The sequence below is a fragment of the Pinus tabuliformis genome, chromosome 2_1 (genome assembly GCF_031772625.1).
Source record: "Pinus tabuliformis cultivar Carrire ecotype Pingquan chromosome 2_1, CPIR1, whole genome shotgun sequence".
Classification (NCBI taxonomy): Eukaryota; Viridiplantae; Streptophyta; class Pinopsida; order Pinales; family Pinaceae; genus Pinus; species Pinus tabuliformis.
Genome location: NC_142299.1, coordinates 696,647,217 through 696,935,574, shown reverse-complemented (window position 1 = coordinate 696,935,574; position 288,358 = coordinate 696,647,217). Strand labels below are relative to the sequence as shown.

General features: G+C 38.7%; 1 protein-coding gene across 1 annotated transcript; it reads right to left on the bottom strand.

The window, feature by feature from the left end:
• Positions 1-50,652: 50,652 nt before the first annotated feature.
• Positions 50,653-259,306, bottom strand: LOC149202504 (uncharacterized). The gene is made up of 28 exons (XM_089403179.1): positions 258,556-259,306; positions 256,866-256,937; positions 256,215-256,395; positions 255,847-256,002; positions 208,074-208,224; positions 207,819-207,890; positions 207,598-207,669; positions 103,069-103,140; positions 102,813-102,884; positions 102,568-102,639; positions 102,365-102,433; positions 102,040-102,111; positions 101,713-101,784; positions 101,506-101,577; positions 101,337-101,408; positions 101,113-101,184; positions 100,943-101,014; positions 100,766-100,834; positions 100,571-100,642; positions 100,392-100,463; positions 100,193-100,264; positions 52,843-52,914; positions 52,649-52,720; positions 52,472-52,545; positions 52,192-52,365; positions 51,744-52,082; positions 51,232-51,596; positions 50,653-51,096 (listed from the first exon to the last, which is right to left on the bottom strand). Exons 3-28 carry the CDS (start codon positions 256,288-256,290, stop codon positions 50,911-50,913), a joined length of 2,811 nt encoding a protein of 936 aa, XP_089259305.1. The 5' UTR covers positions 256,291-256,395; positions 256,866-256,937; positions 258,556-259,306; the 3' UTR covers positions 50,653-50,910.
• Positions 259,307-288,358: the final 29,052 nt, after the last annotated feature.

The following is a 288,358-nucleotide window of genomic DNA, read 5'->3' as shown; positions in this document are numbered from 1 at the left end:
GTCGCGCCACGACGATCCTTGAGAGAATTCACACAGACGTGTGTGGACCTTTCTCAGTTGCTTCGACAGCAAAACACAGGTATTATGTGATTTTTGTTGATGATTTCTCTCGTAAGTGCTGGATCTTCTTCATGCAGAAGAAGAGCGAGACATATTCAAAGTTCTGTGAATTCAAAGCACTGGTCGAGAAGGAGTCGGGGAAGAAGGTGAAGGCTCTTAGGAGCGATAATGGTGGTGAATACATCTCGGACGAGTTCAAGGATTTCTGCAAGGCAGAAGGGATTCGTAGAGAGCTCATAGCTCCCCATAACCCACAGCAGAACGGGGTAGCTGAGTGGAAGAACAGAACGATTGTGGGTGCTGCACGGGCAATGTTGCATGATCAGGGCCTACCCCTTCACTTGTGGGCGGAAGCATGCAATACAGCAGTTTATGTGCAGAACCGTTGTCCTCATAGGATACTTGGCATGAGTACACCCGAGGAGGCTTATTCTGGTAAGAAGCCTGATCTTTCTCATTTGAGGATTTTGGTGCTAACGTTTACATGCATGTGACGAAGGATGCCAGAAAGAAGTTGGAACCGACTGCAGAGGTTGGGATATTTGTGGGGTACACTGATACGCCCCACAACTATCGTGTGTATTTTCCAGATAGTGGTAAAACTGTTGTGCGACGGGATATAAAATTTCAGGAGGAGAAAGCCATGAAGTGTTCGCTTGAGAGGGAGCTACACTTGCATGCAGATGAGGAGCTATTAGTTCCTAAGGATGAGCTTCAGGATGTGGATCAGCCACAGGACGAGGTTCATGGAGTGGAAGAGACCACTCATGCAGCGCCAACCATCAGAGGGCGAAAGCGCTTAACAGAAGCTGAGCGACTGGCTCAAGATGCAGAGAAAGTTGTAGGACCACCTACAGCCCAACGCAGGTAGAGACAGTCACCTGATCGGTACACTGGATACATGGCTCTTATGAGCAAGTGTGTTGTGACTGAGCCATCCTCTTTCGAGGAAGCTGTGGAGGATCCCGCATGGGTAGACGCCATGGTGGAAGAGTATGATTCTATTGTCAGAAACAGTGCATGGGAGATTGTTCCTAGACCGGAAGGGAAATCAGTGGTAGGTTCGAGATGGATCTACAAAGTTAAGCAGGCAGCTGACGGGAGTGTGGAGAAGTACAAGGCAAGATTTGTTGCCCGAGGCTTTTCACAGATTGAGGGGATCGATTATGAGGAGACCTTTGCACCTGTCGCAAGGTATTCTTCCATACGGACGATTCTTGCTCTCTCAGCGCAGATGGGATGGCACATTCATCAGATGGATGTGAAGACTGCGTTCCTCAACGGAGTCATTGAGGAGGAGGTGTACATTGAGCAACCCGAAGGCTTTGAAGTCTTCAGCAGCGAGTCACATGTGTGCAGGCTCAAGAGAGCGTTGTATGGGTTGAAGCAAGCACCACGTGCTTGGTACACACGGATAGACAGCTATTTCACAGGACTTGGATTCTCCAAGAGCGAGGCGGATCCGAACCTATACCAGATTGTGGTGGAGGGTAAGTTGCTTATCATTGTACTTTATGTTGATGATTTGATTCTAACGGGTGATGAGCTGTTGATACTGTCATGCAAGAAGGATCTTGCTACAGAGTTTGAGATGAAGGACTTGGGCCTCCTTCACTATTTCCTAGGATTGGAAATATGGCAGCGCAGTGGTGGACTGTTTGTTTCTCAGGGCAAGTATGCTCGGGAGATACTGGAGAAGTTCAACATGCATGGCTGCAAGCCTGTTGATACTCCTCTTCCTGGAGGTTGGAGGAAGGAAGATGCCACTTCGGGAGAAGAAGTGGATGCCATTGTTTATCGACAGTTGGTGGGGTCGCTGATGTATTTGGTCAATACACGACCTGATATATGCTATGCAGTTAACCAGCTTTCACAAGCTATGGTTAAGCCTACCAAGCTCTTCTGGAAGGCGGGCAAGCATTTATTGAGCCACTTGAGAGGCACATCGGGATATGGATCTTGGTACAGGCAGGAGGATGCAGAGTGGGTAGGGAGCCCAACGGACAGAAAGAGCACATCAGGAGGGGTCTTCAGTATCGAATCGACAGTAGTTTCTTGGTACAGCAGGAAGCAGAGATTTGTGTGGATGAGGATGATCTTGGTCGGGTTTTTCAGGTCCAAGCACATCAGGTACCATCATATCAGAGATTGTGTGCAGCGGAGGATCATGTTACTTTCGTACATTCCAACGGAGGATCAGGATGCTGATATTCTGACGAAGGCTCTCACCAGGAGCAAATTCGAGTACCACCGAGGCAGGATAGGGGTTGCTGATAATCCATATCTTGTCGAGAGGGAGTGTTGAGATTGCAACAAGATGATGGAGCTTAGTGAAAAGAGTCGCCTTCACTAAGTGGGCCCGCAGGCTATTTTTGGCGCAAGTCTATTTTTAGACTATGTCTATTTTTAGACATATGGATCATGTCTATGTTTATGGATGATTGATCAAGTTGGGAAAAAATAGATGGACTTCTATTTTTGATGAAAGTGTGAGTGATCAAGTCTATTTTTAGACTGGCTGTCAAAAATAGAAAAGTCAAATATTATTATCTCACAATAATATTTGGACTATAAACTTAATCTTATTCTCTTGGAGCACTTCAGTTTGAGCTACGGAAGTGGCACATGCAGCTGTCAGAAGGAAATTCGTTTTTCTTATGAGTCAGTTGAGTTGTTGCATGCATGACTTCAGTTAGAACTCAAGTGAGTTGAGTTTAGTGGACTGAAGGTACAGTTGATGGAGTTGTGTTCAGTTTAACTTAGTTAAACTGGTTGTAGTTAGTCTAACTGCAGATAGACTAATGATGAGTTGTTAAACTAATTATTAACTCATAATACAACTAAAGAATACATCAGTTAACTCAGTTGCATGTCAGTGCATGTTCAGTTTAACAGGGACAGGTGGTAGAGAATCAGATTGCTATCAGTTGTGACTATAGTTGTGCACCAGATCTTGCACAATCAAAGGATTGAGTATGCCAATGAGTTTGCTCACGTATTTGGCCCGCATTTTAGCCTTTGCTCATGTCCAACAAAGAGTGAGTGACTTTTTTGCAGGTGAAAAACGAGTTTGGGAAGCCATTCTCATTAGTTCTTGAGAAGGTATTGAGCAGTGGAGGCAGGCAAGCAGTGGAAGAGATTTGGAGATCAGATCTGAGCTGTATTGTGTGTAACAGAGGTGGAGATACTTGTGAGAAGTATTATGCTGTGTAATGTTACATGACTCAATCATTAATATACAGATAGTGTGGGGTTTTTAGCGAGATGCTTTCCCTGTGATACATACTGTGTTAATGTGTGAATGCTCTTGATGTTTTATTGTTATTGATGCTGCTATATTCTTGATCAACGTAGAGGAGCTTATGTATTGTGTATGTTTTCTGCATTAGTACATGATCAGGATAATCTCCATTGAATATGTGTTAAATTATTCAAAATTTCTACAAGCACCATCAGTATCTCCAAGAATCTTGTGATGCATTCCAAAATGAAGCACATTCCAATTAAATATCATTTCGTTAGAGAGCAGGTCGCCAAAAAAAATATCAAGCTTGAATATGTTGGCACAAAGGAACAAATTGTTGACATCTTTACCAAACCATTACCTCATGAAGCATTTGAGTATCTTCACCAAAAGCTTTGGATTCTCCCAAGTTTTCAGTAGAACCATTCTCTTATCTGCTCGAGTAGAAAGGGGGAGTGGAAGTGTGTACAGGTGCGCAAGATGGTTGTTTGTCAGGGGCAGTTACCCTTTTCCATTGATGATAAAGGGGGAGAGAAGGCAGTAGGAAGAAGTGTCATGATCATAGGGGGAGTACTTGTGTTTCCATCAATGCCAAAGGGGGAGATTTTTTATCACTGGTTGTCATTGATGTCAACCCAAGTAGCACCAGGGGCAACCCAATCTTGCATGGGAATTTTCACCTGACAACTTACTCTATTATTAGTCAAGGATATTCTATATGGATTCTACTCATCGAGATGTTTCCGCTGATATATGGCACGCCATGTAATTCTTCATGGTTTGAGAGATATTCGTGTTTGAAGTCAGTAACCCCAGTTAGTGGGTTAAAACCCTGTGGGGTTGTGGGATGGCACTCATAATTGCTTGTGGTCATTGAATAGTAAATAATTAATAATTTTTTTATTTTTTTTCCTAAAATCCTTCCAACGTTCACTTGTTGAGGACCCTCTCAACTCAAGACTTTCATATAAATAGTGACCCTCATATCCTCCTCTAGTAGGGATTTTGTGGCTTCAAACAGGTCATTGTGGAATTTTCACCATAATTGTTTTTCTGTGAAGATTCAGAAGCTGAAATTAAAAACCGTTTGAACCGAAATCTTTATGAACCTCGTGACTAAATTTCAGATCTTGGTTCGCTATATTTTCTGATATATTATCTGAGGATGTTAGGGATTTTTAAGGCTCCCGAATTCCATGTCAAACAGGTGACATTGGGAAAATCATCATAACTTTCTCTTTGAGCATTAGATTCATATTTCATGAATAGTGGCAGAAAAAATATGGACTTTAGTTTGTTGGGTATGATTTTCAGTGCTGAAGGTCACAACATTGACACGTGGCACTTCGTACAAGTTCGTTCTACCGAACTAGTCTATAATCACATCATCATGGGATATTGGCCATAACTCTTTCTTGAAGAATCCAATCTTGATTAGACCTATGGGGTTGGAAAGAGAACTCAAAGGGCTACCACAACACGAAATTTCAGACCCTAGAGATCCAAAATTACATAGATACAATAGATTCAATATCGAGCTCCTAGAAGGAAAGAAAAATCATGCATTAAAGGATCACTACAGTAAGGACCACACACCAATAGTCAAGGGTAAGTCTCCTATAGCAAGGTATGTATGAATAGTGTTTACATTTTAATTTTGAGTATCATCTATGACATATGTTTTTTCAGGACAACATTAGTATATACAGTGTCTCGGTTATATCTCTATGTCTATATATGTCACAATTAGTTTTTCGGATGTCCTATTCTTGATACTACACATTTTATGCTACATATTCTTGTTGCTACACCAAGTTTGCTAAATCTATATGATGTTGTAAGTTCATGTTACTTGTCTTGTCATAGTTGATAGAATCTTATCTCTTGTTGTACTTAGAACTTGGTCCATCACAAGTCTAGGGTTTGCCATCAGTTCTTATTGTATATATTTTTAGGTCAATTTTGGATATAGTCTTGCATAGAGTCCAGGCCTATATCAAGAGTGGGAGTCTTTGTCTACTACTGCAACAAGTCAACAACAAAAGTGACAAGCACACTTCAGGTATGCATTGTAATTTTAATTTGTATTTATTCATTATTATGCACTTACATGTGTTTTGTCAGCAGAGGTAAGTTAAAGGGCATTTTGTTTTGTTTTGGGATTGGTTTCACCGGGAAAATTTTGCATGCAGGTAGTAGAAGATTCAAGTGCAATTTTCAAGCAATAATTCAAGAGTAGAAGTATCAAATCAAAGGAAGCATTGCAGCAGGACATCCTCTGAATACATGATAGCCATCTATATATTGTGAAGAAGCGCCAACAACAAGATTCATCTTTGTAAAGTTGTAAAAGAGACATTTGTAAAAGTGTCATCATTGGAAAGGTCATTATTGTAAAAGAGTCAATCTGCCTAGAGTTGAAAAGGCATTATTGGGAGGTACAAGAGTCTACGTTAGGATGATGTCATGGTTGGGTTGCAAGTCATAGTGTGATTGGGTGTTCGATTAAAATCATTGTAAATCATATTCGATCATGGATCGTTGTCCTTGGTACAGGAATCCACACTCTTGTCTAATTTCAGTCATTATAGGGTGGCAGGGAGGTGCTAGGAAGGTGCATGAAGTCGCCTACAGGTTGGATCTTGTGAACACTTCAGGGTGGTAGGTTGGTCTAGGATGTTGAGGCATCCATTCAATTGATTACTGAAGAAACCAGGGCGTTGGGGCGTCCTTCCGGTGGAGATGGAGAAGAATGTTTTTTCTAGAATTCTAGGAAGTTGTTGCTTTCATTTTAGTTGGGGCTGAAGATTAAAGAATTTATTAGAAAAACGTTCATTGGTTTTTGACTAGGAGGGGGTTTTCCACCTAAAATTATTGTGCCTACTACATTCTTTTATTTATTTTTATTACTACATAAACATTAATACTAATTGAAGATTAACTAAATTTCTCTTAAAAGATTTAAAAGTGCCAATTTCTAGGGAATACAGATTCACTGCCCCTCTCAATATATCCAACAATTCTCTAATATGATGCATCCTATATTATTTAAAAAGATACCTACCTATACTTTACACAATAGAAGAATATTTGAAGGAGATCATCTTAGTCATAGTAGAGATCTCTCACTTCCTCCTTAGGCTTCTTTGTTTCAGGTTATTCCACTTCTTCGGTAATATGAGCTTCTTCCTTGTTTCTCTTGTTATTGTCCCTTTTAATTTTAGGACAATTTCTTCTATAGTGCCCATATTCCTAATAGCCAAAGCATTGCACCTTACCCATGTTCTTCCTCTTCTTTTTAGGACCAAGTTTTCCAAATTTCCCTTTCCTTTTTGTCATAACAGCATATGCTTGATTCTACTCATTCGATCCCACATCAGTTTTTCCCTTCAGTCTGGTTTCTTCAATTTTTCATAATGACCACAAATCTTGGAAAGGGGTGTCTTATTTCTTCCCATAAATACTTGAAGTGAAGTTGTCCCATTCCTCTGGTAGTTCATTTAATACTACAATGGTCATTTCTTTGTAAGACATTATTTTACCCAATTCCTGAAGTTGATCTCTTATTTCTAAAATGCTCACAAAATATGAGGCTATTCCTTCTTCTCTTGAGATCTTCAATTTGTAGAGTTCTTACCTTAGAGAGATAACTTCTCATGTAGTAATTATGGAAAACAACTCTACCAAATTGTCATATATTTTTTTTAATGTGTCTAATTTTGATACATATGGGATGAGAGAGTCTTTCAGGGAATCTATGAGAATCCTTTGGGCCCTAACTTCCCCATTCATGTATTTAGCAAGTGCTTGAGTATCTTCTTTGGGAGGTTGGGTTATTAATCCCTTGATGTGATCCATGACTTTATTCTCAATGAGATTTAGGTTTGTTCTTTTCTTCCATGCAAGTAAATTTGAAGACCCAACTATTTTGTTTTTCTCCTTGCAAAAATACATTTTGGTAGTTTCAAATGAGGTCATGTACTTACTTGAGTGAATGTTGCTTCTTCCGCTTGCTTCCTCCTTAATCTTGATGTTGATGTAGATAGTAGAAGATTATTCCTTGAAAGAATGATGAGATAAATCTTGTTTTATGAACCTTGAAGATGATGACAATGTTCGTGTGACCTAGCCTTCCTTAGTCTTTTGAAGAGCTTCCACTTCTTTGGTGATGGATGAATGATGAACTCGGAAATGCTTCAAGGGTTTTGATCCTTTCTTTATTCTTCCTCCTTGATGATTATTCCTTAGATCTAGGGTTTTGGTATGATGAATATCTTGATCTCTTGCTTGATATCTTTTGTCTCTCTTTGATCCTTCCTTGAAACTCAATCTTTGTGTGCCTTCTTGATTAGATGTCCTTTCTTGACTTTAATACCTTAGATCTGATACCATGCTAAGAAATATAGGGCATCAATAGTTAGGTGATTTCTCTACTTATGATATTTTCTTGTGAAATACTTTTGCTTCTTGATTAGATCTTCTCTTTCTTCTAATTATTATAGTGTTTTTTTCATCAATACAATTACCATATCATGAACAAATAGAGAGACATGAGGCACAGTAATAGGCTTGTCAGCAAGGCCAAAACCTCTCACTCTTTGAGAGGAAAACCCAAACATAATTCTTCTTATAGATATTCAATTGACGAACACCAAGACCATGACAATGACCCTTGACACTAGAGTCCTCCCAAGACCAAGTCACTAGCCTCCTTTACCAACACTGCTCTTCTTCTTCCTCTTCTCGGCTTCCTTTAGAATCTTGGTCTTCTTCTTCTCAACTTCCTTGAGAATCTCGGTCTCCTTGAGGTCTCAAGAGAGATACCTAATGAACTTCTACTTGGCCCCTTCTAGTGAGGTCTTCTTCACAAATAATATCACTTTGATGTAGCTACAAGACTTCTACCTTCTTCTGGCACCTTCATATCTTTTGCCTTTGCACGTACGAGGATATATTAACCAAAATAGTCTACAAACTAACTTTTCTCTTCTTCCCTCTTGCTTCGCTGAGATAATGGATTTCTCTAGTATGATTATCGCACTTCTTTGTAGACTTTCTTGATCGAATTGTTGTCTTTGAAGTGAGTTCGAGCACTTGTATATATACATGTTTTATCGTGTCTATTAGGCTAACATGATCACTTGAAGGAGGGTCGACATCATCTTCTGGATTTCTCCCTTCGTTTTAGGCCGACTTGAAGAGGGCTAGTGATAAGGACTTGGAGGATGACTTCACATAGACAAGTGTGACTCTTTACAATGTATAGCATGTCTTCATTACATGACAATGACTCTTTATACTTTTATGACTATATGACACAATTCCTATGGGCTCTCAATGAGAGCCTGTACTAAAATAAAATCTCTTGTTCATGAAACCCATGATACAAGCATTACAATAATTTTATTTTTATTCTTTACATCTCTTACATAAAATCACAATTACATTTCATTATGAATACCGAACCTAGTTACACTTTAAAACACTCTTTTTGTTGTATCCCCTGACTAATCCATGCCCAAAAGTGTACATGATAAGTAAACAAAAGTACCCAATTTCATAATGAACTGGCATACCTTCACGGATGGAAGTCCCACCTTCAAACATACAATCATAACAAATGGACGAGGGGCTAAATGGATGGCTCAGGTGGTGGAGATGGTGGCACATTTACCTATATGGTGGTTGCAAGGGGTTGTTGGTTGTTGGTTGAGGACCATCTAGGAAAACAAATGTCTTATGGATATCACCCACAAGTGGTGGGTAACAGGATCCATTTGTTGCTTCTTTGATCTGCCATGTTGAATCTTGATCCTCTTAGGATGATGAATTATTCCAACGTTGTATTGTATAGGTCTATCAAATCAATTTCACTTTCCTCTATTATTCATGATTGATGATATGGAATCTTGGGCTCATTTCATCACAAGCTCAAAAAAAATTGCAATAGTTTGTTGTAGTCTTCGAGTGATCCACCAACATTTGCATTGTTGGGCTCCCTTATATTCTCAACATGATACCTCCTTTCAATTTTTCTGTAGAGACTGACCATACCACTATCAGTTGAATGGATGGTATCATAAGATAAGTCCAACTGAATGCATCCACCAAGATCAACTACAAACTTTCGAGATAAGAGTGTTCCCCATACATCAAGTACATCTATAATAGAAATATCCATAATAATAATCTTGTATGGATATGTTTCTAAGCATCTTTGGTCATTCCAAGAAATTCAATATTCTTCAATTTCATGGAGCATATATTGTGGTAATGCCTTGATATCCTTAAATTCAACTATTCCATGACTTTCTTAGCCATAACATTAGTCGAAGCCCTTGAGTAGAACATACAATTATGAAACAGGCGATCATTCATCATCAAGGTCATGAAGAAAGAATGATGGTCTTCATTTGTCATGTAATGGTTTAGCTCCTTTAAATTAATTTATTCATCTTTGGAGTGTGCATCAACCCTTTCCTATTGACTAACCCCAATTGATTTCAAGAAGTCTACTCTTTGAGATAAAATCTTCAAAATTTCAAGGATAGGAACAAAAAAATTTGCATTACTGATCCATGTGACCCAATCAATTTTCAAACCAGAATGATAAGTCTTAGAAGCAGTTTGTTACTTGTTTTGATCTTTATTTCTTCTTTGATAATTGTACCCCCACTTTTTGCAATCTCCAAGATTTGTTCTTGAGATGGAATTTCTCCATATAAATTTGTATGTGGTGGTTGCAAGGGGTTGTTGGTTTCTGGTTTAGGACCTTCTAGGAAAAAAATGCCTTATGGATATCACCCACAGGTGGTGCGTAACAGGATCCATTGGTTGCTTCCTTGATGTGCCATGTTGAATCTTGATCCTCTTAGGATGATGAAGTATTCCAACATTGTATTGTATAGGTCTATCAAATCTATTTCTCTTTCCTCTATTATTCATGATCGATGATGTGGAATCTTGGGCTCGTTTCATCACAAGCTCAAAAAAAATTGCAATAGTGTGTTATAGTCTTCGAGTGATCCACCAACATTTGCATTGTTGGGCTCCCCTAGATTCTCAACATAATACCTCCTTTCAATTTTTCTGTAGAGACTGACCATACCACTATCAATTGAAGGGATGGTAGCATAATATAAGTCCAATTGAATGCACCCACCAAGATCAACTGCAAACTTTCAAGATAAGAGCATTTCCCATACATCAAGTGCATCTATAATAGAAATATCCATAGTAATAATCGTGTATGGTTATGTTTCTAAGCATCTTTGGTCATTCCAAGAAATTCAATATTCTTCGAATTCATGGAGCATATATTGTGGTAATGCCTTGATATCCTTAAATTCAACTATTCCATGACTTTCTTAGCCATAACATTAGTTGAAGCCCCCAAGTACAGCATACAATTATGCAACAGACGAGCATTCATCATCAAGGTCATGAAGAAAGGATGATGGTCTTCATTTTTCATGTAACGGTTTAGCTCCTTTAAATTAATTTATTCATCTTTGGAGTGTGCATCAACCCTTTCCTATTGACTAACCCCAATGGATTTCAAGAATTTTGCTCTTTGATATAAAATCTTCAAAATTTCAAGGATAGGAACAAAAAATATTGCATTATTGATCCATGTGACCCAATCAATTTTCAAACCAGAATGATAAGTCTTAGAAGCAGTTTATTCCTTGTTTTGATCTTTATTTCTTCTTTGATAATTGTACCCCTACTTTTTGCAATCTCCAAGATTTGTTCTTGAGATGGAATTTCTCCATATAAATCTGTAATAGGCTCCTTTTCATTTATGAAATTATTAATCGAAAGGATGAAGGGAGCATCTCCACATCATGATCTACATCTTCCATAGGCAAGTGAGGATCCTGATTGATTACATTAACTTGTTAACATTTGTTCACCATCCAATATTCCCCTTGCAATAACACATGAGACCTCATCATGTAAGATTTCACAAGGTCTACAATATGACAAAGGTTGATAAATAACATTTGTAGTTTCAAGCAGATTTGGCAGTCTCTATTCATTTGGAGAGGTCTTTTTTCTCCATGCATTATTATTATTCCTTTTATTATTCCTAGGTTGAAAATTTTGTGCTTGTGATCTTTTCATTTGGATCAACCTAGCTTGCATAGAATCCATTTCTCTTGAATTTTCAATCTTCATATCCTTAATCAATTGCGCCAATTATTTAATAGGATTATGGTCATCTTGCTAAGCTTATTTTCTTGTAGGCTCACGAGACTCGCTTGGACATCTATCAAGGCTTGGAGTCTCAGACTTCCCAGATGCCTTTCTACATTGTTCCAATTTTTCAGCTAAAGTCTAGGTAGTTTTATAATCAATCAGCTTAGCACATCTTAACTCATAATAAGTATCAACATTAAATGCATTGAGATAATATTACAACGGAGACTTATCGGTAGGTTTATAATATTGATGTAATTCTTTAACAATACCATTAATCCTTTTATTTAATTTTGTCGTAGTCTCATTTTATTTCTTCTTTATATCATTAATGGCATTGAGAAAATACCTTCCTTCTCTCTTATCACCATATTTATCCAACCAACATTTGTAATGAATTAAATGGTTATCTGGATTTTCCATAAACCAATATAATGCATCTTCTTCTAGGGAGAGAATAAAGAGCTTCATCTTTACATCTTCATGATTATAATTAGCTTTGCTAGTATATCTACCCAAGAAAGTTGTAAGATCTTTGAGATGATCACTAGCACTAATCGCATTATTGTCTTGGAAGGAGGGAAACTTGTCAATGCCATGCTCTGGAAGATCATGAGGATAACATTGAACATTATCAAAGTCATAAGGAGAGAAAAAGTCCATGATGTCTTCCTCGGGCAGGCCAAGAAAAAGAAAATGGATATCATGGAGGGATTCTTGTCCAAGAAAAACAAGATGTTTACAAGAATTAAACTTGTTTAATCAAACTCTAAGGGCCTTTTTAGGATCCAGAGTGGGATTAACCAAGCTACTTGGATTCATTCTAGTATATGCTCTTGTGGATGGAGGAATAAGTGGAGTCACCTCTCAAATAGAAAACTAACTCTGGACACCCAGGTGCTAGTTAGTAAAGGGAAACCAAGAACAAGAATCGTGTCCTGGTGAGAGATGTTAAACCAGGAACAGAAAAATTCTATCCCCAATAACGGTGCCAGAAAACGTTGTCATTTGATGTGTACACCAAAGGCTCAATGCTCAGAGTAGGGGTCATCGCTTTGATCCCTAGTCACCCCGTTTAAGTTGTCTCCTAAAGCAGGATAAAAGGGGTAGTCCCTAAAGGTGAATGGATGAGGAACTCGTTGAGAATCAACAAGTTTAGGAGATACAAATGAATATCCTAGTAACTTGATTTAAAATTATGTGGCAAGTAAAATTATTAAGGACAACCAGTTCAATTGTTATGATATATTCGTGATATACCAGTGCCTTGAGATTAATAAATACTTGTACAACAACGATTAATATGTCAAGTTATTAGATAAGAAACCGCTACCAAAATGAGATGTGAGACCTATCCTAGAAGAAATGCAAGATCTAATTTAAATTTGGAATGCAAGATCTTGGTTATTTTTAGTTATATGCCTAGTCTAGGTTAGAACCTTCTCCTCACTTGTTTTGAAGCAAGTCTCGCACAGGGTTGTAGAAAAAACTCCAAGGTAAGGAGACTAAGGCCTCATTAATGACACCTACACTAGAGTTATAACAACCTAGATGTCTCCGTTCCTACAAGGGATTGTCCACAAGAGAAATGCAAGGTTATCTATTTTAACCACAATGAAAGGGTCAACCATCGCAAATTGGGAGAGAAGGTGGCATTAAATATCTATCAACCAAGCTTATGATTGGAGGTAAATTCTAATTATGCAATTATAATCTAGGATGATAGTGCAAGATGACAAAATTAGGAATGCTTCAACAAAGATGAAATTACTTCAATAAGATTAATCACTTTTAACCAATACATCACAATTATCGCTTGTTAACATAGATTACAAGAAACAAAAAAATGATAGCAATGCCTCCTTATTACTTATATGTGCTTATTATAATTTCTCTTTCATTTATTAGATTAGCCAGTTAGAACATGAGAAGTATTTAAGAGTGCAATAGCACAACTATAAGCAATTTAGATGAGATTGCTAACAGTGAGCTTAGCTAATGAAATGCAACAAAAATATTAAACTAGGCAATGCAATTTGCAAAAGAGGAATGCTTATGCAAATGAGATGCAACTAGAGTTTAACCATGCAAAATGAGTTGCAAAGATTGAATGCAATTAGAGAGGAGAAACCAAGAGATAGTTAGTAAACAAACAATGATATCCTTGACAAGACAAGAGAGAAACCAATAACAATGTCAATTTCCTTTTAGTTTCCTAATTCCAATAGTAACCACTTCAAGAAGTGCACCAAACTTTAAAATAAACCACTGCCAACAAAAATGAGCTCACTGTAGTATATATTAGTCCACTTAATGATGAGATTAGTCCACAAAATCATTCACAATTAATCACCACATACAAGGAACACTATCAAATGCTCAAAATACTAAAAAGATGCCACTGAGAGATTAGATCAGTAACTCTCTAATCAGATCATACTTCCAATGACCAATATTTGTCACCCAAATAGCAAGAAATGAGAACCAAACACTTATGATTATTCTTCTAATTATTATGTGTTATTTTCTTAGCGTTTTTAAGGCTTATTATTAGGTTTCAATCTTATGGTTAGGGTCTACAACCAATGTTATGAAAATCGTGATTGGGATAAAATCGACAAGGGTTCAAAAAAGGAAAAAATCATAAAAATCGAGAAAAAATGGTAAAAATCAGCAAAACATCGGCAACATTAAAAAATACAAAAAAAAAAAAAAAAAAAAAAAAAACATTTTTTTAAATTTTTTTTAGTATCTAAAACATCCACGATTTTTTGACAATTTTTGGGTGATTTCTACGATTTTATTGTGATTTTTCCACTTTGGAAAAATTATTGGAATTTTTCACAATTTTTTGGTGATTTTTACGATTTTATCATGATTTTTTTCATTTTGGAAAAAATCACCAATTAAATTGGCCAATTAAATCACCATACGGAAAAATCATTATTTTTGCAACACTTTGTGCAACAAAGCTCACTTCAGATATAATTGTAGACAGTCAATGAATGGGCCAAGGATGAGAGCAACAATGCCTTGGAGACCTGCGACCTAGCCTCAAAGGCTAGTATGCTAGGATGAAGCCTCAAATTTGCAATGTTTGTACCTCAAACAAGTTTCCAAACCTCTTGAAATCCTCCACACTCTACCTGAAATCACGAATGGGTTAGCCTTAGGCTACAAACAAAGCAATCGGACCTTGAAAATGGATGCGACCAAGGGAAATCAAGGCCTCTAGGCCTGTGAAGTTGGGCATTTTGCAGCCAAATGTCCTCACAAAAAAGAGGTTGTTATGAAAGGAAAGAAAATTCCTAGGAAGTTCAACAATCAAAGAAAGAAGAAATGGTTTAAGAAAAGTTTCTTCTCCAATGAAGATAGCTCCTTATCCAAAGAAGACAATGATAATGAAGAAGAATTCAACGAAAGAGTATTGTTTATAGCCAAGCACAATATGCAAGAGGCACTTGACGTAGAAGAAGCATGTCAACACTCTTGAAGATGAATAAAGACAGAAAGGGAACAAGTCCTAAATCTTAAAATCGAGGTTGAAGAATACAAACTAATTGAAGAACAACTCAGCAAAGAATTAAACGAAAGCAACAAGAAAAGAGAAGCATTGAAAGTTGAAATTGTTTCTTTATGAAAGGAAGTAAAAAATGGAAAAACTCTTCGAAACTATGCCAATGGCTCAAAGACTTTGGATGAACTCATTAGCAACCAGCGATCATGCAACGATGTTATTCTACTCGAGAAATGTGAAATCAAGAAAGGCAAGTTGGTAAAATTGTGGCTATAGCAAGCGAGCTCCAAATGAAATATATATTTTGGATGAGACACCTAAAAGGTGTTTCTTTGCAAAAGAAGATAAGAGTTGGTTATGGCACAAATGAATGGGACATATAAATTTCAACAATTTGGTCAAGATCTAAAAAAAAGGAAGCAGTTAGAGAAATGCCAAAAATCTCAAAACCTACCATTACGATATGTGAATCTTGTCGACAAGGAAAATAGACAAAAGTTGAGTTCAAGACAAAGGAACACTTTGCGTCACGTCCATTGGAATTAATACATACTGATTTATGTGGTCCTATGAGAAAAAAAGGTTTAGACGAGGAATTATACTTTATGTTAATGATAGATGATTACACTAGAATGACAGCCGTCAGTTTCCTGAAGAAAAAGTATGAGGCATTCGAATGATTCAAAATCTACAAGGAATTGGTCGAAATGAAAGCAATTTGAAGATAAAATTTCTAAGATCAGATAATGGCATAGAATTCGTGTCCAAAGCATTTCAGCAATACTGTGACAAACATGGAATAAAAAGGCAATTATCAACAGCCAGAACACAACAGCAGAATGGAGTAGCTGAAAGAAAAAACAGAACCGTACAAGAAATGGATAGGACCATGTTAAAAGACTCAAACTTAGATGATAAATTTTGGGTTCAACCAATTGATACTTCCGTATTCATTATAAACAAATGCTAGATCACGAATAATTGTAACATGACTCCGTATGAACTTTAGAAAGGAAGACCATCTAACGTCAAATACTTCAAAATATTTGGAAGTAAATGCCACATCAAAAGAGAAGACCAAAAATTGGGCAAGTTCGATTCGCATGTTGACGAAGTTATTTTTGTTGGTTATTCACGCAAAAGAAAGGCTTATAGATGCTACAATCTGAGGCAAAAACAAAAAGTTGAAATTATAAATGTTACTTTTGACGAAGATGGTGAGATCGTCTCTTCAAGAAAATCTGAGGGCCTTGAGGTAGAATCTGTGAAGGATGAAGAAGAAGCTCCATAACAAGACCAATCAAATAACGAAACACCAGTCAACCAAGAAGAAATAAGAAATGATCAACAGGATGTACAATAAGTTTCTCCAAAAGTTTCAAAAGAATGGTATCAAAAGAATCATCCGTCAAATCAGATCATTGGCAACATAAATGAAGGAATTGGAACAAGAAGAAGTCGACGACTTTGTTCATCACAGCAAGCCCATCTTTTCCCTTTTAGCGACTTTTGAGCCTATCAATTTTGAGGAAGCTAGTCAAAATGAACACTCAGTAGCAGCTATGAATGAAGAACTAGATCAAATTGAGAAGAAAAACACTTGGGAATTGGTTCCACGACCAAAGGATAAAAATTTTATTGGAACTAAATGGGTCTTCAGAAACAAATTGAATGAGGATGGAAAGGTTACCCGGAATAAAGCAAGATTAGTCTGCAAAGGATATGCACAAGCTGAAGGAATTGATTTTGAAGAAACATTTTCTCATGCTTCCAGAATGGAAGCTATCAGGATGTTTCTCACATATGCATGCTCGAGAAAAAACAAGGTCTACCAAATGGATGTTAAGTCAACCTTTATAAATGGTGAACTAGAAGAATAAGTTTGTTGGAAATAACACTGAGAGGGGGGGTGAATCAGTATTATCAAGTCAATTATTTCCTTTTTCAAACCCATATCATATACGCTACTTCAGTTAGTGAAAGCAGCGTATATACGTAACTACGTATAAGGAAACCCGCGTATACCATGCAAACTTATAATTTAATTTATCTTACAGATGTTGATCAATAATCTTTGTATCATAATCAAATAAACAGTAACCAAAAATAGTGAAACAGAGTAGAAGACAATCACACAGAAGAACACAAGATATAAGGTGGAAATCCAATGTGGGTGAAAACCACCTGCTGCAATTCGTCTCTATCTTCTTTTAATTAGAAACTTCTTTTTACAATGTTTCTGTACTGGTGCAGTCTTTTGCCAGTATGCAGGCTGCTACTTGCAGAGAGCTACAACCCTCTCTCATTCTCCAGCTTATCCTGGAAGGGAGCTACAACCCTCTTTGCTCTTGCACTAGCCAAGATACTAGTACGTAGGTGCTGGCCTACAGAATGCTACAACCTTCTCTTTCTTCCAGGGACCACGTTTCATAAATTTTCAGACTGGATCCATGAACATCAATCAATCATCAAGAATTTTCTGCATCAAACAATCTCCTTTTCACCAATTAGAACTAAATCAAGTAGACACTTCTCTGACAGCTGTACCCAGAACACAGTAACAGTAACCACACACCAAATTCTGAACCCAGAACACTGCAACAATAAACAGAAGCATCTAGAACACAACTCAAGAGATGCATGCTACTTCAATAACCCGAAACCTGCGTGCATACGCTTCTGTGTTTGGACCAACCTGCGTATACGTTGTTTTTACTCACAGAACCAGCGTGTATACACGCCTTCACTTCACTAAACCTGTGTACAGATCTATAAAGGATAATTCACTCTTTCAAATATTCAGACATTAATTAACCCAGATTACCAGATTTATAGATCAAGCATGCGCCACATATAACGGATCAAAATCATACAAAGATATTATTAATCAAGCCTTAAGATTATGACCCATCAATAGAACTTATCCTTCTCTTTGCGCTTAGGTTCCTCCTTCATTCAGATCCAGATCTGCACCATAACCCAGTCACTGATATTCCAGATCTAACACTTTATCAGATATTCAATAATTCCGATGAACTATTGCCAAATGATCTCCTTCTTCTTTTATAGTCTTAGGCCTTTCACAATACCACAGTCCAAAACCATAACAAAACAATACCATGGACCCAATACTTGGGATCAACACTTCTGACGAGATATCATGGCCCAAAACCATAGGTTCAAATACCAAGGACTGAATACCACGTACCAAAAATAAGTTCTCCCACATGTACGCGATTTTCCTTGCGAGAAAGTGCGTGTATACGCATACGCGACTTCGGAACGTCTAACCCGCGTGTATACGCGGCTTCGTCAAAGTTAACCTGCGTATATATCTTTTTCTTCTTCCTGAGTGCCTAAACTATGACCTGTCACTAGAGTGAGTTCCCATCAAGGACAACACCTATCCCATAGCTCCAAACCTGTGCCATAATGCCAACAATCTCCCCCTTTCGACTTGATGGCAACCCCAAGATCCTCAAAGTCATTCTCCCCCTTTGTCATCAAGGGCAAAGGGTTGTGCTCCCCCTGAGTACATGCCGAAATCTCTGCTCTGCTGTGCTGACCATGTGTTGAGTCTTGAAAATGTCATTCATTTCCATTACACTTTCACTATTATGTCCATTATATCACCTCCAATTCACCTCCATTTCACTACTATGTCACCACATTCATCCCACTTTCATTATCATTGGGGCACCTTTATGTTTTCCCAGTCTTTATTATTTCTAAGCCTTTTAAGTGAATTTGTGGTTAAAAATTAGAAAATAATGTGCACATGCTTATACCTAACAAATGGGTTGAGATTGTTGACATGTGTAGGTTGAAAGGAGGCTTCTAGAAGACCCTTATGTGGCACTCTAAGGCCAAATTCGAATTTGAGTGGAAAGAATCATGGGATCATGAGGATATGTGTCACATCTCCTAATTGTATTGTAACTCTAAGAAGACATGTGTCTTATCAGTTCCTATTTTGATTAGGACTCTAGAGGTAGAGGGAGAGATTCATGGACTCTCATTAATGAGATGGCTTCTCATATTTTTGTATAAATAGGAGATCTCTCTCCTTCATTTGTGAGCTTAGAGTTTGGAGTTCTTAAGTCTTTTTAGCTTGTGAGTTTGTAGTTCTTCCTTGATGGCTTTTGAAAGCTTTGGAGAGCTTTGTTGTACTTTGTAATTTTGAAGAATTTGAATAAAGCTTTGATGTTCTCAACATGGAAGGAGATGTGAAGTAGATGTCATGGAGCACATTAGAATGTAAGGTAGAGTAGATTTCATTTTGTAATTTTTCTTTGATTTAATTATGTCATTTGATTGCTTTCAAGTTGGTAGATTAGATTTTTCATTCATGCAATTTTAATTCATGCAAGTGTGTTCAACCATTTGATTGTAGGTTAGTAATGCACATAGCTTTTTAATGACTAATGACATGACGGAATCATCTTGTCCTTCTGCTGATTTATTTTTTTTGAGTTCTAATTCCAGCATTGTTATTTCAATCAGTTTTGTTTTTCTCATTTACTTTCCTGCAATTTAGATATCATATTGCTTAACTTGTTCATGATTGCTTCCCATAAGGTAGATTGAGCTGAAGGGTAAAGGATCAGAAGAGTTGAAGTAGTGTGATTAGTTTCCTTTATGCAATTTAATTTCTTGCAATTTAGATATCATATTGCTTAACTTGTTCATGATTGCTTCCCATAAGGTAGATTGAGCTGAAGGGTAAAGGATCAGAAGAGTTGAAGTAGTGTGATTAGTTTCCTTTATGCAATTTAATTTCTTGCAATTTAGATATCATATTGCTTAACTTGTTCATGATTGCTTCCCATAAGGTAGATTGAGCTGAAGGGTAAAGGATCAGAAGAGTTGAAGTAGTGTGATTAGTTTCCTTTGTGCAATTTAATTTCTTGCAATTTAGATATCATATTGCTTAACTTGTTCATGATTGCTTCCCATAAGGTAGATTGAGCTCAAGGGTAAAGGATCAGAAGAGTTGAAGTAGTGTGATTAGTTTCCTTTATGCAATTTAATTTCTTGCAATTTAGATATCATATTGCTTAACTTGTTCATGATTGCTTCCCATAAGGTAGATTGAGTTGAAGGGTAAAGGATCAGAAGAGTTGAAGTAGTGTGATGAATTAGTTGCTTTGCTTGCAGTCTTTGAGTTGCTTTAAGTTCAGTTTTTACTTTCTTTTTCATACAACAGCAAGGATACTGGGTTTCATAGTCACTAGCTCATTGATTGGTTGTTGCATTCCATTTTGATTGAAGTAGCTGCATATTTACACTTTTGTTCAAGTACTAATTCCATCAATAACATGTTTTAAGATCTTTTAAAGTGTTAAGTTTTGGAAGTCACCATTAGGGACATAGGCCTTGTCTTGAAATCTCTATCCATACTTGTCCTTTAAAAGTATTCTTAAGACCTTAGAACAGGATTTCCATTTGCATTAGACACTTTAGGAAACCAACAAAAACAAAACCCCAAAACAAAATAAAATCTATAAAACAACGAAGTAAGAAAAAGGTTAACTAAGCACATATGGTGCACCACACTTCATCAGTTTACGATACCCGGATTGATAATTTATGTAGAGCAATTTAAGACGTTAAATTGACTAGACACCATGCTCCCCCTCACTGTAGGCAAGATCTGCAAAAAGATGTTCTTCAAGAAGAATCATGACTTATACATCATAAAAGACCTTCCTATCACCAAAAGACTCTATACGTACATCCATCACCCAACCAAGTGGGGATCATCCACCCAACCAAGTGGGGATACATCAGAAATTTACATATGACAACCAAGTACATTACATCATTCATCCCAGGAATAGTGGGGAAACCAAAATAGGCTATCACATGACCTTGACACCATAAAAGAGATACATGACATAGAGACGAAATATCTAGAACAAGACTTATGAAAGTCACCAATAACTGATATCAGCAGCATCTGTCAATCACTATTCAGATCAGCAACCATGTTTTCTTTCTGTTCTCCCTCTACATTTGTTCCACCTGAAACCAACAACAACTGTGTACTAGAACCAAAAACTTCTAAGATAATGCCAACAATGCATTATTAGAAGATTATCTGCTCCCCCTGAACCTGTGCCAGATGGTCTCTGTCAGACCCATATCAGACTCTCTTCAATTAGAGTTTGTCCCTACTAATTTCTTTCAAACTACCATATACGCGTCTGTCTCTGTATAAACCAGCGTATGTACACAGATCCTCCTCAGGCAACTCGCGTACACCCACTTTTCTCTGAAACAAACAAGTTTCAACAGCAAGATGATGCATCAACTACTCCCAGCTTCTGCCTAAGGTATTCAAAAGTTTCTCTGGGCAATGGTTTGGTGAGAATATCAGCAACTTGTTCCTTAGAGGGAACATACTCCAATTTGACCTTTTGTTCCAACACTTGTTCCCGGAGAAAGTGATACTTGATCGGTATGTGTTTAGTCTTTGAGTGCATGACAAGATTCTTTGAGATACTGATAGCACTTGTATTATCACAAAAGATGGAGATAGGTGGAGTACAAGTGATTTGAAAATCCTGCAAAGTTTGCATCATCCAAAGGAGTTGTGTGCAACAAGATGCAGCAACCACATACTCTGCTTCAGCTGTAGATAAAGCAATCGAACTCTGTTTCTTGCTGAACCAAGATACTAATCTGGAACCCATAAAGAATGCACCACCACTAGTGCTTTTCCTGTCATCCACGCTTCCAGCCCAATCTGCATCTGTATAAGCATGAAGAGTGAGATTTGTATCTCTAGGATACCATAGGCCATAGTTTTGAGTTCCTTGAAGATACTTGAAAATTCTCTTTACTGCCTGAAGATGAGTTTCCTTAGGATTTTCCTGAAATATTCCAACCATTCCCACTGCATGCATGATGTCTGGTCGGGTACCTGTTAAATAGAGCAGACTTCCAATCATGGATCTATAAGTTGGTTGAGGCACTGTTGTTGATTCATCATTTGCACTGAGGCTGCATCCAGTAACCATAGGGGTACATACTGGTTTCGAATCTTCCATGCCATACTTCTTCAAAATCTGCTTGAGGTACTTGGTTTGAGATAAAAAGATACCGCCTTCATTTTGTTGGATTTGTAATCCAAGAAAATATGTCAGTTCTCCAAGCAAGGACATTTCGAATTCTTTTTGCATCACCAAGGCAAAGTTTTGACTCATAGCTTCTTCATTGCTGCCAAAGATGATATCGTCAACATACACAACAAGTATTAGCAATTTTTTATTTTCAATTTTTATATAAAGATTGCTATCTGTTGATCCTTTTGAGAAACCTTGTTGATGAAGATATTTGTCCAGATGATAGTACCAAGCCCTTGGAGCTTGTTTAAGACCATAGAGAGCCTTCTTAAGTCTGCATACAAGTTTTGGATCATTTCCAAGGATGAATCCATATGGTTGTTCAATATACACTTCTTCTTCTAAGTCTCCATTCAAAAAAGCTAATTTCACGTCCATTTGAAATACTTTGAACTTCTGAAAGCTTGAGAGAGCAAGGAACATTCGGATGGCCTCAAGTCTAGCAACGGGAGAAAAATATTCTTCAAAGTCTATTCCTTCTTGTTGAGCATACCCTTTATAAACAAGTCTGGCCTTGTTTCTAATAACTTCCCCATTTTCATTCAACTTGTTTTTGAATATCCATTTTGTCCCTATGACATTCTTATATTTTGGTCTAGAAACCAACTCCCAAGTGTTATTATTTTCAATCTACTCAAGTTCTTCATCCATTGCCTTGACCCAGCATTCATCTTTGCATGCCTCTTTTACATTTTGTGGTTCAGTGGAGGAGAGCAATGCCAAATAGCTTCAGGCTTCTGCAATTGTTCTTCTTGTTTGTATACCTGCCTCTTTCTGCCCCATAATTTGAGTTTCTGGATGATTCTTTTGAACGTATTTGGATGGAGTCTTCTCTTCTATCCTTATCTATTCCTCTGATGCTTCTTGAGCTTCTTCTCCATCATAAGTCTGATTTGATGTTGAAGGATAGTCCTCATCATCTTCAAAATCTTCAGAATTCACTTGCCTAGGAATGTTTCCTTCTTCATCAACTACTACATCAATGTTGTCAACAATTCTTCCAAGTCTTTTGTTGTAACACTTATATGCTTTGCTGTGGGGAGAATAACCAAGGAGAATGTCTTCATCTACTCTAGGTTCAAACTTGCCAAGATTTTCATCATTATTTTTAATATAGCATTTGCTTCTAAAAATTTTGAAATGTTTTACTATAGAAGTCTCACTATACTAGAGCTCATGAGGAGTTTGAGTGCTGTTCACCCGGACATTTGTCTTGTTGAGAATAACAACTACAGCAAATGCGGATTCACCCCAGAAGGTTGCGGGAGTTCCAGACTCATCAAGCATAGCACGAGCCATTTGTTGAACCGTTCTATTCATCCTTTCCACTACTCCATTTTGCTGAGGAGTCCTAGCTATAGAGAATTCCCTTCTTATTCCATGTTCTTCACAAAAATCGAAAAATTCATTCGAGGTAAATTTTCCTCCTCGATCAAACCTGAGGCATTTGATTCTGTGATCTGATTCGTTCTCCACCAAGGCTTTGAATGATTAGAATTTTTCAAAGGCTTCGTCTTTGTGCTTCATAAGTCCTATCCAACACATTCTGGAAAAATCATCAATGAATAATATAAAGTATTCTTCTCCTCGGGGTGACCTTTTCCTAGATGGACCACATACATCAGTATGGACAAGTTCAAGTGGCCTGCTAGCTGATCCTTCCTTCTCAGGGAAGTTAGTTCTGGTTTGCTTACCAAATTGACACGATTTGCATATTGTATTGTCTGGAAGACCACGAACTGCCTGGTATTTGCATGTTTTCCTTATTTGTGAGAAGCTAAGATGCCCCAATCTTCTATGCCATAGCCAGTTTTCATCATTCTTGCTTAGATAGCATTGACGTTGTCCTTCTTTGAATATGTATAAATTCTTTGGAGTTCTTACGCCTTTGATCACTGTTTTTCCTATATCAAGATCATGAACACTACATCCATTTGATCGAAATATTACCTCAGTTCCTTGATCGCACATCTGACTGACACTCAATAGATTATGCTTTAAGCCATCAACATACATGACATTCCAGTTTTGACCCTTTCTTTCAACTAACAGAACCTTTACCTTTTATGAGAGCAGGGGCGTCATTTCCAAAAGAGACCTTCTTCTCCTTTTCTAAGGCACTATATGGCTGAAGTTTTTCTTTATCACCTGTCATATGTTTCGAACATCCACTGTCGATGTACCATTGATTTTCCTGCCCTTCCGCATATAAGGCTATACCACATCTTTCTGGTTGCGTTTCTTTCATTCTCCATGTTTTGGCACTTGAGGCTTGCTCCTTCTGAGTTGTCTGTCGAAACCTGCTCCTGTATTCAGAATCTTCATGACCGAAATTGTTACAAATAGAACATTCTATTTCATTTTCAAGAGCAGAAAAGTTATTGTAGGTCCTTTTCATGATCCCAGTCATACTCCTCTGTGTTTGAGCTTCTCTAGTCATGATAGTTTTGTAGGCAACACACTGAGCTACTTTGTGTCCAAAGTTATGACAAGAGAAACATTGGCCATTGAAGAAATTCCTGCGATTATCAAATCTATCAGCCAAATGATTGTAGTTTCTATTGATGTCCATTCTTGATGCAAATTGAGAAGGTTTTACCTGTGGCTGGTTGTAACTTCTGCTCATCCTTAAAGTAGATTGCCCCTAATTTACCTGGTAGTCTTTGTTCATTCTTGAGGTAAATTGTCCCTGATTTACCTGGTGAGTTGCATTGTGCCTTTACTGTTGATTGTCAACCTTTTCACTTCTCCTTGCTGCATCAAGATAACTTTTGGAGGTGGATGGCTTCTGCGCTTGAGATGTTTCTTCATTATATCCCAGACCTGTCTTGATTAGTGGAGAATGTTGCACTTTGATAATCTCATCTAAAGTGTCAGATCCTTTAACAAATCTAAGATTAAGAGCTTTTGTTTTCTCAATCTCTTTTCTAAGTCCCACAATTTCACATTCTAACTTTTCATGATGTTTTTCCTTTTCAGCAAGTTGGAATTGTAGAGTATCTATGATCACATTCTTCTCTTCTAAAAATTTTTTGAGTCTAGAAATCTCTTCATAAAGACCTTCTTAATCTATAGCATCCACAAAATCATCATCTTAAAAAGCCATTAAAAGTTTATAATTATAACCTTGTTCATCTTCATCACTATTTGAAAGTCCATCACTATCTTCATGAGTGTAATAGCTTTTCTTATTTACATTTTGTTTTTTGTTCCATCTAACATGTTCCTTACCCTTGTCAAGCTTATCTTTATGAGGACATTTGGCAACATAGTGACCGACTCTTCCACAAGCAAAGCATTTGAAAGGTAACTTACCTCTGAATCTTCCAGCACCCCGTTGAAGGTTCTTGACAAAATTTGATTCTTCTTCTTCCTCTGACATATGTCCTGACTCATAGTAATCTCCTTTTCCTGAAGCCTTGAATGCAGCTTCTCTCCTGTCTGATGGTCCTCCTTTCCTCATTTCGTAAGCAGTTAGAATTTCGTGCAACTGTGACATGGTAAGGTTCTGTAGATTTTCTTTTTCTTCTATTGCAGAAACTTTAGATTCAAACTTAGAGGACAAAGATCTTAGAACCTTTTCAACCACAACAGCCTCTTTTATTTCTTCACCCAAGTTTTTCATACAATTAACAATCTCATCTATATGAAGGAAATAGTTAGCCACACTTTCATCATTGTGCATTCTGAGATTTTCATACTGAATTCTGAGGGTTTGAAGTTTTGCTCATTTTACCTATTCATCTCCTTCATAGCTCAGAACAATCTTGTCCCATATTTCTTTTGCAGATTTATATTGCATAACCTTGACGAATTCTGATTGAGATAGACATCCTAATAGAGTATTGACAGCCTTTGCATTTGTTTCATATTGCTTCTTACCAGCCGGATCTGTAGGAGTTGCTGATGGAAAAGTGTACCCTGTATCTATGATATCCCAGACTTCTGTACCAAGAGATTGAAGATAGGCTGTGACTCTTACCTTCCAATAGACGAAGTTGGTCCCATCAAAAATTGGTGGCCTGATCGATGCTTCTCTCTCATAGTTGCTCATGATGATAGATCCTCCTTCAAGTGATCAAGCTTCTTCAGAAGGACCTGCTCTGATACTAATTGTTGGAAATAATACTGAGAGGGGGGGTGAATCAGTGTTATCAAGTCAATTATTTCATTTTTCAAACCCAGATCATATACGCTACTTCAGTTAGTGAAAGCCGCGTATATACGCAACTACATATAAGGAAACCTGTGTATACCATGTAAACTTATAATTTAATTTATCTTACAGATGTTGATCAATAATCTGTGTATCAGAATCAAATAAACAGTAACCAGAAACAGTGAAATAGAGCAGAAGACAATCACACACAAGAACACAAGATATAAGGTGGAAACCCAATGTGGGTGAAAACCACCTGCTACAATTCATCTCTATCTTCTTTTAATTAGAAACTTCTTTTTACAATGTTTCTGTACTGGTGCAGTCTTTTACCAGTATGCAGGCTGCTACCTGCAGAGAGCTACAACCCTCTCTCATTCTCCAGCTTATCCTGGAAGGGAGCTACAACCCCCTTTGCTCTTGCACTAGCCAAGATACTAGTACGTAGGTGCTGGCCTATAGAAGGCTACAACCTTCTCTTTCTTCCAGGGACCACGTTTCATAAATTTTCAGACTGGATCCATGAACATCAATCAATCATCAAGAATTTTCTGCATCAAACAATCTCCTTTTCACCAATTAGAACTGAATCAAGTAGACACTTCTCTGACAGTTGTACCCAGAACACAGTAACAGTAACCACACACCAAATTCTGAACCTAGAACACTGCAGCAATAAACAGAAGCAGCTAGAACACAACTCAAGAGATGTACGCTACTTCAATAACCCGAAACCTGCGTGCATACACTTCTGTGTTTGGACCAACCTGCGTATATGTTGTTTTTACTCACAGAACCAGCGTGTATATGTGCCTTCGCTTCACTAAACCTGCATACAGATCTATAAAGGATAATTCACTCTTCCAAATATTCAAACATTATTTAACCCAGATTACTAGATTTATAGATCAAGCATGCGCTACATATAAAAGATCAAAATCATACAAAGATACTATTATTCAAGCCTTAAGATTATGACCCATCAATAGAACTTATCCTTCTCTTTGCGCTCAGGTTCCTCCTTCATTCAAATCCAAATCTGCACCATAACCCAATTACCAATATTCCAGATCTAGCACTTTATCAGATATTCAATAATTCTGACGAACTATTGCCAAATGATCTCCTTCCTCTTTTATAGTCTTAGGCCTTTCACAATACCACAGTCCAAAACCATAACAAAACAATACCATGGACCCAATACTTGGGATCAACACTTCTGACGAGATACCATGGCCCAAAACCATAGGTTCAAATACCAAGGACTGAATACCACGTACCAAAAATAAGTTCTCCCACATGTACGTGCTTTTCCTTGCGAGAAAGTGCATGTATATGCATACGCGACTTCGGAACGTCTAACCCACGTGTATACGCGGCTTCGTCAAAGTTAACCTGCATATATATATTTTTCTTCTTCCTGAGTGCCTAAACTATGATTTGTCACCAGGGTGAGTTGCCATCAAGGAAAACACCTGTGCCATAATGCCAACAAAGTTTACATTGAACAACCTGAAGGTTTTCTGCTCACTAACAAAGAAACCTATGTTTGCAGATTAAAGAAGGCATTATATGGTCTCAAGCAAGCTCCTAGCACTTGGTATCATCATCTTGATATGTATCTACGTCAACAAGGATTCAAGAAAGGAAGCACTGAAAGAAATCTCTATGTGAAAGTGGATCAATATAACCTAACGATTATCGAGGTATATGTGGATGATATAATCTTTGGAAGAAATGATGACAGATTAAGTAAAGAATTTTCCACAACAATGCAAAGTGAGTTTGAAATGTATATGCTTGGTGAGCTGACATACTTTTTGGGGCTTCAGATTTCTCAACAAGATAAAGGAATATTCCTATATCAAACCAAGTACATCAAGGAAATGCTCAAAATAATCCAGATGGAAGATTGCAAGCCAGTCCTTACCCCCATGATAACAGGTTGCAAATTAAGCTTAGAAGATTCGTCAAATGGTGTGGACCAAAGGTTGTATAGATCCATGATTGGTAGTCTCCTATATGTGACAGCCTCCCAGCCTGATGTGATGTAGGCAGTTGGACAAGTAGTAAGATTCCAAGAAGCACCAAAATAATATCATATTATTGTCGTCAAAATAATTCTTCGATATATTAAGGGCACAATGGAATATGGTCTATGGTATCCCAAAGAAAATGATCTGGTTATCCAAGCTTATACAGATGCAGATTGGGCAGGAAGTGTTGATGATCGTAAGAGTACCAGTGGAGTAGCATTCTATCTAGGTGGTTGTCAAATCTGTTTTTGTATGATTAGTTTTGTTGTGCTAATAACAACTACAGATTTATAAACATGTTCTTGCTTCTTGCTTTTTGTGTTGAGATTTCCTTAGTTGTTGGTGCTTACAAACAGGTAAATTTCCTTAAGTTTAGCAAGACATTCAAGAGAAAAATAGCTTCAAAAATGAATAATGAACAACAAACATCTACAGTACAACAAACCATCAAAGAAACACATTAACACAGTGTTTTGATGAATGAGTTCACCCCTCCTAGGCTACATCTCCTTGGTCCAACTTCCATGGCTTGGGCCTCTATATTAGCTCAATGTCGCAAAAATGTTGTTTACAAAGCTCTATGGCTCCTGATACCTGCACCAATGTGTTTAGAAGGTTCAAATTATCCAAGAACTCTTTTTTCTCATCTCAATTTGGTTGAAAATTCAGCAAGTTATGCTTTATTCGATTTTTCCTAGGAAACCTCTGCTAAATCTATAAACACTCCAATTAAGTCCGCCAAATTTGGAATTTTCCGCCTAATTTAGCACGCCGCCAAATCCGCCACCAACTTAATCTGAATTTTAATCATGCTTAATTAATGTTTTCAACGGATTTAGTTTAACTAAAACGAGATTAGTGCTAAGTGCTTTCGCTGGCTAGCCCTTGGACGTGTGGTTGAGGTCGCATGGGCTGGACGCTGGCCCGCAGGGCTGGGTCCCACCACCCCGCCATCGGCATCAAACTACAGCATAAAGGACTGTGTGGCAGCCTCCTTTCAAGCATGCCCTCCGTGGTCTATTGGCAATGCACTCGAATTAGGAGTAGGAGGTCATGGGTTCAAACCGGTCCTCCCCCCATCACATTATTTTGCCATATTAATATATATGCAATCCCATAGTTTGAAGCTTTGGTTTAATGCACCATTTAAAGTTTAATATATTAATATATATGTAATGCCATAGTTTGAAACTTTGGTTTAATGCATCATTTAATGTTTAATATGCCATTTCAAATATATAACATATATGCCATGTGGACTTTGGTTTAATTTGAATGTGGATTTAATAATTGATATATATATATATATATATATATATATATATATATATATATATATATATATATATATAGTTAAAAAAACTATATAATATAAATAATAACTATATATATAATATATAATAATATTTAAATAAAAATAAATTTGAATTCCACCTTGGAGCCAACTAGGCAATTTCCATTTCATACAACCACACTAGAGAATCCAGAGGTGACACTTGTCAATACCCCATTGGGCGAAAACTGAAGAAGATTCCCCTTGCTGATTGGACTGCCATGTCATCATTCTATCCCATTCTGTAATTTTTTTAGTTTTTAGGAAAATGAATAGTAGGCCTTTTCTCTTTCATCCAAACTTCGTTTTCGGTGAAACGAATTGTGTTTTGATTGTCTTGACGAGACAAATGCAGTCATACTATTTTCGAGCCAATCTAAGAACTTTGATTTTTGAGCTAAACACTAAGCACCTGATCATTTTGTTGTTTCTGGTTAAGTAAAAAGCAGTCTTCAATCTGGTTATCCACAACATAAACAGAATATATCGCAGCAGCAGCTTGTTGTACACAATTTCTTTGGATGAAGCAAACTTTGCAAGATCTTCAAGTCAAGTTTGATGATCATATTCCCATCTTTTGTGATAACACCAGCACCATCAGTATCTCCAACAATCCTATGATGCATTCCAAAACAAAGCACATTCTGATTAAATATCATTTCATTAGAGAGTAGGTTCCCGAAAAAAATATCAAGTTTGAATATGTTGGCACAAAGGAGAAAATTGATGACATCTTTACCAAACCATTACCTTGTGAAGCATTTGAGTATCTTCGCCAAAATCTTGGGATTCTCCCAAGTTTTCATTAGACTCGTTCTCTTATCTGCTCGAGTAGAAAGGGGGAGTGGAGGTGTGTACAGGTCTGCAAGATGGTTGTTTATCAAGGGGAGTTACCCTTTGCCATTGATGATAGAGGGGGAGAGAAGGCAGTAGGAAGAAGTGTCATGATCATAGGGGGAGTACTTATGTTTCCATCAATGCCAAAGGGGAGGATTTTTTATCAGTGGTTGTCATTGATGTCAACCCAAGTAGCACCAGGGGCTACCCTAATCTTGTATGGGCATTTTGACTTGACAAATTACTCTATTATGAGTTAAGGATCTTCAATTTGGATTCTACTCATCGAGATGTTTCCACTGATATATGGCAAGCCATGTAATTCTTCACGGTTTGAGAGATATTCGTGTTTGAAGTTAGTAACCCCAGTTAGTAGGCTAAAACCCTATGGGGTTGTGGGATGGCACTCATAATTGGTTGTGGTCATTGAATAGTAAATAATTAATAATTTTTTTTATTTCTTTTTTCCTAAAATCCTTCCAACGTTCACTTGTTGAGGACCCTCTCAACTCAAATTCATATAAATAGTGACCCTCATATCCTCCTCTAGGAGGGATTTTGTGGCTTCAAACAGGTCATTGTCGAATTTTCACTATAAATTTTTTTCTACGAAGATTCAAAAGCTAAAATTAAAACCCATTTGAACCAAAATTCTTATGAACCTCGTGACCGAATTTCAAATCTTGGTTCGCTATATTTACTTATATATGATCTGAGTATGTTAGGGTTTTTACAGGCTCCCGAATTCCATGTCAAACAGGTGACGTTGGGAAAATCGTCATAACTTTCTCTCTGAGCATTGGATTCATATTTCATAAATAGTGACAGAAATAGGACGGACTTTAGTTTGATGGGTATCATTTTCAAGGCCGATGGCCACAACAGTGACATGTGGCACTTCATACAAGTTTGCTCTACTGAACCAGTCTATAATCAGGTCATCATGGGATATTGGGCATAACTCTTTCTTGAAGAATCCAATCTTGATCAGGCCTATGGGGTTGGAAAGAGGATTCAGAGAGCTACCACAGGACGAAATTTCAGACCCTGGAGATCCAAAATTACATTGATACAACAGATTCAATATCGAGCTCCTAGAAAGAAAGAAAAAGCATGCATTAAAGGATCACTCCAGTAAGGACCACACATCAACAGTCAAGGGTAAGTCTCCTACAGCAAGGTATGTATGATTAGTGTTTACATTTGAATTTTGAGTATCATCTTTGACATATGTTTTTTCAAGACAACATTAGTATATACAGTTTCTCGATTATATCTCTATGTCTCTATATGTCACAATTAGTTTTTCGGATGTCCTATTCTTAATGCTACACATTTTATGCTACATATTCTTGATGCTACACCAAGTTTGTTAAATATATATGATGTTGTAAGTTCATGTTACTTGTCTTTTCATAGTTGATAGAATGGTCTCTCTTGTTTTACTTAGAACTTGGTCCATCACATGTCTAGGGTTTGTCATCAGTTTTTATTGTATATATTTTTAGGTCAGTTTTGGATATAGTCTTGCATAGAGTCCGGGCCTATATCAAGAGTGGGAGTCTTTTTCTACTACTGCAACAAGTCAACAACAAAAGTGACAATCACACTTCAAGTATGCATTGTAATTTTAATTTGTATTTGTTCATTATTATGCACTTACATGTGTTTTTACGGTAGAGGTAAGTTGAAGGGTATTTTGTTTTTTTTTGGGATTGGTTTCGCTGGGAAAATTTTTCATGTAGGTAGAAGAAGATTCAAGTACAACTTCAAGCAAGAATTCAAGAGAAGAAGTATCAAATCAAAGGATGCAAGGGAGACATCCTCTGAAGACATGACAGTCATCTGTATATTGTGAAGAAGTGTCAAGAACAAGAGTCATCACTGTAAAGTTGTAAAAGAGTCATTTGTAGAAGTGTCATCATTGGAAGAGTCATTATTGTAAAAGAGTCAATCTGCCTAGAGTTGAAAAGGAATTATTGGGAGGTATAGGAGTCTCTGTTGGGATGATGTCATGGTTGAGTTGTAGGTCATAGTGTGATTGGGTGTTTAGTCAGAAGCATTGTAAATCATATTGGATCATGGATCGTTGTCCCTGGTACATGAATACACACTCTTGTCTCATTTCAGTCATTATAGGGTGGCAGGGAGGTGCTAGGCAGGTGCATGAAGTCGCCTACAGGTTGGATCTTGTGAACACTTCAGAGTGGTAGGTTGGTCTAGGACGTTGGGGCATTCATTCAGTTGATTATTGAAGAAACCAGGGCGTTGGGGCATCCTTCCAGTTAGAGATGGAGAATAATGTTTTTTCTAGAATTCTAGAAGGTTGTTTCTTTCATTTCAGTTGGGGTTGAAGATTAAAGAATTTATTAGAAAAACGTTCAGTGGTTTTTGACCTAGAGGGGGTTTTCCACCTAAAATTATTGTGCCTACTGCATTCTTTTATTTACTATTATTATTGCATAAACATTAATAATAATTGAAGATTAACTAAATTTCTCTTAAAAGATTTAAAAGTGCTAATTTCTAATGAATATGGATTCATCACCCCTCTCAGTGTTTCCAACAATTCTCTAATATGATGCATCCTATATTATTTAAAAGGATACCTACCTATACTTTACACAATAGAAGAATATTTGAAGGAGATCATCTTAGTCATAGTAGAGATCTCTCACTTCCTCCTTAGGCTTCTTTGTTTCAGGTTATTCCACTTCTTCGGTAATATGAGCTTCTTCCTTATTTCTCTTGTTATTGTCCCTTTTAATTTTAGAACAATTTCTTCTATAGTGCCCATATTCTTAACAAACAAAGCATTGCACCTTAACCATGTTCTTCCTTTTCTTTTGAGGACCAAGTTTTCCAAATTTACCTTTCCTTTTTGTCATAAAAACATATGCTTGATTCTGCTCATTCGATCCCACATCGGTGTTTGCCTTCAGTCTAGTTTCTTCAATTTTTCATAATGACCACAGATATTGGAAAGGGGTGGATTATTTCTTCCCATAAATACTTGAAGTGAAGTTGCCCCATTCCTCTGGTAGTGCATTTAATACTACAGTGATCATTTCTTTGTTAGACATTATTGCACCCAATTCCTGAAGTTGATCTCTTATTTCTGAAATGCTCACAAAAGATGAGGCTATTCCTTCTTCTCTTGAGATCTTCAATTTGTAGAGTTCTTACCTTAGAGAGATAACTTCTCCTACAGTACTTATGGAAAATAACTTTACCAAATTGTCATATTTTTTTTTATGTGTCTAATTTTGATACATATGGGATGTGAGAGTCTTTGATGGATTCTATGAGAATCCTTTGGGCATTCACTTCCCCCTTCATGTATTTAGCAAGTGCTTGAGTATCATCTTTGGGAGGTTGGGTTATTAATCCCTTGATGTGATCCATGACTTCATTCTCAATGAGATTTAGGTTTGTTCTTTTCTTCCATGCAAGGATATTTGAAGCCCCAACTAGTTTGTTTCTTTCCTTGCAAAAAGACATTTTGGTAGTTTCAAATGAATTCATATACTTACTTGAGTGAATGTTGCTTCTTCCGCTTGCTTCCTCCTTAATCTTGATGTTGATGTAGATAGTAGAAGACTGTTCCTTGAAAGAATGATGAGATAAAGCTTGTTTTATGAACCTTGAAGATGATGACAATGTTCATGCGACCTAGCCTTCCTTACTCTTTTGAAGAGCTTCCACTTCTTTGGTGATGGATGAATGATGAACTCGGAAATGCTTCTAGGGTTTTGATCCTTTCTTTCTTCTTCCTCCTTGATGATGATTCCTTTGATCTAGGGTTTTGGTATGATGAATATCTAGGTCTTGATACCTTTTGTCTCGCTTTGATCCTTCCTTGAAACTTGATCTTTGTGTGCCTTCTCGATTAGATGCCCCTTCTTGACTTTAACACCTTAGCTCTAATACCATATTGAGAAATCTATGGCATCAATAGTTAGGTGATTTCTCTACTTATGATAATTTCTTGTGATAGAATTTTGCTTCTTGATTAGATCTTCTCTTTCTTCTAATTATTATAGTGTTCTTTTCATCATAAATATTACCATATCATGAAAAAATAGAGAGACACGAGGCATAGTAATAGGCTTGTCAACCAAGGCCAAAACCTCTCAATCTTTGAGAGGAAAACCCAAACGAAATTCTTCTTATAGATATTCAATTGACGAACACCAAGACCATGACAATGACCCTTGACACTAGAGTCCTCCAAGACCAAGTCACTAGCCTCCTTTACCAACACTGCTCTTCTTCTTCCTCTTCTCGACTTCCTTTAGAATCTTGGTCTTCTTCTTCTCAACTTCCTTGAGAATCTCAGTCTCCTTGAGGTCTCAAGAGAGATACCTAATGCACTTATACTTGGGCCCTTCTAGTGAGGTCTTCTTCCCAAATAATATCACTTTGATGTAGCTGCAAGACTTCAACCTTCTTCTGGAACCTTCGTATCTTCTGCCTTTGCACGTGGGAGGATATATTACCCAAAACAGTCTGCAAACTAGCTTTTCTCTTCTTCCCTCTTGCTTCGCTAAGATAATGGATCTAGTATGATTCTCGCACTTCTTTGTAGACTTTCTTGATCGAATTGATTTATTTGAAGTGAGTTCGAGTACTTGTATATATACATGTTTGATCATGTCCATTAGGCTGACATGATCACTTGAAGGAGGGTCAACATCATCTTCTGGATTTCTCCCTTTGTTGTAGGCCGACTTGAAGAGGGATAGCGACAAGGACTTGGAGGATGACTTTACATAGACAAGTGTGACTCTTTACAATGTATAACATGTCTTCATTACATGACAATGACTCTTTATACTTTTATGACTATATGACACAATTCCTAAGGGCTCTCAATGAGAGCCTATACTAAAATAAAATCTCTTGCTCATGAAACCCATGATACAAGCATTACAATAATTTTATTTTTATTCTTTACATCTCTTACATAAAATCACAATTACATGTCATTATGAATAACGAACCTAGTTACACTTTAAAACACTCTTTTTGTTGTATCCCCTAACTAATCCATGCCCAAAAGTGTACATGATAAGTAAACAAAAATACCCAACTTCATAATGAAATGGCATACCTTCAGGGTTGGAAATCCTACCTTCAAACATATGATCATAACAGATGGACGAGAGGCAAAATGGATGGCTCGGGTGGTGGAGATGGTGGCACATTTAACTATATGGTGGCTGCAAGGGGTTGTTGGTTGCTAGTTGAGGACCATCTAGGAAGAAAAAATGTCTTATGGATATCACCCATAGGTGGTGGGTAACAGGATCCATTGGTTGCTTCTTTGATGTGCCATGTTGAATCTTGATCCTCTTAGGATGATGAAGTATTCCAATGTTGTATTGTATAGGTCTATCAAATCTCTTTCACTTTCCTCTATTATTCATGATCGATGATGTGGAATCTTGGGCTCGTTTCATCACAGGCTTAGAAAAAATTGCAATAGTGTGTTATAGTCTTCGAGTGATCCACCAACATTTGCATTGTTGGGCTCCCTTAGATTCTCAACATGATACCTCCTTTCAATTTTTTTGTAGAGACTGACCATACCACCATCAGTTGAAGGGGTGGTAGCATAAGATAAGTCCAACTGAATGCACCCACCAAGATCAACTACAAACTTTCAAGATAAGTGCATTCCCCATACATCAAGTACATCTATAATAGAAATATCCATAGTAATAATCATGTATGGGTATGTTTCTAAGCATCTTTGGTCATGCCAAGAAATTCAATATTCTTCAAATTCATGGAGCATATATTTTGGTAAGGCCTTGATATCCTTAAATTCAACTATTCCATGACTTTCTTAGCCATAACATTAGTTGAAGCCCCTAGGTACAACATGCAATTATGTAATAGACGATCATTGATCATCAACGTCGTGAAGAAAGGATGATGGTCTCCATTTGTCATGTAACGGTTTAGCTCCTTTAAATTAATTTATTCATCTTTGGAGTGTGCATCAACCCTTTCGTATTGACTAACCCCAATGGATTTCAAGAATTCTGCTCTTTGAGATAAAATCTTCAAAAGCTCAAGGATAGGAACAAAAAAATTTGCATTATTGATCCATGTGACCCAATCAATTTTCAAACCAGAATGATAACTCTTAGAAGAAGTTTGTTCCTTGTTTTGATATTTATTTCTTCTTTGATAATTGTACCCCTACTTTTTGCAATCTCCAAGATTTGTTCTTGAGATGGATTTTCTCCATATAAATATGTAATAGGTTCCTTTTCATTTATGAAATTATTAGTGGAAAGGATGAAGGGAGCATCTCCATATCATGATCTACATCTACCATAGGCAAGTGAGGATCGTGATTGATTCCATTAACTTGTTCCCATTTGTCCACCATCCAATATTACCCTCGCAATAACACATGAGACCTCATCGTGTAAGCTTTCACAAGGTCTACAATATGGCAAAGGTTGATAAACAACATTTGTAGTTTCAAGCAGATTTGGCAGTCTCTATTCATTTGGAGAGGTCCTTTTTCTCCATGCATTATTATTATTCCTTTTATTATTCCTAGGTTGAAAATTTTGCTCTTGTGATCTTTCCATTTGGATCAACCTAGCTTGCATAGAATTCATTTCTCTTGCATTTTCAATCTTCATATCCTTAATCAATTGTGCCAATTCTTTAATAGGATCATGGTAAAATTCCTAAACTTATTTTCTTGTAGGCTACGAGACTTGTTTGGACCTCTATCAAAGCTTGGATTCTCAGACTTCCCAGATGCCTTTCTACATTGTTCGAATTTTTCAGCTAAAGTCTAGGCAGTTTTATAATCAGTCGGCTTAGCACATCTTAACTCATAATAAGTATCAACATTAAATGCATTGAGATAATATTACAATAGAGACTTATCGGTAGGCTTATAATCTTGATGTAATTCTTTAACAATACCATTAAACCTTTTATTGAATTTTGTCGTAGTCTCGTTTTATTTCTTCTTTATATCGCTAATGGCTCTGAGCAAATACCTTCCTTCTCTCTTATTGCCATATTTATGTTGAAAATGGCAACAAGAAATGCTAAAAATAGAAATTCTAAAAATAGCGTTGCTATAAATAGCAGTTCGGGTACCAGTGTTGGACATAGCAACAAGGAATGGAAAATGGAAGTGCTAAAAATAGCATTGCTATAAATAGTATTTCGGGATGGATTCCAATTTTAGTTAGTCCCTGAAGTAAAATTCGAATTTGATCTTAGCAGTTGTTTGTAAAATAATTAATTAATTCATCTTGAGTTAATTAGTTGTAGAAAATCAAACATGAAGTCTATGTGGGGACATGCAACAGTTTCTCCATTGATTGAAGAATTTATCCATCAATTAAAGAGATAAGGATGAGTTGTAATTAGTTGGCTCAGTTAACTAAGTTAAGTCCAATTAGATTAATTCAAATAGTTTGTTGAATTAATTGTGAGTTCAGTTAGTTAATGAATGCATGCATGTAACTGCTACACTTCAGATAACTAAATATTCTCTCATAAATAACTCATGCATGTAACTGCTACACTTCAGATAACTAAATATTCTCTCATAAATAACTCATGCATGTCAGTTCAGACAGACAGCCAGTTGAGATCAAATGGAGGGGTAGTGTACTATCAGTTGGAGGAATTTTCCTATATAGGAAACTCATCCATGCAAAAGGAATTATCTCTTTCAAGTTTGTGTAGTTATTTCAGAGGTCAAAGGAGTGTGTGAGGGATTATTACACACAGGTGGCAGCTTGAGGACCGAGGAGAAACTGCGCAAGGAAATAGGAGGCTTGGAGGGCAGAGGAGAAGGTTTGTGAGAAGCCTTTGACTATCTATGAGCAACAAAGGGATTGTACTAAGCGTTGGATAGCTTGTGAGCTAAAGCATTGAGTAATACAGACATATTTCCATTTGTATGATAATACAGAGATCGAGGTTTTTCGCTGAGGCTTTCCCCAAACTATTTCTTTTGTGTTTCATGTGTATAATTCTCATTCTCATTTATATGTGTTCTATTTGATCTTGCTCATATTCGATTAAGCTTCCGCAAAGTTTGTTATAGAAGTAGATCTTGTATTTTGCTTTAGTATATTGCATAATCTGTTGATCTACAGTGGAAATTTCTACATGGTATCGAAGCAAAGGTGATCAAAGTGAAAAACAATATACAAGAAGGGAGAAGTTCGAAGTTTTAATTTTCTGAATATAGAAATCGAGTTCTTATCACATCTCAATTTCACCAATGGCATTCAACGGTTTAAGACTTGAGTATGCCCTTGATGGCAACTCAAATTATATAGCCTGGAAGGATCACATGGAAGAAGTATTAGAGGATAATGGTCTAAAGGACTTCATTGATCAAGAAGTCCCCAAACCGATAGATGCTACAGAATTGGCGGAATGGAAGAAATGTGTGGCTAGAGCAAGGAGAATCCTTCTAGAGGGAGTTCGAGACCACATAGTCTTGAGTCTCCATGGGAATGAGACACTGTTTTCGAAGTGTAAAACATTGAAAGATCTATATCAGAACAACAGCGATTAGAGGAAGCTGATGCTAAAAGACAAGCTTCGGAATATCAAGTGTGAAAAGGGTGACACGATCTCTACATATCTGAACAAGCTCACCACCTACAGGGATGAGCTTGGAAGTGTAGGGATCACGACCGCTAATGATGACATGGTGACTCTTGCACTCCTCGGTCTTCCTAAGAGTTGGCATAGCTACCAAGACTCGGTAAATGGAAGAGAGAAACTGCCAAATTGGGAACGACTTTGGTCGGATCTGATGCAAGAGGAGATACAGAGAAGCACCAGAGATGGATTGCCTTGGCGAGTAAGGCAAAGAAAGGGAAGGAGAAGGTTTCTCATCCCAAATCGAGTTCTTCCCATGGTGGGAAGAAGTTTAACAAATCGAAAGTGTGATGCTTTCATTGTCATGAGGTGGGTCGTTTTGCTACAAATTGTCCACTGAAGAAATCCAAGAAGGGATCCTTGGAAGGATCAGAAGGTGAGGCACTGGCCTGACAGTTCGATTTGGATTTCACACTCTTCGCATGCATGGTTTCATCCATGGTGGGATGTGGTGTGTTTCTTGACAGTGGAGCTTCATTCCACCTAACCGATGATAAGATTTTGTTTAGTACCTTGGAGGAGAAAGATCTCCAGATACTCATAGTGATGGGTAATGATGAAAAGTATAGTGTCTCAGGTGTAGGCACAGTTGTTTTTCAGAGGGAGCATGGAGCTCACATTACCTTGATTGATGCCAAATATGTACCAGGACTGAGGAAAAATTTGGTGTCGATCGCAATGCTGGAAGACAAAGGCTATGATGTAGTCTTCAGTAAGGGAAAGGTTTTCCTTTGACACATCACCACTAGACAGGTGAAGCAGATTGGTTCACGAGTCAAGAACCTGTATGCTCTTGAGGTTCAAGATGCATGCAAAGCCTTGAGGAGCAAGGCAACTGTTGGAAACTTGGTGGTTGAGAGGGAGAGTACATTACCCCTCAACATGCAGCTCCAGAAGAAGTCTCAGACAATTGTGGAAGAGCCACAATTGGTGAAGCAGCTTCAGGAGGTTGTGGAGCAGCCACAACTAGAGAAGCCGAGAGGAGCACATGCATCCATACCTCCAGGTAGGAGGTGGGGCGATGTGAAGTGACATTCCCAAGAAGGCTGGAATAGGGGCAGGATCATTGAGGTACCCAACCTCTTTGATTAGACCTTGCTACGGGAGCCCCGACGAGGAGTAGTAGGACTAGCTGAGTGGGTAGAGACAGATGTGGATGGAGCGGCAGAGAGAGCTACAGTGCATGAATCCCAAGACAGTGTAGAGCTAGCAAGTTGCAACAATGCGAGAGGCACAGGAGTATTGCACCAGTGCAGGATGGCATAGAGAGGTGTGCAACGATGCGAGATGCATGGAGCACTTGTCAGTGGCAGAAGAAGCTTCAACATCAGAGGATGCTTCTAGCCCAACAGGGAGGTCAATTGGGAGATTTTTTGTTACTAGAGTTGCTGGAGCAATAACACTTGGGAGAAGTGTTGCATGTAGAACATTCCAAAGGTTCAAGATCGAGTTCGAGTTGAATGCCTTTCTTGTTGAGAGGGAGTGTTGAAAATGGCAACAAGAAATGCTAAAAATTAGCATTGTTATAAATAGAAATTCGGGTACTAGTGTTGGACATAGCAACAAGGAATGAAATATGGAAGTGCTAAAAATAGCATTACTATAAATAGTATTTCGGGATGGATTCCAATTTTAGTTAGTCCCTGAACTAAAATTGAGAAGTAAAATTCGAATTTGATCTTAGCAGTTGTTTGTAAAATAATTAATTAATTCATCTTGAGTCAATTAGTTGTAGAAAATCAAACATGAAGTCTATGTGGGGACATGCAACAGTTTCTCCATTGATTGAGGAATTTATCCATCAGTTAAAGAGATAAGGATGAGTTGTAATATTGAGTTGTAATTAGTTGGCTCAGTTAATTGAGTTAAGTCCAGTTAGATTAGTTCAAATAGTTTGTTGAATTAATTGTGAGTTCAGTTAGTTAATGCATGCATACATGTAACTACTACACTTCAGATAACTGAATATTCTCTCATAAATCACTCATGCATGTCAATTCAGATAGAGACCCAATTGAGATCAGATGGAGGGACAATGTACTATCAGTTGGAGGAGTTTTCCTATATAGGAAACTCATCCATGCAGAAGGAATTATCTCCTTCAGGTTTGTGCAGTTATTTCAGAGTTCAGAGGAGTGTGTGAGGGATTATTACACACAGGTGGCAGCTTGAGGACTGAGGAGAAACTGCACAAGGAAATAAGAGCCTTGGAGGGAAGAGGAGAAGGTTTGTGAGAAGCCTTTGACTGTCTATGAGTAGCAAAGGGATTGTACTGAGAGCTGGATAGCTTGTGAGCTAAAGCTTTGTGTAATCCAGACATATTTCCACTTGTATGATAATACAGAGATCAGGGTTTTTAGCTGAGGCTTTCCCTAGACTATTTCTTCTGTGTTTCATGTGTATGATTCTCATTCTCATTTATATGTATTCTAATTGATCTTGCTCATATTCAATTAAGCTTCCAAAAAGTTTGTTGTAGAAGTAGATCTCATATTTTGCTTTAGTATATTGCATAATTTGTTGATCTACAGTGGGAATTTCTACAATTTATCCTTAAAAGCATCAACCAGTGTTTGTAATGAATTAAATGGTTATCTGGATTTTCCATAAACCAATATAATGCATCTTCTTCTAGGGAGAGAATAAAGAGCTTCATCTTTACATCTTCATGAATATAATTAGCTTTGCTAGTATATTTACCCAAGCAATTTGTAAAATCTTTGAGATGATCACTAGCACTAATCGCATTATTGTCTTGGAAGGAGGGAGACTTGTCAATGCCATGCTCTAGAAGATCATGAGGATAACCTTGAACATTAGCAAAGTCACAAGGAGAGGACAAGTCCATGATGTCTTCCTCAGGCGGGTCAAGAAAAAGAAAATGGATATCATGGAGGGCTTCTTGTCCGAGAAAAACAAGATGCTTACTAGAATTAAGCTTGTTTAATCGAACTCTAAGGGCATTTTTAGGATCCAGAGTGGGATTAACCAAGTTACATGGATTCCTTCTAGTATATGCTCTTGTGAAAGGAGGAATAAGTGGAGTAGCCTCTCAAATAGAAAACTAACCCTGGACATCCAGGTGCTAGTTAGTAAAGGGAAACCGAGAACAAGAAACTTGTTCTGGTGAGAGATGTCAAACCAGGAACATAAAAATTATATCCCTGGCAAAGACGCCAGAAAATGTTGTCGTTTGATGTGTACACCAAAGGCTCAAAACTCAGAGTAGGGGTCGTCGCTTTGATCCCTACTCACCCCGTTAAAGTTGTCTCCTGAAGCAGGATAAAGGGGGTAGTCCCTGAAGGTGAAATGAATGAGGAACTCTTTGAGAATCAACAAGTTTAGGAGATACAAATGAATGTCCTAGTAACTTGATTTAAAATTATGTGGCAAGTAAAATTATTAAGCACAACCAGTTAAATTATTACGATATATTCGTGATATACCAGTGCCTTGAGATTAATAAATACTTGTACAACAACGATTAATATGTCAAGTTATTAGATAAGCAATTGCTACCAAAATGAGATGTGAGACCTATCCTAGAAGAAATGCAAGATCTAATTTAAATTTGGAATGCAAGATCTTAGTTATTTTTAGTTATATGCCTAGTCTAGGTTAGAACCTTCTCCTCACTTGTTTTGAAGCAAGTCTCGCACAGGGTTGTAGAAAAAACTCTAAGGGAAGGAGACTAAGGCCTCATTAATGACACCTACACTAGAGTTCTAACAACCTAGATGTCTCCGTTCCTACAAGGGATTGTCCACAAGAGAAATGCAAGGCTATCTATTTTAACCACAATGAAAGGGTCAAGCATCGCAAATTGGGAGAGAAGGTGGCATTAAGTCTCTATCAACCAAGCTTATGCTTGGAGGTAAATTTTAATTATGCAATTATAATCTAGGATGATAGTGCAAGATGTCCAAATTAGGAATGCTTTAACAAAGATGAAAGTACTTAAATAAGATTAATCACTTGTAAGCAATATATCACAATTATCGCTTGTTAACCAAGATTACAATAAACAAAAAACGATAGTAATGCCTCCTTATTACTTATATGTGGTTATTAGAATTTCTCTTTCATTTATTATATTAGCCAATTAGAACAAGAGAGGTATTTAAGAGTGCAAGGACACAACTATAAGCAATTTAGATGAGATTGCTAACAATGAGCTGAGCTAATGAAATGCAACAAAAATATTAAACTAGGCAATGCAATTTGCAAAAGAGCAATGTTTATGCAAATGAGATGCAACTAGAGTTTAACCATGCAAAATGAGTTGCAAAGATTGAATGCAATTAGAGAGGAGAAACTAAAAGACAGTTAGTAAACAAACAACGATATCCTTGACAAGACAAGAGAGAAACCAATAGCAATGTCAATGTCCTTTTAGTTACCTAATTCCAATAGTAACCACTTCAAGAAGTGCACCAAACTTCAAAATAAACCACTATCAACAAAAATGAGCTCACTGTAGTATATATCAGTCCACCTAATGATGAGATTAATCCACAAAATCATTCATAATTAATCACCACATACAAGGAACACTATCAAATGCTCAAAATACTAAAAGGATGCCACTGAGATATTAGATCAGTAACTGTATAATCAGATCATACTTCCAATGACCAAGATTTGTCACCCAAATAGCAAGAAATGAGAATCAAACACTTATGATTATTCTTGTAATTATTGTGTTATTTTCTTAGTGTTTTTAAAGCTTATTATTAGGTGTCAATCTTATGGTTAGGGTCTACAATCAATGTTACGAAAATCATGATTGGGATAAAATCGACAAGGGTTCAAAAAAGGGAAAAATGGCAAAAATCAGCAAAACATTGACAACATTAACAAAAAAAAAAATCAAAATTTTCAATTTTTTTAGTATCTAAAAATCCACGATATTTTGACAATTTTTTGGCGATTTTTACGATTTTATCACAATTTTTACAATTTTATTGTGATTTTTCCACTTTGGAAAAATTATTGAAAATTTTCACAATTTTTTGGTGATTTTTATGATTTTATCACGATTTTTTTATTTTGGAAAAAATCGCCGATTAAATCGCCATGCAAAAAATTCACTATTTTCGCAACACTTTATGCAACAAAGTTCACTTCAGATCTAATTGTAGATAGACAATGAATGGGCCAAGGATGAGAGCAACAATGCCTTGGAGACCTACAGCCTAGCCTCAAAGGCTAGTATGCTAGGATGAAGCCTCAAATTTGCAATGTTTGTACCTCAAACAAGTGCCCAAACCTCTTGAAATCCTCCACGCTCTACCTGCAATCACCAATGGGTTAGCCTTAGGCTACAAACAAAGCGATCAAACCTTGAGAAAAAGAGGCCTCTAGGCCTGTGGGTAGGCCTAGAGGGTTAGTTGATGAGAGAGATGAGATCCCCAAGCCAAACAAAAATATAAAAGCCCTCCCACAAGTCTACAACAAAAGGTTAGTCAACAAATTGCAATGGATCAAACTTGTATTCGCTAATTTCTTAATGAAAACTACAACCAAACATTGACAAAGTTCCAATTAGGCCTGCAACACAAAAGAATTAGTCCCAAAACCAATTGCAATGAAATTTTGTAAGTCTCTAATGTTTGCGTTAGGGTTTTAGGGACCCAAAAGGGGTTGTGGCTAGGTCTCTAAGGGCCTTTTATGCCTGCAGCTAGTGATACAATCCCTCAAAACCCTTTGTGACTAGCTTGTAAAGGCTTGTAATAGGACATTTTTGGCCTCCAAGTGACTTATGGTGGATTTGCACTAGAAACAAGTTAGATTATGCCATAAATATGCTTTATAGCCCAAGAGAATTTGCCGATAAATTTTGAAAAATACCAAACCCGTATGAAAAACCCTTGATGCAATGGGAATAGCCCTAAAAGTGCTAGCACCCTCTAGATTTGCTTGAGCGTTGATGGAGGGAGGGGCTAGAATGACATATCTAGGCCTCCTAGTTTAGATCAAGCCTTGAATTCCACTCATCCTTCTCCCCTTAGTTGGACGACTTCCTCCAAGGATGATTCACTGCCCAAACCCTAGTCATTAGGCTAGGTGAGGGATTAAGCCTTCGACGAAAATGAAATTAGCCCTTGGTCTTGTGATGTAGCACCTGCAAAGTGACAAAAAGCTGAGAAAATTCAAATTTGAATAATAAACCCCACAAACTATTTACACTAGAAAAATAAAATACAAGGGTTAGTAAAATTATTTACAATATTCACAATAAAATTTTCAAGCTCTAATAAGTAGATCTATCTTTATTTGTACTATTAAATTTGAAATAATTGAGTAAAGAGATTTTTAATTTAGAGTCATGGCTAAGTCACTGCATACAAATCATTAAATAAACCTTGGAGAATTTAACACAATGGGATTTTAAACCTCTTGTCTTGGGAGTTGGTTGGTCAAACCTAAGACTTCCCCTCATGCCCAAGATCTGAATATCTATTGATCTCTACACACTTGAAATAAAGTTATTAGATCATAAGGGGCTAAATATACATTAAAACCCTCAAGATCTAGAAATAAATGCCTCCTAGATCGAGCGAGCTAGAACGCTTTTCTAAACCCAATACTTACATGTGCGAATAGATAATCCAATTGTTGGCTAATGAAATAATAACTTGGCGATTATATTCAGTAGATCATTAAGAACACAATTCAGGATAACATTACCACAAGAAGCAAAAAATGAACACCATGACGAGATGAACCCCCAAAGACTTTGATATTATTATTGCAAAATAAAAATTACATCGAGCAACATGACTCACAACTTGCTTAAGATTTTCTGATCAGTACATGATTGTTCAATGAGGAGCTCAATGGCTTCCTTATAGAGAAAAATGAGAATGTGAGAACCCTCCAAGTGGAAAAACGACTAGTTTGACTTGATCCAAGGCTTGATCCTTATCAAATTATTTTTAGCTATTGATAACTGCTACATAAATCCCCAAAGAAATTAGATCCCTTTGAAACTTGAGTTGGATGGGCCAAAATCGAACTTTTGGGTGTTTTCAATCCCTTGGAGAACCTTCAAAAAATAGAATCATCGTAACTTGAACATCAAATCAACCCCCTGGTCCAAGAAATATGATTTTGCTTGAAAAATAGTGCTTCTGGTGCAACGAATTTTTGAACTAGGACATTCTACCTTGGAAATGAGGCCTTTTAACTTTCACTTGATATTCCCTTTTTGAAAAAGATCCTCAATTATTTTTTGATATTTTGTTCAACTTGGAGAGATTATTTTTCTCATTTTATTTTTTGATAATTTATGGCTAACTTTATTTTTATTTTTGCGAGAAAGTAAATAAAAAGACTTGAGAGGGTATTAAGTGAGTCTAAACAACATTTGGCAATGGTGTCTAATTATGAGTGACCATTCACCAAAAAAATATTCCCAATCGACACTTTTACATCAATATTTTACATAGACAACCCTTTAAAAAGGGAATTTTAAAATAAGCATATGATCCTTTAGACTCAATCAAATTATGTGACACAAGACACATGGTCTAATATGATAAACATAGATAGACTCATTAACACTAGAACTCACCTAAGACCTTCCCAAAAATTCCACTCTAACTTTGAGGAGAATGCTCGGGAGAAAAACCATGCTAATTAAAATTCCACTCTAACTTTGGGGAGAATGCTTAATTAGTGTGGTTTAAAAAGTCCAGAGAGTGAAACAAAAACTAGTTAAAAAATTCCATAAAGTGAAACTTTTTGTTAAGAATCAAAGGCTTTCCTTGGCTTCATAGTAATCATTTTTATGATAAAATTCTTGGAATTGATGACATATTCATGGTCAACAAATGGCTTACCAGAGCTATTGCAACGGAGGAATATTGGTTTCAAAAGATGCAAGTTAGTGAAGGTGGCAGTGTTCTGCGGTCAACAGTACTTGCAAGCTTAAAAAGTCTCAGTGCATCCATACCAATTTTGGAAGCGCAGACATGAAGTCCCTCACCATCTCCCCCACCAAGAGCTTGTGTCTATACTTGCAGGTTTACTTTAGAAGATTCCGCGTTGAAGAGGATATTGCAGCAGATTTAATAGTTTATTGACACAGATATTGCATCGAATTTAGTAGCTTCTTGACAAGGATATTGCAGCAGATTTAATAGTTTCTTGACGAGGGCACAGAACCTGAATTTAATAGTTTCTTGACGAGGGCACATAACCTGAATTTATGTCCCCCTCTGCAACCCTTGTAGGTATGCATTCACTCAAAAATCCCTTGTAGGTATGCATTCACTCTTTTTAATGAGGGCACAGAACCTGAATTTATGTCCCCCTATGCAGCCCTTGTAGGTATGCATGCATTCACTCTTTTTGAATGCCATATTCAGATTAGAGCAAGTGGTCATTTTCCCATCACTCCTTAGCACCATGCATGAGGAGCCGAAAAAGTGGTCATTTTCCCTACCACCATGTTTGGCTAGTGACCATGGAAATATCATGAATTTCGTGGTGAGCCATTAGAAACATCGTCGTGAATATAGCACTGGAAACTTTTCTAAGAAACACGACAACGGTTGTGAATACAGAACTGAAAATCCATGGGGGACGAAGAATATCAAACTAAATAAATAGACAACCAAGACAAGGGGAAGGAGAAGATGTCAGCGCACTTGGTGAACATGCATGGTATACGTTATGACGGTATAGACAAATGGTCAATAGAAGGGCCCAGGCAGTGTTGTGCTTTTCCACGTGAGTGAGGATGATTAAGGTGTCGTGTCACCTAATTTTTCAAAGTGATCACTAAGGTGTCGTGTCACCTAGTGTAGTGAAGGAAACATGTATTGTAGTAGTTGAAAGGCTGGGCAGCCTACCGAAGTTCACAAACCCTCTCCTGTAATTAGTCAAGCTACGTCGACAGCCAGCCTACCACAACATAAAGGCACTGTAGGGGAAAGCGGAGATAGAAATCTAACTAAAATTGTAAAGGCGTTGTAAGTCTTTAATGTTAATACATTAGAAAGCCCTAAAACATTTCCATGGTATCACAATAAATACATTTTGAAACTGTTACTGCTACGGTAAAAACAGTGTTTGGATCACATGCTACGGGCAAAACAGGTTTTAGACACACGCATTGCATGGAATGTTCCAAACATGAATGAAAAAAGAAAATAATACATGCAGTATTGGTTATTATTATGCCACATTTATACACTTATCATGCTTTACATTTTAACTATGTGCAAGGATGAATAGGTAAACAAGTTAACAACGTACTGTTAACCATTTCTGGGTTTTTACAGAATGAAGTTATAATTGTTTAGTTAACGTAATTTTCCATTTTTTCCCTCCATATAAACAGCCCTTGGCATTTTTTCTTTTCTAAATGTGTTTGTGTGCACAAAATCGTGAAAATCTATCCCTTCTAATACATATATTGTGCTCCCACGTTTTTGTCCAGACCACAGGAAAATACCGAGCTATTAAACCATTATAAGTCTACATCAAGTCAAGCATGGAACATCATCGGCATACAGAACTTTTCTGAGTGCCATGTATCGATTTGAAGATAACTCCTTGTTTTATTAATGTTACACATATTTAGGTGAAGATGGATCCAAGTGATGTGAACTTGAGTATTTAAACTGACACCGTAAGTCCCTGGTTCTCTGTCACTTAACTGATTATTTAAGTTCACATTTCTTTAGTTGAATTTTGGTGGAATTTTGAAGCAAAGATTTAAGTTGGCTTTGTACAGATGTTCGGGACAATGGTACTGTCAAAGTCACGTAATTAAAAACTGGTACTAACATTGAAAATGGCAGCAGAGACAACATGATGAAGACTATAAATTTCGAATCTCATTGAGAGTATGTCAATCATTGTCCACAAATCCCCAAAATATCTTATTTCAACTGGATTTTCACTTAACTAAAGGTGTTGTGTTTCTCATTTAATGTCTTCCTCAAATCATTGTAAATGCAGGTATTGGGATCTCAACTGGAGCAAACCAGGAGGTCCACTACTATCTGATTCATAAGTTTACAGTATTGAACCAAAATTGTGGTTGAATGGACTCCCTGATCATGGAAATGGCAACTGAACTTCAAAAATATGTGATTGCAGGATTGAAGGTTGAGAATTTAGTGTGGTCGTGAAAACAGAGAACCAAGTTGAAGTATCATTCTTTCGAAACTGGGACAGAATTCCAAGGCACCACACAAATTCCCTTGAATATAGACATAAGGTAAGTAAAATTATGTAACATTTAGCCTGGTGAGTTAGCTTTAATATAGACATAAGGTAAGTAAAATTATCTAACATTTCGCCCGGTGAGTTAGCTTTATTTTGGGGGTTGATTTTTTGAATTTACTGTCCTTGGTGGGTTAGGTCTATTTGGGGATTAAATTTTTGAATTGATTGCCTCAAGTGTCTAAAAATATATCTACAGAACATTCGTTTGAATTTTATTTTTTTTAAAACCCTTAGTGGTCTGAATAAGGTTGGTAAAGGAAATGAACAGGCACATTGGAAATGGTAATTAAAGCCCCAAAAGCCCCAACTGTTGATAAACAGTATCTGGGGGCCTAACTTAGGCACATTCCAGTCACTCTGCTTCATGATAGAGTGTCAAAACTCCCTGCTATGACTCAGTTTGAGGTTGTAACTATCAATTCAATCAAGGCAGTATGTGTTACAACTGCTGCCAAGTCCAACTTGACCCTAGAAATGCATACTACGGCTGTTATCATGCTTAAGTCAGCTTGGATATGCTTACTAAAACAGCTGTGATGCACCAATAGGCACCAATCAGCATTATACATGCATGCCGAAATAAAAGCCTCTACTTCTCTTGCCATTTTATAAGCTCAAGGTTGGAAAGAAATATCCCGCCATCTTGTTTTCATGAGAAGTCTCGACGATATACATACCTCTCAACACCTTGCAAAATTTGCTCCATTGTTGAGGTGATATCTAACTGTGCTCAGTCTTCATTGATTGATTAAGAGTACTTTGGTTTGGCTTATGTATGTTTGTACTTTTCTTTAGAGGACTTCAACTCACCATTGACTTTACATCCAGGAGAATGGAACCTATGATTTCCCTTGCTACAGTTCAAGTTAATATTGCATCTTTTTAAGTTGTAGTGGTACTTCTTAAAGAGCAAGCTCCTAAAGTTGAGAAGCTGAAACCATATTTGGAAACAAACAAAAGTTAGAACAAAAATTATTCAATCCTTAACACCAAAACCTTGAAACGTTAACAGAACAACTTTTATCACAGTTACTATTATCATCAAGCACTGCCTAGATTAGAGCATTGACCATTTAGTAACAAAACCAAATACCATCGATCATCTAGTAGGTACAATAGAAAACCATGAAGTAGAATGAAATGGATCAGATAACAACAACAATCTAGTAGTTGCTAGGTTATAAACTAAATAGCAGGGAGTAGAATATGAAATGAAATAGGCCATTGTGACTCAAAAAGTTACAACATGCAAAGAATAATATTCACAAAATAGGGTATGTCAAAAAGTTACAACATGCAAAGAATAATATTCACCAAATAGGGTATGTTAATATTCACAAAATAGGGTATGTGTCTAATTTACAAAATAGGAACTGAAACACTGTAGTGAACTTAAGTCTATTCAGATGTTGAACCACTATGGCAGTTACTTTTGGCACATCCCAACAATCTCCACCTTGACAACAATTTTCCCAACTACGATATCTCATGTAGTTATTAGTGACTGCAAGAATTTTGAAACTTCATTCATGGTCGGACGGTTAGAAGGCTGCCCCCTTGAGCAAAATAATGCAAGCTCCAGGACCTTTCTGACCACCGCAATATCTGTGCAAGTTTCTATTATTTCTGAGTCCACAATGTCCATGACCCTATCATCTACTTCAGATTGTATCTGCATTCAAATGCCCATGTCAGTTAAACATACATTAGTTTTTCCTTTTCTTGCTCCATGCAATACCGCTAGACAAACAAACTCTACAATTCACAATTAAAGCAGATCCATATAATAGAAATCGTATTTTCTTACCAATTGAAGCAAATTAGAGTCATTATCCACAGCTTTCCTCCGTGTTATGAGCTCCAAAAGAACAATGCCATAACTGTACACATCAGATTTCTCAGTAAGCTTCAATGTCCTTGCATATTCCGGGTCAATGTAACCAATGGTACCCATTACATCGGTAGAGGTGTGGGTTTCAACAGAGGAGATACACTTGGAAATGCCAAAATCTGCCACATGTGCTTCAAAATTCTCATCTAAGAGGATGTTGGAAGTCTTTACATCTCTATGAATAATACGTGGGTTACAATCATGATGCAGATATGCTAGACCTTGTGCAGCTCCAAGAGCAATCCTTAAACGAGTATTCCAATCTATCCTATTTGAAGATCCTACATAGAAAAAGCATTGTTTAGATTCTCCAATTAGACCATTCCAAACCTTAACTATATATGAAAGGCTGGTTAGAATCTCTTGCTATCTTACATAACCTTTTACATATAAATTTCTCGACAAATTTTTCCATACAGTTTACTTACCATGTAAGATGTCCTTCAAACTTCCATTAGCCATGTAGTCATAGAACAACAAGTTTCCATGTGGAGAAAGAGAGTATCCCAGCAAACGAACAAGATTCCTATGTTTGATGCTTCCAGCAGTATTTAACTCAGCTTCAAATGCATGCAAGTTTTCTGGATACCGTGTATGCATTCTCTTAATGGCAATTGCCTCATGGTTCCTCAAAACACACTTATAAACTAGGCTTGTAGCACCAGATCCAATTATATATCTCTCATTCCAATTTTCCGTGGTTCTCATGATGTCTTCATATGTGTATCCTGTCAAGTCCTTTTGGAATATTATTAACCTTGGAAAATCTGCATAAGAGAAAAAAAAAATCATTAGTCAGAAACGTAGATATTGATGTTGAAAGAACACTTTTATTCTCTGATATTATTTAAAGAAATAGGAAATGAAGCACAATACCTTCCATTTTTCCTTTTGATACTTTACTAAATGGCTTACACTGATTTGCACAATCGAGTGCAATCATGATCACAGAAAATAGTCGATTTGCATAGCAGAAGACTATCATGATGGCACAAAATACTATCACTGACCCCAGTGAGATGCAAACAATCACTGGTGTTGAGAGAGAAGTTGTCAATTTACACAATCAAAACATTACAATTATAAATAAAGATAACTTGAAAGGATTGTCTCAAAATGAAACATTGTAAAATTTAATTCTCTTTTCAGTTTTCACCTTTTGATTGTTGGGAGTATATCCGACAATGTGATCCAGTCCAATTGCCACAGAGATCTGGATTTCCTAAAAAGCTGAGGGAATAATCATTCTAATTAGACAAATGAAAAATACCACTAATATTAGGAAATAATGATGAATTTTATTTAGAAAGAAATGGTTCCATTATATCTACACCTTGCTGAGGTAAACCTTGTAAAGTTATTTATTGTAGGAATATCTCCAGACAAATGATTATTGGAGAGATTTCTGTAAAACAAATGGGCCATCTTTAGTTCAAATTAGTACAAGCAAATATATGAAAACTATTTAAATAAAAATTTCATAATGAAATAAACTATAAATAGGGGTTGAATGAGAAGATTTCTTACAGTGTGGTAAGGCTGATGCAATTGGTCAATTGTGATGGCACCTCTCCTGATAAATTGTTGTTATTCAATATCCTGTAAATGACCCATGTTTAGAGTTATTGTCAAATTACTTTTGTATTAAAATTATAGTGAGGACAGGTACTTCTATGTTGGTTAAGTGTCATAGCACATAGAAGTCCTCCTATTTAATTAATCAGCCCAAACTTTATTATTTTAATAAAGTGGCTCTCATTAAAAAGTATATCAGTTAATTATTAATGCTGACATGAGAGAATAATTATTTTTAAGAATTATGTAATGAGAGAAAAAGAGTTTGGAGTTGAGTAACACATCATAGAGTGCTTAGTTCAATTAAGAGAGAGAAAAAAGGAGTTAAGTGACACATCATAGTGTTTAGTTCAGTTAAGAGAGAGACAGGAGTTAACTCCAAGATAAAAATAGCTAGAGTTATCTCCAAGAAAATCAGTCAACTGGAAGCAAGCAAGAGTTCACTTATGTGGACTGAACTCATGCATGGTGAGAATCCCAAGGAGGGTGCACTTCACTAAGAGACATGCATGGTGCTAATTCCAAGGGAAGTTAACTAAAGAGGTGGTGACTTTTGGCATGGATTTAAAAAGAGAGGAGAGGAGAGCTGGTGGTACAGGTTCCATGGAAAAAATGCAGAGAAAATACAACACAGAATTCAAGGCAGCTTGGCACACTAGGTACTGTTTTGGTACTATTTCTTAGACATTTTTAGCGAAGTTTTGGCATAGACTTCGAGGGCAGATTGCTGTTATTAACAGAAGAATTTTGTAGGAGATTTGAGGTGTTTTCTAGGGTTTTTATACACAGAAATCAAGGCTGATATGCTAGGTCGTCTATTCATGGAAATTGAGGCAAAAGTTTTATGTCTTCTTGTCATTTTCGGACAGAACAAATTCAAGTCCTATTATTCTGTAACTTCATTTTCAGATTTCTATCTCTCTGACTGAATAAAAAAACACTCTTGCTGGTTTTTCCCTTCAGGGTTTCTAGAATACATATTGTGTCATTTTTGTGTGTGTGGTTCTGTTAAATTTTCCACTGCAAATATGGTTAAGAGTTGTGTGTATTTAATTTTCAAGTACATGCATGTGTGAATTCTTAATGAAAATTAAATCAGCTGCAGAACCTTCAAGAAATTAACATGGTATTAGAGCATTAAAACTCTGAGAAAGAAATCAACACTTGACACAAGTATTCAGATCAGTGTTGCAGGAAACATCCCCCCCCCCCCCCGGATCAAAAGCCCGATCCGCGATCCGTACGGATCCTTGGGTGATCTGCCCTCCAAAACGCGTTTCGGAAAAACCGAAACGTGGATCGAGCTGAAAAATACGGTTCCTGCCATTTCAGAACCTTACAGTCCGATCCGCGTTTCGGTTTTCCAGATCCGTGTTTCGGTTTTTCCGAAACGCATTTTGTATAGAGATAATTGAGCAACTATATGCTTAGCACTGGTCCATTTGGGAGCATGCATGCAATTAGCGATTTCAGGATGATGATGATCGAGTTGAGATGCCATCCCCATCTGGTCCCTTGGTTCCTAGGTTCCATGGTTCAACACCAACAGCAGGGGGTTCATCTTCATCAGTTTCAGTGCCACAACTGCCACAGGCACCATCTTCTTCATTGCCACCACATGGAGGCCCACCACCATTTTCTTTTCATGGTGGAAGGAGGAGAGATTAGTAGATATATTCACAATTTACTACTTTTGTCATAGATTAATCATTAGACTTATAGGCTTGTGAATTTGAACCTTTTTGTCTTGGCGGTGACCAAGTGACCTATTTTGTAAACATGATTATTTGAATTTTGGACATGACAAATGTTGACAGTTGCTCACTTGCTAGATAAATCATAATATGCTCTATGTTTTATGTTTTATAATATATGCTTAAATGTTTTATGTTTTATAATATGCTTAAAAATTTGATGTATGTTTGTAATTGTTAGAATATAGATGGTTGATGCTCGAATAATTAATCATTGATGTACACACTAGTAACTACAATGGAATCATGGATGCCATATCTATATTGATTTATGCAAAAATATGCATGTTTTCATGTCTTCTACAACTAATTTGGTATTTGGGATGTTTGTTTTGAATATAAATGCAAATATATATATATATATATATATATATATATATAGCAGACTCTTCGCTTCTTAGATTTTTGGAAAATGACGCTTCCACGTCCCCGCTTCCAAAAAACGTCCCTGTTTCATCCCCACTTCGTGCAACATTGATTCAGATTAGTAGGGTTATTGTTTGGTAGAGCAAATAGGGTTACAATGGCAACCAGTGTCAGATATGAGGATAAATTGGAGGAAACCTCAAAGTTTGTTCAACGGAAAGTTTGGATCACAATTGTTCTCAAGGAGAACAAGTTATCGAGTTATGTCAGTACAGAGGTGATTCTGCGTAAATCAGATCCAATAGCTTTGGACCTTCATGAGGTGAAAGAAGGCAAAACCCAGAGAATTCTTTTAGATGGTGTGAAAGATCATCTAATCCCACACTTGGCTAAAAAGAAAACAACTAAAGACAAGTGGAACACTGACCAAACTTTATCAGAGTAATAACTAGAACAGGAAGATAGCATTGAGAGACAATCTCCATAGTATCAAGATGTCCAATGGAGAGAACATGACTTCTTACCTCACAAGGGTCACACAGGTTAGAGACGAGCTTGTAGCTGTAGGGGATACAGTTCTCGATGAAGAATTGGTACATATAGCCTTGAATGAATTTACCAAACAATGGAATGTATTTGTCCAATGCATGGTGGGACGAGAGAAGCTTCCAACATGAAAGGCTATGGGACGACTTCACCCAAGAGGAAACATGAGAAGGATCTTAAAATAAGGACCATAAGAAGTAGAGTGAGGGAGAAGAGAACCTTGCACTTGCAAGAAAAGGGAGGGAAAAACTAAGAAAGGCTCCAGTAGTGCCGCAGTTCTGAAAGGGGAAAAGAAGAAGGACATGAGCAAGATAAATTGTTTTGCACGTCGAAAACCGAGATATTACGCAAGCCAATGTCCAAACAAGAAGCAGAAGGAAAAGGAGAATTCTTGCATGGCAACTTCAGTAGGGATTCAAAGCTTCCTAGAGAGCCTTGAAAAGGAGTTTTCATTGTACACTTGTCTTTTTAGTCCAGTGACCAGAAGAGTGTGGTACATCAATAGTGGATTCGCATGTCATATGACTAGGGTTAAAGAATTCTTCTCAAACTTAACCCATAAAGACATAGACCTTGAGATAGAGCTTGGTGATGATGCCAGGTAAAATGTTATTGACATTGGCGCAATGGCATTTGAGAGGGAGTCTAGAAAGAAGATGTATGTGAAGAATGTCTTGCATGCTATCGACTTGACAAACTACTTGATTTCAGTCCCAGTGTTGGAAGGGAATGGTTATGAGGTAACTTTTATGGATGGGAAAGTAGTTATCCATCCTAAAGGTTCCAACATCAATTCAACAAGGGTGATTGGGATTAGAAAAGGAAAGCTTTACAAGCTTCAGATCGATTCAACTCAGGCACTGATTCATACTAGTATATAGATCTGTGTGAGCTATGGCACAGACAGATGGCACATTTGCACCACGGTGCACTTAAGGTACTACATGAGATTGTTACTGGACTTCTAGAATTCGCTAGAGAGCATCATAGAGTGTGATAGGTATGGAGGATACTATGAAAACATTGAGGGAGAGCAAAACTACAGAGGAATTCTAGTTACTTGGCACTTGGTTATGATCTCATAGGTTCTAACCCTTCTAGCTATTAGGAGGCTACAAACCAGTAGTGGAACGGACAAAGTTTGTTCTTCACGTTAAATACTCCAGAAGACTTGGAAAATGTAGATCTCCATTGAAATACAAGAATATGTATTAAATGTATGAATATGAATGATGATACAAATGAGAGTAAGGGGCCAGCTTATATACTAGGCAATGCCTCTTCATGGAAGGTCATGTCCCATTTAGACATGCCTCTTCAATATTACTTACTAATTAACTAATTGTTATTACAATTATCCTCATTATTTATATTTATATTATTTATATATATTTATTTGCAACATTGTCTTCCTCCTCAAAAAAGCTTTGTCCTCAAAGCTTGTTGATGCAAAAGGCTTGATCTCTTTTTTTGTTTCGAATATATTCTCATCTCGGCACTATCATCTTCGTTGATAGAAGTTGATATGATCTTCTAAGTGACAAACAAAACTGTCGTACTAAGAAGCGATCGGACCATCCTAAATTAGTCTTCTGTGAGACTTGGCAATTACTTGATAACTGAGATAACTTGTTATTGTCAGCCAGATTGTGTTGACATCATTTTCCTTCGAAACATAATTTTTTTGTTTATGTTCTATGTGATACGAATTCGTAAATTGATTGAGATGTTTGTTCTTGTGATTTGGATGTAGATAAGGAGTTATGTTGGTTTGCCTTGTTGAAGAATCTAGGGCGTGGAGTTAATGAGATTCTTCTTAACATGATAACTATTTGTGAGGAATTTAACATTTAGCTTATTAGCATTTTTCTCAACATTAGCGTGTCTTCTTTTTTTCATCAAATAGCTATCATAACAAAGAGACAAGGACACAAAATTTTGGCTTTCTGTCAAGGCTAAAACCTCTCCCTCTTGGAGAGGAAAACCTGCACAAAATTCTTCTTATAGAGATTCCAATTAACAAACACCAAGACCATGACCCTTCACTGATTGAGCCTACTCCAAGACCAAGGCACCAATCCTCTTCTTTGTATTGTTGAGTTCATCATCATCACTGCATCATGAAGACATTCATTAATGTTGCAACATCATTGTGCTTCCACTGAGAGACTCGTCATAACTATGAGCTTCATTGCTACTTCATCACACAGAGATCACAAACATCCTCTTTACCATGTATATTCTGAGACAGTGAGACAGTGATCATCAAAATTGTGACTGTGTTTATGTTAGATGAAGGCCAAGACAGTGAGATAGTGATCATCAAAATTGTGACTGTGTTTATGTTAGATGAAGGCCGAGACAGAGTTTCATAGAGATCCTTCTTGTCGAGGGTGTACACTTGTGATTGCACTTATCATAACACCAAACTTCTTATCATCTCTTTTCCACTGAGCAGTATACTACATCAGCAATGCACCAAGGCCTATAACAAGGAGGAGACTCAGAATTCTTTGTGAGATTTCAAGTGAGTCTGAGATGGTATCTATATTGTACTTATCCGAGAAAGTGCTCCTTCAAAATATGCGAAGTCACAGACCTGTACCCATCTGAGTTTCTTCAAAGAGATGTGAGATGCTTTTATGTTCTTTTGCGATGACCCCAGTTGCCTATTTATAGGTGTATGTTCATGCATTCAAGCCGACATGAATTAATGAGCTGTTGAGTCACTTCATTTGAGCCGACGTGTCTATTCTTTATATCAATTTTATTGGCCAACTTGACTATTCTCTTTAGCGTTTTGCTTGCTTGTCTTCAAGAGGATTGTGTTGGTCTTGGAGGGTTATTCTTGACTCTAGGTTGACTCATACACATTTCATAAATGACCAAGAAGAGCTCTTTGACTCTTTGACTTTCCTAGACCTATGGAATGAGCAAGAAACTCGTTCCTATAATCCACAAAATAAATTTTCTTTACAATTACAAAGATCAAAATTACATGTATAAATAATGAACCTAGTTACATTTTTTTCAACACTCCCTCTTAACTATGTTGAAATTTGCTACCAGAGGACAGGTGGTTCCCTCAGGCTTTGATCTTTGGCCTAGGGAAAAGTGTCCAAAATAATTTAATTTTCCTCCTAAAGTGACTTTATAATTTTTATAAAGTCAAATCTAATTTAAAAGTGACTTTAAGTGATAAAGTTACTAAAGTCTAATTTTAAAGTGACTTTAATAAAGTCAATGTAAAATTAGAAGGGAAAAGTGACTTTGGAAATAAATGACTAAGTGGGTCTTTATTAAAGTGGGGTGAATTAAAAAATAAAAAGTGAGATTTAAATGAGTATTTAATCTCAGCCCTAGATCTCAATTTATTTTAGCCATTGGATTTAAGGATCACCCAAAAGTCACTTAGGTTAGATTAAAGGAGGAAAAGGTCATTCATTCTTTCATGAGCAGATTGGAAGAAGGAGAGCAAGAGAGCAAGGGAGATTTTTGGACAGGGAGGAGAAAGAGGCAGCAACTTGGCACACATTCCAAGGCAGCATTTCAGCAAGTCCATACAACTGAGTTAGCATACAGTGAAAGGCAGATTTTTGGGCACGATTTTCAAGGAGGCCGTATAGCAGTTTGCACAGAAATCGAGGAGCATAAAACTGAGTTTGCTAGCACGATTTTCAAGGAGGCCGTATAGTAGTTTTCGGCACAGAAATCGAGGAAATCGTACAGCATAATTTCTGGAACTTGCACAATTTTCTAGGCAGGTTGTACAGCAGAATTTAAGGCTGAAAAATGGCACAGAAATCGAGGAGGACGTACAACATTTATTGTTGTTCAGATTTTGCTATTTGCAAGTTTTTCCAGTTGGCTGTGAGGCACGGAAAACGAGATAAGTTGTAAAAGTTTACTTGCTGATTTTTGCTGAATATTTCTCACTGTAAAAAGTATTTTCCAGAAATAAAAAAGAGCTCTCGAACTGGTTTTCCCCAAGAGTTGTAGGTGGTTTTTCCAGGGTCATCTTGACCAAAAATCACTGTGTTTAAATGTGTTGAATGGCTGTTTATATGTGCTGATTTTTATATTTCTGCGTTTTCCAGCATTCTGTAAAATTTCCAGAATTTGTGTTTTCAGCTAAAATTTATTTTCCAGTGTTGAATGTATGGATATGGGAATGGACATTTAACTATTTTGGAGAAATAAGGTGAAACTGAAAACCGGGGTGGGAAATGAGAAATTTTTACAAACTAGGGAGGTATTTACAATGGTACTTGGACATTCTCAATTTGAAGAATTTCTAAGAAGAATCGGATTGGTAACCCATCTAAATAACATCATATCAACCAACATTGTCACAGTTCAAGGACTTGACTAACAGCTCCATCTCTCCATGAGGCCATGAGCTACAATGTTGGCTAGACCAATGACTATAGACACCTTCATCATTGTCCCTCAAGGTATATACCCACCCGGGTGTTCACTGAGTATGACCTTCTAGGACTATTCTTATCTTGGGTTCCCAACCCTCAAAGAATATCGGTCCTCTTGTCTACTCTTATCTTGGATGCCCTACACATCCTCAAAGAGCATCAAATGCCAAATGATTATCCAATCCTCCATTCTTTCTTCCCAGGTGAAGACAAGAATTTTGTGTCTATCATGTGTCTACATTTCCATTCATGGCCTTCACCTAGACTTACGGTTGTTATTCCCAGTCTAGTGCGTAACACATGAAATAGAAAAACACAACTGTCACTCCTTTGTAATCAGGGGTGATCTAATCCAAGCTCCCTCTTGATCAAGGACCAGTAAGAGCTCCCTTTTAGCTAGGGACTCTTCCATACATCAACAACTTCTTCTTCGTGGGTCCTTCAGCGGCTTGATCAACTTTTCTCCTTAATGTTATGAAAGTTAGTTGAGCTTCTTCATTGTAGGGCAAAAACCATCGATCGATCACTTTCCTCCTTAGTTCATCATGTCATTCCTTTCTTCATGGAAAGTGGCCTTCTTCATATCTAGAACCTTCGTTATAGGACTACTTCTTTCTCATCGTGCTTCTTCCATCCATCATATGAATGCTAGCTGTACTTGTATTTACAACTCTTGTTCAAGTAGCCCTGCATTATCGAGATATTATTCAAGAATCAAAACATCATATTACATCAAATCATACCTTACAAGATGGCTCTTCATCATGACATCTTTCTGTAGGTGTCAACATCCTTCATACATGTTGACACATCTTCCAAAGATATCCATTGTCAAGGGTCTTCATCTTTTCCATCAGAGTCTTCATATCTTTCCGGGAGATTTTCTAGTCAAGTCTTCTTAATCTTTTGGATGTCGATCTCCTACACTAGGGTTGCATATCTCACGATCTCTTCCTTCCTCACACATTCCATTCTCAGTAGCTTTTAATCAGAGTTTCTTCATTGTAGTCAACCACCTCATACTTCATATGAGAACATATTATGTTGATTTCATCTAGTGCGACTTATGCCTTCCTGCATCCTTTCAAAGGAGGAGATCCTCTTTCTCTTGATCATGCTTCTTAAGATAGAAGAAATGATCAATGTTACCTACAACTGTGAAATTCTATCACTGCAACAGCTGATTTATTTTTCCTACTTATTCCACAATAAGTTATTTATGACATTATTTCAATAAACATTAAAATAAATACTACTGCAGATATCACACAGTAATACAAAAACAAACATATGCACAAGCTTTGACACAGATATTTTGGACAACAGTCCCCGGAAAAACCCAATGTGGGAAAACCGGTGCAGCAAGGGAGAATTTTATTATTCAGCAATTCTTCAGTACAACAGGGTGCCAAACTGGCTTACCCACAGAGAGAAATAATTCTCCAACACTTCTCCCAATCCCAGCGTCAGCCCGACTGACCTTTGCGTGGCTCTCAAACCCTCTGCGTCAGCCCCTGCTTGATTGCGTCAGCCCTGGGCCTCTCTGCGTCACCCACGCAGGCCCAGCTAGTGACTATGCAGTCCTCTGTTGCCTTTGTGTCTGCCTCTCCTGCCTCAGCGCTGATGTCCAGTGGCTGATCTCACCTTTCTGCTACGTACTCGCTGCCTCCTCACTGCTCACCAGACCACTGGTTCAATTTCTCAACTAACTTCGCTCCAGAAATTGAATTAGTTGGTCTCCTTTAGTGTGTTCTCCAAGTGACCCTCAAGCCTCCTCTTATACTTTTCTCGTTGACAAATCAACGGTCAAGATTAAGTCCCTAATCAACGACTAAGATAAGAGTTGGCTTGATCCATGACTTTTGGACCATTCTAACACAGTTTTATATTAATTCACATTAATATTTTCTTTTCCCTAAGTTTAGACTTAGGGACTTCATTAAAAATATTAATTATTTTAATATCTTCCAAACTGTTTAGAATCTGCCCAAACCCTTTCTGGGTATTGGAGATCACATGTGCCTTAGCCTCTCCACCAATTTTCGTGGCTAAAGCACATCCGATGCTACCCCAAATCAACACTCCCCCTTAGCGAGGATTGTGCTCTAGTAATACTCCTCACTGAATATCACCCTGATCATCCGGCATCGGTCCCTGTGCTGATGCTAAGCCTCCCTGCCCAACATCCTCTGCACTGCTGCATTCTGTACTGTTGCCCATGGCTCTGCTACTGCCACTGCTGCATCGGTACAACAACTCCCTCTGCATCTGTGTTGTTGCTGGTCCTTTCTCTCAACACTGCAACTCCCTCTGCATCCTTGCTGTTATCACTCCCATTTCTGCTACTGAAACGGGTTCTTTACCATCCCCATCTTTTCCCTGAAGTAGTCAAACTTTGTCTTAGCGGCTCTCTCTACAACCAGATAGTAAAGATTCGGATCCGCGTCACTATTGACAAACCCCACCTTCTGCAAGTAGCCATCTATTCGACCATACCATGCTCTTGGTGTCTGTTTCAGCCCATACAAGGCTTTCTTCAATCTCCATACATGAGACTTCTTCTCATGAGTTTCAAAGCCCTCTGGTTGTTCAATGTATACCTCCTCTTCTATTACCCCGTTCAGAAATGTTGTTTTGACATCCATCTGATGGATCTCCCATCCCATCTACGCTGCAAGAGATATCACAGTCCTAATAGATGTATACTTGGCTACCGGGGTGAAGGTCTCCTCATAGTCAATCCCTTCCTTTTGAACATACCCCTTAGCCACAAACCTGGCTTTGTATTTCTCAACACTGTCATCTGCAGTGTATTTGATTTTGTGGATCCATCTTGATCCTACCACTGATCTGTCTTGAGGCCTTGGCACCACCTCCCAGACATCGTTTACCATAATGGAGTTGTATTCCTCTACCATCGCATCTAGCCAAAACTGATGTTGAGCTGCCTCTGTTATGAATATAATTCATAAAAAAAAAAATAATATATATATAATATAAATACTAAGTAATCAAGTAGTGATTATGTTAAGAAGTCATTAGTTAAGTGAAAAGGCATGTCTAAAAGACATGCCCGGTCACAAGAGGACACCTGCTTAGGTATATATATGCCGGTCTTCATTGTAAGATTCATCACTTATACATTTTATATATATAATAAATTATTATTTCAAATACCTCTTGTATATTTTTACATTCAAGTCTACAAGCTATCGGTTTTTATGTTTCAGTGGTATCAGAGCCATGGCACACAATATAATCATGCGGGTCTTTGAATGTTGTTCGCCGCACAATGTGCCATTACGTTCACGTCCTGAATATGTTGAGCATTTTAGTAAAATTCAAGAAACATTTCAGCGTTTAGAAAAATCATTTGCAGATGTTAAAAAATGTTGAAAGGAAATTGCTAATAAGGAAAATGATCTAGATAATGATTCTGATGAAGCTGATAAAGATCAAGAAGACTATAATGCTGAAAATCCAGATAAAGTTGATCTTGATGTGGATGAGAATGATATAAATCGGGATGTAAAACAGTATACAATGCAAGAACAAAATGAGACTCCAGAGACTAATCAAACAAACAACAACCTAACAATTTATAGATAATGCAAGGAAGGATTTAATGATGATGAAACGCCTACGAACAGATATTTTGAAATCAACCATTTCCCTCAGGTGCCTTTGCAACATCACACTAATGAATTCTTTAGAAGCCCACCTGAACCAAATCGCTGGAATAATTGGAGCATATTGAGTTTTGGTGTTGAGCCTCAGCTAGTCATAAGAAGATCAGAACTAAGCCTAGAAGCAATCACAAAGAATGAAATATATGGCCGTGACACACAATATAATCATGCGAGTCTTTGAATGTTGTTCACCGCACAATGTGCCATTACGTTCACGTCCTTAATATGTTGAGCATTTTAGTAAAATTCAAGAAACATTTCAGCGTTTAGAAAAATCATTTGCAGAAGTTAAAAAATGTCAAAAGGAAGTCGATAATAAGGAAAATGATCTAGATAATGATTCTGATGAAACTGATAAAAATCAAGAAGATTATAATGTTGAAAATCCAGATAAATTTGATATTGATGTGGATGAGAATGATATAAATCGGGATGTAAAACAATATACAATGCAAGAACAAAATGAGACTCCAGAGACTAATCAAACGAACAACAACCTCACAATTTATAGAGAATGCAAGGAAGGATTTAATGATGATGAAACACCTACGAACAGATATTTTGAAATCAACCATTTCCCTCAGGGGCCTTTCCAACATCACACTAATGAATTCTTTAGAAGCCCACCTGAACCAAATGGTTGGAATAATTGGAGCATATTGAGTTTTGGTGTTGAGCCTCAGCTAGTCATAAGAAGATCGGAACTAAGCCTAGTAGCAATCACAAAGAATGAAATATATGGCCATGTAGCATCAGTTGAGGAGTAAACAACAGTGCTACACATTTTATTCAAGTTTCTTTGTCATTTGCCACCACATAAAGCCCTCCATGTTCAAATGTCAACTGTCTTGCAAACTGTTAATAAACTTCGATTTTAATGTACATCAAATATTTCCAACAGGGCAAGGATTGTTTTAGCAACATGGAGCAGGCTATTTGGGAGAAGTCAGAGTGGAAGGAAAGTTGTCTCCTCAAGCAGTGAAGTCCATGCAAAGAAAGATGATTACAACAAAGCCAGTCCACCAGAATCAAGTATTTTAGAAGTCACTTCACATAGGTCCCAACATGCTACAGAAGCTGCCAGTGACAGCTTTACCATAAATGGGGATTTTGTAGAGGAGATGGGAAAACACATTATTACAGAAAATTCATCGTTCACTGAGAGTATAGATATTGAAGAGGTTCAAATTCTTTGGATAACACCTCCAGAGATGATAACTGATCATGTTTGGAGGTTTGCTAGCAAGGAAGAAAGCAAGGAGGTGGAATTTCAGTGTGAACGTGTTAAGCAGGAAAAGGAAGCAGTTTACTTAAATGAAGAGTCTATTCCATCTGATCCTAAGGAGCCCTGGGACATTGAATTAGATTATGATGATAGTTTGACTCCAGAGATTCCAATAGAACCTATTGTAACTGATGATAGCACAAAACTAGTATCTCTTGGAAATTATGAGAAGCAGCAACTTACAGAAATTGTGAATGAGGTAAAAAGTGAAGAATCTGACTTATTCCACAAAGAAGTTTTTAGAACAATACGCGCACTCGCCTTGACTACACATCCACTACACGATCATTTAATGCTTCAAAATGCGTCGGAGTGTGATCGGTTTAGAGGATTTTTACTTCGAAATCTCCTATTGAACGATGAAGGTTTACTCCCCATAATCCTAGACCTTCTCGCGCTCGCAGCATACACTATTGTTGACGACGAGGTTTACCGTATTTTGGCTTACATTTTCAAGAAACATCCCACGCCCCTTTCTTCAACAGATCTCAGAAATTTAGCCCGCATTTTGAATGGCTTCTGTCATTTTTCGCATATTTTAATTAACACTAGCGCAGGTGTTATCGGAATCCGGAAGAAAATACTGCGAGCGTTTCTTCAAATTCTGATATATACAATGGGCAATTTCAAGAACGAGGATGATCGCATAGGAATTGTGGAGGACGCCTTTGAAGCTATCGAACTGTCCCTTTTCTGGCTCCGTGAAATGCTCCAGTTCGCCCAAGAGTCTCAAGAAGTGTTGCTCGCTTATGTCATTGAAATTAATCTATTGATGCACATCCACGAAATGATCACACTGACAATTGAGCGGCAGAGTGTGCACTGGAATAATCTCCCTGCCAAGCACTGGCTTACAGCACTAGAAATCGCAAAAATATTCTTCGAAAATGTGGGTAGCGCCAATTTACTTGGATTCTGGAACGCAAAAACACAGAGTTTACCAAATGCGCTACCGAATCTAGACATTTTTATGCGGGCTGCAACTGTAGACTTTTTGAGATCCCAAATTCAAGAATTAGCTCCTTCAGAAGCAAAACATAAATGATGATCTGCTGCGACTTTCATTTAATATCCGGCAAACAGGGTCAATATTCGATAGTCTGACTCCTCTGTCCCGTTCAATTGTTGTGACACAGCACAACATTTTCGTTGACATTTTTCTCCTGTAAATTCTCTACTGGCTGGGGGGGTGTGTCGTTTTGGTCTGCAGATGTGTTTTTTAGTTACTCATACAACATTAATACACTAATACAAACAAATTAAATTAATTAAATTAAATATATACATATATATCATTATTAAAAAAAACCATGATTAAAAAAATGAAAAAAAACAACATTATTATTAAAAAAAAAATGTTATTATTTAAAAAAAACTATTATTATTTAAAAAAAAAAAATTATTATTACAAAAAAAAAAAAAAAATTAGAGTTTTAAAAAATAAAAATAAAAGTCGATAACCATGGACTCAAATCAGAGTTACTAGCGAATCATAGAAGATGAGCTACCAATGACACAGTCAAATGAAGAAAGTATTAGCAGTCAATTGAAAAGAAGACACTCGTGGCAGATAAGAGATCAAGTCCTTTCATCAATAAGCTTTGAGGACAAAGCTTCTGAAGGAAGGAGCTATGTTATGAATATAATTCATAACAAAATAAAATAAATATAAATACTAAGTAATCAAGTAGTGATTATGTTAAGAAGTCATTAGTTAAGTGAAAAGGCATGTCTAAAAGAAATGCCTGGTCACGAAAGGACACCTGCTTGGGTATATATATGCGGGTCCTCATTGTAACATTTATCACTTATACATTTTATAAGTATAATAAATTATTATTTCAAATACCTCTTGTGTATTTTTACATTCAAGTCTACAAGCTATCGGTTTTCATGTTTCAGCATCTTTGAAACTGGTAGGCTCTCCATCTTGAGCTACTAATGCTTGATATCTATTTGGTTGTTTTCGCTCCCTCTTATTGTTTCTTGGTGCACCGATGAAGTCCTCCGCATCTCGCAGAATCTGACGAAGTTTCCTGCTAGTTATTCTTCTGCCAGCAGGTGCTTCTGTTCGCTCCTCCTCCTTATCCTGAGAATCTTCTTATCTTGAGGAAGAATTCTTTACTTTTGTTGGTTGAAGAGGCTTAACCAATGACTCCTCTTTCGACTGCTCCTCGGAAGGCATCTCGTGAGATCTTCTGAAAGCCTTGTCCTCCATGAACTTTACATCCCGTCGTACTACGACCTTCCTACTCCCTGGAAGATAGATTCTGTATGCCTTAGCATTCTCGCTATATCCTACCAAATATCCCTTTTCCGCAGTCTAATCCATCTTCTTCCTCTTTTCTTTGGGTATGCGGCAATATGCTAAACTCCCAAATATCCTGAAATGACTGACTTCAGGTGTCTTCCCTGTGAAGACTTTCTCTGGAGTAATCTTGCCCACTGCCCGATGAGGAGTCTTGTTCTAAACATAGACTATTGTGTTGCATGCTTCTGCCCACAGAAATTTTGGAATATACTAATCATACATCATGGCCCTAGTTGCTTCTACAATAGTCTTGTTCTTTCTTTTTGCTACTCCATTTTGCTCTGGATTATATGGAGTTGTCCACTCTCTTTTGATGCCCTCCTTAGAGCAAAAATTAGTGAAGTCCTTATCGACATATTCTGCACCATTATCTGAGCGCAAAACTTTTATTTTCTTCCCAGTCAGATTCTCCACCAAAGCCTTGAACTCCTTGAATCGACAGAAAACCTCATCCTTAGTTTTCAGAAAATAAATCCAAGTTTTCCTTGAGTGGTCATCAATGAAAGTAAGGAAATACTCGGCACCACTGAGAGCTTTGACGGACATAGGTCCGTAGATATCAGAGTGCATCAATCCTAGTACACTCTTGGCCCTGTGTTTGCTCCTAGGAAATGTTGTCTTGGCATACTTTCCTAGAGAAAATCCCCTGCATACATCATCTCGTTCCGTACTCAGATCCGAAACTCCTATTACAGTGCTCCTGAGAATTCTCAGAGCTCCATGGTGCAAGTGACCCATTATTCTGTGCCATAGTTCGTTCAAGTCCTTGTCTCCATGACTGCCTATTAGTGTCATTGGTGATTCTAGTTGCAATCTATACAACCGATTACTTTTGATCCCGATCTGTACTTTCTTTTTCCAGCTCGGGTGTTTGACATATACCTTTTCCTTGATGAAGTAGACGTCGTAGCCCTTGCCTTGTAGTTGCGACACAGAAAGTAAGTTCATCCCCAATCTTGATACATGCAACACATTCGAGTGTATCAATACTAGTACACTCTTGGCCCTGTGTTTGCTCCTAGGAAATGTTTTCTTGGCATACTTTCCTAGAGCACATCCCTTACATACATCATCTCGTTCCGTACTCAGATCTGGAACTCCTGTTACAGTGCTCCTTAGAATTCTCAGAGCTCCATGGTGCAAGTGAACCATTCTTCTGTGCCATAGTTTGTTCAAGTCCTTGTCTCCATGACTGCATATTAGTGCCATTGGTGATTATAGTTGCAATCTATACAACCGATTACTTTTGATCCCGATCTGTACTTTCTTTTTCCAACTCGGGTGTTTGACGTATACCTTCTCCTTGATGAAGTAGACGTCGTAGCCCTTGCCTTGTAGTTGCAACATGGAAAGTAAGTTCATCCCCAATCCTGGTACATGCAGCACATTCGTAGCACGGAATCGTTCTCCCGATTCTATTTGAAAAACTATGGTACCCTTCCCTACTAGAGTACACTTTGCCTTGTTCCACATGGTGATCTAAAAGTTCATCTTCTCTTCTCGATATTTTGAGAAACATTCCCTGATTCCCGTCATATTCCATGAAGCTCCATTGTCTATATACCATACTTCTGATGATGCAGCACTAGTCATACACGCCACTTCTTCTTCCAGCCTGGAAGCCAACATAGAGAAATCGAAGTCTCTTTCTCTTGTGCAATCTTTTGAAAATCTGTGTGAGTCCCCTAACGTGGATGCCTCTGCAACGTGGTCTCAACCCATAACTGATTTTCCCTTTCTGTCTCTGATTACTCACTCTGGTACCATGTGAAAATTCTATCATTGCAGCAACTAATTTATTTTTCCTACTTATTCCACAATAAGTTATTTATGAAATTACTTCAATAAACATTAAAATAAATATTGTTGCAAATATCACACCGTAATACAGAAACAAACATATGCACAAGCTTTGACACAAATATTTTGGACAACAGTCCCCGGAAAAACCCAATGTGGGAAAACCGGTGCAACAAGGGAGAATTTTGTTATTCAACAATTCTTCAGTACAACAAGGTACCAAGTTGGCTTACCCACACAGAGAAATAATTCTCCAACACTTCTCCCAATCCTAGCGTCAGCCCGGCTGACCTCTGCGTGGCTCTCAAACCCTCTGCATCAACCCCTGCTTGACTGCATCAGTCCCAGGCCTCTCTGCGTCACCCACGCAATCCCAGCTAGTGACTACGCAGTCCTCTGTTGCCTCTGCGTCTGCCTGAAAAGCCCTGCGTCTGCCTCTCCTGCCTCAATGCTAATCTCCAGTGGTTGATCACGCCTCTCTGCTCCATACTTGCTGCCTCCTGACTGCTCACCAGACCACTGGTTCAATTTCTCAACTAACCCCTCTCCAGAAATTGAACCCTCAGTGTGTTCTCCAATTGACCCTCAAGTCTCCTCTTATACTTTTCTCGTTGACAGATCAACGACCGAAATTAAGTCCCTAATCAACGGCTAAGATAAGATTTGACTTAATCCATGACTTTTGGACCATTCTAACACAATTTTATATTAATTCACATTAATATTTTATTCTCCCTAAGTTTAGACTTAGGGACTTCATTAAAGATATTAATTATTTTAATATTTCCCAAACTATTTAAAGTCTTCCCAAACCCTTTCTGGGTATTGGAGATCTCATGTGCCTTAGCCTCTCCACCAATTTTCGTGGCTAGAGCACATCTGATGCTACCCAAAATCAACAGCAACCATATGACATGACATTATAATATTAAACACAAGCATACATACCTTATTTTACCTTCAAGTCATTGAGGCTTCTTCCAGCAACTTCCTTGATTGAAAATATCTTCAATCCCTTGATCAGATTTATGTCATCACATCATCATATCATGGATTCCATAAGTTGGACTTCCTATTGAAACACTTGCTTCCTCTCTAGATTAGTGAACTCTACGATGAGGATTCCATCAAAAAACTTTGAGGATCTTATATATCCCCAACTGGCAGATGTTTCCTTTTTGACTTGATGTATGATGAGCCTTGCCTTAAATGATTTTTTCCTTTCCTTCAATGTCCCCAGAGGTTCTCAAGAGCTCTATCCTACATGTTTGTCTACCATGGATTTTGTCTTTCATGATTCCTATAGTTATGTCATGAGTTCTTGTTTCTAATGCTTCCATGATGCCATGATGCATCTTATTATCATTGTCATATCTTATAGCACAAGATTTAGGAGCTTATGATAGGACCTTTATTGTGAGGGATACTATCTTCCTCATCGGAGAGATTTGTTACACCCTCTTTCCTTCGCCCCTTTCTTCAGCTTCGTCCATCTTTCAGCGACATGAGCTTCCAAAATCTTTCTATAGCATTGAATCTTAGCTATACTTATTCTATCTTGCTTTGCTTGAGGACCAAGCTTTTGTGTGGGTCTAAGTGATGTGACCTTCTTTACTATAATTTCAGATTTCATATATCTCTCTTTATGTCTCCTCTTTTAGCATGTGAGGACCTTTGAGTGATTTCATATGATTCCTATGAGTCTCTTGATACATTCAAGCACTGTTTGACCTTCAAAGACCTTTCCATAGACATCAATGATTTCTCTTTTCTATGAGGATTATGACAATCCTCCTTATTTTATGCAAGGACCTTTTTCATGAGGACTATGACTATCCTTCAATATTTCTATTTCCTTGCAAAACAAAGTTATTAAACCAAAAACATGAAAGATACTTACTTGGCATGTGAAGAGGAGATCTTCACCTTGATGCTTCTTTTGCTTGAGCTTCCCATCATGAACCACTAGTATCCTTTTACCAAAACTTCTTTGGAGACCTTCTGGCATCATGACTTGTCATCACCAAAACTGCTTTATGATCTTGAGATCATCTTGATTCCTAATTCATCTTTTTGGTTCTTTCGACTCCTTCTATACTAAACACATTGTTGACATGCTCGTGATACTGCCATCCCACAAGTGGACCTTATTATACTTCAGCATCAACAAATTCATGCTCTGATCCGAGCATCATGCTATTGAGATCATGTTTATAGACAAGATCCAAAACTGTGACAAGTATATCGTTGTAACACTGTACAAAGATAGTGATGTCTCTAAGTGTTGTTCATTCGAATTGTGCACTGTGTTGTGAGCCCCAACTTGTCACCGAATTCATCACTGTGTCTTTATTGAGATGTGTATTGGAGATCTGGGTTTTGCATAAACCGAGCAATAAGGCCAACAGCAAAGGAAAGGTCAGGACGAGTATGGGTCAGATACAAAATTTTTCCTACAAGTTGACGGTACAAGGTAACATCAACTTCAGGGGAAGTAAAAGTGACTGAAAGTTTGGCTCCAGACTGAAAGGGAGAAGGGGTTGTCTTATATTCTTCCATGTGAAAGTGGCGTAAAAGATCACAAGCATTCTTGGACTGGTTAAGGGAAATACCTTCCTTGGATTGCAAGACTTGAAGACCAAGAAAATAATGCAAGTGTCTTAAGTCTATCATTTCAAACTGATTTTTAAGGCTAGACTTCACATGGTTCGTAAGGTTGGGATCACTACCAGTAAGGATAAGATCGTCAACATAAAGAACAAGAATGATAAGAGACTTACCCACTTTCTTGGTGTAGGCAGTATTGTTAGAATGATACCTAGAAAAGCCAGTATCTAAAAGAAAGCTATCCATTTTGGCATACCAAGCCCGAGGGGCTTGCTTGAGACCATAAAGGGATTTCTTAAGCCGACATACAAGGCTAGAGTCTGTTTGTATAAAGCCAGGAGGTTGTTCCATATAGATTTCTTCATGCAAGTCCCCATGCAAGAAGGCAAATTTAACATCCATCTGATGGACTTCCCATTTGAAAGAGGCAGCGAGGGAAAGAACAAGGTGGATAGAGTTCATTTTGGCAATAGAGGAGAAGGTTTCAGTATAGTCAATGCCTTCAACTTGTGAAAAACCCTTTGCAACAAGACCAACTTTATGTTTATCAACTTTTCCATCTGGTCCATACTTGGTTTTGTAAACCCATTTGCATGTATGGCCTGAAGCTTCTGCAAAGGTGTCAGGAGCATAATTCGTTGAAGCTTGAGCCAGTAAAGAAGAGGCTCTATCGAACTGAGAACGTGTATGTCGTTGATCTGTAGGATCACCTGCAAGAGCATCGGTTGCATCCCGAGTATCACGAACCCATTTCGGAAGCTGAGGAGCTGAAGGAGGATCTTGAGAAGGTGGGGGGGGATTGTCATCCTCGCTGTCATCATCTGAAGAAGAAATATTTTCAGAAGTAGAAGGGATAGAGAGAGGTGGCACATCCGCCGAACTAGGCTTGTAGGCCGATATATTTTAAGCAAACTTTACATCTCTTCTAATGATAACATTTTTGAACTTAAGTGGAATAAGTCGACATCTTCAGAATATCCAACAAAAATACATTTTTCACTCTTAGGTTCTAAGGCTTTATGTTTCTCATCGGGAATATGGGCCCATGCTTCACATCCAAAAACACGAAAGTGACTTACATATGGTTTAATTGAGCTCCATGCTTCTTTAAAACCTTAGTAGGAGTGCGATTTACTATGTAATTTGCACAGTTAATTACTTCTGCCCAAAAATTAAGACTAAGTCCTTTCTATTGAAGCATATAATTAGCCATTTCCTTTAAGGTGCGATTCTTCCTTTCAGCTACACCATTTTGTTGTGGAGTATATGGAACAATATGTTGCATTTGAATTCCATACTCAATGCAAAAGTTGATGAATTTGTTGTTAACATATTCTCTGCCATTATCAGATCTTAGCTTAAGAATTTGATGTCCAGATTGTTTCTCAACAAAGGCCTTAAAGGCCAAGAACATGTTAAATACTTCACTCGAGTTTTGAGAAGTATAACCAAGTGCGTCTGGAGAAATCATCAATGAAAGTTAAGAAATACTTGTAGCCAAAAAATGAAACAATTGGAAGTGGACCACATAAATCACTATGCACAAGCTGTAAAGGGGTTGAAGCGTGCCAAGAGGCAAGTTTTTCAAAGCCATCATGATGATGTTTTCCGAGTACACATCCGGAACAAACACCATCTCTGCAAGATACCATAGGAAGACCTGTCACCATATTTTATTTACATAGATTTTGAAGGGAGCGATAGTTTAAGTGACCAAATCGCTCATGCCAAATCTTGCTCACTTCATCATTATGAGCAACAAATACCGAGCGAAGAGTTGATGACCCAAAGTTGTTAAACTTATACAACTTTGTAAATCATCAACAATGCTAGTAGCGAAAACCTATCTAGGATCTCTTAAGTCCTTAATTACAACATCGTGAGGTGAAAATTCAACGGTTTTACCTTCACCTGAATGAGTTATCTGATATACAGATAGAAGGTTGCAGGATAAGGTTGGAACACCTAATACATCATTAAATTGACCATTTTCTAGATGAACAGTTCCAATCCCTACAACACTAAGAGATCTATCATCACCAACATATATATTTTTGGTGTCACAATCATTTAAAGAAGAAAACATGGCTTTGTTTTTCGCCATGTGATAAGAAGCTCCAAAATCAATGAGCCACTCATGAGAATGAGAAGAAGAAGATACATTTAGTGCATAACCAGACCGAGATGCTTGACAACCACATGCAGAAAGTGTTATTCCTGAAGATGAAGTTGAAGTTGAAGAGTGCTCCAAATGGATGTTATGCTTCTTCATTGCTGCTTCCAAGGCTTCCATCTTCTTAAAGCATTTAGATTCTAAGTGGCCATCTCAATTACAAAAGTTGCAATGTCTATCAGTCTTCTTCCCTTTTTTTTTATTTGCCTTATCATTTTGTTGAATTGATTTTTCATTTTGAGACTGAAATTGCTTAGGACCCTTGTTTGGTTTAGGACCATTTTTTTTAGGATACTGCTTCTTAGGATTCTTTGAATATGGTTGTTGATGGGTAGCTAAGGCTTTCTTAGAACAGTTTCCAAGATTAAGAAGACCAAGATGTAAGAGTTTTTCTTGTTCTCTTATTAAAGAATAGCAAAAGGCATCAAAAGAGGACGACTTGTAGTCTTGTCCTTGAAAAATAAAGGCTTCTCTACTAGAATGGAAGGTGGAAACAAACACAGGGTAGGCTGGTCCCAACTTAGTAAGAATGGAATAGATAAGGCTACCATCTTCTTTCTTAACTTTAACACCTTCCAAGAGAAGTCTAAGGGTCTTGAACTTGGACAAAAAATCTTCAATGGAAGAAAAATTATTGGGGTCCAACATAAGCAACTCATGTTCGAGTTGATGGACTCTAATTTCATTTTTAATTCCAAAAACTTTAGTGAGTTGTTTCATTGCTTCATTATGGGTATCAAGTTCTGCGATATGGAATCTAAGGTCTGGAGAAATAGACATCCCTATCAACCCACGTGCTTGATCTTGCCTATTTTCCCATTTGGCTACCTTATCTTCATCTTTAGGTTTAGTTTCTTGGCCTGAGGCTATTCTGTAAAGACCTTTACTTCTAAGTAAATCTACAATATAGAACCACCATTGGAAGTAGTTGGTGTTGTCAAGAATAACTTGGCATGGACTTTCCATTTTAACAAAAATTGAAGCTGTAGATGTTGAAACTAAGTGTTCCAATGGAAAGATTTCGAAAAATTAGGCCGATTAAAAAAAAAACGGCTTCCAGGTGAAGAAGTTATGGCTTTTTGAAGAAAAGTTGTTGAAGATGTCAACAAAGTGCATGAATGTCCAGAAGTGAATGATAATGTTATATTTTAAAAAAAATCCCCCCCCCCTTTCCAAACTTAATCTAATTAGCTCATTTTAAAAAAGATTTTATGTGACCCACTTTTATAAATAAGTGAAAGTCATTTTTACAATGGTACTTTATGAGCTACTCACTAAATTGTAACTTAATAAAAGATAAAGAGACTTTAGAATTATAAGTGACTCACTTTTTATAATGTGTGAGAACACTTTTACATAAAGTAACTTTAAAACATAAGTTACATGCGCTTTTTGAAAAATTAACTCAACAAAAGGAAAGACTTGGACCCAAGACCTCTATTCTCATAAAGTAACTTTAGACCAAGTGAGCTAGTTTAAAAGGTTAGTAATTTTTGGAAAAGAGGAAGGGGTTTTTTTTTTAGTCACTGAAGCTTTGGGGTGCGTGGTTACTTGAAAAAACTATTTTTGCCTACAAAACAAAAAACCACACAACCCAACACGGACATGCAAAAAAAAACCAATCCTTATGTATGGCTTGAAATTAACTTTCGCAAGAAACTTAATATTTTCCTCAATGTTCTTGATTTTCCGAGATCTCACTAAGGCGTGGCGGAAAAGAGAATACGCATGAGAAAAATCATTCCTTCCTGTTTCCGATTTGCCTAGAGCACATAGAGTCGCAAAGCAAAGAGCATATGCAGAAATGAAAGGTATAGATCTGGTAATAAAAAACAGAGAGCTAAATAAACCGAAATAAACGGAGAGATATATAACTAAAACTGCAAATAAAGACTGTATACCTCCGGATCTTAAAAATGTCATGCTTAGGGCTACCAGAAACCTTTTCGCGTGAAACGAAAGGGGTTCCTCACTATAACAGATGCTCCTAACACAATAGAGCAATCCTCTCGACCCGAAAGCAATCAGAAACAGCAGATCTAAGAAACGACAGTCAGATGCAGTTGTACCATCTTCGGATTTGGATCACCAACGGATGCGACCCTCAAATAGCTTTGATACCATGTAGGAATTTACAAGGTAAGCTCCTCAAATAGAACACCAAAGGACACCGCCCACAAACAGATCACAGATCAATACACCAGTATTCGTGACATGGTTAAAACCCTCAAAGAGGGAAACAGTGCACGGCCTGAGCCAACACGGCCACTTCAGGGAATTTATTAATAAAAGAAAGAAAATTTACATAAGCTTCTCTCATGAATGGTCACCCTACAAATGACCTTCCATGCACTTTAAATAGAGATCATGGACCAATCGAGTGTTAAGCCACGGATCAAGTGTCCGTAATACCGAGGAGAGAATGAATCGTCAGATCACTCCATGTCTAGAACATATCGTGACCATCGGATTGTATGTTACAAAAGTAGATATTAAAGAAACACACTTTACCTAACTCTACACTAGACCAAGTTATACTTAACCATTTCCTATGTGTCAGAATATCCTAACAAGGATCTCACCAGTCTTGAAACGTGCACAGCGTTGGAGGAGTTGTCTGTCGGTAGATGTAGTAAACTCAAGACGATACAAGCGTTGGGACACCTCCCAAAGCTTAGAGGACTTGATGTTCGTAATTGTGATGAGGTAGAAGAGTTACTAGTTTTGAAAAAATTGGGGTGCCTACAGGTTACTACATGTCCCCAGTTCAAGCGCATACAAAGATTGGAGCAACCCATAGAGCTTCGATATTTAGAAGTTATAAGATGCGCTGGGATAGAAGAGCTGTGAGGTGTGAAACATTTAATGTCCTTGCGAACACTTTCTGTAAGTTCATATCCCAAACTGCAATGGTGCGAGAGAGTACTAGAAACATCGTTGAAGCACCTATGGTTAATTTTAGGATTAAAGATTGTGTTGGCAACGTTCTTATGATGGGAATAAAACAAATGATTCCTCAGCATTTTGAATAAGCCGTAGCAGAACGTTGGATGTTTTTGTGGTGATCGCGTGTAGCGTCCTGGAGGGTGTGTAGACCTATCTCGATCACATTCTTCATGTCACGGTGCAGAGGATTTTGACTTCCGACCTGGATTTTGGCTTCTAGATAGAGTAAGACTCCGGATTGGCTACTAATCGTGAGTTGTTGCAAAATACGCTGAGTTGATTCTTACTGTAGTTAAATAAGCATCACTTTGAACATATACCTTTTGCAAAAGATTTATGTCCGCTGGACTTTCTTACTCATTGGCTGGTTTGGTATATTAAGTTGAAATGGAAGCAGAAGGTAAATTATGACGAGATTAATGTTTGGTTGCTTTCACGTGTTTCCTTCCACTTTACCAAGCAGAAGAATTTGGAAATATGTCAAGGCAAAGAGTGACATTGAATCCTCAGTCCGTGCTTACCGCTCTGGCCGCCAAGAAAGACTTGTTGAAAAACAGGTTTATGATTTAGAGACTGTTACTTGCATCATTCAAATTCAAATGTTTTTTTTTTAAATAAATTGGCCAAATAAATTATCAAGTCAAGCATAGATAGAAATTGAAGTCAAAGACCAAATTATTGGTTGTAAAGTCCTTGCACAAATTGAGCGCCTCTCAATTGTAAAATTCAAGTCAAAGAGTCAATGATTGAGTCGAGAGACATGTTTGAGTCACAATGTTGAGTTCAAATAAGATTGGATGTCAAAATTGTAATCAAAAGGTCAATGTCTAAGTTATAGAGCTTGAGTCAAGAGTCAAACCACACCAAGGTCCATTAAAAGTTGACATCAAAATAAAGTCGAGTCAAAAAGAAATTTAGAGTCAAGTCAAAAGTGTCATTGATTGTAATGGGTGCATGATCGGCGGAGCCCGACACCCAAAAAGTCTCATCAAGGTGTTGTAAGGACAATTTGAAGAGTTACTGCAGTTGTTGTTTGCAGCAAAAAGAAGCAAAGGAGTGCTCAAAAAGAAGGTTCAAGTGAAAGGAACCATTGGCCAAGTTCATAAGAGATAACTTGGTAAAGTGATTCAGTGACAGGTTACAGTGAACAAGGTGAAGTTCACAACAGAAAATGCAGATTCTAGAGAAAAGACATGATGATGCCATAGCAATTGGCATTGGTGACGACAAGAAAGAGATTGTTGAATTAAAGGTACGACTTGACGTGTTGCTAAAGCTATTAGAAAGACAGAGACACAGATGGGTAATAAAACGAATAGTTAAATGGGCAATTGAACAATTGATGGAAAGAAAACTGAAGCGTAAACTGAAAATTTTGGAAACAGAGAAACTCCAGACAAATGAATATATTTGTGAACCAGAGCAAGGATCATTGCTTGGTGACGATGATGATGAATGTATGGATATGGACACCAATAAGCAGATTGAAGAAGATGAGGAAGAGTCAGTGGGCAGCTTGAAGGATTGTATGCTACATAAGGAAGGGATGCAAGAAGTCATAAGAGAGACCTCCGGGTCTCATGATTTTGAAACAAATACTTACTCTGTGTTTACAGGTAGTGGAGAATCGCAAGAAACTGAGAGTAAGTTGGAAATTAAGAAAGCTCGGGAACCATTGGACGAACCTATGCAAGTCTACAAAAGCATGGATATGGAGGATGTTGCTACAGAAATGAATTTTTTAGAGGATTGGTTGAACAATCCAAAGAATAGTTGTGAAGCAAATGAAATGATGATGGACTGCAACAATTTCATAGAGGACGAGGACGAGGTTTCAATGAAGAAAATGCAACAACAAAGTGACAGCAATAAGGATGACTTCCTGGAGAAGAAGTAGAGAATGATAGAAGATGAGTGGTATCCTAGTGAATTCATGGAGGACAACAGTCATTTTCAACAAAGAATGGGTGATTTTTACCAGCAAGAAGACAAGTTGGACATGACAATTGAAGAGATTAGAAGATTGACGTTGAAAGTGTCACAAAAGAGACATACTGCACGAAGGAAAAAAGATAGAAAAATCTTGTTGATGACAACAAAACAAGCATCCATCAACAAGGAGAAGGGAGAATTGCAACATAAAGTTTGGAATCTTAGAAGACAAGAAAGGACAACCACAAAACATCAACAACATAACAGAGTACATGATCAACGAAAAACTAAAGTTTGGGATCCAGGAGGATTTTTATCATCTTATGAAGATTGATGGTCGGGAGACCATGATTTTCTTTTACCTGGGGAGTCTGATGTAGGTGCATCTAACCTAGGTCAATTGTTTATTAGAGGAGTTAGTTTGTAAAGTTAGGATTTAATTAATTAATGTATTTTTCCTATAGTTTTTAGGAGAGAATGATAATTCTTGTAAATATGAGAAGATTCAAGAGTATTGTGGAAAGTTGAGAAGATTATGGATTAGTTAGCTCTTATCTAGGGATAAGGGATTGGATGAGAGATTTTAGGGATCAAAAGAGATATTTTGGGAGTTAGTTTAGGGATCTAGAACCTACCTTGGGTTCTAATCCATTTGTATAAATTGAGGTGAGCCTATGAGGCATGTATGATGTATTGTGTGAGTGAGTGTGAGGAATTGAGAAATCCTTCTGTAATTATTTTATTGATTAAATAATCATTTGTTTAAGAGTTTATATACATTCTTATAGTTTGGCTTTCAGTATTGTTGTGCGTGTGTTTACGGTTAGTGGTTATTTGTACCTGCGTCAAATCCTCTTCTTTGTATTGTTGAGTTCACCATCATCATTGCATCATGAAGACATTCATTAATGTTGCGACATCATTGTGCTTCCACTAAGAGACTTGTCATAACTATGAGCTTCATTGCTGCTTCATCACACAAAGATCACAGAGATCCTCTTTACATGTATATTCTAAGACTGTGAGACAGTGATCATCAAAATCGTGACTGTGTTTATGTTAGATGAAGATCGAGACAAAGTTTGATAGAGATCCTTCTTGTCGAGCGTGTGTATACTTGTGACCTAAGTCACCGCGTTCGTGTTCGTGTTCGAGTTCAGCAACCTTGAAATTCGAATAAAGTTTGGCACCTAAAATTTTGCTGATAAAATTCGGCATAAAAGTTGACATATAAAATTTAAGTTTAAGCAGGCTGAAAAACACATTTAGCCACAATTCTTCACAAATAAATCATGTAGATTACCCCATAAAATGCAAAAGATCACCATTAACTTTCACTAAATCCATACAAACAATTACAAATTATTTCACGGACAATACATCACAATGGAATTATATGCTGATTAACAAAACCATAAATTGGCAAAAATACAATTGTTGTTTTAGTTAGTGAATTCTATTAACTGAACTAGACAAAAATTCATTATTCATCCCGATGATTCAACCCTCTCAATGGGTTGGTTGACAGAAACCAATGTTGCACGAAGCAGGGACAAAGCGGGGACGTTTTTTGGAAGCGGGATGCGGAAGCGTCATTTTCCAAAAATCTAGGAAGCGAAGCATATATTATTTTTTCGCATTTATATATATATATATATATATATATATATATATATATATATATATATATATATATATATATATATATATATATATATTTTTTCGTTTTATATATATATATATATATATATATATATATATATATATATATATATATATATTATTTTTTCGCATTTATACTCAAAATAAACATCCCAAACAGGCGGAAGCGTCCAGGAAGCATCCAAAACAGGCAGAAGCGTGCTTCCGAATTTTGGAAGTGCACTTCCGGGGACGCTCCCTGTACGAATCTGCACGAGACGCGCTTCCGGCCTTAGAACCCGAGGGGACGCTTCCTGCAACATTGACAGAAACATTACTTGAAGAAGATTTATTATTGTTCCCATTAGAAAAGTCTATCAATCGGATCAAAAACCTTTCTCGTTTTTCAATGATTCCAAATGCCCTAATGGCCCAGTGGCCTAGTTATCCAACTTCTTAGTGGCTAGTTATCCAACTCCCAAAGGCCCGATTATCTCACCAGTGGGTGGTGGAGTGAGCGAGTGTGACTGTGAGTGAGGTAGATTTTCGCGTGTCGCCAAGTTTTAGCCTCAAGTTCATTAGGGTTACCAAACATGCCATTTAAAAAAAATTATAAATGATGGAAAAATGTCGAACCACAAAACCCTGAAATGAACTTCAACGAATTTTTGGCAAATTTCATCGAATTTGTTTGTGTTCGTGTTTGGCATAAATTTCAGCGAACATAAACGAATTTGTTCGAATTGTTTTGAGGTTCGGCGAATTTCGAATTCAAAGGATTAAATTCACCAAACCCGGTGACTTAGCTTGTGACTGCACTTATCATGACACCGAACTTCTTACCATTTCTTTTCCATTGAGGAGTAGACTACATCAGCAATGCACTGAGCCCTATAACAAGGAGGAGACAAACTTCTTTGTGAGATTTCAGGTGAGTCCGAGATGGTATCTATATTGTACTTATCCGAGAGAGTGCTCGTTCAAAATATGCGAAGTCACAGACCTGTACCCATCCGAGTTTCTTCAGAGAGATGCGAGATGCTTCTATGTTCTTTTGCGATGACCCCCGCTGTCTATTTATAGGTGTATGTCCATGCATTCAAGCCGACATGAATTAATGAACTGTTGAGTCACTTCATTTGAGCCGACGCATCTATTCTTTATATCAATTTCACTGACCGACTTGATTGTTCTCTTCATCGTTTTGCTTGCTTGTCTTCAGGAGGATTGTGATGTTCTTGACTCTAGGTTGACACATATACATTTCATAAATGCCCAAGAAGAGATCTTTGACTCTTTAACTTTCCTAGACCTGTGGAATGAGAAAGAAACTCATTCTTACAATTCACAAAAAAAAAAAAAAAAAAAAAAAAAATCTTTACAAGTACAAAGATCAAAATTACATGTATAAATACTGAACCTAGTTACATTTTCTTCAACATGTCTTTCCCTTATCATATGGGAGGTAAGATTTTGATTGACTTCAGGTTCTGATGTTGTCGAGTTAGATACAGAATCTTCACTTGGGTTTTTCCTCATCTGAGCTGCAACATTTGAATATGTTTTCCCTTCAACAGGGTTGACATTTTCTTGAGTTCTGATATTCACTATATCAGTATTCATTCCTCTTTCTTCAACTTGGTCAGCTAAGTTTGATATGTTTTCTGTGTTGAGTTCTTCTAGTTTGCTTTTCAATATTTTCTTGTCATTTTTATGTTTCTTAATTTGCGTCAATAATTTCTCGTTGTGGTCTTTGAGGCAATTAACTTCTTCATTTTTGTCAGTGGTGATTTTGTCAATTTCCCTTTGCATATTTTGTATTACTTTTTTACCTTCTTGAGAAATTATTTTTGCGATATGTTGCATATCTTCTGGTGTTACAGACTCTGGCTTCACTATAACATCTTGTAATGTTATTTTTTTCTTTTTGTATGAAAATTGTCAAAATATTCCTTTTCATATTTAGCTAAAAGATCCTAGTGATTCGATCCAGGGCGAACCCAGAACTATATCACTATTGTCACAAAATAAGGTTTTAATGGTGAATTGCGAGACAAAAGTATAGTCTCCAATACTTAGTTGTAGATTGCTTATGTCGTATTGCTTGTCACGTGTGTCAACAAAATTCGTTTCAACTATATTTGATTCAGGGATCACTAATTGGTTCGCATATTTATTATTAACATAGTTATTATTTTGAGTAGAATCAATAGAGATGATAACATCATTTCCCGCAAGTGATCCTTTGATTTTAAATTGCGCACTGATGCATATACTAAAAGTTTTAGGAAATCTTCCCTCTTTCATTTCTGACTTTGATTCAATTTCTTTCTCGTTTCTTCCTTCCTTTCTTTCCAATCTAGACTCCATTTGGGTTTATCGAGGTGAACTTAGGGTTTTAAAAAATAACCCCTTTAATCCTTCAAAACTTCTGAATTGAGCTTTAGGGATTAATTATTCCTTGTGTACTTCTTAAGTACTTTATTTTCAAAAAAGAACTTCAAATAAGAAAAAGTACTTTTCTACAAAATATATAAAGATATAATTATTTTTTCTTTTATACTTCAAAACTTCTAATGTCTAGAACACCGTTTAATGAAAATCTTAAATGACTTTTATAATTACTTCAATAATCATTTCACCTCAATAAGTCTACTTTTTCATCAATTTCTAAAGCGCTTTATTTATATATTAAATATAAAATAAGGTAGTTGGTTCCCTTCACTTAATATATTAACGTGGAATACTTCATATGGTTACGAATGTTCTTCTAACAAAAATACATTGGCAAATTAAAAAAACCCGTAATAATCAATCGTCATGACTTCAATCGAGGAGAGGTGATGCTTGTAATTTTTTCCAGGTTTCGTTCAATCTAATTGTACAGCAAGGTCGACAACATAAGGTGATTGTCGATGGAAAAATGGGGCAGCAAGTAGGCGATTAGAACAGCAGTGATTGAATGACAAGGTAACAGCGGTTGAACAAGGTTGATAGAGGTAGTGGGTGGTATGGTGGTAGCTAGGGAATTGATAGCAATTGATCGACTGCCAAGGCACTAGGAACGACGGGACTGTAGCCACAAGGGACCGCAGAAGGGAGTCGTGGGCACTGTTGAAGGAACGCGACAACTGTCGATGGCAAAAGTGTATGGTGTGCGTTCAAGGCTGGCTCCAGTGGCGGCACCGTAGACGGGCAAAGGATAATGACGGTCTAGGGCAGGCTCCGACAGTAGTAATGTGGACAGGTTGTGGTGGCGATCAAGCTACGGTGAGCAACTGTGACTCGGCGTTCATGGTGAGTGATGGTAAGCGGGAGTGGAAGTAGACTATCGTGGCCGTGGCTATAGTTCGTTCATATGATGATGTGTACCCCTCGCTGTAGTGGAAGATAACTATATAGTGGCGGTGTTTCAGTCGAGGAACAAAGTGTGGAGACAACGCAACAGTTAATAGTGAGACGACGTATTCAAGTACCGCCAGTGGTGGCGGTTGGGACCTAAATAATCTAAATGCAGCGCTATGGTCTACAAGGAGCGATTGTTGTGTGCAGGCCAACCAGGTACATTGGTATTTTTTTCTATATGAACTATATACGTTTCTTTTATATATATATATATATATATATTATTTTTTTTTTTTAATATAATTTTTTTCATATATATGCTCTATTTTTTATCATTTTTAATACTATATTCTTTCCCTATTTTTTTTTACCTTTCTTTATCTTTCTTTCTTTTCTTTTTTTTTTAATTGTTATATTTTTTTTTTATATTTTTTTTAATTAGATTTCTTTTTTATATGATTTTTTTCCTTTCCTTTTTTAAAAGTCTTCTAATGGCCAAAGGTTTGTCAGCGGTATGGAGAATCTCCGAAAACTGGTAGCGAAACGCTTTAACGACAACGATGTTGACGAATTTGACTATCAAGGACCTTGATCGGAGAAGGTGGCTCTGTGCAGCGGTTAAGCAACTTAGAGGACCGAACTGCTCTGATACCAAATGGAAAGGACAAAATTCATTCTTCACGTTAAATACTCCAAAAGACTTGGAATATATAGATCTCCATTGAGATACAAGAATATGTATTAAATGAATGAATATGAATGATGATACAAATGAGAGTAAGGGGCCTGCTTATATACTAGGCAGTGCCTCTTCATGGAAGGTCATGTCCCATTTAGACATGCCTCTTCGGTATTAATTACTAATTAACTAATCATTATTACGATTATCCTCATTATTTATATTTATATCATTGATATATATTTATTCATAACAAGTAGCTATGGTGAGATGCCATGGTGGAAGAGTATTCTTCCATCATGAAGAATGAAGTGTAGGATGTGGTGCCTCATCCAGAAGGTAAATCAATGGTGAGCTCCAAGTGGATTTACAAGATAAAGCATGTTCTAGATGGAAACATTAAAAGATACAAGATAAGATTTGTAGCAAGGGGTTTCTCTTAAAAAGAGGGAGTATATTGTGAGGAGAATTTTGCTCTTGTTGCTCGGTACACTTCTATTTGCGCTGTTATTTCACTCGCATCTGAGATTTGGTTGGAAGATCCAACAAATGGATGTGAAAACAACATTCCTTAATGGAGAGATTAAGGAGGAGGTTTACATTGAGCAGCCGGAGGGGTTTGAGGAGTATGATAGGCAGGCATATGTATGTAGGTTGAAGAAGGCCTTGTATGGCCTTAATAGGCTCTTTCTACATGGTACTCCAAGATTGATGGGTACCTCCTTGGTTTGGGCTTCACCAAGAGTGATGCTTACTCTAACTTGTACTACATGCTTGTAGAGGGTGAGCCAATCATCATTGTTCTATATGTAGATAATTTGTTCTTGACAGGATCATAGTGGCTCATTGGCATGTGTAAGGAGAATCTTGCCAAAGTTTGAGATGAAGGATATTGAACTTGTTACCCACCAAAAGTGGGTACCCATAGGAGAAATTTTCTCCTAATCATCTTCTTGCAGCAGACTGCCAGTAGCACCTAACAACCACCTTGTAGCCATTGTGATGTGCCATTTTATCTCTACCACATGCATCAGTCATATGTTTGCTTTCCCATTAGTCAAGAGCACATGTTAGAAGGTGGGCAATCCAATCCAAAAGGTATGTTATTCATTGTGCAATTGGGTGCTTATGCTTGTTTTTTCATTTGAGCATTTTGGGCATGGATTATTGGGTGACTTGGAAAAAGGAAGGCCTTTGATCGTGGTTTTGTTCCCTCACCTTAAATGGGGGGTTAATCTTCAATCCTAGTCCTGTGGGATCTCCTCTATTGGCCTATGGCTTTAGGAAGGGCACTATTTGGGAAACCTTCATTTTGGTAGCATGGTCCCATTTTCCCATTCAATATTTATCACTTCCCTCCACACATTATGAGCCCTATTCACTATTTCCCTTCTCCAAGTCCACATGACCATTGGGTCCACAAGGCAATGGCACACCCTCTCCCCTTGTCCATGTTGGAAAAATAGAGTATGGCAGCGATTAATTCCAATTTTCCTTATCCTTAATAATTGTTTGTGAACTATATTTTTCTTCTTATTTCTTATTTATTAGTTCTTCAAAAAATTATCATGAGAAAAACAGTAAAGACAGAGGACACAAAAATTAGGCTCCAAACCAGGGCAAAACCCCTCCAAGGGGAAAACCTGGAAAATCTCTTCTCTTCTTATAGAATCTGCTTCAAATGAGAGAATCAAACCCTAGACCAAGTCCTCCTCCAAGTACCAAGCCAGTCCTTCCAATAGGATCATATCAACAAGGCTCAAACTGGCATCAACTAGCTTTTAGCTTCGACTTTGACCCCAGCTTTGACCCTGCAACTTCAACCCTATAGATGCTGCAAAATCCCTAATTCAAGCACAAGAAAGTTCTTCGAGGGATCCTCCTTTAAGCAATTCAAATCTTCCCAAAGTCAACGAGGTCAAAACAGAGTATTCACTCTTCCATCTCCTCAATACTGCAACTTGATCTCCTGCAATTCGAACCTACAATTTCGGCCTTCATGGAAGCTGCAAAAACCCTAGATTTTATACGTGTGAGAGAGATAGAGCCCCAAAATAGACCACCTTCCTTCTTGGATTCTCCTTTCCTTCTAGATCTTCGCTCTCCCTTTCTTGCCTCTCCCAGCTTTAGATCAAACTTCTTGATAGATCACACTTGTGTGTGAGTGTATTAAATGAGGTCGAATATGCTTCTATTTATAGCCTTTCCAAAGGGTCGAATTCCCTCCTTTAGGCCAACTTGAAGTTGTTAGGTCCGACTTGTACTTTGGAGGTTTCCAGGACCTTCTAGACTCAAAATAAATTCTTTTTCAAGTTACATCTTGCCTAGAAGGGTCTTATAAACATGATGTTGACTTTCCTGACTCGTGACAATAAATCTTATGACCTAACAAACCCTAGAAGCATGAAGAACATGTTTTTACCTTGAAGACCATCAATAAGAAGCATGAAACCCATGCTTCAAAATAATAACTTTTCTTTCTTCTTTTGTTTGTTACATAAGATATACATATTGAAATGAGTACAACAACAATTATGAAGACCAAAACTAGTTATATTTCCAACAGTCCACATATGTGGGTCGGGCCTGGAAACATTGCCCCAAAGGTTGATGCAGCTAAAAGAAAGTTAAAAGCATATCATGGCCACAAGCAAGAAACAAAAGAAAATGAAAATCATAAAATGAAAAATATGGCCAAGACATTTAATAATAACACATGGGAAAAATCCAAGTATGAGCTCTACCCCTTATCATTATGGCCATCACTCTGGCTCCTAAGGCCACTGATTGCCCCATCACACCATAAAAGAAATCTATGCACTTCCCAACCCCTGGTGGGCGACGAATTGCCCCACCTTTAAGGGGCTAAATAATTGTTATACATAATTCACAACATGCTCTTTTGTCCTAGAGCTCTGAGCAGTAATACAAAGAAAAAATCAAGAAAACGCAAAAGAAAAATAAAGAGGGGTGGAAAAACAAAGATTGGGGTAACTCATGCAACCACAATTTCTCCCTTCTCACATTTGTACACCCAATATGTGGACTTCCTCAATATGGTCATCCTTGTACCCATGGCATTTGGCCCTGAGACCCTTTCATCCTCATTTGTTTCATCACTACTCGCATGCCACCTATTGATTGAAGGATGTACCAGAGACATGTCTTTCCCCTTAGGGGTTGGGAACACCTAATAGGATCATTTATTAGCTACTCCTACCTAGGGAGGTAACACTATTACGTTATCAAAGCCCCAAATTTGGAACAGGAGACCCATATGAAGTCTCAATTTTCCCTTGATTAACAAGCTTGGTTCACTTAGATGGACTAATGATTAACTGTACCTAATAATGAAGATGCGGCACTGGACATTATGTATAATTGGCTGGTGGTTTTCATCATGGGCTAGGCAACTTAACTAGGGCCTAAGTCCACTAGAGGACCATATGACACCCTAAAGGTGAAGCGTTTAGAGCCATGGGACTCCTACCTCTTGCAAAGCATCATTCCATTCCATGGGCACCTACAACACCCCAACAGTCTGTGCTTTTCCCCACACTATTCGTCAGATGATTCACTTGGACCAGCATACCTCTAGCCAACTTAGCAGTACATACAAGTTGTGATAGCTGATTTGAGGCCCATATGAGGTTTGTATCACTCCTTGAGACATGGGAGAGCTAGCACCATCCTCTGAGCCCTCAACCTTGGGGAAGAACCAACATATTCTATTGCCAGGATACCCATGACACCCACTTTATGCCCCAAACACAAAACTAGGGTCCACACCATGATTTGCATGGAGATTTAGGGGCCAACCCTTAGATCCGGATTTTTGGAGCCCTCTACACTTGATTTGGCACTGGAGGAGCCCAACACTTGCCCTAAAAGGGCCTTCACAGGCATGACATTAGCATTTCATCCTCTTTTGTGGGCTGATTTTTATCTTTTGTATTGGCTATGAGGTTGGCTTGTAACCTCACTTAGTATTTAAGGGGCTCTTAGGCTAAAATTAGAGATCATTAGACATGTATAAATAAGAGATAGGTCATTTCACTCTCTCATGATCATCACTTGGACAATTTAGACCTCATAAGAGAATTTACAATTGTTCCTTCATGGCTATTGGAGACTCTTGGAATGCATTTTGATGTTTGGAAGCTATTTTGTATTGTCTTTGGAGCTATTTCTTTGATGAATCAATGGATATACTACATGTTGTTAGTTTTTGTAGCATTGGATGTGTTCTAGCCTTGAAATTTTGTGGAGAGCCTAGAATACAAGAGATCTTCAAAACTCAGAAATCGTTTCAAGAAATTCTACCTAGAAATGACTTAATTAGATTATTAGCCAGTTTTTAAATATCTCATAAGTCTAAACATAGAGAATATGGTTAATTAATCAGAATTAATTAAATCAAGGTGTGAATAATCTAGAAGCTCACACAAATCAACTTCAAGTTAATCCTAGCCATCGATTAAGATTCAATCTTGGTCATTGGAGTCCCAATAGAGAATTATAAGAAGAAGTCGATGGGCACTTGGAGAAGACATTTGAGCAGTTCGATTTCATGAGCAGATCAATTTCCTAAGTAGTAACAGTCAGTTGCTAGAGAGAGAGCTAGTGAGATCGAAGCAATGAGAGAGGGGAAGAGACAATGAAGCTGAAGGAAGGTTTCCAGATCTGGTGAGTGCATTTGTAGAGAGGCAAAAAGAGCCACAGAGAGGCTGACGCTGGGGCAGCATAGTAGCCTCTAGAGGCAATTTCGATTCTGCTAGGGAAAAGCCGAGTTTCAGTGCTAGAAGCTGGACAAAGGTTCCGGAGGCCAAGAGAGTAATTTTCCCAGACAGCAACAAACCAGACTGCTTGAGGAGAAGCTAGTTCAAACTAAAAGTAGAAGGGATTGCGCTAGTGTGATGCATTAGCTGTGCAGAGCCAGTTTGGACGACTCACCTGGAGCTCAGGTCAGAGCCCGGATTTGCCTGTGGAGTGAGGAAATTTCCTCACTAGATTTTTCTTACCAATATTTCTCTGTAGGATTGCCAGTTTCAGCATCCAGTTGTATTCAGATTATTTCACTATTGCTTAATATTAAAACCCTCAGTGGTTGCATCGGTTTTCCCAAGTTGGGGTTTTTCGGTGACATTTGTCCAAAAATAATTGTGTTATTTTTTATGTGTGCTAGCATTTCTTTAAGCATTTATTCTTCCGCAGTATTTTATTTGTGAAGGTTGCAGTGTATTTATTTCGATATTTGTCGTAGCAGATAAATTATTAATTAATTAACAATTAGGAGAAATGATATCAGTTGTTGCAATAAGATTCCGATATTGGAATTTTCACATGGTATCAGAGCGCAATTGAATAGCCGAAGAGCTCAGAGGTGAAGACAAAAGGAGTTTCATTGTTCAGCATGAGCAGCAAATCGAAACCCCCAGAGGCGGCGCAGTCACCTTGCCAGGAGGTCGAGTTACTTAAGGAGATTCGATTTTTCTAAAAGAGGGACAAAAAAATTTGATCTCTCCAGATCAAGTGATTCCAGAGGCAGAGGGAGCAACCTAGTATTTTCATAGAGCAGATCTCTAGTTGGACACAATAGTTTTGCAGTAGTTTGCTAAAGTAGAGCTAGCATCAAGTGGAAGGAAAAAGAGCACACATTGAGGGAAAATTTTCCTCAGGGAACTTCTAATCTCAAGCAATCCAATTTTCCTCGCAGATCAGTTGTCATTGTGAGCATATTTTCTCACTCCATAAGGGAGTACGAATATTTGAGTAGCAGCTGAGCAGAAGGGAAGAGGATATTTTCGACCTCTGTTGAGATGGCCACTGCTAGGCTTCGTGATCAAGACAGGTTGGATGGAGCTTCCAACTATGTCATCTGGAAGGCAAGGATGTCCTTCCTTTTGGATGAGTTTGGCCTGAAGATGTATACTGATGCATTGGTAGAAGTACCCCAAGATGCGGATTAGCTAAACAAGTGTAGAAAGGAGATGGCGCAGGCAAAGAGATTGATCCTAGATGGTGTCCAGGATCATGTTGTTTCTCACATAGCTGGCAAAGATACTGCCAAGGAGATGTGGGATACACTGTCCATGTTGTACCAGGGAACTTCCGAGAAGCGAAAGATGTACTTAGAGGAGAAGTTGAGAGTCATCCGGATGCAAAGGAGTAAGGCATAGACTCCATCCTCACCACGATTTAGGATGTCCAGGACCAGTTGTCAGTTGTTGGGGCAGCGCCTCAACCCACAAAGCTAGTGTGATTGGCACTAAATAATGTCTACGAGGAGTGGCAGGTATTTGTCCAAAGTATTTTGGGCAAAGATACCTTGCCAAGGTGGGACACGATGTGGGTCGATCTGTAGCAGGAGGAGTTGAGACGAGCTCTATTGAAGAGCTCCATCAGTGGCAGTAGCAAATCGAAGCAGGTGAAGGAGGAGGAGAATGTGGCCCTCGCATCAAAGGGTCCCAATCAGGGACAAGGGGAGCAGAGAAGAAAGAAGGACCTATCAAAGGTCAAGTGCTTCATATGTGGTGAACTTGGTCACTACAGTAACCAGTGTCCTTCAAGAAGAAGGACAAGGACGAGACGCAGGACCATGCTGCAGTTCATGCAGAGATCGATAGGTTGTCCTCCAGACTGGAGGAAGACTTCGACGTGTTTGTTGATATACCTCCAAGAGTTGAGTGGGGTGACTTGGTTTTGTAGCCCCAGGGTGCTACAGAGGAGCAGGATCCTTGAGAAGATCCACCTTGTGGATCAATACCTTGCTATGGGGGCCCACAACATTCAATAGCAGGTTGGATCAGTGGCAGTAGATGCAACCAGACGTCGAGTGACAGTTGCAAACTAGTAGTAGTTAGATGCTAGGGAGCGCAGTGCAGAGTTGGCAGCGGTGCAGTTGGCATAGCACAGAGTCAGCAACAACGCAAAATCTTCAGTACACAGAGCAGTAGCTAGTAGCGGTCAAGACTCGGAAGACAAATGCATCATGATGGTCACAATTGATTCAATATTTAGGATGTTTCTCAGTTGCAGTTGTTGCAGTTGCAACAGTGACAAATGAGAGGGAGTTGCAGTGCACATGCAGTGTTGGCAGTGGTTCAGCAAGGGCAACAACACAGATGCAGCACATATTAGAGTTGCGTAGTGGTTGGTGGGCAGCAGCAGCCATACATCAGCAGCGTGACAGGAGACGATGCAGAGACAGGGTGTTCAGTAGAGCACTAGAACACATCCTCGCCAAGAGGGAGTGTTCGGTTTTGTAGCATCGGATGTGTTCTAGCCTTGAAATTTTGCGGAGAGGCTAGAATACAGAGATCTCCAAAACCCAGAAATCATTTCTGGAAATTATGCCTAGAAATGACTAAACTTAAGGAAAATGATTAATTATGTGAAAATTTTGAAGCCCAAAATTTCTACTACAACAACTGATTAAGTTTCTCCTACTTGTTAATTTCTGAATCAAGTTACTTATTGTTTCCTACAGTAAATACCGAAACTAATACACTGTAGTCTACACCCTTTAAATTATAAGCAGAAACAAGAAACTGAATAGGAAAGAGATACAACACATCTACACAGTTATTTTTGGACAAATGTCCCCAAAAAAATCCAATGCGGCAAAACCGGTGCAGCAGCTCTGAGGGTTTTATTATTATGTAGTAGTAATTTTTGAATACAATCTTTGGATGCCTTCCCGGCAAACCAGTTACAAATAATATCACTAGCACAGAGATAAGTGAGGTTACCTCACTCTATCACTGGAAATCCTGGTTGATCCAGCAACTAAATGAGCTGCCTTTTCGCAGACAATGCGTCAGCCCAGCATCACACCCTCTGCGGATAGTGTCACCCCTTCAGCTGATTAATCTGTTGCTCAAGAAATTCGATTTTCACCTCCCAAACTCACACCCCAGCTTCTACAATCGATTCCTTCAGCTGATTTTTGGATTTGATATTGGCTTCTGCACTGTCTCTACGCTGCCACTGCTGGATCTCTCTCTGCCTTCTTTGCTGAGTATTCTCCGACCAGGAAAGATCTCCCTTTGAATACTATCCCTACCCCTCTCTGCCAAAGATCATTATCGAAAATCTCTCTAGTAGCTTCTCTACTTCAGAAAGTCAAACTTCTGATCTTCTCTTTGTATGTTTGTCAAGTGTCCATCAATGTCCTTCTTCTCAAATCATTTGGACTCGATCCTTGCCTTCTTCTAGAAGTTACACCGACAGTTTAGATTAATACCCATTAATTATTTTAATTTCCTAAGTTTAGACTTAGGGTCCCATTAAAAATAATTAATTATTTTAATAAAACTGTCTCTTGGTGGAATTCCCCAAAATAATTTTTGGGTATTGGAGAATGCATGTGTCTAAGCCTCCCTGCAAATTTTGAGACTTAAAGCACATTCAATGCTACCAAAAATCAACACTCCATCTTAGCGAGGAATGTGATCTAGCAATGCACCCTGCTAGAGCATCACCCTATAACATCTCCTTCTGTGTTGCTGCTATCTGACATCACTGCCCAACAACATTTGCGCAAATGCTACATTTGTACTATTTTTGACCCTGCCACTGTCAACACTGCATCCGTACTGCAACTCCCTCTCAATTCTGCATCCGTGTTGCTGCTGGCACTGCCACTGCCAACTACATCTGCACTGCAACTTTCTCCAACTGTTGTTGCTACTACATCAGCAACAGAAAAGCATCCCAAATCACTGAACTGGTATTTAGCATGATGCATCTTGTTGCTTGAGTTTTGACTACTGCTAGTCTTTGCGCTGACCCTCGGAAGCCTCTACGTTGTTGCTAACTCTAATCTATGCCAACTGCATTGCTGCCAACTCTGCTCTGTGTTGGTCAATCTCTGGCGCTCCTAGCCACTGCAACTATCACTCTGGCACTCCTCTGCACCAACTGACACTAGCCCATCCTGCTACTTCTGATCTAGGCTCCCGTAGCAAGGAATTGATCCGAGAGTTGGGCTCCTCAAGGATCTTTCCCATCTGTAGCTCTTTCGAACTACAACTCTAAATCATCCCACCTCCCTCCTAGACGTATCTCGACTGTCATGGCAAACTCATCCTCCTCGATCTTCGCGGCTACAACTTTCAGATCATGCTTCTCATATTTTTCCTTCTTTCTGAGAGGACATTGTGTTGCGTAGTGATCGAGTTCACCACACCTGAAGCATTTGATCTTCGAAATATATCTTTCTTCTTCTTCCGTTGCTCCTACTGCCCCTTGGATGTGAGAGTTGCATTCTCTTCCTCCTCCTTGGGCTCCGACCCACTATTGCTGCTTTCGTCAAGTTTACACTTGACCAAGTCCCTCCTCAGCTCCTCTTTCTCAAGAGTTGTCCACATCTCATTCCAATTTGGCAAAGTCACCCTGCCGAGGATGCTCTCAACAAAGACTTGCCACTCCTCAAATAATGAATTTAGGGCCAATACTACCATCTCGGAACCATGAGGTGTTGACCCCACAGTTGCTATCTCGTCTCGGGTCTCCTGAAGCTTTGTGAGGAACGGATCAATGTGCTTCCCCCTCTGAATTTGCGTGGATTTCATCTTCTGCTCCAAGTACATCTTTCGCTACTCAGAAGATCCCTGATATAGCCTCGACAATGAATCCCACATCTCCTTGGCAATATTTCTATTAGTGAGGTGACAAATTATATGATCCTTGACTCAACAAAGACTTGCCACTCCTCAGATACTGAATTTCGGGCCAATCTTACCATCTCGGAACCTTGAGGTGTTGACCCCATAGTTGCTATCTCATCTCGGGTCTCCTAAAGCTTCGTGAGGAACACATCAATGTGTTCCCCCCTCTGCATTTGCGTGGATCTCATATGATCCTTGACTCAAAAAAGGCTTGCCACTCCTCAGATACTGAATTTCGGGCCAATCTTACCATCTCGAAACCTTGAGGTGTTGACCCCATAGTTGCTATCTCATCTCGGGTCTCCTGAAGCTTCGTGAGGAACAGATCAATGTGTTCCCCCCTCTGCATTTGCGTGGATCTCATCTTCTGCTCCAAGTACATTTTTCGCTACTCAGAAGATTCCCGATATAGCCTCGACAATGCATCCCACATCTCCTTGGCAGTATTTCTACTAGTGAGGTGACAAATTATATCACCCTTCACTCCGTCAAGGATCATTCTTTTTGTCTTCGCCATTTCTCCCTTGTACTTCTTGAGCAGATCTAGATCCGCAGGCTCAGCCACCATGCTGTCGACGTAGACTTTGAGAAAATGTTCATCCAAAAGGCATGACATCCTTACCTTCCAGATCACATAGTTGGATGCCCCATCCAACCTATCCTGATCTCTCAGTCCAGTGGTTGCCATCTCTGCCAATCGAAAAAGTTGAATAGCCTCCTCTCTCCTCTGTGTAGCACTAGACTAGCCTACGTACTCCCTGTTGGAGTTTGTAGATCTGCCCCTCTCCACTGTTGCTTAGTTAGTGAGAATTCGGACTCCTTGGCTGGAAGTCCTCTGAGGAAGAATTCCCTGAACTGTGTCTCTCTCTTCCTTCTTATGTCTTTCTGCCCAGCAACTGCCTGCAGTAAAAATTGCATCCCACCAAGAACCCCTCTTCGCTAAGGCTTTCACTATGCTGCTCCCTCTGCCACTGACAGATTTCAATCTAGAAATCCTACCTCTGTGTGGACTCACTCAGAGAGAGATTTACCACGAAAAAATAGCCCTCCTGGCCTGAACTGTGCAATCCCTCTGGGGATTCGAATTGCTACCTCTGCAAGAATTTTGAATTCCCTTCTTCCTTCAGGACTAGGTATTCTGGCTCTGCTCTTCTTGCTTCACCTGTAGCTCTGATACCATGTGAAAATTTGGAAGCCCCAAATTTCAACTGCAGCAACTGATTAAGTTTCTCCTACTCGTTAATTTCTTAATCAAGTTACTTATTGTTTCCTATAGTAAATATCGAAACTAATACACTGCAGTCTACACCCTTTAAATTATAAGTGGAAACAAGAAATTGAATAGGAAAGAGATACAACACATCTACATGGTTATTTTTGGACAAATGTCCCCGGAAAAACCCAATGCGGGAAAACCGGTGCACCAGCTCTGATGGTTTTATTATTATGCAGTAGTAATTTCTAAATACAATCTTTGGATGCCTTCCTGGCAATCCAGTTACAGAGAATATCACTGACAAAGAGATAAGTGAGGTTATCTCACACTACCACTAGAAATCCTGGCTGATCCAAGCACTAATGAGTTGGCCCTCACCGCCACTGCGCAGTCACTACGTCAGCCCAGGCTCACACCATCTGGGGACAGCATCACCCCTTCAGTTGATCAATCTGTTGCTCAGGAAATTTGATTTTCACCTCCTAGACTCACACCCCAGCTTCCGGCTTTTGCAATCGATTCCTTTCGCTGATTTTCGGACTCCCTCTTGACTTTTGCATTGCCTTTGCATGGCCCTGCATCAACCTCTCTAGCTCTGCGCTGCCACTGATGGATCTCTCTTTTCCTTCCCTGTTGAGTATTCTCTGATCGAGAAAGATCTCCCTTCGAATATTATCTCTGCCCCTCTCTGCTAAAGGTCACTATCGAAAAATTCTCCAACAGCTACTCTGCTTCAGAAAATCGAACTTCTGATCTTCTCTCTGTGTTCTCCAAGTGCCCATCGATTTCCTTCTTATAATCCTTTAGTTGAGAACCAACAGCCCAGATTAGATTCTAATTAATGGCTCAGATCATTTGGACTCGATCCTTGTCTTCTTCTAGAAGTTACACCCACAGTTTAGATTAATACCCATTAATTATTTTAATTTCCTAAGTTTAGACATAGGGTCCCATTAAAAATAATTAATTATTTTAATAAAACTGTCTCTGGGTGGAATTTCCCAAAATGATTTCTAGGTATTGGAGAATGCATGTGTTTAAGCCTCCCTGCAAATTTTGAGACTTAGAGCACATCTGATGCTCCTAGAAATCAACAAATTAATCCGTATTAATTAAGTCAAGGCATGAATAATCTAGAAACTCACACAGATCAACTTCAAGTTAATCCTAGCCATCGATTAAGATTTAATCTTGGCCATTGAAGTCCCAACAAAGGATTATAAGAAGTCGATGGGCACTTGGAGAAGACACTTGAATAGTTCAATTTCATTAGCAGATCGATTTCCTGAGTAGCAACAATCAGTTGCCAAAGAGAGCTAGTGAGATCGAAGCAGTAAGAGAGGGGCAGAGACAATGAAGCCAGAGGAAGGTTTCCAGATCCGGTGAGTACATTTGCAAAGAGGCAGAAGAACCACAGAGAGGTTGACGTTGTGGCAGAATAGTAGCCTCCAGAGGCTTTTTCGATTTTGCTGGGGAAAAGTCGAGTCTCAGGGCTAGAAGCTGGACAGAGGTTCCTGAGGCCAGGAGAGACATTTTCCAGACAGCAGCAAACCAGATATCTTGAGGAGAAGTTGGTTCGAATTGAGTGCAGAAGAGACTGCGTTATTATGACGCAGTAGTTGCGTAGAGCTAGTTTGGATGGCTCACCTGGAGCTAAGGTCAGAGACCAGATTTGCCTATGGAATGAGGAAATTTCCTCACTAGATTTTTCTTGCCAGTATTTCTCTGTAGGATTGCTAGTTTCGGCATCCAGTTGTACCCAAATTATTTCACTGTTGCTTGATATTAAGACCCTCAGCGATTGCACCAATTTTCCCAAGTTGGGTTTTTCCGGGGACATTTGTCCAAAATTAATTGTGTTATTTTTTATGTGTGTGTGCTAGCATTTCTTCCAGTATTTATCCTTCCGTGATATTTTTTGTGAAGGTTGAAGTGTATTTATTTTAATATTTTCCGTAGCAGATAAATTGTTAATTAATTAACAATCAAGAGAAATAATATCAGTTGCTGCAATAGGATTCCGGTATGGGAATTTTCACACGTACCTATTGTTGAAGATTATCATTTTGAATTTGTCAAATGTATGGAATTGTTGCTTCTAGATTATGCTTGATTGTTCCCTAATTTGTTGTAGATAAATTTTAATGCCTATATAGTTGAGAATTGCATATGTTACTCATTATATAACATGTTATGAACATTCCTAGTGGAGGAATTCTTATAATTTTTCATCAAACTCCATTTATCATTGAGTGGGTAAACGTTGAAATCTTGATACCTAGGGCATCAAATTTTGGCCTCCTTAGCTACAAATTTGGCTTATCTATCATATCTTTGACTCCATATGCCTAAAGGACAAGGCACTAGTCCAAGTCTTTGGTGATCATCTAAAATTTTATCCATAAATTTCTCCTTAAATTCGGTTCTTTTAAGGCTAGAGAGAAAAACTAGCACTTGGAGTGAAATTTTAGGGAGGAGGGTTTTTGGTGGTTTGAGAGCTTAAACATCAAGATATTGGTCTTGACTACTTGACCTATCAATTTGGCGAGCGTCCACTCAAATTTCATCCATAAAATCTCTTGCTCTAGGTGTTGCTCTAAGAGGGAAACCCTAGTTTCTTCTCGCTCAACTTCAAGACTTTCTGGAGGGTTTCATGAGCATTAGAGTAGTTGAATATCATTGCGAGAAACCCTTTCCCTTGGCCCTTGACCTTGTGAATACCTATTACCATTGAAAAACCTTAAAACCCTAGGTCTTGAGCATTCTTTTATAGGGCTTTTCTTAGAGAGCGATTTGTCTCTTTGAAGCCTTGTGCCTTTATTGTCACTTTCACTAAATGAGCTTTAGTAGGGTCACTTTGTACCTTATCATTGGCATATCAATTGTAAGTGATTCCTCCTTTATTGGGACTCCTCCCATCGATGAAAATCCATAAAGACCCAGAGTTTTTGGCTGAGGTGACATTAGGCCTCTATCCCATTGTTAGCACTTTCTCTAGCTATTGTCTTGTAGGTTTCCCTCTCCAAGGTCTGTAAGATTTTGTGGTAACAAAATTGATGAACTATTTCTTGGGATTAGAGGTTCAACAGAAGATAGGGGAAATCTTTCTTGGACAGGGAATGTATGCAGTAGAGACCTTGAAGAGATTTGGGATGGAGGATTACAGACCGATGTCAACTCCCATGGTTACCAAATGGAAAAAGATCAATGGTTCGAAGTCGGAGTTGGTAAACCACACGATCTATCGCAAGTTGATTGGATCCCTCATGTATTTGGTCAACACCAAACCAAATATTAAGTGCATGCAAAGCATGTGCCCTAGTACTTGAGGGGCACAGTAGAGTATGGATTGCAGTATGTGAAAGGAAATGGAGTCAAGTTGATGGGGTTCACAGATTCAGACTAGGTTGGATGTGCAGCAAATAGAAGAAGCACTTTCAGGTGTTGTTTCAGTTTGGGATCAGGAGTAGTATCTTGTTACATTAGGAGATAGAAATTGATTGCACTAAGCTTTGCGGAAGCAGAGCATATGGCTGCTAGTTTGGCCACATGCGAAGCCATTTGGTTTCTTAAGTTACTTGTCAATTTAATTGTTCAGGAGATGGAACCAACCATGATACACGGTGATAATCAAAGCTACATACAGCTTTCGGAAAATCCAATGTTTCATGATCAGTCAAAGCATATCAAGATCAAATACCATTTCATATGTGATTGTGTTAAAAAAGGCATAGTTAAACTGCAATATATTCCTACAGATGAGCAAGTAGTAGACATCCTAACAAAGGCACTCATGAAAAGTAAATCTATTTATTTTAGAGATAAGTTGGGGATGATCCAAAATACCTTCTTGGCTAAGAGGGAGTGTTAAAATTATAGTGACAACCGGTACTTCTATGTTGGCTAAGTGTCATAGCACATAGAAGTCACCTTATTTAATTAATTAGATCATACTTTATTATTTTAATCAAGTGACTCTCATTAAAAAGTACATCAATTAATTATTGATGTTGACTTGAGGGAATAATTATTTAGTAAGAAAAAGAGCTTGGAGTTAAGTTACATGTCATAGAGTGTTTAGTTTAGTTAAGAGAGAGAAAGGAGTTAACTCCAAGAAATAACAGTTGGAGTTATCTCCAAGAAAATCAGTTAACTGGAAGCAAGCGAGAGTTCACTTATGTGGACTAAACTCATGCATGGCGAGAATCCCAATGAGGGTGCACTTCACTAAGAGACATGCATGGAGCTAATTCCAAGGCAAATTAACTAAAGAGGTGGTGAGCTTTGGCATGGATTTAAAAGGAAAGGAGAGGAGAGGAGAGCTGCTGATACAGGTTCCAAGGAAAAACACAAAGAAATTACAACACATAAATCAAGGAAGCTTGGCACATAATCCTAGGTGTTCTTTTGGAACTGTCTCCTAGACATTTTCAGTATAGTTTTGGCACAAACTTTGAGAGCAGATTGTTGTTATTAATTGCAGAATTTCGCAAGAGATTCGAGGTTATTTATGGGGCTTTTATGCACAGAAATCAAGGCTGATATATAAGGTTGTTTATGCACAGAAATTGAGGCAGAAGTTTTTTGTGTTCTCGTCATTCTCGGACGGAACAAATTCAGGCCCTATTGTTCTGTAATTTCATTTTCAAATTTCTCTCTCAAACTGAATAAGAAAAACACTCTTGCTAGTTTCTCCCTTCAGGGTTTCCAAGGTGCATATTGTGTCATTTTTGTGTGTGTGGTTCTATTAAATTTTTTGCTGCAAATCTAGTTAAAGGTTCTGTGTATTTAATTTTTAAGTACATGTATGTGTGAACACTTGATGAAAAATAAATCAGCTGCAAAATCTTCAAGAACTTGACATTCTGAATCCATCATGAAATTTTTATTTAGAAATCACTCCAAGGAACTTACAGTGAGACTAAATTAGGTAGATCTCCAAATTCTCGAGGAATAGGACCTGATAATTGGTTGAAAGAAAGGTCTCTGCATTGAAAAAAAGAACACAATGTTACTATTTTCTTCAAATGACTAGAGCATACTAAATAGACATGTAGAAAGAACACACGCATATCATTAATTTGTAGGCTATAAACTGGTGTAGAGGACTTACATATCCATGATATTTATTAGGTTTCCGAATTTCGCTGGGATAAAACCACTCAAATTATTTCCACTTAAGTTCCTTGCAATCATAATCCAATAGAGAGCACAAAATAAATATAACTCTCATCCATAAAGCATTACTCATGGCTTACTAATATAGAATTTTTTTCAATAATTAAAACTTACAATTTAAGAAGATGTTCTGAAGCTCTATCAACTCCCAAGATAGGTCCAGAAATGTTATTGTTAGAAAGGTCCCTAAATATTCATATCAAATCACATATCAGTCAAAATACATGTGATCCCTTTAGAGAAATTATGTTTCTACATATAATTTAAGAGCATCCTTGAAAGTTTAACTAGTATAGTAGAATAACTTACAATGTGTCTAGACTCATAAGTTTGAGCGCTACGTGAATCATTCCATAGATATTGTTTGAGGAAAGATCCCTGTAAAGCCGCAACATAATGTACTAGTCACTATGAAATTTCGTAATTCTATTCAATGATTCCTTGTGCAATAGGTAATTCCATTGAGTATGGCCTATGAACACTTACAAATATGTTAGTCTTTCAAGTTTTTGAAATTCAAGAGGAATAGTTCCATTTAGATTGTTGCTGTTCACCTTGCTACAAAAGACAAGTGAATAAATAAACTCAATATTATTAGATAGTTTCAGACAATGTTCCATAATTTCTTCAGTGTTCTTAAAGGTTATACCACTTACAAGTGATTAAGAGCAATGCATGAACTAATGTTTTCTGGAATCAAACCTTCAAGTTGATTTCTGGATAGATCCCTGCCCCAAAAAAAATGGTTACTCAATATTGTTAAATACTTATAGCAAGAAACCACAATATATCAATGAATAATGTTAGTGTATAATTAGGTTTTGAAATTTTTGATCATTTTTGTGTCCACTTTTTCACAAATGTATAGACACAAACTTACAAATGAATCAAGTTTTCCAACTTCCCCATCTCAGGTGGAATTTGTCCTGTAAGTTGATTACCATGTAGATGCCTGCATAACCATATGAGCATGGCTATTTCTTATCATGCAAATACAAATTATGTTACATATTAGAACACACAACAAAAGATGTAATTTAAATCCTTACAGGGACTCGAGACTTTTCATGTTTCCCAATTCTGGTGGAATAGATCCTGTGAGATTATTACCAGACAAATCCCTGAGAAATACAAAGGAAAGAACAAGAAAATCAGTGTCCTGGGAATTGACTATGAAAGCAGTTTATGTTCCAAATGTAATGACTATAATGGACTCATAGTGTAAAGTTCAATGATTAATTATGTAAGTAACTCACAAATGTAGAGTTTCATCCAAGTTGCCTAGGATAGGAGGAATTGTTCCAGTAAGATAATTATCACACAAATTCCTGTAATACGTAATAAATATAAATGTGTAAGAGCACTAAACATAAACCATCATTATATAATCAATTTTTGGTAATGCAAACCATTCATCAATGAAAGAATATAGATTCTACATAAAACTTACAATGCCAATATCCAAAAGTATTCTACATTTTTATTGAGCTAGGCTTGGATACATTTTTAGCGTAGAGAGGTTATTTATGAATGGATTAGAAGAAACTCTGGACAAGCTAAGATCCTACAAAAAATATACTCACAGAACAAGAAGAAGCCGCATGAGACCAACTGCTTCAGGAATCCTTCCTGTCAGCTTGTTTCCATGTAGTGCCCTATGAAAACCACCTCAAAATTAAGCTATGGGAACTAACACAAACAAAAAATAATACCATGGATCAAATAGTACAAACATACAACTAATTACAATTCCTGGGTAACCTACATGATCTCATATCCTTAGTTATTTAACAAAAAATATCGATACTTATTCATTTTGATTATAACATTATTCCACAAGAAACAAGATGGATCAATAACAACATGGGATACTAGAATTTAGTTACTCCTACAAATATATACACTTACAAAGTTTGCAACTGTGGAAATTGATTGTTGAAAGGAATCTCTCCTGTAAGTTGATTGTGTGACAAGTCCCTAATAAGAACACCAGCCGCAATCCAACAAGAAATGATTGAGTTACAAGTATGCACCATAAGGGTCTTCCATCAAAACATACATATCGACCCATTTGTTCATTTATAGACTTCTTAGGGAACCAAAAAACGTACAAAACTAATAAACTTCTACAATCACCAATATTATCAGGGATCATCCCTGTCAAGTTGTTCCTCCCCACATCACTGCATAATAGAAATCAAAGTCTTTAAAGATCAGAAACATTTGAGCTACAACCAAGAATCATTTATGCAAAATCCCTTAATGCACTAAAACTATTGCATCAAGATAGCATTTTAAAAAGAAATGTTCTAAAAAAATCATATCTACTCTAGAAGACAAATGCATTGTGACTTACAACAACTGCAATCTTGTCAATTGACACATGTCAGGAGAGAGAGTTCCAACTAGTAAGTTTTGTTGCAACACACTGAAAATCATAAGAAAATGCTTAGTGAGAAAGAAGCTCCAAATTTATTTTGCATAGGAAAGAATAATATTGATTAACTTGAAATCTTCCTCAAAAACTATTGAATCAATAATAAGGAAAGGATGAGATGATTTGATTAAAAGAGAACAATAGTGATGCACTCATAAGGGATTCAGATTCTTACATAACTTCCAAAACTTCATTCCAGTAGATGCTCCTAGGGATCTTCCCACTTAATTGATTTTGTGCCAAGTTCCTTAACACAATACAAAAGCATTGTTAAATGAAAATGTCTCCATACTTTATACATCCTATACAGTTTTGAAGTAAAAAGTAGCAAGGAGAGTAGAATTGAAACTAGCACTCCCCCCATCTCACCAACTTCTTGAGTTTGGAAGCTTGGTTAGCATCTTGTATCTCATGAAAAAATATTGTTTCTTTTACATAATATTTACCATTTTCCTTGAGAGCAAATAATAAATTTATCTTAAACTAGAGACTTTGAGTGTTGGGATAAGATGAAATTTGTTAACCAACTTCTAGTGGATGTTTCAATTTTTGCTTCACATATACATGGTGCACACAAAAAATAAAAACACAAAATACATTGAGAGAATAATAAATGTAATTCATCAAATAGTATGTCGTGACAATACATCAAGTGAGCCCAAAATGGGATAGCTAGTGTGTTACATCATATTTTGTATGGGGTGTCTAATGACCAATTTCATGACACTTAACAAGACGACACTTACGGAATCTCTATGCACCAATTGCAGATCATGGGCATTATCATGTTGCACATATTATTCATTTCCATTCACATCCCCTTATCCACTTACATTTTTCCACTTAGCACATTCCCTTAGGTGGGACACTCCACTGGGTGGTCCACGTGCATTTTTTATTGGTATTGTTCACACCTTGTTGAAAGCTAAGTGACTTGAGCTAATTTTCCCTACCTTTGGAATTTTTTGCACACTTCCCTAGAGTGCACTATCTATTATGGGGAATATTTTATGGTTATCTAACTTGGTCAATGTCAACTTAATGCACATTCTCATATGGATTACTGTTTTAAGATGGATGTTGAGCCTTGGAGACCATTTTTTGGACCAATATGCTATTTTTGGAGTTTTAGAGGACACAATACTAAGTGAGTGTATTCTATTATTTGATTGAATGGTTTCAATCATTTGGAAGCTTCCTCCTAGGGTGCCCCTCTAGTGGAAATTATTTTATCATTTTTGTTGGATAAAGGACTCTTGGGGTGCACTTGATCTCTCTTGGAGCTCTCATGTGGATAGATATAATACTGTTTGAAGACTAATTCATGTCAATGTCACATTATTTATTGTTTGACACAAAAAAATTGATCACTATGATGTGATTATTTTATTGTAAGGTGGCAAATCCTAGAACTCTGTAAACTAGAGGCTCTCCTTGTAATGGTTGTTGAACGAGTGATCATATTTTGAAGCAACAAATTTTTTCTTATGTGCATATCCTTAAATCTATTGCTTTTCATGTTGTGTAAAGCTTGTATATGAGTGAATTACTGGAGATTGAAGATTGATTTGCAAGTAGCGAGCTAAGCAAAGGCCATCCAATTAAGAAGACTACTTCAAGTGGTGAAGATCATTTAGGTGTGAAATTTTTATCTAGTTTCTTGTCACTTGTTTATTTTCTATTATGTTCTTGTTCCTTTTAAACCAATAATAAGTAGAACAAGGAGAATATAAGCATGAATAACGAGGGTGAGCTTTGAAATTATCATCTTAGGAGTTATTTCCTGACATTTCTATACTTTATTTTTCAGCCAAGTAGGGTTAGTGTAGCATGCACTTAGGTAGCTTTGAAATGAACATGGTTCATTTACTAAGAAATATATAACATAAGAAGGATAGACAACTGAAATTCATGAAGGACAAAATACATAACCATAATGAATATGTTATGATCAATGATATACAAAAAACTTCGTGATGGTATATATACACATTGATGGCTCATAAGGAGAAAGGTTATGTTAAGTTGTGACCCCTAGTAAATATCATTAGTAGTAGTATATTTGCTATTTTATTTATATATTTTTTATGTTTTATTGTATTTTCCATCCCTTCAAATATGCTTTGTCCTCAAAGGATTTTATGGAAAAGCTTGATGTCTTTGTTTAGGTTCATAATACCTTCTCCTGATTATCTATTCTTGAAGTTGTGATGTTTGATGATATGAGACGATATGAGTTACAAGCATTAGGCATAATTATCTTATTGCAAAAGGGTCAAACCACCCTAATTCAACTTTTTGCAAAATTGTGGTAACTACTTCTCTGATTTGGGAAATGATAAGATTCCATGTTTGAACTTCTCTTCAATATGGTAGGATCTTCCCTTCGCTTCTCATATTGATTTCGTCTACTAAGTAATACAATGATTTTTATAATTAGGATGACAATAAGGCATCTTTATATTTGGTTTCTTGTTTTTGGAACCTTCATCTCTAGAAGTTTCTCTAGCATTTATTCTTGTGACTTATTTTCACCTTTTAACTTCTTAATATGTGTGATCAAATTTTAACTATGATTCTTTAGGCAAGAAATTTCTTCATTTTTATTAGTGATAACCTTTACACCTTTGAGACATCATTAAAGTATTTTGATGAGGGAGTTTTTAAATCTAATCTTTTGTAATTTTTTTATTGTTATATTCTTTTTCTTGTAGCGAAATATCCAAAAAAAATCTGATCATATGAAAATATCCAACGCTTCCATCTAGGATGAAGTAAGAATTATGTCAAATTCATTTTTTATATAGATTTAACATTGAATTGGACTATGAATTTGTAGTCAGCTAAGTCACCTAACACGGGGATTCGGGATTCGACGAATACGGGGATTCGAGTGTCGGATACGAACACATTGACCCCCCGGAACAGGACACGTTCGGATACGTTATATATATATATATATATATATATATATATATATATATATATATATATATATATATATATATATATATATATATATATATATATATATATATATATATTAAAAATTAGATATTTCTTACACAAATGCTCATTCATGATACAAATTCATTGATTCAAGCATAGATCTTCATCTAGATATAAGTTTTACAAAGTAACATTATGGATACAAAATTACAAATACAATTTTGACATAAATGATAAATGATAAATGATAAATTATAAATTTATAATACATATTCAATTCATCAATGATCCAAAAGGAGAAAGACAAGATAGTAAGATAAAGATATTATAGTTTTCTTATTAAGTCATCAAAATCAAAATGTGTTACTGTTTACATAGGTAGTGCAATGCTAATGGCAAAGAGAAATAGCAAATACAAAGCAACTACAAGTCTACAAGCATACAAGCCTCAAGGAAGTAGGTAGCTCATGGCTTATGAGTCATCAATCCTCATAGTCATCAACAAAATCAGCATCATTGTCCTCATCATCATGGTCACCACTGCTCTCCTCTGCTGCATTCTCCTCCTATGTATCCAAAGTCATCTCTACATCTACTCGTGTGGAGGATCACCCCTCTATAGTATCACCATCATCAAATTTGACAGGATCTAGCACTTACCTGTTGCTTGAATCTCCTTGCAAATGCTCCCACACCCTTTGCTCCTTGCTACCAAACACCCACAATAAACCCACAACAAACTAAAAAAGTGAATGTGCAAATAGAATGGGGAAATACGTCTTTATAGCATTGCACAAGTTCTTGATTTCCGGATTCGAAGTGTCTTGATCGGGACAGGTTTCGGATTTGAAGTGTCCCAATCGGACACGAAGTGTCCTGATCGGACACGATGTGTCCCGATTTTCAGACATGAATCCATCCGAATCGTGTCCGATTTGCCAGATTCAGGACAAGTAGGGCCTAGGGGACGAATCCGGTTTCATAGGTAGTCAGCAATTATTAATATATAGTAACCCCTTAATTTCATATTGTTCATCTCTAAAATTTATTTTCCTTTTGATCATTGATCTAGATTGGAACATTATACTTTTTGTCATCCATCTCGAGTAGTTTCAGCGGTGGGACCTAGTTTGGAGAATTGGGATTAGAAACCGTCTAGAGCCAATTTGAGGCTTTAAATGACCAAATGACCTTTTTGGGATAAACTTTGATACTTAAGCATCACACACCTTGGCGTTATTCCACACTCGAAGACCTTTGCAACAGTGCAAGAATTGCCTCAATCAAAGTTCAAACACAAAAATTATGCCTCATAGAAGTTGACCTTGGATTTGAGAGATCTGTGGTTTTTATCTTTTGAAATGATCGGAGAATCCACAGTAGAATTATTTTCGAACCAACGTTTCGAATCCCAAGTGGGATCCATCATCAGGGTAGAAGAATGATGATAAAAGAAGAGCAAACAGGAAGAATAAATACTAAGGAGGAAAAATTCAAATGGAAGAACAACAGTCGGCTAGAACCCTAAATTTTATGAAAAATTAATTTTTATTTCATATTAAATGTTATATATTATTAATAATTATCATTTAAAATAAAATAAATTAATATAATAATAACTTAAACATTAATTAATATAATGTTAATAGGATAATGATCAACTATTTTAATTTATAAATAAACCAAATTAATAAATTAAATATATTTAATAAATTTATTAAATAAATATAAGTTATTATAATTATATAAATTTATTTAATTAATGTATTAAATAAATAAATATAATTGATTATATTAAATAAATATTATTAATTAATTAATATATAAAATTAATATTTTTAATATAATATCTACTTTGGGTAATCCATGATTATTTATTACAAAATAATTATTATTGATTTATATATTAGCCATTTTATTAAGATATAAATGAATATATTAATAAGTAATTATATTTCATTGTCAATAAAATCAAATATTTATTAATTTGGTTTATTTATAAATTAAAATAGTTGATCATTATCCTATTAACATTATATTAATTAATGTTTAAGTTATTATTATATTAATTTATTTTATTTTAAATGATAATTATTAATAATATATAACATTTAATATGAAATAAAAATTAATTTTTCATAAAATTTAGGGTTCTAGCCGACTGTTGTTCTTCCATTTGAATTTTTCCTCCTTAGTATTTATTCTTCCTGTTTGCTCTTCTTTTATCATCATTCTTCTACCCTGATGATGGATCCCACTTGGGATTCGAAACGTTGGTTCGAAAATAATTCTACTGTGGATTCTCCGATCATTTCAGAAGTTGACCTATCATGATTTAACACCATACTTTGAGAGAATGACATGTCATCCCCCATTTCTCATGCAAAAGGGGCTAGCCAAATGGGCCTTATGAATAATTCTCTAGAAGGGTTGAGTTGTAACTCATATTAAGGGTTGAATGTGTCAAATTTAACCCTTAGTTGGCTATCGAAATGTGCTATAATTGGGCCACTGGGACGAAAATGGGTTTAATTCTATTCTAGTGCATTTTTTTCCATAGTAGAGCAGAGAAACTGAGAGTGGATAGAGAGAGATAGAGAGAGCAGAACAAAGATGGTTTTTGTTTTGTAGTAACCTAGTGGCCACAGGTCTCACTCCTTTGTATTTTCATCAATTCCATTTAGAAAAAAATAGAGTAAAGCAACCTCACCTTCTAGCTAGGTTTCCTCCAAAAGGGTTTCCCAAGTCATATATGGTGGAGTGGTCATTGTGACTGGTGTGTGTTCGTTTTTCACTATTCTCTATTTTTCTCATTTTATCTATTGCATGCATAAGCAAAGAAAACAATAAATTAATAAATCTAGAAATCTAAGAAAAATTAACCCTCATAGTATAGATTTCATATTTTAATCCATTTTTCTTAAGATCCATTATGACGAACTATCAAGTGAAATATCCACTATTAGTTTACAAATAATATTAGTATCAGAGTAGGTAACTTTGGATAGTTTATGGGAAGTTGCAAGGGATGCAGATTGATTTAAGCAGACAAACATAACAAATCAATTTTTAATAAACCTCAAGATCTAACAAAGGATAGATTCACAAGGTTGGGGACCAAATCACAAATATCAGACGAAATATGAACCTCCTTAAAGTGGCTCAAGCAAACAAGCTTGGAATCAAAGAAGACAAAAGTTCCAACTCGGAAGTTAGATCAGAGCAAAAATCAAGGGATCAATAAGAAACAAAGGACTCTAAAAAAGAATTCGAAAAAGAACATCCCAATTTGAGTGTATGAACCATTCACAGTCCTTGCTCAAGATGGAAATGTAGGTCGACATCAAGCCATATCAAGGTGAGGTTGATACTTTGAAATTAAATCATTGGTTGTAGCAATTAGAGGTTTATTTAAGTGTTTGCCACATACAAGAGGAACAAAAAATTTTGTTTTCCCGTTTGAAACTTGAGGGCCATGCCCTAGCCTGGTGGCAGAGCCACGCAAAAACCTTGAGGCTAGAGAGGGATCCTTCAGTGACTACGTAGGAGGATTTTAAAAATCTCATAAAATACCAATTCTACCCTATTGGGTATATAGAGGAATAGTGGATATGGTGGCATTACCTCAGGCATAGACAGGCGTCAAGTGTACTAGAGTACACCACAGAAATCAGGAAGATAGCAATAATGTTGGATTTCTCTCCGAAGAACCCCGACATACTCCTCAAGTATCTAGGGATTCAACATAGTCATTTGCAAAAGCAAATGATGTTGTACAAACCCAGAACAGTGGATGAGCCTTATGTACAAGCACAATCCCTAGAAAATATTGGCCATAAGAAAAGGCAGTCAAGTGGTTCAAAGCAAAAGGAACACCAAGAAGCTTCCAAAGAAGGGAAGAAGAAATGAAACGGGGGGAGAACAAGAAGACAACAACCATAGCACATCAATGCAAAGATCCTAGGAACCACTGCAACCACTATAACATCGATGATCACAAAGAGGTGAAATGTTGAAAACTACATCTAGATTTCAACCCTAAGAACTGAAAGAATGATGTGAGGAAGAAAATGGAAAGATCCTAGGAACCACTGCAACCACTATAACATCGATGATCACAAAGAGGTGCAATGTTGAAAACTACATCTAGATTTCAACCCTGAGAACTGAAAGAATGATGTGAGGAAGAAAATGGCCAAAAATTCAAGAAATCGGGTGGAAAGCAACTTAGAGATGGATGAAAAGATTGTCTACGCATCAATGTAGAAGGGGATGAGTTTGAGTAGTGATCCGCATTGGATCATTATATTGTTTGTCATCCATCTCAATGCATTCGGAGTGGAAAAAGAGGAATCAACTCATGGGACCATTTTTGCATGTGGAACCCAGTTTTGCAAAATGGGGTCTGAAACCTTCTGGGAAAGTTTTGAGGCATCAAACAACGTGTTTTGGGGGTAGAAATTTTCCGCTTTAGCGCAACACCTTCATTTTATTCTATCCACAAAGATCTTTCCAACGGTGCAAAAGCGCGTCAATCAAAGTCTATATGCAAAATTTATGCCACTCAGAAGCCGACCTTCCTGTTTTAACACCTATAGTTCAGGAGGATGTCGCATCAACGCCCATTATTCATGGAAAAGGGGCTAGCCACGTGTTTTTGATGTAAAAGACTCTAGAAGAGTCTATATTGTAACTCTAATTAAGAGTTGATGTAGTCAAAATTAACTACTAGTAGGTTATCGGGTTGTGTTATAAGTTATAACCAAGCCGCTAGGAGGAAGAGGCTTTCCATTCTTTCAAGAGCATTTTGTTCCATAGCTGAGCAAAGATAGCCCGAAGAGATAGGAGGTAGAGCACACAGAGAGGATTTGTGCACTGTAGCAGCCCACGGGCCACAGGCATTACTCCTTTGTACCTGCAGCCTTATTTTCCAGACAAAGAAAGAGAGTGAAGCGGCCTCACCTTCCAATTAGGTTTTCTCCCGAAAGGATTTCCCAGAGCATATCTTGTGTCTTATGTGTGTGTCAGCTTATTTTGTCATTCTCTACTTTCCTGCATAATTTCTATTTGCATGCATGCACTAATTACAATTAAATATGAAAATATAGAATTTTAATAAAATTGTAATAGTGTAAAAATTCAGTGTTTTAATAAATTATTGTCAAATTTGTTGTGATGAATTGTCCAATGGAATATCTACAACAATTTATGGATCGAGTAGCCTTCAATAAAAAGAATAGAAGGAGATGACCAAATTCTTTCATATAAAGAAACAAGTCAATAAGACAAAAATTGATCCTTTGTTCGGCTAAGGATGATAGGTGAATCTCATAGTGGTAGATCTAGTTAACAAACTTGGACTGGAGGTTCATGACCATCCTAGCCCATATCCATTGGGATGGGTCAACAAGGAGGAAAATATAATGGGAACTAGATAATGCAAAATCAAATTTTCTATCATTGCTAATTGTTGGCAATGTTGGCATTGATGTCAAAGGGTCACGAGTCATGATGATCCAGGCTTTCCATGGGAATGACCTTTAGACCCTGCATTATTTCTCCTTTTGGCATGAGCGAAGAATGCAGTGGGGTTGCTTCTATTAGAAGGCATTTCTTGCTCCACCATTCTTGTTTCTTATTGAATGCATCCTGACATCAATTCTTCAAACCCTGGAATTCGATCATTGTTGAGGACGGTGGTTCTAAATACATATCACTCAGGTGGGAGTCCTCCAAGGGTGGTGAGAGTAAGTTTCCTGTCAAGAATGATTTATCCAATCGAGAGTAGATCATTCTTGATCTCAGTAATCCTCAAGAAATAGGATTGAATATCCTCATTCTTGCCCTTCTTAATATCCTTCAACTTATTCTAAAGAAATAGAATTTGATTAGCATTACTAACCTTAAACATGCCGACCAACCAGTTGTAGATCTCCCTGGAGGTCTTCAATTCAGAGATGTAGGCCACCAAATGCTTGTCAATGGAATCCCTGATAATCTTCTTTTCCTTGACTTCAACCCTATTGTACTCGGTCTTCGCAGCAGTCAGTGCATTTGAAGTAGGTTCAGGGATTTTACCCAGCACACAGTCCATCACTTCTTTTTCTTCCAAGGTCAAATCAAAATACATCTTCCATCCATGATAGTCAGTTTTATCATGGAGCTTGTCTTCAACCGAGAAGTAGGATGAGGAACCCATTGAACCTTTTGCCCTTGTCCAACTGTCTTTGGTGATTGCTCTTTCACTCTCGCTTGGGCTTTGTCTTCACCTCAACTCTGTTTCCATGTTAATTTTAGGCAACAATGGTATGTTCTATGCTTTAGAGCAATTTTACTTCAATTTCTTTATTAGCCCAGCATCAATATTCAGATTAGCAATCACATCAACATGATAGTAAAATGCAGATAGAACATAAACATAAATAGTAAAAGACAAGCCAAGACAAGAGGACACAAGATGTGGCACCAGCCAGGGACAAATCCCAATGTGGGGAAACCCTTGATCAAATCTTCGTTTAGTCTTCAATAGTTCAGCAGAGAGAGAGTACAATTTACAAATCTGATAATTTATAACTGCAGCAAAAGAGCCCTAACCAGAAAAATCAACGCTGGTCAAAACGCAGATTTGACCCTCAACAAATTGGTCAACTTCAGTCAACTTCGGCCTCCAAACAACAAGATGAATCAACCCTCAAAACATCCCAAAAACAACCCAGTCAAAATCTGGTCAAATAGCCCACCTGCGGTCAGCCCTAGCTGCAGTCAACGTTGGTCAATAGTCAACGTTTAGCCTTAGTTTCTGTGCCCAAAAATGTGGCCTACTCAAACAGAGATAGCCCTCACAAAAACGCAGTCAAAGGAGGTCAACGCATGCTGGCCAACACTTGGTCAAATTGTCCAGAAATTCGGTCTCTTGAAATTTTGGCCTCCTAAAATTTCGCTCTCTTGAAATTTTGGCCTCCTGCAATTTTGTCCTAAAATTTCAGACGTGTGGAGATAGAGGCCCAAAAATCCATACCCAATCGATGGGAGAGAGAGAGAAGTGTGTCCAAATGAGGCTAAGTCACCTTCTATTTTTATGCAACGTTGAGGATGAATAGGCGTGACAGTTGGGCTTCTCAGCCTACATAAGTTTGTTGGTCAACCTTGACAATTTGACCATAAACAAAATAAAATCATAACTTCATTTGTACATGTTAGAATCAGATAATCTTTAGGTCAATCCTACACCTCTCGGAGAGAGGAATCCAAGAAAAATATTAGCTGTCATAAATAAGATGACCCATGTGGAGTTTGGCCCTAGTTGTCAATTTTAACAATGTTTCTTGCGAAGAAGACAAGGATTAAAAGGACGAAGATCAAAGCAAAATACTTGCTTGCTTGTGCAATCAAGGAGACCGAACTCTAGAAGATTCTCTGAGGTATATTTCTCTGTGGAAGAATGTCAAATTCCCATGGAAGAGTACGAAGGTCTAAGGCATAAGTTCTGAGGTTACATCTGAATTTTTGAGGCTAATGTAGAGGTCAAATCTCAACCCTCTTGAGACATTGTCTTTGTGGCATATCTCTGTGGTACAGTGTGAGGTCTGAGGTAGATTTGTTAGACGTGTTTCGGCCCTCTTAAAGTCCTTATCTCTATTATACATATTTGTGGCATAATGTGAATTTTGAGGCAGACTTAGAGGACATTTCTAAACCTTGTTGTAGATCTTCTATAGACAGAATTGTGGAGGGTTCACTTGGTCCTTGATGGTTGGTCATTGTTACCCACCATTTTGTGGGTGACACCTATAGGAGAAAATTTTCTCCTAGATGGTCCTCAGTCAGCAGCCAACAACACCTTGCAACCACCAGATAGCTCGACGTGCCATTTCTCCGCCACCTGAGCCGGCCATGTGGTCCCTCGCCCATCTGTTATGATTGTATGTTTGAAGGTGGGCTTGCCAAACCCGAAGGTATGACTTTTCATTGTGTAGTCGAGTACGTTTGTTTAATTGTCATGTATACTTTTGGGCATGGATTAGTGGGGGGAATCAGTGGAAAGAGTGGGTTAGGCCTGTACTCATGTATCCTCTGCCCAATTTGATGGTAAACCTTGCATCCTGTTAGCGCTTGAAATTTCACCTCAGGCTGAGAAAGGCAAACCTCAAGGCAACATCAAACCATTCAGCCTCGTAGCTAGCCCTACGGGGTAGGAGAAGGCTCTCTCCAGTCAATCTCGGTAGATCTTCAAATGGATGAGATGACCAATACGGTAACACTGATATTAGGCTAGTAAACTGATTAGAAAGGTTGATTTGGAGTTTTTAGGGTTTTTGGTGGCAAATTGAGGAAAGTGCAATTTTGGGTGCGGGGATTGGACACAGTTTCTGCAGGGGGTTCCTTGGGGCGAGGTAGGAGACAGTATTGATGCCTTTAGTTGAGGTGGATGATCAGGAATGAAAGATGAGGAGCTAAAGAGAGCAAACAATGACTTTGAATTCTCTTTAGACAGTAGAAAACATAGAAATTAAACAAACTTAAAAGCAGAGCATGGCAGGCATGAATTCTTACTTTAACACTTCATTTGTTTAATATGCAGAAGTAAAGAAAGGAGATGAATCACATAAACACACTTACAAGTACATTAAGAAACACACCATCAACACATGAGTCCACAAGAATCCCAAAGAGGACTGCAAAACCCTGGTCTTCCTTAGCCAAAAATTGCAGAGATACAAGTGAAAAATACAATGATAGCTTCTCCCTCAAGAGTCCAACCATGAAAATGAGCAAGAAAGTACATAATATAGATGATCTAACCTCTTTCCCTGCCTCCATGGGTCGAGCTCACTATCCTAGGAGCTGTTTCAACCACTTCTAAACTAAGCACTACAATCTAGGCAGTCAAAACAACTTGCCTCTATAAGCTAGGAAACCAATCCATTCATTAAATATTTACCCTTTACATGAATGAATCTTCTAGAAGTGTTAAACAAGAGTAAAAGTGTCTTAGAGTTACAATAATTACATCAAAGATAATCATCTTCCACCCCAAAAAGTCAAACTGGGTCAAAACTGCGTTTTCTGGGCTGTACAATGCAATCTAGCAAAAACTGCCTGACGGGACGCGCGCCCCTGCCTGACGGGTCACGCGCCTTTGGAGCGATGTTTGAGGCACTTGCAGATGTCCAAATTGAGCAAAAGTGGGCTTGTTGGAAAGGTCGGTGAGTCTACTTTCCAACCCAACTGGAATTTGTGAATTTGGAGTTCATTTTCCATGTCAAAAATCAAATCTCCCAAGACTGCTTTTTGCAATTCAAAAAAGTGGCAGAAAGTCATTTTTTGGTAGTTTTTTGACTTTTTGGGGGACCAAAACTGCACAAAATCTCAAGTCCATCCATGAGCATATGTAACTTTGCATGAAAAATCTAGAAATGCTGAGTTTTCGCCAAAAGGAGTTGCCATGATGAAGGGTCGCGCGCTGGGTGAGACCCGTTAATGGGAAAAACCTGTAAATTGCCAAAAATTGCCAAAATTCACCCAAAATTCTCAAAATTTTTTGGGATTTGTGCTCTGGCTGAGCTAATTAGTGCCTTGATCTTTGAGGAAAGCCTCAGCCAAGATGCGGAGTGGATTGGTCTTCTTTTTCCGTCTAAGAGCCTCGGACAACCGCCTTTGAAACATTTTCATCTTGGCCTTGCACACATGCATTCTTGCCCAGTAATGATTCTTCATGTTTCTCAACATTTTCTTCTCTTGTTGGCCTTAGCCAACAGCCTCTCTAAGTGTGCACTCTCCTGGATGAGCATGGACTCTTGGTCAATGGGCAATGGATCACCGGGTCTTCTTCGGTTCAAGACTCGGTCACTACGAATCCTCCACAACTCATCAAGTGCCTGCTCATCTTCCAGTTGTTTGTTGCGCTGCTCAAGGTAGGTGATGGTCCATTGTACTCCCTCTAATCTCCTCTGCAAGGCATCATTTTCAGCTCTGAGATGCTGAATGACCTCCTTTGCCTCTTGGCTAGGAGAACTCGCCTCAAGGTCAACAAACTCAATGTTGGGAACTCCTGATGGACCCTCATCAATCATGGGCTGTTTGCCCCTCTCTGGTACCTGTGCTGGTGAAGAAAGCGAGGTCCCTTCCACCTGATGTGGAGATAACACTCGCTGAGCCGATGATGAAGGCGAGACCCTTTCCACCTGCTGTGGAGATAGTACTCGCCTAGCTGCTGCAAATAAGGCCCTCGGGCCTTTCTGATAAGTGACCTGAGGTGAGGAACTAACATGTCGAGTGACCGGAATATCAGGCTGCTGAGATGGTCCTCCCTCCTCCTGAATGACCTCAGGATGTGGCTGGGGTGGTGCTGTGAAAAACTCACGGGAAATGAACTCCTCCCATAAGATGCCCTGCTGAGCCAACTGATGCAAGACTACGAGCTGAATCAAACCATAATGACATAGGCTCCTGTACTGCTGGGCAGGGCTCTTCCTCTGCATGACGGAGACCATCCTCTCAATGTTCTGATAAAAGAAGACCGGGATGTTCATCATCCTCACTCGGGTGAAGTGCATCAAGAGGCGAATGTGATATGAGTATACCTGGGAAAATCTGCCCTCACAGGTGAAATAAAGCATAATGAGTCTCATCATGGGGGCATACTGACTCCGGAGGAACCTGAAAGGAAACACACCGGCCAAATGTCTCATGAATGGTGGCTGGACAAAAGGCTCAAAGTGAACTGTATCCAATACCTTCCGCTTATTCCAAATTTCCCCGACATTTGGAATCCCTGTAGCCTGTGCAATGATCTCGGGTGTCAAAATGAAATCCACCCCAGCAAGGTTTACATGTCCCTCATGCAAGTGCAAGACAAAGAGGCGGGCCAACTCTCGGTGATGTTGAATCCGAGAGATCCTCTCACAAAACTCATAACAGGACATGTACTGAAAGCAAGAAACTGCCAAAGGACAAGCTTGTAGACCTGCCAAAGAAGTAGGCTCCTCTCTCCTGTGATGGCCACCTTTTCCACCTCTATGTGGCCTCCTCTGTACCTCAACCTCTGGAGATGATGAATGGTCATCACTCTGCTCATATGTTTCAGTGTCTGACATGTTTGACGAGAAGAATGGACAAAATGTACTGCTGTTTCTGCTTGTAAAAGTGCTGAACTCTATGCTGTTTCAAGGGGACAATGACATGAGGGAAATGTTAGGGGAGGGACCTTTTGCACAAGGAATTGGGAATATATGAATAACAGGGAATTTAGGGAATACATTGCAAACAAATATTTGCATATATACAGGCATACATGTACATAACAAGGATATAGGGAATCATTTACAAAATTACTGCATATAGGAATACATGTATAAACAGTGAACATAAGGGAATACATGTATGTAACAAGGGGACATTTGAAAACTTATTTACAAAACCTTTCACATTTTCACCAAGAAATTTTTATGTTTATAGCATGCATATGGTGAAGCAAGAGTAGGGTTTGAGTTTTTGATACTTTGGGAGGGGGTAGGGTTTGTATTTTTGGTGATTAGGGAGAGGGGAGGGTTTTTCAATTATTTACAACATAGCATGGAGAAAATGGATATGAATGCAAATATGAGTAAAAAGGGAAGGAGGGAGACAATTTACAAAGGGAAATACCTTGAAACAACACAAACCCTAGCACATTTAAACATTAACAATGCAGCCATATAGTGTTTTTTCACTTGCATGATTTGAGGTTAAAACACAAGCATGAGGGCTTACATTCATAACCAATCACCAAAATGATGTGTAAAGAGCCTACCTTGAACAAATTCGATGACTTGGAGGAAGATTGAACAAGTTTGAAAGGAGATTGCAGAGAACAGGTTGACGGGTCGCGCGCCCCTCCCAACGGGTCATGCGCGCTTGACGGGTCGCGCCCGTTCAAAAATACACTGCAGAAAATGCGCTGACGGGTCGCGCGCCTGGCTTGACGGGTCGCGCGCCTGTCCTGAGCCCAAATTCAACCAGCTTTTTGCCCAAAACGCTTGATGTTTGCTCACTCTCTCTCAACCATGCTTTGGATGCACAATGAGACTAATAGGAGGGAAATTGAACTTTTATAAACTCCATTTGAAAAAATTTAATGCTCAAACCCACTTTCTAAAGTTTACCTTTGACACTTTATAAAACTGACTTTTTGGCTTCCTTTTGTCCTGAAATGGACTCTTTTAGTGCTTTTTCTTGATTCTTTTTGCAGGTAGATCATCTGAGGGATCTTGGCAAGGGGACCAGTGTTACTGCTGCCCTTTTGAAGACTTTTTGGAATTTCATCATTTTTACAAAAAATTAAAATGACCTTGGCTTTAAAAACAAAGATTTTAAATCCAAGGTAAAAATGAACTGTACAAGATAAAACTATCAAAGAAACATCTTTACAATCCTCCCTCTGGCTTGCTGAGCACTTATGAACTTTCAGAGACATGACCTTGCAGAGATAAATGACCAAAACCCTAGACCTAGGAATTTGACTTCAAGACAAAACAAGACAAGCTTTGAAAGAGCTTAATGACTGATATGACCTGATTCAGCAATGCCAAGAGGGGTACAAAGACACCAGCTCCTCCATCAGGGTTATGGCATGCCTAATGGAATGCAAAACATGACAGTGATGGGACACCTACCTATGCAAATGCAAAGAGTTTTGATCACCGATGGAGGGCTCAAGACCGACTCTAACATTGGCTCCAATGGGGATGGTAGCTCCTTGGAGGTACCAAGAACTTTAGACCTCTGGGAGAGCAGACCAGTGCTTTATTAACATTGGGCAATGGAGTCAACTTTACACATGTGACCAAATTTGGACAATTTTATTTGACTTTGACATTTGATTGAAATTTTAAACTAACTTTGACACTAACTTGACTCACTTTATGCAGAAAATTGACTGACTAACACAACTTTCAAAAAATTCACACGAACTAATCACCATTTTCAGAATTATAGCCTTCACCTCGGGCCCCAAACTGAAGATGAGAGATCAGTTTCACACTTGCTGCAGAATGAAAGTAAAATGGTAATTACAATGAGAGTGATTAGAGCAGAAAATGCTCAAGCATGATACCTTTTGAGCAGCCAGCCATTCACCGACCCACAGGGACAATCATCACCGTTCATTTCTTTGAGAAGGAAGGCATTTGGACCACGGTATGCTGCAATTTTGTATGGACCTTTCCACAAGTTGTCGAACTTACTGTTATAGACATTTTTGTGCCTCGCAGCATGGAGCATGAAATGTCAATAATTACAGGGATCCTCAGTCCCTAAACATGTTGTTCTTACCCCTAGAGGAACAAGGTCAGCAAACCACAGCACTTCCTATCAGTTCTCCACCTAAAAACACTCAAAAACAGGCTATTTTTGGATCATGTCAGCTGCTCCACTGAGCATCTGCGCTGAATGTCAACTGCTCCTCCTTGTACCTGCGCTGAAAGTCAAAACCAATGAAGGCTACCTGCGCTGGGCGAGATTGGCCAAGTGGCACAGTCATTCTGCAAGGTGTCAACTGCCCAGGAAGCTTCCAAACTGACACTTGGTTCAAGGAATTCGCCCTATGATGAGTAAGAGGTACTTGATCTCCATGTGGAAGCAAGGATCTCCAAGTGGACTCAAGAACTGAAGTTTAACTGAAGAGGGAGAGGACACAAGGCAGCTTTAGGTCAGTCTCAAGCTGACTCATCCTTTCTCCAAATCTCCTATATATAGAGCTCTTCTATGAGGTCTAGAGAGGCTGGAATTTTGTGCAAAGCAAGGAAGTGCTGTTGGTTTACAGTTAGAGCTATTGGGTGATTGCTTTTATAGAGGGGAAGAGGAGATTTCTTGCTGCTGGGGAGGTGCTGCTGGATTGGAGCCATTTATGGTTGTAACCTTCTCAGAACCTTTTTCTTCTATCAATAAAGCTTTTGATGTTCTCCTATATACTTGTATTGCAATGATGTATTGTTTTTATCTGTATATTTGATTCATTCTAATCCATGCATCAGTTATGAGTACATGTTTCTTGTAGTTTCCCTCTCTTGTTTTTGCAGGATCTTTGTGTAGCTGGGCCGGCAAAGGGAGCAAGGAGCTGGGAACAAGAGGCAAAGAGAGAAGACAGGATCGACAAAAGCGAAAGACATCGGTTGGTCAATCTTTTCTTCCTTCTCTGTACTTTCATAAAGGAAAAATATCAAAGCTTTACTTTCAGTTGTTGCTAAGGAACTATCACCCTTAGAGTAGGGATAGGGTCATTTCGAGTCGGATACTTTTCCCCACAACACTTACCATGTTTCCCTTTGTCTTCATTTCGGGCATCCCATCTCAAAACAACATCGTCTATCTGAAAATCATCCTGCTTTGCTTTTCTGTCATAGATCTTCTTGATGCGCTCTTGCAACTTCAAGGAATTTTGATGAACTTCCTCTCGTGTCTGCTGTAAATGAATCATTTGATTGATCCGTCGTTGCATAGGATCCTCCTCGCCACCAGCTTCCTGAAGCAACTTTGCTACCGGTATACTAAGTGAAGTAGGAAAAACTGCATCTATTCCATAGACCAACTCAAAGGGTGACATACCAATGGATTTCTTCTGACTTACCCGATCAGCGCATAATGCATTTACTAACTTTTTGTGCCAGCTTTTCTTATTGATTTCCAGCAATTTCTTTATAATATTTACTAGAGATTTGTTTGAAGATTCGGCCAGCCCATTTCCTTACGGATGGTGTTCGGTTGAATGCCCCAAGCTGATGTTATATTTGTAGCAAAAATCAACCATTTTCTTTGATTTAAACGCTGCTGCATTATCTGTAATTAACTTGTGTGGACAGCCGAAACATGACAAGATATTATTCTCAAGAAAAGAAATAATTACCGAATCTGTAGCCTGCCGAGTAGGAATGGCTTCAATCCACTTTGTGAAGAAACCTATGGCGGTCAAGATCCATCGATGCTACCCGGAAGATGCTGGGTGGATTTCGCCAATAAAATCCAAACCCCACTGCTGAAATGGTGCATTGATTTCTATGGGCTTGAGAGGCAACGGCTGTAATTTTTGCTTTCCTTGAAAAATTTGACATTCATGACAGCTCTTTACCACTTTATACACATCAGAAAATAAAGAAGGCCAATAGAAACCAGCTCTCAAGATCTTGTTAGCCGTGGTCTTCCAAAACAAATGACCCCCACAGTCACCTTTGTGAAAATCTTCCACTGTTGCCTTAGCTTCTTCTTCGACCAAACAGTTCAGCAATATGCCACCAGGATCTTTCCAATAAAGTGCAGATTTAATGATGCAAAATTTGGCAGCCTTTAGCTTCAATGTTCTAGCTTTGTTTCTAGACATCCCAGGGGGTGCAGACAAATTTTGAAGTACATAAACTATATCAGCATACCAAGGAGATGAAATAAAGATATCGGATACCTGTATAGCTGGATTTTCTTCGTCTTCATCGGATAAGGCAACGATCAAATTGATGTCAAGGACATGAAGATTCGTTTTAGCCATCAACTTAGCAAGACCTTGACCTTTAATCAACTTGGTAGGCTTAATTTCTACATCATATTCTAATAATGCAGCGATCCACTTACCCCTTCTTCCTTCCGGTTCCGTTTGTACTAAAACATCTTTAACAGCTGCATTAGGAACATACGCCAAAACATGAGAATTCAATATGTATACCCGGAAATCTTTCAAGGCTTTGATCAGCGCCAATGCTTGCTTTTCAATAATATTATAATTCAACGCTCCGTCCCTTATGATGCGGCTGAAAAAAGCGATGGGCCTCTCAACTCCATCTCTCTTCTGCATCAACACGGCTGCCAATGTATGCTCCGAAGCAAATGAAAACAAAATAAAATCCTGTGTATAATCTGGGCTGATCAAAGTTGGGGCTGAAGATAAGATTACCTTTACCAAATTGAAATATTTTACCGCCTCTTCGGTCCATTTGAGCTCGCTGTCCTTCTTGAGCATGTTGGTTATTTCTCTAAGATGTTCGGCAAGATTGGGAATGAAGCGACGCAGAAAATTCAATTTGCCATTGAAGGACTGAATTTCTTTCTTGCTCCGGGGCTGCTCTAATTGCTGAATTGCTTCCACTCGTGCAGGATCTATACGAATGCCATCTTTAGAAATGATGTGGCCTAGTAGCTCACCTTCACTCATGGCAAAAAGACTCTTTTTCGGATTCAATGAAATGCCATACTTTCTGCACTTTTGAAACACTTTAGTTAAATGAAACAAATGCTCCTCATCTGATTTAGAAAACACGGTCAGATCATCAAGATAAACAACCAAGAAGACATCTTTCTCATTAGCAAATGCCATGTTCATTGCCCGCTGAAAAGTGGCACCCGCGTTCTTCAATCCAAATGGCATCTTGGCGTAATGGAATGTTCCCCATGGAGTAGTAAATGCTGTCTTGTCACGGTCATCTTCGTGCATCAAAATCTGATTATACCCGGAATAACCGTCAAGCAATGACATCCTTGATGCCCCCACTACTCGCTGCAATATATGGTCCATTTTGGGCAGCGGATAATTGTCCTTTAATGACACCTTGTTCAGATTTCTGAAGTCTATACACAATCGAATCTCGCTGGTCTTCTTTCTCACGGGTACCAAGTTGGAAATCCAATCTGAAAATCGAATTGGCACTATGATTCCAGACTTATACAACCTGTTGACTTCTTTCTCGATTAATGGCAGCAATTTAGGATTAATTCTTCTCAACTTTTGATGGAAAGGCTTTTGATTTGGCTTTATGGGAATGGTATGCTGAATGATGCCTGTATCATAAGTCTTCAAATTTGAATAATCCCATGCAAAAACATTAGAAAATGAAGTCAACAATCTGATATATTCATTCTTTACCTTAGGAGACAATGCTTTTGATAATTTCACCATCTTAGGATTTTCAGCTGTCCCAAGATTGACATCTTCAACACCTTCCTCCGTTGGCCTCAAAGTTGGCTTACGGGCCACATCATCTTGATCGAACAATTCTTCCAAAGGAATTAATCCTTTAGGAATGTAATTGTCCTTGAGCTGCAATACATCCATATGATTTACTCCTTCAGCTTCCGTATCTATTGAAATTTCTTCGAATTTACCTTCAATTTGCAGAAAATCTTTGATTTCTTCGTCATCTTGGAAGACTTGCCAACACCTTTGATTATCTGGAACTGTAGGACGATGCTTTACATATATCTCAAACTTATTGCTGAAATTCATGGGTATTTTCAAATTACTTGCTGCCTTTGCCAATGCATCCGCAACACCATTTTGAATCTGGGGCACACATGTCAAAGTATGTTCTGGAAACCGCTTTAAGATGTCTAGGACAGCATTCCGATATGCTCGCATACGAGGATGTTTGCCCTGAAATTCCCCCTTTACTTTCTTGATAACCAACTCGGAGTCGCCATACACCGCTATCTTCTTTGCCTTCAACTTTCGAAGGATTTTTAGACCAGCAATAAGAGCTTCATATTCCGCCTCATTATTCGAACAATCAAAAGCCAATTTATAAGAACATACCCGTACCTTGCTTGGAACTTGGCCTTGGGCTGAGAATGGACTTCGGATCCACACACCTATACCAGCACCATCGCTGCCCACTGCACCATCAAAATCCATGGTCCAAAGACCATCTTCATCATCTTCTAAGTGCTGTAAATGTGATGTTGTTACACGCTCTGTTTGCTGTCCAGTTGTTTCAGCAATTGGCTTTATGACAACAGCCCTTTCTTCACTTTCCTTTCTCAAAACTTCTCTGAAATTTTCTGAAATATCTGGTATATCTTCTACTTGAACTAACTGACTATCTACCTCATTGAAATTATCAGCAAACAAAACAAAAGATTCCAAATCTGTTTGTACATAATTTACAGGATGATTGACGGGCTTTTCCTTACTAGTGATCATGTATTTCATCTTTTGTTCCCGATATAACTTCCTCATCTGACCAAAAATTGGAATTGTGGCATAAGAAAAATCAAGCTGAAGTGTACCTTTGAGCTTGGCTCCCCAAGATCTCGAAAGTAACATGCCGAACCGCGGAGGAATGTCTGCCACCACCACATCCATCAGAACATTCTTCGCTGGAATTTGATCTAGGCTCACTACCAAGTCTTTGATCAAACCAATACACCTTACTCGGCTGGAATCAAACGAGTACAAATCATGATACTTCCTTGTGATGTCAAGTCCCAGCTTCTCCATAATCGTTTTCGGCATCAAATTATGTGAAGCTCCCGAGTCAAACATGGCATTGTGCAGCACAAACTCATGCAATCGTAAACTGATATAGAATGGAGGAACATCACTTTCAGGAGACTCACCATTTAAAGCTGGCCCAAAAATCAATTCCGGCTGATCATCTTGTACATTCACCGTGTCTAGCATTGGATCAAAATTCAACATCTTGGAAAGCTGGCTTCGGTAGGTGCTGTTTTTCATGATTTCTGTCAAAGGAATAGGCACTTTCAACTTTGCAATTTCATTCTCCAAACTGAAAGCTGAAACTTTCTCACCTTCTTTACCCGGATTATCTCTTTTTTCTGCTTTATCTTTTGGTGCATTTGATGGCTGATCTGTCTTAGTTGCTGGCGATGATTGACTTGTTGAAGGACCGACTATGTCTTTTCCTTTTGCATGTTGGGAAACCGAATCATTCTTTGCTGCAGCATCTTTCCTTTTCTGAATAGGATTTATGGGAATAGATCGGTTTCTCAATTGTCTTTGCTGGCCTTGCTGAGCTGATAAAGCATGCAAATATCCTCTTTGATATTCTTCAGATTCTTCTTCAAGGATTGCATCATGTGACAAGATATAATTTTCATCTTCCGGGATGATGGAGTGACTTACCAATTCATCTTCTTCTGTAACATAAGTGGGCAGATCATCAGGAGTAAAGAAGTGATTCTCTTCTCCCACTGTATCACCTTCATCCTCTGATTCTTGGCTAACAAAATTCTGCTGAAAAGGAGGTTTTATTTGCTGCTGAGCTGCTCCCTCTTGTGCCTTTGTTTCACGCTGCTTGATTCTATATTGCTGCTGCTGTTGACCTCTGAAATTTGGATTACGAATCTGAGGCTCCGGCTTGTCAATAGTGACCTTTTCAAATGCCCTTTTAATATTTTCAAGTTCACGGAGGACCTGATTTGAGGTGGATGCTTCCTCCTTGATTGTGACTCACTTTTCAGCCTTCATTCTCGCCCTTTTATCATTCAAATTCGCTTCAACACTAACAGCAATCTTCTGCATATCCTCCAAGGTAGGAGGATCTCTATCTCTCAATGAATATGCCATCTCCGGATCAAAGCCATCCGGGAACTTAAGTAGAGCTGACTTCCTTGACAGTTTCAAATCATCGGGAATAGCATTATAAACTGTATTGAATCTGATTATGTAATCTTGAACTGACTCACCCGGACTACGCTTGAGGTTGTTGTATTCGGCATTAATCTGAAGCGGATCCTTTCTGATTTCCCATCAGTCTAAAAACTGATCCTGAAGTGCTTGCAAGGTGGGAATGCTTCTTGCTGTCAATCCTTTGAACCACTTTCTAACTTCTCCTCCAAATGTTTGCACGAACAACCGCATGGTAACATCTTCTTCATCTAACTCATATAGATCAAAGAAAGTGGTCATCTTGTCGATATGTTGCTGAGCGGTAATACTTTGTGGAGTGCCATCGAACATGGGAATTTTACTTTGATAATCAGCGGGCATATCATGAAGATTTGCAGGCAAAGCAAGTGGGGCAAACCGGGCTGCCATTGTTTTAGGTAGTGTAGGTCTAGGAGTAGCAGGCGGAGTAGGTGTAGCTGTATGAGGAGTAAGAGGAGGAGAAGCGGTATGGGATGTAGAAGGTGAACCAACTGTAGATGGGGGATGAGTAACTATGGGAGAAATAGCAATAAAAGGAGGATTTGCCTGTTCATGCGCCGTGATAGAAGATCCAATATGACCAGAGATATTTTCAAGAAAATCAGCGAGGGTAGTAGCCTGAACACGTGTCTGGAGATTTCTCAAGATGAAATTTTCAACCAATTTATTATGCCTTTCAAATTCAATAGCAACTGCAAAATTGGGATTAGGAACTAGAGTATCAAGTGCACTTTCAGATTTGGTTTTGAAAAATGACAACTCAAAACTCACGTCGAAATCAATATCTTCGAGATACTCAAAAATTGCTGGGCATGAACGAGATTTGAATATTCGACCAGACTTGGAAGCCAGTTTGAAAATCACGGAACAAATAACCAATCAGCCTATAAAAACTCTTAACTTAATCATCCGAAAGTTCAGAGTTTATAAACACACTAGGGTTAAGCTGCAGATTGCCATGTTACATTCACTAGCTCACGGAGGTCGACTGAAGCAACGTTTATCTACTTACGCTGATGTAAAACAAGAGCGTTTTCGAAGGCTACCTGGCGTATCTTCAGACTCCGTCTAAGCTTATGAATTAAACACATCAATGAGCAAACAATCAATTTGTTCTCCCCAGTATGGTCGCCAGTATGTTAGCGCTTGAAATTTCACCTCAGGCTGAGAAAGGCAAACCTCAAGGCAACATCAAACCATTCAGCCTCGTAGCTAGCCCTACGGGGCAGGAGAAGGCTCTCTCCAGTCAATCTCGGTAGATCTTCAAATGGATGAGATGACCAATAAGGTAACACTGATATTAGGCTAGTAAACTGATTAGAAAGGTTGATTTGGAGTTTTTAGGGATTTTGGTGGCAAATTGAGGAAAGTGCAATTTTGGGTGCGGGGATTGGACACAGTTTCTACAGGGGGTTCCTTGGGGTGAGGTAGGAGACAGTATTGATGCCTTTAGTTGACGTGGATGATCAGGAATGAAATATGAGGAGCTAAAGAGAGCAAACAATAACTTTGAATTCTCTTTAGACAGTAGAAAACATAGAAATTAAACAAACTTAAAAGCAGAGCATGGCAGGCATGAATTCTTACTTTAACACTTCATTTGTTTAATATGCAGAAGTAAAGAAAGGAGATGAATCACATAAACAAACTTACAAGTACATTAAGAAACACACCATCAACACATGAGTCCACAAGAATCCCAAAGAGGACTGCAAAACCCTGGTCTTCCTTAGCCAAAAATTGCAGAGATACAAGTGAAAAATACAATGATAGCTTCTCCCTCAAGAGTCCAACCATGAAAATGAGCAAGAAAGTACATAATATAGATGATCTAACCTCTTTCCCTGCCTCCATGGGTCGATCTCACTATCCTAGGAGCTGTTTCAACCACTTCTAAACTAAGCACTACAATCTAGGCAGTCAAAACAACTTGCCTCTATAAGCTAGGAAACCAATCCATTCATTAAATATTTACCCTTTACATGAATGAATCTTCTAGAAGTGTTAAACAAGAGTAAAAGTGTCTTAGATTTACAATAATTACATCAAAGATAATCATCTTCCACCCCAAAAAGTCAAACTGGGTCAAAACTGCGTTTTCTGGGCTGTACAATGCAATCTGGCAAAAACTGCCTGACGGGTCGCGCGCCTTTGGAGCGATGTTTGAGGCACTTGCAGGTGTCCAAATTGAGCAAAATTGGGCTTGTTGGAAAGGTCTGTGAGTCTACTTTCCAACCCAACTGGCATTTTTAAATTTGGAGTTCATTTTCCCTGTCAAAAATCAAATCTCCCAAGACTGCTTTCTGCAATTCAAAAAAGTGGCAGAAAGTCATTTTTTGATAGTTTCTTGACTTTTTGGGGGACCAAAACTGCACAAAATCTCAAGTCCATCCATGAGCATATGTAACTTTGCATGAAAAATCGAGAAATACTGAGTTGTCGCCAAAAGGAGTTGCCATGATGAAGGGTCGCGCGCGGGGTGAGACCCGTTAATGGGAAAAACCTGTAAATTGCCAAAAATTGCCAAAATTCACCCAAAATTCTCAAAAAATTTTGGGATTTGTGCTGTGGCTGAGCTAATTAGTGCCTTGATCTTTGAGGGAAGCCTCAGCCAAGATGTGGAGTGGATTGGTCTTCTTTTTCTGTCTAAGAGCCTCAGACAACCGCCTTTGAAACATTTTCATCTTGGCCTTGCACACATGCATTCTTGCCCAGTAATGATTCTTCATGTTTCTCAGCATTTTCTTCTCTTGGTTGGCCTTAGCCAACAGCCTCTCTAAGTGTGCATTCTCCTGGATGAGCATGGACTCTTGGTCAACGGGCAATGGATCACCGGGTCTTCTTCGGTTCAAGACTCGGTCACTACGAATCCTCCACAACTCATCAAGTGCCTGCTCATCTTCCAGTTGTTTGTTGCGCTGCTCAAGGTAGGTGATGGTCCATTGTGCTCCCTCTAATCTCCTCTGCAAGGCATCATTTTCAGCTCTGAGATGCTGAATGACCTCCTTTGCCTCTTGGCTAGGAGAACTGGCCTCAAGGTCAACAAACTCAATGTCGGGAACTCCTGATGGACCCTCATCAATCATGGGCTGTTTGCCCCTCTCTGGTACCTGTGCTGGTGAAGAAAGCAAGGCCCCTTCCACCTAATGTGGAGATAAGACTCGCTGAGCCGATGATGAAGGCGAGACCCCTTCCACCTGCTGTGGAGATAGTACTCGCCTAGCTGCTGCAAATAAGGCCCTCGGGCCTTTCTGATAAGTGAGCTGAGGTGAGGAACTAACATGTCGAGTGACCGGAATATCAGGCTGCTGAGATGGTCCTCCCTCCTCCTGAATGACCTCAGGATGTGGTTGGGGTGGTGCTGTGAAAAACTCACGGGAAATGAACTCCTCCCATGAGATGCCCTGCTGAGCCAACTGATGCAAGACTACGAGCTGAATCAAACCATAATGACATAGGCTCATGTACTGCTGGGCAGGGCTCTTCCTCTGCATGACGGAGACCATCCTCTCAATGTTCTGATAAAAGAAGACCGGGATGTTCATCATCCTCACTCGGGTGAAGTGCATCAAGAGGCGAATGTGATATGAGTATACCTGGGAAAATCTGCCCTCACAGGTGAAATAAAGCATAATGAGTCTCATCATGGGGGCATACTGACTCCGGAGGAACCTGAAAGGAAACACACTGGCCAAATGTCTCATGAATGGTGGCCGGACAAAAGGCTCAAAGTGAACTGTATCCAATACCTTCCGCTTATTCCAAATTTCCCCGACATTTGGAATCCCTGTAGCCTGTGCAATGATCTCGGGTGTCAAAATGAAATCCACCCCAGCAAGGTTTACATGTCCCTCATGCAAGTGCAAGACAAAGAGGCGGGCCAACTCTCGGTGATGTTGAATCCGAGAGATCCTCTCACAAAACTCATAACAGGACATGTACTGAAAGCAAGAAACTGCCAAAGGACAAGCTTGTAGACCTGCCAAAGAAGTAGGCTCCTCTCTCCTGTGATGGTCACCTTTTCCACCTCTATGTGGCCTCCTCTGTACCTCAACCTCTGGAGATGATGAATGGTCATCACTCTGCTCATATGTTTCAGTGTCTGACATGTTTGAGGAGCAGAATGGACAAAATGTACTGCTATTTCAGCTTGTAAAAGTGTTGAACTCTATGTTGTTTCAAGGGGACAATGACATGAGGGAAATGTTAGGGGAGGGACCTTTTGCACAAGGAATTGGGAATATATGAATAACAGGGAATTTAGGGAATACATTGCAAACAAATATTTGCATATATACAGGCATACATGTACATAACAAGGATATAGGGAATCATTTACAAAATTACTGCATATAGGAATACATGTATAAACAGTGAACATAAGGGAATACATGTATGTAACAAGGGGACATTTGAAAACTTATTTACAAAACCTTTCACATTTTCACCAAGAAATTTTTATGTTTATAGCATGAATATGGTGAAGCAAGAGTAGGGTTTGAGTTTTTGATACTTTGGGAGGGGGTAGGGTTTGTATTTTTGGTGATTAGGGAGGGGAGGGTTTGCAATTATTTACAACATAGCATGAAGAAAATGGATATGAATGCAAATATGAGTAAAAAGGGAAGGAGGGAGACAATCTACAAAGAGAAATACCTTGAAACAACACAAACCCTAGCACATTTAAGCATTAACAATGCAGCCATATAGTGTCTTTTCACTTGCATGATTTGAGGTTAAAACACAAGCATGAGGGCTTACATTCATAACCAATCACCAAAATGATGTGTAAAGAGCCTACCTTGAACAAATTCGATGACTTGGAGGAAGATTGAACAAGTTTGAAAGGAGATTGCAGAGAACAGGTTGACGGGTCGCGCGCCCCTCCCAACGGGTCGCGCGCACTTGACGGGTCGCGTGCCTGGCTTGAAGGGTCGCGCGCCTGTCCTGAGCCCAAATTCGACTAGCTTTTTGCCCAAAACGCTTGATGTTTGCTCACTCTCTCTCAACCATGCTTTGGATGCACAATGAGACTAATAGGAGGGAAATTGAACTTTTATAAACTCCATTTGAAAAAATTTAATGCTCAAACCCACTTTCTAAAGTTTATCTTTGACACTTTATAAAACTGACTTTTTGGCTTCCTTTTGTCCTGAAATTGACTCTTTTAGTGCTTTTTCTTGATTCTTTTTGCAGGTAGATCATCTGAGGGATCTTGGCAAGGGGACCAGGGTTACTGCTGCCCTTTTGAAGACTTTTTGGAATTTCATCATTTTTACAAAAAATTAAAATGACCTTGGCTTTAAAAACAGAGTTTTTAAATCCAAGGTAAAAATGAACTGTACAAGATAAAAATATCAAAGAAACATCTTTACAATCCTCCCTCTGGCTTGCTGAGCACTTATGAACTTTCAGAGACATGACCTTGCAGAGATAAATGACCAAAACCCTAGACCTAGGAATTTGACTTCAAGACAAAACAAGACGAGCTTTGAAAGAGCTTAATGACTGATATGACCTGATTCAGCAATGCCAAGAGGGGTACAAAGACACCAGCGCCTCCATCAGGGTTATGGCATGCCTAATGGAATGCAAAACATGACAGTGATGGGACACCTACCTATGCAAATGCAAAGAGTTTTGATCACTGATGGAGGGCTCAAGACCGACTCTAACACATCCTAGTCCAGTGGGATCTCCTTTACTAGCTACTAGTTTTAGGTATGACACTACATGGGAAACTCGATTTTGGTTGCATGGTCCTGCTTCCTGATACCATATACATTACTCCCTTCCGCTCATTATAACCCCATTCATCATTTTTCCCATCTGGGTCCACATTTGTCCACTAGGTCCACAAGGCATTAGCCTCCCCCTCCCCTTGTTTATTGAATTTCCACGATCTTCAGTCTAGGATAGAATCTTAGAATCTCTCACACTACCAAACAAAGAATCTCAACAAAACTACTTTGCATAGCAGAAAATATAAAGTAGCAAATCACAAATGCACAAGTATAGACAAATTTTTACAAAATATTGTACAAATATGTACAGCATATCTTCGTTATATTAAACCAATCTGAATAATACAACAGTCTAGGGAATACAAGATATAATGAAAATCTTGTTGCAACCTCTATGTTGTATCTTGTCCTGTCGGTCCTTTGCTTCTTTTCTACTCTCTAGTTGCTCCTTAGTCCATCAAAGGAGAACACATAGAGTCTCCAGGAGGATTACAACCTATTACTGCTATAATGAACACGGGTTGATCCAATCTGCTCTTTAGGCTAGCCAATACTTGAGCTCCAATCTACCAATCTAGTAGCCTCTTTCCTCCATCAAAGGGCTACACATTAGGCTCCAATCTTCACCCAACCTTCAACGGTCACACTTCCTTTAGGGCTGCTTGTCAAGGGCTACTTTGGGTAGCCAACATGTTGCCCTCCACCTTTCGAATGGCACCCAATACTTCACTGCAAGATATGCTCCTAGTTGAGGTCTCCAACTTCCTGAGTCAACCTCAACACATGGCTTCCAAAACCTGCAAACAAATCTTATAAAAAACTAGTAAATCCTTTTACCCAACACGAGACAAACTTAACTCCAAGTCTGTTGTACCACTGTTGTCCTTGACTATTCTTGGATAGGGCACCTGGCACACTGCAACAACCCTATTAAATACCCACACAGTCCCTTAAAATTTGTGGCCCACCTCCAAATGTATCCTCTGCCTCCACGCTGAAGTTTTGGGCACATATTAGCCCTCAAACAACCCTACGCATGCCTTTTCGAAGGTGTTAAAGTCTGTGGGCTACCAAACCAGCCTTCATGTACCCACGACCTACTCAAAACATAGATACTTATCCACTAAACAAGCCCCAACAGACCTGCGGTCTTACCTCTCCTACCTCGCACTTTCTGTAGGTGTAAACAACACTCCAGACAGACACGAGAAGCCTCCAAAACAGCCTCTGTCCTTCGTTGAAGTGCCCTCTTTCCTACGGCCCAAACAAAGGTGTAAATTCTTCCTTAGCCAAGTTTCTAAGCTCCCTCTTCTGCCTTATGTTGCATGAATGGATGAGCCTAAATGAAGCTCACTCACCTTGTATTCATACAACATAAAAGGGCTCCCTCAAAAACATCATCATAGGGCTTGACAAGTTGTCATCAGGCTTAACTTTCCCACACATGCCCACACATAACTTTCAAAAATTCATAACTCCAATTCTACAACTCAAAATCGGATGATTTTTGGTGCATCGGATTTGTCTCGACGAGTACTATCATCCTCATCCATCACATGTCAAAATATGTCCATCGTTTTGGCCCAAACAACGATGGGTTCAAAACCCCAACCTTGGGTTCCAAGTCCGCAACTGACTCTTATGGTGCTCCACCCTCCAAATCCAAAACCGCAGGACTTGGAGTACCTCCCAAGCTACTCAAAAATCAACACTCCCTCTTAGCAAGGAAGGTACTTCCAAGACTAGGAAGTAACTCATCATCATCATCATTATTAACAACACTCGCCCAACTCTTGGCGCTCACCACTGCAACAATCCCTGTAGCATGAACTACGCCTCTCTCAGAAGTGTCGTTGTCATTGGAAGCATCTTGCTTCTTCTTCTTTTCCTATATCGCTTTCCAATCCCTCCATGATTCCTTCTCGGTAGATGTGGAAGCACCCTTGCTCCCCACTAACCACGAGCTCTTCTTGGGCTGCAAAGTCTCCCTCTAAATCTGCAAACTCCCACTAGAACTCTACTACTTCTAAGCCTCTAGAACCTGGACCTTCTTCTCTAGAACCTGTATCTGCCCCTATGAAGCCTGCACCTACAACTACTTCTCTGGAACCTGCACCTGCTCTTTCTGCTTCTTCTTCCCTTGATCCATAGGCTTGCCTGTCACCCTGTATAGAGTCTAGACCATGCTCTCTAACTCCAAGCATTATACCCGCGGAGCTAGAGCCTCTAGGCCCGAGTCTTGCCTTCCCATCCTCGAATAAGACCTCAAACCCCTACTTCTCGATCATCAAAACAGATATCACGCTATATATGAGTCCTGGTACAAACAATACATCCTAGACCTGCATCCCTCATCCTATCTCCATCCTGAATGGCACAACTTTCAATCCTCGGATCTCCTTCTAACTCTTGTCACCCAACACCATATGCAATTTCGAGTCCCATTCAGCTAAAGTCTCAAAAACCTCCTGTGACCCTATCATATGTTTCGACGCACCACTGTCCATTTACCATCCATCCTCATCGATAGTACCCTACGAGAAATGAGAGATGATGGCAAAATCCTCCTCCTCCAATATTCTGGTGAGTGCATTCATCTCATCAAAAGTGGCAACACCGGCGACCTGCTTCCCTTTCTTCTTCTTCATTGGACATCTCGACAAAAAATGACCCATCTTGCCACAGTTGAAACACTTGACTTTACTCAACTCCTTCTGCTTACCCTTCATTCGTGCTGCAAGAGCCACGTCATCATCGAAAATCTTCTTCTTTGGATGAACATCCTTATCTCGCAACTCTTCCTAAATGAAGTCATCCCAAAGCCTATTCCAATTTGGCAACTTCTCTCTAGCAACATCCCCTTGATCAAGGCTTCCACTCCTCGGTGAACCCTTTCAAAGCAATCCTCACCATATCAAAATCTGAAATAATCACACCAACGGTAGCAATCTCATCTTTGACCTGAGACAATCTCGTCAGATAGGAAGTCACTCCTTCACCTTGTATCATCTTGGTGGACTTCAATTTATCCACCAATACCAGTACTCAATTCTCGTTCTTATTCAGGAACAAATTTTGAAGAGCCATCCACATCTCATGTGCAGTGTTCTTCCTAGACAAATGTGGTATTAGGGGATCCTTCACACCATAAAGGATGATCAATCTCGTTGTCGTATCCAAATCCTCGTACACTTCCAACTCGTTTGGGGCAGTTGGCTTCTTCATGGCTTTCTCGACGAACTCCCAGATCCTGTCGACCTGCAAGACCAACTTGATCCTTTCCCTCCATGGAATATAGTTGGACAAGCCCTCCAACCTATCCTCATACCATAGACCAGCCCGCAACTTCAACATTGTAGTGAGCCCTTCACCTATGTGACCAAATCCCTCTTAAGTTGTACTTCGATGTACACTCTGGTGATTCACTATCTTCCAAAGTAGCTCAAACATGCTTTGATACCATGTTTAATTTCCATGATCTTGGGTCTAGGATAGAATCTTAGAATCTTTGATGCTACCAAACCAAGAATCTCAACATAACTACTTTGCAAAGCGGAAAATATAAAACAGTAAATCACACATGCACAAGTATAGACAACTTTTTACAAAATATTGTACAAATATGTACAACCCAATGTTCATTATATTAAACTAATCTGAATAATACAACAATCTAAGGAATACAAGATACAATGGCAATCTCGTTGCAGCCTCTATGTTGTATCTTGTCCTACCAGTCCTTCACTTTCGTTCTGCTCTCTAGCTGCCCCTTAGTCCATCAAAGGACAACACATAAAGTCTCCAGAAAGGTTGCCCACCTATCACTACTGCAAGTCGCTTCTGCTACAATGAACACAGGTTGATACAATCTGCGCTCTAGGCTGGCCAATACCTGAGCTCCAATCTTCCAATCTAGTAGCCCCTTTCATCCATCAAAGAGCTACACATTAGGTCCAATCTGCACCCAACCTTTAGCTATCACACTTCCTTTAGGACTGCTTGTCAAGGGCTACTTTGGGTAGCCAACATGCTGCCCTCCACCAGTCCAATGACACCCAATACTTCATTGCAAGATTTGCTCCTAGTTGAGGTCTCCAACTATCCAAATCAACCTCAACACACGGCTCCCACAAGCTGCAAAATATTTTGATCCAAAACTGGTCAATCCTTTGACCCAACACAAGACAAACTTAACTCCAATTTTGTTGTACCATTTTTCCCCTTGACTGTTTCTGGTTAGGGCACCTGGCATGCTTCAACAACCCTATTAAATACCCACATAGTCCCTTAAATAGTTGCGGCCTCCCTCCACTAAACAACAGATACTTATCCACTAAACAAGCCCCAACATACCTGCAGTCTTACCTCTCCTAGCTCGGCCTTCCTGCAGGGGTTAACAACCCTCCAAACAGTCACAAGAAGCCTCCAAAACAACTTCTCTCCTTCACTAAAGTGCCCTATTTCCTCCGACCCAAACAGAGGTGTAAATTCTTCATAAGCCAAGTTTCTAAGCTCCCTCTTCTCTCTTGTGTTGCATGAATGGATGAGCCTAAATGAAGCTCACTCACCTTGTATTAATACCACATACAAGGGCTCCCTCAAAACATCATCATAGGGCTTGACAAGCTATCATAAGGCTTATTAGCATCAAGCCGACCTTGACCTTGTGCCACCATGCCCACACATAACTTTCAAAAATTCATAGCTCCATTTCTACAACTCGGAATGGGATGATTTTCGATGCCTAGGATTCGTCTTGACAAGTACTATCATCCGCATCCATCACATGTCGAAATATATCCATGGTTTTGGCCCAAACAATGATGGGTGCAAAACCCCAACCTTGGGTTCGAAGCTCACAAGTGACTCTTGTGGTGCTCTACCCTCCAAACCTTGAACCCTAGGGATTGGTGTACCTCCCAAGATATTCAAAAATCAACACTCCCTCGCTAAGAGGGAGGTACTTCCAAGACTAGGAAGTAACTCATCATCATCATCTCTACTCAGAACACTCGCCCAACTCTTGGCGCTCACCACTACAGCAATCCCTGTAGCATGGACTACGCCTCTCTCAGAAGAGTCGTCATTGAAAGCATCTTGCTTCTTCTTCTCCTATATTGCTTTCCAATCCCTCCATGATTCCTTCTTAGCGATGTGGAAACATCCTTGCTCCCCACTGACGATGCGCTCTTCTTGGGTTTCAAAGTCTCCCTCTGAATCTACAAACTCCCACTAGAACTCGACTCCCTCTAAGCCTCTAGAACCTGGACCTTCTCTAGAACCTGTACCTGCCCCTTTGAATTTTGCACCTGCCCCTCTCAAGCCTGCACCTGCAGCTGCTTTTCTAGAACCTGCACTTTCTCCTTCTTCTGGTGATCCATAGGCTTGTTCGTCACCTTGTATAAACCATGCTCTCTAACTCCAAGCACTATACCCGCGGAGGTAGAGCCTCTGGGCCTGAGTATTGACTTCCCATCCTAGAACAAGACCTCAAACCCCTTCTTCACGATCATTGAAACAGATATCAAGCAATATCTGAGTCCTGGTACAAACAGTACATCCTGGACCTACATCACTCGTCCTGTCTCCATCCTAAATGGCATAACTCTCGATCCTCGAATCTCCTTCTAACTATTGTCGCCCAACACCATGTGCAACTTCTAGTTCGATTCAGCTAGTCTCAAAAACCTCCGGTGACCCTGTCATATGTTTCAACACACCACTGTCCATTTACCATGCATCCTCATCAATAGTACCCTGCAAGAAATGAGAGATCATGGCAAAGTCCTCCTCCTCCAATCTTCTGGTGAGAGCATCTTTTTCAGCAGGAGTGGCAACGCCGACGACCTACTTCCCTTTCTTCTTCTCGTCATTTCCCGTCTTCTTCTTCATCCGACATCTCGAAGAAAAATGACCCATCTCACCACAGTTGAAACACTTGACTTTACTCAAGTCCTTCGTCTTACCCTTCATTCGTGCTACAAGTACCACGTCATGATTGAAAGTCTTATTCTTTGGATGAAGAAGACTCATCTCACAACTCTTCCTGAATGAAGTCGTCCCACAACCTATTCCAATCTAGCAACTTCTCTCTGGCAATGATGCCCGTGATGAAGGGATTCCATTCCTCAGTGAACCCTTTCAAAGCAATCCTCACCACATTAAAATTTGAAATATTCACCCCGACAACAGCGAGAACATCTTTGACTTGAGCCAATCTCGTCAAATACAAAGTCACTCCTTCACCCTCTATCATCTTGGTGGACTTCAAGTTATCCTCCAATACCAGTACCTGGTTCTCGCTCTTATTCTAGAAAAAATTTTGAAGAGCCATCCACATCTCATGTCCGGTGTTCTTCCCGAACAAATGAGGTTTAGGGGATCCTTCACACCATCAAGGATGATCAATCTCATCATCGTATCCAAATCCGCGTACACTTCCAGTGCCTTTGAGTCAGTTGGCTTCTTGATGGCTTTCTCGGCGAACTCCAAGATCCTGTTGACTTGCAAGACCAACTTGATCCTTTCCCTCCATGGAATATAGTTGGACAACCCGTCCAACCTATTATCATACCATAGACTAGCCTGCAACTTCAACATTGTAGTGAGCCCTTCACCTACAATGTGACCAACTCCCTCTTAAGTTGTACTTCCTTGTGCACATTGATGATTCACTATCTTCCAAAGTAGCTCACACATCCTCTAATACCATGTTTAATTTCCACGATCTTGGGTATAGGATAGAATCTTAGAATATCTGACGCTACCAAACCAAGAATCTCAATAGAACTACTTTGCATAGTGGAAAATATAGGGCAGTAAATCACACATGCACAAGTATAGACAACCTTTTACAAAATATTGTACAAATATGTGCAATCCAATCTTCATTATATTAAACCAGTTTGAATAATACAACAGTCTAGGGAATACAAGATACAATGACAATCTCGTTACAGAATCTATGTTGTATCTTGTCCTATCAGTCTTTCGCTTTCTTTCTGCTCTCTAGCTGCCCCTTGGTCCATCAAAGCACAACACATAGAGTCTCCAAGAGAGTTGCCACCTATCACTGCTGCATGTCACTTCTGCTACAATGAACACGGGTTGATCCAATCTGCTCTCTAGGCTGGCCAATACTTGAGCTCTAATATGCCAATCTAATAACATCTTTCCTCCATCAAAGGGCTACACATTAGGCTCCAATCTTCACCCAGCCTTCAGTTGTCACACTTCCTTTAGGACTCTACTTGTCAAGGGCTACATTGGGTAGCCAACACGCTACCCTCCACCAATCCAATGGCACCCAATACTTCACAGAAAGATTTGCTCCTAGTTCAGGTCTCCAACTGCCCAAGTTAACCTCAACACATGGCTCCTACAGGCTGTAAACAATTATGATCCTAAACTGATCAATCCTTTGACCAACACAAGACAAACTTAACTCCAAGTCTATTGTACCACTATTGTCCTCCACTGTTCCTGGTTAGGGCACCTGGCATGCTGCAATGGCCTATTAAATACCCACACAGTCCCTTAAATAGTTGTGGCTTAAATCCAAATGTATCCATTGCCTCCATGCTGAAGTTATGCACACTTATTAGCCCTCAAACAGCCCTACACATGCCTTTTCTGAGGTGTTAAGGCTTGCGGCCTACCACACCAGCCTTCCTGTACCCACAACCTGCTAAAAACAAAGATACTTATCCACTAAACAAGACTGAACAGATCTATGGTCTTACATCTCCTAGCTTGTCCTTCCTGCAGGTGTAAATGGCCCTCCAAACAGTCACAAGAAGCCTCCAAAACAGCGTCTTTCCTTCGCTGAAGTGCCCTCTTTCCTGCGGCCCAAACAAAGGAGTAAATTCTTCCTTAGCCGAGTTTCTAAGCTCCCTCTTCTGTCTTGTGTTGCATGAATGGATGAGCCTAAATGAAGCCCACTCACCTTGTATTTATACCACATACAAGGGCTCCCTCAAAATGTCATCATAGGGCTTGACAAGCTATCATAAGGCTTATTCACATCAAGCCAACCTTGACCTTGTGCCACCATGCCTACACATAACTTTCAAAAATTCATAACTTCATTTCTACAACTCGAAATCAGATAATTTTTTATGCGTCAGATTTGTCTCGACAAGTACTATCATCCTCATCCATCACATGCCAAAATATATCCATGGTTTTGGCCCAAACAACGATGGGTGCAAAACCCCAAGCTTGGATTCCAAGCCCACAACTGACTCTTGTGGTGCTCCACCCTCCAAACCCTGAACCCTAGGGCTTGGAATACCTCCCAAGCTACTCAAAAATCAGCATTGTCAACACCTTGGGTCAAGCCTGGAACGATGCCCCGAAGGTTGATGCAGCTAAAAGAAAAAGGGAAAAGCATAATTTGTGCACTCTCAACAGGAAATGTACCACAAAATGCCCAAGATGGCCGAGACAAATTTAACGCGTGGGAGAAACCCAGGGATGAGCTCTACTCCTTATCTATGGCCATCACCCTGGTTCCTATAGCCCCTGTTGTCATTCAAATTCTACAGACACAGTGTGACAACGACTCAGTACAGGGGTTGTCACTTTAATCTTTGCCCTCTCCATTCTAGTTGTCTCCCAACAACAAGCTATGGGGGGTAGTCCTTATGGAATGTGAGAATGCAAGACTTGTTGGAAACCAGCAAATCTGGGAGACACAATTGAATGGCCTAGCCACTTCGTTGATTTAGCAAGTTTTAATGATTAGATTATTATGTGAGACCAATGCCTTATGGAGTCAATTACTTGCTTTGTATCGATTAAGTACCAAATAACCCAATGAACAATCGTTTCTTATGGAATGCTTAGCTATCCTATATGAAATGCAAATCCTATGATCTAGGTGTGATGCAAAGTCTTGGCTTATTTTAATGATATGCCTAACTAAATGTATCCCTTAATCCTTAGTTGTTTTGAGGCCAGAGGAAAAAAAATCCAAATTTGACGAGTACATTGCAAAGAGGCCAAAGTTTCTCTAGGAGGGTATGTAAAGGCAGCGCTAAAGCTTCAGAGGGCAATTCGATTTTGTTGGGGCAAAGTCGGTTATCAGTTCTAGAGGCCAAAAAACACTTCCAGAGTGTCGGAGAGACAATTTCCCAGTCAGGAGTAGGTAGGACGGCTTGCTTTGCAGAAGTTCTGAGTTGAAGAGTTTGAGGGACTACGCAGAGGTGATGTAGGGTCTGTGCAGAGCTAGGTAGACAGATTGCTTTTTAGAAGCAGTTAGGTGTCGAGATTGCTTGGAGTGAGGATAATTTCCCACGGATAATTTTTACCAGTATTTTCTATGTAGGATAGCCAGTGTTTGGCATCCAGATTGCACTCAGATTATTTCATTGTTGCTTAATAATATAAAACCCTCAACTGTTGCATCGGTTTTTCCAAGTTGTGTTTTTCTAGGGACTTAAATCCAAAAATAAGCATGTCAAATTTATGAGTGTGTTAGCATATTTCTCAGTTTCCAGTGCTATTATTTTCCGTAGTTTTATTTATGAAGGTTGCATTGTGATTTATTTGATATTTGTCGTAGCAAATAAATTGTTAATTAATTAACAATTAGAAGAATTAATTCCAGTTGCTACAATAGGATTTCAGACTTGAAATTTTCACACTTATTCCAGCTAAGGGAGAAAGAGGTGCCGAGGAGGGGAAATATGCCTTTAGGCTTGCGACAAGGGTGAGGAAATCCGCCGAGAGGGAGAGGAGCTTGCGGCAAGGGAGAAGGAGGTTCACGGAGGGGGAAAAGGCCTTGGGAAGGCCTCTAGCTAGGGTTTTGAAGCTCTTGAAGGCTAATGACAGGGGAAACAAGGGCCATGACAAGGGTTTCAAGGCCAAAATAAGCTAGTGGTTTACCAAGGGAAGAAAAGGAGGTTGCTACTAGTGCAAATGAGGGCTACGCTAGGCCTAGAAGGCCTAAAAAAATTTCGGACCCCTGCAAAAATTCAAAATTTGCTTCAGATCATCAAAATCGCCATAAAAATGCCACAAAATCTTCCTTCAGGGCTAGTGGCTTCCTCTTTGGCTTGAGCATTGAGCTTGGAGGGGAGCTAGAGGGTGGATCTTTCTTTCCTAGGCCTAGATCCACCTCAAAACCCCAACAATTTTCTTCAAGGAGGCTAGAAACCCTCACAAAGTTGATATGGCTTGAGATTTCACCTGCACAAACAAAAATAACATTTCCCAAAACCCCAATACATACAAAATTCAAAATAAATCCCGTAACCCAATAGCTGTAAAACAAGGGTTAGAAATAATTTACAAAAAAATATTCTACAAAACATTTACACAATATTTACAAATATACAATGTTTGTAAATAAAATATTTTTGAGAAATAAATTTTGAATAATGGCAATGGATCAATATGTTTTTCGAAAGTTAGAATATTGGCCACACCCCTTAAGGAAGTTAAAACACCATATAAAAATTTATAGAGCCCAAACCAGGTTGGCTCTCCCCTACAGCCTGTGAAATTGGAGCCCAAGGGCTAGTGTACCTGCAAATCTCTATATATTTTCTCAAGTAGAACTATTAGATCATATGGTGAATCAGATCACTTAAGATAAAACCAAATTTTACCAATAGAATGTTCCTATCACCGACAAATGAAATAACAATTCGTTAAAAAATATTAGCACAATATAGGAAAGCACATAACTAGCACATACCACAGATCAATGGAAGATGAACACCATGAACTGAACCCTGAAGTCTTTTTATTATGAGATTAAAACGTTCCCAACAAAGCTATAGCTCAATTCCAGCATTACAAAATTACAACATCCAAAAAATAGTCCAAATCATAATTTTCATCATGACTTGAGAAGCAAAATGGCTTCTATATATAGAGAAATCCATCCAAGTAGAAAATAACGGCTAGTTGGCTTGATCTCCATCAAAATAAACTGGACCATCAATAAATATTTAATTATCTTTTAATCTCCACCATTGAATATTTCTATTTTTAGGAAAATTTCGAATTTCACTTAAAGCCCATTTTTTATTAATCTAAAAAATAAAATTTTGTACTACTTTTCTCAAAAATTTGACTTTGACTTAACCACCAAGGTCCAAGGGCTTAATTTTTCTTAAAATATCCATTTATTCCTTGGTGGGGGACCTCCAAAATTTGACTTCTTTTTGACCCACGAAATTTTGTATTATTTTCCACTTAGAGAAATTTTAATTTCTCTATAACTATTTTTTTACTCTAAATTAATTAATTTTTTGGCTTAGGATTTAATTTTATTTTTTCCAGAAAAATTAATTAATCGACACGAGGGGATTAATATTTTTTCCACCCTCAAATATTTTAGCCATGGTGTCTGATTGCGAGGGACCATGCACTAAAATATTTTTACATCAAATATTACAAATGATTCAACCCTCAATGGGGGAATACACATTCATTATAGAACCTCAAAATAATTACTCAATTCTACGACACAATATGATCTATTATAGACCAAGTTCTCTGTAATAATATAATTTATCCAAATAGCTTAAATTATTCCCAAACAATTTTTACAGACCAAGTTCTCTGTAATAATATAATTTAGCCAAATAGCTTAAATTATTCCCAAACAATTTTTACAAAGACTCGATATAACAATAGGACTCACCTACGGCCTTGTCAATGAATTCCACCCTAGCTTTGGGGTTTAAGCTGGAGAAAAAACTCTGTCGATTATCATGTTTAGAAACACACATAATTCGATGAGGTTAAAAACCCTCCTAGGATGAAATTTTTCGCCAAAATCATAGGCTTACCTAGTTGTTGTAACAAAATTAAATGGTCATACTAGTCCTTTACAATAAAATTTTGCAGAAATTGGGTTAACAATGATATAACAATTGGTTGATTGATGAATCTAATCCCTGAAAAAAATGCGTACATTGTTTCCTTGGACTTGTGACAAAATGGGTACAACATGCCCTATATGAGTCTCCTTTATCATTAAGGAACCCATGATTGTTCCAACCCTTGGTGGGTGATGAACTACCCCACCTCAAGGGGGTATCCACTACTATACCCTACACATCATGCCCTCATTTCCTGGAGCCCCGAGCAACTATGAAGAAATATCAATCAAAGGAAAAAGGCATATGAAAAAGGGTGGAAAAACAAAATTCGGGGTAACCCATGTACCATGATTGCTCCCTCCTACATTAATGTACCCAAGTGTGGGCTTCCCCTATTATAGCTACCATTGTATCATGGCGTGTGACTTGAATCATTCCCTTGGTCCCCTGCTTCGTTCCATCATTATATCACATGCCACCTACCACCTGATGGATGTACCATGGACATGTCACCCAATTTAAAGGTTGAAATCACCTAATAGAGTCCTTGGTTAATATTTTTATTGAGCTTGGAGACACCTGTACATGCCAAAGCCCACTATGGAAGGGCATGCCATTATGAAATGTCCACTTGTTTTCCATGATTTATAAGCTCTTTTACTCAATTACTCTAATGATTTATTGCACTAGAAGGTGAGGAGACGCGTTGCATATTATGCAGGATTGCAAGTGGGACTCCATTCAGGGTTGGTCTCCCTATATAGCGTCCAAGACATCCAGAGGGTCGCATTGACACTTGTAGAGTGAGTGTTGAGAGCCACGACCCTCCACCACAGCAGAGAGAAGTAGTCCACTTCATGGATCCCTCCACACCACTCATTGATTTCTCATATTCCACCTTTTGGATAAGGATGATGCACCTAGACCACCTTGCCCAATCATCTTCACACTTGCACCATACACTTGGCATATATTCTAAGGTCCATATGGGGATGTGTCTCCCCAGAGGAGATAATGGGAGGGCTTATGTTATCATTCCAGCCTTTGCAAATGGTATACAGGCATTATCAATCCACTTGGAGACCCATTAGGCTATTGTTGTGCCCCTGCACCCATTTGGAGCACCACATTAGATTTGCTTGGATATCAAGGGGCCATCCCCTTGATCATTATGCTTGGAGCCTTCTCTCTCGCATCGACACACTTTAGACTCCACTAGGCCTTCTCAATGGCTCAACAACTCATTATGAATACTATTTTTCCTTCTTGAGAGGCCTTGTCTTTGTATTATTGAGCTATCTTGGTGGACTTGTCACATAGTCATGTCATCATTGTACATTATTTTATTATTTGGGGAATTATTAGGCTAATTAGGCTATTCAAAACCCCTTATGGATTGTATAAATAGATGAGAGGCTCATTCATTCCTCTCATCATCACATGGATTGGACTAGTATCTCTTGAGAGATTTTCACACTTCCTTTCCTAGATGAAATTTTGGAGTTTCTTGATGCACTATGATGTTCAAATTTCACTATTGTCTTTGGAGCTTCTTTTCTAAAGTGAATGTGATGAATGGGTATACTCTCTCTCTCATGTAAGTAAATTTTAATGTTATTCTTGTCATCTTACTTGTTTAATGCATGGTAATTCTATCATTATTCTTGTATGGGCTAAATAATGCAACATTCTTCTTCAAAACCTTGATTAATTGATTTAATGAATGTGTTGCTCTTTGAGGGAGTGGGTGAATGTTTCTAGAGGCACCTGATAGGTTTAAAGGCTTGAAACTTCATCTCCTTTGCAATTTGAAGTATAAAACCCTAATGACCTAGTTGTTGCACCTTGAAAGGCTAGTGAAGATCATTTAGGGCTCCTTAGCATAAGAAAATCTTTGATCGAAGTGTATCTTGACTCCATTAGACCCAAGAAGTAGGGAACTGATCCTCACATCCCTTTGGTGGTCAAAATAACCTTTCATTTCTTCACTTCTCCCAATTCTAGGATTAACCCTAGAAGATCTCCTAGGGCATCAAGAGAAATCTTTTGTAGCCATCCAAAACCCTTGAAAATTGGTCCACAACTGTGTTGGGGTCTTCTGAAGGGGTTCTCCAATTTTGAGCTCAATCCAACAGTGGAATCCTGAGATATTGCAACCCCTAGCCCAAGGATCATTCCTCTCCCTAGGTTGATTTGGGTTAGTGTCCTCACTTGGATCATTATATTTGAAATTCAAAAGAAAAATAATCCTTTGATCCTATTCTCCTCCCTAGCCAGGTCAAGCCCCTCTATTGTTGATCAGCTCCATACCCTTCACCTAGTTTGGGTCCACTTGGGTTCTTTGTGGTCCTGCAACTTTGTAACTCAAATTCTACAAGGATTGCGTAGAAGCCATTTCTCCATAGGGATTCTTAGGTTTGGAATACCTCTTGTCAAGGGAAATTCTCCAAACCTAGGCCCTTCTTAGAGAGCCTACCACCTTGCTTCTAAAAAAAGTTAAGCCGTTTGATTGAGTCTATCTTGTGAATAGACTTTAAGAATCACTTTGCATCCCATCATTGATCTATTCATCCTTGTCATTCCCAATGTAGATAATATCAACGATATTTCGGAAATATCGCGATATTTCGGAAAAATATCGCGCGATGATATAAAATATCGCCGAGCGTGTTTTTCCACGGCTACAAAAAGGAAAAATTGGTTTTTTTTCTTCATTTTTGTTTCTGAGTGTTGGAGAAGGAAGGGAAAGAGTTTTGTGGTGCTTGTCAAGGAGGGTTTGAAGATCAAACAACGATTATCACCACCAATTAAGATCTTTTTGTAGATCAAAGGTTGAAGAATAGTGAAACAAACTTCATTTCTTCCATTAACGGGTATGTTCTTAAAAACCCCCATGTTAATGATTTTTTCATAGATTTATGGTTATGCTTGCTTGCCTCTTTGCCTACCAACATTTGTTTCTTTGTTTTTTTCCATTTGCTATGATTTTCATGCCCATGAACCAATGCAAGGGTTTTCTCCATATTTGGACAGCAAGCTTCATTTTTTTTTCAACTTTCTTATGCACCCTCTTATTGCCATTTTTCATTCACAATGCAAAATGCAAATAATGTAATAATTTTTTTTGAATGAGGTGGTTATTACTTATTATTTTTTCATTTTGTGTTGGGGAGTTTAATGCCAATTTTTTGTTTTTTTTGTGCCCTTGGTTTGAATTAGTTCACTACAAATGTCAAATATGCCAAAAGCCTTGGACCCATTTTGGGAGTATGGGGAGGTTGTTGGTGGGGCAAATCAAGCATATATATCATGCAACTTGTGTGGGACCAAGATGTCAGGAGGGGTTACACAATTGAAATACCATCTGGCTAGACTCTCTACATATGATGCAGATGTAATGCCTTGTATGGTTTCTAGTGCAGAGGTTATACAAAAAGCTCGTGAAGCAATTGTTGAACAAGACAGAAAGAAAGCTGCTAGGGACAGGCCAATGGTCTCAGATAGATAGCTACTAGTTTTATTTGTTTTGAAACTTTTGCTACATATAAGTTTATAACTCATGATGATGAAATACTTTTAAAGTTTTATATCTGTGATGTTATTTTGTTTGAGTCCTTGATTGGACAATTATCACTATCAGGGATCAACAGGATATGTGATGTTATTTTGTTTGAGTCCTTGATAGGACAATTATCAGGGATTAGTGGGATTTGGTATCGCCTTTGAAGTTTGATCATGATGTATCATTTCTATTTGACATCATATATATCAATGTCTTCTTCATATTTATGTGCCAATGTGTTTAGTTCATGTTGTTATTGCTTTATATGTTTAGAAATCTGAAGAAAAAAAAAATGAATATATTATGCATTTTTTATGCTTGCCGATATTTGTCGATATTTTGCCGATATTGCCGATAAGATATTTTTTGGACCCTCGCCGATATTTTCCCGATACCAATATTATCAACACTAGTGATTCCTCTTGTATTGAGTCTCCTCCCATCGGTGAAAGTTCGTAAAGAGGAGGGAGTTTTAGCTGAGGTGACAATGGGCTATCACTCCATTGTTGCCATTTGACCTAGTAGTGGCTCTATAAGATCCCCTCCTACGAGCCCTGCTAGTTTGAGCGGTAACAGTCATCTTACTGGTCAATTGACTTTGATGTATCACATGATGCATTGACTCTCTAAGGAAAGGTTGGTTGGGTTTTCCCCATGAAGGTTTTCCTAGGGTAAATCTCTTTGTTCTTTGTGTGGTTGTCTCTTTTTCTTAAATGCTATATGGTTGATGTCTTCTGTGTAATTTCCTAAATGGTGAAATTATGGATAATAATGTGTAAGAGAATTAAATCATCAAAAGAAATTATCGGTTTAGAAGAAACTTTTGAAAATCAGCATGGTATCATAGATTATAATTGAAGATTAGTGTCAATGTTGAAGCCAAATTAGGCCTTGGAATGAATCTTTTTAATCTTAGACCGAAGATCCTCAAATGGACAAGGCTTCTATAAGATAAAAGCCCTAATTCCTAGGCCTCAGCCCTAGTTTCAATGCCAATCTTCAGGCCCTGCCATATGGGCCTGGAAAATCCTCTGAAGATATAAAAATGGTTGAAGCCCTAATCTCGTATCAGAAGGATGAAGGACTATTCAAGATCAAGTTTTATTCTCTATCTTATTTGTATTGATTGAAGGTAGGTCGAATGACCTCGAACCTTGAAAAGGCCAAACCTTGATCAAAATTGTCCCAGAACTTGTTCATATAATAAATTTTGAAGTCTTCAGATATCTCATAGATCTTAATCATCTCTAAAAGGTTGATCTTATCATCATAGGTTGAAAAGTTCAAATATAAAATTATCTCTATCTAAGCCAAAGAAGGTTGAAGTCTGAAAAAAAAAAGTCGCAAAAACTATCAAATAATCCGCAGGACGTATAACTAAAGTCGAAGATCAAATCTCATAAATATAACAATGGCCAAACAACAAATAAAATCAAAACTACAATTTTCACCATAAAAATACTACAGAAAATAAAATACTGAAAACTGAGAAATTCTAGCACATACACAAGAATTTTGACCCTTTGCGCAGAGTTTACGCTGACCCTGTGAGGATTTCGGCCTTTCTTCCTTTGCCTCTTCCTGGAACTGGAAACCTTCCGCCCGGAATGTTGCTACCCTCCTCTTCCACCTGCTACTCACCCTCTGGCTCTATTTTCTCTGTCGAGTTACAATCACTGAGAAAATCAAACCGCCTGGGCAACTTAGTGTCCGCACTGGTGTGTTCTCCATCACCACATCGATCTCCTCTTATAATCCATTGTTGAAGCACCAACGGCAAAGATTAAAACTTAATCAATGGCTAGAATCTTCTCTGGATCGATCCGTGTGAGTTTCTAAATGATTCTCACCTTATCTCAATTAACACTGATTAATTAAGCATATTCCCAAAGTTTACACTTACGAAATATTCACAAAATAGTTAATAATCTAATTGAGACAATTCTAGGCAGAATTTCCAAAAACGATTTCTGGGTTTTGGAAATCTCATGTATTCTAGCCTCTCCACCAAATTTCGTGGCTAGAACACATCTGATGCTATAAAAACTAACATTAAGCATGTTCTTCATGCTTTCTAGGTTTTGTTTGAGTCAAATAATTAAATTTGAGTCAAAGTCCATTTTGGATTCTGTTGTCGCCCAAAGTGTACACCAAGGGCCATACCGCTCAGGACAAAGGTTGTCATTGTAAACTTTATCCACTCCGTTCTAGCTATTTCCTACGCAAGCTAAGGGGGTAGTCCCCAAGAGGTGAAAGATGGATGATGAAGGAAAATTTGTTGGGAACCAACAAGTTCTAGGAGATATATTGAAAGCTATATTATTAAATTGACTTAAATTTGATGCAAGCAAGATTAATTGAGCAATGTTTAAGATATCCAATTAAATTTAGACAAACTAAATTTGAAGTTATGAGACCAATGCCTTTAAATACAATGCTCAGGAAAAAAAAGACTTGCAAGATAAATGATTCACCAAGTAACAAGATGACAAATGTTGATTTAGGTGGATGATCAACTAACTTACATGAAATGAGATGTTAAAAACTTAAGCACTTAGGTTATGACTTACTTTGAATTAAACACTAAGTACTTTAACGAAAAATCTCAATTAAACAGATGCTCAAAATACTCAATTTTAAGAACCAAAAGATATACAATTTTCCACAAGTCCACAATAGAGTATTCAATAAAAACGTTGATCACAATTACTTGAAAATTCTCAAAACTAAATATGCACGAAACATATAATAATTCAAGTAACTAATCTGCACTTAGAATTAATTAAGCAATGAGCGATCTCAATAGATATCAAGCACTAAAATATTTAAAATCCAATGCCAATGATCATGAAACTTTGTTGAAGCATGCAAAAGGCTTAAGCACTTAAATTTCGAAAATTAGTTACCAAGAAAAACCATGAAATTTAAATACTAATCAAATAAATACCTCTTCAAGAAATTATGGAATTAAATGATTTTCTAAATAACTCAAAACCAGAAAATATTTCCTTTCCTATAGTCAAACTTAGAGAAATTTAAAAAATTTATGTGCCTTGACCATAGAAGAATTTTTTAAATTTTACGCCACAAAAATATTTCAAAGATTTAAAGCCGTGAAGCTTTTATCACAAAAATTTAACAATAGCTTTAGATTTTAAAAATGTATGTCATACTTAAAAAAAAATAAAGTTTAATGTGATAAAAAAATTAATTTTCTCAAAGGGGTGATAAATCAGAAAAGATTTTAATGTTGCAAATGTTTAATGAGGAAATCAAATTTAAATTTTTTAAAGGGCCAAAGGCCACTCTAAAAAATTTAAATTGAAATACACTTTCTTTTTGGTTTTAGGTTAAATGAGTTGAAGTGAGGGTGAGTTTGTATGTAGGTCGATGGACGGGCAACTAAGGAGAAAGGCGGGTTTAGCAGGGAACGCAGACGAAAGGAGCTCACACGGAGCTGCGAGCTTGATGGACAACGGACGCAGATGGGAGAGGATGAGGGACACAAGAAGTGAGAGAAGATTGGCTACGTGCAGTGGGAAGAGGATGGACAGAGGATGAAGGGCCACGGTAGAGGAGCTCACGCAAGCATACAAGGAGCCGCAGGCTAAGGTTGCGAGTCATTAAGTAGAAAAGAAGGGACACAAGGAGAAGGCTTAGGGTCGCAGGCAAAAAGGAGCTCATGCACAGGGATGAGGGTTAGGACATGCATAGGGAGAAAAAACACAGGAAGAGGGAGCAGCAAGGGAGAAAACGCAGACGATATGGAGTGTGTGAGGAGATGAGGAGTTGCGATTTGAGGGAGCAGAGGAAAGCGGTTAGAGGAGACTATGAGGAGAGAAAAAAAATCGAAAATGCAGAGGAGATAACAGGAACTTCAAGGCAACAGATGGGAAGAAAAATGGTAGCCCAAGGACCCTAAAACTTATGTATTTCTGCTTCAATTATTTTATGAGAAAAACCTAGATCTAAAAAAATAATTTGACGATTTTAATTGAAACTTTTCCCTTAAAAATTTGTTTCTAAGACAAGATCTTACCTCCAAGGGCCTAGATCTATCTCAGATCTTGAAAAAATCTCCTTGTAGAACTTTAGATCTATTTTTTCACAAGTGAAAAACATAAACCCAAGACCCAATACATATACAAAAATATGAAATTATACCCAAATCCCAAGTTAGAAAACAAAAAAATAAAAATTTTAATTTTTCAGATCTATAAACTTAAATTACATATCTATTAGATCTTAAGAGTATGAGTCCAACTCTGCTCCCAGATCTACAGATTTGAGACTCTTTCTCGTCAGATCTAACAATTTAGCACGATATTTTGAAGAGAAATATTTTTTTAAGTTTTAAGTACTAGCCCAGGACACCCCTGCAAAATGTAATTCATTAGATAATCTTGGAATTTTAATCCGGGAGGCCCTCCAGATCTTAAATTTCGGGAGTCGGCTGGTTCAACCGAGAACTTCCCCAAACGCCCAAAATTTCTAAATCAAATGAATTTTGCACACTTATAAAATAAGATGTTAAACCAATAGAGGTAAAAAATAACTATTAAATCTTTAAAGATTAGAGATAGTTGCTAATCAATTAAAAATCTTAATTCTACCTTAAAACCCAACAACCTAAGCAAGTTATACCTGTGCAATAGATTGCTCTACAAGAGCTATTAACCAACAACTTATAAATAAGATTAGTAAAATTTTAAATACAAGTTACCATAAAATATCGGAGAGGAACACTATCATCAAGTAAAACTCCAAAGACTTTGTGTTGTATTATTCCAGAAAATTTTACAAGAGCTAGTACATGATTCAATGATCGGATCTGGAAAATGACAAATGACCCCTAATTTATAGATTAATTCTCCAACGGTTAATTGGTTTGATCCTGTCAAATTAATCTCAGCCGTTAAAAAAGATTTAATTATCTTTTAATCTCTTCCGTCCAAATTATTTTATTTTTTGAGGAAATTCGAATTTTTCATTTAATTGAATTTTAATAGACCCAAAATTAATTATTTAGAGTTTATTTCCTCAAAAAATTGACTTTGACTTAACTACCAAGGCCCAAGAGTCCAAAATCTCTTGAAATTTTGGATATTCCCTTGGCCAGAGACCTCCAAAAATTAATTCTTCTAAAACCCACGAATTTTTTAATTTGGAGAATTAATTTTTCCTAAGAGTTAAAATTAATTAAATTTCTAGTTTATAATTTTAATTTATTTTTGCCAGAAAATTTAATTAATTGACTCATGAGGGGATTAATAATTTTTCCAACCCTCAAATAATTTAGCCATTGTGTCTAAATATGAGGGACCATTCACTAAAATAATTTTTACATCAATATATTACAATTTACTGCATGAAGAGGAAACACCCGTTCATTATAGACCTTCAATCATTTACCCAATTCTGCGACTCAAATATGATCTAGTAAACCAAGTAATTTAAAATAAAGCAATTTAGTCAATTAAGTTAAATTACTCCCAAATTAAATTATAGAAAACTCGACTAGAACACTAGGACTTACGTAAAATCTTGACAACAAAATCCACCTTAGCTTTGGGGTGAGGTCGAAAGAAAAAAACTATGTCGATCATCCGTGTTTAGAAACACACATGAATCGATGAGACAAAAAACCTCCTAAGATAGATATCATCACCAAAAAGATAGGATTACCTAAGTTGTTACATACATAGATGGTCTTACTAAGATCATTTACATTATAAACTTGCAAAATGGGTTGACAACTTTTTAAAAAAGATCACTGAAGATGATGATCAAATCTAGATAAACTTCATTTCCCGAGCATGATGGAATCTTCTTGCGAAAATGTACACTGATATAAGGTAGTTGACGCAGAGTGGTCAACAAACTCTTTGTAAGAAAAAGGAAAATAATTTTTGTTTTAGTCAAAAAGATCCTTCATAGTGACGAACAAATATATATTGGTGTAAATCCTCCACCAAAGAGATCAGAAGTTCGTTGAGTTTTTCTGTGGAAAGAAAGTGTGAATTTCAGTGGCAAAAAAATTCGTTTAAGTTCTCAAATGATTTCGCCAAAGTCCTAAAGCAATATATGGGAATTTACTATGGAATACAATCTGAAAGGAATGCAAGTTACTCAAGATGAAAGGATACAAGTTTTCTAAAGCTAGAAGTTTGCAACTATATGTGAGTTTTTGTGATGCTTTACAAACTGAAGAAGGAAGGTAATGACTATTTTATGAAAAGCAGGAGGAATAGAATGAGAGCTCCAGGAAGGAAGAACTATCACTGTGGGACAAGGCATCATGTGACAAACCAATTGATCTTATTGAAGACGAATCATGATTGAGAATGGAGGTCTGACTTGGGGATCTTATGTAGGTAGTTGTCTTGGTCTTGGATATCTCATTTGATTTGATTCTATAAGAAGATTATTTGGGTTTTCCCCAATTGTGGAGTTTTTCCCTAGCGTGGAACCTATATCTTGTGTTTATTGTCTCTTGTGATCTTCATGTTTATAGTTTGGTAATTTCTTGATGAAGTAAAAGAACACAGAATTTAATAAGATGTCAACAAAGTTCACTAGTAATTATCAAGTAAGGAAAATCAATATTAATCCTCAAAGACCTTGATTTTCCAACAGTTATGACTAATGACGTTAATTTTTATTGGTAGTTAGTCCCTTCTTTTCAAATTCTTTGCCTGGTTGTAATTGTTCTTCCATGATTTCCTTGTAAGGGTTGCAAGTACATAATGAAGCCTACCAAAGATTTTGTAGTAGATGGAAGAAGAAAGCAAAGATAAGACAAAGAGGACTCTCCCAGAAATAGGGATATACGAAAAGAGATACTATATAAAGTATGGACTCAGAAGGAGCACACAGATTAACAAGATGGAAGAATACCTTGATCTATGTTAGAATGAAGCCAGTGGTGACTTCCAAAACAAGGTATGATTGGCTGGCAAGAAGTACTAATCAAAAGATTACCTCAAGAAGAAAGACTATGAAAGGACATTTTGTTAGGTACACTTCCATTTACGATTCCTATTGAAAACCACATCAAATGGATGTAAATGTTGACTTCGAAAGAAGTATACATAAGAGCTACCTCAAGCTTCTGAGCTACATGGTATTTGTAAGAAAAAAGAAGGCTTTGTACAGGCTCCTCGAATTTAATACACCTAGATTGATGGATCAAGGTTGATCCTACATGATTTGGTGACGAAAGTAGAAGAGCTCATGTGTCAAGGGAGTTGCATTGAATGGAATATTTGCTCTAGAGGGAGATGGACCTCTAAATTCAATATGAAATATCTTGACGATATAGCTGATAGCATCAGTGGCAAAGGGAGAAAATCAAGATTGCCATTTGGGTATCATGAAAGAAACCAAGATGATGGATCAAGTAAAGGAAGCAAATTAGTTTATGTTTGAGCCAGGAAATGGAGCTCAACATTTACAGTTGGTCATGAAACACAATTAATCAATGAATGAATTGAATTGATTTACAATGAGCAATGAAGCTCAATAAATAATACAGATGTATTTACAGAAATAGAAACAGCAAGTTTCTACTAAGAAATAGAAACAACAAGTTTCTTCTAAGAAACTACTAATAAGATCACAGACGATCTTATCCGAATGAGCATTAAACACTAAAATAGAATTATTCTAATACCCTCCCTTAATTCTCAATCTATTTACAACACCTATAAACCCTCTAAATTTTACAAACTTATCAGGACCAAGGGGCTTGGTGAAGATGTCTACTGGCTGCTCCGTTGTGGGAACATACAGCAACTAAATGGATCCGTCTTCAACAAGTTGTCGAATGTAGTGACAATGGGGTTCCACATGCTTGGTTTGTTCATGGAAGACTAGATTTTTGGCAAGTTTGAGCACTCCCTGATTATCACAGAACAAGGAAGTAGGACCTGCCTGGGAAACATGCATATCCACATGCATACGTCGAAGCCAAACTGCCTCCAAAGATGCCTTAACTGCTCCCCGATACTCTGCTTCTGTTGAGGAGAGAGCCACTACCTGCTACTTCTTATTAGTTCAGGTGACGGCACCGGATCCTAGACTAAACACATACCCAACTGTAGATTTACGATCATCAACCAAACCAGCCCAGTCAGAATCTGTGTAACCACTGAATGTAGGATCAGAACTCCAAGTGTACAAAAGTCCATAATCAGGAGTGCCATTCACATAACGCAACACACACTTCGCTGCTATCCAATGATCAACCTTAGGAGCTGACATGAAGCGTGAAATGTAGCTCACTGCAAAACTGATGTCAAGTCTAGTGGTAGTAAGGTAGATGAGGCTGCCCACTAATTGCTAAATAAAGTTTCATCCGCAAGTGGTGAGAATGACTAAACTGAAAGTTTGAGCCCTAGTTCCATAGGAGTCGTGGCAGGTTTGCAATCTTGCATTCTGAACCTGTCCAAAAGATTTCTGGCATACTTGGACTGAGAGAGAAAGATGTTGTTCTCAATCTGCCAGACTTCAACACCCAAACAGTAATGAAGAAGTCCCAAATCTGTCATATCAAAAGTGCTGCACAAATCCTGTTTGATCCCATGGATCAAATGTGCTGAACTGCCAGTAATGATGAGGTCATCCACATAGACAACCACAAACAAAATATCATCATCAGTATGCTTGATATACAAGTTTGCATCAGATGGACTCCGCTGAAAGCCATGATCTGTTAGGTACTAATCAATTTTCATGCTTATTTCAGACCATAGAGTGCTTTGACTAATCTACAGACTTTCTGTTCTTGACCACAACCTTAAATCCTGGAAGCTGTGTCATGTAGACTTCTTCCTATAAGTCACCATTCAGAAAAGCACTTTTTACATCCATCTGATGGACTTTCCAACTGAACTGAGCTGATAACGCAAGGACGAGCCATATGGTATTCATCTTGGCTGTAGGAGCAAAGGTCTCCTCACAGTCTATCCCTTCCTTCTATGAGAACCCTCGAGCAACAAGGCGACCCTTATACTTGTCTAGGGTTCCGTCAGCTTTGTATTTCACTTTATACACCCATTTGCAGCTAATGGGCTTCTTCCCTGTAGGAAGATCAGAAAGGGTCCAAGTGTGATTCTTCTGAAGACTCTGGAATTCAGCTTCCATAGCCTGTTCCCACTCAGGTATACCCTTAGCCTCTAAATAGCTTTGAGGCTCAAAAACACTGTGTAGGTTAGCCATAAGAGCAAAATTGACTATAGGTTGTTGTTTGCTCTTATTTCCAGAAGTTCTACCTTCAAGGAGCTCATTATCCCAGAGATCACCAATAGTTTTAGCCCACCATTTAGGCCGGAGAGTAGAAGAACCAATATCAGGAGTATGTAGAGAAGGCTTAGGAACAACAGGCGCAGCAAGAGGAGGATTATTTTCCGGAGGAAGCTCAGGTAGTACATCATCAAATACTGATGCTACATCATCCCTCCCATCAGGTGGACCTAACGGAAAAAGAAGACTATGAGGCTGATCCTTAGAGCACTGCTCAGAAGGAGGAGACTGAAAGACCCCTCTGTCTTCATCAAATACTACGTCCCAACTGAAGCTAAGCCGACTAGTGTCTATATCTATCAGCCTATAGGCCTTGTGGTGATCATTGTACACTGTCATCATGAGTTTCTGGCTTTTGGAATCCAACTTAGAGCGCTTAGCAGCTGGAATCCAAACATATGCAACCGAGCCAAACACTTTGAGGTGGCTGATCTTAGGCTTATGGCCAGACCAAACCTCTTCTAGAGTCTTCCCCTTAACAGCCTGAGTGGGTGATCAGTTAAGGAGATAGACGGTAGTAAACACTGCTTCATCCCAAAATTTGTTCGGAACACTCCTGTGTTGTAACATGGAACGAGCCATTTCAACAACTGTACGGTTGCGACGTTCGACAACACTGTTCTGTTGAGGTGTGTAGGGTGTAGTTAACTGGTGTTTGATGCCATGGGTATCACAGAATTTGTAGAAAGCGGGGGAACAAAATTCCCCCCGTTATCTGTCCTAAGAGTTATGATATTACAGCCAGACTCTTTTTCAACTAAGGACTTAAACTTCTGAAAGATACTAAATAGATCAGATTTATATTTTAGAAAGCACATCCACATCTTTCTACTGAAATCATCTACAATAAGCAAAAAATATTTGCAACCAGTAATTCAAGATGTATTCATAGGTCCACAAATATCAACATGAATTAACTAGAGTACCTTAGATGCGCACCAAGATTCTCCATCCTTGAATGAAGACCGATGTTGCTTGCCAGCTTGACAGGCGCCACACACTCCCAACTGCTGAGTCTGAATATCAGGTAACCCTGACACAAGTCCCTCCCGAGATAGCTGAGAGAGATATTGAATGTTTAGATGCCCATATCTCTGATGCCACAGAGTGCTGATGGGAGAAACACGAGCTTCTAGAGCCACTTCTAGAGAATCACCAGTGTCAAGAAGCTTGTATAGGCCATGATCTTCTAGGCCAACAGCAACCGTAAGACGAGTTTCCCTGTCAATAATGGAGCACTTGTGTGCACTGAACACCACATCGAGCTAAGGAGAGTTCCTCATAATCTGGCTGATAGAAAACAAATTTATCTCCATACCAGGAACATAGTACACATTCAGGAAGATGAGTGTACGCCCACCAGACTAGATCTGAACTGTACCTCTGCCAACCACTGTGTACTCCTCACCTCCACCGAATACCACGAAATCACTGAAAGATGAGAAGTCAATAAACCAGTCACGCCTGTGAGAGAAATGACGTAATGCACCAGAGTCAATGTACTAGGCAGAAGACGGGGCACGATCTGAGGACCTCTTAGCCATAAAGGCGTAAAAGACAGATTATTCTGCTCGGAATGTTCTGCAACATTCGTTGTTTGATAAGACCCTCCCTGCCTCTTCTGTTCAGAAGCAATTCTCTGTCGGCAATGTTTCTTCATGTGGTTGAACTTGTGACAGTAATTACATTGTACATTTTTCTTTCTAGCAGGATCAGAAGGCTGAGAAGAACCTTCCTACTGAAAGGACCGAGAGGACTGATATTTGGCAGCAAAAGCATTTTCTGAGGAGGTTGATGAAGCACCACTACCAAACTGTTGTTTCTAGCGATCCTGCTGCATGAGTTTGGTGCATAACTCCGGAAACTTCAGATCAACATTAGTGGAGGTAATGTTGAGTGTTTCTATGAAGTGCTCATAAAGTTTTGGTAGACTTTTCAGAGTGATGACTACCATATCTTCTTCCTCCATGGTCCGACCAATGGCTTTGAGCTGATCTCAAATGTCTTTAATCTTGTTAAGATGTTCCTGTAAAGACATATGTTCGTCCATCATGATGGAGAACAACTGATTCTTTAGAAAGAAAGCTCTACTCTTGTCGGATGTCTCATGTAATTTCTTCAAATGTTGCCAGATTTCAGCAGCTGTCTTGCCGAAAGGAATTTGTGGTAACTGATCATCAGTCACAGAGAGTTTGAGAAGCATAATAGCCTCTCGATTTCGATCATCAAACTTATCTTGATCGGGATTTGGCACCAGCTATACCAGGACTGAGCTCTTTGCCCAAAACGAGCTGGTCAAGACGCCTATATTAAAAAATGGTCAACATTCTCTGTTTCCAGATGTTATAATTGGTGCCATTAAAGCATTGACTGCCTTCCAACATCAAATTGGTTAGCGAAGCCATCTGCACATTTCCCCAGATACAGAAAACAACAAAGGAGTCTGGCACAGATTTCAATGCAGATGTTGGCTATTCTCAACAAAATCTGATAGGTGCAAAAATTCCCACGCTCAACAATTACGTCGAAACTACTTAAACAAAATGATTAAGTAGAAAAAATAAAACAACACCACGCTGACTGTTTTAGCGAGATTTTTGTGCCAAAGAAAAAATGTTGTTTCCGCTATGCAGTGAATATGGGCATGAATAAAATAAAATCGTGCCTCGATAATCCACCAGGATCGACTTCCTGCGCCGGAAAGGTGCTCGAACGTCTTGAGAGTGCAAAACTAAATCTCCGAGATTGTCAAAATTAAATAGAGATCGCCAGCATAAATCACCGATGCAATGCACAGTAAAATAAAAATCTCAGATTCAAGAAGCCCAGGCAAAACTTCAGAAGGGAATTCAATAGTGCGAAACCTGTGAGTGCCAAAGTCCTTGTAGACAGTGTCCGATGGTGAGTGCAGGGACTCGATCACGGGCTGATCTGAAGGAATGAGCCCCGTTCTAGTATTTTGACATAGTTGTCCGTTCCTTCTGTCCGCTTTGCCAAATGAAGTGAAAAAACCTGCGCCTTTTTTTTCTTTTGCAATCTCGTCAGTGAAATGCTGGGCCACGGAACAACCCAACTTGGGTCCGATGCCAAAAAAATCATGCACCAAGTATATTCTAGCAATCAAGAAACCCTCGAAGTAGTTAGAACCTAAGTCATCCATGTAGCCAGCTCCAGGATTTACTGCAAAGGCAGCACAACGATCTTGCAGAAGTCGAGTACACACCGTAATGGCGTCTTCTTGGTGACGGTGATACCTGCAAAAATTACACCCTCAATAATTATGCCCTCACGCAAAGAGCCAAGTGGGAATTGAGCTCGTGCCCTGCCAGAATCCCAGTGCTGATTATGCGGAACGTGATTCAGGAACAGCAGCTGCGGCATATCACATCAGTTGCATCCTGACTTCTAAGTTGCAGCTGGAATCTACCACCGCTCAGTTGCAACTTGCACCACCGCTAAGTAGCTGGAATCTATGAGAAGTCAGGAAACGCAGTGGTAGAAATTATAAATGCCACATCACAGGTCAGAAGTTCGATCAACAACAGCAATAGAATGCAAGCAAAAGGCGTTACTCTACAGTAACCCAAGTCATAGACGTCAAATCCCGCAAAATCAACAACTCCCACCATGGCAATCTAAGAAGCCCTATGAAGTGCGTCGATGCAAGTCAGCTACGTCAGAACTGTTCTCTACTTGCGAAGCGTCCAGTAAAAAAATTTCAGACAGTGGAAACTAGAGATAAGCTCGAAAGTGGTTCCGAAAATCGCATGAATCCCGTTGACCTCAAATACCAACTTTTGACCCAGTAAACCCAGATCAAAGCAATCCAACCAATTTAATCTTTGAAACTCTCCGGAAATTTCCTCTTACTGCGTATAAATGCTATAAAAAAACTTTAAAATTGCATCCCCTTAAAGATCTATTAGATTGAATGCCAAACCAATGTCTGTCGAGCTTCAGCGGAAAACAAATGTGACACCAAAAATTTCAGACTCCTAGAGAGCAATTTCGAAATGAAGCACAAAAATTTTCAAAAAATGAAAAATTATTTCGAAAAAAATACCTGAGCTCTGATACCATAATCAATGAATGAATTGAATTGATTTACAATGAGCAAAGAAGCTCAATAAATAATACAAATGTATTTACAGAAATAGAAACAACAAGTTTCTACTAAGAAATAGAAACAGCAAGTTTCTTCTAAGAAATTGCTAATAAGATCATAGACAATCTTATCCGAATGAGCAATAAACACTAAAATAGCATTATTCTAATAACAATTACAAGAATTCTCATTGAACAAGTAGTGTTGAGGACATAGAGAGTTTGCATATCGCTTTAGTCTGCGCTCTAATCTCATAGATGAGACTTTTCCCCTTCATAGTCACATATTTACACTAACACCTATTGATTGAGGGGTTGACATTGGAAAAGTTAGTTCCCTTGAGAGCTAGAAGCACCTAATAGGGTTGACCATTAGCCACCTCTATCAAGGTAGGAAAAACCTTTACAGGAAAAGTTAAATATCATAAAGTAATCCTTGTTTGAAGTATTAATATGTCATTAACATGCAAGTTTGGTCCGCTTAAATGCATATGTTGTCTTACCATCTGATGGTTGATTTCTTTCACTTGTGTTCATGTTGTTTTTGTCAGGGGGTCCACAGTAACCCCAGCCTTGAGGGCACCCAATTCATAGGTACCCAGATTCTTCAGAGAGATACATGTCTTAGCAAATGCGGCATTGAGAAAGTTGAGCTTCCTAGACCCAGCATGCCCCTAGGCTAGCCTTCACACGACCTAATGGGAAAGAATTGATTCAGAGCCCAGATGAGGATGTTCTCCCATTGAGAGACTTGGTAGGGCTTGTTTCACTTGGAGAAACCCCAATGATGCAGAAGGGAGGCCTTGTTTTGATAGTTAGAGACCCCTAGAGATGACATGATGGCACCCCAACTGCACTTGGGATCCTAAAGGAGGATTTGAGGTGCATTTGATGGATATTCCTCAAATTTTGGATGAGCTTGACACCTTTTCACACTCTGACATGGCATTTGGAGCCCTAAAAGGGCATGAAGACAGCATTTCTAGAGGCTACGACTCACATGTGTGGGCATTTATGGCTTATTTTGTCACTTAGGTAGTGGGTTGGCTTGTAACCCAAGGTTAATTTATGTCAACCTTGATTTAGAAGCTTCATTAATCAAAAATTAGTTGAGGTAGACCTCATATAAATAGAAGTCACTTGATTTGTCTTTTCATAATCACTTGCAGATCAATTCAGTCTCTAAAAGATTTTAGCCTAGCTGAAATAGATTTGTATATTGTGGAGATGTGTTCTTTTATGAAGTATTTTCTTCTAGAGACATTCTCTTGTTTTGGAGACATCATTTTGGAATAATAAAGGATTAATTCGTGCATTTTCTTGTAGGTATTCTATGTTGTTGAATATTTGTTATGGGTATTGCATGGAATGGTTATTGTTAGGGTTTCTATGTGCTAATTTTTATCAAATATTTTTCTATGAAAAAATGGCAAAGTATTGTATGCATTACACTTAAGAAGTGTATGATAATCCCTTGATTGATCCTTCATGTTAAGCTCTCCTCATTGATTTTATCCCCTTATAAAATGATAGCTAGAATTTTGAAAACTAGGGTCTTTTAATATCCCTTACTCCATTCTAGGTCTTGATTTTTCTACAAGTAGATTTCACCCTGGACTCCATCACCTAAGATCAAGCACTGACCTTTCCACATAGGTGATCACACCATAGAAATTCCCTAAAAACGAGATTTTTCTCCCTCTCCTTAAATTTTTGACCCATTAAGGCAAGCCCCTGGGCAAGGGCTAGGTCGAATTCAACTAGTGCTAGTACATTTTGCTTTTGGAAGGATTATACATGTGGTTCGTCACTAATTGCCCCAAAATCACCCCCTTTCCACGGTGAATTCTTTTGTTCTAAGGCTGACATCACAAACCCTAGAGTAAACCATAATCTAGCCCTAAGCTTCAACTTGGGGATTTTTGAAGGCTTATTGTCCCAAACATTGATCATATTCATCTCGTCAATTCTTTTCTTGGCCGTGTGTACCTTGGTAAACTTGTTATCATTGCTTATTCACTAAACCGTAGGTCACTTGTGCCCTAGATACCTCTTGACTCTTTGGAGGGCATGCTTTGTCTTTTCTATGCTTGTTTGAGCCTTGTCCTTAATTTGAGTGTCTTTCCTTGGCCTGTACTTGTCACCTCCTAGCGTGAAATTTAGAATATCCATTAGTGACCTACATAGGGAAGCCTCCCTTGTGGTGAAAATCCACTAAAGAGAAGGAGGTGGTGGTTGTGGTGATAGTGGGCCCCACCTCATAGTGTTGTCACTTGGTCTAGTCCTTGTCTTGTGGTCTTCTGAGGCCCCTTTCACAAGACCTGCTAGATTTTGAGGCAACAAAATCCATGAATGATGATAAAACCAAGCTTGGGTAGAGGTGGTGAGAAATGTTTGGAATAGCTATCTTGGTGAATCTCTATTAAGGATTTTCCATATTGATTTGTTTAGATTGATTGTATGGAATTACTTTTACTCTCTTCGAGAAATTTGAGTCTTATAATTGCAAACTAGTATATAGACACTGATAAGACATTGTCGGTGCATTGAATTACATATAAGTTTCTTGGAATGATGGTTGAGTATGTTACAATTGGTATTAGAGCCAGGTTACAACACCAGGGCCTGTATGGGCTCACTGTTTTAGAATTGAATATTGCGGTTGCATAAGGGCATTGTCAATTATCACAGTGTAACTCCTGAGTTCTATAATTTGTTAAATTCCTGTATGAAACCAACCAAGTTGAATAATCTAGCAATGAGGCATATGTTTGCATACACCAACCCAGTTTTTGATGCCCTTGGAAGATCGTCCCAAATTTTTGATATATAATTTTCATAAATTTCTAGTTATAGCAAGAAATGTATACGCTTCACAAAAATTGCATGTAGATTCAGATATTCTTTTAAGAAAAAAAAACAAGCAGAAAAACATGATTACCTTGAATGTATTTCGGGGAAATTAGCATCGCATACTTTTGGTATGGTTAAAGACCTTTGCTTATAGGCTTTGGCATTTGTTATGACCTTTAATTTGGAATCATTCGATCTTGTTTTTGAAGTTTCTAGGCAAAATCTTCTTGGCCATGTGTTGAAAGAAATAGATAGTAGGTTTAGAAAGGAAAAATCAGGCTTAGAACTTCTTGGAGGTGGTTTGATTTTCCAATTATAGACACGAGGGTTTCTTTCCAAAACCGTGTTGTTGAGTTTTCTTGGGACAAGAAGAAATAAACTCAACTGTTTATGAAATTCTGTGCCATTCAAACTTGTGTTTGTAATGCCGCAATTGAGCCTTTTAGAAACTCAAGAGTTCAAGACCTAGAGGCTGAAACAAATCCAGCGGAAGCTACTAAAACCCATCCTAAGTTTTTGATTCAATTCACTGTTCACACTTGCACATTAAATTTATTTGGTCGCCCATATATTTCTGATCAAATTCTTCTTGAAGAAATTGTGAAAACTGATATTCACAGTAGTAATTACTTCACAACTTGGATGTACAGGTTTAAGATCCTAACTGTGTGCGGCCTATTCAAACTTATATGACACAATTGAATGAAACCTCACTAGGGTCAAAACTAAACAGATGTAAAGGTCAATATCTAGTCATGGACTTCCTATGTCCAACCTCAAGTTATTGACTTTGAGTGGATATAGACTTCAGTGAATGTTTTCTCGTACTTTTCTATTAAAATCCTTATTTTTTAGGCAATGCCAAAATTATCTAAGAGCAAACGAAATGAGTACTTTATTTGCAGTTGGGGAGGATTTCAAAATATTCATGGAAGAATCTGGAAATGGAGGGGTTGATGAAATGGTTAGTGTTCCATTTCTGGTATCGCTTTAACATTCACTACATCTGAATTTTGCCGATCTATGACTGATGCAACATATTTATGTGAGCTTACAGGAATTTTGAAGTATGGTTAAGCCTCAGGATCCTTTGATTATCACTCATGTTGTTTTGTAGCTATCATTATACATTAAGGGTTCTCTGGCTACAGAAATAAAGTTGTTCTGGTCTTCGGAGTTATGCCTTGTTTACGTTGATACATCATCCTGAGTATTTGTTGTCTCATATTTTGGCTTGCAATGTCTTTCTGATGTGTGTAATGTCCCAACTAAAACATTTCTCAAACTTCAATAATTTTCTGAGTTTGCAATTAGAGTTTTAGTGGCAACTTTCATCAAACAGTTTGGTCACTTTCTGCTGTAGGAGTGTTTTTTGCATGTACCCAACAATGACTAAAACACAGAGTGTTAGTTTTAGGTATGTTCTATGCTAGAGCAATTTATTTCAATTTTCACAGTTAGCTCAATATCTTTTCCAGATTAGCAATCACATCAGCATTAAAGTAAACTGCAAATAGAACATAAATATAAATCGTAGAAGACAAGCCAAGATGAGGACACAAGATGTGGCGCTAGCCAGCGATAAACCCCAATGTGGGGAAACCCTTGATCAATTCTTCTTATATGTTCTTCAATAGTTCAGCAGAGAGAGAGAGATAGTACATTTACAACAGAAGTCAACACTTTGACTTATCTAGATAAGAGCATAGATCATCTCTAACAAAACGATAGATGACATCAGTTGAAGGCATGCTGCTTCCACTGATTCTCCAAGGTGACTCCTTCACCTATCATTGTGCTGCATCTCGTCATCATGCTGCAAATGCTTGCTATCCCATTGTGCCACTACTTCACAATGTCATGGCTGTCCCATTGTGCCACTGCTGAACTATGTCATGGCTGTCCCATTGTGCCACTGCTGCACAATGTCATGGCTGTCATGTTGTGCTTTGCCATACCATAACAGCACCATGAATTTGTTGCACTAAATACTAGTTGTCCCATGTTGTACCATTGTACCATTGTTGTCCCATTGTGCACTATATGCCATTGACCATTGATGTCCCATTGTTGTACCATATGTTGCACCATACTGCACCAAGTTGCCTTTGTTGTCCCATTGTTGTATCAGTGCAGCACCATGTAGCATTGCTATCCCACTGCTGCACCATACATCTTGTTGTCCATACCGCTGCACCATTGCTGCACCATACAACACCAAGTTGCCTTTGCTATCCCACTGCTGCACCATACATATTGTTGTCCATACTGCTGCACAATACAGCACCAAGCATCTTGTTGTCATATACTATGTTGTCTATAATGTTAGAGGATTCATCATAAGACTTGGATCTATCATTCATGATTGTGATTCAATCCAAACAGCAAATAAAGCATCCTTATTTAGAACGATGTTAAGGATAGTTGAAGGTGTGGCTTCTTTATCTCAGCGTTTACATGTGAGAGTATTCCTTCCATGACAACAATGGTATTCCTTTCATGACTGCGTATAGGATAAGGGTTTTTCCTTTCATGACAGCAAGGGCATTCCATGTGTAGAGCATTTCTTTTAGGACAGCGTTTAGGTGCCATCTCCATTAGGCAACGTAGCAACTAGGTTTAGGGCATCTATTCTCCTTACACCTGCAGCTAGGGTTTCTGCCTTCATTTCCATGGCTGTGTATTACTGCTTCTTCATAGGGCAGCGTTAGGGCTTCTCCATAGGGCAATGTTAGAGCTTCCTTCACCATGCTAGATCTCCCTTTCCTCCTGCGTCTAGGGCTTCTTCATTAGGGCAGCGTAGTGCCTAGGGCACTCCCTCTAGATTAGGGTAGTGTTATCCCTTAGGATCTCTCCTCCTACTAAAACCCAAAGACAAGTAGAGAGGAAGAGATCACAAATGTGTGTTGAAATGACTTGAAGACCACCTCTATTTATACTAAAACATTGAACACAAGTGGGGTTTATTTGGTTGCTGGCCGACCTTGACGAATTGTACCATGGTCCATAACACTAATACATTCGTATCTCCATGAATACTTATCGGAATCGGATCATCTTTAGATCAATCCTACACCTCTCAATGAGAGGGATCCGAGAAAAATATCAGTTGCCATTAATAAGATGACCCAAATGGAGTTTGGCCCTAGTTGCCAATTTTAACGCTCCCTCTCAACTAGGGAGAACTCCATCTGTTGATCCATATGTCCGACGGTACTATCTCTGCCATCAGTGCTCTGTTGAGCTCTCCTCTGCTCTGCTCTTCTGAGCTCTTCTCTGCTCAGCTCTACTCAACTCTACTCTGCTCTGTTGAGCTTTGCTCAGCTCTGCTCTACTCAGCTTAGCTCTGCTTAGCTCAGCTCAGCTCAGCTCTGCTCAGCTTTGCTGAACAATGAAGAAGAAGAATTGATCGAGAATGTCTCATACCATTCTCTACTGACCCGAAGTCAATTTCATCTGAAGAGAGTGTGTCATATCACTCTTACTGACCCAGAGTCAGTTTTATTGATCCCAGATCAATTTCACAAGAGAGTGTCTCAAACCACTCATACTGATCCCAAATCAGTTGGAGGTCATCCTAGCATAGGGAGTATGGTAGATACAATGATGTGTCCATCGATAGTACTACTATGGTCCCTAACCCCATTTCCCTGCTCATTGATCAGATGAGAGGTACTTCCCATGAGTCCCGGACTGCATGAGTAGGATGCCTCGACAGGAGAACTAATCATCCTGTCCCACAAGAGAACTAATCATCCTGACCCAAAGTCGCCTCGAGGTATCACAGGCAATGTCCCACGGGGACTCGCCCCCCCCCTAGGGGTCTAGTTTCCTCGCTCCCCCGTGCTCGGGGACTTGGGGACGAGTAGGGGACGTTTCCCCACGCTCCCAAAATGGAGGAAACTTAGGGGGATGTGCCAGGGAAACGTTTCCCTTCCCTGAGGGGGCGTTTTCAAAAAGGGGGACGTGGGGGGACGTGGGGGACGAGAGGGGACGAGGGGGGGTGAGAGGGGACGAGGGGGGATGTTGCACACCTTTAATGCATTAAAAACCATTTTAATTAACTAAACGCTGAACTTAATCTTTAATTAAGAGTTAATTAACGTTTAGGGTTTTGGAAAATCGTTGTTTCATGTTATAAAAACGGCACCCTGAACCATGAACAACACACTCACAACCTTTGCAAGTTCGCAGAGCGCTCCACTCACAGCGTTGGATTTCACTGTTTGGATTTTAATAAACAGTGCCTGTATCATTATTGATTGTATTAGGAATTGTATACAAAATGTAAATTACCTAAAAAAGTCAGTGAATTAATACAATTTGTTGAAAGTGCAAGCTAGGAAAACCAAGACCTTAAATCGGTTCAATATGGGCGGTGATAGTAGATTTAAGAAAAGAGCTTACTGTCACATGTTCTGAAAAGTGGATCTGACTATTCTGTTTCCAGGAAATTAACCACAAGTATGGGTGAAAAATCCGACTTGTAAAAACTTAAAAGACTGCCTCCTTGACTACCATGCGTTGTGTTGATGAGACCTGACTGAAATATAATATTGTTGATATAATAAGACCTGATTAAAATACAGAATGTTAATATTCCACCAGCCACCCAACTACTTTCCTATATGATTTCTCAAAATTCTGCACTGACATCTAATTTTGATCCCATGAGAACTTAAAGGATTCAAAATATACATTCGCTCAAAGAAAGAAACCAGCAGGATCTGTAAAATGGAAACTAACTAAGCAGTCTAACAACATGAAAAGAAGAAAGTAACTTCCACTTACGTGTCTATCATTTTTTGCATGAGATTGCTGATGGAAAAATCTATGGCACAAGGTTATGGCTATCGCAATGGTTACCTGGGAACTGAATAAACAATAGACAATCATCCTATTACTATATTAGGCCTATGCTCTTTACCTGTGGAAAAAGCATCCAGGTTCCATTTAGTCCAAGTTCCAAAAAGGATTTCTTTTAGACTTTTTCTCTAGGTTAGCAGTATCTAAAACAAAATTGTGAAGGTATATCAGACCTATGGGCTAGTCCTATGGAAGCATTGCCAAATAGGCTAATTCATATATTAATATTATCAGTTGAAAATCTACGGCCTGCCTAACTAATATGTCAAGAACTTAGAAGTCCAGTTTCTCAAAATCATTATACATAATCCACTATAGTTCTAAGTTCTCTCTATGTTTAAGTTTTCTTCTAAGAAGGACAGTTCTCTCTTTTTTTAAGTTTTCTTCTAAGAAGGATTGTGTAAATTTTCAAATTCATTGCTTTCTTGCTCCAGGAATTCATATCAATGATCATGCTTTGCAACTTTTCAATTCAAACCAAATTGTCATAGTGGACTCAATTAATAAATTATATTTTATATTTATAAATTTTTAAGACCCTGACGCTCCCCCACGTTTCCTAAAAAATGGTAGGGAGCTTTTGCATAGGTCGCTCCCGCGCCCCCTCGCTCCCTCGCCCCCTCGTCCCGGAACCTTGGTGGAACATTGATCACAGGGGAAGGCTGAGCCATTCACCCTGTACACAATGCACCATTAGGGGAGGGTGAGTCACCCTATGGTCATGTGTTGCTCCAGTAAGTACCCCAAGCCCCCCAGAGCTCAATGCATGCAACATGCAGGACCCTTATAAGAAGGTCTCTCAACGACTCCAAGTCGTTTGGGAAAGTCACCGATTTGACCTTTCCCTAGGGCTTTGACAAAATGTCTGTGACCTGTACATCAGTCTCAATGCGATGGAGTCTCTCTCATCAACTTACCATATCCCAGATAAGGTAGTATCTGATGTCTATCTGTTGGAGCAATCATCGAATACGGGATTCCTCAACAATCGAATCCCCCCTTGGTTGTCACAGAGGATCACAGTGGTATTCATCATGTGTACAAACAGCTCACTGAAGAGCTTCCGCAACTAGGCAGCTTCACACGAGATCGTACTCATAACTATGTATTCGGTCTCGGCGGTGCTTATAGCAACCGACTTTTGCTTCCTGCTCATCAATGATATTGAAGCAGAATCCAAAGAGAACCAGCACTGAGAAGTGCTCTAGTTATCCTCCGCACTGCTTGCCCAGTCAGCATTCGAATAATCATGCAGCGTTATATTTCCGGCAGTGTATCTCAATCCATGAGAGATTGTGCCCCGAAGATATCTCAGAAGATTCTTGGCACCAATCCAATGAGGCTCAACCAAATATGAGCTCACCATGCTAACTGTAAAACATGTATCTGGATGGAAGTTGACCAAGAACATCAATGCAAATGAGTTTATGAACCTCGGAGGCATTTCCCAAATCTGGTCCGACATCATCACCATATGACTTCTGAAAGTTAAGATCCTCAAAGTAGTCACGAGTTTGCAGTTTACCATTCCACATCCGGAATCCAATTCCCTCTTACTTCTACAAATGAGAGGGTTTGCACCTGTCAAAAATTGGTCGTCCTCAGAAGGTGCCAATATGAGAGGTCTATCATCCACAACCTTTGAGCAATGGTTTGGATCGGTTTCATTCCTAGTGAATCTCAGCTCATCAAACAGCTTATCAATCCTCTCATACTAAGCGCGGCGTGTTTTGCTTCAAGCCATAGAGGGCTTTCTTCCACCTGCATACATGAGATTCCCGATGAATCTCAAACCCCTCAGGTTGTTCCAAGCCTGTGGACCTACTACATGAGGGGAATGGTCCCCTTGTAAGATTTTCCTTCGGTACATCTCAGACATGTACCTTCATGCTCTTTTTGAATTCAGGCATCCCAGTCACCATCTGACTTGCATCGGATAGGGCCCCATAATAGACCTCCGATGCTATAGATGAGATGTGTCAATTGACATGGTCCCCAACAGACCATCCTGCAACTTGATACAAATTGCCAACCTTGAACCCATGAGAAAAAAAAATCTTACAAAAAATCATTTTCATACACGTACCTTTCCATCGATGAATGTCACCCTGAAACCTTTGACTTCCATTGCCGAAATGGACATCAAGTTCTTCTTGCGATCAGGTACATAAAAGAGATTTTGTAAATGAATCGATTTACCCTCATTCAATTGAGGGTAACACCCTTTCTGGGATAGGTGGCATCGGCTCCAAGTATAATCCCACGAATATTTCCATCTCTACCAAATTAGAGAGACAACACCCTTCTATTCGATGGAGTGCCATGAAGCACTATAATCAATAAGCCAGATTCCCAAAGAATCTGAAGGAGAGGGCCAATACAAGATAGCACTTCTTTATCTTATCAGAAACAACATTGATTCTTCATACCTGGGGTTCCTTGCTTTCTTGAAGAGTCAGCCATTTCCTTGATGTCCTGCACTGTCATTCCTCTGATCATTGAAGATGTCCTTGGAATGATTGTTATCATCATCAAGTGATGTGTCCCTACCATTCGGACACTCGTTCACATAGTGGTCGAACTTATTTCGACCAAGGCATCTACCTTTCCTTCCTCCCTTACATCCGGACTTGCCATAGAAGTGATCTTCAGGTAGGCCATTAGAAACTTCTGCTGCACCATTCTGATAATATTCTCTGCTTTGACTTCACCCTTGGTGAATTAGAAGAGGGATGTGGAATCCATTGATCCTTTTGTCCTTTCCCAACTGTCTTCGGTGATTGCTCTTTCACTCTTGCTTGGGCTTTGTCTTCACCTCACCTCTGATACCATGTTAGTTTTAGGTATGTTCTATGCTAGAGCAATTTATTTCAATTTTCACAGTCAGCTCAATATCTCTTCCAGATTAGCAATCACATCAGCATTAAAGTAAACTACAGATAGAACATAAATATAAATCGCAGAAGACAAGCCAAGACAAGAAGACACAAGATGTGGCGCTAGCCAGGGACAAACCCCAATGTGGGGAAACCCTTGATCAATTCTTCTTATATGTTCTTTAATAGTTCAGCAGAAAGAGAGAGAGAGAGATAGTACAATTACAACAGAAGTCAACACTTTGACTTATTTAGATAAGAGCATAGATCATCTCTAACAAGATGATACATGAAATCAATTGAAGACGTGCTGCTTCAACTGATTCTCCAAGGTGACTCCTTCACCTATCATTGTGTTGCATCTCATCATCATGTTGCACATTCTTGCTGTCCCATTGTGCCACTGCTGCACAATGTCATGGATGTCCCGTTGGGCCACTGCTACACTATGTCATGGTTGTACCATTGTGCCACTGCTGCACTATGTCATGGTTGTCGTGTTGTGCTTTGCCATACCATAACAGCACCATGAATTTGCTGCACTAAATACTAGTTGTCCCATGTTATACCATTGTACCATTGCTGTCCCATTGTGCACTATATGCCATTGACCATTGCTGTCCCAAAATTATACCACATGTTGCACCATACTACTCCAAGTTGCCTTTGTTGTCCCGTTGTATCATTGCAGCACCATACTACACCAAGTTGCCTTTGTTGTCCCATTGTTGTATCATTGCAGCACCATGTAACATTGTTGTCCGATTGCTGCACCATACATCTTGTTGTCCATACCACTGCACCATTGTTGCACCATACAACACCAAGTTGCCTTTGTTGTCCCACTGCTGCACCATACATCTTGTTGTCCATACCGCTGCACCATACAGCACCAAGCATCTTGTTGTCATATACTATGCGTCTATAATGTTACAGCATTCATCATAAGACTTGGATCTATCATTCATGACTGTGATTCAATCCAAATAGCAGATAGAGCATGTGTTCATCATAAGACTTGGATCTATCATTCATGACTGTGATTCAATACAAACAGCAAATAGAGCATCCTTATTTAGAACAACGTTAAGGATAGCTGAAGGTGTGGCTTCATTATCTCAGAGTTTACGTGTGAGAGCATTCCTTCCATGACAACAATGGTATTCCTTTCATGACTGCGTATAGGATAAGGGCTTTTCCTTTCATGACAGCAAGGGCATTCCATGTGTAGAGCACTTCTTCTAGGACAGCATTTAGGTGCCATCTCCATTAGGCAGCATAGCAACTAGGTTTAGGGCATCTCTTCTCCTTAGACCTGCGGCTAGGGTTTTTGCCTTCATTTCCATGGCTGCGTATTACTGCTTCTTCATAGGGCAGCGTTAGGGCTTCTCCATAGGGCAACGTTAGGGTTTCCTTCACCATGCTAGATCTCCCTTTCCTCCTGTGTCTAGGGCTTCTTCATTAGGGTAGCGTAGAGCCTAGGGCACTCCCTCTAGATTAACTCAGCATTATCCCTTAGGATATCTCCTCCTACTAAAACCCAAAGACAAGTAGAGAGGAAGAGATTGCAAATGTGTGAAGAAATAACTTGAAGGCCACCTCTATTTATACTAAAACATTGAGCACAAGTGGGGTTTATTTGGTCGCTGGCCGACCTTGACGAATTGTCCCATAACACTAATAAATTCATATCTCCATGAATACTTATTGGTATCGGATGATCTTTAGATCAATCCTACACCTCAATGAGAGGGATCCAAGAAAAATATCAGCTGCCATTAATGAGATGACCCACATGGAGTTTGGCCCTAGTTGCCAATTTTAACATAGAGCTAAACAATTTCTCACACAAGTGACCCAACTCAAGAATAATAACCAGCATGGTATTCGTCATTGAAAAATAAAAGTACAACCATTAGATTACTAATCTTCCAGCATGAATAACCCAGAAATATCTATATATCAACACATAACAGAAACTACATGGCCATTTGTGCAAGAGCGTAGTGCTAAGGAGAAATGAAGTTGGTGTATGATGGCTGCCAGCACATACACAATCCCAAACAAAGCTCATGGAAACATTTTTGATCAGCTATGCATCATTTACAAGTACTCAGAAACTAACTAGACTGCTATAGGGTGCAAGCAAGGATATACATTTCAAATCTAGGAGCTATTATGTGGACTGATATACACAATTAAAGATTAGGAACCTGAGCACACTCCAGCTGGGTGATAATGCCTGGAATCTTATAATTTCGTCCTCCCTTTCTACAACAATTCAGCCCTCATTAGAGACACAGATCAAACTCCTCCTTTGGCACTAGAAATTCTGAGCGTAATGACCAACTTGCCCCTTGGAGAAATGAAGAGTAACTCAGCCCACACAATAATCTGAACCAACTAAATAATATAGCAGTAGGCACAATTCTGGGTTTATTACCGCAGTACATCAACGATATATCAGTCATATAAATGGTGCATCTTCAGTCCTCTAACCAGCAGTAGCATTAACTAAATATTTGTGTCCAGCACCATACCACCATGATGTTCGCCCCTTTTTATAGTGGATAACAGCAATGGAATTAAGAGAGAAGGCATGGCCCAAGTATGCTTAAAACAAGTCCCCTTTTCAACATAATAAATCTCAGTCAAATCTGTGTGTTAGCTTAGCCAAGAGTCTTAGTGGATTCAGCTCAGAAAATAAGGATCCACGTCCCTCTAAATAGCAAACTCGGCCCTTTCTGTCAACTGAAGGAACTTGGCCCTTTGCAATGATGGTATAATCCTACAACCAAATTAGATCACAATGCTTGAGCCTCCTGCAAACAATTCATTTAAATGTTGAAGATTCTCTGCAATAAACACAACGGAAGATCTGAAGTAATCTTCCCCTAAGCTAACTACACTGGCACTCGAAGTCCACTGATATCAGCTTCAGTTTTGCCTGAAACTCTTGAACTCGCTTGAGCTTCTTTCAATTTGCCAATGAGATAGATAGAATAGAATATCTTGCCATTGAGTTCCTCCTCCTTTTATAATTCTACATGGAGCCTCCCTCTAGCTTCTAGATCCTCCTTTTCCCTATTATTTTATTGGTGGGGCCCAATTTCCACTAGGAGACTTTTGCCGCCATTTTGAATAAAATAATAATTTGCCTCCTTTCTCAATAAAATATTAATTTGCCGCCATTTACCAATAAAATAATAATTTTCTTCCCTTCTCCAATAAAATATTATTTGCCAGCATTCTCCATTAAAATAATAATTTCCGCTTTTCTCCACAAAATAATATTTTCTCCCTTTTAATTTAATATCACAAAAAACTGGCAAAATTCTCAAGTGTATTTTGCACTCACAATATTTGGTACCATTACAATGTGCAGATTACAACAATTTTATATCTGCAAAATGTTAACTACTGAATACAAGAGACAATTTTCTTTTCTAAATTGATGTTAGATAACATTAGTTTAGGTGATTGCCATCCATTTTATACGTGTCCAGACAAAAGGCTGAATGCATGATTTTTCATGCACGTGTCCTGGGGGCTTAACTATCAAATAGTATTGTGCCCTATATTGCAACGGATAAATCCATCATGAACACATGGGATAGAAGAAAAAAATATTCCAAACCCTCACACGAAGATCTGATTTGTGAAAAAAATGGAACTTTATATGGATTTTATCTTGAGTTGGAGATATTGATACAGACTACATTTTCTTCTTTTCTAAATTGATGTTAGATAACATTAGTTTAGGTGATCGCCATCCATTTTGTATGTGTCCAGACAAAAGGCTGAATGCATGATTTTTCATGCACGTTTCCTGGCTTATGTATCAAATAGTATTGTGCCCTATATTGCAACGGATAAATCCATCATGAACACATGGGATAGAAGAAAACGATATTCCGAACCCTCACACGAAGATCTGATTTGTGAAAAAAAAAATGGAACTTTATATGGATTTTATCTTGAGTTGGAGATATTGATACTGACTAAATGAACTTGACAATCTGAAATCAAAGCACTGACTTGAATAGACCAGCGACTGATCAAAACGAAGTCAACTGTCAAACACAGGAGTTTTATGTAGGATGGACATAAAAAAGCTTTTCTCGTTTAAGTAGTGCCTTATCCTATATATCATAGATAGCTATTAACATGCAGCTCATATAAAACAGTTGATCTAATCTTCCAGATCCAAGATCTAAAATCTATGGCCTAATATCAAGTAGTGAGATACAGATCTAGGAATCACCAAGAAGAATGGATCCCTATCAAGATCTCGTGAGCCTGGACGTTCCTAGCATACTTCCAAGTTCCTACTTTCCAAGTGTTGGAATGATATAATTGACATACTTGTGCATTATGATTTTGAGAAAATAGCAGTCCAATTACTAGTTTAGTTGCAACATTTTATTAGGTTGGAACCTTGGATAGCTACATAAATTATCTTTTGGCTCGTGCCCAACTTTGAATTTTATGTTAATAACTTAACTGTAGTCAATGGCTGTCATATACACAAAATCTGCATAAATATTAGAACCTGGCATATTGGGCAGAATAGAAAAAGAATACATAAGGCCTTCATATACTGCCAGCATTGGAAATTGATTGGAGAATGGGCCCATGAATGATGCCATATCCTAGCTGTTGATACTGTAGCATCCTGTGTACCATTGTTCCTTGGCCTTTGGGGTGTTGATGGATGTGCAGCCTAGTTGGCCAACCAAACATGACCTAAAGGCTAATACCAATGCATGTGAATGTAATTTTTTTTAATAATTGTGGAATTGGATATAGCTATAAATTTAGAATAAATGGCACCAAGCACTGCTTTGCATAGTTTTGCTTTTGGATATAGAAAAGCATTCTTCAAAGCAATGCTTTATATCCCCATCACAATGACAAGTACTAGCACGATAATTTTGATCACTATGTTTGAAGGAAGATTTGATTCTTCACTGTTTTCGGAGTAGAATTTGATTACTTGCCACTTTAATTGTGTCTTGCAGCACATATGAAGAGTTCAAGGACAAGATTTTGGAAACTGTGTAAATGGTTTGTGGGGAAGAGTTAATCGTCTCAAATAAATTTTGGTCTGTCGTTTCTAAATGGAATACTCTTTCTTAGTTTTCTTTCAGTACTCTTGAGCTTGCAGTTATAGAAGTAAGAGTAGTTATCTAAGATTAGAATAAAAGCTTTGTAAAGATTGTTAGAATCTTTGTAATGCATTCATGAATTGGTATGGTGTGATTGGGCTGGTTAATAGTTATAACTAGAGTGATTGGGTCATGGCACTCATGTTACAAATTTTGTATACAATGTGAAATTGCATGCCATGTGAAGCAACTGTGTGTGACACCATAATGTGTTGAACTTGGAAAAAGCTATAACACTACACAAGTATCCAATAAGTATCCATACTTAATTGATGTTTTGGAATACAGCCTCTTGGCCAACATTGAAAAGCACTGAAGGATCATAATTCTGGTGTTGCGTTTGGGTTGAGAAGAAACGTATCCAAATATTTGACCAAATAATAAGGAAGTTTCTAGATGCTGTGTAGAGGTGTTGGTTTGGAACTCTAACTTATCTTGGTAAAACGCGAGCCTGAATTATGGAAATTTTGATTCTATGAGAATGCATTGCGTGAATATGTATTATGCATATATAAACTATGAATGATAATTTTATGTCATTTCGTGTAATGCACAGCTAAAAGTGATTGAAATTATTTTCAAGGATTATCAGCTAAAAGTGATTGAAATTCTTTTCAAAGTTTATCAGCGAAAAGTGATTGAAATATTCTGTTGAAAATTGGCAGTTCAGGGATGAATTTCCTTATCTAAAATCTCATTTATGACAATTCTGGAGTGACTTTTTAAAAATAGAAAGTCATGTCCAGCATCTCAAGTATGACTTTCCAAAAATGGTAAATCACCTTGCATCAATTGGTAATAAAATATAGTTGATGGAAAATCACTTAATTTATCATTAATAAATCCTGCTAGTTCAATCTCGACTTAATCATCATTATTATTATTATTATTATTATTATTAAAAGGAAATTCATGTCTCTCAATCATGTCATATGTAACTCCCCTCAATTAATGTGTATGTTACTCTCTCACTTAATGGATATGTTACACTCTCTCTTACGGACTCATTAAAAGCATGGCATATTCCTCTTACACACTCATTAAAGCATGTCGTAAAAGGATCCTCTTATGCACCCTTTAATGCATATGTTACATTCTCTCCTTTATGGCATAAGTTACTAAGGCATGCATACCTCTTTTATGGCATAAGTTACTAAGGCATGCATACCTCCTTAATGGCATGAGTTACAAAGGCATGTGTACCTCCCTAAATGGCATATGCAACTCCTCCTCAAGGCATGTGTATTGCTCCTTTATGACCAGAATTTGTTGCTCCTCCTATATATGTATCTCATATCATCTCATTGTCACTACTTGTGCATTATGAAAGAAGGATTTGAACTTGAAAGAGAGAGTTGGAGAGACTTGAAAAAGATTATGAGAAAGAGAGACTTGGAGAGTAAGAGCAGAACTTGAAGGTTGATTCAGTGTTTGCATCAATTGTTGCTACCAGTGATCTTCATGCTACATCTTGGTCAGATTTGGGTGAATTTGCTGATTCTCTTGATCTCTCATTGTACTTTGTATCTTTGTTGAACAATTGATATATAATAGAAGAAGAATCTAGTTGGGTTTTCCCCTTGTGGGTTTTGCCCTTGTCATCATACCTAAATTCTCTGTGCCTTATTTTTCTTTTAGTTGTTTTCAATTGTGCATTTGGTTTAAGTTCTATATATGATTGCTTAAGTAATATTGCAGAAAAAAGAAGTTTTGGAATAAGTAAATGTTACAACATAGAACATCAGAATTTCAACAAGGTATCAGAGCTTTGGAAGCTACTTGCAGGGCTACTTTATCAGGTCAAATCACATTAAGATCAAAGATCACTTCATCTAAGACATGGTGCATAAGTGAGTGGGTTAGCTCCACTACATATCCACAAACAAGCAAATTGCAGACATTCTCAGCAAGCCTCTGTCTAGAGTGAAGTTTGTATACTTCAGAGACAAGCTTGGTGTGATGCAAAATGTCTCCCTCATTGAGAGGGAGTGTTGGTGTATTTTCTAGATTGGACAGATCTTCTCCTGAGAAGCCATTGGACTTGGTTGGTTCATGCTAATTTGACCAAAGGAGAATGATGTAATTCACCTGGACTTTGGTTGATCAATGCTTCTTTGGGCAAGGGTGAATGGTCTAGGGGCAGATCTTCTCCTGAGAAGCCATGAAGAAATTTGGCTAGGTCATGTTGATTTGACCAAAGGAGATTGATACGTTTACTTGAGGAGCCACACTGATTTGGCCAGGGGTAAATGGCTTGGGATACTCACATTGCCTATATAGATGTGCATGTGAGGAGTCATATTACCTACTCCGGGATGGAGTGATCTATAGACGTGCCTGTGAAAAGACACTATATCAACATAGAAATCTCATGAACTTTTCTTGTGGAGGAGAAACTTCAGCTAATGACAAATCTATTTGCAACCAAGGAGAATACCTCCCTCACTAAGAGTGAGTGTTGATCATGGGTTTCATCGTTTCTATGGTTCTACTTCTTTCTCCTTTTTGTAGTGTCACGAGGTATTCCCGAATTGCTAAAGCAATGTTCCACCAAGGTTCCGAGACGAGGGGCAAGGGAGCGAGGATACGTGGGAGCGGCCTATGCAAAAGCTCCCCACCAATTTTTAGGAAACGAGGGGGGTCAGGGTCTTAAAAACTTATAAATATAAAATATAATTTATTGATTGAGTCCACTATGACAATTTTGTTTGAATTGAAAAGCTGGAAAGCATGATCATTGATATGAATATCATTATCTAATATCATATAAATAATTCTAATTTATAATCATACATCATACATTATGATTAAAGTTTAAACCATATTGATGTTCCACTTCCTACTGTGAACATTGAATACTAAACAGTGAATATTGACATAAAATTTTAAAAGTCAAGTTTGATACTTCATACATCAAGAGTCAAAATTTTATAGAATTATAAAAGACTAAAGTCAAGTCTGATACATCAAGAGTCAAAATTTTATAGAGTCAGAATAACATAAGAACATCAACATATCAAAAGATAAACGAGCATAATTTTGCTCAAGCCTCAAGGTAATGCCCCGCTAGTCTCTACATCCAGCTGTTGCATGAATAAATCAGGATCAACCATATCACCATCTGAATCTGAATCACTAGCATTCTCAAACATGCTAAGTGGCACACCAACCAACCCCATCTGTCTCTCATCAAGTCTCTCCTCCATATCTACCTGTGCATCATCCTTTGAATCAACATCCCATCATGTTGCTGGTCCCTTCAAATACTCAGGTGTCTTCCTATGCTCAAGACGTAGGGCATTGTGCACAACAACTAACTTCTCCGCTCTTTTAGAGGTAAGCTTGTTCCTCTTGATAGAGTGGATGAAGCTATATGTGGACCAATTCCTCTCTGCTGCAGAGGAACTAGCAATCTGAGACAACAAATGCATAGCTAGATCTTTGAGCTCTGGAGCACCATCCCCATGCATCCTCCACCAACCAATCGGGTCATCTTGGGCTAGATCTATGCAATCTGCCCGAGCACCACGTGTGTTGAAGGGGCCACTAAGAGATGCAAACTGAACAAACTATCTTCAAAATCTTGACCCCTCCTCCTCATTGTACATCTTTGCAATTGCATCTAGGAAGCCATTCTTTACCTCTGGATCATCAATAGGAGGCACCCTCCCAACTCTCTCAACATACCATTTTGGGTTTAATGCATATGCTGCCATGTGCAAAGGTGTGTTCAAGTGATCCCACCTACAATGAATGATGGGTCGAATATGGGAAGTATAGAACTCTAATGAGGGCTCCCTTTGCTGAATGGCTACCTTCACACAACCCAACATACTATCAAAGGTCTCAGATTTCTCCAAGACTAGGAGCATCTAAATCAGTGTAACGAATGACCTCCACAATAGAGCCCAAGAATGACACCAAATAAGAACAATCTACCCACCAATCATTGTCTAACACCTGAAGCCTGACCTTCTTCCCAGTGTCTGTCTTTGATTTTGACCACCTTCCCCACTCTGAACTCACAACCAAGGATTGTAGAGGTGCTTGTACCTCTATCATCCTCTCCAATAAGAGAAAATAGCTAGCATATCTAGTATCAGTGAGCTTGAGGAATTCCTTCATCGTGTGAGCCCTATACATAGCCAAGGAGGTGTCAGGGTTGCAAATAAACATCTGCACACTCTTGCCGCAGACACCAAGTCTGATATCCACTGAATCTTACCAATTTCCTTCAGTGCATTATTGAGTGCATGCACACAACAAAGAGTCCAAAAAATATGTTGATACCTATTCTGAATCAATAACCCAGTTGATCTACAAACTGTTGCTGCATCTGTCACAACCTGCACCACACTATCAGGCCCAACATCCTCTATAGTTTCTCGAAGAAGCTCAAATTGGAAAGATGCATCCTTACGCTTTCCAAAATAGTCAACAGCTTTAAGAAAGAATGGGCCTTCTGAAAATGTCACTATGATGTTGATTAGTGGGCGTTTTCGGATGTCAGACCATCCATTCATAACAATAGAGCAACCAAACCTCAACCATGCTTGTCTCATTCTCTCTTTCTGCACATTAATTTTGGACACTTGTCTATCTAAAATTGTTGTTCGTAGTTTATGTTCTCGGGGTGGTACATATGAAAGCCATATTTTTGCAATTGCTTGGACCATTTCCTTGTAATAAGGAGAACGAACAACATGGAAGGGTATTCCATTGGCAAAAAGAAATTTGCCAATTGCATCATCTGTGTCATCTCGATCTAGAATGTTGTACATCCCAGACACTATACCACCCATTGCACAAGAACAAGATGCACTAATAGAAACCTTTGTCTTTTTTGATGGAGCACTGGATGGAGGAATATTTGTGGATGGATCAACATGTCTGCTAGAAAACAATCATTTTCCAGTGGCTGCCCTTTCTAGCCTCCAAAGTTGCTCTCTTTGAGTTGAATTCAGGTTCTTTGAGGGACACATATTGACTCCTTTACCTATAATAGCCAAAATGTGTTGCTTCACCCTGGTATAGCTGCCAACAAAGTGATGCCCACAAATATTGCAAACCCAATCACATGAGCCACCACCAACTTTTGGATTCTTTTTCGGCAATCTAGTTGCATAGATTAGAAGTGGTTTTAAAGGATTAAATTTCCCCTTCGCAAATTTTTCCAGCTCTCTTGGTGGGCCTCAGAATCTAGATTCTACACCATGCATATTATGGTATCTTGCCCCCTTGTGACCGCTTTCAACTTCTTCTTGTGCATCTTGTGGCTCACTACCACTGTAGCTACTATCACTGTTCTCATTGTTCCCAGAAGAAGTTTGACTTTGACTCATAGTTGTAAGTTGTAACTTTGTAAGTTGAATGACAAATCAAAATGTAAGTTGTAGCCTGTAGGTTGCAGCTTGTAATGAAGAAAAAAAAAAAATTAAAACATTACACAGGCTAGTAGCTACAACACACACATTGAAGTTTTGAACACTGATTTTTTTTTTTTTCATTTACAAGAAAAAACTTAAAATTAATACACAGTCAAAAGTTCTAAACAATTTTTAAAAATTAAAATTTTCAAAAACAGTTTCAATTTTTTTTAAAACACTGTCAAGACTCAAAACTAAAAAAAAAAAACGCAGCGTAAAAAATTAAAACACAGTCAAGACTTCTTACATGGGTCTAAAAAATAAAAAAATAAAATATAAAAATAAATAAAATTTACAAAAAGAATTGAAAAATTAAAAAATGGTGAAGTTTCTAATTTTTTTAAATTAATCCAAGTAAAAAGCCAGTTCAGAAAATCATATACTCTTTTATATCAAGCCCCACACACAGTGTAGTGTCACAGAAGCAATTGCAGACTGAATGAAAAAAATCTTTAAAATAAATATACTTTAACAGTAAATATTTAGAAGCAATATGACATGCTAGTTGCCGGAGTTCGAACTTGACAGGGTACCTTTAGTCTCACCAACTGTAAACAAAGATAATTGTAGGATGATATCAGGAGAAAGTTTTGCACAACCACATGCGAGGCTATTCAAGTTGGATCAAATGTTTCTCCTGGGGAAGTTATCACGAGAGTTTAATGAATGTATAGGAGAACCCCCTGTCTATATAAGGAATTTGTCACAAATAGAATTTAACAATGTGCATGTTAGACTACCCAAAATTCCAATGCTACAAGTGCAACTTGGGCAAAGCTAGAAACATGTCGTGCTTTGATCAATTGTGAGCTATGCTTTTGCATAATCTTGAGGGACAGGCGTAAGCTCTAAATCTGTCCTAGACTCATACTGCCCTCTTAATTGTATCAGTGCATTTTAATTTTTTTACCTTGTGATCAAAGTCACTCGAAGTAAGGGAATGGTTTTGATTTTGGAAACAATACTTCTCAAATTTTATGAGCTGATAAAATGACAAATATTTTTAGAAATACAACAAGTTTTAGAAAATAAAAAAAAAAAAAATGAAAAAAAAAAAAGAAATGCAACTACAAAATTACAAAAAAAAATTAAAAATGAAAAAAATTTACAAACAGTTCTGGTACTTACCTGAGACGTAGCAGTCAGCGTTCAGGCAGGGTTGCAACTTGCAAGTGACTCTGGAAAGCGATGGTGGACTGCTGCTCGATGGGGTGCTGCTCGATGGGGAGGAGCGCAGCCTGCGACAGACCAGTGGATTGCAGTTCGCTACTCGACAGAGGGGAGTGCTGCTCATTGGAGGAACGATGCTGGACTGGAAGAACGCTGCTCACTGGTGGACTGCTGCTCAATGGAGGACGTGGACTGCTGCTCAACGAAGGACGGGAGGAGTGATGAGCGAATGGTGTGAGGGTTTAAAACTAAGAAACTTTAAAACTTAAAACCCTACGTTTAACAATTAATTTAATTAATTAAACCTTAGTTATTTAATTATTTATGTTAAATTTTAGTTTTAAACCATTTTTTTTTAGATCGTGCCTCTCGTCCCCTCGACCCCCCTCGTCCCCCTTTTTGGAAACAACTCCGCAAGACAGGGAAACGACCCCCTGGCACGTCCCCTGCGTACCCTGATTTTTGGGAGTGTGGGGAAACGACCCCTTCTCATCCCCAAGTCCCCGGAGCGGGGGGGAGCTAGGAAACTAGACCCCTGGGGGGGGGGGGAGTCCCCGTGGAACACTGGGCTAAAGAAGTATCCAAGTCGGCCTACGAAAATTAAAATAAAAAAAAATATTTTTGGAGCATCAAGTTGGCCCAGGAGGGTAAAGGGATGTGTCCCTTGGGTTATTTCACCCCATTTCGAATAGTGTATGTAGTTGACGTGACATTTCATTTTCATGACCAACAAAGTGAAAATCTAAGCAAGAAAAAGTCTATTTTGGAGATCATATTTCTATCTCTTTCTTGGCCGCACATGTGAAGGATTCTTTGATCGATTTTTTTGGACAAGTTTAACTAGCATTCTTGGATAATCACACGTGTGAACAGAAGGATGAATTTGACCACAACAACTGATCGAGTTTGATTGTTTGACCGAGCAGTTTTAAACCAAATTTGCCTAGAGTTTACCAAGCTACAGTTGACTACAAGAGGGCCACACGTGCAGACTATTGACTGTAGGGATTTGACCACAGTTGACTATAGGGCTTGTTGATCACTGGAGTGGCACCTAATGATTATATGAAGACTCCATGCCCAAGGATGATCCAGAAGGCACTTGCACCATCAGATATCATCAATCAACAGAGTTTTTTAACTCTACTTCTATATTCTCATCATCTTTCTTGTACCTAGATTCCACACCCTGCAGGAATTGTAATAAGTGATAATAGTAATAATGAGTTTTTGAATCTGTAACAGGCCTAGGATGTTGGGACTCGATCAGCAAATGAATACATCTTGGAGTGTTTTTTTTATCTGGTTAATTATCCCTTCTTTTTCATAGGCGAATAATTTTTTGGGTTTTTTCACTCACTTTTTACCCCAAATCCGGGGTGACGGTTTGAAAGTTGAGCCCCTAACACATCTTAGTGTCTAGAGTCGATGTATATTACCATACTAGATTACACAAAAAATTTCATGGAATTTGGTTAGGTCTAGGTAGTCATTTTTTTATTTTTTAGATTTCCCGCAGGTCAAAAATTGCAAATAAAATTGTACTTGTAATGTAATAAGTGATGTCTAGAGAAGTTGTATGGGATATGAGTAATGAAATTTATACCTCACCCCCTCAACTTTCTACTATGACACACTTTGATGGGTTAAAAATGTGTTTTGAACCCTCAAAACCCACTTTTCCTAAGTTTAGTGGGAAATCTGGCAATTAATTAAGCCAGAAATTAAATAAATGGAGAAAAATAAATATCCACACATGCTAAATGTTGTAGAAATGAGGTGGAAAATTATGGGGGAGTTAAAGTGAAGTCTCAAGTTTATGTGGACTCCTAAAATCAAGGAAAATACATGTGCTCAAATAAAATCGAATTTATGGCATTAAAGGAGAAAGTTGCTTACTTGGAAATTCGAATTTATGAAGTTAATGCACATTTGGGAGGATTTGGGAGAATAGTTGGTAGAGATTTTTGTGGGAAATTGTCCTCACATGGGTTACCACCCATACACACTTGTCATTCTATCATAAAATTCGAATTTGGCACATAAAAGAAGAAGAAAATGATGTCCACTTACCAGAATTCGATTTTTACACTTGGCATTGAAGCTCCATCCAACAAATTCGAATTTCTCTTTGGGATTGTCACCTCATGCCACTTGTTCAATCACTTCTACATTGGGATCGGCTCCAATGCTATTTGTCATTATCATTCTTCATTGAAATTTGCTCCCAACTCTCCATATAATAGAGCCATGGGCTCTCATATTGTATCATGTAATATGAGATATTGTGCTTGAGGAGGTTCTGCGGGATTGTATTCACTACTTGCAATATAATACAATAGTCTTCGGGGTAAAGCGTGATGGTGTTCTTCTCCTTGCATGTGTGGTAAATTCTTGACTTGTTGTTATGCTTCTATTTATTTCCTCATGTCATTATTTCTTTTATGCTTGTTTCAAGTTATGTTAGTATGTAGATATCTCATATTAGCATAAGAATTAATTATTTGCTTTAAGAAAATAAATCTTCTAGTGGATAATAGATGTATCTCTAGGAATTATTTCCACTACACTTATTTAGTTTCATGTCGATTTAATGATTTGTGGTGAAGTTTTGTAGATGAATCATTATTTGGTCAAGATTTTCAAGCGTGAGGGGAAATTCTCAGAGGAATCAACCCATTCTTGAAAAATATTCAAGGAGAACCCGCAATTTTTGAATTCTAAAGTCTCATCTATATCTTATTTGTGTCTTGCAGGGATTCTTTCAAGTTTCTTAAAGCTTTTATTTCTTGCATCAAAATATCAAACTTGGAAAAATTTATTCTTTACGTATTATACTTCATTTATCAATATCTGGCTATTTTAAAGAGCTAAGTCATGGCTAGTCAAAGAGGAGAGTTTGCTCATACTTTTTGGCCTAGCCTCTTGTAGATTATTTTTGTAACATACTTTGTTGTCATCTTGGTCTAACATTTGAGTTATTTTTGTATCCTTTTGAGCAAGATAGTATCCATGCTTTGATTTGTAGACTTATTCATCTTGAAAGCATTTATAATATCTTGTGCTATCAATTTAGTGTTTCACTTTTCAAGTTTATTTTGGCTTTCCATTTGAAAGAATTTCACTTCATTTTAAGCAAAATACAATTTCATTTCTTAGAGAGCAAATACTTGGAAGGTACTGGTTGTTTATGTATTTGATGCTTATCTTATGATGGTTATTGCTCATATCAATTTTTTGATTATAAATCTTAAAGAGATAATCTATTTAACTCTAACAATTCTCCTAGAAACTCACATCCTTTTTAAATTAACTTTTCATTAGGGACCACGCCTCTTAGTTAACATAGGAGATAGCTCAAACGGGGGAGTCAAGATTAGTGTGATAGCCCCTTCTCTGAGTTCCTTGCCACCAACCACACCTTGTGGGGTTGAAGGCTTTTCTCACTGACTTGTAGGTATGTGTAGACGACAGGGTCAACAGGGCTGAAGTTTGACCACAAACCTGTTTGACTAGGCTGAGTGATCAACGTTGAATCTCTGAATTTTGGTTAGTTTAACCAATGTTGACTTGATGGCGTTTGACCAAGTTTAACTAGTATTTTAACTTAGATATTAGCACAAATTTCTAGTCAAATTGTTGATTTGTAATCCTTACTGAAGAATAATTTCTCCTAAGGAAAAGTTGTTGGGTTTCCCAGGGTAAAAATATTGTCTCTATTGTGCATGGTTGTCTTTCTATGATCTTCATTGTTTTTGTTGCATTTACTATTAATATTTTTTCAAGTGTAATTGCTCAATGATATTAGTGGCATAAGAATAATGTGTGAAAATCATTAGGAAGTAATATCTAGCAGAAAATTATATTCTATTATGCAACTTGTAGAAAATTCAACAACTAGGGGGGTTTAATATTTAGCCCTAGCCTAGTGAGACCTCCCTTAAGGCCTTAAGGCTATAGGAGGGGCACTACTTGGAAGACCTGGATTTAAATAGCGTGTCCATTCTCCCTTACCATACTTAACATTTTCCATGTCACATTATTACCCTTTGATATCATCTCTATTCTTCGAGCTAACTGTTACTTGTTCATTGGCAATTGGAACTCTATTATCCACATCCTTGAGTTGCCCTCGAGGTTAGTGTAGTGAAATAAATGAAAAAGCATAAGATTGCCACAATGGAAGAAAGAAAAAGTTAAAATGCAAAAGATGGTCAAGATATAAGTTAGAATATGGAAAAAAACTTAGCATGAGCTCTACCCTCCTCATTAGCCATCACACAGTTCCTGAACACTTGGTGCTCCAATCATCAAAAGGAACCCTTGCATGTCCCAACCCTAATGAGCAAGAAAACACCTCATCTTAAGCAGAAAAAACAAATGTTATATCATAAATAGCAAGCCTCGATCCAAGAGTTATGTTGCATGCACCAAATTAAAAGCATTATCAAAGGTGCACCAGAGGGGTGGAAAAAGAAGGTCGAGAAGGTCAACTAATGCCTCCATGATTGCTCCCTCTATTAGATCTATACACTCAGGAGTGGACTCTCATTACCTGGTGCCCTAACCATGGCACTTGGCCATGAAGTCCTTCCTGTCCATTGCCACCTGTTTGCACTAACAACTATGGATTCAAGGGTTGACCTTGAAAATACCACCACCCCTTGGGGGCTAGAAGCATTTAATAGGGTTGGCTACATAACCACTCTGACAAAGGTAGGAAACACTTTATGAGACTTGGCCTAGTTAGAATCTGAAGGTGATTCCGGTTTGAAGTATTCATATGCCATTAACACTTAAGTATCGTCCACTTAGATGCATTTATGATCTTAGTCTCTAATGAATGGTTGTTTTCACTTCAATTTGAGTTGGTTTTTCCAGATGGTCCAGAGCAGTGAAGGCCTTGAGAGCACCCTATTACCGCTCAAACTAGCAGGGGTCTTAGGAGGGGATAGCCCACTGTCACCTTAGCTAAGGGTCCCTACTCTTTATAGACTTTCACCGATGGGAGGAGAACTAGTATAAGAGGAATCACAATAATGGATATGAAGGGATGAAAGGTGATTCTCGAAGCTAGGGTTTGGGGATGTATCTTGTAAAGATGATTCCTAGGCCTGTAACTCCTTGTGGAGAATTGGTCTTTATGTGATCTTTGTGCAATTGGAGTTATTAGGTTGCAAGACCACACAAGACCAAATGGACCCAGAATTAGGTCAAGGATGCAGGATTGATTAACCAAAGAGGGGCTTGACCTAATTGTGGAAGAGAAGAGGATCAAAGGATAAATATTCACAAAATAGAATGCAATGATCCAAATGAGGACACTAGCTAGCCAAGGGAAACCTAGGGCAAGAAACGATCCTTGAGCTAGGGCTTGCTTTATCTCAAGATGCCACCGTCAAAATTTCTTGAGATTTGGAGGGCCTCTAGAGGAAACCCTAACACGGTAATGGGAAAGAGATAGAAGGATTTTGATGGCTTGAACGTGAAATAAGTGATTCCTTAGATGACCTATGGAGGATGGGCCTAGAAAGAGAAGGAGAGGTGCGAAAAATGTGGTCTAGTGCCTTATCCTATGGGAGAGATGGAGTCAAGAGAATTTATGGTTTGGAAGATGTTTACCCAATCAAGGAGGTCTTCAAGAAGCTTCGCATGACATTAGGGCATGAGAGCAACTACTTAAGATTTTTATACTTCTATATGCAATAATTGATGACTTGTCAAGATGTATTTCAACAAAATAACCTCTAGGAACATTCCCCCATTCATACATGGCCCATGCAATGATGCAACGCTATAAAAGATAATAATAAAAAATCCACAATTTCGCATAGGAAAGCAATAAATTTCAGACTTGTATAGAGAAAATCATAGCAACATTCATGTGACAAAGTAAATAACAAGAATAAGCATGAAAACATTACTTACATGTACAAAAGAGTATATCCAATCATCATGTTATGCCAAGAATGAAGCTCCAAGACAAAAGAAATGGATCCAAACATTAAAATTCATCCATAACATCCAAACTTGTCCTCCAAAAGGGAATGAAAAATTCTCAAGAGCTACTAAATCCCAATCCAAGTGATGATGATGAAAATGAATCACCTCACTTGTATTTATATAATCTCTAATGAATTCGAATGGCCTAATTTGGACTAATATTGCCCCAAAAATAAAATAATGTGCATAATAACAATATTTTTGGTGACAAACCCACCAAATAGCTCAATAACATAAGAATAAGCCTCTCAAGAGGGCAGAATGATCAATATAGTAAGTTGTTGGGCCTTTTAGGAGGCCTAATGAAGCCCTGAGTGTGCTCAATAACATAAGAATAAGCCTCTCAAGAGGGCAAAATGATCAATATAGTAAAGTTGTTGGGCCTTTTATGAGGCCTTTTATTATTATGCAACAGTGAAATAATCTGAGTACAACTGGATGTCGAAACTGGCAATCCTACAGAGAAATACTGGCAAGGAAATCTAGAGAAGAGAAATTCCTCACTCCACAGGCAAATCTCGGCACTGACCTTAGCTCAAATTGAGCCACCCAAACTGCCTTTGCGTAGTCACTGCATCACCCTAGCGCAGTTGCTACTGCTCTCAGCTTGGAACAGCTTCTCCTCAAACCGTCCAACCAACTGTTGTCTCGGAAAACGTCTCTCCTGGCCTCTAGAACCTCTACCCAGTTTCTGGCACTAAGATTTTGCTTCTCCCTAGCAATTCAACTTTGCCTCTAGACTCTAGAAGCTACTGCGCTACTCTGTGTCAGCCTCACTGTGGCTTCTCTGCCTCTCTGCAAATGCACTCACCGGATCTCGAATCCTTCCTCAGGCTTCACTGTCCCTGCCCCTCTCTCACTACTTTGATCTCACTAGCTCTCTCTCCGACAACTAACTGCTGCCACTTAGGAAATCAATTTGCTCATGAAATCAAACTGCACAAGTTATTTGTCCAAGCCCCATCGACTTCTTCCTAGCCAAGATTATATCTTAACCAATGGATAGCATTAACTTGAAGTCGATCCGTGTGAGTTTCTAGAACATTCACACCATAACTTAATTAATTATGATTAATTAGTTATATTCCCTAAGTTTAGACTTAGGAAATACCTAAAAATTGACTAATAGTCTAATTAAGTCATTTCTAGGTGGAATTTCCAAAAACGATTTATGGGTTTTGGAGATCTCATGTATTCTAGCCTCTCCACAAAATTTTGTGGATAGAACACATCCGATGCTGCAAAAACTAACACTCCCTCTTAGCGATGAATGTGTTATAATGCTCTACTGCACATCCTATAGCAGCACCCTGTCTTTGCATCATTTCTTGTCATGTTGTTGATGTCTGGCCATACTGCCCACCAACCATTGTGCAACTCTAATATATGTTGCAACTGTGTTGTTGTTGACACTACCAACACTGCATCTGCACTGCAACTCCTTTTCATCTGTTGTTGTTGCAGCTACAACATCTGCAACTGAAAAACATCCGAAATATTGAATCAATTGTGTTTAGTATGATGCATCTATCTCCCGAGTCTCTGGCTGCTACTAGTATCTGCACTGTCGCTGAAGAATATGCATTGTTGATGACTCTACACTATGCCAATTGCCCTGTTGCCAACTCTGCACAGCACTCCCCAGCTCCTGACTACTACTAGTCTACAACTGTTACTGATCCATCCTACTACTGAATATTGTGGGCCCCCCTGTAGCAAGGTATTGATCCAAGAGGTGGACTCCTTAAGGATCCTGCCCATATGGCACACTGGAGTCTCATACTCCTCCTCTTGGATCTCGTGCCCCACTATCTCCTTTTGAGCCTAGTCCCTGGCTGGGACTCTTCTTTTCTTTGTAACTCGCACTTCCTCCATCAACTAGAAATCAATCTGCTAACCAGATCTACATTTTAGCTGACTCGTGCAACCTCCTCTGGCAATCTTGTACGCTCATCCCTGCAAAGCTGCAAAATTTGTGAGACTTAACACCATAGCACTACAAATGGACACATCGTGTACTGTTGTAATCCCTATGTCTAGGATGCATGGTGTTCAACAACTTGATTTGGGACCAAGTCTGATTAGGGTTCTACCCCTAGATTGACTTTTGTCAGTGCAAAGTGGCAAGGCCTTGTGACTCACTCTCAATCAATTCTTCTTCATTATTACATCATCGTTCAACAAATTTGAGATCAGATGCAGAGATGGTTCATGATGACAGGATGGCATGATAGATTGGCAGGTGGAATTCTCCCTAGTTGAGAGGGAGTGTTAAAATTGGCAACTAAGGCCAAATTCCACTTTTCATAGCTCATTTCATGGAGATGATTATTGCATTGAATTCCTCTTTTCGAGAGGACCAAAATCGACCTAAAGATCATCAAATTTGGATAAGCATAAATGTGTTTTTGAATTTATGCCCTCACATGTGCAAATTCTCAAGGTCAGCCACATCATCATGTAGGCTCATGAAGCCCAAGAGACATGTCACTTCACCCTCAACAATTTGTATAAATAAAAGAGACCTCCAACCTCATTTGGCACTTCACTCACTCACACAATCATCTCTCTCCTTCTCTAATTGGTTCGTATAGCTTATTGGGCATATCTTTTCCTCACACATGTGGCAGCAGAAGGACAAATTGCAGGATGAATTACAAGGCCGAAATTTCAAAGACAGTTGCAAGTTTGACCAACGTTGACCAGGGGTGGTTTGACCTTTTTTTACTACGGTTTTTGTGCCATAATTTTGTTTTTGGCAGGTTGCATCTATTGGCACAGAAACCAAGGCATTTGTTGACTTTGACTGCAGACCAATCGTAGAGTTGACCGCAGACCTGACCAAAGAGTTGACCACAGAGTTTGACCAAGTTTGATCATTGTTTTCATGATTGTTTTGGGTTGTCTTTGACCACCTTTGAAGGTCGAGTTTGACTAGGTATGACCGAGTTGCATTGAGGACAGTTTGTTGCTACTTTAACCTGTTGTTGACTTTCTGGTTAGGGCATATTTTGACTGTTGTTGACTAAAGATTTGACAGGGTTGTTTTGACTTTGATTTGGCAAGACAATTTTTACTTTTGTACTCTCTCTCTCTCTCTACTGAACATTTTGATATAATAAGAAGAATTGATCAAAAGATTTTCCTCATCTTGGGATTTTTCCATGGCATTTGCCAAATTTGGTGTCCTCGTGTCTTGGCTTGTCTTCTACATTTATGTTTGATGTTCTTTCAACAGTTACTGTCATATGATAATGGTTAATGTGATTGCTAATGGATTAATGGAATTAATAATGGGCTAATGAATTAATGAAGTAACTGACCTAAGCAAAGAACATGATAACTCAAAAATTAACAATTCGAATTGTAAATACTCGCTGTTTCAACCAAACTTAGAATCTAAATTGTTGTACAATGAACTAATTGTAGTCTTTGTCTTTGTAGCACATTAATGGGAGTCATTTGGTAGCCAATGCCCTCAATTGCAAGAGTTTGCAGTGAGAGTCCTCAGCCAAACTTGCAACACTTCTTTGTCTTTGTAGCACATTCGTCGGAGTCATTTGGTAGCCAGTGTCCTCAATTGCAAAATTTGGCAGTTAGAGTCCTCAACCAAACTTGCAGGACTTCTAGTTGTGAGCACAATTGGTTTGTTTTTGAGCGGATAGACACGAAGAAGAGAAATCATCTGGAACAAAAATGGTTAAATGATATAGTCTTTGTGCAGTACAACCTTTGACTAAGGCACAACCAGTTTGTTGAAAGTTGTAACTAGTTTAGGTCTTCATAATTTTATATGTGTCATGAATTGGTGTATAATTATTGTACCCAAAAGAAAAGGAGAAAGAAAATTATTTTGTAAAAGAAAATTATTTATTTGTAAATGGGTTTCTTGCCCGTGATTATTTGTCCGAGGTTAAAGCACCCATTGAGTTCTCTAGGAGTTGAGTCTTGAGTCAAGTCAAAGTCATGATGAAAAGACCCTTTAAGGGCTCATGTATCAAGAAAATAAAATTATTATTGATGTAAAGAATTATCTAGAAGCTACCAAGAGTCAGGTCAGCCAGCCCCTAAAGTCGGCCTAAATGAGGCCCATGCACCCACAAGAAAGACTATAAAAGGAGGAGCATTCGTCCTCCACAAGAACACACTTGAGCATCGATCTTCTGGAATAATCTGAGGCAAGATAAGAAGTGTGAAAGTCTGGAAAGAATGCAGCAAAGTACTTCTCTCTGATTTTGGTCTAGACTATCTTTCTTTGGCTGTCGAATTTTTGTGGAAGATCAGATCTGAATCTTTGCTAGAAGAAACAACAAGTCTTACATCATCTTGGGTGGATGGCCTAATCTTGGTATGTTGTCTAGGGTCTGTGGTCTTGGAAGTCTCCTTAAATTAATTCTTTAAGAAGAGAGTTCTCTGGGTTTTCCCTTGTTGAGGGGTTTTGCCCTGGCGTGGAACCTATCTCTAGTGTTTTTATTGTTTGCATAGTGATGTTCTTGTTTGGCACTTATCTTTATGATGAAGAGAACACGATAATGATAATGATGAATTACTATAATATAATAAGAAAGTGTCCAGGTAACAGAAAAATCAACTAATAAAATCCTATCTACAATCTGCCCTTGATTTCTAACATGGTATCAAAGCTAAGGCTGACAGATCGAGTTTTGAAGATCACTCTGCTAATGGAACGTTCTCAATATGTAGATCGTAGATCGCCTACACCTCTGAAATAGTGATATCGCAATCTCACTGTGGGATCACATTCCTGTTGATCGATATATAAGTCTTGAGCTTAATCCTGTAGCCGCATTTTACAGTGAAGCACACTTCACAGTCTTAAAGCTCGAATCTAAGGATCTCGCTCACTATTTAGTAGCTTGGATATATAATAAGCACACTTTGTATGAACGTGTAGTCCTTTGATCACTCTATGGTTTGGTTACAATGACTCGCTCGCATATAGATTCAAAGACTCATCTTTGTGGAATCGCTAGAAAATCTATTGCCTAAATAATTATGACTTGTACCATATGAAAAATCGTGGAATAAATCTGCATCTATTCACTTTGCATGATGAGCGCTTCTCAGTAAGAAACGAATAAATGGCTCACACAGTGATGACTCACTCGTGATTTCAAAGGCTATGACACAGTTTAGTCTGCAGAATGAGATACACGACAAATCGATACAATGGATCAAATTTGAATCACTGCAACCCCATTTACAATATCATCTTAGGAGCAACAAGATTGTATGGCGCAACGATCATTCTTGATGACTATATTCCATACGCTCAAAAAATTTGTGAATTGCTTCGTAACACAAAGGTTACAATTCAATCACTCGAAGAACACAAGAATTCGATGCAGTAAGAATATCAAATATATCTCCTAGACCTGGAGTCGAGTAACAAGAAATTCGATGTGATATAGTGTGGTTATACAAATAGATCATTTAAGACGCAGCATGGCTTTGATGGCGTAACCATCGTAAGTATAAAGGGACGATGGTTTATGTTATCTCTGAGGTCGGCTACGAACAATGGAACAATAATATGATCGGTCAACCATAATAATGAGTTATAACGATCATTAACTATAATGGTCAATATACGAGGAAGAAGCTAGGGAAACGACATTAAAATTGGAGTAAAGAAGGATTTTGAAAGGCCTATTTCTAGAATGGGTATTAGCCCAGCAAAGGGAGGAAGGCCGCAACTATAGAAGGCCTATTTTGAAGCTTATAATTAGGGCTGACATGGAATAATGAAGCAAAATTGGAGAGCTAAACCATTAGAAGATGAAATCCTTATGGAAGGCATCAACTTCAAAATTTCAAGGTTTGATTATTTATATGGTTCTAGGATTTATAGTAGTCATTATATTGAAAATTGATTGATGGCTCTTGGAAATCCTAACCCTAACTTGCTTGTTCCCTCATAAAAACCCTATCTCTTGCTTTCTAGGGTTTATGTGTAGTCTAGATAAACCCTAGTATGGATAGATATGGATGATAATTTCAATTTGAATTTCATATCATGAGCTAGGGTTTGTACTTGAAAAACCCTAGGATCTCATCCTCTAAAATCCATGAGAACCCTAGATTGACAGATTGACATCATGCTTTAATTATCACATGTTTTTCTTGGTAGTACTTGTCAACAAACATTGCAAGTACATCATGAAGAAAGTAAAGGAAGATGGATAAGCAAAGCAGATCTAATGTTTTATGGAAAGAGGGAATTGTAAATGGTAACTTGGTAATCAAGTTGGATCCTTGGGCACTCTGATTCGTTAAGTAAGATTCATTGTAGAAATTTCTGTTTTCCCACCCCGGTTTTCAGTTTCTCCTTATTTCTCCCATATAGTTAAATGCCCTTTCCCATAACCATACATTTAACAAACTGAAAAAAATAAATTTGCTGAAAACACAAATTCTGGAAATTTTACAGAATGCTGGAAATTGCAGAAATAAAAATCAGCAGTAATAAACAGCCATTAAAACACATTTAAACACTGAGATTTTTGGTCAATGTGACCCTGGAAAAACACCCTACAACTCTTGGGGAAAACCAGTTTGAGAGCTTTTCTTTATTTCTGAAAATTGCCTTTTACAGTAAGAATTTTTCAGCAAAAAAATCAGCGAGCAAATTTACAACTTATCTCTTTTCCCATGCTTCACAGCAAACTGGAAATTACTGCAAACAGGACAGCAATAAATGTTGTACGGTCTCCTCGATTTTCGTGCCCACTTTCAGCATTAAATGCTGTTGTATGGCCCTCGTTTTGCGTGCAGAAAAACCAGCAAACTGCTCCTCGATTTTTGTGCAAACCACTCCTCGAAAATCGTGCCAAAATCTGCCTTTCATTGTGTGCTGAATCAACTGTACAAATCTGCTCAACTGCTGCCTTGGAATGTGTGCCAAACTGCTGTCTCCTTCTCCTCCCTGCTCAGAAATCTCTCTTGCTCTCTTGCTCTCTTTCTTCCAATCTGCTCATGAAAGAATTGAATCGAATGTGATCTTTTCCTCCTTTTCCTCCCTTAATATAACTCCAAATGACTTTTGGGTGATCCAAGTGACTTTTGGGTGATCTCTAAATCCAATGGCTGAAATAGATTTAAATCAATGGCTGAGATTAAATGCTCATTTAAATCTCACTTTTTATTTTTTAATTCACCCCACTTTAATAAAGACTCACTTAGTCATTTATTTCCAAAGTCACTTTTCATTTCTAGTTTTTCATTGACTTTATAAAAGTCACTTTAAACTTAGACTTAGTAACTTTATCACTTAAAGTCACTTTTAAATTAAATTTAACTTTATAAAATTATAAAGTCACTTTAGGAGAAAAATTAAATTCTTTTGGACACTTTTCCCTAGGCCAAAGATCAAAGCCTAAGGGAACCACCTGTCCTCCTGTACCAAATTTCAACACTCCCTCTTACCGAGGAAGGTGTTCCTCACCACACCCATCTTGTCTCTGAAGTAGACATGCTTGCCCCGTGGTAAGGCTTTGGTTAAGATATCTGCAACCTGCTCATCAGTGGAAATATACTCAAGCTTCAAAACTCCCTTCTGAACATAGTCTCTGATGAAATGATATCTAATCCCGATATGCTTTGACCTGTCATGAAATACTGGATTCTCCGTGAGTTTAATGCAACTCTGATTATCACAGTAAATCACTGAAGGTCTCAACCGCTGACCAAATAAGCCAAACAACATCTTGCGAAGCCAGATAGCCTCACAACTAGCTAGACTGGCTGCCATATACTCTGCTTCCGCTGAACTCAGTGCTACTGACTGCTGCTTCTGGCTGAACCATGACACTACTGCTGAACCCAACCCAAAACAGCACCCTGAAGTGCTCTTCATATCAGAAGCACAACCTGCCCAATCAGAATCAGTGTATCCTGCCAATCTCACTCCATCTCCCTGCCTGTAGTCCAGACCATAATCCACTGTCCCCTGCAAGTATCGCAAAATGTGTTTTGCAGCCACCCAGTGAACCTTCCTAGGCTCACACATAAAATGACTCATCGTGTTGACTGCAAAACAGATATCTGGTCTATTGTTGACCAAATACATCAAGGAACCAATCAGCTGCCTGTACAATGTGGGATCCACCAACTCGGAATCCGAAGCATGAAGCTTCTTCCAGTTGGTGATCATTGGTGTCGACATGGGTCTACAATCCTCCATGTGGAATCTGCTAAGGATGTCCACAATATACTTCCCCTGCCCCAGGAAGAAATGCCCCTCCTCCTGCCACACCTCCAAACCCAAAAAGTAATGCATCAAGCCAATGTCCTTCATCTCAAACTCCGTCGCAAGATCTCTCTTGCAGTTCTCTATGAGTCTCTCTGCACCTGTAATGATCAAGTCATCCACATACAGCACCAGAATGAGAGGCTCCTCACCAATCACAATAAAGTAAAGGTTCGGATCTGCCTCACTCTTTGTGAAACCCATCCCCTGCAAATATGTATCTATCTTGGAGTACCAAGCTCTGGGAGCTTGCTTCAAGCCATAAAGGGCCTTCTTCAGTCTACACACATGGGACTCCTTCCCATGCACCTCAAAGCCCTGTGGCTGCTCAATGTACACCTCCTCCTGTATGAAGCCATTGAGAAATGCGGTCTTCACATCCATCTGGTGGATCTTCCAACCCATCTTTGCTGCTATCGATATAATGGAGCGAACCGAAGTATATTGAGCCACGAGAGCGAAAGTCTCCTCATAATCAACTCCCTCTACCTGGGAGAACCCTCTAGCCACAAACCTCGCTTTGAATTTCTCAATGCTGCCATCTGCAGCATGCTTTACCTTGTAAAGCCATCTGGAAGTAACCACGGATTTGCCCTCAGGCCTCGGCACCACCTCCCAAACATCATTCTTCATGATAGAAGAATACTCCTCCTGCATGGCCTCTCTCCAGACCTGCTGGCTAGCTGCCTCCTCATAGCTAGAAGGCTCAGAGTCAAGGATGCTGGTAACCATCGCCATATAGCTACAAAACCTCTCAGGTGGTCTACTCTCTCTGACCGGCCTCTTCGGCTCAGCAACAGATGTGGCATCTCTCAGGGTGTCCTGAAGCCACTTGGGCTTTCTCTTCCCTGAGCATGCTTCTCCCATAGGAGAATGAAACTCCTCCTCCTCATCACCATCAGTAGCCTAAACTCCTGACTATCTGTCTGCTGTCCTCCTGCCTGCACCTGAACCTGTAGAAGCTGAGGCACCATGTGAACTGTCCATCAATGGACTCCCTAGTGAACTGCTCTGTGAACTGCTCTACATGCTGCCCGGAGCACCACCCCTTTGGCTCGGCGAGCCACTGCTCACTGACGGACCTAACATCCTCATAGATGTACCTCCGGATCCTCCTGATCCCTGCCCACTGGATCCCTGCGACTGACTCAACTGCTGCTGAGGGTCTGGCTAATCCAGATACTCTAACTCCCGTGACCTCCTAAAGGCCTTGTCCTCCTCGAACTTCACATCCCGTCTGACAACAACTCTCCTCTGTGTAGGAATGTAAATCCGAAAGGCCTTTGAGGTCTCACTGTAGCCCACAAAGATACCCTTCTCTGCGGTGGGCTCTAGTTTGGTCCTCTTCTCCTTGGGTATATAGGAGTATGTAATGCATCCAAAGATATGAAGATGACCAATATCAGGCTTCTTCCCAGAGAAAGCCTCCTCCGGAGTCATGTGCCCCAAGGCACGATGCGGACTCCTGTTCTGCAAGTAAACAGCTGTGTTGCAGGCCTCTGCCCACAAGAACAATGGCAACCCCTAATCATGTAACATGGCTTTGGCAGCCCCTATGATGGATCTATTCTTCCTCTCCGCAACCCCGTTCTGCTGGGGGTTGTAAGAAACAATGAACTCCCTCCTAATGCCTGCCTCCGCACAATAGTCAACAAACTCTCCAAGGGTGTACTCTCCTCCATTGTCCGACCTCAAGGACTTGATCTTTCGACCTGCCTGAGTCTCCACAAGAGCTCTGAACTCCTGAAACCGCTTGAAGACCTCACTCTTGGTCTTCAAAAAATAAATCCAGGTCCTCCTGGAGTGATCATCAATGAATAAAACATAGTACTCATATCCACTCAAGGAAACATGAGACATCTGACCGCTCACATCGGAATGAATCAAATCAAGTATCCCCGTCGCTCTGCTGTCACTGCTGGGAAAATGGGATTTGGCAAATTTGCCCATTGCACAACCTCTGCAAGTATCAAAGTGATCAGTATTGAAATCTGGCACACCTGTAGTGATCTCGCGCAATGTCGTCAAGGCTCCATGATACATATGTCCCATCCTGCGGTGCCAAATCTCACATAGCTCAGAACTGCTAGCTCTGCTGTTGGTACTACTGCTCAATGCCAAAAGGGGCTGGAATGCAAACTTGTACACCTTTGCATGGTGTACACCTATCACTCTAGCTGAATCAGCTGGAGTGCCCCTGGGATACATCAACACCTGTCCTCCCCTAAACAATACCTCATATCCTCTGTCCTCCAAAGCTGAGACGGATATGAGGTTCTTCCTCATCCCTGGCACATAAAGAACCTCTGACACCTTCAAGGGAGGTTTGGACTCCCTCTGAAATGTCACTGTCACCACCCCGACTGCTCTAACAACTCTGTCATCACCGAGTACTGCCTCAATATCAGTGCCACTCTCTGAAAGCTCTGAGAAGTACTCACGGACTCCTGTCATATGACGTGAAGCCCCACTGTCCACATACCAGATACCTGAAGATGCTCCGCTAATCGAGGGAAAAGCATGCTCCCTCTGAACCTGTGTGGCAGGTGATCCTACACTAAAGGACTCACACGTAGTGAATGCAAACTCTCGGTCAAAACGACCAGCAAAGTCCTCAATCTCTGCTGAAGCTGCCACGTCCTGGTTCTTCCCCTTCTTCTTCTTCTTCTCCGGACACACAACTACATAGTGTCCCATCTTTTGACAATTCCAACACTTCACCTTGGAATAGTCCTTCTGTGTGTTCCCCTGTTTACCTTTACCTTTGCCTTTGCCCCCACCACTGCTTGTGGAAGCCTGCTTCTTCCCTTTGCCTTTCTTGCCTCCTGCCACCAGTGCTACATCCTCATCCTGCTCAATTGGCTTGGCTGCCCCAAGCTGACCTTTCCTGATCTCTGTCTGAATGCAATCATCCCAAAACCTCTCCCATGTGGGAAGGGTCTCACGTGCACAAACCCCATCAACAAAGTTCAACCATGAACGGGGGAGGCCATTCACTGCAATCCGCACCAACTCAGTGGGTGGAATGGCCTCTCCAATCGCTGCCAACTCATCTCTCACATTAGTAATCTTTGTGAGATATCCAGCTGCACTATCATTACCCATCTTAATGTTCTTCAGCTTCTCCTTCAGGACCATCTTCCGGTTCTCATTGGTACTCTGGTAGAGATTGGACAATGTTGTCCACATCTCATGGGCATTGCTCTTTCCTCTCACATGAGGAATGCAATGGTCTTTGATTCCGTCTAGAATCAGCCTCTTACCCTTGTTGTTCTTTTTATTATAAGCTGTCAACTGAGTAGCATCAGTAGGCACAACAACAGGGTTCTGTGTGGTATGCACCATGATATCCCAGACTTCTGCCTCCTCAAAGATACTCTGCATTCTCTCCTTCCAAACACTGTAATTTATATGCCCATCCAGCCTATCCTCCACCCTCAATCCCAATGACATTCTGCTGTGCAGCTGTCCTAAAACTGAAAAATAGCACTGTTGTAGTAAAGATAAAACTGCTGTTTATGAAAAAATCAGCTTGCTGGAATTTTCTGAGTGAAAAATCAGCAACTGTAATTTTTCTTTTTGCTGTCCCAAACTGCCCTTCAGCACTCAAGCTCCGATACCATGTAGAAATTTCTGTTTTCCCACCGCGATTTTCAGTTTCTCCTTATTTCTCCCATATAGTTAAATGCCCTTTCCCATAACCATACATTTAACAAGCTGAAAAAAATAAATTTGCTGAAAACACAAATTCTGGAAATTTTACAGAATGCTGGAAATTGCAGAAATAAAAATCAGCAGTGATAAACAGCCATTAAAACACATTTAAACACTGAGATTTTTGGTCAATGTGACCCTGGAAAAACACCCTACAACTCTTGGGGAAAACCAGTTTGAGAGCTTTTCTTTATTTCTGAAAATTTCTTTTTACAGTAAGAATTTTTCAGCAAAAAAATCAGCAAGCAAATTTACAACTTATCTCTTTTCCCATGCTTCACAGCAAACTGGAAATTACTGCAAACAGGATAGCAATAAATGTTGTACGGTCTCCTCGATTTTCGTGCCCACTTTCAGCATTAAATGCTGCTGTATGGCCCTCGTTTTGCGTGCAAAAAAACCAACAAACTGCTCCTCGATTTTTGTGCAAACCACTCCTCGAAAATCATGCCAAAATCTGTCTTTCACTGTGTGCTGAATCAGCTGTACAAATCTGCTCAACTGCTGCCTTGGAATGTGTGTCAAACTGCTATCTCCTTCTCCTCCCTACTCAGAAATCTCTCTTGCTCTCTTGCTCTCTTTCTCCCAATCTGCTCATGAAAGAATTGAATCGAATGTGATATTTTCCTCATTTTCCTCCCTTAATATAACTCCAAATGACTTTTGGGTGATCCAAGTGACTTTTGGGTGATCTCTAAATCCAATGGTTGAAATAGATTTAGATCAATGGCTGAGATTAAATGCTCATTTAAATCTCACTTTTTATTTTTTAATTCACCCCACTTTAATAAAGACCCACTTAGTCATTTATTTCCAAAGTCACTTTTCCTTTCTAATTTTTCATTGACTTTATAAAAGTCACTTTAAAATTAGACTTAGTAACTTTATCACTTAAAGTCACTTTTAAATTAGATTTAACTTTATAAAATTATAAAGTCACTTTAGGAGAAAAATTAAATTCTTTTGGACACTTTTCCCTAGGCCAAAGATCAAAGCCTAAGGTAACCACCTGTCCTCCGGTACCAAATTTCAACATTCATGTGAAGATTGGCTATGTGAATACCTGGTACACAACAAGGAAAAGCTAAAAGACGGCGTCACATTAGAAGCATGCAAAAGCAAGAGCTCATAACATCATTATAGAAGCTTGAAAGAATAACTGAGGTAGAAGTCAACATGGATAGCAATCTTCATAGAAAAGAAGTAACTCTTAAAAGCATAATTAGTATTGATACACAAGTGAATACCTGATACACAACAAGGAAAAGTAGAAAGATGGCGTCACATTAGAAGCATGCAAATGAAGCAAGAGCTCATAACATCATTATAGAAGCTTGAAAGAATAACTGAGGTAGAAGTCAACATGGATAGAAGTCCTCATAGAAAAGAAGTAACTCTTAAAAGCATAAGTAGTACTTATGGGTCGAAGAAAAGTCATCTAGCATGATAAAGGATAAAAAGAGTTCATCATGTATCGTCATAATTAGGAAGGAGCATTTGCAACATGAGGATAATCAAGATCCTCCGTTGGAATCTTCATTAGAAAGTTCACCTCTATTGGAAGAAGCAAGTGTCTCACTGAGAATTCCATCTTGTATGGTATTAATGGGATGATGATATGATGACGAAGGAGTACAACAAGTCAAGATGGTTGTAGTATTTTCAATCAAAAAAGTTGTCGAAGGAAGATCAAAAAGAAGAAATGAAGTATGTATGCATGTATTTTGAGTCATGTCATCATATAGTTGTAGATAGCATGGATGAATGCTCTACCTCATGAGCATGATCGAAGAAAAAGGATCTCTTTCATTGGAAAGATGCATGAAGGCATTGATCACATATTGACAAGATGAAATCAACATAATATGTCCTCATATGGAATATGAGGTGGTTGACAAAGACGAAAGAACTACGGATTGACGTTCCTGAGGAGCAATATGTGAAGAAAGAAAGAAGAGATCGTGGAAGCTACAACTAAGGTCACAAGGAATCAACATTCGATGAATCTGATATGACATCTCTGTAGGAAAGGTATGAAGAGTCAGACCTTGATAAAGTCTGAAAAGAAGAAGACCCTTGACATTGAAAGCCTTGGAGATGGGTTTATGAATATGCAGGATGTTGATGTCTCTAGCAATGTGGAAAAAGTCGAAGTCGGGATTAATTCGGCAAGGGTCCAAAAGTTGAAAAACTCGTCAAAGTCGGGAGTTTTTTGAAAAAGTCGGCAAAATTAAAAAAACACAAAATTATTCATTTTTTTTTAATTTTTTTTTAACATCTAGAGTATCCACAACATCAAATAAATGCATTTCCACATAAACATGTAAAGAAAGCTAATATATAATATGTATATGAAATCTAATGCTACATCACATATCAAAATAGTGAATCAACTCCTAAATTTTGAGTCCTGTCCGAGTCTCAACTCTCAAGAGTCAAAATATCAACAAAAAATATAATAAATGTATATCATGAATCATCTAAAAGTCATATGGTAATCAGTCACTGAGATCCTTTTCCCCTTTTAATTTTTGTTTCCACTAATTGTATTAAGAAATAAGTCATGCATTTATTCAGTAGATTGTAATCTGCTTGGGTAATAAGGTGTCAGGTGGTAGGTCCAATGAAAATTAACAGTGAGTATCACAGTAGATGTGAAAATTAACGCTTGGTGAATCCAAGCTGCTTATTTTTTGAGAAAACAGTAGATGTTAGATTATTAACCTAGCCTTGGCATCTATTATTCAAAAACTCTTGGAGGTAAAATCCACTTCTGATACATAACCTTTCCCCACATTTACAGGGAATTCACCACTAAAGAAGATTCCCTTTCAAAACGTGCTCTCATTGCAGGAAGGATCTTTGCTGTCACAAGATTTTACAGGTACTTTGTTCATGTCTGAAAAATGGGTTCTTTTTTGAGGCACTGGTTTTGTTTTTTTTTTGGATAGGTTGTTGCTATTTGATCTTCATTACCTCCTCTTTGTTGTTTCGTCTGGAAGCATTCAACAACTGTAACAATGTTTTTGATGGTGTGGGGTTCTTTCTACGGAACACTGTTGTATCCCCGTCCTTTTGGTACTTTTGTAATCTTTTGAAGGGGCAGTGGCTATAAGAGTCTGGATCACTGAAAGCCTGGAGGCTTAGCCAATGTATACTTTGCTTTCTAACTAGAAATATGAAGTATAAAGATTTGTTTTTCCTTGGAAAACAAAAACATATCTTAACCTCAAAACTAACAGATTACAAATGAGACTGCTATGCTCGCAAGAAGTATGACAAACAATACAATGCAATAACTTGAAAATGCATGGATGAAAGCTTCAATCTACAGTTTTTTCACCTTTGCAGCCTCTTTATCCGCGGCCTGGGAAGGGAGGAAGAATTTTTGGGTCGACTCCCGATTAAATCGGGAGTATAAGGAAAAAATTGTGATTTTTTCGTTTGTGAAAAAGTCGCCAAAAAGTCAGGGGATTATATTGTTTAGTTCAAAAAATCGCATTTTTAGGATTAAATCGGGATTTTTTGCAGACTTTTTCCACACTGGTCTCTAGTAGCAAATGTCATGATGAAAGGCCATCACAAAAGGTAATTTTGATTTGATGTTCATTTTTTGTTTTTGAATAACATCTGGATGGGTTAATGCAGGGCTACTAGAAAAAGAGTTGTGGATGTCACCTACAACTAGCACTCATGTGGTGGGATGGAAGATCCTAAAGGAAACATGATGTGGAAGAGGTAGCTGTATGAAGGAAAGCTAGATGTGGACTAGAAAATCACTTTCCGATAAGGGGAAGGATGACATGACTGACTTGAGGAAAGTGATGGATGGTCGATGCCCTACAAGATGAAGGCTCCATAATAATGAAGATAAAATTCATGACATCGAAAGGAGGAGCTCAACAAGCAGCTAAAAGTCCCATGATCTCCACTAAAGAAGAAAGTTGTTGTTGGAAACAAGTCCCTGGTTAAGAGGGAGCTTGGAAGCAAGTCCCTAGTTAAGAGGGAGCTTGGACAAGTCCCTGGTTAAGAGGGAGCTTGGAAGCAAGTCCCTAGTTAAGAGGGAGCTTGGACAAGTCCCTGGATAAGAGGGAGCTTGGGTACATTCCTTTTATAGGAATGGGTACATTCCTTTATAGGAATGGGTATATCCTCCCTAGTTGAGAGGGAGAGATAGACACATCATTCTTGTCTTCACTTTGGGAAGAAAGAATGGAGGATTGGGTAAGCATCTAGCATCTAATACTCTTTGAGGATGTGGTAGGGCATCCAAGATAAGAGTAGTCGTAGAGGACCAATATTCTTTGAGGACTAGGAATCCAAGATAAGAATAGTCCTAGAAGTACATACCCTGTGAACACCCAAGTGGGCTATGTGCCTTGAGAAACAATGATGATGGTGTCTATCAGTGATCCGACTCACCAACATTGTACTTTGATCTTGTGGAGAGATAGAGTTGTTAGTCAAGGCCTTGCTATGTGACAATGTTGGTTGGTATGATGCTAAACAGATGGATTACCAATCTGACTCTTCTTATGAGAAATTTTCAATGTAAGTACCATCCTTGTACCTGTAGACAATTATGAATACCTCCCTAGTTAATAGGGAGTAATTGTACTTAAAAGAAAAAAGAGAAGGAAAATTATTTATTTGTAAATGGGTTTCTTCTCCATGATTATGTGTCCTAGGTTAAAGCACCCATTGAGTGCTCTAGGGGTTGAGTCTTGAGTCAAGTCAACATCATGATGAAAAGACCCTTCAAGTGCTCATGTATCAAGAAAATAAAATCATTATTGATGTAGAGAATTATCTAGAAGCTACCAAGAGTCAGGTCAGCCAACCCCTAAAGTCGGCCTAAATGAGGCCCATGCACCCACAAGAAAGACTATAAAAAGAGGAGCATTCGTCCTCCACAAGAACACACTTGAGCATTAACCTTCTGGAACAATCTGAGGCAAGATAAGAAGTGCAAAACTCTGGAAAGAATGGAGCAAAGTACCTCTCTCTGACTATCTTTCTTTGGCAACCAAGTTTTTGTGTAAGATCAGATCTGAATCTTTGCTAGAAGAAATAGCAAGTCTTACATCATCTTGGGTGGTTGGCATGATCTTGGTGTGTTTTCTAGGGTCCGTGGTCCTGGAAATCTCCTTGAATTGATTCTTTAAGAAGAGAGTTCCCTGGGTTTTCCCCTGTTGAGGGGTTTTGCCCTGGCATGGAGGCTATCTCTGGTGTCTTTTATTGTTTGCATTGCGATCTTCTTGTTTGGCACTTATCTTTATGATGAACAGAACATGATAATGATAATGATGAATTAATATAATATCATAAGTGTCAAGGTAACAAAGAAATCAATTAATAAAATCCTATCTACAATCTGCCCTTGATTTCTAACACAGTTGATGATCAAAATACCTAATCTAGATCTCATTTTGTTGACGAATATTGATCCAACAGCAAAATGTGTGGATGAGACTCAACTAGCTGAGTTTGATATTGATGAAATGGAGTTATGGGGGGGTTGATCCCAATGTAGATCTTGTATTGTTAGTGGAACTAGAACCAGTAGTTGAATCAAGCAAAGGCAAACAACCAATGGACGACACTAGTCCTGCAACTCGACCGACTAGTGCTTCTACTAGGTCTAGTTTTGCTACTTTGAGGTTGCAAAAGAGTCCTCAAACTCTGATCTAGATGATGTTTATGTATCTTTTGTTGATGATGTTGGAATTTCTAAGTTTGACACGTTAGAAACCCTTCATGCACTTTACTGATTTACTCCTACCTACTTGTTCTGTTAATTAACAAGTTATTTACCATGTAAATACTGGAAATAAATACGAGTACATGCTCAACACATTATAGATCATCAACTGAATGAAATAGAAAGAAGCACACAAGTGACACTATTGTTTTTGGACTAATGTCCCTGGAAAAACCCAATACGGGAAAACCGTTGTAGCTATATGAGGGTTTGATTTATTAAGCAGTGTCAGAATACAATCTAAGTGCCAAATCCAGCTCACCCAATAGAGAAAAATCTCAGCATTAGTACCTCTCTACTCGGAAACAGATATTCCGGTTGAAACCCCGGATAAACACTCTGACAACTCCACAACTCCAATCTACCCCATGAAACCCTAGCGTCAGCCTCTCTCTGGCCCAGCGTCACTCTGGCTTGGCCTGCGTCATCCTCTAGAGGCATTGTGTCAGCCCTTTGGCCCTCTGCGTCACCCACGCTAGCCCTCTGAGGCACTGCGCAACTCCTGGCTGCCTCTGCGTGAGCCTTGGCTAGCTCTGCGTGAGCCCTGGCTAGCTCTGTGTTAACCCTTGGCTACTTCTGCGTCCCTCTCTCCAGCTACTGCATTGATCCTCCTAGTGCTATCGCTGCCTCTCTGCTTCTATATTCACTGCCCCTCAACTGCAACTCTAATCACTCTCTCAACTTTCTCAACAAACCCAACCCCAGAAAGTCGAAATCTTGATCTCTTGGTGTGTTCTCCAAGTGACCCTCAAGCCTCCTCTTATACTTTTCTCGTTGACAAATCAACGGCCGAGATTAAGTCCCTATTCAACAGCTAAGATTAGATATGGTATAATCCATGACTTTTGGACCATTCTAACACAATTTTATATTAATTCACATTAATATTTTATTTTCCCTAAGTTTAGACTTAGGGACTTCATTAAAAATATTAATTATTTTTATATCTCTCAAACTGTTTAAAATATGCCCAAGCCATTTCTGGGTACTGGATATCTCATGTGCCTTAGCCTCTCCACCAATTTTCGTGGCTAGAGCACATCTAATGCTACCCCAAATCAACAGATGATCCCATGTCTAGTAGTGGTGATGAGTTTGATATGGATTGATTATGTTGATCACTGATATGTCTAATTTTAGTAGGCTATGGTTGAGTAGATTGTAGCATTGTTTTTGAACTCTAAAGACCATTTAGAGTCATATTGAGTATGCATTTTGCTACTGATATGTATTGCACTTGGTGCCATTTTGATATATTCACCCTTACATGGTATATAAATGAGAAAATTTTGCATATTTTGTCTCTAATTGTTTGGAATCATGGTTTGAAATCTTAAAAATAAATTTTCTCACTAAAAAATAACTATTTCACATATTTTTTAAAAGACTAGTTCATTGATATTTGACCAACTCGACTTTTCTGGTTATGGTTCAAAAACCGGTTTGACAAGTGGACCGAACCAAATACCAATTCCAATATTTAAAAGTATATGTCAAATATGGCTTCAATAATATCCATTCATACAATTTCTTGTAAATATACAAGTTATATTGAAAGTAATTTTTATTTAAGTAAGCAATCATAATCTGTTAAAACAAGTCCTTAAATGTAATCACGTACTTCATAAGATCATTAATAAGTAAAAATGAGTTGGAATTTTAGGATCACAAAAGAAAGATGAGAAAGAAAAACTCACAAGCATTTTAAAGCAAATATGTCACCAATCTCATCAGGAATTCGTCCAAAGAGAGCATTTCCTTCCAAGTCACTGTATACATAATATAGTTAATAAACCAAGGTCGGCATGGGTTATAAAGTGCTGCTAAGTAACCCTGCATAGTAAACCATAATAATCATCTTAAATTCACAGAATACCAAAACTTAAAAGTAGTATATTAAAACTATGAAGTTACTTACAGTAATTCTAGTCTCTTTAGATGACCAATCATTGGTGAAATTTCTCCACCCAAATTCAGATGAGAAAGGTTCCTGCACAAAAAAAATAGGGACAAAGTACAAAAATATCATCCACAAAATCATAACTTAAACAAATTTCGATAGAAGAAAAAGAATTAAGTTCCCAATCACAACTTTCTTAATTTCCAGTATAGCATATTTAACATATATTAAATTTATAAGCTAGCATATAGAAAAAGGAAAATCCCAACTTACAATTTTATTATAGTGACATTATTGCATAGAACACCCCGCCAAGTGCAATAGTCATTGTGGCCATTGGTTGAACCATTGATCCAATCATACAATGCGTTGTCAGTGTCTTGAAATGAAGCTTTGATTTTCAACAGAACTCTTGCAAAATGACCTGTAAATAAAAACAGAAAAACGTGAATCAAATAAAATATCCAAATTAAAAAAAATTCCAAAAAAACTAAATTTCATGATATGATTGGTCTTTTACAAAAATGGGATAGAGTTGTTTTTATGTTTGTGCATTATTTATAAAATTAAAGAAAGAAACAAGGTAGACAATCATCTGTCATTGTATCTAGTGAGAAAAACTATTATGTTGTTGTTAGTGCTTTTTTGTTATGGTTGTTCTATATGTTGAATTTCATCTCTATGTTGAATATCTTTGTGCTATAGATTCTTCTCCATTTGTTGCAAATTGCTCTCCAGGTTTAATAATTGGTATTAAAGTAATCATTAGCGTCAAAGCAACATCATTGTTGTGAAGCTGAGGAAACTCAATTTATGAAATTTTGGGTTGTTGGGGCCTTGTTTTGTGATCTTGATTGAACATCATTTTAGACCTAGTTGTCTAGGTTAAGGATATCAAGCTGGATAGTGTTGCATTGCTGCAAAAGTGATTTTTTGTGGTAGCTAGCTTCAATGAAAGGTTGGGGATAATAAGAAGAGTTGGGAAAGCAAGATCAGGTATGCTCTTTGGTCTGATCACACGATGGTTAAGAAATCCTCAAGGTAGAGCCCCTTCAAGCTAGTATATGGGTTAGAAGCAAAGCTCCCCATATAATTATGGCTTCCTATCTTGCATTACTTGAAGGCAAGCACCAAAGAAAAATTTGACGTGCAATCTAGAATAAATCAACTCATTGAACTGGAAGTAAATAGATGCCTAAATTTGGATCAAATGAGCAAGAATCAAAAAAAGATTCAGGCTGTTAATCTAGGTTGTCATTGATGTCAAGACTCAATATGGCAGTGTTTGTGATGGCAAATTCTTGTGACATGTGTGGTTGCCCATTGATGCCCATTGATCATAATACTGCTCATGGAGGACCCAAGTGGATTGAATATATATATACAGACAGAATAGAAGTAGTAGATCCGTGAAGCAACAGGAGCAAGAAGCCAAAGAGGAGAAGCCATCGTGAAGTCAAAAAGTGAGAGGAAGAGTTCATCGGAAGCCATCAAAGAAGCAGGTTACGGAGCAACAGAAGCAGGGTATCGCATATGCCCAAGGGTAAGTGTTATCGGAAGAACAAAGAGCAACAGTGATATCAGAGGAGTAAAGAAGAAAACATCGGAGGAGCCATATCGGAAGTATCGCATGTAATATATGTCTAAGAAGAATCGATAGGAAGAAAACAGCAGAGGAGCATAAACAGAGTTATCGGAGGTCACAAGAAGATAAGCCACAGGAGAAACAGCGATATCGGAGGAGCATTGTGGAACTGATGGTCCCATTACAACACACCCTAATTAATATCACATACGCCGTATCTGAACCTTCACGTCGCAAGTTATGAAGGCTTGTCACATTGAATCCCCCAACTGCGATATAAGGTGCGGACCTGATCGCTCCATTATAAACCGCCCTATTGTAATATTGCATCCGCATGTATCGGAACCTTCACACAGCAAGTCTTAAAGGACTGTCACACTAAAACTACGATTGCGATAATACATGCAGCCCCGAACAAGTTATAGTAACAACCCTTAATATGACATCGCATCCGCCACATCGAAAGCCTCTTTAAACCCTTGCCACATTCACATCTGTCGATTGCAATATGTACTACGGACCCGACCATTTTATGGTAACAACTCTATTGAAATATCGCATCCAGTGCATTGCAAGCTTTAAAGCCTTATCACGTTGAAACCCCGATTGTGATAGTATGCGGACCCGCTGCACCATTATAATACGTCCTAAAGAAATATCGCATCTGTCGCATATCGCAAGTCTTGAAGAGATGTAACGATGGAAAACCGCTGATTGCGATAGAATTGTGGACCCGACGGATTTATTAACAATTGTTTAATATCACATTGCATCCACTCATTCGGAAATAGGGGCATCGGCAATGTTATATCGTGAAGCCAAAGGGTTGTGATTGCGGGAGTTTTATGAAGTTGTGATCGATTTAAGCAATGACGTGGCATGTGGGACTGCCAGACATCTATTATAATATGAAATCCTCCATAAATAAAACAAGTTTATGAGTAATTGGATGAATATCCATAAGTCGGCCTCTCCTTCCAAATGAACGTGTCTTTTGAGTATTGGTGAAACTCGTATAAAAACGAGCTAAAACGCTTCACTTCTGTGCATTGATCTCGGGCATAAAAACAGAGTATAAAGAAGTTCACAACTCGTGAACTTGAAGAGACAGAGGAAGCCAAAGATCGGGAAGCCGAAGGTCGAGAAGCCGAAGGTCGAGAAGCCGAAAGGCCGAGAAGCCAAAGGTCTAGCAGACGATAAAGGTACAAAAGAAGTCGAAGATCGAGTGAGAAAAAGTGAGAAAAATTTGAAGGTCTAGCAGGACAGAAGGAAGTCGAAGGTCCAGCAGGACAGAAGGAAGCCTAAGGTCAAGTAGGACAGAAGGATGTTGAAGGTCACAGCAAGAAGAAGGAAGCTGAAAGGTCCCGCGGAAGAAGAAGGAAGCTGCAGGTCGAGTTAGCACAGAGGAAGTCGAACGGCCAGCGGAAGACGAAGGTAAAAGCATTATGTTGATTGGGTTAATCTTTGAAAGACTCAGACCTATGATGAATTAGATGAAGAACAGACCCCAACCTGAAGAACAATCTTTTTGTGAAGATTTGTTTGACCTCGAACTAGCCAAGTAAGATTTCATCAGTCATCAGTTGAAGGGAGCAGTAGACAACACCAGCATTGAAGTATTTGTGAGTTTGTTCCTTGGAAGTAAGATACTGTGACAACCACTCCTAAAACAGTTATTGCGACAATAAGAACAGAGGCTTGAAAACAGAGAATTGCTTTTGTGCATACATTGAGGCTTAGCGCAAATATCTTGTTGGAAAGCTTCAACAAATCTTGGAAACATTATTGGAGATCATGATGCCTATTTGAAATCATCATGAGGTAACTTTGCAGACTCTGTTGTGCAATATGAAGAGTTGTGAAGACTCCTTCATATGAAGACAAGCTGTCATTGATGTAGCAGTGAAGGTGTAGATAGACAGAATTCAGTGAAGAAGATGTTGGGAGCAGAGAATCACTACCAAACATATCTAGACAATATATAGCAGAAGGTTGGAGCCCTTGGGGTTGGTGCCTCAATTGGAAGGATTGGTATCCTTGGAGTTGGTGCTCCTAAATCCAAGGTTGGTACCTTGACAAGACAGGGTTGGTGCCCTGGAGGTTGGAGCCTCACAAAAAGTCCAAGTTGGTGCTTGTCAACAGGTTGGAGCCTTATATATATTGTACCTGATTTATTGTAAAGACTATATTAATAAAAGCATTTATTCCTATTGTTCATTTTGTGTTCTAAATATAAAAGATTTAACTGGTAAAAATAACAATTGAAAAGGAACACTAATTCACCCCCCCTAGTATTTCCAACACAGGTCAGGAAGTATGGTCCTATTATGGAACAAAAGAAGAGAAAACCTTGGAACGCATACAAAATTTGATAAATTATCGATAGGCCCTACAAAGTGACCAATACAGCTGATATTAATTCATACCACCTTGATACCTTAAAAGGAGACCCAATCCTATTATGAGTGAATGGGAAACTCCTAAAGGAATATTTCCCAAGTGCAACCAGATGCATCACTGAATAGATACTTGCATTGCATTTGTGTGCCATGCATTATTGTGTGTACATCCTACTTTTGATAGTGTTCATGATAATGTGTATGTATAGTAGTTAGATAAATTATTTTTATCTAACATTTTATTTTAGTGTTGTTTTATCCTATATCGCAAGGGTGACAATCAATACCCTAGTCAATTACTATCAACAAGTGCTTTGAGTGTACAAGTAACAAGTCTATGAAGCCCAAGGCTTGTTGGACTTCTCATACACTCCTCATTCAAAACCATGTATCGTGCACTCTACAATAAGCACATCCCCGAGTTGGAGCCAGATGTTACCCACCAAAAAGTGGATAACCCCTAGAAGAAAACTTTTCTCCTCCTTGGACAGCTAGCCAACTAGCAACCCTATTGATCAACACATGACATGATGCCATAGATCCTCCACTTCTTGCTGCTGTCAGATGTATCCCTCCCATCTGGCATTCTTTCTTGAAGGAAGGTGAGGCCATTCACTGAAAAGTACTTTAACCATTTTGTAACCATGTGCTTTCACTTGATGTTTCAAGCATACTAATATGAATCAAAGGGTGATCTAGATGATTGACCAATCTTGATTGTATTCTTGTTCTCACACTTCACCTAAGAGGTTAGTCTTTGACTCTAGTCCAATGGGACATCCTCTAAGACCTTAGGGTTATAGGAAGCAAATTACTAGGGAGGCTCTAAGGCTATGATTAGAGTAGTGAGTCCATGACATCCCATACTTGCCAATTTTCATCTTTCCCGTTATTCCATCCAATGTTTTTAAAACCGGAACCGATGACCAGACTGGTCCACCTAATGAACCGGTTTACCGACCGGAACCGGTCTAACCGGGACTGGTTTGGTCTAAACGAACCGGTTTTAAAAAAATAAATTAAATAATTAATTTTTAATGAAACAAAACTATTTTTAAGATGTAAAACCATGATTCCAAGCCAATAGCGACAAAATATGCAAAGTTTGCTCATTTATATACCATGTAAAAGTGAATATATCAAAATGGCACCGAGTGCAATACATATCATCGACAAAATAGCAAAATACATAAGAAATGAGGCTCTAAATGGCCTATAAAGCCCAAAAACAATGTTGCAAGCTATGAGGCCATTGGCCTACTACAAGTCTACAGTGTACACATGATCAATCATCAAGTTCATCACCACTACTAGACACAAGATCATCATCAGGAGCTACACAAACATCATCTGGTTCAGAGTCTGAGGATGCCTCAGCCTGATCTGCAACCTCAGTATCAATGCCACCAATAACAATAGAAGTGGACATAATGGAAGCACGAGTTTGTCGACCTGCATGACTAGTGTCTTCCATTGGTTCTTTGCCTTTCCTTGATGCCACTACTGATCCTAGTTCTGATGCCACCACATAATCTGTTTCATCCCCGGCTAAAGCCATGTCAATATCAAAATCAGCCTCAAACACAGGTTCTTCAGTCTCCTCCACCCATTCTGATGTTGGATCAATATTGGCCAGTTTAGACCGGCGGGCTTGCTAACCAGCCGGTTAGACCAGTAACTAGTTTTTGAAAACGGTTTTTAAAACTATGATTCCATCTCTATTCTTCAGGCTAGTGGTCATTGGTCATGGGGGATTGGCACCCTCTCATCCTCATCCTTAAGTTTGGGCCATGTTGCACCTATTTTGTCACAAGCCAGAGGAAGCAGTTGTACAAATTTTTTCAAAGTTCAGAATCATCAGCCAGCCAGTTCATATATCATTGTAAACCCAATTTCTGTAAATTGTAATGTAAATTATGTCGATACTACCGTTTAATTATGTAACAATCTATGTAAGCCTCTGATTTGGGCGAGGAATTTCATCCTAGGAGGTTTTTTAGCTTCATTGCATTATGTGTGTTTCTAAACACGGATAATCAACAAAGTTTTATCTCCAACTTAAACCCTAAAGCTAGGCTGGAATTCATTGACAGAGTCTCAAATGATTCCTAGTGTTATATCGAATCTTTGTAAAAGTGTTTTGGGAATAATTAAGTTATTTCGCTAAATTATTTTATTACATATAACTTTGTCTACTAGATCATATTGTGTCACAGAATTGGGTAAATATTTTGAGGGTCTATAACAAATGGGTATTCCCCAAGGTTGCATGAAACGGGGAAACTGGTACGAGTTTCCGAAATGGGCATGGGTATGAAACGTGACCCCACCAAATTTTGGAAACAGTGAAACGCAAATATATATATATATATATATATATATAGATTAGGACATTTAAGAAATATGTGCAATCATAAAGCATATATGATACATTCTAATTTATTGCATTATGATAAAATTGTCAATTGTCAATGCATAAACTATAAGTCTCTAAATTTACATCACATTTACTCATGAATGATCACATAATGAAAATAGAAATATCCAAAATCAGCCACGAGAAATTTCTAATTTCTTGTCTTGTGCTTGATTGGGAGTCTCCTCCTACATAGTCGAACGACCTTAGAGCTCTTGATTAAATACAAGTTTTATACCCTAGTACCCTACATGCTCTTGATTATTGGGAGTCTCCCCTGCATAGAGGGCTTGGTTCTCTTGATTAAATACAAGTTCCATACCCTAGTACATGATAAAATCCAATGGAAACATTGCAATCCCCCCAATCCTAAAATCCTGAAAAACAGATAAGTCTGTTGGATTTTGAATGAGATCTAAAATTCTACTTTCTCCATAGGAAATCCAATGAGGGTGAAACCACTCTCAAACATCCTGATTCATTTCATTGTAATGTTAAAAATTTAAGTAAAAGGATGAAAATGAAAAATAACGGAGAATATCACTTTTACTTTAAGAATTTAACATTACCATGAACTGCATATGCCGCAAACTTCCTGATGAACTGCATATCAACACTAGGGCAAAAGTTCACTTTATAAGTTTAGACAGGCATCTAGAAGCAACTAGAAGGCATTAGAAAAACTTAATTAAAAATTAGAAGACAAATTAATAAAAAAAATAAATTTAAAAGACAAGTTGCATGTGGAAACGGTGTTGTACGGCCCAGAAACGCGTTTCCGGTCATACTGGCCACGTTTCCACCTCGAGAAATGTGCCAATACGGCCAGAAACGCATTTCTAGGCCGTATTGTACACGTTTCCGCATTTCATTTCCGTTTCCGTACGGAAACTCCTCCCCTGCTAGCGTTTCCTACAACTTAGGTATTCCCCCTTTGAGGGTTGAATTTGTAATTATCTGATGTAAAAAAATATTTTAGTGCATGGTCCTTCGCAATCATACACCATAGCTAAAGTATTTGATGGTGGAAAAATAATTAACCCCTCTTGTGTCAATTAATTAATTTTTCTAGCAAAAAATAAAATTAAATCTTAAGCCAAAAAATTAATTAATTTTGAGTCAATTAATTTTAGAGAAATTAATTTCTCCAAGTAGAAAATGACCATAAAATTTGTGGATCAAAAGGAAGTTAATTTTTGGAGGTCCTCCACCAAGGAAAAAATGGATTTTTCAAAAAAAATTAAGCCCTTGGACCTTGGTGGTTAAGTCAAAGTTAGAAATTTGAGGAAATTAATCCAAAAACCCAATTTTTGGATTAATAAAAAAGGTTTTCAATAGAAGTTCGAAAATTTCTCAAAAATAAATATTTTTAGTAGCAGAAATTAAAAAATGATCAAGTATTTATCAACGGTCGAGATTACTTTGATGGGGATCAAGCCAACTAGCCGTTATTTTCCACTTAGAGGATTTATCTATAAATTAAAAGTTATTTTGCTTCTCAAGTCAAGATGAAATTTATGGCTCTGGTCTATGTAATTTTGTAATGTTGGTATTGATCCACTAATCTGCTGGGATCGTTTGAATTTCATAATAGAAAGACTTTGGGGCTCAGTTCATGGTATTATTTGTCCAATGATCTGTGGTATGTGTTGGTTATGTGCTTTCCTATATTGTGCTTAAAATTTTTATAAACTTGTTTACTCATTTGTCGGTGACAAGAACATTCTATTGGTAGATTTTGGGTCTATCTTAGAGATCTAATTCACCATATGTTTAACAAGTTTGCTTGAAGAAATATATAGAGTTTGCAAGTACACCGACCCTTCGGCTTTGTTGACCACTGGAGTGGCACCTGATGATTATATGAAGACTCCATGCCCAAGGATGATCCAAAGGACACTTGTACCATCAGATATTATCAGCGAACAGAGTTTTTTTAACTCTACTTCTATCTTCTCATCATCTTTCTTACCCAGATTCCACACCCTATGGGGAATTGTAATAATTGATACTAGTAATGATGAGTTTTGAGTCTGTAACAGGCCTTGGATGTTGGGACTCGATCAGCAAACGAGTACACCTTGGAGTGTTTTTTTTATCTGGTTAATTATCCCTTCTTTTTCAAAGGCGGATAATTTTCTAGGTTTTTCCATTCACATTTTACCCCAAAGCCAGGGTGACGGTTTGAAGATTGAGCCCCTGACACATCTTAGTGTCTAGAGTCGATGTATATTACCATACTATATCACACAAAAAATTTTGTGGAATTTGATTAGGTCTAGGTAGTCATTTTTTAATTTTTTAGATTTCCCGCAAGTCAAAAATTGCAAATAAAATTGTATTTAAATTGTAATAAGTGTAGTATAGAGAAGTTATATGGGGTATGAGTAATCAAAATAACAACTCTCACCCTCAACTTTCTACTATGACACACTTTGAGGGGTTAATAATGTGTTTTGGACCCTCAAAACCCACTTTTCCTAAGTTTAGCGGAAAATCTGGCAATTAATTAAGCTAAAAATTAAATAAATAGAGAAAAATAAATATCCACACGTGTTAAATGTTGTGGAAATCAGGTGGAAAATTATGGGGGAGTTAAAGTGAAGTCCCAAGGTGATGTGGATTCCTAAAATCAAGGAAAGGACATGTGCTCAAATAAAATCGAATTTTTGGCATTAAATGAAAAAGCTGCTTGAAAATTCGAATTTGTGAAGTTAATGCACATTTGGGAGGATTTTGGAGAATATTTGGTGGAGATTTTTGTGGCAAATTGTCCCCACAAGGGTTACCACTCATATACACCTGTCATTCCACCATAAAATTCAAATTTGGCACATAAGAGAAGAAGAAAATGATAGCCACTTGCCAGAATTCGATTTTTACACTTGGCATTGGAACTCCATTCAACAAATTCAAATTTCTCTTTGGGATTGTCACCCAATGTCATTTTTCATTGTCATTCTTCATTGGGATTTGCTCCCAACTCTCTATATAATAGAGCCATGGGCTCTCACAAAAAAGAATATTATTACTAGCTATTGTGTTCGCGGAAGCGCTGTTGCCTTGTACACTTTCAGAAATATCAATAAAGACTTTGGGGTTTCATTCATGAGGTGTTCCTCCTTTTCGAGTGTGATGAATTGTTGAGCATTGGTATAATTCATTTTACTCATGCTTTGATCTAATTTGCTTCCATATGCTCTTGTAGATTTGTTAATGTAGAGCTATCTTGCATTGACATATGATTTAGAAGTATGCTCTAGGTATAGAATGGTCTAGCTGGTTTTAAATAAATCTCTAGAATTTTTTATCATTGTTTATTGCTAAATCTATATGGAACTAATTCTTGATTGAAGTTTTGTAGAGGGAAAATCTTGTTGGGATTACAGAATCAAGCATGAGCGGAAGTCTTTGGAGAGACCAACCCACTCTTGATACGTTCTTAAAGGAGCTCTCATTTGTTATTTGAACCTTCATAGCCTTATCTTACAAAGTGGTTTTGTGTTTTGCAGGGATTTCGGCACATAGCTTGTACACAAGCCGAGAAATTCTAAATTTAAATCTCTTTAAAAAAAACATTGTATTTCATTTCTTTTATTTGTTATCTAAGAGCTTGAAGATGGCTAAGCAAAGACGAGAGTTTACTCTCACTCTTTAGCTTAGCCTTTTGTAACTTATAATTGTACATATACATTTTATCTTGCTGATTTTTCTATTAATAATTAACTTATTTTGCAGCCATTGTTCGGATTGTTTGCTAACTCTTGTGTGGCAGATTTTGAAGAGCAACTTCCCACAACATTTAACAAGTGTTTGCATGACCTTTGGCAAGTGTTGGGGGTTTGATTTCCAAGGATGTCGTGAGCCCTTTTGAGGCTTATTTTGGCCAAGTCGAGTTCACTAGAGGGCTGCCCATTTTCCTCTTTAAGCCGTGGGCATTTGGAGGAAACTCACACCTTGTTTCCCTTGCATAAGTTTTGTGAGATCTTGTCACTACTTTCCCAAGAAAGGAGGTCCAGTGTCCAAGTTTCAAGCAATTATTTTGAGGACTCTCCTTGAAGCATAGTTGAGAACTTTGAAGGGCCCTCTTCTCATTTGTAATATTAATAAAAGATCTAATTTTCTTGTGGGAGCTTGGGATTTCTCCCATAGTATCCTATCTCCCCATTTAGAGGAAAGCTTCTCTTGGGTGGATTGACATTTGCATGGTTTAAACTTTCACACTTCATTCACTTACATGCATGCTCTAATTGGAAATTAACACAACCTCACTATCACATTTCATTAAGTTAAAATTTGTTACAATTTCATTTGAGCTTTGCATTTTCTTTCTCATTGCTGCTTGGAGCTACAAGCTTACACTTTACTTTGAACAATTCATCCTTTACATGCAAGCATTTTATATTATTAACAAACTTTGATTCGTTTCCATTTATCTTGGTAAATTGTTTTATGAGCAATTGAATACATGTTACAATTTTATGCTACATTGTTATCTTGAACATTGGAACAATTTATTGTCATTATCTATTTGAAACAAATTTTACTTTCAAACAAATTACTTGTATCTTTTTAATTTATTGATGAAACACATGCAACACTTGTAAGCTAATTTTATTCCTCCAATTGAAGTTATAATTGCAACTTATGTTGAACACTATTTCATTTTCAAGCATTGCAAATCAATCTCTTTGAAGCATTTGCATTTATCATTATTTTAATTTGGGAAATTAACACATTTTGCATTTCATCTAGGCATTTTAGTGTAGGAAGGCCCCAAGCCTCATTAAAATTTTACCTTCAACATAAGTTGGTTGAAGTAGACATCCTAGGGATCCTCTACTCCTCTATTGACTCTTCACTGTGAGATCCATATCATTGGGCGAGGGTGAGCTCCGAGGATTGAAGAGTTAAATTGTAATCTTGTTGTAGAGCTAATTAATAAAGTTAACCAAAAGCACTTTCCATTACATTTGCATTACTTGTCTCTTGATGGTTTGAGTTTTCATATGCAAAGTCTATTCCAAAAGCAAGTATTGTAATCATTTCAAACAAATGTTTTATTTTCATGTTTCAAGTCTAATTGCATATTGATGTTTTGGTTTGGCACTTCCTTTTTTTTACATTTCCAAGTTAATTACTAATTTTTTGGTTTTGGCAAGATATGTTTCACATGTTTTGATTCATAAAGTTGATTATCTCAAAAGCATTTTCTATCTTACATATCTTGTGCTAACAATTCTTATTTACATTTCAGGGTTACTTTGTTTTCTCTTTTGAGAGCATTGCATTTTACTTTGAGCAAATATATCTTTAAATTGTTGAGCAAATTCCTTATAAGGCACTGGTTTTATGGTTTTTAATCATATTAATGATTGGCATTGTTATTTCAAGTTGCTTACTTCATATTTGCCCATAAATCTTTAAAAGTAATCCATTTTCACTATAACACTCTCCTAGAAACTCACATCTTTTAACTTAACTTTTCATTAGGGACCACCCCCCTTAGCTAACTTAGGAGATAGCTCAAACGGAGAGAGTCGGGATTAGTGTGACAACCCCTTCTCTGAGTTCCCTGCCACCAACCACACCTTGTGGGGTTGAAGGCTTTTCTCACTAACTTGTAGGTAGGTGTAGGCGGCAAGGTCAACAGGCTCCAAGTTCACAGACTTTGGAGAAGAGTCAACCTTGTTTGGGCTCCGAGAATTTTTGTTTGATTTTCTTACTTCGTTAAGGCTATGGTTGCAAGTGGTCTCTTCACTAGAGAAATTTTGGGCAAACAGGTGGGCCATCTTCTAGGCCTAGAGTCTAAGTGGTTTGCCCTCAAAACCCTTGATCTCCTCAATGTTTACTTACAGCTAGTTGAACATTTGATAACAGTGGTAAAGATCTCATTTAGTTGGCATAAAATCAACTAGCAAGTTGTCTAACAAATTAACAAAGCATCACATAAGTTGGGCATCTATTTTTGGGCTTGATTTCATGAAAATTGGATGACTGTCATAAGCACTTTGAGGTCTGATATATAACAGTCATCTTGGCATCTAAAAGGAACTCTAACTTGTTTCTCTTATCTCGATTTGCATCATTACTAAAGTGACTGTTCTCATTTGCATTTTGTAGTCATATGCATCTCATAATTGGCATCCTAAAGTGCTCTAAACTAAATTTACTCAATGCTGTTATAAAATTTACTTGTTACTCATGCAATGTCATTAGAACATGTGACATAAAAGTTTACACTTGGTTAAGCTCTATTAATAATATATGCTCATTGTGGAAAGGATTTGCTTACATTGTTAATGTGCTATTGTGAAAGAGATTGCTAACATCTAACATTGTTGTCTCTTGTGAGTTGCATAAGTTTCAAGGTTTGAACTTTACACTTGCTATTCTCACTCACATAAGCACATTAATCTCTTGCTGAATGGTTTCTATTGCTTAAGTTGGTGTTAACTAAGATAATCATTTTTTGGACTTGAGTTCTTTCACATTAGCAATTGAATTGAAGATCTAATTGCCATTGTGACATAACTTGAGGAATTGTTAATTGAGAGCATTGATAATATTATTGTCTAAGAATCATTGGCTAATTGTTCTAAGTGGATAAGTGCTCTAATTGTCATTAAATTCATTGTTCATGTCTAAAGTGGATATCTATTGTGAATGATAATTCTATATTCATAAATCATTGTGAAGAGCATCTATCTTGTTGTTTAATACTTGGGCAATTACGTCTTGGTTATCTCTTGTATCTTGTTGGCACTTGTAAAATTGGCACACATTCTTGTGGTTGAGATTGTCTCTTATTTACCATTGTTAAGTACTTATCATCATAACTTAAAATCAGTCATAACTAAGTACTTAAAGGAATATTAAACAATCTCACCATAAAAATCACTTAAGCCATCTTTGCATTCTAGAACTACTCTTGCTTTAATAATTTACCTCCAAGCATAAGCTTGGTTTATAGAAAGATAAGAACACCCTATCATCCTTGCTTGAAAAGTATAGCCCCTCTAGTATCGAAAATGGTGACCTTGCAGTTGTCAGAGCCACAATCTCTGCAGCGCCGGAGGCACCGGGTACATTAGATTTCAAGGAGAGGGATCGTTAACCAAGCCTTTGCTTGCTTCACCTTGACTTCTCTCTGCGACTTACTTTAGAGACTAGGCTCAATATAGATAAAGATCAAGGGATACACTTAGTTAGGCATATAATCAAAATAAACCAAGATTCCTACATTTCACCTAGTTCGTAGGATTTGCATCTCATCTAGGATAGTCAAGCATTCATCAAGCAGTGGTTGTTTATTAGGTCATTTGGTCTTTAATTGATATAAAGCAAGTGGTTGACTCCATAAGGCACTGGTCTCACATATAAATTTAACCAAATCTTTAGAACTTGCTAAAATCAACCAAGTGGCTAGGCCATTCAATCATGTCTCCCAGATTTGTTGGTTACCAATGAATCTTGCATTTTCACATTTCTTAGGGACTACCCCACATACCCTGTTGTTGGGAGATAGCTAGAACGGAGAGATCAAGGATCAGAGTTATAGCCCCTGACCTGAGTCGTTGTCGTACTGTGCTTGTACAATCTGAGCGACAACAGGCCAGAGATATTTTCCCTGGAAGTTAATGCAACTAAAATAGAGTTAAAATCATAAGAAATCCACAATGATAGAAAAAAATAAAATGCAAAAGATGGCTAGGAAAGTTGATTAGAGCGTGGGCAAAAAAGCCTAGAATGAGCTCTACCCCCTGTTGACCACTACCGGTCAACTACCCATGCAGTACACCTCCTTTCTGTTGGCAGAGAGGGGTAGCTCCTGAACGACGTGTCCATGCCAGCCTACAGTCATCAACAACTTGATCATTTTTGTTGTAAACCCAGTCTGCATGTATGAATTGTAAATAATCTAAGCAGATCAGAGTCATGTATGTAAAATTGCCTAGGTGGACCTAACTTTCTAATGATGATCTGCGTCCCGGGAGGTTTTTCGTCTCACCGATCTACGATCGGCAGAGTTTTCCTTCAAACCTGACCCCAAAGCTGGGATGGATTTCGTCTTTAGAACTTTAGGAGAATCTTAGTGTGTTAATCTGCTAGATTATAGTTGTGTCGCAGAACTGGGTGTTCTATGAGGGTCTGTATTAAGTGGGTTCATCCCTTTGAGATGTAAATTGTAAAAGTCATCATGAAATGTGTCTTGAGGGTTGAAAAATGTTGTAAATCCCCTCATGAGTCCTAAGTCCTAGGTCCTAGGTGATGTTTCCAACGGCTTAGTTCGATGATCCATCTTAAAATGAATTAAAAAATTAAAAATGAATAAAAATAATGAAATAATAAAATAAATAAAAAATAAAAAACATAAAGCAAAAACCCTAAACAATAAAATAATAATATTTTTGTGAATGCATGCAAATATCTTTTTAAATAAAATCGACGGATGAGATTAAGAGATGTCTTAACCCTCATCGACGGTCGAGATCGCTTCAACATGGATCACTCAAAACTAGCCGTTGGGATCATTTCCTTTATATAGGGTCTTAGGGGGTCATTTTACAGGTTTATCTGATCTGTGAGTCTGTACTGAAAAAGCTCTCTTGTAATCTGATTTTCTGGTTAATAAAAAGACTTTGGGGTTCAAAACTGGCTGGTGTTACTCTCTGGAATTGTTGTGAGATGTTTGTTTTTCTGCATATTTCAGTTTTCAGCAGTTAATAATAGCTGGTTTTCAGAGTATTGTGAGTACAGGTATCTTGCTCACGTGCTAGGGTTTGAATGTTGTAGGGTTTCTGGAATAATGGCAGGTATCTCCATTATTTCTTGAAATCTAGCAGCATTTCTTGCCCTCTTTACTGATGTTTGCTTGAGGTGTGCAGGAGATCTTTAGATGAAGGGTATTTGTGGGCGTTTGGGGAAGTTCTGGGCTGAACCAGCCAACTCCCACAGGCTTTTCTGTGCAGAGCCCAGCTGATTGTGCCCTGGGTTAATCTTTTAAATCTTGTTGCTTGTTTTACATTGAGAGATTTTTCTTTAGGTTCACAGTAAAGTTCAAGTTTCTGATATTTCAAAATATTACTACAATTATTGTCAAATCTGGCTGTCCAGAGCTGTAATTTTTTTTTGTGATTCTAGGTAAATTTTGAAGGGTTCACTGCAAAATCTTGTGTGTATCTACCAGGTTTCCTTTTTCTGCAGGATATCAGTCATCAAAGTGATTTCAAACTGCAGCAAAAGCGTATCCAGCATTGATATATACAGGGCGAAAAATCGGTTTCAGGCCAGTCAAAGGAAGCCTTGCTTTGATTATGTGTATGCAGTCACGATTTTAGGCTCAAGTACACTGTTTAAGAGCTGCATTGAATCGTTTTTTGGGTCTGTCGTTCAAATCTTGTTTTGATCGTGCCTATAACTACTAAGAAGCCCTCGTTCCCGAGGCCTATCATGTGAAACGCATTCACTGCTTCCAGCTGCGTCCTTTCTATTTCTTGGTGCTCGATCCCACTCACCTACACTTTCTTTACGGGCCAGCAAGTCACGAAGGTATCAGTAGATCTCCAGGTGGCTCGATTTTCTTCATCTGCGGCTGAGATTTTCGTGGGCCTGCAATCATCATCGAAATGCCTTTGGTTAACAAACGAAAAAGTGCTCAGTCTCCCTTCACATAAACGAGCAGCGGTTTTCAGCACCAAATCCATCAATTCGCACACGGTAACAGGTAATATCTTAAATCGGGTTTCTTTTCTTCTGAAAAACGTCTGCGTTTGCATCAAAATTTGGTCACGCCGGCAGCAGGTGACTCGGTTTCCCTTTCGGCGGCTGAGGTAGTGTCGTTTTCCCTTCAGGTACGCAGTTATGTTAACCCGTAGACTGCCGGTGCTTTGAAATCGCTTTCCCTGTCATGTAAAACGTTTGTTTTCGACCAGCGTCGTTTTCCATAAGTCATGTTGTAGACACGCGTTTTATTTGCATAGCTGTAGTTTGGGGTTTCGATTCGTAGTTTAGTTTTCATTTCGTTTTGATATTGTTAGCTTAGGATTAGCGTTAGACAATGTTTAGTGTAATTTTTATTTTTTTTAGATTTTAGATTTAAAATTTAAGTTAGTCTATAGTATTATTTGTTTTAGATTTAATATTTTTTTTTATGAAAAATAAAAAATTCGATTTGCTGTTTTTAGTTTAGGTTCTACTTTATTTGGATTTTATTTTAGTTTTCTTTTTTTTTTAAATACCAAAAAAAAATAATAATAATAATAATAATTTTAAAAAAAAAAGCATAAAAAGTTTCTTTTCTGTGGAGAATTACTTTTACCACCTTCAGTTGCTTATCACTGCATATCTTTCACGCTGAGATCTGAAAACAAAATAGATATCTGGTTTCTCTGTTGTTTAAAGCAATTTATTTCTCTTAGTTTGCTGGATATCGTTATTTGAAGAGCTTTGTGGTTTTATTAGATATTTAAAGCATTGCTCTCTTTATCTGACGATAAATGATTGTTGTCCGTGGTCCATGTTCTCATATCATCTAGCTAGTAATCATTTAGATCTTTTAAGGCACTGGTTTGCTCAACTCATTAAATCATTTTAGTGTTTATCTCAATAGTGCATCTCGTCTCCCAGCCCAACTGTTTGGCAGTTGGCCTCCATCACCTCATAGGGTCTACCCCCCTTAGCCGCAGGAGACAGGCTTAAACGAAGGGATCGGGGATCAGAGTGATAGCCCCCGATCTGAGCGTTGTCGTGTCAATCCGCGCGACAACATTTTTTGGCGCCGTTGCCGGGGATAGAGTTTTTCTGTCCTTGGTTCTTTCATTTCAAGCTTGTCTGTGCTTAACTTCTTGTTCAAGTGGCGACTCCACTTCCCATATTATCTGCAAGAGTGTACACTAGAAGACATCCAGGCAGTCTGTGCAACCCCACTCCTGATCCTGAAAAGGTTTACAGGGTGCGATCACACAAACTCGCTTCTCGTACACTCCTTACAAATCTTGGACAAGAAGCCCTTTCTGACATTCATTTGCTCTTTAGGGGTCGAGTTAGGCGCAACACCATGAGTCTGTTGGGCCCTTGTGATTTTTCTAACATTCCTGGAGCCCCCAATGATATTCCATCTGTTGGGATAGACAAATTGCCTAGCTTTCATGGAGATAATGCCATTACTGTTAATTCCCATTTGTGAGATTTCAACATATGGATGGCTAAGTATGCTAGATGTCCTGATTTTGATCATGAAGATGTCAGGATGACCCTTTTTATCTTGACTCTAGGAGGTGATGCTCATGACTGGTTTACAGAAAAACCTCCTAATTCTTTTGACTCTTTACAATCAATCATTAATTCATTTAGAGAAAAATATGGAGATAAGAGAGAGGGAAGACATCTTGTAAGAGCTCTTACTCTGATGAAAAAGAGAGAAGAGGAAACTGTTGAAGAATTTAATAGAAGGTTTAATGGTATTATTAGAGAATTACCTCAAGACTATAAACCTTCAGATAAAACTCTCCAAGATTTTTATATTGATGCCTTTGGCCCTGAACCATCTTATGAGTTAAGGCGTGCTAAACTTAATGATTATCGAGATTGCCAAGCCTTAGCTATAGAACTTGAAAAGGACAAGGCAGCTTCTGGGAAGTCTGAAATCCCAGGCTTTAATAGGGCTTCTACGAAACTAAAGGAACCTAAGGGAAAAGCAGCCCAGGAGCCAGAAAGTGAGCTTGTTCTTAAATTGCTTCAAAAAATTGAAACTATGGAAATCAATCATAATAAGGAGATAAACACTTTGCAGAATAGGTTAATTCAAATGGAAAGAGCGCAACCGCAAAATTTTCAGCCTCGAAATAATAATAACAGAAATAGTAACTGGCAAAGAAAGGGTCAATCTAGTGAGCAGAGGCCCCCTAATCCGCTTACCAATCTGGTGGATAATGCTCCTCCTTACTGTCGTGCTTGTGATGATTTTCACGAAGAATCCTCTTGTCTCATTATCAGAAGACTTTTCGATAATGGAATGTTTGGGACAGGTGAGCAAATAAACGTAGTAGGGAGCAAGTTTCCTTTGCCCATGAATGATTGGATAGAGGTTAAGGAAAGGAGCTATGATGTTATGAATCCTTCATCTGCTTTTAGTATAAATAACCTTGAAAATGAAGATGACATTTTGGCCAGGTTATATGGTGAGAAACCCTCTCCTGAGAAAATTTTAGAAATTGCTAGAGATAAGGGTTTAACATACCAGAGAAGGGATAGAGATCAGAGCGGGAATCAAATTCCCTCTCAAACTCTAAACCCTGGCATAAACTCTGGAATAGATGTCGATTTGGGAAGTTGGTTTAATAATGCTAAAATCTGGGTTCCTGTATCTGAGATCGCTAAGATCCCTTCCCAAAAAGACAAGTTACTAAAAGCAATTCAGGGTCCTCAAGTCAACGCTTCTCAACAGAAGATTCGCGAGGTTGACTATCATGATGCTCCTATTTATCTGCAAAGCGTAGATGCTGATAACAAAGACCATCAACCCTTCTTTATCACCTTATTGGTCAATGGGTATAAATTGAATAACTGCATGTTGGATTCAGGCGCATCTGCTTGCGTTATGACTAAAAGGGTCATGGAACAGCTTAATTTAAGAGTTTCCAGACCCTACTATAATATATGTGCCATGGATTCCAAGAAAATCGAAGTACATGGTTTAATCAAGGATTTACAAGTTCATCTTTCAGTTTACCCAGACATCATGGTTGTTATGGATATTGTTGTCGTTGATGTACCTGATGCTTGGGGTATGTTGTTATCTAGAAAGTGGGCCTCTGATCTAGGAGGAAGCATTCAAATGAATTGGTCATATGCTATGATTCCTTCTCCTAGCGGTGATGGTTTTATTAGGCTAAATAGAGAGCCCGAGAGGAAATTTCATGTTGAAGATCCTAAGAAGCCTCATAACGAAATAATTAGAGAACAATCTGACATCGGGAAACACTCTATCATGTCCAATTTCATAATTCCTCCCGATGATAAGATTAGGGCAATCAATGGAGGACTTTATTGTTGGAAGCATTTAAGTTTTTGTACTCCAGATAATGTTCCTAGAGTTAATCAGGTTGGGTCTTCATCAGCAAACATGCATGCAGAACTGAAATTTTCGATATGTCAGGGAATGACCAAATATGGAAGGAGGTGTACCCACCGAACCCGTAATGGAGCATCTTTTTGTTTGAAACATATGCTTCGGGACAGCCATAGTTTGGACAGCTGTGATGGAAACCCAAGTTCCAGTAGTTTAGGAAGTAACCCAAAGAGGGCAAGAGGGTCTGTTGAGAGACAGTCATCTGAGAAGGAAGCAACTTCTGCAAACTTTCATCACAAAGGAAGTCAAAATGAACAAAGTTTTCTGCCCATTTCAGACCTGGAAAGAGTTTCAGGAGGTGTGTCCCAGAAATTGCATGATGAAAATTATCTAGTTGAAAGGAATCGATTGCATGGTTCTTCGCTGCCAGAAAGGGCTGCTTCTAAAGTCTCATATAGGAGTACAAATTGTTTGCGTTGTATTGGAAGTTGCTGCAATCATGGTGGCCAATGCACACGCAGGGCAAAACAAGGTTCATCTTATTATGAAAAGCATTTACCAAACTCACTGGGGTTTCGTCATAGATATACTGCATCAATGTTGAATGGAATTTTCAAAACTACAAGCTCTGAAGCAACGTGCCAGCCTAAGGATCTCTTACATAAATACATGAATATGTGCCAGTCAGGAGGAGGTAACTATGATTCAGATTTTGAGAACAGAGGTTTGGATTGCATTGATGACAAACTGTCAAAAAATATGAAAGATGCAGAAGCATTATTAATGGAAGTAACAGCTGAAAAAGAGAAAATGGCAGCATATTTCAGTTTTCAGCCAATAGAAGGGAATGTTACAGCAAGCATTCCATCAATTGATGATGTTCATGAGACTGATGACACACATAAAACCCTTGGTTCTGTTGCAGCAGTGAACAATGGCACAGCTGAGCAGAGCCCTGTGGATTGGATGGAGGATTGTGATGCTGTTCATTATTCTTCTTCTATTGAAGTTCAACACCAAGGGTGCAAAGGTTGTGGTGAGCAGTTTTCTGATTTACAAACCCTCGGTCCCCATTGTCTCACCATTCATAAGAAGGCAGCTGAACATCATTTTAAAGGATATGCTTGTCTCAATTGTAGCAGTTCATTTACCTACAAAAGAGGTCTTGAGAGGCATGTGAAGGTGCACCACGGTGGAATTCCTCTTGAGAAATGTACAAAGTATTTTTGTATATCCTGTGACAGTCGTTTTATCATTGTGAATTGTGATCAGCTGTTGCAGCATGTGTTACTCACTCACCCTGAGCAACTCAACAATTCCTTTGGTGCTAAAGAGCAGGTTAACAGTGCAGAATCAACAATGCCTTTCAAGACTGAGCAAGACAAGCAAGATGAACCTCTGAAGTTAGGTAATTCCAAGCAAGAATCAGGTTGGAAGTTCGATCCTAAGCATAAAATGGAAAGAAATCACATTAGTATGTCTATTCATGGTGAGGATATAGGCAAAGGTGAAGTGAGGACTTTTATTCGTGACACACTGAAAAAATTTTCATGTAGATTCTGTGGGATGAAGTTTAGTCTTCTCCCAGATCTTGGACGTCATCATCAATCTACCCGTCTAGATTCCAGATCTACATTCAAGCCCCATCTCAATCGAGGGAATGAGCTTTTCAAACCAAAGTGGAGGGTTAACAAACCAAACTTCAGAATGTCCCAAACGGCGTTAGGATACAAACCTGCAGCTGTAATTGTCAGAAAGAAACGATTAAAAGGGTTTGATCTGAAAAGGTCAATGCGGGTCAAGAATAGATCCATGCAAACTAAAGAATCTGGAATACATGACAGATTTACTAAATCTTACTATACAGCTGTTGCAGATATGCTATTATCAGAAGGGCAAAAAATAAGATCTTGGCCCAGTAACCTCGAAATTCTTACTGTAGCACGTGCCTCTTGTTGTAGAAGTAATCTGCACGCAGCTCTGGAAGAAAAGTATGGTGCTTTGCCAGAGAAGCTCTACGTAAAGGCTGTGAAGCTTTGTAGTGAGGAAAATATCAGAGTAGAGTGGCACAGGGAAAGTTATATTTGTCCCAAAAGGTGCAAACCCAAGGCTGATCCCAAACCTTCTATTCTGCTGATGCCTCTTCCTGAATTATGCTTTGATTCTCTTACACTACAGGTGAATGATCTTGAGGGGGATGCAAAAAACACTGATATCAAGGAGGCATGGGAAAATATAGAGACCCACTTGGTGCTCAATTCATCTGACAGTAAAAAGGGTCACCAAAGAAAAACTATCATATTACTTAATAACTTGAGCTTTGGCAAAGAAGCAGTGCCAATACCCTGTGTGATGGATAAAGATGCAATGAATCCATGCCAGTGTGATTTGTGCAAAGATGGTAAAGATCAAAATACCAGCTCAATGACACCTTGGGAGAATTTTTCCTATGTCACGGAAAGGCTGCTGGACCCTTCACTGAGTCTTGATACAAAGAGTTCTCAACTAGGATGCACTTACACCCAACCACAGTGCATTGCCGGGGCATGTGATCGTGTGTATCTTTTTGAGAATGATAATGAAAATGCAGAAGATATTTATGGAAAACCAATCCATGTTGGATTTCCTTATGATGAGAAGGGGCGAATTATTTTGGCGATATGGTTTTACTTTGGGATCGCAAGAATGAAAAAACCGGGAAAACATAAGAAGTTTGACAGCTTGTGGCTGGGACCATACATCATTAGAGATATAGCCGGGCCAAACTCATTCTACTTGAGCAGATTGGATGGCGAACCACTTGATCTACCAGTGAACGGCCAAATGCTCAAGCTGTTCTTCAGAGATGATATCTGATGCCATGGGGCATCTTCTGTATTGTATTTCTATCCCTACTCCTTGTCTTTTCAGCATTTCATTTCTGTTTTTAGGATTAGATTTACTTTTCATGTTATTAGTTAGTCAATAAATGAAGAGCTTTTATCTTTCCTGTACTTAATGTATATGATGATTTTGGAATGGACGCTACTTATTTTTATTTGTGTGTTGTATGGATGCAGATTCTGGATTCTCACATTCCTACCAGTGCAGCAACGTGTCCCCAAGTAGAGCCAGATGTTGACCACTACCGGTCAACTACCCATGCAGTACACCTCCTTTCTGTTGGCAGAGAGGGGTAGCTCCTGAACGACGTGTCCATGCCAGCCTACAGTCATCAACAGCTTGATCATTTTTGTTGTAAACCCAGTCTGCATGTATGAATTGTAAATAATCTAAGCAGATCAGAGTCATGTATGTAAAATTGCCTAGGTGGACCTAACTTTCTAATGATGATCTGCGTCCCGGGAGGTTTTTCGTCTCACCGATCTACGATCGGCAGAGTTTTCCTTCAAACCTGACCCCAAAGCCGAGATGGATTTCGTCTTTAGAACTTTAGAAGAATCTTAGTGTGTTAATCTGCTAGATTATAGTTGTGTCGCAGAACTGGGTGTTCTATGAGGGTCTGTATTAAGTGGGTTCATCCCTTTGAGATGTAAATTGTAAAAGTCATCATGAAATGTGTCTTGAGGGTTGAAAAATGTTGTAAATCCCCTCATGAGTCCTAAGTCCTAGGTCCTAGGTGATGTTTCCAATGGCTTAGTTCGATGATCCATCTTAAAATGAATTAAAAAATTAAAAATGAATAAAAATAATGAAATAATAAAATAAATAAAAATTAAAAAAAAAAAAAAAAAAAAAAAAAACATAAAGCAAAAACCCTAAACAATAAAATAATAATATTTTTGTGAATGCATGCAAATATCTTTTTAAATAAAATCGATGGATGAGATTAAGAGATGTCTTAACCCTCATCGACGGTCGAGATCGCTTCAACATGGATCACTCAAAACTAGCCGTTGGGATCATTTCCTTTATATAGGGTCTTAGGGGGTCATTTTACAGGTTTATCTGATCTGTGAGTCTGTACTGAAAAAGCTCTCTTGTAATCTGATTTTCTGGTTAATAAAAAGACTTTGGGGTTCAAAACTGGCTGGTGTTACTCTCTGGAATTGCTGTGAGATGTTTGTTTTTCTGCATATTTCAGTTTTCAGCAGTAAATAATAGCTGGTTTTCAGAGTATTGTGAGTACAGGTATCTTGCTCACGTGCTAGGGTTTGAATGTTGTAGGGTTTCTGGAATAATGGCAGGTATCTCCATTATTTCTTGAAATCTAGCAGCATTTCTTGCCCTCTTTACTGATGTTTGCTTGAGGTGTGCAGGAGATCTTTAGGTGAAGGGTATTTGTGGGCGTTTGGGGAAGTTCTGGGCTGAACCAGCCGACTCCCACAGGCTTTTCTGTGCAGAGCCCAGCTGATTGTGCCCTGGGTTAATCTTTTAAATTTTATTGCGTGTTTTACATTGAGAGATTTTCCTTTATGTTCACAGTAAAGTTCAAGTTTCTGATATTTCAAAATATTACTGCAATTATTGTCAAATCTAGCTGTCCAGAGCTGTAAATTTTTTTTGTGATTCTAGGTAAATTTTGAAGGGTTCACTGCAAAATCTTGTGTGTATCTACCAGGTTTCCTTTTTCTGCAGGATATCAGTCATCAAAGTGATTTCAAACTGCAGCAAGAGCGTATCCAGCATTGATATATACAAGGCGGAAAATCGGTTTCAGGCCAGTCAAAGGAAGCCTTGCTTTGATTATGTGTATGCAGTCACGATTTTAGGCTCAAGTAAACTGTTTAAGAGCTGCATTGAATCGTTTTTTGGGTCTGCCGTTCAAATCTTGTTTTGATTGTGCCTATAACTACTAAGAAGCCCTCGTTCCCGAGGCCTATCATGTGAAACGCATTCACTGCTTCCAGCTGCGTCCTTTCTATTTCTTGGTGCTCGATCCCACTCACCTACACTTTCTTTACGGGCCAGCAAGTCACGAAGGTATCAGTAGATCTCCAGGTGGCTCGATTTTCTTCACCTGCGGCTGAGATTTTCGTGGGCCTGCAATCTTCATCGAAATGCCTTTGGTTAACAAACGAAAAAGTGCTCAGTCTCCCTTCACATAAACGAGCAGCGGTTTTCAGCACCAAATCCATCAATTCGCACACGGTAACAGGTAATATCTTAAATCGGGTTTCTTTTCTTCTGAAAAACGTCTGCGTTTGCATCAAAATTTGGTCACGCCGGCAGCAGGTGACTCGGTTTCCCTTTCGGCGGCTGAGGTAGTGTCGTTTTCCCTTCAGGTACGCAATTATGTTAACCCGTAGACTGCCGGTGCTTTGAAATCGCTTTCCCTGTCATGTAAAACGTTTGTTTTCGACCAGCGTCGTTTAACATAAGTCATGTTGTAGACACGCGTTTTATTTGCATAGCTGTAGTTTGGGGTTTCGATTCGTAGTTTAGTTTTCATTTCGTTTTGATATTGTTAGTTTAGGATTAGCGTTAGACAATGTTTAGTGTAATTTTTATTTTTTTTAGATTTTAGATTTAAAATTTAAGTTAGTCTATAGTATTATTTGTTTTAGATTTAATACTTTTTTTTATGAAAAATAAAAAATTCGATTTGCTGTTTTTAGTTTAGGTTCTACTTTATTTGGATTTTATTTTAGTTTTCTTTTTTTTTTAAATACCAAAAAAAAAATAATAATAATAATAATTTTTAAAAAAAAGCATAAAAAGTTTCTTTTCTGTGGAGAATTACTTTTACCACCTTCAGTTGCTTATCACTGCATATCTTTCACGTTGAGATCTGAAAACAAAATAGATATCTGGTTTCTCTGTTGTTTAAAGCAATTTATTTCTCTTAGTTTGTTGGATATCGTTATTTGAAGAGCTTTGTGGTTTTATTAGATATTTAAAGCATTGCTCTCTTTATCTGACGATAAATGATTGCTGTCCGTGGTCCATGTTCTCATATCATCTAGCTAGTAATCATTTAGATCTTTTAAGGCACTGGTCTGCTCAACTCATTAAATCATTTTAGTGCTTATCTCAATAGTGCATCTCGTCTCCCAGCCCAACTGTTTGGCAGTTGGCCTCCATCACCTCATAGGGTCTACCCCCCTTAGCCGCAGGAGACAGGCTTAAACGGAGGGATCGGGGATCAGAGTGACAGCCCCCAATCTGAGCGTTGTCGTGTCAATCCGCGCGACAACACCCCCCTCATTAGCCATCAACCTGTTCCTTGAGCACATGATTCTCCATCTATGAAAGTCTTGAAAAGTGCAACTAGGTTCGGTCTTCATAATGACATATGTAAATATGATTTTATGTAATTGATGTAACGAAGAAAATAAAATTATTTTTGTAATGCTTGAATCATGGGTTTCATGATCAATGGAATTTATTTTAATTAAGGTTCCCATTGAGAACCTTTAGGTTTTGCCATCAAGTCATAAAAGTCTATCGAGTCAATGTCAAAAGTATAAAACCCATATTGGCATGTTACACATTGTAAAAGGACATTTATTAGTGTCTTAAACCCTGCACGACCTTCTCACAAAGTCACCTTGAATTCAGCCCAAAGATGTTTCCAAAAAGGCATGTCAGCCTAGGCTCCAAAACAAGTTGGCTTATTATGATGCACAAACCACTATAAATAGGGCAGCTCAGCCTCATTTGAAAGACAGATTTTCGGTCAAGGACAAGAAGGCAGAAAGGACTATGAAGTTCTCTAGCAGTGTGTTGTGCATTGTGTACAGGGTGAGTGGTTCACCTTCCCCTGTAGGTGTGTTGTGTACAAGGTGAGTGGTTCACCTTCCCCTATGATAACCCATGATTGTTGACATGTGTGTAGGGTGAGTGGTTTACCTTCCCCTACAATTGATGACACGTGTAAGGTGAGTGGTTCACCTTCCCCTAAAATTGATGATATATGCATAGGATGAGTAGTTCACCTTCTCCTATGGCATATAAGCAGGATGAGTGGTTCACCTTCTCCTATGGCATATGAGCAAAATGAGTGGTTCACCTTCTCCTACGGATGCCCCAGCATACATCCTACCCATGTAGTCTGGGACTCATGGGAAGTACCTCTCATCTAGCTAATGAGTTGAGAAAAGTGGATAGGGGCCATAGCACTACAAATGGACGCATCGTGCATTGTCGTACTCCCTGTGTCTAGGATGCATGATGTTCAACAACTTGATTTGGGATCAACTCTGATTGAGGTTCGACCTCTGGACTGACTTTTGTCATGGAGAGTGGTAAGGTATTGTAATTTGTGACTCACTCTCCATCGATTCTTCTTCATTATCTATATCATTGTTCAGCAGAGCAAGGATGAGATGGTACATGACGACAGATGGCATGATGATCGATGATGGCGGATGGATTGGCAGGTGGAATCCTCCCTAGTTGAGAAGGAGTGTTAAAACTGGCAACTAGGGCCAAATTCCACTTTGGACAGCTGATGGAGATGATGATTGCATTGAATTTTCCTTTTCAAGAGGACCAAAACCAACCTAAAGATCATCAAATTTGGACAAGCAGAAATATGTTTTTTAATTTATGCCCACACATGTGCAAATTCTCAAGGTCAGCGACATCATCATGTAGGGTCATGAAGCCCAATGGACATGTTTCTTGAATCCCAACGACATGTATAAATATAAGAGACCTCAAGCATCATTTGGCATCATCTCACCTCACACATTCTTCTCTCTCTTTCTCTCATTGGTTCTTACAGCTATTGGGCATATCTTTTCTCTCACACGTGTAGCAAGGAATACGAATTTCAGGACAGAATTGCAGGGCCAAAAATTTCAGAATCCTCCTGCAGTTTGACTAGCGTTGATTTTGACTTTCTGGGCAGAATTTGAGTTCGATCTTTTGGGCAGTTTTCTGTTTGGGTAGGCCATACATACTATTTGGCACAGAAACTGAGGTGATTTGAGCACTTTGACTGCAGAGATAAATTGCAGGTTGACCGCAGACTTTCAGGGCAGAATTTGACCAAGTTTGACTATTGACATTGTGACTGTTTTGGGCTGACTTTGACCACTCCATAAGGCCGAGTTTGATCATTTGGCTATGAACATGCAGACTCTGTTCACAGATTGGTCACACGGTTGGGATGCATAACTCTAAGGTTGTGAAACGCACTAGTATTCTCAAATTTTAACCTACCCTATAGGTTTTACTACCAATACCATGTAATCCCAACATGTAGTTCAAGCACCAAGATAGGTGCAGCTTTGGTTTGTAATAAGGATGTGTGGCTCTCCATGGAAAGGAAACTCACCACATCAATAGGTTGATGGTCCAAGGCTATGCCTAGAGGGCATATCGATGACAGGGCACACCCCAAATATTAGTAGGAGATTGCTGCCCTGTGTAGTTCAAACTTTACTACCTCCTTATAAACAGTTATTCCCTTGCAATATGATATTGGAAGGCTTCAGTCTTTTGAATAGATAGCATGTACGTCCTGAAAGGATTCAGTTTGGTGGCTCAAACGAAGTAATGTTGAGCGACTCTAACACAATCACTGGATGTTTAAAAAAAGTATATAAACAAGGAGAAGCATTACAAGTGGTATCAGAGCCCAGGTTCCAACACTGGACCTCGGGGCGAAAAATGAACAAACTTTTCCAAAGGTGACTTCCTTCACTCTGCCACTCTAAATCTAGATAGGGAAAACATACTAGAATAAATTGATGCAATGTCCCATCGAAATGTGAGATAAAGAACAACAGAGGATAAAAATGGGTAGTCCTGATTTGAATATTAAGTTATCAGAAGTGGTATTCTACAGAGAAATATCTTTCTACCATTTTGAACGACCCTCAATACAGGGTCATCTGTTTGGGAATTCTTAAATATCTGATCATAGGGGATCCCATTTGTCTCCAAAGAAATTTTCTCTTCTCATCAATAATTTATGCATCATTTCATCTTTGGTCCCTGCGAAATAGAGAGGACCTGTTCAATTTCAGGTATGTTACTGTTTTGTTTACATACTTGTTTAATAAATCTATTAAATATCAGTAATAACAACAGATATAAAAAAATAAGAAAGAGATCCTGTCTATACTAGAAGGAAGATTTCGAACATTTCGAGGCTAAGATGAATTTATAATAGTTTATAAGTGAATGTAATACTGATTAAAAGTTTTACTAAGTTTCTTGGTATCTTAGGTTGGTTTCAGATCTTCCTTATACCAAGGAAAGCCCCTTTGTAGTCCTAACACTTTGATAATCAGAGATTCATCAACTTAGATATCCAAAACTTTTACTAAGGTAATGTATTCGTCATTTCTATTACGTTGAAAGTTCAAGGAAAACTTCATGGCCACAATCTTATTATAACCCTGCAGTTTGTTGAAATATTTGAGCCAGTTTGATTGCTGAAAGATCCCCACTACGTCATGGTTGCTACATAATCTTGAAGTTTTTGTGGGTTCTTTCTTGTTGAACCTACCCCACATATTGCAAGATTCCGTGTTAGATGATTACCTTATTAATTCGATTGAGAACCCTAGTCAAATCATAAATTTGACAGTGGAAACAACTTCAACACAAAACCTCAACTCCAAATTTCTAACAAAAATGGTAAATGAAATCGTAAACTTGATAGTGGTGTTAACTTCAACCCAAAACGTAACCTTTAACACTTCAAATTTGTGAGAGAAAATGGTAATGGAAACAACATCATGTTTCAATACTTCACTTCTGAGAAAAGGCTTTTAAAATGGCAATGGGAAAATTTTAGGTTTCAACTGTCAACTTCTGTGAACAAGCTTCTTGAAAATGGTAGCGAAAAAGTTCAGGTTTCCACACTTTACTTCTAAGATAGGTTTTGAAAATAGAAATGGAAGATCTTTAGATTGACTTTCAAGAAGCCACAACAAACTGAGCAACAAACATGACAAGGCATACATAGTATATCTCACCCACTACTCCACTGTTACCTCCACTTTTAAAACTTGTCTTGCATATCGTTTTCGATGATTGTAGGTCCACCTACCACATGTTAGGCACCCAACGGACAAGTGAAACAATTACGCTGCTAAAAGAGATGCAAGTGTAAATCTCTAGTTAGGGCATATAATGCCTGTTAGTCATCACTTCTATCATATGTGCACCTAGTTACCATGATGCCCATCTGTGTGGAAAGTTGGAGACAACTTTGCAATGGGAATCACTAGTAGTAATGAACTTCTGTTCCCAGAAAAAGCTGCCAGTACCTTCTTCAATAAATATTAAAGATATATCAGTAGGTAAAGAATTTTCACTGTAATAACTTTTAGAACTCGTCTATTTATGGGATAACATAGATTTTATCCATAGTGACCAAAAACACAAGATATTGAGACTAAAATTTAAATAGGTCTGTGAAATGTCTAAATAGGTCCTGACACCAAATTCCATGCACCCTAGGGCCTTCAATGTGCCTTCTCAACTATAGTTGGTGCATTATACTTTTAAACAAATTCAAAGGGTTCAACTTCAAATTTGATACTTTGAACATTTCTATATTAGATCAAAAGCAGTGGACCAGTCATATTAATAAGTAGATGGTAGCTTTCTTGGCTATTAAGTACTTTCATAGTTAATTGTTAAATATTTTCCACTCTTTCTTCTTTGGTCATCTTGTTTCAAAATGACCAATAACGAAAAAGGAGATTAGGTTATTGCCACCCAAAGCCAAACTACAGAAACTTGGCTCAAAAGTTCACCCAAAGCCAAACTACAGAAACTTGGCTAAAAAGTTCACCCAAAGAATGGTGGTTGGCACCAAGAGACCACTCTTACAAATTGTGAGCACATAACCCATAATAAACTCAGAAGCAATGATGGGACAGATTGCAAAGTCATTTTTAGAACAAGCTTTTTAGGCAGCTATTCCAGGATGAATAAAAAAGGAGAGGGGGGGGCCTTCTAGACAGGGTTGATAAGGTGGTAAGAGAATGCAATTAAATTGTGCTTTTAAAAAGGCTAAACCTTAAGGGATACTCTTCCATCATACTAAAACATAAGGAAGTCAAGCTGAAGTTGGAGGTTCTAGAAGCCAAGGCATTGTGGTTTCTGGAAATGCCCAATATCCTAAGGATGGGTTTGTTGGAGCTTCTAGAAGCCAAGTGGTTGTGGCTTCTGGAAATGCCCAATATCCTAAGGCTGAAAACCCATCCTTGCATACCGACACCACCCTGCTCATGAAACTTAGCACCACCTACAGCAAGGTTCAAGGCACTTCTACTCAAGTTGTAACCTATGTCAGGGTTTTTGCACCTTTTCTCCAGTTGGAGGTCAGCTGGACCCTGTACATTCAGTTGAATGAAATAGAAGTAAGGCACGTTGTGTAGTCTTTTCCCCATTTCTTGGGCTAACGTGTGAGCTATCTGAATCATCTTGTGCAATTTGGCCTCCAGAAGTTGTGAAATCGAGCCTGCCACATCTTCTCTTGTTGAAGTATTGGCTTGAAATGTGCAGACCCAACCACTACTCTTTATCAAGTTATTTCTTATTGGTGCTGTTGTTGTTAGAGTGCACATGGTAAATTACCAAGTGTTCATTAAAAGGTGTCAAAATATCTTCAGAGTTGAGTTTCCAAGGTCTATACAATCTGTACAATGCATGACAAATTGAGAAATATCATGGAAAGCTGGATCTCAATTCAGTATCTATCTGTCTAGGCTCACAGTGCCCAGATTGCCTTCTTACTGTGACTTGATAGACATCAATAGTACCATTATACCCAGCTTTAGGCTTTTGTTTATTATATGCTAAGTGGCCAATGCCTTGAAGATCGGGAGTTTTATAATCATCGTTGTAACAATTGTTGCAACTTCAATATTTATAGTTCTTACATTGCATCACTTCTTGTGTAAGGGAGGGAACATACTGGTTCAGATTCAGTGATATGAGTGTAACATCTTTGCACACATGCAAGATTTAGTTTTGCTCGCACCTTTTTCTGCTTTTCCACTGTTGACACCTAATCCTCTGCGATTGGGTGAATTCATGTAAATAATTAAAATAGGAATGTGGACAGTCATCAGAAGATGAACTGAACAGTCACATCCTTTTGTATATAACAATAACATGCCTGATGGAATAATATGAATTAGTTTTATGCCAAAATGGAGTTACTCTTGGCCTGACATGGTATCCGAGCCAGCTCCCTGTTTATAAAACAGTTCGAAACACTCATGTAAAAGAATATTGAATGAATTGATTAACCAAGAGCAAACAGCTCAATGATAATACAAGGATATTTACAATAATAGAAACATCAGGTTTCTATGTAGAATATAGAAACAAACAGTTTCATCTAAGAAACTGCTAAAAGAATAAAAATAGCAACAGCTAAAAGACTGAGCATTAAATACTAAATAGAGATATTCTAATACCCTCCCTTAATGCTCAATCTATTTACAACACCAATAGACCCGCGGAATTTTACAAATTTATCAGGACCAAGAGGCTTGGTGAAAATGTCGGCGGGCTGCTCTGTTGTGGGAACATAGTGCAACTGAACTGAGCCGTCTTCAACCAGTTGTCGAATGTAGTGGCAATGAGTTTCCACATGCTTTGTTCGTTCATGAAAAACTGGATTCTTGGCAAGTTTGAGCACTCCCTGATTATCACAAAACAAAGAAGTAGGCCCTGTCTGGAAAACATGCATATCTGCAAGCATACGACGAAGCCAAACTGCCTCACAGGATGCCTTAACTGCTCCCCGATACTCTGCTTCTGTTGAGGAGAGAGCCACTGCCTGTTGCTTCTTACTAGTCCAAGTAACAGCACCAGATCCTAGACTAAATACATACCCAGCTGTAGATTTACGGTCATCAACCGAACCGGCCCAGTCAGAGTCAGTGTAGCCACGGAGAATAGGATTGGAGCTGCGAGTATATAAGAGGCCATAATCAGAAGTACCACGCACATATCATAGCACCCGCTTTGCTGCTATCCAATGATCAGCTTTAGGAGCTGACATAAAGCGAGAAATGTAGCTTACTGCAAAACTGATGTCAGGTTTGGTAGCAGTAAGATAGATGAGACTGCCCACTAATTGCCTAAATAAAGTTTCATCCACAAGGGGAGAGGATGACTGAGCTGAAAGTTTGAGCCCTGGTTCCATAGGAGACGTGGTCGGTTTGAAATCCTACATTCTAAACCTTTCCACAAGATTTTTTGCATACTTGGACTGAGAGAGAAAGATCTGATTTTCAGTCTGCCACACTTCAACCCCCAGACAATAATGAAGAAGTCCCAAGTCTGTCATCTCAAAAGTTCTGCATAGATCTTGTTTGATCCCATGGATCAAATGTGCAGAGCTGCCAGTAATGATAAGATCATCCACATAGACAACCACAAACAAGATATCATCACCAGTATGCTTGATATACAGGTTTGCATCAGATGGGCTCCGCTGAAAACCCTGATCTGTCAGGTACTGGTCAATTTTCATGTACCAAGCCCGAGGAGCTTGTTTCAATCCATAGATTGCTTTAGCTAACCGACACACTTTCTGTTCTTGACCAGCAACCTTGAATCCTGGAGGCTGCATCATGTAGACTTCTTCTTGAAGATCACCATTTAGGAAAGCACTCTTTACATCCATCTGATGAACTTTCCAATTGAACTGAGCTGCTAGGGCAAGAACAAGCCTTATGGTACTCATCTTGGCTGTAGGAGAAAAAGTCTCCTCATAATCGATGCCTTCCTTTTGTGAGAACCCTCGAGCCACAAGACGAGCTTTATACTTGTCTATGGTTCCATCAGCTTTGTATTTCACTTTATACACCCATTTGCAGCCTATGGGCTTTTTTTCGGCAGGAAGATCAGAAAGTGTCCAGGTGTGATTCTTCTGAAGACTCTGGAATTCGGCTTCCATAGCCTTTTCCCACTCAGATGTACCCTTAGCCTCTGAATAGGTTTGAGGCTCAAAAATACTGTGTAGGTTAGCCATAAGAGCAAAATTGACTGTAGATTGTTGTCTGTTCTTATGTCTAGAAGTTCTACCTTCAAGGAGCTCATCATCCTGGAGATCAGCTATGGTTTTAGCCCACCATTTTGGCCGAAGAGAAGAAGAACCTATATCAGGAGTAGAGGAACCAATATCAGGAGGAGGTGGAGAAGGCTCAAGAGCAATAGGGACAGCAAGAGGAGGATTAGCTTCTGGAGGAAGCTCAGATAGAGTATTATCAAATACTGATGCTACATCATCCCTCCCATCAGGTGGACTGACTGGAAGAAGAACACTGTGAGGCTGATCCTCAGAACGCTGCTCAGAAGAAGAAGACTGAAAGAATCCTCTGTCTTCATCAAATACTACATCTCGACTGAAGCTAAGACGACCAGTGGCTATATCTATCAGTCTATAGGCCTTGTGATGATCACTGTAACCTGTCATCATGAGTTTCTGACTTTTGGAATCCAACTTAGAGCGCTTAGCAGATGGAATCCAAACATATGCAACTGAGCCAAATACTTTGAGATGACTGATCTTAGGCTTACGACCAGACCAAACTTCTTCAGGAGTCTTCCCTTTAACAGCCTGAGTAGGTGATCGGTTAAGAAGGTAAACAGCAGTAAATACTGCTTCAGCCCAGAATTTGTTTGGAACACTCCTGTGTTGTAACATGGAACGAGCCATTTCAACAACCGTGCGGTTGCGACGCTCGACAACACTGTTCTGCTGGGGAGTGTAAGGTGTGGTGAATTGACGTTTGATGCCATGAATATCACAGAAGTTGGCAAAAGCTGAGGAACAAAATTCCCCCCCATTGTCGGTCCTAAGGGTCATGATATTACAACCAGATTCTTTTTCAACTAAGATTTTAAAGTTCTGAAAGGTACTAAGAGCATCAGATTTATTTTTAAAAAAATACACCCACATCTTTCTACTGAAGTCATCTACAATAAGTAAAAAATATTTGCAAGCAGTGATAGAAGCTGTATTCATAGGACCACAAATATCAGCATGAAGTAACTGAAGTACCTTAGATGCGCGCCAAGATTCTCCATTTTTGAATGAAGACCGATGTTGCTTTCCCGCTTAACAGGCGCTGCATACCCCCAACTGCTGAGTCTGAATATCAGGTAATCCTGACACAAGTCCCTCCCGAGAGAGCTGAGAGAGATACTGCATATTGAGATGCCCATATCGCTGATGCCATAGAGTGCTGATGGGAGAAACACGTGCTGCTAGAGCCACTTCTGGAAAGTCACCGGTGTCAAGTAGCCTGTATAGACCATGGTCCTCTAGGCCAACAGCAACTGTTAGACTGGTCTCCCTGTCAATGATGGAGCACTTGTGTGCACTGAACATAACATCAAGCTGAGGAGAATTCCTCATAATCTGGCTGACAGATAGCAGATTAATCTCCATACCAGGAACGTAGTATACATTTAGAAATATGAGCGTGCGTCCACCAGACTGAATTTGAACTGTACCCCTGCCAGCTACATTGTACTTTTCACCTCCACCAAATACCACTAAATCACTGAAAGGTGAGAAGTCAATAAACCAGTCACGCCTGTGAGAGAAATGGCGTGATGCACCAGAATCAATGTACCATGCAGAGGACGGAACATGTTCTGAAGACCTTTTAGCCATAAAGGCGTAAAAGGCAGACTCTGTCTGCTCGGAATGTTCTGCAACATTCGCTATCTGATTTGGCCCTCCCTGTTTCTTCTGTTCAGAAGCAATCCTCTGTCGGCAATCTTTCTTCATGTGACCGAACCTGTGACAGTGATTACACTGCACACTTTTCTTCCTAGCAGGATCAAAAGACTGAGGAGAACCTTTCTGCTGAAAAGACTGATAGGACTGGTATTTTGCAGCAAATGCATTTTCCGAGGGCACTGATGAAGTACCACTACCAAACTGCTGTTTCCACCGATCCTGCTGCAGAAGTTTGGTACATAAATCTGGAAACTTCAGATCAACATTTGTGGTTGTAATGTTGAGTGTTTCGATGAAGTGTTCATAAGATTTTGGTAGACTCTTCAGAGTAATGACTACCATATCTTCTTCCTCCATGGTCGGACCAATGGCTTCGAGCTGATCTCGAATGTCTTTAATTTTGTTGAGATGTTCCTGTAAAGACATATGTTCATCCATCATGATGGAGAATAACTGATTTTTGAGAAAAAATGCTCTGCTTTTGTCAGATGTCTCGTGCAATTCTTTCAACTGTTGCCAAATTTCGGCAGCGGTCTTGCCAGAGGGAATCTGTGGTAACTGATCATCAGCGACAGAGAGCTTGAGAAGCATAACAGCCTCCCGATTTCGATCATCAAATTTATCTTGATCGGTACCCGCTGTACCGGGACGAGGCTCTTTGCCCAAAATGAGGTGATCAAGACGCCTGTATTCAAAAATGGTCAGCATTCTTTGTTTCCAAATGTTATAGTTGCTGCCATTAAAGCGTTGATTTCCTTCTAACATCAGATTGCTGAGCGTGGCCATTTTCCCAAAGATAAGACAGAAGTTTGACACACAACAAAGTGTAGCTGCCTGCTTAAAAATCTTCTTTCAAGATGACTGTACCAAATTGTTAATAAATTCTGTTGTGAAAGAAATAGACTTGCCCACAAAAAAAATTACTCAGATCTGATCACGCCACTTTAAAAATGACTGTGATGCTGGTTTGATCACGCTTAAAAAAAAATAACTGTAATGCTTACTTAAAAATGACTGTGATGCTGGTTTGATCACGCTTTTAAAAAAAATAACTGTGATACTTTATTCTGGTCCCACCGCTTCAAATCAGATCACAATAATCTTTAATCCACTTTCTAAGCAAAAACCGTGAAGCTGGAGAATACCTTTACTTGAAACTGTCGTCACGTGACCTGAATGATCTCGCTGCCGTCACGTGATCTGAATGATCTCGCTCTGTAAAAAAAACTTTGATTTCTCAGCAAATAACGGTGGCTCGGATCTCGTCCTGCACGTCTTAGCTAGAATATATATATGAATTGCGGGCACAGTCGGGTCTCGGACGGACTCTATCTGTAGAACACCGTGAGCCAAACACTTCGGACGCAATCAATGTAATACCACGGGACGTTAATGCAATACCACGGGAGCTATATTGCCGTAACTTTGATTACTGATATATTGCCGTAACTTTGATTTGATTCAGGCGTGCAATTACTGATATATTCCCGTGAGCGAAGACTGAGCGTCGAACTGTGTGAGCGAAGAGTGTGTTGCCACGTTCCCGTATGGCAAAGCAAGTCGAATTTTGGTGCCGCTGGAAAGTGCCGGAATTTTGATATGTTTCTAGCGTGCCTTGATTCGAATGGATCCGGAACCCTCCTCAGAACAGACCCCACAGCTCTATTTCGAATCTTGATTCTTCAAAAGCGTCGGCGGTCCTGCACGACTTCCAAATTCGTTGATCGGATGGCCACAAAATAAACACGACTTCAAAACAAATAAACTGTTCACGATTCTGAGCACCGCCACACAGTTAAATCCTCATAAGATGATAATGCAGGAGATGAATCCCTTTCTGTATCGAGATTGACGACTGTAAGCTTTTATCACAATGAGCAAAGCCGAGGCTAAGACTCAGTGAAGGCTACCTGGCTTACAGAGGGCTCGACCTTAGAAAGGAATGAAGATCAAGAAATCTGCAGACCCTGAGAGCAGTTTCGAAATGAACTACTGAATTTTTCAATCTATGAAAAATTATTTCGAAAAAAAAAAAAATCCCTGAGCTCTGATACCATAAAACAGTTCGAAACACTCATGTAAAAGAATATTGAATGAATTGATTAACCAAGAGCAAACAGCTCAATGATAATACAAGGATATTTACAATAATAGAAACATCAGGTTTCTATGTAGAATATAGAAACAAACAATTTCATCTAAGAAACTGCTAAAAGAATAAAAATAGCAACAGCTAAAAGACTGAGCATTAAATACTAAATAGAGATATTCTAATAGTTTAGCCTTTATGTCTTTGTAACTCCTGATCTGCTCCTCTGCTCTCCATATAATTCTGTCTGCCATACCTGCGTTCTGTCTACCACACATGCGCTGCCCTGACATATTCTATTTATGATTCCTGCGCCCTGTATATTTGAATACACTCAGACTCCATAAACGTTTCATATTCAAATCCTGTCTGTCATATGCGTTTTTATGCCTGAACGCTGGTATGCTAGCCTGCTCCACGTAGCCTGAACGCTGCCTGTTCACCTGAACGCTGGTATTCAATACATTTTTGAATGCGTTGATTGCTCTCTGGTGTCAAAGCGCTGCATATTGCGCTGCCCCTTTTGTGAAAATCTGCAATTGAACATTGCGCTGCCCCTCGATTTGCATTTGCCCTTGCTGTCGCTGTTCAATCTACAACAAATCCTTTTTATAGCTTGCCGCTGTTCATTCGTTCTGCAAACTAGATGGTGGAAATATGGATTGAAGTCCTGCTCCGGTGGCCCGTTGATAAATCTGTGCGCTGTTAAGTGGAATGCTTTGGAACAAGTTTTTGTCTGAGAAATTCAGCCAGAAATCGATGACGCAGGTAACCTGTTTAAAAATTTGTGGCGCAGAATTGACTCAGATGCATGGAGGGCACTGCTGGACCGCATATTGTTTGGTAAATTTCTTGGCGCACATTCACATTCGATTTTCAAGCTGTAACCTGAAAGTGTAGCGAATCCGAGGAAACCATTAAATAATGTTTTTTAAATTGTAATCCATTTTATGAAGGCCGAATGACATTTTTAAGTGGTGAAAAGATTATATATACAAAGGGCGTATGATAATTGAGTTTTTTTAATATAAAGGGGACGTATGGCATATGAGATTCATATGGTGGAATTATATGAGGCTTATATGAGATTCATATGAGATTTATATGGTGGATTTATATGAGGCTTATATGAGATTCATATGAGATTATATGGTGGATTTATATGAGGCTTATATGAGATTCATATGAGATTATATGGTGGATTTATATGAGGTTTATATGAGATTGATTTATATGAAGTGGATTTATATAATGATGGATTTATATGGGTCACATGGTGGATTTGAAATCTTTTGAGAATGTCCTTTTGAGTACATTTTACTGTATATTGGCAGAAGTATTTTTTCTATCAGCAGAAGTTTTTTTTTTACAGAATGCATTCAATCATATCCATGGTAGGAATAGTTCTCACTGGCAAGGAGAACTATCCTGAATGGTCCCGGATGATAAAACACACCCTCATCTTCAATGAGTTGTGGAAAGGAGTGTGTGTCGGAGAAGGAGATAATGACCCAGTACAGCCTACCTCAGACAAAGAGCTCATCATTTGGGAAAACAAGAACAACAAGGCTTATGCATTAATCGCAGCATCTGTAAATGAAGAGGTGAGTCGCCATATTTCATCATATTCAACTACCTTTGAAGCCCTACAAAAGCTAAAAGAACTCTATGACTCACATTCGGAACTTGAAGTTGTCCAACTCATGATTAAACTCTTCACTCTTGAACTGCAAAATAATGATCCTCTTGCTCTTGCATCTGAAGTAAAGTCTATAATGCATGATATCAAATCCACTAAGGTTGAGTTGGATATCCCTCTTATTGCTTTTCTCAAGGCACTTTATCCTACTTACTCCAATTATCTTGAGTCATTGCAAGCAAATGGAAATCTTAAAGATATAACCTTTGACTCTCTTGTGAAAAAGTTTGCTGAAAGAGAGAAAGCTTTCGGAAAGAAGACAACCCTTGAATTTTCTGAAGGGACTATGTGCCTTGCTCATAAAGAAAAGCATCCTGCTCAAGATTCTACAAGAGGAAGAGGTGGACGAAGAGGAAGAGGAAGATATTTCAGAGGCAGGGGGGGCAGACATTCTCAAGGAGAAAAGGCAAATCTGCATTGCATTCGCTGCAAAAGAAATGGATCACATGATGCCTCTACATGCAAGCTACCATGGGACAAAATTGAGCAGAAAATAAACCAACAAAAAGGTAAAACTGATGATACAGACAAAGGTAAAGCATCTGAATCCGCTCACTATATTGAGGCGCAATGTAACATTGGAGTAAATGAAGATTTGTTTAATGCTTCACTTGCTTCTTGGAAAAATGATTGGTTGCTTGATTCAGGAGCAACCTGTCACATGACTCATAGAAAAGATTTTTTTGAAGATTTCACTGACAATGTTGATGGAGCAGTATACTTTGCAGATCAGTCAAAAATCAAGCCATCAGGGCTTGGCACAATTAGGCTTAAACTGCCTGGTCTTCAAGACTTTCTTCTGGATCATGTTCTATATCTCCCACAGCTCAAAAGAAACTTGTTGTCCTTGGTCCACATCCGCCAGCAAGGTCACTCCATTCATATGTTTGATGGCAAGCTTGAGGTAAGAAAAGCATCTGACCACTCACTTGTCATGAGGGGAATAGAAGAAGAAAGGCTTCTCAAACTACAAGGAACCTCTGCTCATGCACAACATTTCTCATATATTTCTCATCATGAAGAAGGTACACTTCCATCAAGTTTATTATGGCATGCTAGATTTGGACATTTAAACTATGACAGTCTCCGCTTATTGAAGAAAAATGGTGTTGTTGGTTTGCCTACAATTCCTAGAAAACTTAAGCAATGTGATGCTTGCATTCTAGGAAAGCATAGCAAACAGTCTTTTCATGATTCACATTCAAGAGCACATAGGAAGCTTGAACTTATTCATTCAGATTTATGTGGTCCAATGCCTGTTCCTTCTGCAAATGGAAATAAATATATCATGACATTTATTGATGACTACACCAGAATGTGTTGGGTTTATTTATTGAAAAACAAATCTGATGCTTTCCAAACATTCAAGAATTTTCATAAATGGATTGAAAATGATGCACAATCTCATATTGGGTCTCTTCGCACTGATAATGGAAAAGAATATACATCAAATGAATTTGAAAACTATCTTCGCCAACATGGGATCAAACATCAAACAACTGTGCCTTATAATCCCCAACAAAATGGTGTAGCTGAAAGAATGAATAGAACAATCTTGAATATGGTACGATCCATGCTTTTCTTCAAAAATGTAAAGATAATGTTTTGGGTTGATGCTGTTCTATGTGTTGCATATATAAAGAATAGATGTCCATCTAATGCTATAAGAAACAAGACTCCTTATGAATTGTGGTATGGACATGTTCCTTCGGTAAAACATCTCAGGGTCTTTGGTTCCACCTGTTATGCTTTGATACCAAAGGTACATAGAAACAAACTTGGTGCTAGAAGTCGTAAGTGTATCTTCCTGGGGTATTCAAACACCTCCAAAGCATACCGCCTCTATGATGAAGTAAATAAAAAGTTTGTTGTATCTAGAGATGTAATTTTTCTTGAATCATCCAAATCTGACAATGTTGTTGAGCGGCAACTTGATCGCTTGGATAGATTCGCAAAAACAAAATCATTTCAAGAATTTGATAATCAGATTCCACATCTTGAAGGGGGGATTCCTATACTAGATCAACATGTGGAATCTTCTTCTGAAGAACACTCTCCCCCGCATGAAACTCCAACAACGAATGATGCTTTAAGTGATGTAATTGATAGAATTGGGAGACTCAATCTTGATTCAGTCCCAACTCAATCAACAAAGTAGCCTTGACCATCTCAGAAAGGTCCCCCAAAGTGGCTGACGAAGACACTTGAAAGTGTTCATCCTGATGAAATTGGAAAAACAGGAACCAGAAATTCAAACCGACAAAATGGAGGTGATGTAGATGACTCTAATTCACCTGTTGATATGGATGTTTCTTATGATTGTGAATTGAACTTGTCTACAAATTTTGAACCAACTTCCTTTAAAGAAGCTGTTTCTCATGATGAATGGAAAGAAGTGATGCAAAAGGAGTATGATGCCCTCATAAAGAACGGCACTTGGAAGCTGGTTGATCCTCCATTTGGAACCAAACCAATTGGCTGCAAGTGGGTCTACAAGAACAAGTACAAAGTTGATGGCTCACTTGACAAGCACAAAGCTAGGCTTGTGGCAAAAGGTTTTGCACAGAAAGAAGGGGTCGATTATGAGGAGACTTTTGCCCCCACAGCAAAATGGGCCACCATCCGGACACTCTTTGCACTAGCAGCCCAGAATGGTTGGAAAGTCCATCAAATGGATGTAAAAACTTCTTTCTTGAATGGAGATCTAAAAGAGAATGTTTTTATGTCCCAGCCTGAAGGATTTGCAGTGAAAGGACATGAACATAAAGTATGCAAACTTGTGAAGTCCTTGTATGGCCTCAAACAAGCACCGCGAGCCTGGTATGAAAAACTAACTGAGCATCTTCTAAAACTCAACTTCAATCATTTTGATCTTGATGATGCAACTTTATTTGTCAAGAAAGTTGGCAAAACAGTTGTATATCTTGTGGTATATGTAGATGATCTTTTAATGACAGGGAACAATGAAAGCTACATTGCATCCATAAAGAAGGAATTGGGGAAAAGTTTTGAAATGAATGATTTGGGCTATGTTCATTACTATCTTGGCATTGAAGTAACCCAACATCCAAAATCCATATTTCTTTCTCAAAAGAAATACATTGGAGATTTGTTAAACAGATTTGGCATGACAGAGTGCAATCCTCTTACTACTCCAATGGAACAAAACTTAAAGCTCACATCTATTGAAGGAAAGGAATTTGAGGATGCAACAAAGTATAGACAGCTTGTAGGAATTCTCAACTACCTCACTACTTTTGAATCAGTTACCGGATAATCCACAGTATGAACATTTTTATGCCAACGTTTCAAATCCCAACTGGGATCCATCATCAGGACTTATGAATGATGATAAAAGAAGAGCTGCTTAGAAGGACATAAATAATAATGAGGATAATAAATTATTAGGATCAGCGGAATATCGGCTGAATATTTATTTTTAATTTATTTATTAATCAATTATTCATTCAATTATTCATTTTTATTTTTAATAAAATTATTTTTATTTTATTGTTGAGATTTATATATTAATTTTTACAGGTGAGAGAATATATTAATTTAAAATTCAAAACCTAAATGGTAATAATGATTAAATATTTAATATATGTTAATATAATAATTTTTATTTTTATTTTATTTAATTAATTTATTTATTTATTTATGATTTTTGTTGAGAAATGTTTATTTATTTTTATTTCTATACATATTAGTATTTAAAGAATAGAGAAATAAGTAAATTGTATTAATATTTAAAAGTTCTTTGATTTAAAATATTAATATTAATAATAATTAATATATTAATTAATTGCTATAAATTAATTAATATATTAAATTAATTAATATTAATAAAAGTTAATAAATCAATACTAATAATGTTAATAGATATTAATAGGGTTAAAATATTAATAATACTTAATTAATAAAGTTAATAAATATTAATACTTAATTAATAATCATTTGATAATGAATTAATAGTAATTAACATTAATAATAATTAATATATTAATTAATTGTTATATTAATTAATATATTAAGCTAAATATAAAAATAAATGTTAATAATGTTAATAAATCAAAATTAATAATGTTAATAGATATTAATAGTGTTAATCACTTAATAATTAATTAACAGTAATTAATATTAATAATAAATAATATATTAATTAATTGCTATATAAATTAATTAATATATTAAACTAATTAATGTTAATAAATGTAAATAATGTTAATAAATCAATATTATTAATGATAATGTATATTAATAGCGCTAATAAACATTAATAATACTTAATTAATCACTTAATAATTAATGAACAATAGTTAATATTAATACTTGATAATTAATATTACGACATCATTAATAATTAATATCAATAAATAAAATAGTAACTTTTTATTAAGATTTATTTATTCATTTATTATGATTTATTTATTTATTATATATATTTATTTGTTTATTTATTATTATAATTATTATTTATTTTTAAGTTAAGAATAAAATTTTTTAGATAATGATAAAGGTAGAAGATATGCTATACCTGGGACGTGTTGGCGATCTTGATTTCCCTGATCAAGGGAAGCCAGCTCCCGCTAATCTCCATGCCATTGTCTCTGTTCAGATTATGAGGATGTTTGATAATTTCAAGTGCTTCTCTGATCTTTCGTCTATGATGCTGCTCTTCCCTTGCGACAATTGAGGCACTTTCCAAGCAGATATGGTGTTTAGTTTTTAAGGAGTGCTCTGCCAAGGCTGAAGTACGAGACCTTTCATTCCTAATATCGGCGCCATGCTCCTTGAGCCTCGTCTAAGGGAGCGACCTGTTTCACCAATGTAGCTTTTTCCACGTGAACAACCTATTTATAGACTCCTTTAAGCTGATGTTTGTCAATATCATCTTTTACAGACCTCATACCTTGCCTAATTGTTCCAGGTGCTGAGAAGTGCGTGATTATGTTTTTCTTCTTTAGGATTTTAGCGATTTTGTCTGTAACTCCATGGATATAAGGTAGAAAAACCTTACCACACTGAGGTTGGTCTTGAGCCTTAGGTTCATGAGATAACAACCTTCTCTCAGCTTTCTCTATGGCTCTTTTAATCTCTTGTTCTTTGTAGCCTATACTCTTAAAGGTTGAAACTAAATGCTTCTTTTCTTCATTCAGATGCTCAAAGTCAAAAATTCGAAGGGCTCTGATAGCAAGAGTGTTTAGAACACCAAACTTCTGAGCCGGGTGGTGGTGGGAATAAGCATGGAGGTAAGTTTCTGTGTGGGTTGACTTCCTGAACACCTTATGCCCTAACGAGCCATCCTCCTTTCTGATGATAAGAACATCTAAAAATGGGATGCTCATGTTTTCTTCAAGTTCCATAGTAAATTTTATTTCCGGAGAGATAGAATTTAGGTGCATGAAAAACTTGTCAAGTTCTGCTTTACCATGAGTCCATTTTATATTGGTATCATCGACAAATCGCTTCCACCAGGCTGGTTTTAAAGGGTATGATTCAAGGGCTTTCTTTTCAAAGTATTCCATGTATAGGTTGGCCACGATTGGCGAAAGGGGTGATCCCATTGCCACACCAGATGTCTGCTCATAAAATATTCCTTGGAAGGTGAACACAGTTGACCTTAAGCAGATTTCAACCAATTTTGCAGTCCCCGGATCAGTAACATCTTTTATAACTTGAATGGCTTCATCAAGAGGAATCTTGGTGAATAAGGATACTACGTCAAAGCTAACAAGAATGTCATCACGCTCTATCTTCTCATTTTTAATAAGATTCACAAAGTCGTGGGAGTCTTTGATGAAGGAATCAGTATTTCCGACAAGGGGCTTAAGAATTTTAGCAACATACTTAGCAAGCTCATAGGTTGGGGAACCAATAGTATTGACTATTGGTCTAAGAGGAACCCCTTCTTTATGGATCTTGGGTAATCCATAAATTCTTGGAATAGTTTCACAAGAAGGGATTAATTTCTTCTTCAATTTATCGTCAAGGTTGGAATCTGAGATGATCTTTTTTACATCTTTCATAATTTTGGGGATGGGATTACTGCTCCGCTTCTTATAACTGCCACATTTTAGGTGCTCATTCATTTTGCATACATAGTCTTCTTTATCCAAGATGACTACTGCTCCTCCTTTATCCGCCTTAAGAACCACAATCTTGTCATTGTTCCGCAAGGATTTAAAGGCTCTTTGCTCTTCTTTACTTAAGTTGCTTTTGGGAGTTTTGGCTTTCCTCATAATGAGAGAAAATTCTTGTCTTAATGTTTCTTTATCTTCCAAAGGAAGGTTATTAATCCCCTCCTCTATGCTACAAATCATCTTCTCAATAGGAAGGTTTTTAGGAGCAACCGCAAACCCCATGCCTTTGCTGAGGACATTAATGACTTCAGGATCTAACTCCTCGGAAGACAGATTGACAACTTTTCTTTTTAATTTTGTCTCACAAGTGTTTGCTGAAGTGCTCATTCATTTTGCATACATAGTCTTCTTTATCCAAGATGACTACTGCTCCTCCTTTATCCGCCTTAAGAACCACAATCTTGTCATTGTTCCGCAAGGATTTGAAGGCTCTTTGCTCTTCTTTACTTAAGTTGCTTTTGGGAGTTTTGGCTTTCCTCATAATGAGAGAAAATTCTTGTCTTAATGTTTCTTTATCTTCCAAAGGAAGGTTATTAATCCCCTCCTCTATGCTACAAATCATCTTCTCAATAGGAAGGTTTTTAGGAGCAACCGCAAACCCCATGCCTTTGCTGAGGACATTAATGACTTCAGGATCTAACTCCTGGGAAGACAGATTGACAACTTTTCTTTTTAATTTTGTCTCACAAGTGTTTGCTGAAGACTGACTTTTTTCTCTCTGGAAACTTTTGTCTACACTATTGTCTCCAGTGCCATCTTTAAAGTTACCCTTTCCGCTGTCTAAACCATGATTCTGCGCATCATTATTGAAACCACTGACTTGATTGTCCTCAGAGGAGCCTGTGTTATGCGTATTATAATCTACCCTTGTATTATCTAAACACTGATCGTTGTCATCTTCGCTGAGAGAATTACCATTGCCGAGAGTGTTAAACGCATTCCATCTGGATGAATTACTAACGCCGTTATTCTTAACACTTAAAACCTGATTTTGAGAAATTTCATCTGCGCTGAGGGAATAATCATTGTCGTTATTCTTAATGCTGTTATTTCCTTTGGATGAATTACTAAAACCGATATTCTTAACATTCAAAACCACATTTTTTGAAGTATCATCTGCGCTGTTACAAACGTTGCCCATTATGCTGTCTGTGCTATGCATATTATCCATGCTGCTGCATAATACGTTATGCAAATTAATATTGTTTAAACAGTTTCTATTGCCGTGAGTGTGAGACGCATTCATTTTGGACTTCATATCATTCACGATGCCACTCTTTAGAACGCTGTCCAGCCCGGTATTGATACCTGCATTATCCTTAACGTTGTTTATCCAGCTGCTAGAAACGACATTGTGTGAAATATCACTGTAAACATTGTTAATTATGTTGTTCTTATCAGCGCTATCAGACTCTTGAAAGATTAATGGAGTTAATTTTGCCGAGAAACCCTTGTCTGGTAATGAGATATGACTCAGAATGTTATCGCATGCGCTAACCGATATTGAGCCAGATTCAATGGCGGGGTTCAGTGTTTCGACTTTATCATGAGATCTGCTTAATAGAATGGACAATTTCTTGCGCTGCCTTGCCTGAGCAATCTGTCCCTCATTATCAGCTTTCAGAGCAGTCCTGGCATCAATAATAGACCAGAGATTTTTGTTGATGCTGTTAGCTAGTTTAAGGTGCGTTGAGAGAGCTAAGCGTCCAAGATTTTCCAGAGAAGCCCTAACCCTTTTAATTTCTGACCGAATTAGAGAGAAGCTTAGTTGAAAAAACGCCTTGCTATTATATCTGTTCTGCAATCTATGCTTGACTTGTGCAAATGGAGGAATGAGATTATTGTCCCAACAGTTTTTAAGAAAATGAAGATCCGCAGCTCTTCTTGTTGTTGGAATCGTCTCCAAGTTTATGCAAAAGCCTTGTGAGGGACATTGGTCTGCTGCAAAAAGAGTTCTAAAGTACTTGAAGGGAACTCAAGACTTTGGAATCAAGTATACACAGGTGGACGACTTCAGCTTGATTGGATACTCTGATTCAGACTTCGATGGAGACAAAGAAATTGGGGTATCTACTTCAGGATATGCTATGAGTCTTGGATCAGGGGCTGTCTCCTGGAGATCACGCAAACAATCAGTTATAGCAGATTCCACAACAGAAGCAGAATACGTGGCAGCAGCTGAAGCAACAAAAGAAATTGTGTGGCTCAGGAAAATTCTTGAAGATTTTCAGATAAAACAAGTACAATCAACTCCACTCATGATTGACAACACCTCTGCAATAAAGTTGGCCAAGAACCCAAAGTTCCATGATCGAACAAAGCACATCAATACTAAATATCATCTAATCCTACATCATTTTGAGGCCAAATTTCCAAAACAATCCATCTCCGTCATTGTTCCACAAATGAGCAAATTGCAGACATCTTCACCAAAGCGCTTGGAAGAGAAAAGCTTGAAAGATTCAGAATGATGCTTGGACTCACCAACATCCCTTCAGATTAAGGGGGGAATGTTGACATCTAATCATCTGCGATTGGGTGAATTTATGTAAATAATTAAAATAGGAATGTGGACAGTCATCAGAAGATGAACTGAACAGTCATATCCTTTTGTATATAACAATAACATGCCTGATGGAATAATATGAATTAGCTTTATGCCAAAATGGAGTTATTCCTGGCTGACATCCACAACCTTGACATCTCTGAAGTGGATTGTAACTTCAATTAAACCCTAAAGTTTTAAATGGTTTGCTCTTACCAAAACATAAACACAATGACATTCTTGGAATGAGGATTTGCTTCATACAACAAACAAGAATTTTTTGTACGTTCAGTAATACACAAACAGCTATTGGCAGCCTATGTGAGGACATGATATAGCAATGGTTTAGGTTCAAGATGACCTAAAATTTTCATGAGCTAGGAAAAAAAATATTTGTGAATTGTATAAACAATAACTTTTGACAAATTGTCGAGGTTGGGAGTAGCTAGTGCCACTAGAAAATAGATGAATCATACAACCTCCAGGCAAGTCAAACTCCAAGTAGTCTTGAATGAACATAACAGCCGAAGGAGATGGTGTAGATGAATCATTTCCCGGGAAAAAACTCGCTTCCTCCGTTGCCAAGTTGGTATCATTTCCCTTGCTGCCACTATATAACTTATGCTTTCCAAAACCTGCAAAACACAAAAATACCACTAAAATCTCAAATAAACAAAACAAAGCAACTTCAACATAAAAATATATATTGCTAAACTGTGAAAATAGCCAAAGCCCTGTAAGTAAGTTATGTAGATAAATGCAAAATAAACTTATAGCCATATACCAATCCCATTTTCTTTCCATACATACACAAGGAGAAAGAAGGTGAAGAATATACAACATATACCTGAGCAACTGGACAAGCCACAAAGCAGTAAAAAAACAAGGCCGCTGAGAGCCAACGTCATTACGCTCGTTGCCATGCTCCAGTTGTTAATTTGGTTTGTTCCAACGGGTTATGGGATATATGTGATGATTGTCGGAAGTTTGGGCTCTCCAGAAAGCCCTGTTGATGACCTGCTTGACAACTTTGTGCACAATAAGCAAAATTTATTTAGCGGAATATATTTTACCAGAAACAAGAAACGGGAAACGAAACAATAAACAAGAATGGTATGAAAAACAGAGTTTGGAGGTTTCGCATATAATAAACGAGGGGAGAGAGACAGATAAAATTAAAGGTGAAGTAATTAATCATAAACATCTGATGTTTCCATGTGTTAAATAGTAAAGAAATGTTCATAATTAGTGATTTAGTTTTAAAAAATAAGTGATAATTTTGCAGATCCAAAAATTTAACCAATCATTAATTCCAAAAAAATAGCAAACATTTATGGGAATAAGAAATTTGAAATATAAATAATTAACTGTATATTTTGATTCTCTCTCCAAGACAGTCAACCTTCTCATGAATTTTATCCTTAAGATTAATAACAGAAGGAACATATCCAAGCAATTCACAGAGATTGGTTCAAATAACTTCCTTATGAGGGCTCACCTTTGGCCTCTGCAAAATCGATGTTGCATCCAAGTTCCCAAGTTCATATCCTGCCTCATGCATAAGCCTTACCTGTACAGAAATCTCATTGTCATAATCCAAATGCATACACACAAACAACTTATTTTAAACAGTTTAGATACCCAGCACAAAAGGAAGAATTCTAAAGAAATGGAAAAGGAACCATGGTAATCACAACTCCTAATATAATTAAAGGCGACTTTGACAATTGATATCAGTATCATTCACTCTAGTACCTAGTGTAACCCATTGTGATTCTATAAATCTCACCCATCTCATCTTTAATTAGACTTAAAACTGATTAATAAAAAAAAGGCAAAGTCCCATTTAGGTATGTTACATGCAAGTTGATTTTCTTTCAACATTTTTTCATGTTTGATTTTTCCAAATTCCCAGTAACTACAGGTACATTATTCATAAGTAACAACTAATTTTTTATAATTGATGAATTAAGGTTTGACACTAACTCTGCAAGCCACCTTGGCGTAGCCTTGAAACAAGCCGACTCGACTAGGAAATGACATAATCAGAAAAATCAGTCAAAGTTGTTGGGACTCGGGATTTTATTGCTAATATTTAGATGGATCAATGCAATTGCAAAATTTCAAATATTTTTAGCGAAGATTGAGTAGATTTTATCTAGTATTTCCCAAGTCGGAATCGTACTCTCACTCTCGACTCTCGAGTCTTTGGCTTGGCCAAGTCATTCCCAGGTCCGAGTTGTGTCATCATTCACAAATCCAAGTCATGTGACTTTGGTCTATAGAATGGGGAAAATTACTGCATTCTCCTAAGCTTATTTTATCATTTATGTATGAGGCAAAACCATAGGCAGTTTTAAGTGCACCTACTGCTTTTCCTTTTAATGGGTTTCATTAGCAAGTGTAGAGCGATCTAATATATGTCTGCTAGGTCCTATACTATAGCACAGGACAACTGCATAGAATTTAATCTATACACGTCAGCCAGGGCTTGGTGGATGCCACATGACCATTAAATCAAACATAAGCTACACTGTTAATAGCAATCAGAAAAAAAATACAGATAGACTGCCTCCTTCAAGAAAGTGAAGAATTGGCTCCACGCCACATGGGGTCATTATCAGGGAAAATGCTGTCCAATATCAGGAAGTCCTAATGCTCCTAAGATTCCATGCACAACACAACGAAACAGCACATCCCCTGCATGCCAATTTCTCTAGTCAATAAAAATCTGCTTTCAACACAGAGTTTATCAAAAGAGCCATGAAGAAAGCAAACTGTACTCCACAATTATCAAATTTTAGGTTCCTCAAGAATCCGAAGAATAAAGTGAAAATCCATAAAAATCAAAACTTCTTTAAATCTATGGCTACTAGTAATATAAGTTAGAATTTTACATAGATAAACACATCACATAATTACTTGAGAATCTCGGCTTATGAACCAATTCAATGAAGATAATAAAAATTGAGAGAAGCATCATGAATAAGTGCCCGTCAGCTAAAAATTCTCAATATTAGAGCTCATGGCTCACAATATGATAATTATAAAATGTTACTTGAGTGTGTAATTATACAAACTCAAAGAAGAGGCAGTGCAGGGGTTTTAAATTATGACTGTCGAGACGACTTTAAGCACAAAACTAAAGCAATTGTAAAGGTTGTATCCCTGTGCATTAAGTCTTGTACCTGAGAAACGATGGCGCTGAATCTAATCGGTTGGAGTCGTGGAGCTAACTGACGTTCGGCTCTAATATGTGCCTAGGCTACCTCTGCTGAAAGATAAATCTGCTCTCGTTTGCAGCTTAATTTCGCCTCAAACCTTGCCTTACTGGCAGTCACAACCACTAATTTACATGCACAATTGCAAAAGGCAACTAATTTGCATGCAGCTCGAAAAGGCGACTACTATTGGAAAGGGAGTTAGCTTGACTTGGGAAAGGAGATCATGAAATGGAGGAGAAACGGAGGTGAAAACGGATGAACATTTCTGGCGAAACGAGTTTCTGGCCACTGAAAACGAGAATGGGCGTATAAGACGACTTTTCCCGTGCCGTCTCGTTTCTAGAGCGGCTTTTCCGAAGAACGCTGGACGATTCCAGTTTCTGTTAACATATCCGGAATTTCTTGCTGGCTTCTCAGTGAACAGAAGGAAGACAAGATTGATGACTTCGTTGAAGAACTGGAGACAATGGGTTGTTGGTTGAAGGGGTGAAGAGAAAATTTAGCATTGACCTGAGCAATGCCTACCACTGCCAGATGAAGTTTGACTCTAGTGAAGAACTTGCCTTGTCCCTGCAACCTGAAATTTGTACAAATGAGGGATGCAGGGAAGTATCTTCTTCCGTGTATGCAAAAAAGCACGATGATATGCCCTTTAAAACTGGTCCGCTTGTGAGTTGGCTGATATGACTGAGATGAAATTTAGAACCTAATATTGTTGCGGTCATTGAAAGAGCAATTGGGTACTAGGCTTTTTCAGGGCGTTTTTTTTCTGACAGAAATTGAATCCCTGGGATCAAACTTCCTCCGACTCCATTTATTCGGCTTAACCTCCAAATTCAAAAAGGAAGTGTCCGGTTGCTGCAATGTCTCCTCAACTTCCATTTTCTGCACCATTCTGACAGAAATCTTATTCCTGGGATCACACTACCTCCGACTCCATGTAGGCAAGACATAACCAGCCTGCCGGCTGGCCTTTAATACACCACAGAACCAGCCTGATTTGGAAGCCGACAGTATTTTTAGAGGCCAAGCCGAACCCAAGACTCGAACTTGGGGAATGATCTGTGTTATCCCTTGGAGGCTTCACGTGACGATCTTGACATTCCACCGAACCCCATCCTGGACTTAAAGGACTAAATCTGTGAATTTCCCAAAGGCGCATTGGATGGCTTGTCAGCAAGCATTGATGTTAAATCCGAAAACTGGCACCAGCCTGCCGGCTGGCCTTTAATACACCACATAACCAGCCTGATTTGGAAGCCGACAGTATTTTTAGAGGCCAAAGCCGAACCCAAGACTCGAACTTGGGGAGTGATTGTGTTATCCCTTGGAGGCTGCACGTGATGATCTTGACATTCCACCGAATCCCATCCTGGACTTAGACGACTAAATCTTTGAATTTCCCAAAGGCGCATTGGATGGCTTGTCAGTGACCATTGATGTTAAATCCAAATCCGAAAACTGGCACTTCGAGGACAGTTTCGAAAATTATGGACAATTTACAGTGTACGATGCCTGGGATGCTAGCGAGCTGTAAGATTTTATAAATAGAGATTTTAACAGGTAAGGCATGTTATTTGATAGGGATTTTTCTGGCTAGCCTTATTTTCGGCGGACTCGAACTTGGGGAATGTCCTGTGTTATCCCTTGGAGGATTCACGTACGATCTGGACTACTTAAAAACTAAATCTGTGAATTTCCCAAATGGAAATTGGATGGCTTGTCTGCTAGCTTGGATGTTAGGGGTTTTCAGACGTATTTTATTTGACAGGTATAAATAATCGGAGAAATTATATAGAATATATAAGATTAGTTAAAATAATCACAGAAATTATTTTTTATATAAAATACTTTAACCTTAATCTTTCTAAATTTGTGAATTTATTCGTTAATGTTAACCTTTTTACTATAGATTATGTACAAACATAAAATTACGTAAATAATAAAATATAACTGCCATCTGCATTGCGTTGCACCTCTTCCATATCACCACTGCTCGCTCTTATCTGCATTGCATTGCTCGCTCTTCTCTGCATTGCGTCACCACTGCTCGCTCTTCTCTGCATTGCATTGCAGATAAGAGCGAGCAGTGGCGATATGGAAGAGGTGCAACGCAATGCAGATGCCAGTTATATTTTATTATTTACGTAATTTTATGTTTGTACATAATCTATATTCGCTCTTATCTGCATTGCATTGCATTGCAGATAAGAGCGAGCAGTGGCGATATGGAAGAGGTGCAACGCAATGCAGATGCCAGTTATATTTTATTATTTACGTAATTTTATGTTTGTACATAATCTATATTAAAAAGATAGTAAAAAGATTGTTAACATATAAATTCATAAATTTAGAAAGATTAAGGTTAAAGTATTTTATAAAAAATAAAAAAATTATTATTTTAATTAATTTTATATATCTTTTATGTCACGATTTAACAGAAATTTTAGTTTTAAGATCTCAAAAAAATTAATTAAAAAAGAGATGAGTTTTAGGTTTAACTTTAAAGCCTAACGCAAAGGTATTATATTGGAACAAAATGGCAATTAAAACTTTTCCTAAATACGTTTTAAAGGTTTACACAGCGGTGTTGTTGGCGCAACCATAGTTAAGTCCACCTCTTCCGGATTCATTTGCCATGTATTTTGCTCTGTTGTCCCAAATTGGAGAATCTCATTTATCGAAGTTTTATATATGGTTACTATGTCTCGAAAAACACCAATATCGTTATACTCCCGACCTCTAATGGCCCACATCATATCGTGTCATATATCGCAAGTTCTCTCATCGGAGATTTTTCGATATAGTTGGTTCACCCCCCGGACCCGATATAGAATTTAAATCTACTTTATGATCCATATCATGTCCATTCATTATATGGGTCTTTTTAATAATTCTGCAAGTTGTAAACTCCGATAGGTCCCGGTTTGGAATTTAATTGTGATTTATAATATGACCTGGTCCACTGCCATTTATCGATATTTTCACAATAACAATTCCAAAAAACTCTGATATCCATTTAACAGGCGGATCCGATAAGAAATTTAACTGCCATGTATTTGAACAAGTGCTTCCCACGTAATTAATGCATGAAATGATAAGCCAGGTGTGGGTTGAACGGAGTGATGCAATCTCAAAACCGCCGCATATTTAGTCAGTTGTGATCTTATTTCTACAACCACCAACATGTCAAGAATGTGTTGACGCAATGTGGAGATAAGTTCCCAAAGTATTATGATAGATCAAGTTGTTTAAAACATTTTGTTCATTTTTTCAATATACAAGTGCGTAGAAGTTCTACAGTAAATAACGTGTAAACTGAGCGCTTCATTGCATTGTATATTGAGTTATTTGGAAAAATCCATACTGATATATTAATCAACAAAACTTTGAGAACAAGTAGCAGCTGGAAGGACTTATTAATCAAGAAACTTTTAAAACAAAGAGCAACAACGACGGTACAAAAAGCCTTTAACTGTTTAAAGGAATTTAAATGATATAGCAAAAGCTTTACACTAAGGAAAATTTGACAAGAGCAATTCTTATTTTAAATAGTTTTGAGTCCACATAATATACCAGAAATTATAATTATAGATAAATACATATACCATGTCATTGAAATGAATATTGGGCATCCTTCCTTTCTAAAACAAATATCGACATTCACATTTGATGGGGAAGTATCTTTGTGACAGTTCCAGAGTTATTTTATTTGTTGTCGGGCATTGGGTCCCCCACAATAGGTTTTGGGTGCAAAACCCAAGTTTTGGCAAACAATATTGTAAGTCTCCGCGAATTGAGGACGCGGAGCGTGAAGTGTACAATTGAGTCATAGGGTTGTCCGCCCTAAACATTGTATTCTAAACTAGTGTAAAGTCGGCCTACCCATGGTCCAAGGACCATGGGATTGTATAAATAGAGTGAGGCTCTAAGTTGTAAGAGGAAATCAATGAAGGAATCGGTGAATTAGATAGGCTTAGCGAAGAGTCTAAGTGTCTTGGGTCGTAGTAGTAGGTAGAGGCTCTACAGCTGAGTGCGCAGAGGCCTAGTAGAGTCCGCAGCTGAGTGCGCGGACCCCTGCAGCTGAGTGCGCAAGGTGGAGTCGAGTCTGTAATCGGGACAGAAAGCTAATAAAGAGAAGTTTATCCTAATTCTGTGCATCTAGTCTTGAATCATTATTCTATTGTTATGCATTACTTTTACTTTGTTTATTTACTGCGCGTAGTTGAGTAAATGCTTGTATGGTTCATAATACTTATATATGAAAATAATCTAAGTAATCAGCTAACAGTGCATAATTAGGAAAGACTTGGGTAAATAACAAGGATTGCACTGCGAATAGGACTGCGCGAAGACAGCATCGCAGGCCACGAGGTGCCCACTGGTGCGCGTAGCACAGTGAGCGCGAAGGTTGGACCGCGTACCAATCCCAACATATCAGACATCCCCAGGGTGCGGAAACCTGGTTCTAGCACCCTCCCATACTACTTCGGGTGAGACCTCAGTCTGCGCTCCGCGAACTGTTGCCGAAAGGGCTAGTAGTACCGGGATTTGCTTAGCTAAATCACCTCTGAACCTGGGTCAGGCCCCATTAAGCCAACAAATGTTTCCATTGCCGGGACCAGGATCTGCATAAAGGATGTTTGATGTTGTGCCACTGGAATCCTACAAAGAAATAAATTGAAGAGTGATTGGACAAGAAGATTCACGAGTTCGCGGCGCAAGAAAACAGAAATCCGCAAGTATCTAAGGAATAGTGGTTGGATCGCTACTTGTACACTGAAATCCATGAAATTTTCTTTGTATCTTTTTCGTCTGAGCTATATGAGTGGATCGCAAAGTTAGCAGACAACCAGGGAAGGTGTAGGCTCGACAAACCAATAATGTGGACTCCGGAACTAATGTGCAGACTAGAAGCCTCAGAAGAGAAGATAGCACGAGTTGTGGACCACTGGCTCGACCAAATAATAGGAGGATTTATCACTGAGTTCGCGGTAGACACGACCATCAACTACAGTGAGGCAGAGCGACATTTTCTCAAGGGACCGCGAGGTAAGTATATTAAATCTTTGAACACTTGGATTAAGATGCTATTGTGTGAAAAGCAGGTTATGCGAATAAATTAATGTTTGGGACTACGCGAAGCGGAAAGATCTACAGAAGCGAAAGTAGTGAGGAGTTGGAAAACAGTCCCTTAATTTCACCCTCACGGGAAAGCGAGGAGGAGCTCACGAAAGTCTCTCCGAGAAGTGCGGTCAGTTTGATAAGATAGAGAATTCCACGTTTACCACCTCCACCCACACCGCCACCCATTTCACCCCCCTCACCTCCATCTCCACCCACTCCACCTCCGCCACCACCGCAGTTCAGTATGGCGAGTGCGATCAAACTGCCGGTGTTCAGAGGAGTAGGAAATGAAGATCCGGACCAATTCTGGTTCGTGGTAAGAGTAGTATGGGAAGCACAGGGCATCGTGGATGATAATATTAAAAAGGCTACGTTGGTGAGCGCGCTGCAGGATCGCGCATTAATGTGGTATATCAAGCATTCTAATGACCACCCGAACGCAGGAATTACAAAGATCCAGACCACACTGAACAGGGAATTTAGCAAGCCAAAATCAGAGACACAATCAATCATCAGGTTTAAGGAGATCACAATGCTCCTAGGCGAGACCCCCTGGGATCTGGACCAAAGGCTGAAGAGTACGATCCGCGAAGCCAATATGACGTTAACAGATGCACAGCATCGCGCATGGTTTGTGGCCTCACTTATGCCACACTTAAGGACGACGTTGTCACAACAAAAACTTTCCACCCAGGCCGAAGCATTGGAGATGGCAATGAGATTGCATGAGACCCCTATACAAGACCCTGGGTTGGGAGTCCAACAAATCCACGCGCAACTACAGAATTTGTGTCTGGAGATGCAAAGTTTGAAACAGGACAGGACAACTCGGCCGAAGGTGCGCGAGGAAGTATGGTGCATAAAATGCAAAGGCCAAGGGCACGACAAGGACCACTGTCTAGTGTTTGCGAACTACTTAGCAGAGGGAGGGCCAATGCCATTAAGACCGGAGGCACAAGCGAGGTCGAGCGCGGCATTTGCATTATGGTGCACGATCTGCCAGATAAAAGGAAAACATACCACGGATAATTGTCATCTGTTACAGAAGTATACGCAGATGTCCCAGCAATTGTTTTGTAATTTCTGCAGGTCGATAGGCCATGACGAATGCACCTGCCGAAGCTATGAACTAATGATGGATCAGACTCCTGCCTACAGAGTATAGACCGAAACACGAGCCCTTGACCCAAATGCAGGGATGGCGCGCGTTGGGTTTCAAGGGCGCGGTCGGGGTCAAGGTGGAATGGGACCAGGAAGGGGTCGCGAACAGATAATTTGTTACAATTGCAGAGGGCTAGGGCATTATGCCCGCGATTGTATGAACCCAACTAGGATATCATGTTGGTACTGTAATCAGTTTGATCATGAGGTAGAAGATTTCCCTTCGTTGATAGCGAAGATGCGCGAAAAGGGGGTACTCTAACCCCCTCCGACCCAGAATTTACAAATGATGAGGTCTGAACTGCACGAAGAAGACCCAAATGTAAACATGATGCTCAAGAGTGGTATGGCCATGGGAGATGATAAAGGGAAGCAGCCAGAAGACAACGCGTGGGTTTGCAAGGCTCCTACAAAGGAACCCGAGTTTGACTTAGAACACGCAAAGGAGACATTCATGGAAGCTAAGAAGAGCTTCACAGAGGCCTCCACTTCAGGCGGTAAGGATCAACTAGAACCAAGGATGGATCCTTCATTGCTGACTACCTTTCTAGAGACATGCATCCATGAAACTGTTGCACGACAACAAGGCAGTCAAAGGGCTACAGGAACTTATCACTAGGTGCGCGGGGTCAGGAGAACTTCACGTGGTCCAAAAACTTGGAAAGCATTCATTGCGCACAGGAAAGGAGATGAGGTTGACTGCACAAATAGGTGAGTACGAAATGGATCAGGTAATCCTGGACCTGGGTTTGGACGCGAATGTACTACCAAAGCAAACATGGGAACGCATGGGCAGACCCATGTTACAATGGTCCCCTATTCAGTCACAAATGGTGAACCAACAAAAGCTTTTGCCTGTGGGAAGATTGCAAGGGGTGACAGTCGATATTGAAGGTGCGAGCGTGCAAACGGATTTTGAAGTGATAGAGATTGTCGATGACAACAATCCCTATCCCATGCTACTAGCAATAGACTGGGCTACCCATATGAACGGAGTCATAAATCTGAAGAAGCACAAAATGACCTTTGAGAAAAGGTCACTATGCGTAGTAGTACCACTGGACCCAGCCGAAGGAGCGCGATACACTGAACTAGTGTGTGACGATGATAGTGATGACGATCTCAATTGTATCTATAAGATAACTGCACAAGGCCTGGATTGGGTGAATTTGACTGCAGATGGAAGGATTTCGTGGGAGCAAAAAGCTCTTGCACTTTAGATTCAGACGAAGAGATAGAGCAATGGAAAAATCGGCTACACGAAGTAACAACACTGAACTGCAACATGATGATCAAGTCATTGCATTGCATAACAACAGAGGCAAGGGAGCTGTAGACATATGATGGAGTGTCAGCGGTGGATAAATTTCTGAGCAAATTCGAAAGTGCAGTACCAGAGCAGCAGCGGTTCAATGCGCTAAAGTGGGCATTGCGCGCAACACCCGCACAATGGTGGGGTACGCATCAAGGAACTTTTGAAGACTAGCGCAGATGCAGAAGGATGATGTGCCTACGTTTTGAAAAAACCCAGCTTCGAACTAAAGCCAATCAGCTAGGGCGGAACAACTTGCGCGCCCACCTTTCCCGATGGGTATAGACATATGTTGTACAATCCGCACAAGCACACACCACCCCCAGCCTAGAGAATTGGAACAAACCACAGCAGCAGGAAATGCGACGCGCGTTACCAATTCTCCACGACAAGGCATTCCATAGGATGCGTGGAGTATTGAACAAGGTTCACCAGGCGAGATAGACTGATTGGGACCTATGTGTGCCACTGGTTCGATGGGCCTATAGGACCATGTGCAAAAACCTGAGCACGAAGATGATTCCAAAGGTGCGAAACAGAGTAGAAACTGAAATTTCTGAAGGGAGTACCAAAAGGAATCCACACATAATAGCTCCCGTAGTTATGATAGTGCGTGAAGACCAGGACAAAGGAATCACACAGCTACGCGAGGATGACCATATAAGGATTTGGGAAGCCATTCAACGAGGGAACCTTAGACTTCGCGAACTCGAAGAAGATCGGGTATGATTGAGGAAGAAAAGCATGTTGATGGACGCTAAGATCAAAATACTGGAAAACGAGGTCACGCAAGCATGTCTCGTCGATAAACCAAGGATGACAAGGCAAGATACGGATGGTCATACCACTACATTAGAAGACTGTCGCTGAGAATTTATGATTCTGCTAGCATGGCTGAGACCGCACCTTACCAAACACAGTAACAAGGGGAGCGCACCACATAAGATAAAACACATGGCGACGGTTGTCGCAGTGATGCCAACGGTCCCGAGAAGCGCTCCAGGAAGCTATGTCGGAGCAACAGAATGTGTTGGGGGCCCTAAGGGCGTCGCTGCAAGAACTTCAGGTGCGTGCCCCACAGGAAGGAATAGTAGCCGCCTATGGTGCTGCAGGTACATTAGCAGCGGAGCAGCTGCTGCGAGCAAAAATGACTAACACCATTGCGCTGTTGGAAGGAGCACTAATAGTGAAAAGCGAGGAGGACAGAGCCGCGGTGGGCAAGATCAAGGGATTTGGCCTAAACTTGGCTACCCTTCCGCAGGATACATTATATCAGCTGCAGGACGGAGCGACAGCAGAACTCTGCGCTAGGGAAGGACGCGCAATACATATGCTCAGCGAACAGAGAATCAACATTAAGCATCTTAGTCTACAATGCGATGAAGTTCTTGTGCAGAATCAGCAGTTGGAGCAAATGGTAGAGGAAGCATGTTGCCACGTTCCAGAGCTAGAAATCATGACAAACCTACCATTTGGAATGTGAATCCACAACTTAGTCAGTGGATTCTGCGAGGCAAAGAAGGAAGCAACGAGCGTACCGCTGGACCTCAACCTTCAGATTGTTGAGCTGCGATTAAAGGTGCAACCCTCTGTGCCCCTAGAAGTTAGGGAACAACGCGTTGGCGCTATTAAAAAAGGGTTGGAGGAAATAAGACAGGTAGTACAAAACTGCACCACTATGTTGGAAGAATCCTTCGCGGTCATCACTTCATTATAGGAGGACCCCAACATACAGTTCCTGGAAACAAAGGCGAGGGAGCTTCATGTGCAGTATGACAGTGTGTGCGTAACAATGTAGACAATTGTCCTGAACCAATGGCTTGCGAAGCTACAAAAAGCAAAGGCGTTGAAGGAACTGGTGGATGCCGCGTGGCAGAAAGAGGTAGTCCTTAAAGCGCGCGTCCAGCCTGCGATTGATGAGGCCTTCCTTATCACTGCAAACATCGAAGGAAAGCTCGCACAGATGAAGTCGATGCATGCCTTAAGACAAGGATTTGCCCCTGACGATGAGATTTTGGCTGAAAGAGTGGAGCAGATCCAGCAAACTGCAGAATAGTGCGTTATGGACCTCCGCGCAACGTAGGATCGGTTGGAAGGGCTTCATGCCAAGATCGCCGCATCAGCAGAGTGACTCGGGACGAGTCACGATGATTGTGTTAGGGGCCTATTGGGCATCGGGTCCCCCACAGCAGGTTTTGGGTGCAAAACCCAAGTTTTGGCAAACAATATTGTAAGTCTTCGCGAATTGAGGGCACAGAGCATGAAGTGTACAATTGAGTCATAGGGTTGTCCACCCTAAACATTGTATTGTAAACTAGTGTAAAGTCGGCCTACCCATGGTCTGCGGACCATGGGATTGTATAAATAGAGCGAGGCTCTAAGTTGTAAGAAGAAATCAGTGAAGGAACCGATGAATTAGATAGGCTTAGTGAAGAGTCTAAGTGTTTTGGGTCGTAGTAGTATTCTTTATTGATCAAACCCTTAAGGTAGGGCAACACCATACATTCACTCCTTAAAGAAGGAGAACACTCCACAAGCCATATGCCTGTTCATACAATAATCTTTGACATTTCCTTGACGTGGAGTCTCTAGCCTCTATATAAGCCTCATACATAGAATACCATGGGTCATTACCATGGTTCCCTCATACCATCAAACTAATACCATGGGCCCATTACATTATTACTAACTACTTGTGGTCCTTTACATGATATGGGTTAACCACCTTATTTATTACTATGGCCCATCCCATTATTACATTATTACCTTGGGTACCTCCCTTGGTACCCCATATTATCCCCCCTAGGTATATAACATTCCACCCCCCTTAGCATGTTTCATCCCCAAAACATGGGAAGAACACAAATAATAAGATCTACTCAAAAGAGTAGTCCACTGGTACCATGCACGTGCATCTAGCCATCCAAGAGAAAGGTGAACCCTCGGTCTCACTGTTACCTCGCTCTCTTTAGATGGAAGTTGACTGTGGTAGCTCTTCTGTGTTGATGTGTAGTAAGTGGATCTTTGCTCCTCTCTATCTGTCCTGCGGGGGTTTTTGTTCATGTGGCTGATTGGTTGCCATCTTGATGGTTGTCTTGCGGGGTGATGTGGGTGATGATATGTTGAAGTTTTAACCCACGATGGCTTTTTCTTTAATTCACCCTGCTGTGGTGCCTATCGTGGTGTCTTCTTTTCTAATATGACTTCAACCATTGAGCCCTCATCTGATGTACCTGTAACCTTTTCTGCTTCAGCCTCTGTTTGTGTTTGATTGTCGATCATCAAGGGATCATCATCTGATATGTTAGTCCCTGGAACATCTTCTATTTCAGCCTCCATGTACTCTACTTGTTTATTGATGGAAATATTTTGTAATGTAATTTTCTTCTTTTTATACGAGAGCTTCAGGAATTTCTTCTGCACATTAATATTGATAGTACCCGCAGATTCCATCCAAGGATATCCCAAAACAACATCCATATTATCCATTTCTGAAGTATAAAAATCACCATGCAACACATACTTATCCATAGAAATCTTCAAATCCTTATACACTAGAACATCCTCATTATCCATTTGTGTGTTTTCAATGTGTTTTGCTAGAAGTTGCAATTTTTTTGCCAAATTAACATTGATGAAATTATGCTTGCAACTAGGATTTATAGAAATAATGATCTTCTCTTTCTGAATCAATCCATGAACCTGCAATAAGGAGATACCAACAGAAAATAACCCTTTAGGTTCATTGGTTTCCTTTTTTAAAATAAAATCTTTGCTAGGTTGTGTGTCTATCTATGTGAACTTATCCACGTTTAACTTTACAGTCAAAGTGGTCCATAAGATCTTTTGTGAATGTGTCCCAAGTCAAGGGCCTTCGATAGCAACGTTGATGCCATTGCCACCATTGCCGTCTTTCATTGTCCAAGTACATTATTCCCACACTCAACTGAGTCTCATCATCCATGATGTAATTCAATCTAAAATATTTCTCCATTTGTGCTAGCCATTTGGCTGGATGAGAGCCATCAAATTTATACAAGTCCCTGAAATTCTGACCTAGGGCCGCCATCACAAAAAAATTGACGAAAATTTGAAATGGTCACAATTCCGTCAATATTGCTCAAAATTTGTATTATGACCTATTTTCATAAATGGAACAACCATTCTACATCTGCCCATGTGATAGAAATCCTGATCCAGACACTAGAATTTCATATCTGCGCTGCTACTCTCCCGCTGTCACCACAATTTATGCAAAAAATGGCTGATTTTAAATTAGCGATATCTCCCTCATCCGTACTCCGATTCGACTGATTTATTTTTTGAAATTGGGTATTTTTTCACAAATAATCCAAATCTGCAATTAGATTTTGCAGATCTTGTGCTAGGACGTCCAAATTTGTGCCACAAATTCGCTGCCCCAAAAAATTGTCAGCAACACCACTGATTTTTAGATCAGTGATATCTCCTTCATCCAGACTCCGATTCAGCCGTTTTTTTTTTGAAATCGGGTATTTTTTCACATAGAATCCAGATCTGCAATTAGATTTTGCAGATCTTGTACCAAAACATACAGATCTGATTTGAAAACTCGCCCCCCCCCCCCGAAATTCTGCAAAAAAAAAAAAAAATCTCCACTTTTGCCCAAGAAAGTGCTCTGATACCACTTGTTATAGATCTGACCCAGAAATAATATAGATCTGATAAGAAAATATATGACAATGTAAATAAACCCAGAAATAATATGAAGTGATTCTTTATTAATCAAACCCTTAAGGTAGGGCAACACCATACATTCACTCCTTAAGGAAGGAGAACACTCCACAAGCCATATGCATGTTCATACAATAATTCTTGACACTTCCTTAACGTGGAGTCTCTAGCCTCTATATAGGCCTCATGCATACAATACCATGGGTCATTACCATGGTTTCCTCATACCATCAAACTAATACCATGGGCCCATTACATTATTACTAACTACTTGTGGTCCCTTACATGATATGGGTTAACCACCTTATTTATTACTATGGCCCATTCCATTATTACATTATTACCTTGGGTACCTTCCTTGGTACCCCATATTATCCCTCCTAGGTATATAACATAGTAGGTAGAGGCTCTGCAACTGAGTGTGCAGAGGCCTAGTAGAGTCTGCAGCTGAGTGCGCAGACCCCTGCAGCTGAGTGCACAGGGTGGAGTCGAGTCTGTAATCGGGACAAAAAGCTAATAAAGAGAAGCTTATCCTAATTCTGTGCATCTAGTCTTAAATCGTTATTTTGTTGTTATGCATTACTTTTACTCTGTTTATTTACTGTGTGCAGTTGAGTAAATGCTTGTATGGTTCAGAATACTTATATATGAAAATAATCTAAGTAATCAGCTAATAGTGCATAATTAAGAAAGACTTAGGTAAATAACAAGGATCACGTTGCGAAGAGGACTACATGAAGACAACATCGCATGCCGCAAGGTGCCCACTGGTGCGCTTAGCACAGTGAGCGCGAAAGTTGGACCGCGTGCCAATCCCAACATATCAAATATCCCCATGGTGCGAAACCTGGTTCTAGCACCCTCCCATACTACTTCGGGTGAGTCCTCAGTCCGTGCTCCACGGACTGTTGCCGAAAGGGCCAGTAGTACAGGGATTTACTTGGCTAAGTCACCTCTGAACCTGGGTTAGGCCCCACTAAGCCAACACTTGTCTACTTTATATTAGTTTATGAATTTTTTAAAGGTGCTTCCTATGGAATTAGATGTTTTGGTTGCAGTTGTCGGTTAAGAGACAAGCCAAAAATGTTATTAGGTTTCTACATTTTATCGACAAGTATGATCTAAGGTGTGTTATGATGGAGGAGTCGGGTCCACAACACATATTGCAATTGAAGGTTTCAAAGTGACAAGGCTTCAAAAGTTGTGATAGGGTGGATGCGATATTAAATTGAAGTTGTTATAATAAAGGCAATCGGGTCCGCAAGTCATATTGCAATCAGAGTTCGATGGATCTAAGTGGAGGTCTCATTCCAAAAGGTCTGATTAAGGGCTGATGCGATTTTATATTAAATATGTTCTTATAAAATTAATTGAGTCTGAAGGTAAATGATATCACAAGATTTAGTAGGACAAGCATCTGAATTCTCCGATAAAAATCTCTGATAAAGCTAATGTGTAGCAAATCCCATGTGGATCCACGTTGTGTCAATTAATTGCGAAATGCAGTGAATTTATGGTTTTCGATATTTTAAATGCTTTCATTAATTCTAACGATTGCCAAAGATTTGGCTCATAAAAGTCTTGGATTCATCCATAATTGTTCATTTGCTCTAAGTTATTCGATGTAAGTGTAGTCGTTGGCTAGTCTTTGTGTTTTTTCCTCGTAGGCTAGTCCCGATAAATAGAATTCAACAGAAATGTCTTAATATAAACCTTTTTGTTTGAGAATTTTTTTTGTTTGCACTACTGTAGTTGTAAAGAAGTCTTAATAGAAAGAAGAACCATTGTGATTCTACGTATGAGAAGAGTGAATGTGTATCGTGTGCTATTATTTGTATGTTGATGCTATGTTTATGAGTTGAATTACTACTTTATTTCAACTTTGCCATATATGTTATTGGATGTGATTGGACCATTATCACGATTGATGTGTTTTAATCAAAATCTTTTAAGTATATAGATGAACAACGGTATCATATATGTGTAGTGATTTATATCAACTAATGTAATTAACTATTTAATTAAAGCAGTTATCATTACTCGTTTTATATTCATGAATGGTTTGATGATCTAGATTATAATTCTATAAGTGAAAAGATTTGTAAGTCACATATATTAATGATACATTGTCCTTGGATAGATATTACAAGGCTTTGTTTATATTTATTTTTTTAGTTTGATATACATTCATTAGATTCACATTCATATATCCTTTACTCAACCAAGACCCTTGTAGTCTCTAATACCATTGAGTATAATATTGTGGAACACATGAACAAGGTTAAGGGCAACATTTCTTTCTATGAGGTTAGTAAATTGAAACAATAGTAGAAATTGTTATTTAAAGAGTTTAATGTAGTTCCTTCATCTCCTTTTCATTTCTTAATTCCTTAAAAGGATACAATTTTAAGAAATTGATATTAACATTTTGAATATGTTATCCTTTCATTTGGTTCCCATATGTGCTATATATAGTTAATTTAAATTTAAGTTTGAAGTGAAAAGTTACATAAGAATAAACTGGATGCAAAAAGAAGGGAATATTTGGGAAATAATGTAGCTTAAATTTGAATTAGAATTAGGAGTAGAATTGTAAAAAGCTACAGATAATTTTGTTGTTGCTGATAATTAACATTCAGTAAGGATGTTGATGATAATTAACTTAGTTTGTAACTTTATTGGATCGTAAATCGAACGTGATATTATTTGAATGAATTGCATACCCATATTTGGTATGTGTATTGGAGCTGTAAACAAATCAAAGGTCTTGTGATATTGCACACCAAAGATCTAAAGAAATCGGAGATCGGAGGTAACACTATATTGAAAATCGGAGGTTTGGAGGGGTGGTACATTACCAAAACACCAATATGCAATTGCTCTTATATGATTTCATTATATAAGATGTGTGTTATATATTTTTTTGCGAATTTTGATTGAGAGGTTTTCGAACTATCAGTGAAATATTGCGACAATGTGTTATTACTCAAAGGGCACATTTAATGTTACTTCAATATAAAAGGGTTAAAGTCGGACAACAATATAAGTCCTGGACTCGAGGCCTATTTTTTTCATTTATTCTAATTAATGAGTAATAATATTAAAAAAAAACTTTAAAAATAAGTTTAAGTCAAATTGAAAAATAAAACATGACAACATAAGGAAAAAACGAATAACAAATGATCCAAAAGCCAGTTGCAAAAACATAGCAGTGTCCATTATTACTATGATAATAATACAATCAAAATGGGGTTGTTGTATATTTCACCACAATAGTTTAGAAAGCTTGTTCTGAGTAGCTTTTGAGTCCTTTTGCTATCTAGAAAAATGGCTTCCAACTTATGTGGTAAGTTACTTCTTGGACAGCTGAAAAGAGATTTTCCAGTAAGTGACAACAAATTTTCTTTTTGTTTCTTGATGTCAAGCATTTTAACTAAATTTCACACCAACTATTTGTAAAAGAAAGCAACTATTGTGAAATTGAATCAAAAGTATGCTTACTCAAACGAAATTAGAAGGGGCTAGATGGAGTGATCAGACTGTAGGTGGTTGTAAAGACTTTGATGCTAGCATGGATTCCTCTTGTTGCCTATGTTTGATGTAAGCATTACCTTGAATGCGGGAGCAACAACTGAAGGAAAATGGTGGAGAGATGCAAAGATCAGCCAAGGTGAGAACTCTAGAGATGACAATGAATGTTAAGCCTTGTCGGTCTATGCTTCTAATGTCCACTGTCGTCTTTGGTAATGTCATCCCTTGCAATACCCCAGATGCGGGTGTCATTAAAGATGCCAATGGTGAGCCACATGCCCAGCACGGGCTGCCACGTGAAGAGCTGGCGCCTTCAATGCCCCTCGTCGCCGAGACTGCAAGTTGGGGGAGGCATAAGGGACGCCTTAATGGGGAAGCTGGTGGCGATGGCAATTCAGCCGAGCACATTCAATGCGGGCAAGTTATGAGGGAATGGCAGTGAGGTTAAGTATGTTGGAATGTTGGGAAGCAGAGTTCAGTATGTCGAGGAAGAAACTCAGAACGCTGAGTGTAGATGCTGTGACTTGGTGGATGAGAGCTCGGACGCGGTCCGCTCCTTGCTTGATTTTCCTGGTTTTTGTCTTAGCTCAATTGAGCTCAGGTTCGATTCAATTGGGGGTAGGCAAGTTCCAGGGAGGGAGCGCAACATCGGCATGCCCACCTTTACTTTGGAACAGAGTAAGAAATTTGAGGATCCCATGGCGCGACAGCGAGAACGACAGCCTTGCAGAAGAGGTTCGGGGCGTAGAAATTCCTCTCGTCCTCCTGCAGCGGATGTCCATCATCACTGCTGCTGCTGCTACTATTACAGGAGGGCAGGAGCCACCCCAATTCCCTCTAGTCAGTTTCTGGAAGCTGGTGGCTCTAATGATGGAGCACCCATGCTCCCAGCGTTTGGTTCAGTTATTTTCACACTGGGTGGCTCCATGGACAATACAGGAATCAATGCACATGTCTCTGTGCTTTTCACCAAAATTCCTGAGGAAAATGAGGACGGACCGCCACAGGCACCTGCTGAGATTCGCTCCGAGAACGACAAGGGGAAGCGCCCAATGGGGGAGCCATCGAATTCAGAGAACATTTCAAAAAGGGCGCCTCAGCCAGCCCCCTCCCGCGCTTGTGAAGATGAGAAGCCAGACCCCTCACAGGACCCCATGGCAATGTGGGAGGGAATCCCAGAGGGACAAGGATGGTGTAGAATTCTGGAAGAAGAACCAGAGGATTAGCGCACAGTGGCTCTCTTTCGCATTGGACTCCTTCGCGCAGACTGGGTACGAGGCCTTGATGGACTTCCGGCTTTCGTCTTATATTTTGGTTTGTTTCCTACATGTTCTGGGTCGTGGTATCGGCCACTACAGTCTTGCTGGGTTGGCGTCATATGTCTGGTATCCGTCTGAAGATTATGTATGTTTTTTGTCTGTTCTGTGTAATGCTCTTGGAGTCTAAAGTCTTTCTGGGCAGTATGTCTTTTGTGGCACGCCCCTGCGTGGGCAATTTTGTTGCATCTTTGAATCATCACCGAGTTTTGAAAGCTGATCTAGTCTGGATATGTCGCCCTGCGAGGCAAACGTTTGAAAAGGATAGAGTCACCCATGGAGCCATAGTTGGCCCTGGGCAGATAGTCTTTTTGGATGTAAAGTTTACCTGTGCATATTAATATAAATTAGTTAGTATTGCTGAGAAAAAAAAAATGTCATCCCTTGCAATTTATGTATTGTCAAACCCCATGCCATTCAAAGGGGAAGTTGCCTATGAGAGCCTCGTGTTATTGGGGGAATTGGAACATAAGATGGGTTCAAGGCATCCCATGGTGGGCCTTTGTATTGGAAGAAGTCAACAACAACAAATGATGGTAATTGAGGGGGTTTTGATCCAGGTGCATAGAAAATGGAAACTACTTTTCCAAGTGCTCCATTTACAAGACCTGCTTCAACCCACAAGTTACATGTGAGGAAAACTTGTTGTTCATTGCAAATAATAACTTTTGCATCCAACTGTTCATCATCTTCGTGTGTACTAGTAGGATGGTGGTTCCTTTTCTCTGCATAGAATCGTGCAATTGGCATGTTTAGTTTTTTGAGCATTTGTTTGTTATGCAATGCGACAACTAGGTTGGTTGGATGTAGGTGGATTGCATTGCCGAATGTATGTTTCTCATCATTTGACAAAAAGGAATTTGTCCTTGACATGAGAAGGTTCAAATATTCGATTGTTGGTGTTGCATTTCTGAGATTCGTGAGCAATTCACGGAATGCAATTTGAAGAGGGTCGGTCTCTTGTTGATGAAAGATTGTAGATAGTGTGACGACCATGTCAAAGGTGCACCAATGGGCATAGTTGCGTGATGTCCCAACATACATCAATATGTCCTTCACAAGAGGTAGTTTCCCAAGATCACCAACAAGTATGATATATTGATTGCCGAAAGGGACATTCTGATAGGAAGGAAATACCTCCCTTAAACGATTGTTTGTGCATGAAAGAAGTTTAGGCCAAATAAATCTCATTTCATTAATTAAAATGTATTTGATGTGACAATTTTTTTCTTGGATTTGCAGAAGTGGTTGGCCCTCAAGAGGATGCATTGAGACTAAAGGAATGTGAAGGGAAGAATGGATTGTAAGTGCCTTTATGTTAAACGTTGCAACACCTGTTGGAGCGAGTAGGAGCAATGGACTTGAATTGGGAGCAGATTCAACAAGAAATGTATCTCTTAGGAAATCAATTAAATGAGACTTCCCCGTGCCAATAGTACCTTGGATCAACATTTTAAGTTGAGGAATGGAGGAAGTGGTCCTAAAGTGGGTAAGGACAATGGTGAAAGCAACTTGTTGGGTGGGCGATAGTGAGGTGAGTGAGTAGGGAATTGGAGTGGGGCTAGAATGGATTTGGGTGGATGAGCGACTGAAGTCTATAAAACGTATGGTTGTCTCTTGCAAAGGGGGAGATATGGTAGTATGGGCCCAATTGTGGTTAGAGTCAAAGTCACGATGTCCAAGCATGTCAAGGTCATCAATTTGCATGTTGTTTCCAGGGTGTAGCTGAGAAAGGAATTGCCATTCATCGATGTCTACGGATTCATGGGGGTTGGGAACATCATTAGTGGAGGTGTCACTAGAGCTAGGGGAAGGGGGGGTTTCAGGGGCTTGATGAACATTGTAGGAATTTACAGGGTAAGTTCCTCAGAAAGAACACCAAAAGGACACCGCTCACAACCAAATCACAGATCAATACACCAGTATTTTTGACGTGGTTAAAACCCTCAAAGAGGGAAACAGTCCACGGCCTGCGCCAACGTGGCTACTACAGGCAGTTTATTAATCAAAGAATGAAAATTTACATAAGCTTCTCTCATGCACGGATTACCCGAACAATGACCCTCCATGCGCTTTAAATAGAACTCATGGACCAATCGGGTGTCAAGCCACAAATCAAGTGTCGGTAATACCGAGGAGAGAGTGAACCGTCGGATCACTACATATCGTGACCGTCGGATTGTAAGTTACAAAATGTACAACGGTAAAGAAACACACTTTACCTAACTCTATACTAGACCAAGTTGAACTTAACTATTTCCTATGTGTCGGAATATCCTAACATCCCCCCTTAAGAACAACTTGGGATAGGATTGAAGGATTTACAAATATGACACAATAGGAGAAGGAAGGAGGCACTAGAGCCTATCCCCCCTTAGTGACAACTTCCTGAACTCCAAGCATATATCGAAGTTTAGTGAACTTCGCCTCTGTGAGAGCCTTTGTGAAGATGTCTGCAACCTGATCATCTGTTGAACAATATTGCACTTCAAGAACATGGTCATGAATGAGCTTTCTGATGAAGTGCATGTGTAGTTCAATGTGTTTGTTGCGCTGATGCTGGACTGGGTCTTTGCATAGCTGAATGGCACTTTGATTATCACACCCAAAGTGTGGTTGGATGCTGCTGCTCAAAGCCAAACTCTGATAGGATCTGACAAAGCCACAAGGCTTCCTTACTAGCTTCGACGGCACCACGATACTCTGCTTCTGCTGACGAAAGAGAAATGGCAGCCTGTTTCTTACAAGCCCATGTAATAGGTCCTGAACCAAGAGTGAAGACATAACCGGCAGTAGACTTCCGATCATCAGGGTCACCAGCCCAATCAGAATCAGTGAAACCAACTAATAGAGGAGCTGCTTTGGCACTGTAATGAATCCCAAACTGTACTGCACCTCGAACATAACGAAGTATTCTTTTAGCTACTTTCCAATGACTTTCACGGGGGTTTTGCATAAAACGAGCAACAAGGCCAACAGCAAAGGAAAGGTCAGGACGAGTATGGGTTAAATACAAGAGTTTTCCTACAAGTTGACGGTATAAGGTAGCATCAACTTCAGGAGAAGTACAAGAGACTGAAAGTTTGACTCCAGACTGAAAGGGAGAAGGGGTTGGCTTACAGTCCTCCATGTGAAAATGACGAAGAATATCACAAGCATACTTGGACTGGGAAAGGGAAATACCCTCCTTGGATTGCAAGACTTGAAGACCGAGAAAATAGTGTAAGTGTCCTAAGTCTGTCATTTCAAATTTCTTTTTAAGGCTAGACTTCACATGGTTTATAAGGTTGGGATCACTACCAGTAAGAATAAGATCATCAACATAAAGAACAAGGATGATAAGAGAGTTGCCCACTTTCTTGGTGTAGACAGTATTGTCAGAATAACACCTAGAAAAGCCAGATTCTAAAAGAAAGCTATCCATTTTGGCATACCAAGCCCGAGGAGCTTGCTTGAGACCATAAAGAGATTTCTTAAGTCGACATACAAGGCTGGAGTCTGTTTGGATGAAGCCAATGGGTTGTTCCATATAGATTTCTTCATGCAAGTCCCCATCCAAGAAGGCAGATTTAACATCCATCTGATGGACTTCCCATTTTAAAGAGGCAGCAAGGGAAAGAACAAGGCGGATAGAGTTCATTTTGGCAACAGGGGAGAAGGTTTCAGTGTAGTCAATGCCTTCAACTTGTGAAAATCCCTTAGCAACAAGACGAGCTTTATGTTTATCAACTTTCCCATCTGGTCCATACTTGGTTCTGTAAACCCATTTACATCTAACAAGTCTGCGTCCCTTTGGTAGAGGAACAAGATCCCATGTATCATTTGCCAACAATGAATGATATTCTTCATTCATAGTTGCTTCCCAATGTGGATGGCCTGAAGCTTCTGCAAAAGTGTCAGGATCATGATTTACTGGAGCTTGAGCCAGTAAAGAAGAGGCTCTTTCAAACTGAGAACGTGTACGTCGCTGATCTGTAGGATCACCGGCAAGATCACCTGCTGCATCCCGAGTAGCACGGACCCATCTTGGAAGTTGAGGATCCTGAGAAGGTGGGGGAGGATTGTCATCCTCACTTTCATCATCTGAAGAAGAAATGTTTTCAAAAGTAGAAGAGATAGGAAGAGGTGGCACATCCGCCGGACTAGGCTCGCAGGCCGATTTATTTTCATCAAATTTTACATCTCTTCTAATGATAACATTTTTGGACTTAAATGGAATAAGTCTATAACCTTTTACATCTTCAGAATATCCAACAAAAGTACATTTCTCACTCTTAGGTTCTAAAGCTTTATGCTTTTCATCTGGAATATGGGCCCATGCTCCACTTCCAAAAACACGAAAGTGACTTACATCTGGTTTAATGGAACTCCAAGCTTCTTCTGGAGTGATATTCTTTAGAACCTTAGTAGGAGTGCGATTGATTATATAATTTGCACAATTAATTGCTTCGGCCCAAAAACTAAGACTGAGTCCTTTAGATTGTAGCATACAATTAGCCATTTCCTTTAAGGTGCGATTTTTCCTTTCAGCTATACCATTTTGTTGTGGAGTGTATGGAACAGTATGTTGCATTTGAATTCCATTTTCGGTGCAAAAGTTGATGAATGTGTTTTTAACATATTCTCCACCATTATCAGTTCTTAGCTTGAGAATTTGATTTCCATATTGTTTTTCAACAAAGGCTTTGAAGGCCAAAAATGTGTTAAATACTTCGCTCTTGAGTTTTAAGAAGTATACCCAAGTGCGTCTGGAGAAATCATCAATGAAAGTTAAGAAATACTTGCAGCCAGAGAATGAAGCAACAGGAAGTGGACCACATAAATCACTGTGCACAAGCTGTAAAGGGGCTGAGGCGTGCCAAGAGGCACGTTTTTCAAAACTATCCCGATGATGTTTTCCGAGTACACATCCGGAACAAACACCATCTCTGCAAGATACCATAGGAAGACCTGTCACCATATTTTCTTTACATAGATGCTGAAGGGAGCGATAGTTTAAGTGACCAAATCGCTCATGCCAAAGTTTGCTCACTTCATCATTATGAGCAACAAATACTGAGGGAAGATTTGATGACCCAAAGTTGTGAAACTTATACAACCTTGTGGAATCATCAGCAATACCAGTAGCTAGAATCTGTTTAGGATCTCTCAGATCCTTGATTACAACATCATGAGGTGAAAATTCAACAATTTTACCTTCACCTGAATGAGTTATCTGATATACAGATAGAAGGTTGCAGGATAAGGTTGGAACACATAATACATCATTAAACTGACCATTGTCTAGATGAACAGTTCCAGTCACTACAACATTAAGAGATCTATCATCACCAACATATATATTTTTGGTGTTACAATCATTTAAAGAAGAAAACATGGCTTGGTTTTTGGCCATGTGATAAGAGGCTCCAGAATCAATGAGCCACTCATGAGAATGAGAAGAAGAAGATACATTTAATGCATAACCAGACTGAGATGATTGACAACGACATGCAGAAAGTGCCATTCCGGAAGTTGAAGTTGAAGTATGCTCCACATGGATGTTATGTTTCTTCATTGCGGCTTTCAAGGCTTCCATCTTCTTAAAGCATTTAGATTCTAAGTGGCCATCTCGATTACAAAAGTTACAATGTCTATCAGTCTTCTTCCATTTATTTTTATTGGTCTTATCATTTTGCTGAAATGATCTTTCAGTTTGAGGCTGAGTTTGCTTAGGACCCTTGTTTGGTTTAGGACCATTCTTTTTAGGATAGGACTTCTTAGGATTCTTTGAATTTGGTTGCTGCTGGGCGGCTAACGCTTTCTTGGAAGAGTTTCCAAGATTAAGAAGACCAAGGTGTAAGAGTTTTTCTTGTTCTCTTATTAAAGAATCACAAAAAGAGTCAAAGGAAGGGGCCTTGTAGTCTTTTCCTTGACAAATGAAAGCTTCCCTTGTAGAATGGAAAGTGGAAACAAATACAAAGTAGGCTGGTCCCAACTTAGTAAGGATGGAATAAATAAGGTTATTATCTTCTTTCTTAACCTTAACACCTTCCAAGAGATATCTAAGGGTCTTGAATTTGGACAAGAAATCTTCAATGCAAGAAAAATTATTAGGATCCAATGTAAGCAACTCATTTTCAAGTTGATGGGCTCTAATTTCATTTTTAATCCCAAAAACTTTAGTGATTTGTTCCAATGCTTTATGAGGAGTATCAAGTTTTGCAATATGGAATCTAAGATCAGGAGAAATAGACATCCCTATCAAACCACGTGCTTGATCTTGTCTATTTTCCCATTTTGCAGCCTTGTCTTCATCTTTTGGTTTCTTCTTTTGGCCTGTGGCTATTCTGTAAAGACCTTTACTTCTAAGTAAATCTTCCATGTAGGATATCCATTGGAAGTAGTTAGTGCTGTCAAGAATGACTTGGCATGGACTTTCCATTTAAAAAAAACTGAAGCTGAAGATGCTGAAAGTAAGTTTTCCAATGGATAGATCTCGAAAAATTAGGCGGTTTTAAAAAAAACGGCTCTGAAAAAGGCTTCCGGATGAAGAAGTTATGGCTTTTTGAAAAACATTTGTTGAAGTTGCCGGCAAAGTGCGCGAATGTGCGGAAATGAAAAATCCGCCCCCACAAAATGGAGACTTGAACCCAAGACCTCTACTCTCTTAAAATAGCTTTGAACCAATTGATCTATACAAAAAATTTGAGAGAGAGAGAGAGAGAGACCTTTACTTCTAAGTAAATCTTCCATGTAGGATATTCATTGGAAGTAGTTAGTGCTGTCAAGAATGACTTGGCATGGACTTTCCATTTTAAAAAAACCGAAGCTGAAGATGCTGAAAATAAGTGTTCCAATGGATAGATCTCAAAAAATTAGGCGGTTTTAAAAAAAACGGCTCTGAAAAAGGCTTCCGGATGAAGAAGTTATGGCTTTTTGAAAAAAAATTGTTGAAGTTGCCGACAAAGTGCGCGAATGTGCGGAAATGAAAAAATCCGCCCCCACAAAATGGAGACTTGAACCCAAGACCTCTACTCTCTTAAAATAGCTTTGTTGAGTGAAAGAGAGAGAGAAAGAGAGGGGGGGGCCTTGGTTTGCGTGCTTGCCTTGAGAAAGCTCTTTTTCCCTACAAAACACAAAACACAAAACCCAACACGGACATGCAAAGAAAAACGAACCTTCTGGCTCGAAGTTAGCTTTAGCCAAAAAAATAGATATTTTAAAAAATGAACCTTGCGGCTCAAAGTTAGCTTTATCCGAAAAACTAAATATTTTTCTCAATGTTTCTGATTTTCCGAGATCACACTAAGGTGCAGGGAAAAGAGCATATGCATGAGAAAAATCCTTCCTTTCTGTTTCTGATTTGCCCAGATCGCACAGAGTCGCAGGGCAAAGAGCATACGTAGAAATGAAAGGTATAGATCCGGTAAAAAAAAGCTAAATAAACCGAAACCGAAATAAGCAAAGAGAAAATAACAGTAAACTGCAAATAAAGACTGTATACCTCCAGATCTTAAAAATGACGCAGCTAGGGCTACCGGAAACCTTTTCGCGTGAAACGAAAGGGGTTCCTCACTGGAACAGATGCTCCGAACACAACAGAGCAGTCCTCTCGGCCCGAAAGCAGTCAGAAACAGCAGATCTAGGAAACGGCAGTCGGATGCAGTTTTACCGGCTTCAGATTTGAATCACCAACGGACGCGGCCCTCAAATAGCTCTGATACCATGTAGGAATTTACAGGGTAAGTTCCTCAGAAAAAACACCAAAAGGACACCGCTCACAACCAGATCACAGATCAATACACCAGTATTTTTGACGTGGTTAAAACCCTCAAAGAGGGAAACAGTCCACGACCTGCGCCAACGTGGCTACTACAGGCAATTTATTAATCAAAGAATGAAAATTTACATAAGCTTCTCTCATGCACGGATTACCCGAACAATGACCCTCCATGCGCTTTAAATAGAACTCATGGACCAATCGGGTGTCAAGCCACGGATCAAGTGTCGGTAATACCGAGGAGAGAGTGAACTGTCGGATCACTACATATCGTGACCGTCGGATTGTAAGTTACAAAATGTACAACGGTAAAGAAACACACTTTACCTAACTCTATACCTAACTCTATACTAGACCAAGTTGAACTTAACTATTTCCTATGTGTCGGAATATCCTAACAAACATGCCATGGAACATACACATATATTTTTTGTTCCCAATGCGAAATGATTGTTGCATCAGTGGAGCCAATATTTGATGGGAGTGTGCGGAAAGGGAAGTATAGAAGTAGTTCACTCCAACAAAAATAAGCGTAGGATGCATTAGTAGGAGAAGGGATTGAGGAATAGAAAGGGAGGACATGAACAATCTTGCAAGGATTTATTTGTTTCCATTGGTTATGTTTTCGGCAAGCAGAGAAGGACCAAGAATGTGTAGCCTCAAGAAGAGTTAGTGTTTCAAGTGAAGGAGGTCTATTCATGTATCCTACAATAAAGGGTGGTGTTGGGAAGGGGGAACTTATACCATGAGAAACACGTCGAAAAATAGTTCGAGTAACATTGAGGGAAACAAATGAGTAGCTAGAAAGTGAAAGGGGCAGTTTTTGTAGCATGTGGCATGTTACCTGTGCGCTGATGTCCCTAGCGACAATTGTTTTTGTTAAAATTATATGGACAACACTAACAATACATGCTTCGGCATGAACATCTTGCAAGACATGTGACAACATTTGTTGATAACTTTCTGATTTTGTCTCTGGCTTCACTGCATATTTTGCAATGTAGCGGAGAACAACATGTTGAGACAAAATGGGTTGGAAATCGATGTTTTCTCTCCATATGGATAGCATGGCAGAGTTGTGTACATTTAACTTGTCATCATTACGAGCCGGGACATATTTATTTCATCCACTATCATCAATCATCAAAGAGGAGGTGGCATTCAAATCCCATGGAACTCCATAGCGGCAAACAAAAGTAGGACCTTTTTTGCGAAGACATGAAGAGGGGTGGCATTTTGTATGCCGTTGAATGCAATTAAGAAGATCCTCGTAGTCCTGAAGGCGAGAGGATGCAAATATCAATGGCGATGGGAGGATGCATGGGTCATGCTCTGTAGATATGTGTACATAAGGTGCACGTTGTTCAGTAGGTCAAGGATTCCAAGCATAAATGTGTTCATCGAAATACGACTTCGCTCTATCCACTGCGCCTTGGTCATCCCAATTGAGGTTGCCCATATTAGGTGCGGTTTCCAACCAAATGAAACCATGTATGTGTGTGGAGTACTTATGTTTCCACTCTATCTGCAAAAATGAGAAAGGAAATTTTGTGAGGTGAGTCTATATCTAGGCAAAAAAAAAGAAGAAGAGAAGAATGGTCAGGCAAACACCTGCACCAGAAGTCCTTTGCATGGAAACCTTTTTGCAAGACCTCTTCAAGGAAGATTGTGAATCAACAATGAATGTACTGCACTCCAAGATGTGGATTGTCAATTATATTTTTGAATTTCCATCGAGACAACTCTGATGAATCCAACGGGGGCGTCGTTAGGCATGACCATGTGCATGTCATGCCATTTGGTGTCAGTTGCACTCAGGGTGAAGAAGAAAGTAGGGATACCTATTTGTAAGATCATATTAGGGAGTTCACCTCTACGTTTGTTCCAAAATGAGCGTGTCCCTCTAAGGCCTGACCCAAAGCGCATAATTTGGTCAGGAACCATGGAATCATGCATGTCATCGAGGCGTGCACGAAGGTCTAGAATGGTCATTGGAAAGCCCTCTTCAAGGTTTATTTTCACGAAAATAATAACAGTTGTTTGACTATGATGCCACAACATAAGATTGTATAAGTAATACCAGAATCTTGGATGCTAGGCAAAGTGGTTATCATAGTAGCGTATGAGGTGAACAACATATTCTTGCATTTCAACTTTTCTAAGATGTGGTTGACCAATCATGGCAACCCCTGTCGGGAATATTATGGGGAACATCATAACAAACAGACCTTTTGTGGTTTATTCATTGATATCGGAGTGGGAAACAGAGGGCCACGAAAGTGAAGTAGTGGAATTAGGACGGGGAGAGTGCAGGTAGTTGGATATTTCTTCAAGTTCATTATGGGATTCTGGGAGTGTTGATAGAAAAGAGGATGGTTGAAGGTTCATTGGGGTGGGTTGTTATCATCGAAAGTAGGGAAGGCAAGTCGTGGGTCAGGAGAGGAGGGGTAATGTGACAGATGAGAGAAGACATATTGGTAGGGTGAGTCGGCAAGGAAAATATTGCGACATGGTCTAGATGGACATCCTTGTAGTAGGGATCATGGGTTAGTTTGTACTCTAAAGCTACAAAAACATGTGTCATGCTAATAATGAAATCATATGTTTTGTGGTAAGATCCATGTCTAGTAACAACGACGATGTCCAACTCAAAAACCAAGTGTGGAAAAATGTTGCGATCGTAGTGATGTCTTGGGGGAAACAAATAGTATGACTAATGTATTTGTACTATCCAACTCATGCATGGGTGACTTGCAAGACTGGGCTAACATGTGATATGATCATTTCCTCTATTTGTGTTAGAAGAGTAAGGACAAATGGTTGGTTGTCAAGGTCCATGTTGTTTGCAAGCGAGAAGCGGTGGGTGGATTTTGTAGTTGCACATTGGGAGCAACAAAGGTTACCATGTAAGAGTTTTGCTTTCATATTTGGGTATGATTCTTTGCATATGGAGCAGACATGCAAGGGAGAGAGGTCATCTATCCTTTCACGAAATCAGTGGTGTGCATGGTTAAGGGTAGGATTGAGCAAAATATGGGGATGGGAGGGTGAATGAGGATGAGTCGATGGTGGGGTTTATGATGTATATGGGGAAGAAGTGCCAGTGAATGGATAAAGCTGAAGGGTAGGTACAGTCGGAGTAGGGAATGTTGAAGGACATGGGTTTCCAAGTGAAGCTTCGAGATGTTGGGGAAGAGAAACATTACACGGGAGTATACCTAGAAACTTTTGGTTGTTTAAATCAGGTTCATATTTGAACCATCTTTGTTTGTTGGAGACGTCTTTATTTTGTGCATAAAGGAGTCTCTTGCAAACATTTCTTGAGGGGTTTGTAGAAGATGTTGGCATGTCCATCTTGATACAAATATGGGGACACAAGTATTAGTGAATATAGGAGATGGGAAACAATAGTATTGAGCGCAAAGATAAAGTACGTAGCCCCCAAAACCAATAACTTCATTACTGGTTATATTTTCAAAGTAGTTTCTTTTAGTTTATAAAGTAGATGTGCCTTCTGATACAGTGGTTTCAGTTAATTGGTCGGACAAACCTTTTTATAATAGAGTTTATGTTTCTTTGACATTACACATTAATGTCGTGCCATTGAAATTTTGTTGTTGAAATCAATCTTATTTCAGCGGACTGATAACTATTTATCATTGATTTACCAAATAGATTTAAGGTGAGGAAACAACAATCTCCATAAAAAGCCAGTGTTTGTATTTAGTTGCACAAAGCACACTTTGAAAGGATGCAAACATTCTATTTTGTTTAGAAGGAAGAAGGAAAAAAGCATATATACTCCATGTAAAGGTAAAATATGGAGAATTATGCAAAGGTGGAAGGTGTAAAATGTAACATAGGTGTATATACATAAACGAGAGAAGTACAATGATGAAGTGAAGAGAAGAAGAGGGCGACAGGGGAAGAAACAATAATGAATGGAAAAGCATATAGAAGTTGTTGTTTACACTTCAGTGTGGCATGGGGAAAAGAAAACAAGTTTCAAAGGCGATGAACAACTGAAGTAGTAGACATTATTTTGATATCCTGGAGGAGAACAGAACATGCAAACCCATAATTGATTTTCTCTTAATTGATTAGCACAAACTTCAAACGGCCAACACCATTGAAGCTATTTGTTTTAACAAACAATGTGAAGAGGAAAGGACATAATGAAACCCTTGCACAAAGCTTGTGCATAGCATCAGGATCACTCGAGGGTAAACAATTCTTTTTCTTGGACACCCATGAGTTCAACTACAACATCATCAAAAGTAGTAAAATTTTCCAGTAGACCTTTGTGGTCATGCATTTCAAATTTAAGCACATAACGATATTGACATTTCGGGGAGTCCCACCACATTTTATGTAGTGCCACATTCCATTTGAGTGGTTGACAACTTTTTTCATGTATTGCACGCCATCAAATGAGAGGGGGAAAGCAAGGAAGTAGAAATATTACATGTCAATAGAGGTGATGTTTCCACGAACAGAGAACCATGTTGCTTTTCCGGTGGGATGCGAGTCTATAAGGTTGACAATTGTACGTTGTGGTTGGCGGTGCTTGGAAAACCCTGAGAATTCTCTACTTAATGATGGTGAAGAGGCCAAGCGCCCTCTTTGATCAAACCATGACTGGAGCTTCTTGGTATCTAGAATGTCGGGATCTAGCATAAGACTGGTGGTCAAGATAATCCCGAAAATTCTTCCATTAAATTCGGCCGCCTTTGATTGGAAGCATTGTCGAAGCACCAGAAGAGGCAAGTTCAACAAGTTTCTTGCATACGGTATCGCAATGCTCCCCCCATAGGGTGACATCGATACTATACCTAGACATGTATT

Coding starts and splice junctions, on each gene's coding strand:
- LOC149202504 (XM_089403179.1), bottom strand. CDS start 256,290: ATGGCAACGAGCGTAATGACGTTGGCTCTCAGCGGCCTTGTTTTTTTA. Junction 101,185..101,336: donor TTGGAAAACTTGATTCATTT/GTAAGTTTGTGT, acceptor TTTTTGGGGCAG/GGATCTATCCAGAAATCAAC. Junction 100,265..100,391: donor CTAATAAATATCATGGATAT/GTAAGTCCTCTA, acceptor TTTTCAATGCAG/AGACCTTTCTTTCAACCAAT.